The following is a 288,358-nucleotide window of genomic DNA, read 5'->3' on the forward strand; positions in this document are numbered from 1 at the left end:
AAGTCATGCAGATGACTGCATTAATGAATTAACATGTTCACCTCAGAGCCTCTCCTCAGATTCAGGCAGCTTATTTAGATTGGGTCAAACATCAGAGACTTTCAGATGAGGGCAAAGCTGTCTGGAACAACCAGTTTCGTATGGTAAAGGTCACTGTTCCATTAAAGATTCCAGGTCTGAATGGCTTTCCCCATACGTAAAAACTTTGGAATCCCAGTTCATCCTTCAGCCTCAAGTTCCTTTCTCAGCATAATCACGATCACCACTGTCCTAACGGAACATATAACCAATCAGGTTCAGATATGTTGCTGTCTTCTGACAACATGAGCCTCTGGAACTATTTTGAACTAAATGGTGAAATATATTAACTGTGGAAAAGATCAGTACCCAAAAGACAATAAGTCTGGCTTTTAATGTGGTAACATAGCTGAACTAATGGCTTTGCAGATACTGGTGCAAGTACGAATGGCCATCTTGCAATAGTTTTGGCTTACTTTCATTGGTATACACTTCCCAGATGGCCGGTGTGTTTAGCAGAAACACCTCTGCCATTTTGTTTCAGTAAAATATGGCTAAACCACTCAAAGATGGCCACCACTTCCTTGAATGGTTTTGGCATACATCATCATTTGTTTTCCATTCCAAGATGGCCAATATCTTTAAAAGCAAAGAAAGTGTTTACCACATTGAAACAGTATACCATTGATACGTTCAATATATCTTAATCATTCAAAGATGGGAGCCTGCTCTTGGAATCACTTGCAATAATTTGTCTTTGGTTTACCATTCCAAGATGGCTCACATATTTAAAAGCAATATGTTGACAAATGTGAAATGGTAAACCATTGACTTAGCTTGATTGCATCATTCAAAGATTGGCGCCTGGTAGTAGTGAGCAGCTGCTGTGCCCTCACCTTACTTTGCATTACTTTGTAGACCTATATGCACTTGTGCACAGCCAAAATACCACCTGATCATTGCTCCTTGCTGTAGTGGTCTCACTTTGTAAAGGCTAGTATTGGCTTTGCCAGTGCTTCTGCAGGACAAGCACTAGCGAAGCCAAACTCGTTGGGTGACCTTCTTGGAATTCTGTTTTTGTAGTGTTTGCTACATTTTTATGCCTTCTAGATGGTCACCATATAGTGTCTATGCAGTAACTCTTGGAATTCTCTTTTTTTGTATTGTTTATCACAGAACTGCAAGATGCCCATCAGGTTGTGTCAGTTGCCATGTAAGCACTATCTGATGCAACTTGACGACCTACTTGGAATTCTATTTTTATTGTTGTTAACTATATTTGTACCCGTCAAGGACAGCAATATGTGGTAGCGATCTTAGATTGCGGTACCTTTATTTGTACTTCATACATATAGTAAAATAATAATACGACAAGAGAGCTGCCTGATAGTTTTGGCTCTGCCTGTGCCTGCACCACAGTAATACAGGCATTTACACAGCCAATAGTGGTGGCAGGTGGTGTTAGCCAGAGCCAGCATGGGTGGAATAGCCTGGAGCCGTATTGAGAAGGTATAGTGAGAGGGGGTAGGGATGAGCCAGGAAGACAAACGAGCAGTGGAGAACTCCCACAAGCATGGGAGAGAGAGCAAAAGCTAATGTTGTGGGGAAAGAAGGAAGGAGCTATCAGATGTGTTGAGGGGGTAAAGGAAGGGTCTCTTCCATAGACTTCTAAAAGTAAAGTGCTTTTGGAATGGAACAAATACCCGATGTCAGGAGTGGAAGAATACAACTCATCCATCCAAAAACCATAGTAAAGCAAAAGAATGCCTCAGGGGATGGAAAACAACAATTATAGGATGGAAAGCTATTGAATGAGGAGCAGAGAATTGGAATGGACAAAAACACCACCCAGTCATGAACGAGGTTCTGACCCAACACCACCCAGTCATGAACGAGGTTCTGACCCACAGCCCACTCTTAATATGTTAAAGTTTTGGATACACTGCTGTCTGCAGCAGAAAAAGGGTCGCCAGAAGCTGTGGGGCCACATGTAAAAACCTTTTTGCTGGTCACAAACGACCCGATTTGTATAATCAGCAGATGTAGAAAGGCATTTTGGCATGTACAAAGCCTAAATAGCGATTCATAGTTCGCTACTGAATCGCAATTTGTGTTGTTTAATTCTGTATTTGGAAGGGGCATGTTAAGGGTGTCCCTCCCTAATAGCGACTCACTGTGCCATGTACAAATGTTTTGTGACCAAAATGCAATCTTAAAACTTTGACTTTTTACCACCAAATTCAATTCACTTTTTTCTGATCACCAACACTAAATCTGTATGCCATTCCCCATTCCGAGCTGTGAAATGTATGGTGCTCTGGTAAAACAACCGTACAATAATGGAGTTTCCCAGCAGCTGTCTTTACGGGATGGTTTGTTCAATCTCATTTAGCATCTTAACCCATCAACTGTGGGTTAGGGGGTAGGATGCTGAATAAGAACCAGTTTATAACCACACTCTGGAAAAAAAACATTGAATTCCTCCGTCGGCAGAATCCACCCTCCAACTTAAAAAAACAAATATTGCTGAAAACAACCTTTAAAGGTGGCTTAATCTAAGGCCCGTCATAAAAGTTAGCAAATGAAGAGTTACCCTCATCAAGATCAACCTCGAATGCTGTTCTAATTGTTACTAATCTGATTTCCAGCTCTCCTAGGTAATCGCTAAGTGTTGCTGCAGCACTTTATTAAACTTTGCAAATATTAAACCGCATAAAGCTGTAACTGGTGTGTTTGTTAGTTTTGTGTTTTGTTTATTTGGGTGTAACATTAATAATACCAAGCATTGGCATAGCCAATAGGTCTCGTTTTTTTCAAATAAGCGTTCTGGTACACACCGGTTAAAATGAAGCCCCTGTATGCAACAAGGGCGCTGCCAGGACTGCTGTGGATTTGTGTTTGCCTTAATAGGTGGACAGTTTTTTTTTTTTTAAATAAGATAAGCAGATATACAATGGAAAAAGTATTTGTAAAGGAAAATATTTTAGCTAAGTTTTTTTTATATTTTAGTGGAAATATTGAACATCCCATGCACTTTACATAATGTTACTGTTTTTGCAGTGTTGTCAGCGAGGGAGCAGACAGTGTAGCTGTGAGACCTAAAGGCAGTAGCTTTGGCGATGGAGCAGGCGGTGTAGCTGTAACTTCTGCTTTAGGTAACCTGACCGAAGAGCAGTCTGCTATGAGACTTGTTGTTCTTCAAAACCGCCTTGTTCTTGACGTCATCCTGGCCGATAGGGGCGGGGCTTGTTGAGTGATTGGATCCAGTTGTTGCGTGTTTATTCCTAATAACGCGCCATCCGTGTATAAAGCAATAACAAGGCTTCATGAAATTGCTCACCTGATACACCAGAATCCTGGCACCTGGACTTGGTCCGGTTGGCTCTGGAGTGTGATATCCGCCTGGGGATGGAAAGTGTTATCATTCCTAGGAATAATACTACTTATTCTATTCAGTTGTTGTCTCTGTCTGCAATGTGGGCCAGCGATTTGCGGTTTGTGCGCAACAGCTTGTATTCCCCGTCCAAGTTCACGTTCCCGTTCCCGAATGAAAAGAGATGAGCAAATGATGTTATATGAACAGATAGATGGTCTCATGAAGATAGATATATCCTAAAGGGTGAAGTAGGGTCCAAGGAGGGAATGAGGAAATAGAAATTTTTAGGTAGTCAATGTGTCCCCCACTCGCACCCCATCCATGCACCCATGCCCCATGTATGTCCTATAATTCCCTTTCCGTGCCTGCCAGGAAGACGCATATGCATTTGTGTCCAACGTTAACATGTCAGTTATTCAGTTCTCCAAGAAAACAATGTTAATTTGGATTTTAGGCCTATGGTGCCAATGTCTTTACATGGTGCACTTTTGAATATCGCAAAGCACACGTTCTCCATGTTTTTCTGGCTCAGTCGAGCCAGGCCCTTAATTGAGGCTCCGAGTCTCTTCTGTTTCTGAAAGCTGCTGTTTAGGTATGCATCCCTGACCTCTACCTTACATCCTGCCCAGACGAGCGGTGCCCGGCTCGGCCTGGCCTGCCTGCCAAGACGGTATTGTGCCTACAGTTATCTGCTCAGCCTCCGCAAAAACACATTCCAGTCTAGTGAAATAGGTAAATATATTCCCGGCTGCAGAGCAAAGGGCCCTGCCTTCCTGTGTCCATGCAAGTAATTTACTGCACCCGTTACCATGGTAGGCCCATGGCCCCCGTACATTGCATGAAGAACCCTATGCACGCACTAGCATTCAGTGATGGACGGCCTCTGCCCGAGAGACCTTTTACTTCAGATAATACATCCTCTAAACACAAGATACCAGATATGCTATAGGTGCAGGTCGTTCTGACATCCCAGACACCAGTCTCCTCTACTAGTGCTAAAGTCAAGCCCCCAGCTCTCCCCAGCTACACGTCTACACCACGTCATGCTCAGTTGCACGCGCATCCGTGGCAAAGGTTTCTGCTGACCCTGCAAACTTTCTCTAAGCATTCACCCACTTGTGACGTTTCTCTGACTCATCCTGTACACGCCTACGTGTACGCCCCTTACACGCCTCCTGCTACGCACATGTGTTCTTATCTCTCTCTTTTCACTTGTTTCGCCTACTGTATTCATTTCAATTATATGGTTTTACTATATATAATGTGTGATGTTAATAAAATGTTGAATATCCCTTCCTGAACCTTAGTGGTGATGGAACCCGATGTCCAGTGTCTCGAGATACTTAATTAAAGCCCGTATGACTCAGATACCACGGACTCTGCCTCTCATTTGATTGAGCTATCCTTATTGTCATTTAATGTATAGAAAAATAGTCCCGGTAATTTTATTTACCACATAATCTGGCGCCCGAATAGGGACCCCTCCCCTTCCCCACGCGCCGGCGATGTAACGCAGGCCCCTGACCCCTTCTACAGCCGTGACGGACTCCTGTGCACACCTGCGGGTTTTCCTGCTATCTCCCTCAGGCCCACGGAGGAGACGGAGACTGCGACCCGGCATCCAGACGAGGCGGTGAGGAATGCGGAGGATCCCGACCAGAGCCCCAAGCCGAGAGAGCAAGGTCCGAGGTATTCGGAGGCCCACCTGTTCCGAAGTGCATGCGTAGAAGCCGTAGCAGTCCAGTCCAGTCCAGTATCGAGTTTCCGAGGCCTTCAGTTTCTGCTTCCCGGTGAGTACCGTTGTTGGGAACGCATCTAGATGGGTTCATTAATTTGTGTCCGGTCAAGACGGGTCTGGGTACACAGACCCGGTCCAGACGTATTCACTTAGGTGAATACGGTATGACGTGTCTCTTTATGGGACTGGTATGTCTGTACTGTTCTAGCAGTGCATCTAGTAATTCAGTATTCTAGTATTGTATCTCGAGATTTTCAGAATTGTGTTTTTATGTACTAGGTAGCATCTGTCCAAAAATGTTTTAATGTGTTTAATGTCGTGGTATGAATGATTGTTTGCAATTCATTACTATGTTTATTGTGTTCACGTTCAAGTCAGTTCAAATATGCCGCTGTTCTCGAAATTACGTCAGATAGGAACCAGGAAAGGGATACTCGAAGAGGCAGTTCCCGTCCCGCCTAGGGACACTCCCGGACATTTTATGTACCAGAAACATGGCTTAGATGCCATACTGTATTTAGACTTATGGGTTGATTATACCAAGGATCTGGAAGAGAAGTATAGATGGCCTGTCTCAGGGACATGGGATGCTGAATGCATCATGAGAGTAGAAGAAGCATTATGGAAAAAGAAAGCCAGACAATCTCAGAAAGATGCCATAGAATTATGGCGTAAAGAAGCGCATAGAAGAACAGAGAAAGAAATCAGGAAAGCAGAGAGAAGCAGAGAAGAATCTGAAAAAGCAAAAGAAAGAGAGATACTAGAAGAAGGTGAACGAGTTCAATTAGAACAATTAGACAGACAAAGAAATGCCCTTATTACAGGTCTGTATCCTGTTCTCACCGAGGGCCTACCCAAGGCGACCCCGGAAGTACCCCGTAACTTACCGCCACCATTGGTCCCGACTAAACTCCGTCATAAACAGACCGCAGCGGACATTTTCCTTTCTTCCTATTTAGATGAGGTTGCTCCAGAGTATGCCAATGCACATGTACCACCTACTAATAATAATCCTCAGCACCCTGCTAACACGATTCCCCCCACTGTTCAACCTGTTACCAATCCTTTTTCCACTGGACCTGTAATCCAGGACCAACCTACACCTACTTTACTAGCACCAATATTACCAGTGCCAGCGCAGCCTGCAAGCCCCGGTAGCTCACATCTAGGAGGCGCGGCAAGAGGTTTTTCCACCCCTCCTCCGGTAAAATGAATATCGTTACGAGAATTAGCACCGGAACAAACGCCTAAGGCAACATATGCATTCCTTAGAAAGAACCTTTCTGATTGTATATATGATCCAGTACCGGGTGAAGATTCATTGGTCTTACACTCACTACGATTAAGGCGCGTTGCAGATTATTTGATCACTTTACCAGGCATGAGAGTGAAATTAGACAAGATATATAACTTCATTAGAACGGGGGAGGGACCAGAAAGTGTACAAGAGGCCATGGCACACAAGAAAGCGGAAACTCAACGTATGATTTTACAGTTTTTGATAAATTGTTTGATCAGGGAACAAGACCAACCACATAGAGAAGTAACTAAACGTATGTTAAATTGGAGTGACAACATAGCAGTCGGAAAGCATGATAAACAAAGTTGTGTAGAGGCAATGTACAGGAAAATCCGTAAGGAGATAGTTGAAATACGTGAGAAAGAACGGGCCTTGGCACAGGCCGACGAGAACGAAACTGAGAAAGAGGACGACGAAGTTTCAGAGGACGAAGATGTAACTCAAGCGAACATGAGTAAAATAGCGTACGTAGGTAGAGCAAGACCTTTTGACAGACCCATACGCCCAGAATGCAAGAAACGTTTTCTTTCTCCCATACCAGAACAATGTTCTCTTGAGCATCTATTTCAAGCCACTGATAAAGTACTGAAACAACGAATAGGTTACAGTGAACTTAGTACCATGCATGAACAGGAACTAGCACGGTCAGCAGTACAATGGGCTGGAAATACTAGCGTATATAAAGATGATTCAGTAGCGCAAACATTTTTTAATCTTTCCCCAGACGAACAAAGATTAGCTGGTACGTACATGATCCAACATCTCATTACACTATATGAGAGTCAGCATTCTGATCCAGGTCCCCTATATAATATATTGGAAGAGTTACTCCTAGGTAGATGGAGAGGCCTAGGTACCGATTTAATTAATATCATTCTAGAACAACGACACAAATACAGAACTTTCCTGACTCCACATTTTGTTCCCGTTCCACCCCCAGTAAGGAAAACCTTTTACATAGACAGACAGAATCCCTTAAGAGAAGTTCATCCCGTTCGGACAACAGGCGGTACACTTGAACGAGTATTTGTTTACACCCCCTTAACGAAAATAGAACTATTGGAAATGAAAAAATTAGTGCCCTGTCACGATAAAGATCCAGCAGGGTTCCACCGTGAATTAAAAGACATGCTCCGCATGGGGGAGTATACGTATCCCGATATTATTAAAATGTTAAAGGTACTGTTGCCAGCCGGCATCTACGAAAAACTGAAAGAAAAAGAGTGGGAGGTGGGAGAGAAAAAGATTGATTGGGCAGAATTAGAAGACGAAGACAAAAAACGAATCCCAGGTACTGGTCTTGGGGATAAAGCCAAAGCATTACCCGAGTTGTTAATACAGGTTTTGCCAAGATTACTGACTACTAAAAAGGAAGATTGGGATGCAATCTCAGCCTGCAAACAGAAACAAGACGAAGACACTAGTGATTTTTATTCCAGATTCGAGAAATGTTTTATTATTAATAGCGGCCTGAAAACAAGTAGTGAATCATACCCACATCTTTTTGTTACCAAATTAGTAGAGAATTCCTTACCACAAGTTAAAAATAGAGTACTGAAAGTCGAGAGTACATGGCGAGCAAATAGCCCTTCTCAAATGTTACAAATGTTACAGTACCACCAGAACCGAATTAGAGAGGAACACGAACATGAACAGAGACATATTAAAGACACGAAAATGAAAGTACTAGTTGCTCAGTCTGTCCCAGCAGATGGTCAGAAGAAGGGTCCGGCACTGCCAGGTCATTCTGCAGCTCCTGTTAAAGGGAACTGCAATTACTGTAAACAGCCAGGTCACTATATAAACGAATGTGCCGTTCTAAAATACAATATTGCTACAGGCAGGACGAAAGAAAGACCGCGTCCACCCAGACAAGAACATGATCCACAAAATATTCCACAGAACACGCAACCTCCACAGAATACACAACAGACAGTAGCTGTACCCCAACCCCAACCCATTGCTGCCACCCAACATGTCACGCAACAAATGTACCAGTATGCACAGTCAGATTACCCCGATTATCAGCAGTACTCATGAAACAGCCTAGAGAGGGAGGTTGGCTTGCCCCTTATCGAGGTACCTGTAGATCAAGAGGGTCCCTATGTACATAGTCAGGTATTAGGGAAAGACAGAAAATTTTTGATTGACACAGGGGCGAGCAGAACTACCATCAGTCATGACGAGGTTCCAGGGGCACCCCTCTCAGGCTCACAGAATGTTTCCCTGGGTTTTTCAGGAAAGCCTATTGTTAACGAAGTGTCAAAGCCAGTTTCCCTAGAAGTTGGTCCATTGTCCCGTACTACAGACTTGTTACTTACGAAAGCATGTCCAGAAAATCTGCTTGGTATTAAAACGTTGAAAGCACTAGGAGCAGTAATATGTTGTTCTCCGGAAGGAGTGAGATTGTTTTTACGTGATTTTAAAGGACATTATGTGTTGAGAGATTTTGATCCAAGATTGCAGAATGTACCACAGCATTTATGGGCACAAGGTCCGACTGATGTTGGTTGTATGCACATTACACCATATCGTGTTACTCTCAAACAAGGTATTGTACTGCCCCGAATCCGACAATACAAATTGCCACCTGAGGCTGTAACAGCCTTACTGAAAATTATTGACGAGCTGATCGCACAAGGAGTGGTTGTAGAAACCGACTCCAATGTATGTAATTCTCCAATCATTCCGATTCTTTAACGAACTGACCCAAATGCACCACCGGTCTACAGATTGGTGATCGACCTTCGAGAATTAAACAAATGCATCATACCCCAGTATCCAGTGGTGCCAGACATTTCTTCCTTATTGACTGCTATTGATTCCGAAGCAGCGTTCTTTACTGCCATTGATCTCAAGAACGCCTTCTTTAGTGTCCCCATCCATCCGGAAAGCCAGTATCTTTTCGGTTTCTGTTTAAATGGCCGAAGCTTCAAATTTGCACGTGCTCCTCAAGGGTTCACGGAAAGTCCTAGTATTTACAGTCAAGCCCTGAAACGACAACTACACAGTATTCACATGCCTACTGACACTGCCCTACTCCAGTATGTTGATGATCTGTTAATTACAGCACGGACTGAACGTGACTGCGAGCGTGCATCACTGACTGTCTTGTATTTCTTGGCCGAAAAGGGGCATAAGGTGTCCCCTTCGAAGCTACAATTCTGTGCCCAGCAAGTGGTATACCTTGGACACTTGCTGTCCAAGTGGGGTAGACAGTTGACACCAGGCCGCATCCAGTTAATTGCACATCTTCCACAACCCAAGACACAAAAGGAAGTACGGGCCTTGATTTGGCCTCACTTCGTACTGCAGACAATGGATTCCTCAGTATGCATACCTAGCCAAACCACTCATACAGTTGACAACACAGGAGGCAGCGACTTCGACTGTCCTCCCTTGGACTCAGGAACATACACAAGCTTTTGACGAATTGAAGAAAGCCCTATGTCAAGCACCTGTTTTAGCGACACCATGTTAGAGCAAACCTTTTACACTTTTTGTCACTGAACGCGATGGCACAGCATTATCTGTTCTTACACAAGATCAAGCAGGAAAACACAAGCCTTGTGCTTATTTTTCTAGTACATTGGATCCAGTGGCCCAGGCTCTGCCTGCGTGCCTAAAATCAGTTGCAGCAACAGCTTTAGCAATCAGACAAAGCGACTCAATAGTGTTAGGACATCCCCTGACAGTACAAGTTCCACACTCCGTGGAAGTTCTCCTGAACCGAACCCAGACACAACACCTGACCATAGCAAGACTGACAGGATATGAATTGACATTGTTTCAGCCACACATAGAGATCAGACGTTGCAACACTTTAAACCCTGCCACATTGTTACCCTCAAGCACAACTGACCCTACACCACATGACTGCATGGATATCATTAATACTGTAACAAAACCCAGACAAGACTTGACAGACATTGCATTGCCCGACCCAGACCTGACACTTTACGTGGATGGTTCATGTATGAGAACAAGCACAGGAGAGTTAGTGGCCGCATATGCAGTGACCACTGAAACAGAAGTCATAGAAACATCGTCTTGACACATTGTCTGCCCAAGCAGCAGAGCTCATTGCTCTGACCCAAGCCTGCATACGAGCCAAGAACCTGAAAGTAAACATATACACAGATTCACAGTACGCATTCGGAGTCGTTCACGACTTCGGTATCCTCTGGCAAGAAAGAGGTTTTTTAACTTCTCACGGCGCCAAGATACAACATGGTCCCCTCATTCAAGCACTGTTAGATGCCATACATCTACCTGCATCCATTGCTATCATGAAGTGCAAAGCACATACGAAAGTTACGGACACCATTACCCAGGGTAACGACCTGGCAGATCGCACAGCTAAACTCACAGCTCAGACTCAAACAGACATACCGACTGATCCGATAAAGACTGAAGTATCATCACAGACACATTGTATGACGGTTAAGGATCCCACTCTAGATGTACTCGACATACAGACACATGCCACTCCAGACGAAATCAAGAAATGGACTGAACAAGGAGGGATCCAGACAGATCAGGGATGGATGACGAAGGGAAGAGCCACATGGTTTCTCCCCGACTCTATGGTTCAAGTTATCATAAATACAGCACATAGTCCAGCACACTTAGGAGAAAAAGCCATGTTAGACAGCATACAGAATCTTTGGTCCAACAAGCATTTACGTGAAGCAGCAAAACAGAAAGTGCGTACCTGCATGATCTGTTGTCAGTTCAATCCAGGCAAAGGCATTCCCGTGGAACAAGGTGGATTTCATCCTCCTGACCACCCTTTTGAAGTCCTCCAGATGGATTATATCCAGATGGACCGATGTCGAGGATTCAAATATGTCCTCGTAGTCGTATGCGCCCTTTCCAGATGGACAGAAGCGTATCCAGTCCCAGATTACACTGCCGTGACCACTGTCAAACAGTTGGTCCGTGATTTTTTCCCGCGATACGGCTTGCCCCGTGTCGTATACTCAGATAATGGACAGCCATTCTCGTCCGAACTGATGAAACAGGTATCACTCCTGTTAGGATACCAGTGGAAATTTCACTGTGTACGACACCCCGAAGCAGCTGGCCTTGTCGAGAGACATAATCAGACTCTGAAAACACGATTAGCGAAGGTCTGTGCAGAAAAAGGTGTAGATTGGATGGTAGCCCTGCCAGTTGCCCTCTTTTATATGCATATGGTAGCTCATTCCAGAACCGGACTATCTCCCTATGAGGTAGTCTTCGGCAGACCTCCAAACATGTGGGGTACGCCTATGCCTCGTAAGATAACTGATGTTGATAATAACATGCTGACAGATTACCTGGCTTCCTTGATGTCTGCACTACTCTCTTGTCGTTCACAGGTCGCGGCTGCCTTCCCGGACAACACCCAAGTGAAACCGCATGAAATCGTTCCGGGGACCTGGTTTGCATTAGAAATTTCGATCGCACAAGCCCTCTGGAGCCCAGGTGGAAGGAACCGAAACTGCTGTTGATGACCACGAGGACCGCTGTTAAAGTAGAGGGAAGAAAAGGTTGGCTTCATTCCAGCCACATCAAACGTTTTCATGGACTGTGTCCAGAGACTTTTCCCAAGGACTGCCCCGATACTGACTCTAAACTCCCTCTGTTAGAGAAAACTCAGCAGCAGGAGTACAAAACCAAACTAAGGTCTAGTAAGTCAGACAGCGTTTAATTGTTAAGTCCCCCTCGGGTGAAGCGGTTAGACAGGTTTCTGACATGTATAAGATAGACCCAAATAGTCAGAGAGATAGGCGAATCGAAAAGAGAGAAAAATATTGCAAAAACCTGCACAGCAGATGCGTCATTACTTTAATTTTTATGTTTATTCTGAGTATATCGATTATATGCATAAGCTTGATGCTACATGTTTTCTTTCCTCCTCTTGGTTCACATGTACATACTTTCTCTAATGACACCGTAGAGCACACTTTCAGTGACCTGCCCCCTCACGAGCTGTCCTATCGACTAGCAATGCGCAACAACACTTTCATTCGTATGTTACACCATACTCACCAGACCAGCAATGCCACAAATTGCTGGGTATGTGGCCGACTCCCACCTTATCAGAAATACAAGGGAGCTCTGCCCCTCTTTCCCTACCCGTTTACACATAATGGTTCGTGCGGAGCAGGGTTTGCTTTAATGTCCTCCTTAGACAGTAAATCCAAAGTTTCCCAAGGCAATTGGATATGGGGGAACCTGAATACAGTCATGAATAAAGCATGTTTCCCAGACGCAGACGGTCTTCCCCAAAGGATAGGGACCGATCTAGAAAATGAAGTGTATGAATTAGGTAATTTTTCCCTCAATCTCATGATTCTGAACGTCCAGTCCGAGACTAATTCGGACTTGCCGTTTATAACAGTTTTACCAGTGAAAGGCGAATTATGCGTTAGAAAGAATGGTTCAGTACATCTAGGACACAGTGATTGTAATATTGTAGTCGAATTCAGCGATAAAGGAAAGTCTACTTTCAAAGCCTCTCGCCATTCCTATTTTATTTGTGGTCAGACAGCTTATGTACACCTGCCCCTGGATTGGGATGGAACGTGTTATATTGCGTTCCTATTACCACCTGTTTTTCTAGCCCCACCTGATTATCATCGAAATTCACACCTTGTGCATGTAAGACATAGAAGGGAGATCAAGTCCCCAATTGTCGATCAGACTGAGACAACGTGGGAACAATATACAGATTTCAATAAAGGATTCTTTTTCTTTGTAGGTCCTGTCCAAAACAGTAAACTGATACGCAAATTAACCAGAACTTTGGAAGCAGTAGTGAATGAGACTACTTCTGCTTTAGGTAACCTGACCGAAGAGCAGTCTGCTATGAGACTTGTTGTTCTTCAAAACCGCCTTGTTCTTGACGTCATCCTGGCCGATAGGGGTGGGGCTTGTAGAGTGATCGGATCCAGTTGTTGCGTGTTTATTCCTAATAACGCGCCATCCGTGTATAAAGCAATAACAAGGCTTCATGAAATTGCTCACCTGATACACCAGAATCCTGGCACCTGGACTTGGTCCGGTTGGCTCAGGAGTGTGATATCCGCCTGGGGATGGAAAGTGTTATCATTCCTAGGAATAATACTACTTATTCTATTCAGTTGTTGTCTCTGTCTGCAATGTGGGCCAGCGATTTGCGGCTTGTGCGCCACAGCTTGTATTCCCCGTCCAAGTTCACGTTCCCGAATGAAAAGAGATGAGCAAATGATGTTATATGAACAGATAGATGGTCTCATGAAGATAGATATATCCTAAAGGGTGAAGTAGGGGCCAAGGAGGGAATGAGGAAATAGAAATTTTTAGGTAGTCAATGTGTCCCCCACTCGCACCCCATCCATGCACCCATGCCCCATGTATGTCCTGTAATTCCCTTTCCGTGCCTGCCAGGAAGACGCATATGCATTTGCGTCCAACGTTAACATGTCAGTTATTCAGTTCTCCAAGAAAACAATGTTAATTTGGCTTTTAGGCCTATGGTGCCAACGTCTTTACATGGTGCACTTTTGAATATCGCAAAGCACACGTTCTCCATGTTTTTCTGGCTCAGTCGAGCCAGGCCCTTAATTGAGGCTCCGAGTCTCTTCTGTTTCTGAAAGCTGCTGTTTAGGTATGCATCCCTGACCTCTACCTTACATCCTGCCCAGACGAGCGGTGCCCGGCTCGGCCTGGCCTGCCTGCCAAGACGGTATTTTGCCTACAGTTATCTGCTCAGCCTCCGCAAAAACACATTCCAGTCTAGTGAAATAGGTAAATATATTCCCGACTGCAGAGCAAAGGGCCCTGCCTTCCTGTCTCCATGCAAGTAATTTACTGCACCCGTTACCATGGTAGGCCCATGGCCCCCGTACATTGCATGAAGAACCCTATGCACGCACTAGCATTCAGTGATGGACGGCCTCTGCCCGAGAGACCTTTTACTTCAGATAATACATCCTCTAAACACAAGATACCAGATATGCTATAGGTGCAGGTCGTTCTGGCATCCCAGACACCAGTCTCCTCTACTAGTGCTAAAGTCAAGCCCCCAGCGCTCCCTAGCTACACGTCTACACCACGTCATGCTCAGTTGCGCGCGCATCCGTGGCAAAGGTTTCTGCTGACCCTGCAAACTTTCTTCAAGCATCCACCCACTTGTGACGTTTCTCTGACTCATCCTGTACACGCCTACGTGTACGCCCCTTACACGCCTCCTGCTACGCACATGTGTTCTTATCTCTCTCTTTTCACTTGTTACGCCTACTGTATTCATTTCAATTATATGGTTTTACTATATATAATGTGTGATGTTAATAAAATGTTGAATATCCCTTCCTGAACCTTAGTGGTGATGGAACCCGATGTCCAGTGTCTCGAGATACTTAATTAAAGCCCGTATGACTCAGATACCATGGACTCTGCCTCTCATTTGATTGAGCTATCCTTATTGTCATTTAATGTATAGAAAAATAGTCCCGGTAATTTTATTTACCACAGGTGGACAGTTTTTTTTTAAAATAAGATAAGCAAATATACAATGGAAAAAGCATTTGTAAAGGAAAATATTTTAGCTAAGTTTTTTTTATATTTTAGTGGAAATATTGAACATCCCATGCACTTTACATAATGTTACTGTTTTTGCAGTGTTGTCAGCGAGGGAGCAGACAGTGTAGCTGTGAGACCTAAAGGCAGTAGCTTTGGCGATGGAGCAGGTGGTGTAGCTGTAACGCCTCGAGGTGTTGGGGTCCGCGAGGGAGCAGTCAGTGCAACTGTGACTCCTAAAGGCAGTGGAGTCAGCAAGGGAGCAGGCAGTGTAGTTGTGATGCCTAGAGGCAGTGGAGTCAGTGAGGGAGCAGGCAGTGTAGCTGTGAGGCCTAAAGGCAGTAGATTTGGCGATGGAGCAGACAGTGTAGCTGTAACTCCTTGAGGCGTTGGGGACTGCAAGGGAGCAGTCAGTGCAACTGTGACTCCTAAAAGCATTGGAGTCAGCAAAGGAGCAGGCTGTGTAGCTGTGAAGCCTAGAGGCAGAGGAGTCAGCGAGGGAGCAGGCAGTGTAGCTGTGACGACTAGAGGATGTGTTGTCAGGGAGGGAGCAGGCAGTGTAGCTGTGAGGCCTAAAGGCAGTAGCTTCGGCATACAAGCAGACGGTGTAGCTGTGATGCCTAGAGGCGTCGAGATCCGCGAGGGAGCAGTCAGTGCAACTGTGACTCCTAAAGGCAGTGGCGTCAGCAAGGGAGCACGCAGTGTAGCTGTGAGGCCTGGAGGCAGAGGAGTCAGTGAGGGAGCAGGCGGTGTAGCTGTGAAGCCTAGATGCGTTGGGGTCTGCGGGGGAGCAGTCGGTGCAGCTGTTATTCCTAGTGGCAGTGCCGCCGGTGAGAGAGCAGGCCGTGCAACTGTGACTCCTAGAGGCAGTGGAGTCAGCAAGGGAGCAGATACACAAATAAAATGGAAAAAAACGATGTAATAAAAGATGGACAAAGCAAACAGATAATGTTTTTAACAGATACTAGACACACACAGCGTTTCCCTTACGGGAGCAACACGTGCATGCGTTTAGGGAAAAGTCCTGAGCGATTGCTAAAGGTCCCCTCCTAAGCAGCGCTTGCGCGATGCATAGGCGAGACCAAAAAGTAGCCTAACGCAAAAGCCTGCATTGCCGTCACATAAAGCGTTTCATGTAGCACAATATGATACTGTAAAACAGCTGGATATGCTTGTGACAAATAGTTTAATAGGGCTGTTAGACCCTGTAATACTTTTTGTAATCTTGGACCATGAAATCTTTATTGATTTTTGCATATCGAAAAAACAGCCCAACCAACATGAATTCATGCATACAAGTATTTAAGAACTCAATGTAAGAATCCAAAAACTAATGTTTGTAATATTTGTAACCAAATGAGAGACAGCATTTTTTTAATCCTCTATCAATATTTTAAACAGTCATAAAATATCACAGAATCGGCAGAAAACGTTACACCATAAAGACTTTATGTCCTATCCATCTACAAAATCAAAGGTAATGAAATTGTTTAAAAGATATTACAGCCCCTTAGGATTTACTGCACCTTATTTAAGCAATGTTCAATCAGGTATTTAGCTGTGTGAGGTTTTGATCATTTTCATGGTTGTGTCACACCCATGTCTGCAACTGGAAAGCAACGTTTCAAATACTCATTCAAACCTAGTTTAACTTGTCACTGGAAAAGAGCTTAGTTTATTGGAATTGTTTGCAGTAAAGTTGATATCCCAAGTAATTATATATTGCATAGGGATAAACTATAATACTACTGTGGTGCTTTGTGTAGTTTTGTACAGAACCCTACGGTGTTGGTAATTCAGGGTGTAAAGATACCAGATTGGATTCTCAATAAACTCCGAATGAGGGATTTTGAAGTAATGATGGAAATTTGCGGCATTATGGTTGGTTATTGCACAAGACTCTGATTCTTGCAGACCCAGAGCAGCAACACCGCAATGAAAATAGAAACCAGTAACAAGCAGCCAAAGGGGCTGGTGTTATCAGAGTATATAAAAAGCAGTAAAGCATATGAGTACAAATGTTATTTTCAATTTGTTGCTACAACACTAGACCCCTCTGCAGTGTTGCACAGTACATTTACTACTGCATCTTGGAATTACCTCATGACCCCGACTATGAAAAATAAGTGTGACATGTTGTAAATAAAAAATAGAAAAATTACTATTATTGGCATTCTATCCCATATGCATATGAGTGCATGGGGTGCACACACGTCTGGAATATTTGTCAACTTGGGAGAAGGCACAAAGGAGGCATGCTGGAACTGGCTACTACTGTAGAATATTGTGAAAAGAAGCACTAGGGGTCATTTGTCACCTAGTGATTTTACATTCCTTCTATTTCTATTCAGAATCTTAGAAATCATATATGCAAGCCTCTTGAGGTAATTATTCACAGGGGTTTGCCACAAACAAGTCAACCTTTGGCCTTTTACAAGTACCCTTTTGGCACTGAAGGGAAGTGCTGAGACTCCTGCATTGAATTTTTGACCACTACTAGGCACAACAATCTTGTATAGAAATTATATCTTGTTTGGAGAACAAATGGGCCAATCATAGGGCATTTCAGAAACCCAGGTGCTCTGAACACTCAATCCTATTCCTAGCGTTGATCATGATGGGACTATCTTATCAATCAGAAATGAGGTGACACGCTTTAACCAGGATTTCAACTCCATCATACCCAGTGCCAGTGTACACCCCTTGGATAGTGGTGCTGCGAATTTGCCCATCATTGTAGGTGCGGCACAGCGTTGCTTGATAGGGAATCTTTGCAGTAATTTTTCTTGCCTGTAAGACCAACTCACACGCATGATTGGGTGGGACAGTTACCTCTATTTTCTCCTCTATCATTTTTGCTTGTGTTGTCTTCATGCTCAACCTCTCTAGCCCTTGAAACGTCTCATGGAGTACAATTTCTCTCTTTTCACTGGCTGTTTCGATTGGAAACTGGGTCCTGAAGTGTAACGACACTCCAGCTTTGACCCCACGGTCGGTATCCCAATGGTGATGGTAGGTGATCTCCTTTTGGAAGGTGGCTGTACTCTTCACTTCCTGGGCGCTCCTGTTTTCCATAATGGATTCATCCAAGATTGTAAATGGCTGATATTCAGCTGTACCCTTCTTCATCTGGTATTGCACGTTTGATATGCTTTCAGTGTTGTAATCCCTACACACAGTGAGAACCTCATACCACTTATAACAGTATTCTTTTCCTTCACAGGGTAGGAAAAATGCATTAAATTTAGGGACAACTTTTCCTAACCCATACTTATTCCTGCCGACAAAAGTATTGACTGCAGGATGGCATCTGACGGCATTATCAGGAACAGAACCCCAAGAGCCTGCTTTCCATTCTAAACGCTCAAAATCACCCTCATTTACCAGTATTTGAAAGTTGGGGGTGTGGTGTTCCTTGTCGGACAAGGAATAGAAACAGTATGGGCCTTTACTTGGAGTGTAGTAGCCTATACTGTCACCTGCACTAACATAATCTCTACGAGAATAGGACTCATTTTCAATTGACACAGCCCAATCAGGAATATTCCCTTTCCAGTCCACCCACTTTAAGTTTTTGCAATCATTGAACAGGATTTGGCCATCTGTGTCAGTGGATCCCGCAGTTATCGCAAGCTGATTGGAGCTATGTTCTCCTGAGGCAACATCCGGTGAAGTGGTGAACACGTCATGTAGCTGAGCAGCCAGAAGTGTCTGGATTTCCGAAGAATCATATGTGGGAAAGAAAAAGGTAAATGTTAGCGGAATGAAGAAAGCAATTGTTGAATGTGCAAAATAAAATCACATTTGTCATCATTCTTAAGATTAATGCACGTGACCCACAGTGGAATCAGTAGACCACTGATGGAAATATTTGTTCACAGTTTTCATGCATATGTGTGTATTATCAAATGGTTTGTTTTCTAGGTATAGATAGGAACCAACATGGTAATTCTTGTCGCAAAATGCTGTTGCTGGTGAGTGATATACCTACATTTGATTCTGATTCCACGCTGTGCATTAATGTTGTGGGGAACAGATGCAACACGTCCTTTAGTCCACAAATAAGCATCTATCTGCGAAAACTAACTAGTGCTATAATCTGTAAAGTAGTTGATAGTTACGTGACTCCAAATCATAAGCACACATCCTTGCCATCGGGGAGAAAGGAAGTGGAGGTGTACCCTCGGACTTCTTCAGTCCTCAACCAGCAATATGTCATGGATTCTTAATACTGAGGCAACAAAATATTGAAATGTTCGAGCTACCCATTTTGATCATTTCTTTTATTGAGAGATTCCATTCCATTGCTTTTAGCGTCTGTGTGCTTTTACAGAAGGACACTTTCGGCAATGTGTGCCCATTTTGGGTCCTGAGAACGCTCCTCCTAGCGTCGTAACCTGCATCCAACTGATGATGCCAAATGCATCTTATGTGGCTTGTGCTTTATTGAGAGTTGGTATGGCCTGGCAGTTTGGGCTGACTTTTCATATGGTTGTTCCCATATGTGTTGCCACAGAGAGGCTAAAATGATTGAATTGCTCAAGCATGGCCTTCTCTCACTTTCTTGGTGCCTTGTGGAAAGGAAATCCAACACATTTGCTATGCTTATGGAAATATTTGCTTCAAACTTCAACTCAGAACCTCTGGGGACAAGCTTTTCTGGAATACATTCCAATAGTTTCGCTATGCAAAGGTGGCACATGAAAAAATAAATAGCATCTGTCAAAGGCAAGCATTCTTACTTTAGTAATGGTGGGAAAGTAAAGAAACAGTCAGAGCTGAGCCGAGGCCTCGTACTGGGATATCTATTGATTAAAGAGCCAATGTCTTTAATGCTTGCCTTGCAAATCCTGCGGATTGCTTCGGATTGCGTCTGTGTGCGCGCATGCATCCTTGGCTGCAGCTCTGCCTACATTTAATATCTGGTGATTTATTCCCCCTTATCAGTCACTAGTGAAAACATGTTGATCCGTAATGTTTAAATAAAGAAACAAGCCTTGAAGTAGACGGCCATTAGAGTCAACGTTTGTACGATACCACTTTAAATGATGTCACCCGGGTTAAAAGGTTACATGATGTCACTTCTACCCCACTGAGGAGGGAATGGAAACTATAACCGAGTAAAGAATTCAGTTTATCAGCTACTAAAGCTCTGAAATATAAATGAGGCCAGGTTGCAGTGTTTTGAGATTTTTTTGCTAGCTGTATACACGTTCTGCATATTTCATATTGGCGATGATGCTTTTTTATTATAGCCAGTAACGCATTATCTTCATACGTTCATTACTTGACACCTTATCACTGCGTTTTCAGCAATAACTATAATATTATCCTTCACACACTTCGATTGCATTGTGCCTTTCCTTTTTGCCTACAATATGTGAATTTCATGTAGACTGATCTGACTGGAACATACTTTCTCTGAGAACAATGATATTTGCTTCATCTCTGCTGAATCTTTGTGCTCAGTGCTCTGTGTAACGGGAATGAGAGCTGATAGCTTCATTGGATGAGGCTGCTGCCCTTGTGGGGGTTCTTACAGTAAAGGTCTTAAAACTTGCATCTTTTCTGAAGTGTTTTTCATTAGGAGTGGGCGTGGACCAGACTCTCTCTCTGTGGCCCCCACCACTCCTGAGGGCTGTTGCATTTCGGCATCTGCAGAAGGCCTCCCCTTATCAAGGATTAGCGGTATCTTTCTGAAACAGAGTATCTCAGAGCAGAGATGTGCGTTCCTAGGTGCACATAACACATTTTTGCAGTGTCAATCCTGTCTGGCACTGGCAGTTGACCATGGGTCATAGCTTTGAGGCAGACACTGTATTGCCCTCACAGACTAAGACAGTATCGGTGCTCTGCACCTTTCATTTCTGAGTGACAAACCGCTGTGTGTTAAAAAGCTGTGACCATATCATAAACATCCCTATATAGTTTGTCAAAGTAATGTCTGGTTTCTCTGTTCAGGCTGCTTCAATTTTGAGTGCCTAGCAGCAGGTGGACAAGTGTGGTGCCCTTCATTTTCAGTTTTGCTACTGTCTGTCTCAGACAGCAGTGCACACAGTAGTATGTAGAGATGGCTTTTGCTCATGACTGTCTTGTCTATCTCAGTTGCCTTTTCTTTATCATTATCGGATGGCTTCCGTCCTACTCCTAAGTTTGTTCTGCCACTGGAGCATTCTCTATACACTGGCTTTTGATTGGCTGAGCATTCCTCTTCTTTTGGTGCATCATTTCTCTTGCAGCACTCCATAAAATAGCATGCCCTGCTTCTTCCTCTGGCTCTTTTCTCTTTCCCAAACGTTTCCCACCCAGTCTCACACCTATCACCCACCCCACTTTGAGTGTCCAACACCAGGCCTGGCAGCAGCTTGAAGTCAAGCTCACTGTCCTCCCACCATTCCCGGGTGCTCCTCCCACACCGCTCCTATCTCTGACTCCATGCCAGCTGCCGCATTTGGCTTTGCCAATGCCAGGTGTTTTTAAAGTGTGCCACACTTTTTTATACTTTCAAGATGATTGATGTGCTGCATAAAACCATGTTGCATCATGCAATGTGGCAACTTTCTTTAAAATATGAATAAATATATGGACTTTTTATATGGCTGAGATACCCGCCACCCCCTCTCAACACAATCCCCAAATGAGGGAAACCGGAAACAGTTCTTGAAGTTTTTTGGAAGTGGGAGGGAGTGACCCTCCCGGCCGTATTTATTAAAACAAAAAATTAAAACATTTAAACATTAATGTACAATTTCATACCACACTGCGATGTTTGGCTAACCTTAACAGATTCTCTAATACAGAGGTTCTCCTAGCCGATCTAACATCCTACAAAACATTTACTTGAAATATTGAAATTGTACATCCTAACGTTTAAGGGCCAACGGCAAGGTCGTAACCGGTGTCAAGATCCCTAACCAGACATACCCCGCCCACTTGGGAGGGGCGACAGCACTGAGGCGTACTCACGTGCAACTACTACAATTTCCCTTGTCTTGACGGGGGCACTTATCAACTCGACGCCAGTTAAAGGTCGTTCGAAGACTCGTGTGAGGTATCTAGAAGGTATCGTAGACCTCCCCCCAACCCCACACAACTTACCGCATCTGCCGTCGCAGATGTCACTGGCCCCGGGAAATTCCCCAGGAGGGGGCTGTAACCCCTCCTACACAGGAAGGGGCCTTGACCGCCTTTCCTCTTCTTCCGGCGACCCATCCTTAGAAGGGACCGCCTCCCCGTTGAGGGGCCAAAGGCCACCTCCCCCGAGCGCTCCCATCCGTGTTGGGTGACGCCCACTCATAGGGATCTTCCAATTAGTGCTCACCGATCATGACCTTACCGCCTACCGACTGAAATAAATACGACAAGTGCTAACTAAACGAAACTACATTGGCCACTATGACCGAAAAACCTGTGTCTAAATGGACCTTAAATCCGACATTCTTTAATCATCAACTTGTAACATTATACCACTTTATTACACATCAAATATCAACATAACACCAAAACAACCTGAAAACGAAATAGATTAACTGATCAACTTTATTAAGACAACTAGCTGTCCTCAGGGGCTGGTGGGTGGGTCAAAATTGGCTCTTCGTTCCGTCTCGAGCTCACGTGCAGCGGGGAGGTGCAGCTTCAGAGCACAGGAACAAGAGGATGTCTTCTGGTCTTGCGTCTCTTTTTATCCATCTTCAGGGCGGGCGTAAACCCGCCCCTGCCTGCCCCGAGGGCGTGGCCGGCGGCGTCCGTGTCTAGGCCAGCCCACTCAAAGGGCGGGAAAAAGCGCGCCCCGGCTACGCCGCTTCGGGCATACCAGCCGAGACGCGCCTCCCGCCCAAAAATGGCTTCCCGGGGGGATCGAGGCACTCTGCCATACGTTCGGGGGGACCGAGTGGTCGCCCCTTTCCATATGGCTGAGATACCCGCCACCCCCTCTCAACACAATCCCCAAATGAGGGAAACCGGAAACAGTTCTTGAAGTTTTTTGGAAGTGGGAGGGAGTGACCCTCCCGGCCGTATTTATTAAAACAAAAAATTAAAACATTTAAACATTAATGTACAATTTCATACCACACTGCGATGTTTGGCTAACCTTAACAGATTCTCTAATACAGAGGTTCTCCTAGCCGATCTAACATCCTACAAAACATTTACTTGAAATATTGAAATTGTACATCCTAACGTTTAAGGGCCAACGGCAAGGTCGTAACCGGTGTCAAGATCCCTAACCAGACATACCCCGCCCACTTGGGAGGGGCGACAGCACTGAGGCGTACTCACGTGCAACTACTACAATTTCCCTTGTCTTGACGGGGGCACTTATCAACTCGACGCCAGTTACAGGTCGTTCGAAGACTCGTGTGAGGTATCTAGAAGGTATCGTAGACCTCCCCCCAACCCCACACAACTTACCGCATCTGCCGTCGCAGATGTCACTGGCCCCGGGAAATTCCCCAGGAGGGGGCTGTAACCCCTCCTACACAGGAAGGGGCCTTGACCGCCTTTCCTCTTCTTCCGGCGACCCATCCTTAGAAGGGACCGCCTCCCCGTTGAGGGGCCAAAGGCCACCTCCCCCGAGCGCTCCCATCCGTGTTGGGTGACGCCCACTCATAGGGATCTTCCAATTAGTGCTCACCGATCATGACCTTACCGCCACAGGCCGGATAGTTGACCGGCTATCCGGACCCCCCAAAAAAACTCCTACCTAAAGGTCATGTTTCAAAGATTTCAACCATGCTAAGAGGTCCCCTAAGAACAACTCATTCCCCACCCAAGACAAATGCACACCATCCCCCGAATACATCCTGTCATCATTAATACAGCTATGAGAAATAGAATGCAATGTCCTGGAACGGAACAACCTACTCACTTTATTGTTAAGCTTTCTAACAGAGTGATTCAAAGCAGGTATAGAGATAGCCCCCCGCCACACCTTTCGTGGAATCAAATGGGACCATGCAATTGTGCACCCCGGAACTCTCCTCGCCAACCAACTTACAGTGGAAAGCATTGCCTCCAGGAGTAGTCGTCTACCGATGGTGACCAAATCATTGCCCCCAACATGCACTATTACTATAGACGGCGGTGACCTTGTCCGCCCTAACAAACCCTCAAAGAATGTTTGAAACTGGTCAATACAGAGACCGCCCCTTCCGTAGAAGGACATCCTGTACCCGTATTCCCCAGCTACGTGAATCATGTCACCTGCTTTGAATACGTCCGCGGCACGCCTCACGTATGAGTGGCCCACGACCCACACCTCCTTTTTCACAGCCGGTGATGTCTGACCGCTGGCCCGGTGTAGGGTCGACTGCATAGTCCGCCCCGCCTCGTAGGCTTGCGTAACTGAAACCAAACAAAAAACAAGAAGCGTGAGTACAAAGTACATAATTACAGCTTCACAACATGTGCAACCGCACATATCTCTTATAACAATTGGAGGACCAACGCCCCATTCGTTTCACTTGCTCAACATCAAGACCCCTGGCTGTAGCTTCCGTAGCAGCCCCTATCCGAAAGGAATGGGTCCCAAATTCGCCCGGGTTCAAGCCCGCAGCGGCAACTGACATCGCAAGCACCCGCTGAAACTGAAATTTCGTCAGTGGGGTGGCGTCCGCGTGTCTTAACAAAGTCCCCCCCCATGATGCCACCCTTCGTGCTAGGTAATCCTCTAAACACTTTACCGGACATATGGAGGACCCAGGAATCCTGCGTACGACGACGCAGTCACCCATCCCATCTTGGTCAGTCTTAGACTTTACAAAGGAGACCGTCATCGTTTCTCCCCTGATCTGAACATGTTCCCGGCACAAACCCCCCGCCACATCCAGTTTGTTCCTTGCAACTAGTTCGCTTACTCGCATTGCTCCGTGAAATGCTAGCGTAAACGCGGCTCGGAACAGCACTGCCTCAAACTGAGATGAACATGTGGCAGGAAGTGTAGCCAACAACTGGGACAATCTATCCAAACCTATTGGGCGCCTTTCATCTACTCTGCGACCCTCAAGGCGTTGCCACCCACGCAGCGCTTTCTGTACAACGAAAGACGCTGTTGGGTCCTGGATAGCGTGTGCTCTGGCAATAAAGGAAATGGCAGCACGATGCCTCTGGGCCGTAGCCACCGATTTCCCAGCCCTACGTAAGGACATCAGGAAATTCACCACCCATTCCTCATGACCCCAAAGTTGCTCTCTATCACTCCCCAAAAAGGCTAAATAGGCCCGAAACGCCCCTTCATATGCCTTCCTCGTCCTTGGTGCTAGACTCTCTCCCACGAGGTGACGAAGTTCGGGGCACCGAGAGACCAGAGAGCTTCGGTAAAGGGTGCCGGCTCCGGGTCCGCTGAGGGAAGGAAACCCGAAAAAGCCTGCATTTGAAAACGAGACAGTGCGTCAGCTACCTGATTCATCACCCCTGGCACATGTTTTGCTCTGAATAGCACGTTCAATTGCATACATAGTAACACAATTTCTTTAAGCAGTCTTAAGATCAGTTTACAACGTGCTGCCTGACTATTGATGCACTCGACCACGGTCATATTGTCCGACCAAAATATGACCGAGTGATTTTTGAACCCATCGGGCCATGTTCTCAAGGCCACCAAGATGGGAAACAGTTCGAGGAAAGCAATATTACTCGTCAGACCCCTCTCATGCCACCAAGTCGGCCATCTTTGTGCCGACCATTTCGTGCCGAAAATGGCGCCAAAACCTATGGTTCCCGCAGAATCTGTCCATAGCCCCAGCTCCTCAGAAGACACGGCTGGTTTATTCCAGACGATTCTACCATTGAAATCCGCCAAGAATGCTAACCAAATACGCATGTCCTGGCGGATCTCGGCCGATAGTCTCGTGCGATGATGGCCTTCTTTAAGGCCGACCATCGCTTGGGCAATTGAACGGGAAAAGGGGCGGGCCATTGGTATTACCCTCAGGGCAAAATTCAACTGTCCCACCACTTGCTGTAATTGTTGCAGCGTAACTTTTGATGCATTTATACACAGTTGCAGCGCAGCCCTGAACTTCAACACTTTCTCGGCTGGCAAACGGAAACACCCCTCAATGGAGTCCAACTCGATCCCCAGAAACTCGAGGCAAGTCGTAGGACCCACTGTTTTACCCGGCGCCAATGGCACACCTAACTGTTTCATCAACACACAAAATTCGGCCAAGGCCCGGCCACATTCAAGACCCCCGGCTGCCCCAAGAAATAAAAAATCATCAAGGTAGTGCATTACATCTTGGAAACCCGTTTTCTTTGTGAAAACCCATTGTAGAAAACTACTGAATTTCTCGAAATAAGCACAGGATATAGAACACCCCATTGGCATACACCTATCCATGTAATAACAACCCTGAAACATGAAACCTAGGAGACGCTGGTCGTCTGGGTGTACCGGGAGCAATCGGAACGCTGACTCGATATCTGATTTCGCCATCAGCGCCCCGGGCCCCAGGCGATTCAAAATGGCTACGGCCTCATCGAAGGATGCGTACCGCACCGAACACACTTCTGGATCGATTGCCTCATTTACGGAAAGACCTCGTGGAGCTGATAAATTATGAATTAGTCGGAACTCTCCAGGGTCTTTCTTGGGGACTACCCCTAAGGGAGAACAAACAAAATTCTGGACTGGGGGTAGACTAAACGGGCCAGCGACCCGACCTCGAGTCACCTCTTTTTGGATCTTATCCCGTACTACGGTTGTATGCTGCAAGACGGAAAGTTGGTTTTTACACTTATCCACACCCTGAAAGTCCCCTACCGGGATGCGGAAACCATACGAAAAACCGTTTCGCAGCACCCCAGCAGAAGTACGATCCGGGTAATCACTGAGCCAAGGGATCATTGCCAGGGTATCAATGGGAGTGGGTAAAGGCGCCCCTCGGACTATATTAGACCTGTTTGGCACCTCCTCTCCCCCCGTTATCACCCGTTCTGGCTCTGCACGAGGTCTCAGGATGGGACGACCCACAACTACTACATTCATGTTTGAATTTACACGATCCCTGCGGTCTCGTACATTTTCCTCTGTTGTAATTAAAACAGAAACCCTTCCTTCCGGTATTGCCGGTAGGTTTTGAGTGATCGTCGGCCCCCGAACCTGATCGAAAGGGCGTCCCCGCATATTGTCGGGAGGATTCACCCACATTACTTCCTACCAACGGCATTTTTAACATCCCTGACTCCTTCATTTTATCCCAGGTCAAGGCATCATAACAATCCCAGGTTAAACTTTTATTATGCTCCTTTTCCTTTCTGAACATATTATCGTAACAAAACCAATGATTACCCTGGTGCGATGTCGAGTACCCCATGATTCGTGATTGGTAGATTGGGAACTCGGAAAGCAACTCAGGCCTACGTTCCCCCAGGATTGATGTAAAGATTCCCCAGGCATTGCCCCAATTGGCGATATTCTCATTCACTTTAAAGGCGGCCATCTTTGCGCGCCAAACACTCGGATGCATGAGGTCCTTCTGACTCTTTACATGTTCCACCTCATAATGATCAACAAGTAACGAAAAAATGTTCACATACTCCCCCGCCCAAATCTTCTCCTTAATTGCCAAAGGAACATGTTGCCCCAACTTTTCTCTCCGAGAGGGTGTTGACTCATCCCTCGCGATCGGCAATGGCCGCTTACCTGCACCTGACGCTGCCTCTGTGGTCGCAACCGTCCCTGGTGTCTTGTCCCCCACTGCAGCCGGCACGGGCACCTTGGCTGCTTCCCGTTTCTCACGCAATTGCTTAATCAGCTCCTGCGCTTCGACAGCCGTGGCGCCCTCGTTACCTTTTCCCAACCACGCTGCCAATCGTGCTGCCAACTCGGGCGGCATATCATCCTCGGACACGGGGGTGATCGGATTCCCCTCCTCCGGCACGGGAGTTGGAGCCTCGAGCGGAGCACTGGGACCGGGGATCTCCTCTCCCGTTGCTCCCCTCCTGGGCCTCTTGTTTTTCCCTCCCGGGGCTGCTCCCGCCAAAGGACGTTTTGGACCCCTTTCCTCATTCTTGTCCACCCGCTTCTTTAGCTCGGACATCTCTTTCATGATAACACGCAGCATCTGGTCGGTATTCATGCGCTTTCCAACCTTCTTCGGCATTCTCCAACAAAGTAACTGAAAAACAAACAAGAACGATTAAAACGCTCAAAATTGGCTCTTCGTTCCGTCTCGAGCTCACGTGCAGCGGGGAGGTGCAGCTTCAGAGCACAGGAACAAGAGGATGTCTTCTGGTCTTGCGTCTCTTTTTATCCATCTTCAGGGCGGGCGTAAACCCGCCCCTGCCTGCCCCGAGGGCGTGGCCGGCGGCGTCCGTGTCTAGGCCAGCCCACTCAAAGGGCGGGAAAAAGCGCGCCCCGGCTACGCCGCTTCGGGCATACCAGCCGAGACGCGCCTCCCGCCCAAAAATGGCTTCCCGGGGGGATCGAGGCACTCTGCCATACGTTCGGGGGGACCGAGTGGTCGCCCCTTTCCAGATTGCTTGGTTTCCACTACTGGCTTTGAACATGCCAGCACGGTGACCACAAGACATTGGCATTACATGACTGATTGACTCTGCCAGTGCTTCTTCAATATTTGGGCCAACATTAAATCAACTACATGATGATTTCCAGGAAAAAAGTTTAAGGAAGGGCTGTCATGGATAGCACTCATTACGTTAAAGGTATCCTGATATAATGCTTGCAAGCACTAGCAGACCATCTTAACGAAGTTAGAGAACTTTTTTCCAGTAACAATAATGACTGATGCCCTAGAAGGGGGCTTTATCAAATCTATTGAAAATCTGCAGGTTTTGGGTTCTGAGTAACCCTGGGAGTAGGACTACGCTACGCTTGTGTAGTTTGCGCAACTACACGCTACGCGATTTGCACATAGCACAATGCAAAAACGTGTAGCTGGCATTTTTTGCTTGCTCGCGGTCCTCAACTTCAAGTTGGCGAAAGCGAGCGAGCAAAATAACATCTCGGAAAGACTTTTTTCTCGTTCACGATCAGCAACATCAAGTTGCCGATCGCGAGCATGGAAAATAAACCTCCCGGTGAAATTCTCAACGTGGGGAGGTCAGGTTTCTCATTGCGAGTGGTTGGGTATGCTCGCGACTGCTCGCGAAGAGAAACTAACAGTCCACGTTGAGAAAGCTGCCGCTCAAGTACAAATCTACTCAGCGGCAGAAAACAACTGCTTGCACTGTGCAAGATGCGGTTTGCAATGATTGCACAGTGCAGACAAGCATCCGGCACTGTGCAATCCGTGCGAACAGCATTTTGTACAGTGCACTATGCAGTTCGCGTAGCTTGAGTAGTGCGACATGCACTTTGCGTAGCTCTACTACGCAAACCGCCCAGGGTTAGTTCTGAGGAGTATATCTGAGAAGGGCAGCTCAAATGCCAAGTTGGGGACCAATGTGAGTTTATGTGTACTTTGATGGGTCCAAGTATGTATAGTCGTTAGTGCCTGATTAAAGTGGCAAGTGAACAATTGAATGCATCGACAAAAGTGAGCATAGACTATATGGCTATGTTATTAAAAGCTGTATCCAAAGCCAGTATGAAAACTGGACCAAAGGTCAAGAAGGAAGTGTGGAAGTGACCAACACTGTCTGCGCGTCGAGAAGACTTCAAATTATGCATCTAGACATTCCCAATCCCCTTACAGTGTGACATTATCTATTGTGACAATTGCATTTCTGTAAAGGGAGCACACACGGATGTATGAATTAGGCCTCAAGCAGATGATTTCAACCTTTTACTGGTTCCGATGATGACCCATACGTTCATATGGATGGGTCGAAAAATTGACATGTTACAAGTAGCCACAAGCTTATCAGCTGTTTTGGACTGATGTAAAATATTACCAATTGATCCCGTTTGCGCAAGTTGTAACTGCCACTTGTATATCTTTGGCATATGGTGCTGATTGTTTGCTTTAATAATATATATTATGTTACTCGTAGTTTTGCACTTTATTCACTTATTACATAGCTTTGTTAAATATAAGGATTATTGTTGCCATTTTAGGCATCTTTTGAAATGCATTCATTGACAGTCATGTTTTGCAATATCTATGGTAAGCCTTAATGAATTTGTCTCTGTTTTTGAGAGGAATCATTGTTTTTGCAGTATTGGGTGAAAAATGGGGAGCAGGGTCTAATACTGATCCAGAAAACATGATTTATTTTCTACCTGGGTTATGGCTAGACCTCTGTGCATTATTACTAGTTTCATGTAATCCAGAGAAATGGAAATAATAGGCACAGTATTTACCAGATCAAACATAATATCCACTTTCTCTGGTCCTTTTGTTTCTCTTGTGGAGCCAATTCCAGGCGGCAACATGGCTGACGTTACTGTATACAAGAAAGAAAAAATAAAGAAATGATGATGAGATGGATGGAGTGGACAGCGGGACAAAACATCCATCTAATAAATGATTTCTGCATAAGGAAACGGATAATGAGCAACATTCCAAATTCTCAACAGATGCAGCACAGCACTAAACCTTAAATGCTAAGACAGAAGAAAACTCCAGCAATCTGGCCACTCCATTGCCTTACAATTGCACACACCTCTCCAGCAGAGTGCCGGTTGCAAATAGATCTGGTCAGTGGATACGAAATGTGGTACACTATATGAAGAGGGATCTTTGAGGCCCTTTCTATTGAAGTGGAATAGGACATCTGTTCCCCCCTTCCACCAGGGATGTAGCTTCCATTGGTGAAGCAGGTGTAGCGGCACCAGGGTCCAGAGACCTGAGGGGGCCATTTAGCGTGTATTAGTGTTGTAGTTTATATTACCAACGGCCACCAGAGGGGGCCATGTCCCTAGATGCAGTAGGGTCCATCACACAGTGACTAGCTACTGTTTCCTGACACACATTGGCACCATCTGCCACTGCACCGTCCAAATAGGCGCTGGAAGTAGCGGTGGGGTGCCTCTGCTGCTGTACCCCAAGAATAATGATACTGGAGTTCAGATGGTAAACAAACAATACAGATGCCATTAAACTTTGTTTTTATATTGACACATTTGCTGTGGATTCGAAGACAGATCAAAGCTGGCTATCTTTACCTACAAAGTTATAACATTTTGAAAAGTGAACTATCTGACGGTCTTGCTGGGGTACAGGGAGTTGGAAAGGAAAGGCTGTGGTGTGTTGGTTACTTTCTAACAACAACATTCAAATACCTCTATTGAGCTGTATAAATATTTCATCAAAGTAAATCAGCAGTTAGCACAAATGAAGCACAAGTCTTTTATAATTCTGATGGGTATCAATAAAAGGTTTGCATAGAATCAATAGAAATCATTAAACTTTACATTCTTTGTAACATAACTATTTGCCGAAACCTGATGTTACTCCATTATCATTTGTGAGCTAACATTTTAACTGTAAAACTGCTTGCCAGTGCACATTTTGTGGCCATTTTAATGGAAAATGTGCTCCCTGTAAGTACAAGTGTGCTCCCACACAATGCTCTAATAATATATTTGCGACAGTGTGCTCCAAAATGCACCACCGGCAACACACCACACTTTTCCCACTCCTGCTGAGCGGGCATGGCTTGTTAGTTATAATTATTCTTAGTGTGATGCTTGGATTTGTTCACAACCACCCTGAAAATTGTTCCACCACCACTGGCCCTCCACAAACTGACCCGCACACACTGCCCCAAGGAGTGAGCTAAATGGTGGTCTGTGTTTATGAGGTATGTGCGCATCCGGCAGCCTGTGCACGAGGCCGAAGGGTAGAACGAGTGAACATATTTGCATGGGACATGCCTCCATGCAAATTGTTTCTCGCCTTCCAGTCAGACTTACGTAGAGTTTTTTGCCAGAAAAGTAGACTCGCTGGAGCACGGCCCAGGTCATCTCCTTTGAGCCTTACTGTAGGCCAGGTAGCATACGCTGCCCGATTGTGTAATCACACCCTAAGCTCCCAATGTCCAATTCTCAGTATATTCATGGCTTTTTAGAAACTGGAAATTCTGCATAGTTTAATGTTTCCTAAATTATTTACTTTTCATTAAAATAATAATTGAAATATATTTAAGATTTTGAAATCGCTTGGTTTCCAGTAATTTAAAAATGCAAAAAGTAAACAATAAAACTGCTTCACTTCTATTTTGCTGTTTCATTACATTAGCAATAGAATGCACACACACACATTTCCGTTAATGAGGAAATGAAGAAACATCAGGTAGTCCACTTGCCAGTAATGACAGGCTCACCCACACCTGCAATGAGAAAGGTACTACAAGTAAGGCAGCATGCCCAACCAAGCCCGCCACAGCTGAGCACAATAAAAGGGATTCGTAGTAACACCCACGCTAGAACAACAAACGAAACATCACTATATCTTAAACAAAATATCAAGCAGACAGGCAGCAGTTTTCTCGTTGCAGAAGTTCTCTCCAGCACCTAATCAGTTAGCTATGAGAGGAATTGTAAATCCCATGAGTTTCAGTTCACATTTGATAATGCTCTATTACTTACCGGTAATCTTCATTACTCCGGGTCCCGTTGTCCTCGTCCCATTCATGTACAAAGTGGAGATGGCCATCTCCCGACAGAAAAAAACAAGAGGAATGCTGGGGCACTAATACTGCCCCTCCCCCCGGGAGTACATAAGCAGTACTTACCCAGCAGCCCTCCTGTACTAACAAGCCCAGACAGGAAGGCCGGCCGCCCAGGAGGGAGGGAGGGGCGCATGAATGGGACGAGGACAACGGGACCCGGAGTAATGAAGATTACCGGTAAGTAATAGAGCATTACCCCCAGGTCCCTTATGTCCTCGTCCCATTCATGTACGAAGTGGAGAAATACCAAAGCAGAAATCCGGCCTTCCGCACGCACAAGCACACCCAGGAAACCACAACAACGCAGCAACCCAAGGGCGCACCGAGAAGGAGGAAAGGAAGACCGCAGAGAAAAAACCGGACCGCAACCCGGCACAGGACAGCAGGGAAGCACCGGAGACAAAGAAAAAAGGCCAGGGCTCCAAAAAGGAGGCCGCCAACCCGAGAAACCGGAAACCGGGACCGGGACCAGGACACAAAGGACCCGCCAAAACAAACCACCGGAGAAGGCCGTCAAGCCCGGAACCAGCAGAAAGGCCCACAGGACCCAGCAGATTCACAAGGAAAACCTAGACAACACGGAAGGAAGCCAAAGAAAAGAACGGTCAACAGAGCGCAGGAACAAGCACCAAGACCAAAAAGGAAGGAGAAAGCACAGGCCAGAAAACCGGCCAAACTCCCAAAACCAAAGGACACGACCCCTAGACACTGGAGGCAGAAACCCGGCCGAGGAGGCCCAGGAAGCAACAAGAACCCAGGAGCCGGACAGGATCGAGGACCCGACCCGAAGGACAGGGACGGGGGATGAAACCCCAGAACCCAGCTCAAAGCCCACCAAGCAAGGAGAGGCAAAAAAGACCGGAACACAACCAAGAAACCAGGAAGGGCACAGAGACAACGACCACAACCCCAGAAAACCCCCAACCCCAAAGGGAGGGGACACAAGGCAGAAGGGGAACACAGAGCAACCGGAAAACCCCAGCAGCTGCACAACGAGCCGAGAGGGCAGCACAAAAAGAAGGCGCCCAGGAACCACACACCCAGGCCAGATAAGCAGCAAGGGCAGGAGCAGCGGAAAAAGAAAAGCCCAGGAAACAACGCCAACAGAACCAGGAAGCCAGGACCAGAGCCAAGCAACCCGACCACACAGGCGGAATGACAGGCCCAAGCAAACCCCAGAAGGGGCCCACACAGCGCCCAAACAAAAACCAAGGGAAGGTGGAAAGGAAACCTCCAGCACAAAATCGCCAGACCGCACAGAAGGCCAAAGCGGAAGCAGAAGGAGAAAAGCAGAGGACCAACCAGCAGGAAACCAAAGACAACCCGCAGCCAGGAGGGACGGACCCGCACAGGCCAAAGTACCACAGAACCGCACCCCAACCAGAGAGGGAGGGGGGCGGGGCACCCAAACTGACCAGGACCAGAACCCAGGGAAGCAAGGGAGGAAGAAGCGAGCCAGAACCCAAGAACCAAGCAAGGAACCGGAGACGACCGGCAACAAACCTCCACAGCAGGCCGAAGGACAACACAGCCGGAAAGCAGGAGGCAGAGCCCAAGGCAACACAGCAAGAGCCAGAGCCACAGAACCCCACACGGGCTCACAACACTGGGGAAAACAAGCCCGGGAAGAAAACCAACAGCCGGAGGAGGCCCACAAGGAAACACCAGGAAGCGGCCCCAAAGGCAGAAAACCTCACTAGGACCCAAAGAGAGACCAGCAAGGAAGCAGAGCCCAAAAGGGAGCCCAACAAACAGGAGCGCCGAGCCCCAGCTGAAAACATCAGACAGGCACCCCCCAAGGGGACCAGGCGAGACCAAGCGAGACCAGAACAACTCAGCGAGTTGACAGCATCCAGCAGCCCCAGGAGGCCAGGCAGGCACCAACCCGGCCCGACCAAACACAAACACCGCGCAGACAGCGGAGCACGGGGACAACACACCAACCCGGAGAACAGGAGGCACGACAGGAAACGGCAGCAGCCAGGAGGCCCCAGCCAGGAACAAACCAGGCAGGCAACACGGGAGAAACAGGAGGGGCGGACAGGAAACCCAAGAAGCAAGCCAAAGGCAAGCACATGGGGAGCCAGTGCACAAGCAGCCCGGCCAAGCACACAGAAACGGCCCCTGGACAACACCAGAAGCCACAGGCCGGAGCAAAGGGAGGCCACAGGAAGACCCAGGCAGGCACCCAACCAAGCACCCGGCAGGGAACTGACTAGAACAAGCGCAGGCAGGGAGGAACAGAACCCCAGGGGACAGAGCACCCAAAGAGCCCCTGGCACGGCGCAGGCAAGCATCAATAGGAACTAGGCGCAGCCCAGGGGACGGGAGGAACAGGGCCAGGAACCAGGAGCCCCAGATGCCCACCATCCATACAGAAGCCAGCAAGGGAAAAACCGACACCCAAGCGGAACAGAGGCCACAAGAGCCAGACCGCAGCGGAGGCAAGGACACTGAGGGAGAACATCACGGCAGGGGAGCCCACAGGCCCCCCCCAACCCATGCAGCGGGCCAAGGAGCAGAAACACCGACCCACCAGCAGGCGGGGCAGGGAGCCCGAAGCGGATGGGGAACATACCGCACCCCCAACAAGCCGACGCCGAAGAAGAGAGAAGCCACACCGAAAGAGCAGCAGAGGGCAAGGGGCAAGTCAGCAGGCAGGAAAACCCCAACACAGGGAATCCCAGGAGCAAGCAAAGGCAGAGCCAGCGAAAAGGAAACAGCCACCACAGAGGCGACCGGAACCCATGCCAACCCGAGGCAGCCCACAAACAGAAAGAGCAAACGCCCATAGAGCCACCCAGAGCAGGGGCACCCCCGAAGAAGAGAACCAGAGGGAGAAGACCCCCGGAACGCCCACGACCGGAGAACAGCAAGACCCGGGGCGGGCCGGAGGCAAGGCCAAAGGCCAGGAACATCTGACAAGACACACTCCAGAAGGCAGGCCAGGCAACACCCCAGGACCGTCAGCAGCCGGACAGCAGGACAGCAGGACAGCAGCGGCCGGACTCGAACACACGGGCCACGAGTTCCATCAGGCGCAGGCCAACGCCAAGCAGCACCTAGAAGAAGAAAAGGGGGGGTGAAAAACAGCCAGAGCGGGGGCCACCAACCCAAAAAGGCCCCCACCGTAGAGCGACCATAACAGACACCCACGCAGCAAAGGAACAAGACACCCCAGCGCCCCTAAGCCACATAAGTACACCAGAAAACGGAAGGCAACCCAGGGACACAAAACCCCAGAATAACCCCCCCCCAGGCCAAGCACAGAAAGCATAGGCCACCGGAGAACCGGCAGGGGGAAGCGCCAAACAGCATGAAGGACACGCCAGGCCAAGGCCGAGGCACTGCACCCAGGACAACCAACAGGGTGAACAGAGAAAAAAGAACACGCACAAACCCCCATAGCCACAACACATGTCAAAACACGAGGAATGGCAGGACTTAAGCGAGACACCTAGAACCACCAAAGCTGCAGACAACTCGAAATCCCAGAGACTGGAACAGCGTAAACCCACTCACCACTCAACACAAAGAGCGGATCCCAGACGGCCAGTGACAGCAAAGGCAAGGCGGGGTAAAGCGCAGCAGTAAACGCCAGTGAGAGAGCCATTACCCAGGAAGAAAGGCGTCAACACCGAGCTGCAGTGGAACAGAGGGCAGGAGATGGGAACTGTGAACGCCCATCAAGGCATCCGCACAGAATGCAGGAAACATATACCCACAACCACCACAGAGAACACACGAGGCGCAGCCAGCAGATCCGAACACCTCCACAGAGCAGAGATCAAAAAAGCCACAGCATCACACACATGCACATAAACCTCCATCCGGGCGGCAGCAAAAATGAAGGAAGGGATAGCAGCAGCCTCGAAGACACCAGGGTCAGCAACCACCACAGAGCACTCCAGCAACTTAATTAGCATGAATGTAAATGAAAACACGCACGCAACAGAAGGCTCAAGTCTTCACACCAGTAGGTGAACCACAGACAAGGAAGAAAGCGCCCACAGCATGCACAACAAACATCATGCAATGAAAAACTGCAGGACGGATACTAGAGGCAAAAAATCGATGAAGCATGACAACTGTTATGGCTGTCTTTTTGCCAGCTCTCTGGAGAAGGAGAATGATGGAGAGTGACTCCAGCCTATCACCCTCATAGCATAGGGATTAGGCCGATAGATAGGGACCCTGTCTTACAGATATAAGGGCATTTTCGTGCCATTTCCCTTAGAGTAAGGCTTATGAAATTAAGTGAGGGGTTAGATATATAAGTATTAGTCATGATTTACTCATTTGCTAACATGCCGATCTGTTTCTCATGGAGCTATGTATATTATGGGCTCCGTAGGCCTTAAGCGAGACAGACTCCATTTTGCTTTCTGCCTGGTAGCTCGAGAAGGCTTTCTAGGTTAAGAGTGATGTTTTAGTTTCAAGCTGTTGTTCGCTTGGAGAGAACCGGTTCAGGCTGACCCTTATCGAAGGAATGTATTTTTCTCCACTCCGAAGACACAACTTCAGGCCGGCCGGCTGGGAAAGTGTCCTTGGTACGGGGAGGTACAAGAATTTGGTGGGCGGCAGGTTACTGGCCGTGAATTTCCATGAAGGAACGGGCTTTGATATTAGCGAAGGTGTTAGTCTTTCAGTCAGTTAGTCCGTAGGCGGCATCTAGCCGTTAGCATCTCTACCATTATTCATTTTCATGGTGGACAAGTCGCCATCTTTGAAGTCGGAGAAAGATTTAAGACCGAAACTCTCTGAAAATAGACTGAACGAGAAGTGGCGCGGAGCGCACTAATGCAGAGAGAGAGAGACGGTAGCTAATTAACAGCAAGGTTCCGAGGTCCTGAGGGAGAGCAGACGAGTTTGAGCCTAGCGGTGCAGACGTGTACTTGTGACGGCTGAGGGTGACTGCAAGGCGAGCCAGGACCCAGAGACGAGACAGGAGCCTAGATGACTGCCGAGTCCCGATTTCCCATTAACCAGGTGAAGTCCGACCGATTCTTATAGTGCGTGCACTCTAATCTTTATCTTTTATTCCCTTTGCAAATGTAATGCTGCATAGTAATGTGATTTATGTTTATTGTCAATAAATACCCTAATTCATATAGAATTATCGTGTACCTGGTGCTTGTGTTCGATCTTGGTAAATGGCACTCCTAGTTGAGCATTGTTTAGACGAACGGATGAGAAATCCCGATCAGGCGAATGGTAGCCAAATAAAGAGGGAGTGAGTGGACCTTTGATGTTATGAGCACGGAGTACATTATACAATCTGAATCCATATCCAAAGTTATTATTTTAGTTTTATCCTAAGTAGACTGTTGAGATATCATCCCAATAATGTTTCATAGGAATGTGGTCGTCGTTGATATGCGGCGTTAATGAGAGCGGCGGGAGGGACACCGCCGTGTAAAGCCACCGGATTGTGGTATAAGACTAAATGAGAGCGTCAGGGGGGATACTGACGTTTATGTTTCGCAGGATCGCGAACGCTTTGGAAAAGGGAGCATTGGGTTCTGCAGGCCCGTGTGTAGACACGCCGGATTGTGTGTCAGATCTGCCCTGGGGTAGAACGGTCTGGGTCAGAGTGACCGCGAGACCAACCGATGTGAATAAGACATTGTAGAAAATCCATATATGTATATTGTTATTCCCCATTCTTAGGTGCAACCTGTATATTTATCTGTATAGCTACTTATTGTGGATACGATCTAAGAAGGGAAGGTGAGTACGTTTTGGCTGGGTCACAGGGGCCCCTGGGGGCTGATCCCATCTAAACAGAAAATCCAGCCATTACAACAACACATCATCAAAAGGCTCCAGGAGTTTAAACGCTCCAAGCGCGCAAGGCAGGAAACGAAGGAACCCGAAAACGGGACTTTCCCGGAGCGGGGGCCAACCCCAGGAACAAGGCCCCCACACCACCGTTCGCCCAGAATCCAGCAGGAGCCCATCCAGCGAGGCACGGCTCCCCGGCCGGGCTCGGGAAGCCGAGCCTGTGACCCAGAAGCCATTGGGAACTCCAGCACCAGCCACAAAGGGCTGGGAAGTGCAAGCAGCACACAGCAAGCCGGGAACTTTGTCATTCTTCCAACGCCGGCACCAAACAGAAACTGACTCCCAGCAAGCCTGGCAGGCCAGGAGGCAGTCCAGGGAACACCGCGCCCATACAGCCAGGCAGCTGGGCGGGGGGAGAAGAGAAGCACCGCCACTCCAGTCCAGCAGGAGCAGCACCAGCACACCATCCATTCTGTCGACAGACAGAAAAAAAGAAGAGGAGGGCTGCTAGGTAAGTACTGCTTATGTACTCCCGGGGGGAGGGGCAGTATTAGTGCCCCAGCATTCCTCTTGTTTTTTTCTGTCGGGAAATGGGCATCTCCACTTTGTACATGAATGGGACGAGGACATAAGGGACCTGGGGGTAATGCACCAGGATTGGTTTGGATTGTTAGCTCTCCACAGGGTACTTTTTACTAACTTAACCACCATATTGGATGGTACATTTAACAAGCAAAGCATGTTTAGGTTACAGAATCTAATATTTCAAAACATTGGGATGATGGAAAGTTTGGATAGTATCCAAAGCAGTAGCAGCTGCTGAGAGGGAAAAGTGCTGAGGCGGCACGAGGGACAAAAAATATCAAATTAAAACGTACCTGCAGCCTGCCGCCCGCTGCCTTGCTGCCTCTTGATGATGCACACACAGGCTCCCAGACTCACCTGCGCCAATCCAAACGCTGCTCTCATGTTGGGATTGCCCAGCATGAGAGAAGCGCCGATCTGGAATTCTCACAGTATCAAAGATGAAAGACTCTTGCCCACTTGTTGAGAGTGGCTATTGTTGGCAGACTCTTATACCAATAATATTGCCTTTAACCTTTCTACTTCACTAACCTGGAAACCAATAGCCTTTCAAAGCAGAGTACAAAACTTTGTGTAGTTCATTTTCAAATTGACTTGGAATATGAGCTGGAGAAACCTGGACAACAAGACAAATCTACTCCCAAGAAGGCCTAGCTTTGCACAACATTGAGAAATAAGAGAGATGACCGCTGGATGCATTTTCAATTTTTTGGGCACACTATGTTTGACTGTACCCTTATAGCACGCTTCCAAGGGCTGTGCCATTTGGTAAAGGACCTGACCCAGACTTAAAGGCCAATAACAAGGTAGAGGGCCTTTAACAACTGGAAAAGGAAGGGATAAAGGCTATTAGCACATTATACACACTGAGGGTAGAATGTTGTAAATTAAAAAAGTAGTAACAGACTGACAGGAGGGAAACAGCATAAGTAGGCTTGGGTGGCTGAACTGGAGGTTGTAATATGTCAAACGACTTGGGAATACTGCTTTCTCCAGATACAGAGAATATCCATAAAGCACAGGCATGAATTCCACGGCAAGATTACCATGTACTAGCTAAAAAACCCAAGATAGATCCACGTAGACACACTGATGTCCTTGCAGTTGAGCGAACCACACAGGTATCACTTGTATGACTTGGCCCTGGGTACATATATTGAAATACCAGGAAGGGGGTCTTGGACCATATAGCACACATGATCAAACACAGAATTAGTCTGGACCCATAAACTGTGTTGCTTGGTTATGTCAAACTAATCCCAGTAACCTCTAAGAGATTCATGGCCCTATCTTTGTTGCTTGCCAAATGCAGAATAACAATACAATGGCAAGGAGACCCCAGACCCAAGTTAAAAAAAAACGGCTGCCTGATATAGGCGTGTGCAATGAAAGGTAGAAGACTACGTTACCCAACAGCTTCTTACCTCCAGACCCAGAAACATTTGGGGCCCATTTCGCTTTTGTCTGTCGAAAAGAGAGGACCATCTGGATACAAAATGAGTGCAGAACACACAACATAGTCATGAAGTCTTCAAGGGCTGGCACACCTCAGCAACTGCCCCGGTGACTCTGGTTGAAATATGGAATATTGAAACCTATTCTGTGAGAATTCCGCAATATAATAAGATGAAGTTGCTGTGCGGAGCTTCATAAGGTGCTATTATACTGATTATATGCTCTTTAAAAAAAATGCTCTCCCAAGTTATTATAACAATGCCCAGTCTTACACGAAAGGTTGGGAAGTCGCCATTTATATGCTGACACTGAGGTCTCTGTGTCACGAATAAGTGTTTTGACTGAGCTAATGTGATTCGCAAAGTAATTGTTTCAAAGGACGTGAAACAATTAAAATAAATAAAAACAAAAAAAAGGAGAAACAGAAATACAGACATTGGAATGTGGGAACAAAAGCTTACAACAGCCATTTTTATCCCAGAGCTCTTCATTGTCTTTAATGGAGCTCCCAACATTCTAATGTTATAATTCAACTGTATTGATCATAGTCAGGAAGAGTGGCCTTAATTTTCGATCTCTTTCTAGCCTGAGCAGCTGTACTTCTCAGAGATATACACTAATCAGCAGCAGAATACAAAGGTATTACTTTGTAAGGTTATCTGCAAATTTCTACATTAAAATATAGCAGCACAGATGTAAATAAGGTATATGTATGTAAGGTGTGATTTGCTTTAAGGCAATAGAAATGAGAGGACACCATTCTTAAGAATGACCACACCATAAGTCTTCAAAGCGTAGCTTTATTCTCAGTCAATAAACGACACACCGGTGAAAGAGGCAGCGCTCCGGTCACCAGCTCACAATAACAGACAGCTGCAACTGCCCTCAATAACTGTCATCTAAACTGTCAGCTCGTATAGGACAATGCCATCTGACGTCATGCATGCAAATGTAGGGACGGGGGCAAGCAGGGGACAAGCACAAAGGGAAAGATAACCAACGTAACAACCATAATTCTGCATAGAGACTGCTAATGTACTGCACAGTTTCAATAATGAATCGGTCTCCTTGTTATAAACCTGTAACCTTGATGTACTAATACTGTCAGTACCAAAATAGCGTCTGAGAGGTTCATTGCCCAATTTAATCCCCATCCCTCCCATTACCCATAGGGTGTGAGATTCTCCAAGGATTTATTAAACCTACATGTAGGATGGCTTTTTTCTTGACTATAGTGAAGCTCCCAGTATAGGCTCTATGTGAGTGGGAGTTATGCAAAGTGAGTTCCCATGTAAGATTAACATTTCTCATAAGGTAAATCTCCCCTTCTGCAAAAACGCCCTAGGAAGGATATAAGTTAGTATACAAAAGTGGCTTTACCTGTATTGGGTGCATATATCGAAGCTACTGTACACATCGGGCCCCTTAACCATTATATTCATTCCTTTTTGTCTGCCTTACTCCCCACTGATTGGAATTTTAAAGAACAGTGGAAGAGGAGAGTTACTCCATTGTGTTTGGAGGTTGCTAAGGATCTGCATAACAGGGAAGCTATCTGTCGAAGTCAGCTTCCAGACCCTTGTAGTGAGTTTAGGAAACGTTGGGACTCTTTGAAGAACTTCAGGAAGAAGTTCCAGAAGTTTGAAGAAGTTTGGAGCAACTTTGGAAACAGGCTCCATAAGTGGAACGACTCAACATTGCCAGCCAAGCTGGCTATCCCTCAACTATGAGCCGGCCTGCCGTCTAGGTTTGTTCTGCTGTAAAGCTGTAGAGGCCCGACTTCCAAAGTTTGACTGGGAGTAGGCTGAAACCCAAGCCGGTGAACCGTCACCGAATCCAGCCTGGTGAAGAGCATTGAGGTACCCCTCAAGAAAATGCTCCGTAAAAGTTTCTAAGTTTGAACATAGAAAATGTGACTGGGACCAACAGCGACAGCCAAGCCACCCATCTTCAACCTGGAGCCAAAATGAATCCCTGGCTCGTCCCACTGTAAGGCTTTGGAGGTCTGACTTCCATAAGTTTGACTGGGAGCTCATCACAAGGCAAGCTAGTGAACCCTCACTGAATCCGGAATGACTGGAGCTTAGAGGAACTCCGGGAAGAAAAGCTCCAGAAAAGTTTCTAAGTCAGAAGGTAAAAACTTTGACTGAGACCTACTGCAGGGCTCCATTGCGGTCGTCCTGAACCTTTGACTTTGATCCGGTCTAGCACAACCAGATGTCCCAGTAGGCGCTATAGGTTTATGAGTGCTATGTAGTGCTAACTCTCCAGTTCCCTACATCGGATTATTTTTGTTTTAGTGTCAGTTTAAAGATACAAATATTTCCTATTTTTATAAATTGGTGTTGGATTTTTATTGTGAGTTGTGTTTTAATTATTTACTGAATTGGTGTTTTTAAATGCTTTACATAACTGTTTTTGAAGTTAAGCCTGCCTGCTCGCAACTAAGCTACCAAGAGTTGATCATGGTAATAATTTTCTAAGACCTGTACGGATCCTGTATATTGTGTCAGTGGCTATATTGCCTGTGGTAGATATACATTTAGCACTACTAATAACTCACTTTCCAACACCCTCCCTGAGGCTCTGAAGGCCCAGGGTACACCCTCCCCCATGGCCGGCTCACACACTGTCTCAGAGAGCCCTCCATAGGACACAGTGGTTTTCCTGCCTGCAAGAGCACTGGCAGGGAAACAGACGTTTGTTCCCACTTGCCAGAAACTTTGAAAATGCTCCTGCTGGGTGGGAGCAGACTTCTGTTTGGAAATACACATTGCTCCCGCCTGGAAGTAGCAAGCTGAAACAGCTGCTCCCTCTTGACAGAAGTAAAGCTGGATCTCACAGCATGCTGGGAGCTGCTGGGGCCACGGGGGTCGTGGTGCTCCCCCTGTAGCTCCCAATGCAGTGTTTTTTGGGTGCTCAAGTATGCACCAGGACACTCACTAGCAATCCTGGGATGGGGTCCCCAGGGCCAAAGAGGCTTTATGAGGGTGACTGTGTGCCCCCTAAAAAATCGAAAGGCTCTCTGGGATAGGGTACCCAGGGTCCAAAGTGGCTTTGGAAAGGGGGTTGTATGCCTGCTGCACTTAAATAAAAAGAAAAGCCCTAGGTAATGAGGTCCCTGGTACTGTAAAGGCTCGGGAGGGGGAGCTGCGCACCCCCACTTCCCACTGATTGTTATAAAAAGAGTGCCTCAGGTGAGCATCGGATCACCAAAGTGAATAATAAATGAACAGCAGGAGCCTCTTATTTGTTATGTTATTCACTGCTCCATCGAGGAGTGCTCCCATAATGATCTGCAAGGGCTATTTACCTATTTTTTCATTTTTGGTAGTGTCCCTAGAAAGGGCAGGGACATCACCAAAATGCTTCTTTAATGTTGGGGTGGGAGGCCTGAAAGGAGTTCTGCAGCCCCTCCCCAGTAACATTAGAAAAATAAATAAACAGTAAGTCTCGTGGGTCATTGAATCTATGACCCCAGGAGAATTTACAATTTTCTTTAAAGAACTTCCTTGGCTGGAGCTTCTGCTCTTCTGCTGTAAGTGCCACCCTCTAAGGGTTACTTCCAAGGCTGCAGTTTATGTGGCCTGAATATGTATAAAAAAACATGCAAGGTCTCCTTGTTGTTTTTATGATTATATTTTTGGGCTAAAAAATGTTAAAAGACTCAGAAACAGCTTAGTTTAATTAACAAAAAATTTCTGACAATTTACTTTGACATTTTTCACCCACAGACATGTTGAGTATTATAATTTTATTTAACATGTTTAGTAATTAATATTAGGAAACATTACATTGTGTGAATTATTGAAATATGCATTTGATTACATTATTGGTGATTTCTGGAGAAAGGTGATAGATCTGCTTTATATATATATTGACAGGCTCATCCCTTGATAAAGTCAATATATTCACTTTTTATTATTGTGGTGTTGCAGAAGGCCATGCTGCACACAGAGGATTGGGTGCCTTCGGGTGCTGGCAGCCCTCAAGAGGTTAAATGCAGGGCATGGCCCGGCCCTAGTGCCATCCCCCGTAAGGCGGTGCAAAGAATGTATGGCTGTATGTATGGTAATAATATATTACTTTACATTAAAAAACAAACTGAAATTCACTGAAAAAACAAAGGTTAAAGTGATGTTATAGGTAGTTGAAAATGTTGACGACATACAAGCCAAAGAAATTCACCAGTTTTAGTTATCACTGCTATCTATAACTCATGCCGGTAACTATAACTCATGCCCTCAGGATCCACAGTATTTTTTTATCAATAATTTAATTGCAAATATTGCAGTGATATTATCAGCGATGTCATTGAACATGTCATGAGTGATGTGCTATATGGGGTAATTAGCAGTGCATGGCCAGGGCTGTAGTTATAGTTACCTTAACTTAGGACTCAGGTTATAGTTACTGGTGAATAATATAGGCAGTATCCCATTGTGGAGTGAGATGAAGATTAAAACTGTAAATCTGTTCAATGTTGTCAGGCAAATGCAGTAGAGCTGTAGCACTGAGGGAACAACATCACAACATTACAACTAAGAGATAATGTTAAATCTCTACGAGTAGGTAGGGGACAATGCATTCTGGATGATCTGGCACGGCCTCTTCCCCATCATTTTGTGTTCCCATGAAGGATAAGCATGAGAGGAAAAGGAAAGACTCACCGGTCTGAGATTCATTTCTAAGTTCTTCAGCCAGCTGTGCTTGATTCAATTTCTTCAAGACATCAATGGCAACTTCCAGTGCTTTGTTGGGAGTGTAATGCTGAACCATTTTGTCTGCAAGTTTGAAATGGTCAAGGTTTTCTGTTTTCCCTCTTGGAAGCTTGTGGGGATCATCACTTAGTCGTATCTTAAAATGGGCGAAATCTCGTTCTTCCAGATTCTCAAGTGTTCTATGGATAAGATCTCGGATCTCCATTTACAGTTTCTTGATATAGCCACTAATGTGTAGAAGAGAAATACAGTGAGGCAAAAGGTGGATTACATCTTTGCAAGTGAACTTGATTAACAGTCAACAGTAAATTGAAAGCCTAGTTTTCAAGCTTCCTTTTTGCCACTATTGAGGTGGTTCAATGATGAGGATAGAATGTCCATCAATTCCTTCTATGAGGCAGAAACCTATATCTACCTCCCTCTACTCAGCAAGAGAGCTTAGGGGCCGTTTACGATGGTAGGCGGACATCGCTGCTGGAAAAGGGACCGCCCGCCATACGTGTGGTGGTCCCGCAAAACGAATTAGGATGCGCCCGCCACACTAGCGGGCGCATCCTGTATGTTTACATTGTGGCTGGTGGCAGCACCCGCCGCAATGTAATAATACATGTTTCACATTTGCATGTACAACGTGGTACCCCGTGCGGAGCCTGCCACCTTGTACAACGTGGTACCCCCTGAGTGCAGCACCCTACCCCCCACCCCCCTGGGGGCCCGCAAAGGGCCCCCAAAGGCTTTTTCCGCCTATCATTTTGCGGCGGAAACTCCGCCACAAAAGACAGGCATCCTAATTCCCACGGCAGTGTCTGCATGGCACCGCCTTCATGCCCCATTCTACCTGGTCCCGCAAGGCGGGTGGAAAAGGCATGCCTTGCGGGACCACGGTGGACAGTCTTTTCGTCCGCCAAGGTACCTTTCCCCTTCCCACCGCCATCCTAATTTTGCGGTGGAAATTTTAAGGGTGATGGCGGTAAATCCACGATCGCCGGGCCGGCGGTCCCCACAGCCGACCCGGCGGTCAAAGATTTACCACCATCAGAATCGGCCCCATGGTGTGGCATAGTCCTTTACAGGACACCATAATATAAACAATGTATTTCCATTACCCTGGGATTGATTTGTAGGCGAACCAACATAGCATACAATGGATTGTGGCTAAGAAGGGGTAAAGAAGGTCTCATGATGGATACAATTGGGAGCGTGCTATGTAGCTTGCTCTATTGGGCTACAGGTCTTTGTGTAGTTGGTCGCTTTGACCAATCTAAAGGAACAAGGGTAGTTATATAATTCTGAATTTCTGAGAACAGGTATCCATGTCACAACCCTGTACTAGTTAAAATGCCTCTTCAGCTGAATGGTGACAAGGGTCCTTGAAAATGCACAAGAGGATACATACATATTACTCTCACAGTTAATACATATAATAAGACATATCAGCTCCTGGAAGTCAATTTTAATTAAGACGATTACCTAGTTCACAAGTTGACTGCTCCAGATACTCTAAGGCTTCTTTGATGCGGAGTAGCAAATGTTCACAAACACTATCTGATAACTTGGATATTTTTAATGGAGTGAATTGAAAACATAACGTGTAACGTTACTAACAGAGTTTATGCAAAGGTGATAACCTCCTCCAACAACATCAATAACATTGTTCCTGGACCAGTGCTCTTTACACCAATTTTAATAGGAAAACTATTAGCAGTGCTAGCTTTGAAAAAAGATTCCCCTCCTTTCTGTGATACTTTTCAGACAGCTTTTGTATCTTGTGACTATTCATAAGACAATTAGTTGTTCTCTCTCTTAGGGTTGATAATGAACTCAGTGGCCACCCAACTACCGAAGAACTTAACAACTAGATCAGCAAACGATAAAGCTGTTTTGAATTAACATTTCATTCAAATCTTTGGTTGAACGTTTTAGATTTCTGTTTTTTGGAGGAGCACATCTATCTCACCCACCCCACATCTTTATTTATTTACAAAGACTTGGAGTCTTGTTTAATTATAACATACTGTTGTAAATCACCACTTTGAATCAGTCTCCCTTAGCATGTTTTAACCATTAGGGAAAAACTAAAATGTGTTACTTTTTTATTTATAAAGTTATATACTGCATGGTTACTGAAACTATAGATGTACTTTACTGGTAAAAATAAATGCAATATAAGGTCTTAGGGGAAAAAATAACTGCAGGAAGGAGAGTGCAGAAGAGGCACAAATAGGTCGTAGAGAGCGTAAAGGGGATGGAGTTGAATGAAAGAGGTGGAATGAAAATCAGCCAAAGGGGATAGAAAGGCTGAGGCAAGGGAGACGGGTAGTAGGGGAATGGATAATGGAAAGGAGGAGTGGAGAAGAGAAGAGCGGGAGCAGAAATGAAGAGAGGGGAGTCAGGGAGAATGAAGGAAGGTAATTAAGTTAAAGCATGAGCACATTTCTTAAGAGAATACAGATTACAAGAGAGCAATCGTGTGTTGCAAAGGGATTAGCAACTGCTGTGATTACAATACAATAGTAGTTTTGTAGCATTAGGTCAGATCTTTTTGATAAACCCATCAAAAATAGGAAGTGATCGTAAACCAGCCCATCTGCCATCACATGGGCTTATGCCATTGGAAACAATTCCCATTCACTGATTGTCATCAAAACAGAAATGTGATTTTCGCTTTATTTGGTGCTAAGGACTTTCCAAAGCATCTCTGACTGTTATTGTGACCACAATATATAATCAACGTATAACTGCCTAGTTAAATCACTTGTTCAGCTGTACCTAACTGTACTCTGATGTAAATCATTCTGTTATATCTCAATCATAGAGTAAAGACTTTGTACACTTTTCTAGTAACATCGGGCAGGCATAACCAACTATCTTCGCTTGAAGGTACACTTGAAAGTAAATGTGTTCTGATACATTTTCCAGATTTTCTAGAACACAGCACCAGGAAATTGGTTTTCTAGATGGTTTAGGACTAAGGACTTTGTCAATATGCCAACTGAAGGTAGTAAAACCTGTTGGATTGCAAACATATTGCAACCCACTGAGCAATACTTGTGTGAGATGTGTTTCAGATATCAATCAGTTGTTTTATAATATCACAGAGATAATCATCCATATCAAAATTCTCTTTCACATTTGAAAGGCACACTCAAGAACAGTATAGAACAGTGGATGTATTTTAAAGATTGTTTTTCTAAAATCAAAATCTTATTCTAGGGCACACCACATGAATTAAATCAGTAATAAAAATAAACAGAATAGAAGGTGCAATTTTTACTAACAGAAAGTATTTCAACATATTGAGTGCTTGAATTGATATCAATCCCCCCTCTTAGCTTTAGAATATTAAGCTAAACGCAGCACCCAAGGAAGGCCAAATTTGAGTTTTAAAGATAGTTCTCACTCTCATATCTGCTCTGAATGAAGTTATTGTTCAATATAATAGCAGAGTGTGCTATTCTCGTCTCCTGAGGAAAGGCTGGTAAGAACCTGTGAGTGAAGGCTGAATGCTCCACTGGTTAGCCCTAAGCAAAAGATGGTGAAGCAAAACTACTTGGCCTGTCTTGACTCAGTCCTGGTGCGAAGTTTCTCTTTTGCTGTCAATACCCTGTTTCTAACGTATGTAACATTATTTAGCCATTGTTGATTCATTTAAAATAAATAATTAGCAGCAAGATGCCTGATGCCCTTTCACTTACTTTCATTCTGTGAACTTGTGACCTTTGAATAATAAGTGTAACTTTCTTGACAAGCCTGCAATTCGGGAACCCAGTGCCCTGGTGGGATTTGCTGTCCTATGGTCCATCTGCCTGCTCCAACTGCCCACAGCTGCTGACAGGGGCAGGCACCTGACATTGCGCTCATAGTGCTGCCTCTTCCCACCACAGCACCGAGCGGGGGGTGCCTGGGCAAAGCCCGGACCAAGGGAGGGCAAGTCCTGTGCCTGTTAGCGCTAGTGCAGGGCCACCCCTTGGTTTCTCGTTTTGGGACTTTTTCCTCCATTTGCATTGTGGTCATCTCTTCCTCCTTACCAAAGTACTTTTCTTTCTAATACAGTCTCCTTCACTGCTTTTTAGGTCTCGCGCCTAAGGGCATGTATGTCTGCATCATGGCACTGAAGCAATTTGCATAAATTCTTTTTTTTTTTTTTGTTATTTACCATCAACTTGTAGTTGGTGGTAAATAACGAATTCTAACATGGGATAAGCGCTCTTTTAAGTGCTCCCTACATTAGGAATTCAGTAATTTACCGAATCGGTATTTAAGAAATTGGTGATTTATTGATTCCTTAAATTACTGATTGGGTAAATAACTGAGGGCTAGATGTAGGTAATTCTATTTTACCACTTCTAAAATACCGAATTTTACCGATTTGGTATTTAAGAAGTGGTAAAATAGAAGGGGGCACATGTAGGTATTTCTGTAAGATTCGGTATTTACCGATTCGGTAAATACAGAATCGGTATCCCCCATTGATTCCTATGGGGCTTGAAGCCCATAGGAATCAATGGTGAATACCGAATCGGTATTTACCGATTCGGTAATTACTGATTCCTGCAAGGGTGCAGGGGGTGTCACTTTGACACCCTCTAGCACCCCAAATACAGGCATGTGTGCCATGTGGCACACATACATGCCCTAAGGCCATGTCTGTCTGTCACATGGCATAGGTGTGCATGCACACATGTGCATGCACACCTAGATTCGGTATTTTTGGATTGGGTGGTAAAATACCGAATCTGAAAGGCCTGCGGCACTCAAAGATGTGCTACCTACATGTGCTTTTACAGAATCAGTATTTTTACCGAGTCTGTATTTACCGATTCGGTAATTTTACCGAATCTGTAAATACAGATTCGGTAAAATACTGATTCTGTAAAGCATGCTCCTACATTAGAAAACCCTAATACCGGTCGGAAACTGCCGAAATCGGACGTTACCGACCGGTATTAGGGCTCCTACATCGGGCCCCTAATCCTTAATTTCGGCCCCTACATCAGAAAAGCCTATTACCGGTCGGCGAACGGCCGAAATTCGTTAATTTCGGACGTTACCGACCGGTAATAGCCTTCCTACATCAGGCCCTTAGTAAGGGAAATATGGGGAATCTGAGCTGACCTAGGAATCACACACACTTGTGCGTGTGCGTTTCCTTTTCAGATCCCCAATTGGCCTTTGCGTGCGTCTTTTTCTAAAAGACTGCACGCAATTGGCCCGAGGCGAGTGCATTACTCCTCCCATGGCTTATTGGTGTCTATTACGTGCTTGGTGCGTGTAATAGACACCAATAGGCCATGGCTTGTTTAAGTAGCATTGGGCTTCAAGGGTTCGCTATTTGGCTTTCTGGGCTTCACCCCCCCCACACACACTCTAACCTCAACATCAACGTTTCTGCTTTGCTCGTGTCTCAACACTATTGCGCAACTCTGCCCCCTGTATCCCTGCCTCCTCACACTGTCTGTGCTGACGCATTTGCAAGGGTTAAACATAGTTCCATCTCCTGTTAGAGCGAGGGGGCTACTATTTCCCACCTAATGATGCTTGAAGGGAGTTGAACAACCAGAGTGTAAAGTTTGTTGACTAGGTTTCTGCGGCGCTGTCTGAAGCCTGGTACGGCCGAGCCACTCTAAACGGGCACCAGGTCAACAAAAGCCAGTCACATCACAAAACGTGAGGCTTAACGGCTCAAATACGGCATTTTGTCCCATCTCCCGGCGGCAGGTTGAATGCATATTGCCAATGTGCAACAAGAGGACGTTAGTCTATTAATTATCTCGATTGGTGTTGCACCTGGTACCTTCAGCCACCCCCCACCCTTAAGTTGACTGTCCCTGTTGTAATTGCATTTGTATAGCGCCTAAAACCTCTTGAGGTGTCGAGGAGCATCAGCCGAAGACAGCACGGTACGCCATGGGGTAGTGTTTAGTTGAATGTGTGTTGAATTGCTTTCATGTTGTTTTGGGGTCATATGTGTCTAGAAGTGTTCTTTTCAATTCTTGCCGGTGTGATGGTGCGACATGGGAGCAAGGCATTGGCAGCAGCTGAAGCTATTCTATTGTACAGGCCCCTGAACAATTTGTGGCTGATTATCTCGGGAGGAATGCACCTTCTGACATAGAGGCACGTTCTGTATAATGTTAATCGCTGGGGAGGCGCAGGAGGGAGGTGGGAGTTTGCAGAAACGGATGCTGAGTGCCAAGTCAACCATGACGCTGCATATTATTTTGTAGCAAGGGATTGTTGATTTAGAATTCAGTGTAGGACGTGCGAGGAGCAGGGATGGGCTAGGTTTAAGTTGTTGTAGAGGGTGGTTTATTGCACATTAATGGGAGAGCTATTCCTCCCTTTGTTCCCATGTTCTTAGTAAAAAGTTTGTTTGGTTTGGGAGGGTTGTTGGTGAGTACACCATCGTCACGTGGTTTGCCTCAAGGTAAGTGGCCATCTCATGGAGGTCTTCCTGGCTCACCCTGTGAGGATACAAAACCAGCCCGTGGTCTGAGAATGCTTTATCCAGTCCGGATAAATATTTATTTTGGACAACCGAGTTGACTATAATGCAGTGATTCGGCTGCACTTAACCCACTGCCTTGTAGCAGGCTTGTGCTTGTGTAGGGCAGTGGTGAACCCACCATTGTTTGAAGTAGAGTGGCCCTGGGGGGTCATGCCCATAGCCGTGTGCAGTGACTAACTTCCCCACACATGGGGCATAAAACCCCCAAAATACATGCGTGACCCCAACTGGTGTGTGGGTTTTTTCTCGCTCCCATTCTAGGAGCTGCATAGTATCTCTCCCCAGATCACAACTTCAAGTACTTTGCTTTTTGAGTCTCATTCTGTGGTTGTGATGTACTGTCTTGCTCAGGCCAGGGGCATAGCTTGGTCAGTAAGATTGGGGTGGAATGAACTTCTGATTTTCCGAACAATCACACTGGCAATGCTTGTTAAAATAGATCATGAAAAGCAGAACATGAAGGGGTGTAAGGAGTAGTGGGAAGAGGAAGGTGGGCTCTTAGGGGTACTTAAAACTAAATATTTTTCAAACGAACCCTTCTTTAGGATCTTTAAAACAGGCAAGATAGTGTAATAATGCAGGCGATGGTGACTTTTGTAACTTGCAGTAAAACTACCAGTAGTCCATGGCTATAAAATCCGATAATTCCAGTAGAGCTGCCTTTAGAGTACTCTTGCCATAGTTCTGTGACGTCTCTGTTCTGGGAGCATAGGCAGTCTTGAAGGAAAGGCAGTGCAGACTGGTTGGGGGGGGGGGGGGGGGGATTAGGTTGCTCTATCCGGACACTCTTAATGGAATAAATGCAAAATGGTTTACTCCGTGATGGTTGGCATATGACCTCAAGATCCGTACCTGGCAGAGCACCAGGGAAATGGAATACACTCACCCGGGTAAATCTGTTCATCCCTCCAGGCTGGTGGTCCTAGCATTGGCATTAATCTTTAGCTAACCTACTTATTATTGGGTCATTATCCCAGGCTTGGCAGGCAACCTGGTGCTAGCTGTGCCCTCTATGCTGGCTTCTGATTCGTCCATAGACTTAGTTCCCCCTTAGCACCTCCTCCTCTTCACTTGTCACTTCCCATGGGGACTGACCCTTTACTTTGGTTGTTACATGGTACCTGTTATTTAGACTGTGAGCACTATTGTTTAATGAAGTTCTGCAATAGCTCAAATTATCGTTGCTTTTGGACTATATTGATCTTTTGGAATCTTTGAATTACAACTTTCCATCTAAATGAGGGTGATTGATCCTGACCCGTTTTATAAGCGGCCCTACCAATGTACTATCGTTAGACATTTGACAAGCTCATGTGGAGAGATTCTTTCCTCCATTGACTCCCCCATGAAATTGATTAATCATGGGGAGATTTAGACAATTCAATTGTTAGCCTGAGGAAGGTAGGACAATAACATATACCACCGAACCGCATTGCTTCTGTGTCTATCAACTGTTTGGGAATTTAGTTCTTGGTTCTAATGAGGACTCACTGGAGAATTTGTTACTACATCTAGTGCTGAATACTAGTATTAACATGGATAATATATACTATGCAAAGCACCCATATGATATTGGTTTCTAAGTGTGGATCTACTCGAACCAACTTACCCGTTTTCACACATTTGTTTTTGTTGTGTGTTCTTTGTGTCTTTACACATTTTATGTGTTTCTCCCTATTTATGTAATTTGTTGCTCAGTGACAAATAAGTTTGTGTATTTTTAATATTTGTGTCATGAGATTTCTGATGAAACTTATTTTAACTAATTGATTATATGTTTCTTAATATAGAGTAATAAAAAGATTAATGACTATTTTGACATTGTATTCGTGAGTTCTAATTGGTGCTATTGGAGTGTGGCATGATTGTTAATGATATATGTGTGAAGTGTGCATAAAATAGAGAATCCAAAGGGATTTTTCGTTTTCAGCATTGAATTCTGGTGTCCTTTCCCCTTGGTGCATTTGGACCCCTCTCTTTTACTTTTTGGCATCTGGGATTGGAGACAATGGGGGGCGTGGTTCCTTGTGTGACCACTAGCACTGACCCAGACCAGGAATTGTGGGAAGAGAAGTCTCTGTTTAGAGTACGCTCTGGCCCCTAGTATATCTAAAGCTACCTTGTGCCGGGGGTGGTTAAGTTTGATGTATCTGCTGCCCTCTTATCCCCTATAATTGTTTGTGTGTCAATGTTTGTCATCATTTATCAGTTATAAAATGGGCAAAAGAATGGCAACAGAAGGGGGTCTCAGCATCCTCAAAAGGAAAAAAGAAGTTCCCATTCTCGGCAGCTGGTAACTGCATAACGGACAGAATTGACAATTTATTATTCAAATGCAAAGGCGTCATTAATCAAAACCCCTATTTTAGCAGCAATACTACCTATCGTACTACAGCGGCGCTCACCAACCATATACCCCACATGTTTTGCAAACCCCAGGTGTGTTGGATCATTGTCTGGAGAGAAAAATATTGCACCCCTGGAGTCTGGTGTCATAGAGAAGCCCCTGTCTGCATATAACGAAGCAGTGATTGAGTGTCAAAACCATTTATCGATCCTTTGTCCTGATTTTGATTTAAACTAGGGGCCTTGTGTTGTTGGGACTAGCACCTTTAGCTTGGATTGTTACTAAATTCTTCGTTGTTTAATTGTTGCAATCGGGGACCTAAGGGACCAGGTCGTGGCTTTGAAGACGGCTGTGGAGAGTTTTGAGGAGAGGGAACATGGGAAACAAAACCTTAATCCTGTTAGAAGTATCGCAAGGGTGAGTGACAGGACAGGAAACCAAATGAGCAGCAGAAATGGGGCCCCCACCTTTTGCTGCATACTGTCTCCACCCAAAAGCCCCCATTGGGAAGCACCACTTAATCTCCCCAGACCTCCTCTATCCCCCACCTCCATCACAGTATTAGCTTTAGGCATATGGAACACCAGTCTGGTTTTCCCGGGGTGGGACCCCTAAGGAGGGAGTCAAGAGAAAGAACATAGTGGACCCCCCTCGGAGAGTTTCAAAATAACATAATCTAGAGGGATGGTGGTAAATGGGTTTAATTAGGCCTGGGCAGAGTTTGCGGAGTTCTGCTCCACTGAACTGTGCGATGTGACCAAAAAACTGCACCGCACTACATGGAATTACACAAGCACGGAATGCGTTAGGTCAAGTCGTTTGCATTGATTTTTAGCGCCGGATGTTTGTCCCGTTTTTGAAAATCATTGCGAATGGCACAAAGTGCAGCACAAGAGGCCGATGCTTCTTTCTGCTGCTTGAGTAGATTATCGACTCAAACGGCAGCTTCCTCATCGCAAATGGATGAATTCTCAACATGAGCGGTCGCGAAAATCCGCGACCACCCACATTGAGACGGATATAACTCTGCTCCTTTCAAAACTATGCTTGCTCTGAGGAGTGTGGAAAACTCAACAAACTCCATGAATGGAGCTGAGATCACCACCCAGGCCTAGTTTTTCAGGCCAGACCTTTTCCCAGATCCCCAAGTTGATAGTGCACCCCAGGTAATAAATATTGTGATGACTTTTTTCAGAAGTTACATATTGGTTCAGAGATGTTCACCTTTTCCATTCTATAATTAGAAGTGACCTGGTTGGTGTTGAAAGGTTCTCTAGCCCCTAACAACCAATAGTACAGGGTGAAGGTTTGCTTCTCTTATGTGAACATAGTTGATGGTCTTATGGCTATTGAATCACAAACTATCCCATAAGCTAATACCAGCATTTCAATAAAATACTGTGCCCAGCAGTTGATGTGAGACTGGACATAGGTGGTGCTGCCCAAACTGTGGGGGACACAAATATTGAGTCCCCTATGGATCTTCCTTGACTGAATCCTGAAGTCCAGCAACGTTGTGAAAGGATAGAGAAATCTACTGATGATGGCTGGTCCAACCAGGCTTTTTATCCCCAGCTAACTAATGTTTACTCTAAGGCTTGGGAGTTACCATAAAAGCAAATATAAACCATTCAAGTCTCCCTCGGTGGCCCCTTGTGAGTAGTGAGCAAGATGTGCTGGCAAATAGCAATCCTGGCGGTAATGTGATGACTGGAGATTCTCCTACGGCAATATCCCAGCTCCCATCGCTTAAAATGTTGTCGAGGAATGTAGCAGTGATTTCCAAATTGCTTTCTGAGGTAGAATGAGGCAAATTTGTGGTTCCCATGATATTTGCCTCTTCCAAGAAACATGGCGCTTGTCCTCCTTTCATAGGAGTGGGTTCACTTTCTACAGTGTTAATGCGGTACAGAGTTGTAGGGGTAGACCCTCTAGGGGGCTGGGACTTCGGGTTAAAACAGCCATTCTGTGTAAGATATGGGAACTTCCCACTGACTCTCTTGACGTAATGGGAGTTTGGCTATAGCTTCCTTCAGTGTTGTCCCTAACATATTTTAATGTTTAGAGCAGAGTCGGAACTAGCACTGCTGAGACCGAGATTTTAAATCTACTTGAGAAATCTTTATCTGAGCTCACAGGGATTGGTCTCCTGCTGGTGGCTGGAGATTTTAACACCACATTTGAACCCCTAACAGGTACCTCTTTTGCAATAGCAGAAGATTGGAACAAGACCTGTGGTGCATTCCGCAATTAGATTTGCCAAGTGTGAGATGGACCCCTAAAGAAACTCAGCACTAGCACTAACACTTACATTTGACTTAAGAGCTACAATTGATAGAACTCCCTCAGACCGACAAAGCAGAATGACATTCAATATGCTGTGCTTTTGTGTGTACTTAAGTTTGTTTGGGGGCTCGGGTGGTAGAGTGTAATCCTTTGGCCCTCTCCCCTTCTTTGTGTAAAGTGATTCAATATGCTGGGCCATCATAGTAGAATTGACCATTTCTTGGTTGATGTGAAGCTTTGGCCAGCAGTCGTAGATATGGTAGGTGTGGACAGATCCGATAGCAACCATCATGCGCTAACTCTGGCCCTTTTAGATAATTCAGTTACCAAAACAGTATTTAGGGGCAACACAGATCTGGGGAGCTTTTCCCCAACCAACAATAGGAAGACCATCAGGTGGCATTTGGTGGTAAAAAATCCTCAAGTATTAGAGGCACCATAGCCAGATTGGAGAAAGAGTTTGACTACCTTTCCCAACTCCCTGCGGAGCATCGGAGGGTAGTGATGACGTCAAGTCATGATTCCTTGTTCTCTCAAGTCAAGGATTTGCTAGGTAAAACCACACCAGTGGGGAAGAAGGGTCCCAAGCCCACTTCCTGGTATAACCATGAATGCAGGCTAGCCAAAGGAGAGCTCTTAACAGTTTTTATCTATTTGACTGTAGGGAGCGTATGGTTGTTTTTCTTTTGAGGGTAATCACTACCCACGTGTGAACCTGTTCTTAAACCCAAAATTACAATCTTCCTGTTTCTTTTATAACTGGAATGGTCACAAAATAATAGCTTTCTATCCGTCACGATCCAGTAGCCTGAGCGATTTTTGCTGCCCTTCGCTATACACACCTCGATCGTGTGGGTGAGAGGCTCTGCCTGCAAGCTTCTTTGGCTGATTCTGGCATTGATGGGGTGCTGATCGGGCTCCAGGCTGGTTCCGGGCCCGCACCGCGTTTCTCCCGGAGCTCCAGTGGCGTCATCACACTCGGTCCGTGGTGCTCGGAGGGGCGCCACGGTGGTGCACCGGCTGCCTTGCGGTAAATGATGTTCGGTAGGGGGGGACTGCTGGTGGTGGGCTGGGGGCTCCCGGTTGCCTGGCCTGCGCTTGTGGTGCTGCGGCCTGATCGGGCCTATTTTCCGCCTCCGCTGCGGCCTTGATTCGGGGCCGGGTCCCGGCTGGTGCGCTGGCCCGCCGGGGTTTGGTGTGGCGGTCCGGGGGCTCTAGCCGGTCCTCTCTAGTTGCGCCTTCCGTCCATGGGGCACAAGCTCCTGCTCCTTTCGGGCCTCGGTCGGGCCGGGCCTTGGTGATCACCGCCGCGTCCATCTGGCAGGCGTGGGGCCCTGGTGCGGCTCCGGCTGTGGAGGCGCCGCGTTGCGCTGTTTTTGGGGACGCCTCTCCCCCACTGAGCCCCGTCCTTGCTTCAGGGACGCCCGGAAACCCGGCGGACAACTCTGGCACAGCGTCTCTCCCCTCGACTGCCTCCCAAGAAAAAACTCATCCGCCAGCTGATGGCTGTGGCCCGGGCCTTGTGATCCCTCTCCCGGCCCCTGCTACACGCTACCCTGTGAGTGGCCGGCTCCTGCTGCTGGTGTGAATCGCGGCCTGCTACACCCTGCATTGGCCTCCTGTTCTGTTGTTTCACTGGCCATCATAGACTCCCCAAACAAAGTGGTCGCGGTAGTTTGAGCAGCTAGGCATATATTTACAAGAAACACACACAATACAAGTGAAGATGTGTTCAACTAGATCCACTTCCGAATCCGTTGTATTTGTTCAAAAAGTTTTTTTGGTTTTTTTCACCAGACCTGCTGTTAAACAACCGGGAGAGCGATATAGGGATTACTCTCTGGTCCTGCGAGCATTCCACGCCACAGGCTATCCCCCTTTTCCAGGAGATTCACATCCTGATGTATAATCATTAGCCACTTCAATCGATTTGGAGAGCGATCTGGCAGTGCCCTACAACCACACTGAATACGGAGGATTGATTCTTCCAACCCCCGTCCTTCTTCTTCTTTTTTAATTACACGTGCTCCTTATGTCCTGAAGAAGACCGCACCACAAGGACTACTACTTATCCTGTAAATAGGGGTCGAAACGTCGACTACTACTCTGTATACAAACTATAGTGACACCTAACAAGATAAATTCAGGGTCCTGTAGAGTTATGTATTATAATGGGAACGCTTTGATCAGATTTGGAAACGTATAGAGTGAATCATACTGATGTATATATGTCACCACTGCCTTTCCTTGTCCCCTACCAACACACAAACTCTCTATCCCCATCTTTTTTTCTTTTTCCATGTCACCACGAGCATTGTACATACTAAAGGATCTTCTGCATTTTTCTTCTAATGACTCATACTGTTAGATGCCTCGATTTGTACTGCATCTGACAGATATATATACTTTTTGAACAAATACAACGGATTCAGAAGTGGATCTAATTGACAACATCTTCACTTATTTTGTGTGTGTTTCTTGTAAATATATGAGTAGCTGCTCAAACTACTGCGACCACTTTGTTTAATACTGTTATTGCCTAACCCAGGTCAGGTAGTATATATGGGTTACCCCCCTGTGTATACATCACCATGGGGAAGTCTGACCCCAAACAGCCCAAGATAGCTTTTGAGCTCTGCAGGTCTTCCCGCCAAGATGATGCGGGCTCGGAGGCGGCGGACTTCCCCGGGGCTCCCGATGCCCTCCCTGGCCGCGACGATGATCTCAAAGCTATAATGTTGGAGGTGAAGTCGGCTGTCACAGGGATCGCCTCTCAACTGGAGCAGCTCTCGGCTCGCCTCGACTCGGTGAAGGCCCGGGTGGACTCCCACGACAACAGGCTCCTTCATGTTGAAACCAGGGTCTCCGATGCTGAGGACGCGGCTACTCAAGATCGACAGACGCTGCTCCAAATGGACAAAATCCTGGTGGTCATTCGTGAAAAGAATGAGGACTTGGAGGCGTGCTCCCGTCGGAGCAACCTCCACCTTACAGGCTTTCCCGAGTCCACCAACATCTCTAAAATGGAGGACTTTATGGAGGACCTCCTCAGGGAACTTTTTGGGGATGTCCTTTCATCCTTCTTCGTGGTGGAGCGCGCGCACCGGTCTCTGGGTACACGTCCTCATCCTGGTATGCCTCCCCACCCCATCGTGGCCAAGATACTGAACTTTCATGACCGAGATGCCATCCTCCGGGCTGCCAGGAACAGGGGCACCATCACGAACCAGGGCAACACCCTCTCCTTCTATCCCGACTACACTGTGTCTGTGCAGGCCGCGAGGAGAGAATTTCTGCAAGCCAAGCAAATCCTCCAAAAACATGACGTATCATACTCCCTGGCATATCCGGCGAAACTGAGAGTCCGTCAGGGCACCAAGACGCTGGTCTTCCCGACCCGAGGGAAGCGCTCGCTTTTGCCAAACGCCTAGATAAAGACTCCAGAAATTCCCCCTCGGGGTCATCTCATGAAGCCACCAATCAGCTAAGTGACAATGACTGACTGTCCAGGCCGGTCACCATTTGTATTTCTCATTGTTGTTGGTGATTAATCTCGGACCCCCGTGTCCATGCTGATCTTCTGCTCGCATCTCATACCTCTTTATGGTCTGCGGATTCCCTAATCACTGTGAACTGTGGATTTCTCATCTGTGTTGTTTTATTGATCCCTGCAGCTGTTACTGTGCCATTTATTCTCCTCTCCTATGCTGGGCTGCCTTGGGGCTCCTCTTCAGACCCGCTGGGCATGTGAAATGTACGGTTTATACTTCATTTTTCAGGAGGCTGCTGTTTGCTCTTATATTGGCCACCCTGCTGTCTCGCAGCGGTGTTCGTCGAGCCCTGCCATGCCCTACCTGGGATGATTGCCGCCTTTTTGTTTTTGTTGCCTGATCCAAGTTTTGGGTTCCCTGGGGAGGGGGGAGGTGGGAGGGGTATTCTCAGCCTGATTGGGGAGTTAGAGTGGGTGGTGGGAGGTGGGGTGTGGGGGGTTCTGGGTCAGGTCCACTCGGTGCGGACCTAGGTTTGCTGGTGGGGTGGGGGTGGGGGGGTTGGGGTGTTCTCCACATGATGTTGTGGTTGTGTTGTACTGCTGTTTTATTGATGCTCTTTATCTTTGCATGATCCAATGCTTACACTGTGCCATGTCTGATCTTCTGCATCCCTGTGCCCTGCGAAGCATTTGCTGCTTTTTTGCACCTGGCTAGCCATGTTTCTTCCTTCTCAAGCACTGCGCCCTGTCTGCGGCCCTGTCTTGTCGCCTCTGTTGCTGGGTGCCTTGCTTCAGTCCTAACGATCGCCTTCTGCTGCCACCATATGCCCCCCTCCCTTTATCAGCTGTGTCATGGCGGTGTGTCTTTCGTACCACCGATCCTCCTGCTTCCTGGTGCTTGCGTTTGCCCTCCCTGGGCTGGATTTTGCGCACTTGGGCCGCCACCTGCCCTGCTTGCCCCAGGGGGTTCCCAATCCCTCCTGCTGGATTTGGAGGTGGGACGCGTTTGGTTTCCTGGCGGAATCTCCCGCGCTTTTCTGCCTCTGGTTCTTCCCTAGATGGCTAATATAACGTGCTGGACTTGGATGTCCATGGTCTAAATGACTTTCGCAAGGCCCGCCTGACTTATGCCCACTTACAGCGTCACTGCGTGGATATTTGCTTATTAAAAGAAACTCATCTGCTCCCCAGCTCGGTATCCAGGCTGCATGCGCGCTACTGGGCAGAGGCCCATACCTCTACCTATTTCTTCTATGCCAGGGGGGTCTCAATTCTGCTGCGCCGGGGTCTCCCTTGGCAGACTTCCAATGCCCTAATTGATTCGGAGGGTAGATACGGCCTCCTGTATGCCCAGCCGGTTACTATCGCTGCGATCTATGGCCCGAACTCTGACGACCCTAATTTTTTACATCACGTGTGGCATCTGATCTCCTCCTGTGGCCCTGCTGCCGTGATATGGGGTGGGGATTTTAATGTAGCCTTCTCTGCGACGCTGGACCACTCGGGGGCCCACCGGTCCCACCCGCGGGCTGCTAGTGCCCTGTCCTCTATCCTGATTGACAATTCGCTTTTCGATGTCTGGCGTCATCTTCGCCCGGAGGCCCGGGAGGGGACTTGTGTGACGGGTGCACGGGGCTGCTGGTCGAGAATTGACCTTTGGATAGCTTCACCTGACGTTTTGTCTTGGACGGTCGATGCCACTCACATGGCCCGAACCCTTTCTGATCATGCGCCGGTCCAACTTATCATTAAACCCCCCTTCTCTCAATATCGGGCCTTCTTCTGGCGCCTTTCTCCCAGTGCCCTCAGGGACTCTGTATTCTGTGCTGAAATTCAGTCCTCCAACACTAATTTTTTCGAGCTCAACGTGGGATCCGTGGCCTCAGCTTCCGTCCTCTGGGAGAATTTTAAGGCATACATTGGGGGGGGAATGCATTTCTAAGCAATCAGGCGTTCTTCGGTCTATTCGGTCTACACTTGCTAGGTTGGAGGGAGAGATTTGCGACCTTGATGCTGCTCTGCTGTTGAATCCTGGTCCTGATGTGCTGGCGCTCCGGCGCCAGAAACACACTGAATCTTCGGACGAAGCTGGCCGCGAGCTATCCTTTTAGGGCAGAGAGGGTCGAGCCCATCGATTTGGGGAGGGGGACCGCCTAGGGCGCACCCTTGCTAACCTACTGCGCCCTCCTCGGGCTGCTTCCTATATCACCACCCTCTGTGACGTCCACTGGGGAGATATGCGCCCAGTTCGCTGCATTCAATTCCGGACTTTATTCCGCCAGCTCTCCCCCTCCCTCGGTAGAGTTTGACCAATACTTCGAGCCTATTGCCCTGGTCTGGTTGGTGGATTATCATCGGAAATTCCTTGACGAGCCTTTTTTGAAGGAGGAGATACTGGCAGCGATCAACAGCCTCCCGAGTGACAAGGCACCGGGCCTAGATGGCCTGCCCGCTTCCTTCTATAAAACTATTGCCGCTCTTCTAGTTCCGCACTTAGCCGCCATGTACAATGAATCCTTCGAGACGGGCACCTTCCCGCCGTCCCTTCGCGAGGCCTCACTGACCCTCCTTCTCAAGCCCGATAAGCCAGCGTATCGCTGTGACTCCTTCTGCCCCTTTTCCCTTATTAATATAGATAGCAAGATCTTTGCTAAATTAATTGCCTCTCGTCTCTTACTATTAATGCCTACCATTGCACTTCCGGATCAATCTGGCTTTATCCCCGGCAGGGCCTCCTCCCACAATCTCTGAACCATTTTTTCCGTTTTACATCACAGGGGAATCAGTTTCTCATCCCGCTCTCTCTTGGTATCCATGTATGCGGACGACGTCACCCTTTATGTTCCCCACCCCAGGACAACCTCAGCCCCCTGGCGGGCTTTCTGGCGTCCATATTAACTGGAATAAATCTGTGCTTTTTCCCTTGACTGACGCCACACGTCCGTTTGAGCCTGATTATCCCTTTGAGTGGGCTTCCGGCCCCACGCATTATCTAGGGATTTGGTTCAGCAGGGACCCAGATGAGCTCTGGCGCTCTAATTTTGGCCTCGCGGTGGATTGGTTCGAGTCCAGGATCCCTCAGTGGAGCCAGCTACCGCTATCCCTGGCGGGTCGTGTCGCTATTGCCAAGATGGAAGTCCTCCCCAAATTTCTCTATTTATTCTCTAACATACCTGACATCTTATTTCTTTCGTCGACTCCGCTCACTGGTGGTGTCAATGGTGTGGGCCGGGCAACAACCTCGGATTGCGTATGAAATTCTTACACATCCTATGTCAATGGGTGGACTGGGTGCCACGGATTTCAGAAAGTATGCCTTTTGTGCTCAAGATAGCTTCCTCCATTTTTGGTTGCATCCCACCCCTTACCAACCCCATGTTGCGGTGGAGTCGGATGTTGCCCCCCCCCCCCGTGGCCCCTGTCCATAGCCCTATTCGCACCTGCTATTCGACCCCGGGTGGAGGTGAATACTGTGGAGACACTGCGCTGGGCGTGGTCACAGCTGAGCCGCCTTACTGGTCTCCCTCTTCTGTCCGCCAATGCCGCACCCATTGTTGATCACCCGGATTTTCCACCCCTGCATACCTCTGCTATGTCTCGTCATGCGGCGTCTCGGGGCCTTAAGACCGTTGCGGATCTATACCCGGACGACTCCTTCTATTTCCTTCCGGAGTCCCCCTCCCTGATGGACACACTCCTTTTTTATCAGCTGCGCGCCACCTGCCGGAAACTGCACCCAACCTTCCCACGCCCCCCGCCAACCATCCCGGCATTGGATTATGTATACACTTCGGCGTCCCCACGTAAACTCGTCACTAGATTGTTCGTCCTTACTCTGCTGACCTCTCCTGTCTCCTCGTCTCGGGCGTGCAACGCTTGGAGCGCGGATCTCGGCGTGGAGATTTCGGACGCCGATTGGCTTCATTGTTGCAACCAGACTACCAAACTTTCCCCGAACTATGGGCTTCGCTTGATCCACTTCAAGTTCTTACATAGGTTTTATCATACGCCGGTGCATCTTCACCGCTTGGATCTCTGCCCAGAGGACTCCTGCAGGCGCTGTTCGGCGCCGGATGCGGACTTTGCTCATCTGTCCTGGCTCTGTCCTAAGGTGCAGGGGTTCTGGATAGAGGTCTGTACCATTATCTCTGCCATTACCAATGCAGACGTACGTCCGGACCCCTCCGTTTGTCTTCTTGGTTTTGTGAAATCTTGACCCGATGCCTCCCACCGGCTGATCGCCATGCTCCTGGTCCTGGCTAGGCGAAGAATAGCTATGTGCTGGGGCCGTCGTCCCGCTCCTGAGGTCGCGGCCTGGCTGGAGGACGCCTCCCGTTGTCAAACGCTCCTTTCTGAATTTTGGGACCTGATGCCGGCCAGATCGCGTCCGGTTGATATCTGGGGCCCCCTGGTTGCTTATCTTCTCTCCCGTGCCCCCTCTAGCCGAGTTGCCTCCCCTGCGCTCCCCGCCGGCCCTGGGTCCGTGGTGGCTGCTGCTGATGACTGCGCCTGACAGCCTTCTCCTAACCCATCCTTTACTGCATTGACAGCTGATTCCTACCTGGGCTGCCTCTCCCGCGCTCCCCGCCGGCCCCTGGTCCGCGGTGGCCGCCGGTGCTGGTCCCCTTTTACCCCTGTCTGTTGGCCTTGACCATCCCTACACCTGTGCTCCTGATGTTCCCGCCCTTCATGTCTTCACTCCAGGTGGTCTTTTCTTTTTTCTCGATATTACAAGGCAGCACAGCACTGTTAAGCTACTGTTTCAATGATCGTTTGCCGAGTATTCATTATCTATGGTAATGGACATGGACTCGCCACTTTGTGACCTGTCGCCCTGCATGTTGTACTGATGTGGAGCTTTCTCTTGCATTGAATTGTTGTACTGTGTATGCATTATAAAATGATAAATAAATTTTAAAAAAAGTCTTGCGTCGTCAACCGTTCAAGCGAGGGGAAGGAAGCAATTCCTTTCTTGTTGAATAACCCTCACACACTCTAGTAGTGTCATGCTTCATCATCGGGTTCACCCTGACGCCTAAAAGTCAGGGTGGGCTCGACCGTATTTCAGAGAGCTTTCTAGAGAGAGGGGCCTGAGGATCTAAAGGTTAAAAATCCTCCTTTGTCTCCAGATATCCCTTTATTAGCGGAGTCGTAGGCGATATTACAAAATAAATAAAGGGGGGGACGTCAGGAGGTAATGGTCCTATGACCCTAATGCCAACAGATTTTAGCCCTATTAAATGGCCCACATGGGTCCTGGGCTTTCTTCAGGGCAAAATGGGATTTCCTCCCTGGTTTTTTAGCTAGGGTGTTTTCCTGTATTTTTCAATAAAGAGTGCAGAAAGCTGTGCACTCTCGTGGAATGTTAATAGAATACTTATCTCCCCTCCAATATTGTAATGTTTCGAGTCTGCCTGTAAAAGAAACATTAGTATAATCACGTGTCCACCTCTTGCTGCAACTATTTCACCCATGTATTTCGAACGTACTGGGTGCTATAGTGTACTTTCATACATATCTAGAGAGATTTGTGATGAAAACGTGCTTTCTGGGAATACTGTTGTCCCATGTAATCGCAATTATCGAGTCATGATGTCATTTACATCTTTTAATTTACGCCCTGAAAATTCTTAAAAAATAGTAGTTTTTCTACATCCTCATGTCACGTACATATTGCACCTTTACTCTCACACTCATACTTCCTGGTATAGACTACCCATGATTCTTCTCTCACCATACGTGATAGCATGTCGTATCTGAACTTCTTACCCTATTCAGGAGGTTCTAATATGTCTCAAGGGACTACGGTTAAAGGGGGTTAGCCTTGTAGTCAAACCCTGTATACAGATAGATCCAAAGTAAAGAGGGAAACAAAACAACAGAGACTCACTTCGTCAAAAACCTGTGGCCAAAGTCTCAAGCATGCTGTTCTACAACCAACCACAGGTGAAGGCCACTATCCATGTGGTTCTTGCGTCGTCTGCCGGTTCACTACCCACACCACCCATGTAGATGTTGGTCTTGCCTAAGCATGGGCGCAAAATCCATTCCGCTCGCGGATTTTGCGGATTTTCGGCAAATCCGCAATCCGCGAACACCCACGAATTTGCTAAAAATCCGCGAATCCGCGAGTGGAACGGATCCGGGGGGCAAAAGTTCAAGCTTCAAGCTTGTAACTATTTTAGAATGGCGCCAGCAAGCTGCCAGCGCCATTCTAAAATAGTTACTAAGTTAGCTTCAACAGGAAGCACTAATTGAAGCAGGTGCTCCAGTTTAACTGAATTCGAGCACCTGCTTTATTTTATCTATTAGTGCTTCCTGATGAAGCTAACTTAGTAACTATTTTAGAATGGCGATGGCAGCTTGCTGGCACCATTCTAAAATAAAACAGGAGAGGGGCAGAGGGCAGAAGGGCACAACGACGAGTGTGGCAGAGGGCAGAAGGGCACAAAAACGAGTGGGGCAGAATGGCACAAAAACAAGTGGGGCAGAGGGCAGAAGGGCACAAAAACGAGAGGGGCAGAGGGCACAATGGCACAAAAACGAGTGGGGCAGAGGGCAGAAGGGCACAACAACGAGCGGTCTCGCAAAAAAAAACCAGCGAACACGCAAAGCGCCCCGCGAACACGCAAATCGCCCCGCGAACACGCCAAAAAAAAAAAATCCGCAAATTCGCACAAATTCGTGAATTTTGCGGATTGCAAATTCGCAAATCCACAAATTCGCGAATTGCGAATTCACAAAATTCACCCATGCTTAGTCATGCACACCGTAGCATGAGAGGGATCATAAAAACTGTAATACAGATAACATTGTGTATATGATCACATGGCCCTGCAAGGCCAAATACATTGGAATGACCACCACGAAAGTGAAACTATGAATAAGTAAACATAGAAGCACGATCAGACGAGCAATCACAGCTACCAAACTCACTGCCCATTATGTTGAGAAGGGACATACGGACAACGATCTGGAATGGACCATAATTGAGATGGTAAAGGGCGGTACAAACATATCAAAGAGGCTACTTGAGAAAAAACAGCGGTCGGTCTTCAGACTGCAGACCCACACACAGCGACTCAATGACTTCATCCCACGGAATCAGCTGAATCAATCAAAAATACTGTGATATGGATACTCTGTGTCTATGTATACTACCCCTTAAATACTCTACTAGTATGGAATCCTTTGCTTTCAAAATAGAACGGGCTAGTGAAGTGTAGGCATACAGTTGAAATCAGTGCTGAAAGCCCATGCTTTCTTGACCCATATCCGCACAAACAGATATTCTCACTGACCATACCAACAAAAAACAAAAAAAACATCATGATGGAGTGCTGATATATATGTTATGTGCAGATTCTGACAGCTAACACACCCCTTGTTGATGCAATATGATCAGGATCCTTTTGTCAGATAGGTCATATTCCAATGATGATAAACGGAAAGAATGTGGCACTACTAGTCGCCTCCAGCAAGCAGTGCCGGCTCGTGAAGGGCGTTCCACCGGGCGGTGACGTTGGGCGGGGGGATGTAAAATACGGGAAATGGACGATTACAGGTAGCGCTACATCGCATTTGGCGTTGCAGCGCGCGCAAATAAATTTGTTTTATTTATTTTTTATGTTACTTACCTGTAATCGACCATTTCCCGTATTTTACACCCCCCCCCCCACCCTGACCCTCCCCCGCCCCACGTCACTGCCCAGTGGAACACCCTACACGAGCCGGCACTGCCAGCAAGTAATGTCAATTATTGTAGTTGAGTACTTTGAAATTCCTAGGGCAACTTCAACACATTTTCTAAAAGAATATAAAAGCACTTAATGGAGGACAGAACGGACACACCTAAATATAAAAGTACCAAAAATATGTTTTTTGATTGATAATTTAAATAGGATTCATATTTATAAAAAAAAGCAACCCACATGCATGCCACATTCATCTATCTACCCATTCATACCGATCAATCACATTTTTTTAAATAGTATATTTTCATATTATCAGATTCTCATAACAGGAGTATGCTGGACGGATTCGAATACATATGAAGTTGATGATGTATATAATAGTCTCAGTATTACACAAACATGAGTCTCATGGTTAGACTTTAAACATGACACAGTATATCTGTGTCATGGAGCGATTGCAATTCCGGGTGGTTTCATGTCATCTACGTGTTTTTTGACATATACATGCCTTCTTGAGGAAAGCGACCTCAGATGAAGCTATTCTCTGTGGAATTAAACATATCGACTTTTTAAGGGGTCTCTCTTCTCTATGTTAAGACTTAAAAACCTAAATGTTACAGTTAAATAAAGTGCTCCACATTTAAAAAACGTAATCTTGAACATGAATGTCCAGATGAAGTAAGCCACCAAAAAAAAAGTTAAAAGAATGAAAAAAGTGTGACTGAAACACATAGACACTGCAGGTGCTCACTCATCTGCATGTGTCAGCCATGGTATAGCTATTCAGGTGAAAGACAAGATAAAGAAAGACCAGAATAGCCCCAGGGTGATCGTATATACAAATGTGAAGACACAAGTGCCCTACAAGGGTGTTGTACCTTTTATTGCCCAAAAGATCCATGTGCCTTATACACCAGGGTAATTCATTTAATGAATCAGGCACTTACCTAACAGTGATATGGATAGCCGTAGGCTTAAATGAAAACAGGTCCACTCACAATAGACGGCCATCTAGACTCAAAGATCTCACTCTTTTTATTCTGTTTTCTGAAACAGAAAATGAGGCACTATATCACAAACTAGCAGCCCGCCCCGGCGTTGCCCGGGGCAGAAGGGGGCTGGGGGCAGCATCGCAGCAGGAGAGGCGCAGCAGAGCGGTCTGGAGCAGCAGAGCGTACTTACAGTGTTTCCTTGCTCCGGTTTTGTTGGTCATGGCCGCTTCTGCCCAAGCTCGTGTCCACTGTTTCCCCCGACGTACTGACTTTGAGGAAAAGGCTTCCGAGCACTCATGGCCCCCGCCCGTTTCTCCACCCGTCCCTCGGTGCGCACCGGCGGCTCTTGGCCGCTGTTTCCCCCGACCTCCCAACTTTGAGTAAAAGGCTTGCGAGCACTCATGGCCCCTGCCCGTCCCTCCGCCCGTCCCTCTGTGTGCACCCGCGGCTGCTCCACTGACCTCAGCCGCCGCTCCTCCCCGCGCTGCTGAGTTTACCGCTCCACTGCTCCTCCGCTTCTTGGCGCTCCTCACCGCCTGTCCGCAGATCCTCCCCGTGCTAATGTCCGCCGCTCTTCCTCTTGCTCCTGAACGCCGCTCCTCCCCGCGCTCCTGATGTCATCACGCACGTCGCGGCCGGTGCTACTTGCAAGGGACTACATTTTTTTATTCCTACATTTTTTAAAGAATGTATATTTTTTATTTTTATATAGCCTATGTCCTTCTGCTTGCCCTGAGGTTTTCAAAGATGTCTTGGGTGTTTGGATTGGTGGTGTACTTTTCGAGTTTACGTTGCTCAAAGGACACAGTTCTCTCTTTATAATAGTAGTATAGATATGTGGCTACTGATAACCGGGTATGGACAATTACCAAGGCTGAGATCCATGTGCCTTATACACAAAGGTAATTCATTTGATGAATCAGGCGCTTACCTAATAGTGATATGGATAGCCTTGGGCTTTTGGGCTTTAAATGAAAACAGGTCCACTCACAATAGATGGCCGTCTAGACTCCAACAAAGACCTCACTCTTTTTATTCCGTTTTCTGAAACAGAAAACGAGGCACTATATCAAAAATATGTGGTTACTGATAACCGGGTATGGACAATTAGCAAGGCTGAGATAGACATAGTTACCATACCAGTAGGGCAGATTCGCTCAGAGCGAAGTGCCACAGGGAAGATGATCTATATTGTTTCTTCTTCTGGTGATTCCGAAAATGATTGGGCAAATGAAGGTATACCTGAAATATCAACAGTTTTAATCAGTTCAGAAAATGGCAGGTCCTCATATGTACATAAGGTGGGTGTACCCTTTTAACCATATGATGCTATCACAAACATGGTATAGGCTATTTCCAGTCTGACAAATATAATTAGCGCAGAACTGCTGACACCAACAGAATAAATGCAAGGCAGGGTGTAGAAAACGCTACAGCAAAACTATGCCATTGTTAACTATACATCTTGTATGCATCTACAAAATAAGTAAAGACGGCTGTTTAGCAATCAGGCGTGCCGTAAATGAAAGGAGCCTCTAATAATGCGGAAGCAGAGAAAGATGTCAAGAATGTTGTAACTCATTCAAACAATATAGGCTATGCAGACTACTCAATTTAAAATGCGTAATTATATGAGCGTATTGGCGATCAAGGGAGATGTGCCCTCAAAGAAAACAGCTGTCTGAAATAAACGGTCTAGAACACGAGTGGGGATGTTGGGAGGGAGGGGTGAGGGGGGGTGAAGCAGACCACGACAAGGAATATGTGGACAAGGCTGCTTTTATTGGAACAGGTGCGCATCACATATTAAATCAACCTTGGCAAAAAGCCTTCCAAAACTAAGCTACTAAATACGTAACATCCCTAACCCCGCCCCCTGCCTCCTCCCCTAAATTTTCATGACCCCGCCCCACCCATACAATACAACATTATAAACATCACAAAAACATTACATCCCCATATCAACCATTAAAACCTATAAATACAAGTCCTCCGTTAACCAACTCCCATGCCTGCCCTGTGACATCTGTCAATCCCCTAAAACATGCAACCTAACTAAAAACAACCAACCTAACCTATTCCTGTTGATAACACAACTTACCCATTAATCAACAAACCTCTGCCAAAACTGCCCAAAAACATATAGACCCCGCCACCCAGAAAGTCGGGGGAGGGACCCTACCCCACTTTCTGCCCCCCCAGTAGGACAAATTCTAAAATCCTTACTTTGAAACATTCAAACATCTAGACAAGACCTCTCTGATCTCCAGCAAATAAAGATCCATTCCCAACCTGGATAAATGAACTCCATCATCACGAATTAACTCAACTGACTCAAAGCGGATATCTCTGTGAGTCACTCTCCCAAAACCCAATTGGCGAAAAAACCTAGAAATCTCTAAATTCACCTTCTTCCTGGCCCTATCAATGGCTCTAGGGTTCACCACCCCTCTCCATATCCTTCAAGGAACCAACTCTGTCCATAACACATGGCAACCGGACCACACTCTCTCTAATTAAAGATAAATCTTTCTTCATAGCCCGCAGCAAGACCACTCCTTTTACCCCACAAAGATCGTTCTCTCCCAAGTGTATCAATGGAATATCCCGACATACCCCCCTCACCATTGCATTATTCAAACATGGAATGAGTTCTCCTTTCCCCTTCCACACACTATTGAACATTTGGCCATTAAAACCCAACATTTTTCCAAAATAACTCTGGGCCGCCTGAACCTGGGCCCATTTGATGAACGAATGCCCCACTATCCAAACCGTCAATTCTTTGTATTGGGGCCCAGCCACAGAACCTGTAAAGAGAAAAATACAATGAATCTCAAAGCAAAGAGGATGACGCATGCGCCTCCCCCGCGTTGCCCCTCACATACCGCTGAAAACAATTTGACGACTAGCGCCCTAACTGCATAATTTCGCCCTGAGACCATCCCCTATTATGTGCTTCAGTCGCTGCTCCAATCCTAAAAGAGTGCGTTCCATATTGCTCCCCATCCAACCCAATCTTCCACAAAGCTTTACGCAACACCATGCGCAGTTGATATGCTGTTACTGGCACCCCATTAATGTGCCGAAAAACGAGCTCGCAGTCTGACTCCCCTAACAATGTCTTCCAGCGGCGGGCCAAACACAATGGACAAGTAACCTTAGGAATCCTCGCTTCCAAACAAACCCCTTTACCCCTCTTCCTCTGATCTGTTTTAGAACTAGAAAGCCAAACATGCACACCTTCCTCAGTGAAAAACACCTTCTGCCAAGAAATTCACTTTTTTGATTTGGAATCCAAGAGCTCCGAGACTCGAAAAGCCCCAAAAAATATGAATGCCATCAAAACAGCAAACAAACAAGCTTCAAATTCATCCCTGCAAACTAAAGGTAAAACTTCCAACAAACGAGCCAAATTCTGCCACGATAGGGGAGCGCGGGACATCTGAACACCTCCCTGCTCTCTAGCCCAACCTTCAAGCATTCTCTTCCCGACCTCACCCGACGAAGGAGAATAACCCCAAAAGAGTTTCCCCATAAAAGAAATACCTGCCAACTTCCCTGCTATGGTCACCCGAGAAAGGCCTCTCTCTATAAGATCCAAAATGAACTGTATTACATCTTCAGAACGACACCAAGCTTCCTCACGTCTACAAGCCCCAGAAGCCAAAAATTCCTTCCATGCCAGGGAATATGCTGTTCGCGTGGACGCAGACAAAGAACCTACCACCAGTTGTAATACCCTACGTTGCCTACATACCACAGATGTTCCGGCATTGGGGTCGGTGTCCTGTCCGTCTCCTTGGCCAGCCCACGGAATCTCCCCCACTGCGAACGAGACAAAGCATCAGCTATGTCATTGTCCATACCAGGAATGTGCAACGCACGAAATATAATGTCATGCTTCAGGCAGCCTAGCAGAAAAACCCTCATTAACTTCAAAATCTGTTCATTTCTGGCTGACTGCCTATTGAAGATCTCAACCACTGCCATGTTGTCCACACGAAAAAGTATCTTCTTGTGTGCCAGTTTCTCCCCCCAAAGGGTCAATGCCACTAACAATGGAAAAAGCTCGAAAAATGTGATGCTCCTCCCTCCATCCCTCGATTCCTGTGGCCACTTTTCTGCACACCACCTGCCTCTCCAATATAGGCCAAAACTGTCACTGCCCGCTGCATCCGAAAACATTTGCACATCCCACTGCACATCCTCCTCTCTGACCAGTGGCACACCATTAAATGAATTGAGAAAAAAGGACCACATCAGCAAATCCTCCTTCACTCCCACTGACAAGCATACACAATGGTGAGGCAAATGCTGACCAGCCAAGGCTCTGCCCAAACTCCTACAAAAAGTTCTTCCTGCCCTAACCACCCTGCAAGCAAAGTTAAGATGTCCCAGCAAGACCTGAATCTCCTTCACCTTCCCCTTTTGTTTTGACAGCATGGTGGCCAGCAATTCTAGCATTTTCAGCTTTTTGTCATCCGGCAAGCGAGCCCGCATTGCCACTGAATCAATCTCAATACCCAAAAAGGATAAAACTGTAGCAGGTCCCATTGTTTTTTCAGGAGCCTAAGGCACACCCATATCCTCCATGAGCTCATGGAAAGTGTCCAGAGCTATCTGGCACTCAGCGGAGCCCGGGGAACAAACAAAGAAAAAATCATCCAAATAGTGTGTTACCAACATATGACCTGAGTTGTGCATGAAATGCCACTGCAAAAAGGTGCTGAAACATTCAAATAGAGCACATGACATGGAGCAACCCATCGGTAATGCTTTGTCCACGTACTATTTACCCTCAAAATGGATACCCAGAAGATCCCAATCATCAGGATGGACTGGAAGCAACTGAAATGCAGACTTAATATCACATTTTGCCATCTCTGCAGTTGCGCCGCGGTCACTACAAGTGACATTGCCACATCAACTGAGGAATATGAAACCGAGGCAGCCTCCTCATCAATGAAATCATTCACCGAAGACCCCTCAGGCCACGACAAGTGCTGAATTAGCCTGTATTGCCCTTGCTCTTTTTTGGGCACCACTCCAATAGGTGATATTATCAAGTTCTGGATCGGCCAGTCATCAAAAGGGCCTGCCATCCTTCCTTCATGCACTTCTTTGCTCAGTTTTTCTCGCACCACCCCGCTATGTTCAGACACTGACTTCAAGTTATCAGCCCACCTTCACTGCCTTGGTCCCAGATATCCCAAATGAAAACCATATTGAAAACCTTCCTAAAGCTTCTGTTTCGCTCCTACATCCTCATACCCCTGAAGTGCCTGTTCTAGCTTTGACAGCCTAACTGGCGTAGGAGCCCTTTGTTCCAGAGCCCTTTGCCCCTCTACCTCCAAGCCCTCCTTGAAACTGCTGTGTGGTGCCATATGTACCTGCACCTGACTGATTCCCTTGCTGACTACCTGGTGGTTTTGGTCCCCAACATTTAACAAGGGGATGGCGCTTACCACAGTTGGAGCATTCGTGTCTGTACTTGCAATACCCCCTAGTGCATAGCCCTTTGTTGAAGTCCCAGCATGCTCCAGTTCCAGCCTGTGTAGACGATCCGCTTCCCACCCCACTCCGGGTGGGCTTCCCCTGAAAGGGCCGATAAATCAACGGCAAACCACTAGCTGTAAAAATAGTTTTGCAGCCGCCCCCATGGTATGCTGCCATAAATCTGTATCTAACTCCCCCCATTTTGCTTCTGGATCCCATGCCATCTGAGCCCGAAACTCCTCATCGTATTGGGCCCATGCATAACCTCCCCCCGTAAGCTGGGCTTTCCGAATCACATCCATATATTTAAAGATAGACACGCTGCGCTCCGGGAATTTCTCACAATATACGCTTGCATATATTAGAAACGCTGCTGTCCAGTTCTCAATAGTCAATGGCACTTTAGGGCACTTAGCCAATTCATACTCTTTCTCCTTAAAACCTTCTTTTGACCTGACCTCCCTGTGAAGGAGTTTCAATATCTCAACATACTCACCCTTCCAAATGCGCTCTTTTGTTGTCAACATTAAATGAGCGCCCAAAGGCTTAGTTACCCCATGTAAGGCAGCTTCTTAATTTTTTATTATTTACTATCAAGCGGCTCTATAACACCCCCAGCACCCTCTGTGTTGGTCCTACTCTCCACCTTGCCCCCCGCTGCCCCAACTTTGTCATCAGTGCCTATACCTGTGTCTTTACATATTTTCCTTTAAGCAATCTCCCTTCCGCCACCCCACAATCCCCTCCACTGCTGTCCCCACAGACAACATTTTAGGTTTGGCCTGTGTAACATTGTTCTCACCTGGCTCTAAAGAAGCTGCTCTAGCGGACTCCGACCGTGAGAATTCCAATGCATCCTTTTCTCGAGGAGCCCTCACTGAGGGGCTGCGCTCTCGTCTCTCGTCTCTCCTGTGACGGCTGTGCCAATTTGGGAACCTGAAAAACACTATGCTACAAATGAGAGGACCCCCCCTTCCACATCTCGCAATTCCCCTTCCTCTGGGCTGTCATCATCACAATCAGTATAATATGAAGTGGCCAGCAAGGGATTTCATTTATATGAGCTTTCAGCACTAATAGTGCTGAAAGCTCATATAAATGAAATCCCTTGCTGGCCACTTCATATTATACTAAACTTTGCCCGAGCCCGCAAGGGTATATTGGGTTACTCACCTTCCAAAACAATCATCACAATCAAGCAGCACCGGCTTCACCACCTGAAGCCCAGCATTTTCTAAATCCACACCACGGGTCCTCCCTGACCCTGCATTACAAAAACTAGCCATCATAGGCTCCGAACATCCTCTTGGCGGGGGAGCCGACTGTACCCGCCGGTACTCCCCCATGCGCTGATTCTGTTGCTCCATAGCCGTCGGTAAGGTAGACCACCTAGACCTGCTAGTCGTTGGGGCCAGCGAGGTCGCGCCGGACCTTTGTGTGCTGACCGCGGCGGACTCCCTCAGTGGTACGGAAAGTGCCACGCTAGGCTCTACTCTCACTTCACCCCGGCGAAATTGGGCCGTACCACGCCCTACCGAGTCCGGTCCGCCGTGCCAATCTGAAACCTGAAAAGAAAAAATTTGGACTGGTGTGCTGGGTTCCCTAAAAGCCAAATCCGCGTCAGACATCTGCCATCTGGGCATCAGTGAACCTGCCGACCGCCTTCTAACCCGACCCAACAGCACAGCCCTGCCTGATCCTACCACCGGTGAATAACCACCTACCTCCTCATCTTCACTCCAATCTAACATAGCCGGCACCACCGCCGAAGCTGGGCCCCCACTCTTGGTCCTTTTCGCAACTCCTTTCTCTACCTGATGCCTCTCTACTACACCCCTGGTATCCTTCAAACTCCCCGTGCGCATATGGCGAGAAGACAGTTCAACCGACCCACGGCCCTGCAATTCTTCTGACCAAAAGGCAAAGGTATCTTAACCTTCCCATGCCTGAAAACCACCTGCCGGCTCCAAATCCTTCTGCACCTGTAAAAATGAACTGGTAACAAAACCATCAGCACTCACCCCTGATGACACTGCCCACACCCCAGAAGGTATTGTTCTAAATGACGCAATCCTCTCCACCTGCCCCACACTAAAAACATGAAAATCACTCCTGCCCCCACTCCCATCTGCCACTTGCGCCCATTCACCATCGACTTTTGAGCTCCCCACAACTGACAATGCATCCCCTTTTACAGATGCTGGGGAAGTAAATAATAAGGGGCTGCCCAAGTTCCCCTCATCATCCAAATCAATGCTCACTTCTACAGTATTATGAGGGACACATTCCCCTATATTCAAAGTGTGGGCAAACACATCCTGTACAATACTGCCCGGCCTGTTATCATGACTGCCTGCATTACCCTCTATACAAAAAGCCTCGGGGTCCTCAAATGAAATGGACCGACGAGGAAAGCCTTGTTTCCCTCCCGCCTCCCCTTCACTCCGCCCCCGCATCCCCTTCACTTCGCCCCCCGCCTCCCCTTCACTTCGCCCCCCCTTCACTTCGCCCCCCCTCCCAGTCAACTGAAATACTCTGTGCGCTCCATCGCGCATACACCGCTACCGGGTCAGACACACGCGGGGCGGTCGAGAGCAAAGCAGAACGCTTCCTGCACCCCCGCCAGCCTCTGCGCCTTTTATTAATCAATGAAGAGGCTCCTGCCCCCTCTCCCTGCTCACGGGGACGGGCTTCCTCACAAACTTCCGGTACAGACGACGGGCGCACCGACGAGGCCTCAGCCTCTGCCTCACTTCGCGCAAGCCACGCGACATTACAGCAGCATCCCCCCTCCTCCGCGCCCCGTAAATAACAGGGCCGGTTTCCTAGTGCGGGACCGGCCCCTTTCACTTACCGGTGACGCCCGCCGCCGTTTTGGTGTAGTACACGCTGCCACCGCAGCAGCGACGCCCGCATAGGCCTGGTGTGAAGGCCGCGCCGCCCCCCCCCCCGCCGATTACCAAGTCCATTCTGCCTGCCTCAGACAACAGCCGAAGCGCCTCCAGGACTCGAATATCCTCCATATTACAGGCAAGTCAAATGCATGTAACGCTCCTAAACGCTAACTAATCTAAAGGACAACTACAATTATTGACGCAAATTATCAAAAAAATCCTGCCTAAGCTCCCAGCCACCCGGTCACCAAACCTAAAATGGTGGCTGGGAGCAGGAGCCCAAAGCATTTATACTTGGGCTCCATTTGTGCTACCTACTAGAAAAAGCCCAAAAACTAAAATGGCCGGTGTTCCTGCTTGTAGACCCCCCCCCCCCACAGCCCCTCCCAAATCGCCCGGGGGGACCTCCCTTCGGTCAGCTGCCCCCCCCCCCAGCCCCCCTTTTAGCTTGATGCAGGCAGTTAAACAGTGAAGAGAAACGTAATATTATTAATGTATTGGTGATCTAAGAGGATATGCCCTCAATGTAAACTGCTATTTTTAACTAACAGTCTGAGACGCAAGCGAAGGCGCATTGGAATTGTCAAGGCGGTTAAGTAGTAAAGAGAGAACGGCCCCCGTAAGCTTCGTGCATAAATTCTACTGACAGAGATTACCTCAAAGGTGCTGCAACAACAAGCTGATCAAGCCAGATGATCACAACGTCATATATTTTGATGGAAACACCATGATGTATGGATAAAAGCTACATACGTAACACCAGCGCGTCTGGTCACAGGTGCAGAAAGAACCATTGAAAAATTAGCGTCTTATGACGTGAGAGGAAGTCATGTGAATTATCACATGATACTTTGAGTATTTCACCTAGAAGTTTAAACTCAGGTGAATTTTGACGGCCATTATGGAAGGGTAGTTTTTTGAAAGTGCAATCATATACCAACATAGCTTATAATGTAGGTAACAGAGTAAAATGGAAATAGGCAAGACTTTTTCCATAAATATAAGAGACCAGCATTGAGAAAAACCCCAAACCCGGTTGCTGTAAATGCAATAGATTCATGAATTCAAGAGATACAATTTGGCCATGGTGGAGTGACCACTAGACAAGCCGTACATCATGGGCTCAAGACAGAAACTTTATATCTTAATTAAAGCAGACTACTCATTACTAAAACATGTGATTCATGAAAGAATAGTAAGAATTGAAACATCTGGATCGATTCTTCAATAATATTTAATGAAGTAACACTTCTATCCATTCTTATAATTAGATATTAATGTCCTTTAAGATGGAAACAACAAGCTATATGGCGAAATTATGAGATGTAGATAACTACTCATGATCATAATAGAATTATCGCAGGTATATTATAAAGATGACATTGTGAGAAAAAAAATTGCTAACCTCATAATGAATTAGGGGCTCGAGAGGGACGAACCCACCTACAATAGGTCTTGATGTAAACAAGATAGGTGTACCAATATCTCTAGTACATGTTTGCTGGTACCTAGGGATATCGTGTGACATAATATAACACACGTACATGCCATACTGTTCTGTAGTCCCGACCGGAATGCTTTATAACCCGCGGCCTAGGTATTGTGAGTTGCAAATGCCAGGAGATGCGGACCCAAGTAGGTGAGGCTGTGGGACAGGACCTTTGAGGAAGAAGTAAGAGTCAAGGATGACCAAGAATGTCCTCAGAGCAACTGATGCTAGCATGTGTGAGTCTTTGGCCACATGTTTCTGACGAAGCGAGTTTGACTGGTAAACAACCAAAATATAGAATCCAAAATATAGAATAGACAGAATATTGACTCCAAAATATAGATAGGACATAATATCGAATTACCAAAATATAGTCAGTCAGGATATCGAATTTGGGGTAGGAAATATCGATTTCCATAATATTGAATTTAAAATATCGATTTCCATAATATCCAATTTTTTTTAGTGTTATGTATGGTAGTATATGTGTTACAATTATGTATTAATTTTGTAATGTATGGGTAATTTTTTTAAAGTAATGAATGTTATGTAATTTAATTTTTGCGTAATTAAATTCCATAGTGGGCTGTGAGTTTATAGGGGAATAGGGTGGGAAGTAATTTAATTGTAATAAAGTTAATATTTATTTTTAGTTATATGTATTGATAAGTAATTGATAACTAATTATTAATTGGTAATTAATTTGTATTATTTGTTAATTAATTTCTTTAATTGGTAATTCATTTTAATCAATTGGTAATTATTTTTAATATTTTTATTGGTATTGATAATTAATTTAATTTTATTTGAATATTAAATCATTACTTTCCATACTGTTGCACTCTCTGGAGTGGGAATAGTAATTTTTACCCCTACGCTATCCAACTTTTTCCCTACTGTTGCACTCACTGGAGTGGGAATAGTAATTTTTACCCCTACGCTATCCAACGCTTTCCCTACTGTTGCACTCACTCGAGTGGGAATAGTAATTTTTACCCCTACGCTATCCAACGCTTTTCCTACTGTTGCAGTCTCTTGAGTGGGAATAGTAATTTTTACCCATGCACTAGCCAACGCTTTCCCTACTGTTGCACTCTCTGGAGTGAGAATAGTAATTTTTGCCCCTACGCTATCCAACGCTTTCCCTACTGTTGCACTCACTCGAGTGGGAATAGTAATTTTTACCCCTACGCTATCCAACGCTTTTCATACTGTTGCACTCCTTGGAGTGAGAATAGTAATTTTTACCCCCACACTATCCAACGTTTTTCCTACTGTTGCACTGACTGGAGTGGGAATAGTAATTTTTACCCCTACGCTATCCAACGCTTTCGGTACTGTTGCACTCACTGGAGTGGGAATAGTAATTTTTACCCCTACGCTATCCAACGCTTTCCCTACTGTTGCACTCTCTGGAGTGGGAATAGTAATTTTTAACCCCCGCTATCCAACGCTTTACCTACTGTTGCACTCTTTGGAGTGGGAATAGTAATTTTTACCCCTACGCTATCCAACGCTTTCCCTACTGTTGCACTCACTGGAGTGGGAATAGTAACTTTTACCCTCTCACGATCCAACAAATTCTCTACTTTTTTTTACATTACATTTATTATTTTTACATTTTAAGCTTTTTTACATTATTTTAGGTGTATTTTATTTAATTGTTTTTAATATTTAAATACATTTTTTATTATTTTTAAAACATTTAAAAAGTTCGATATTTTGGTTAACTATATTTAAACATTCTATATTTTGGATTCAATATTTATTTATTTTTTTGCTTAATGAGTTCCCTTAAATGTAAGGTTTTAGAGGAGAAGTTCTTTACTAACTTAGCATAGAATTCAGATAAGCCTAAAAATGCTCTGACCTCCTCCTTATTCTTGGGTGAAGGTGCATCCCTAATTGCTGCTAGCAGTTCTTCTTTTGGTCTTATACCATTTCCATCAATTTCATGCCCTAAATAGGTGACTTTATTAGCAGCAAATTTGCATTTACGCAGATCCGCCGTAAGCCCGTGATGTTCCAGCAACCCAAGGACAAAATATAGAATCCAAAATATAGAATAGACAGAATATTGACTCCAAAATATAGATAGGACATAATATCGAATTACCAAAATATAGTCAGTCAGGATATCGAATTTGGGGTAGGAAATATCGATTTCCATAATATTGAATTTAAAATATCGATTTCCATAATATCCAATTTTTTTTAGTGTTATGTATGGTAGTATATGTGTTACAATTATGTATTAATTTTGTAATGTATGGGTAATTTTTTTAAAGTAATGAATGTTATGTAATTTAATTTTTGCGTAATTAAATTCCATAGTGGGCTGTGAGTTTATAGGGGAATAGGGTGGGAAGTAATTTAATTGTAATAAAGTTAATATTTATTTTTAGTTATATGTATTGATAAGTAATTGATAACTAATTATTAATTGGTAATTAATTTGTATTATTTGTTAATTAATTTCTTTAATTGGTAATTCATTTTAATCAATTGGTAATTATTTTTAATATTTTTATTGGTATTGATAATTAATTTAATTTTATTTGAATATTAAATCATTACTTTCCATACTGTTGCACTCTCTGGAGTGGGAATAGTAATTTTTACCCCTACGCTATCCAACTTTTTCCCTACTGTTGCACTCACTGGAGTGGGAATAGTAATTTTTACCCCTACGCTATCCAACGCTTTCCCTACTGTTGCACTCACTCGAGTGGGAATAGTAATTTTTACCCCTACGCTATCCAACGCTTTTCCTACTGTTGCAGTCTCTTGAGTGGGAATAGTAATTTTTACCCATGCACTAGCCAACGCTTTCCCTACTGTTGCACTCTCTGGAGTGGGAATAGTAATTTTTAACCCCCGCTATCCAACGCTTTACCTACTGTTGCACTCTTTGGAGTGGGAATAGTAATTTTTACCCCTACGCTATCCAACGCTTTCCCTACTGTTGCACTCACTGGAGTGGGAATAGTAACTTTTACCCTCTCACGATCCAACAAATTCTCTACTTTTTTTTACATTACATTTATTATTTTTACATTTTAAGCTTTTTTACATTATTTTAGGTGTATTTTATTTAATTGTTTTTAATATTTAAATACATTTTTTATTATTTTTAAAACATTTATAAAGTTCGATATTTTGGTTAACTATATTTAAACATTCTATATTTTGGATTCAATATTTATTTATTTTTTTGCTTAATGAGTTCCCTTAAATGTAAGGTTTTAGAGGAGAAGTTCTTTACTAACTTAGCATAGAATTCAGATAAGCCTAAAAATGCTCTGACCTCCTCCTTATTAATTAATTATATTATATTATATTAATTGCTGCTAGCAGTTCTTCTTTTGGTCTTATACCATTTCCATCAATTTCATGCCCTAAATAGGTGACTTTATTAGCAGCAAATTTGCATTTACGCAGATCCGCCGTAAGCCCGTGATGTTCCAGCAACCCAAGGACTCTGTTTAGCTTGGCATCATGTTCACCTCTGCTTTTGCCAGTTACCATGATGTCATCTTGGAAAATCAATAGATTTTTTTCACCTTTAAAGAGTTCACTCATCAACCTCTGAAACATGGCCGCAGCAGAGGCCAGTCCAAAAGGTACTCTCCTGAACCTAAAACACCCCAGCGGGGTCACGAATGTTGTAAGACTTCTGCTTTTATGATGCAATGCCACCTGGTAGTAAGCAGAGCTCAGGTCAATTGTAGAAAACCATTTTGCACCATTTGTAAGGGACAGCATCTCGCTAATCTTTGGCAAGGGAAATTGATCTACTAGAATGTTTTTATTTAGATCGCGTAGGTCAATGCATAGACGAAGCTTGCCATTAGGCTTCTTCGCGACCACCAAAGGCGAAACCCACTCCGCCGATTCCACCGGTTCAATGATGCCCTCTCTCTGCAATTTTTTTAGTTCATTTTCCACTTCACCAATGATGGAAAATGGTATGTTTCTAGACTTATGTATGCAGGGTATGGCGTCCCTCTTAAGTTTGATTTCGTGGACGAAACCCTTAAGTCTCCCAATTTTCTCTGAAAATACCCCAGGATACCTTTTCTTGTAGAAATTGTTACATTCTTCTTCTGTTTGCAAGATGAGGACAGGATCTGGACTGTTAGGATCTAGAATAATACCTAATTCTCCCTGATCCATCCATCCCAACACGGATGGACCAACCTTGGAGACGTACAGTTTGCCATATGCATTGCGGGATTTAAATTTGAACTCGAGTTCCCTGTAACCTAACATTTCTATGGGTTGATAATTAAATGATTTAGGAAAAACATCTGGTTTCAACAATTTCTTCCCTATTACAAGTACAAATTTCTCCATCCATACTTCCTCATTCACTATGGTATATGGCGAGCCAGAATCAGCCACAATAGACATATCAACCCCGCCAATATTCATGTCACAGATAGGTTTCTTTTTTTTGTTCACCTTATCTTCTACATTTAACACAAATAAGTTCATATCATCTTCCTCTGAAGATGTAAATCTTTCTTCTTCCTCTGAAATTACTGCTTTTACATTTCCATTGTTCTTTTGCTTCTTAGGGCACATAACACCAAAATGTCCTACCATACTGCAATTAGAACATTTTTGTCTCACTGCAGGACAAGACCTGTCATTTCCTAGATGGTATCTACTGCCGCATCTATAACACCTCCTCTCATCTGAAAGCTTACTTTTATGACTCTTTTCGTTTCCAGAACTAGGTTTACTATAACTTTTCCTAGAACTTATGACCTTAGCTACAGTGAATTTATCCTCGACAGGGGATTTTTCCTCCAGTAATACAGCTTTAGCACATCTCCATGTTAATTCTGTACATTTCACAATTTCAACTACTTCTTCCAATGGCAATTCACCTTTCGCCCACAATTTCTTCTGTACGTGTTTATTTGAGGATCTCATAACGATCTGGTCACGAATCAATTCGTCATGTAATGCCCCAAATCTACAGGTAAGTGCCAAGTTTTTCAACGCAGCAACATAATCTTCGATAGATTATTCCTGTGCTTGCTTGCGTTGAAAAAATTTGAATCTGTTAACGGAAATAGAGATAGTAGGCTTGAAATACATGGTCAAATCTTCTAATGCATTATCATATACATCACCTGGCCTAGTTTTTTTGTTTATCCTATTATATATCTTCATTGCCTTTGCTCCTAAACAATGAAGTAGGATTTTCTTTTTCTTTTCTGGGGTCAACTCCACTTCCACCTCAAAAGTGGATAAATAATTTTCGAAATACTCCCTCCACTCTGAAGGACTGGGTTCTTTAAGACCCAGCGGTGCCAGGGCACAACACCTGAAACCTTCGTGGGTAACCTGCTCCGGCGTACGAATGACAGAGACACGGGACACTTCCTTCGGCGTCAAAGATTCAAGGTTTATTTACTGCAGGGAACACAGAAGTCACGACAAGTACAACACGTGCAACTTGGGGAGACTGCTTCAAATTGGTTCTGTGGATCGCTCCTTTTATACAGATTTTACCCATAGGACAACATGGTACACAAAAGTTTACAACCCGGTTCCCATAATTATCCCCCAGAGGGGTCGCTTTGGTCACTTTGATACACATAAGGTCCGGAACATAAGGGCGGAAACATTTGGCGGTTCCCAACTGTAAAAACCCATCTTCCCAACATTAGTGCATTCCAATCGGCAGTAAAACAGATCGAAATAGGAACAAAGACAGGTGCAGAGGAAGACGGAAACAGTGGGGAGATCGGAAAGGGTGTAAAAGGGGAGGTATCGGGAAACACGAGATACAGGCATCAAAGGGACGTGCCTAATGAGATGCACGGCTGAGACAATAAACCGGCACGGCGAGATGAGCCTCGAGCGGGGCCATCTGCCTTACAGTATCATCCCCCTCATCATAAAGACACTTACAAAGAACATGTGTCTTCCGCAAATATCTTGGGAGTCCCAGGGTCGCGAAGCGGACAGCGTCCGTTCGCTGGCTACTTGAGGGCAAGAGACAAAATGGATGCCGTATCTAAGATGGAACCCGTGGGTACAGATGAAAAACCCACATAACAAACGAATGGTTTAAGTTAGCACAGCGAAACTGCGCATACTTACTAAACTCGTCATTTGCGGTTCATAGATACCAGACTCAACCATATTCGTGCGAGTCGAAAACACCACTTACAATTGTCGCGGAACCTCAGACGCTCCTTTTGCCCACATGTAGGCAAGCACTAGTCGGAATCATATTCGATATTCATCAGACCATCGAGATGTTGCTGTAGCATAGCTCTGTCCAACCGAGTCCCCTTGGAAACAGGTGGCTGTCTCATACACGCTGTAGCACAGAGGCCACATAAGGCAGGACCGCACTGCACACAAAGGCAACACGTGAACAGGAACGCCACAACGACTCCGATGATCATCAGAATCTTCCAACCCCAAGTCGACATCAGGCCCCAAAACCACCCAAGTAGCGTCCAATCCCCTACATCCACGTGTATGGATTCGGAGATCTTATGCAACTTCGAGATGGCTTGATAGACAGTCGGAGCGTTATCAGGAATGAAAATACAGCAGCTCGAATGGATCACCTTACATACCCCACCTCGATCTGCTAAGATCACGTCTAAAACCATACGGTTTTGTACGTCATAAGTCTATCCGCCTGAAGTTCAGTGGTGATATTACCAAGGGCACTGGCAGTAATATTAGCGGTCGATTCTACCACTCGAGTCAACTGTCTCAGGTTCCTACTATTAACCATAGGTCCCCAAAACGGGAGGAAACCCTTGAAAAAGTCTCCTGCCTCTTGACCGGCAGTATCCTCTTCGCTAATTACGCCTCTCACAACTCTAGTCTTGTGATAATCTGCATCTACAGTGAACGTCGGAGGCAACAAGTTTGCGATGAAGCATGAGCCCATGAAGTCAGAGGGCAACCATGCATATGCACGATCATGACAGATAAAGTATGTACCCTTGGCGGCCAGGAACACAGGGGACGAGACCATCGGCAGAATGTAATTTTCAGTGCAAGCACTCTCTCCAAGTCGGGCTTTCGATCTTCGGCCGCGACCTATGAGACAAAAATTACCAATGTGGGGTACGACCCATATCGGAGGCGAGCTTTTAAGCTGCTTTTCACTAGTGAACACACTATATTCACCTCTACTTAGGACCCTATAGGCTTGTACCTCTTCTTCAGGAATAAGCGAGGGATCATAGATATCACTATCTAAATCCTCTATTGCTATAGACAAAGGCTTTTGATACGAGGTAGGACCAGAGTAGGGGGAACGTGGTTCTCGAATGGGGTGGAAACCCAGTGCGCTTCGAAACATTGTCTGAAATGCTCGAGCAGACCCTTGGGAACTATACGGTAACACCAGATATGGAATTCCCTTATCCGTAGTATGTGGCATCAACCCACACACCCAACAATTAGTAGTATTAACCACTAACTGATGCTGATGGAGGAGCTGAATAAAGGAATTGTTGCGGAATTCTGCACGTCTAGCCTGCTCGTGTTCAGGTAAGATATGAAAGGAATGAGGAGATGCAGTAGAGGTAAGTTTAGGGTCAGGGGTAGGAGTAGGTATAGCAGAAGGTAAGAAGTAAGACATCGTGTAATACACCCCACCCGCCAATAATGCAGAAACAGTCAAAAACAATACGAATATTTGGAATATAAAACATTTGGTACGACTGAGTTGCTGCAGCTTGAATCTATGAGCCTGAGCTCCTTCCAAATCCGTCAGCTTCGAAAATGCCATTCCCTATGACCGTCCGCAACGTTTCTTGACGCACTTCGTTCTGGGTAGCAGCAGTCAATCCCTAGGAGTTCCCAGGAACCGACGGTCTTTAACCTAGCGTCAAGACCTACTAACCAGAAGGAAGTACGCGCGCGGCCCTACGGCCTTTATTTCACAAGTGTATATGCAAAATCAATGTCTCTCAGCTGTGGAAGCAAAAAGTGTAAGGAACGAAGCTCAATGAGTATGTACAAAATATTTACAATGGTACGAATGTTCAAACTGATCGTGGAAAACGGGATAATGCAATTATCAAGGGACAGAACAGGATCTTTTATTAGTCTTTAGTACTGGATCGCAAAAAGTATCGGGTTTTCCCAGGACGTGTCTGTTCGTCAAACAAAGGATCCGTTGAAGGGACCACGTCCTGTTGATCAGCTGAATGTTTTGGTCTTGAGTCTTTTGCTAACAAATGTTCAACAATGTCTTTTTGCTGCACTGAGGATTCTCCGACAGGTTGTGCGTCACTGAAAGGTACAAACGCCGGCAATCCTTCGGTTTCAGTTGATGCAATGCCTTTCCTCACCCACGAGTCTGCTGGCAACGGGATAGGGACTTTCTTTGTATGGGTGGCGTGCACCCAATTCTTCCGCCCCTCAAGACGAACTGCAGTTCTCGTGGCAAGGAGGACCTGGTAGGGTCCAGTGAACCTGGGATCCAAGTTGTTCTTGCGCGAGAAGTTGCGCGTCACCACCCAATCTCCGGGCTGGAGCTGGTGGCCTGGACCCTCCGTCTGCGTCGGCAATGCTTCGTGAACCTGTTGGTGAATTAACCTCAGTTTAGCAGTCAAGTCATGAAGATAATCGATCAACATTGGATACTCAAGATCACAGAAAATACCTGGCCTAGGAACCCCCCAAACATTCGCAGGACGACCGAACACTATTTCATAGGGACTAAGCCCTACTTGGGAGTGTACAGTCGCCCTAGTTGACAGTAATGCTAAGGGTAAAGCGTCAGGCCACGAAAGACCAGTCGTAGCCTGAATCTTCGCTAGCTTTAGTTTAAGGGTGCCGTTATACCCTTCAACCAAACCAGCTGACTGGGGATGATTGGCGCTATGGAATTTCTGATTAATTCCAAGGCCCTTACACACACTCTTCATCACACTCCCCACAAACTCACTTCCGTTATCTGACCACACGATTCTAGGCATTCCGTACCGAGGAAAGTATTCCTTCAGTAGGATTTTCGCAGTAGACAAAGCAGTATTGTCTTTAAGAGGATAGGCCTCGATCCATCGGGAGAATGCGCAAACCGCAACTAAAACGTATTTCAGGTTATTGCATCGCTCCATATGGATGAAGTCCAATTGAATCACCTCAAAGGGACATGAAGGGGGAGCAAAACTGCCAGGAGGAGTTGGGGTTCCCTTGCCAGGATTGTACAACATACATACCATACAGTTCTTAACCAAGCGTTCAGCACATTTCGTAATACCATCATTCTTCCACACAGGGGACAACAATTTACAAATACCTTTCGTGCTAATATGTGCTAACCCATGCGCCATTGTCACAACGGCCAGCACATACGCATCCGGTAACATCCATCTTTTCTGATCCGATAAATCAATCCAACAACCATTCGCATCCAACTTTCCCGTACTTTCTTTCCACTTCGTCTTTTCAGTCTCGGTGGCCTCATTCTGAATTGCTTTCACACTCTCGATAGTGTCCTCACACATACTCGATTCTGTAGGCCACCTAACCGAACTCGTCACATACATTCGAGTGCTAAGGTTCCGGGCAGTCTCCTTAGCAGTCTCATCCGCAAACGCATTACCACGACCCACATCATCCGTCACCTTACGATGCACACTACATTTGACAATCGCCACTTGCTTAGGCAACGTAAGTGCATCCAAAAGATCATTCACAAGCTGGCCATGCTGAATCTTCGTACCATGCGATGTTAGAAAACCTCTCTCTCTCCACAACCGTCCAAAACTATGTGCGACGCCAAATGCATATTGGCTGTCGGTAAACACATTCACACGTTTCCCTTTCGCTAACACACACGCTCTAGTGAGAGCGATCAGCTCTGCAGCTTGGGCAGAATTCTGATTTAATCTCGCAGTCTCAACAACAGTATTCAATGTTACAACAGCATAAGCAGTAGTCACATCACCATTCGGCAACTTAAAACATGAACCATCCACATACAGTGTACCATCTGGGTCTTCCAATGGGGTGTTTTTAAGGTCCACTCGACCTTTTGTTTCCTCCTCTGTCCTCAAATAACAATCATGTTCTGTTATTTCATCTGACTCGGAGCTAATTGGTAACAAAGTTGCCGGGTTCAGAACATTACAACGTTTTATTTGAATGTGGCTTGCCAACAGCGTCAACTCGTACCCAGACAACCTCGCACTCGTCAAGTGCTGAGTTTTCGTACGATTCAAAAGAGTATCGACTGCATGCGGAACCATCACCGTAAGCATATTATCCATGACCAATCCTGCTGATTGTCGGATAGAGACCGCGGCTGCCGCTGTTGCTCTCAAACAACTCGGCAATGCTCTAGCTACCGGGTCCAAGGTCGAGGAAAAATATGCACATGGACGTTGCTTACCACCAAAAGGTTGCGTTAAGACACTCAAAGCACAACCTTCTCTCTCGTGAACATATAATGTAAACGGCTTGCTATAGTCAGGAGTACCTAACACAGGAGCCGAACACAATGAATCACGTAATTCAGAAAAACTTTTCTGACATTCTTCCGTCCATGGTAAAGGAGTCGAAACATCCTTGCACGTAAGAGCCACCAATGGTTTCGCTAGCAATGAAAAATTAGGAATCCATTGCCTGCAGTACGACGTGATACCTAAAAAGGCACGCACATCTCTTTGGGTTTGTGGCACAGCCATTCGTGCAATTGCTGCAATTCTCTCTGGGGTCAACCTCCTTCCCTCCTTTGACAATAAGTGACCTAGATAGGTTACTTCTTGACAACAATATTGGAGTTTAGAAGGTGACACCTTGTGATTTAGCTCGCAGAGATGTTGCAGCAGCGACACCGTAGCAATTTTGCAAATGTCCTGAGTATCTGCAGCCACCAATAGGTCATAGACGTATTGGATTAAGGCCGCACCAGCCGGCAACCTAAACGCATCCAGTTGACCCTTCAAGGCTTGACTGTAAATCGATGGACTTTCACAGTAGCCCTGAGGAGCGCGTTTAAACCGGAAGCTGCGTCCACCAAGAGAGAAACCGAAAAGGTCTCTGCTCTCCTCTGCAATCGCGATGCTGAAGAACGCATTCTTCAAATCAATCACCGAAAACCACGATGCAGAAGCTGGAATGAGAGTCAGTAGTGCCGTGATGTCAGGCACAACGGGGAACTGAGGAATCACAATTTTATTCACCTCCCGTAAATCGATAACAAAACGATAAACAGGTGGTTTCGAAGGATCAGTACGTTTTAGAATGGGCAGTACAGGACTGTTGCACACGTTTCCCCGTGTTTCCTCAATAACGTCTTTCTCGATCAAATCATAGATGATCGCTAACAATGCTCGTTCACCATCAAGAGAGATACGATATTGGGGAATACGTGGCAATCGCACATTAGATTTCAACTGAACAACATAAGGGGAGATGTCAAGCAGGCCCACATCATTGGGACCTGTCGCCCACAAAGACGCAGGAAGAGAACTCAATTCCGGTGGAAGCTTATCGAGAGACAAGTACATGGGAGAGACAACCCTCTCTCCCAACGTAAGCTTTACACCCACAGGAGAACAATACAAAGTTGCATACAAACGTTTAAGCAAATCCAGGCCCAAAAGATTTTCACCACAGCCAGTAGTCAAAATCAACGGAGCTTCTAGCTCACGAGGCCCAATTGTAAGAGGCAAAGGGCGCGAAACTGGATTGCTAACGGGGGCGCCAGAGAATCCAACGGAAACATTTGTTAAGCCGGACAAAGGTGCGCCAGGGAGTTTCGAATGCTTTATGGAACTTTTCGCTGCACCAGTGTCCAACAGAAAAGGCTCAACGACGCCCGATGTAGCAACTGCGACGTAAGGCCCTCTCTGATCAACCGGAACTGATACCACTCCCTCTCCTTGTCTATGGCTGTCCTAGTAATTACTGTCGTCAGTTCCCTGATCGACGTAATAATCGTCTACATTGTACTGCGCAGATCGTCCTTGCGACGATCCACGTTGATCAAAACAATTATCAGAATTCGATGACTTATCTGAGCGATCGTTCTGAGCACCACGACCTCTACCACGTGGTGCCTGCTGCGAACCACCACGACCTCCTCTAGATGAGTTACCACTATTACGTTCATTTAGAACAGGACAATTGAATTTGATATGACCCTCCTGTCTACAATAGGCACATTGATTGTACCCCAACGAGGATCTTTGGGAAGAGGAGTCATTACGAGATTGTGATCTGTTCGATTGCGGCTGCGATCTATTTTGTTGGGATGCATTCTGATTTGAACGCGGAGGATACGCTTGTTGCAGCAACACTTTAGTTTTTAGCTCTTTCGTCTTTTTATCAGCACGGTCGTTCTCTTCTTTCTCTCTGTTCTCATAATATTGTGCCGTGGCCAATATCTGAGCTGAAGTAGAAACGGCCCATGCACTTTCTGAATTCTTTAATTTATTGCTCAAATCGGGCAATAAGTTTGAAACAAATTTATCCACGAACAACCTTTGACCACCCTCAGCGCTCATATCCTGACCACTATGGTCGATGAATGCCTCCTCAAACTTCGTAAAGAAGTCGGAGACACTCTCGTCCTTTTTCTGTTTACAAGCTGACAATTTGTCCCAATTTACCCTCATAGCTGGCATAAGAGTTTTCATTAACGTTATTATTCTTTGAGGGAGAGCAGTAATCAACTGTTCAGGCTTAGCACCACCAACTTGCAACCCATCCGCCGCTATAATGGCCGCCCAATCACCACCTAATTCGTTTGCGTGATTTTCCTGACGAATCTTAGCCCATACCGGTTGCGGTACAACATTGCCAAACAGCATATCAATATCGGCAAGATTCATTATCGTAGCGTCTACGAGCTGCGATAATTCTTTGTAATACCCTGCAGGATTTTTGCGAGGGTCAGGCAAAGATTGCTTCACCTGTAACACTTCTGAGCGTTTCCACGGGAGATGTATCCATACTCTCTGAAAATACGGCAGGATAGGTGGAACGTGAGCAGCATCACCTGGCATCAACACGGGTGGAACTTCACGCATAGGAAACTGACCAGACTCATCTGGCAGTCTTTCGACATCCTCAACAAACAAGGCTTGAGGTATAGGAGTGGGACGAAAAGATAGCAACCGTTCAACAGCACGTCGAACATTGGTATCCACTATCAGTCCAGCCGAGAACTGAAGTTGTAGATCGGACAAAGCGGTCAGCACCTCGTCAGGTGCGTCGGCCGATATCTGATCACGAAGGACCTTACACATTTCCTCGAACACAAATCTCTGGGTTGGTATATTGAATTGACAAAACGTGTCGAGTACAATACGTGGTGGATTTCTAAGAGGGTGCGTCATCCAACCCATCGCCATATTATATAGCGAAGCACGTTCCCTATTACCAGGAAGCTGACTACGTCTCTGAGGACCATCGGAACCAGCGGACCCAAGAACAGGTCCGAGCGAATGAAAGAAACTAGCCGCAAGAGGAGAATTACGACTACGAGTAGAGGGAGAAGTATAGGACACAGGACTAACAAGTGAAGGAGTAGAAACAGAAGCAACAGCAGGAGTTAACAGAGCAGGAGCAGTAGCGTGAACAGGAGTATGTGGAAGCGGAGGAGCAGTAGGAATAGCAACAGACGAAGGAGCAGGAACAGTCGGAAGAACGGGTGCAGGTTGAGGAACAGGCAAAGGAAGAATAGGTGCAGGAACGGGTACAGGGGGAATCACAGGGGCTGTGGTACCCTGTACATACGGAGGTGGCGATTTCATAAGATAGGACATTTAAGGATCCTCAACTGACTCTTCCTTCTTTTCCGACTCCGTAGGCAAAGTAGGATAGCACTTATCTATAGTCATACGCTGCAATCTGTCAAACACTTCCTTTTCCTTAACCTCCTTATCACGCTGAAACTGCTCTGCTTTCTTTACAATAGTAGCAACATTATCTCTCTGATTACGTTTAGTCTGTCTGATTTCTTTCTGTCGGGCTTCTTTACGCCACAACCGAAAGGCATCAAACATGGCCGGCCTTGACTTTTTCTCGAACAATTTAGCCTCTAGGTTATCTAAGATCGGGGCCTCGAAGCTACCATGTGGCGGCCAGCGAAGGTCACCGTCCTTCTTCGTGTATTTGATCCAGTATTCATTAAAAGTAATCGGGCCTAGCCCATGTTTACTGTACAGTTCATAAGTCGGAGTTCCAACCGGAGGTATCGGACACGAGTCCTCCAGCCGGGAATCCACACCACAAGGTCTGAAACAACTGAACAAAGTACTACGACCAGGCATCTTGCACACTAGCCGAGTTTCACAAACTTCAAGGGTTACGGGATTTACCAAGTCCCAGCAAAGAACAAAAACCCTCGGTTTTTGGCGGCTGCAGTCGTCAAATAACACAACAAAGTACGCTAGCAAAGTGTCACCGAAAAAAACACTCGCACAGCGTCAACAACAAAAACACTCGCTAAAGTGTCAACAACCAAGAACTCTGGGAGCGACCCACAAATACTTAACTCAAAGATCGATGGCGTCTCCAGGAAGGCCCGTCAATCGTCTCGCTATACCAAGGTCTACGCCAGGCGCCAAAACAGGTCTACAGTCAGGGCAGCAGTCCGTCGCAGCCGTCAGGAGGCGGGAATCTTCACGGGAAAAGTCTTCGGGCCACTTGTTTCGACAACAGGATCGATGAAGCGGAGTGCACCTTCCCTCGGAGATTTCACACGAAGTTCCTCACGATCGTCGGGCTTGGACCGGTACCACTGATGCAGCCCTACGTGGGGCGCCAACTGAAGGACTGGGTTCTTTAAGACCCAGCGGTGCCAGGGCACAACACCTGAAACCTTCGTGGGTAACCTGCTCCGGCGTACGAATGACAGAGACACGGGACACTTCCTTCGGCGTCAAAGATTCAAGGTTTATTTACTGCAGGGAACACAGAAGTCACGACAAGTACAACACGTGCAACTTGGGGAGACTGCTTCAAATTGGTTCTGTGGATCGCTCCTTTTATACAGATTTTACCCATAGGACAACATGGTACACAAAAGTTTACAACCCGGTTCCCATAATTATCCCCCAGAGGGGTCGCTTTGGTCACTTTGATACACATAAGGTCCGGAACATAAGGGCGGAAACATTTGGCGGTTCCCAACTGTAAAAACCCATCTTCCCAACATTAGTGCATTCCAATCGGCAGTAAAACAGATCGAAATAGGAACAAAGACAGGTGCAGAGGAAGACGGAAACAGTGGGGAGATCGGAAAGGGTGTAAAAGGGGAGGTATCGGGAAACACGAGATACAGGCATCAAAGGGACGTGCCTAATGAGATGCACGGCTGAGACAATAAACCGGCACGGCGAGATGAGCCTCGAGCGGGGCCATCTGCCTTACAGTATCATCCCCCTCATCATAAAGACACTTACAAAGAACATGTGTCTTCCGCAAATATCTTGGGAGTCCCAGGGTCGCGAAGCGGACAGCGTCCGTTCGCTGGCTACTTGAGGGCAAGAGACAAAATGGATGCCGTATCTAAGATGGAACCCGTGGGTACAGATGAAAAACCCACATAACAAACGAATGGTTTAAGTTAGCACAGCGAAACTGCGCATACTTACTAAACTCGTCATTTGCGGTTCATAGATACCAGACTCGACCATATTCGTGCGAGTCGAAAACACCACTTACAATTGTCGCGGAACCTCAACTCTTCCCATTTGAGTGCGTCATCACCAGTAGAGGGTATGAAAGGTTGTGGTGGTGAAAGATTCCAAATATTTCCTGTAGCCATTATGTGTGTTAAATACCCTTCAGGATAGTGGAGAATTTATATATATATAATCCTTAGTCAATGCCCTAAACCTCTGGATACTCTCAACAAACTGAAGGATATATTTCTTTTTGTTTGTTTACCACTGTCATTTTCAAATTCCGATGTGCGTGTCATCGATTTTGATAACACGCAAAAAAAATCTTTGTTTATATATATTTCCTTCTTACACAGGTAATTCCCCCTTAAATTTGCTCTCCGATGCAAAAATAAGCCTCTTTCTTTCTCAGTGTATAGGTGTGCGTATCACCGGCAGATGACACACAAGATTAATCACTCACTCAAAATGGCTGCCGACGTCGCCTCACGTTGCGTTCCATTGACGTCACAGGTCCGCCTGACAGGATTCTCTCCTCAGGGCTTTCCGTGTTGATGCGCAGGAAGGCGGAGCTCGCTTAGTACTTCCACACGCGGAGACACTCTTTTGCTCAACGAACTCGCTTTGTGCTTCCACCCGCAGAGACACTCCTTCGTTCAAACGCTGTTCTTCTGCCCCTCTACACGCCGACTAGGACTGTGACACGCCGCCTCAGTCAGTGAAGTCAATCTTGACATGCAGGCAATCTCCACACCAGATCTTCCCTTAACTTCCACATCCGACAATCGGCAAGAGAGTGGGGAGCAACTGGATTCAAACTCGCAGGCGGTGTATCATGGAAATCACCAAGGCATCCTCATTTATCATTTACCCTGGAGAATCGTGATTACTCATTCACGCACAGGGTTACACAACAGGGTAATTATGTCTTACCCTACCCTTCTCCGCAGTGCTTCACCATTACAGGTTGATGATTCGAATGAGGGAATGCTCAAATTGCACTCGAGGACAATAACGCTGCTGTGCGTTTTTATTTTCCTCATAAATCTCACACGTCGGAAGGTCAGCAGTTCACCCTTCGGTTCCGCCAGGTCTCTTCCTCTAAATGGAATTCCAACAGTGTGGTTGCAGTCCAAAACGTACCCAAACACCGACCTCAATTGGCTCTGCGTGGGTTCCTCGTGGTATCAGGCTCTCCGCTCGTCGCCAATTGTAGAGATGACAAGATACCGGTAAGTAGTAAAGCCTTTATTATATAAGGTAACACCTGATACCAAAAGTACGTCTGACCAGAAGTGCCGTAGGCGAGCAACTGTCATTCTAACTGTCAGCCTGCCGGTGGTCAGGTAGAACACCCTGACGTCATAATACACCGGCAGGCAGCGCGTGCGGAGAACATGCTGCGCGTGCCATAAGGCCAAAACAGTAGTTTAAGTAAACACAACAGAAAACTTTATGAGGAGGAGGTCACATGAGGGAATAGGAGAAAAGGAGGGAAAGGAAAAAAGCAAGATAGGGAATATAGCATATCCCAAAATAGACAGTACATATCGAACAAGTGATGACTAAATAAATACCTGGGAATGTCGACTTAAAATAAATGTGGATGATGACAACACACAACTAAGACAGCACCTGAAGTAGGTGGAAGGATCAGCACCAGAGCAGAATGATAAAAATTGTATAAGATTGATTTTTTTTTTTTTTTTTTTAAATATATTTTTATTGCAGGAATTAGCAAAATGTTACATATACGACCAGCATTATAAATCCAAGAAAATCAATGAACTACATCCCACCTTCCCCCCGCGGCATGTCTTCATATGCAATCATTCAGCCCACAGCCCAAAGGCCAGGCGGCAAAATCCAATGGGGGCTCAGCAGGAAAGCAAAGCTGGTCCGGATAGTCCACTGTCCGTCATCTGCTTTTCTAAACAAGCCCATAAAACCCAAAAGAAAATCCCTCCCACAAAACACTAAAATCCAAAGTAATCCCTCCCCAACCCAACCCCGCCATCAGTGTGTGGTAGCAGCCGCAGTAGGATACATGAGAGGACCCATGAGGAGAGTATCAGAAACAGAAATTACAATCGCCTATCGGGACTCGGGGCGCGCTGCACTCTCGCTATCAGAGTCGCTGGGGGCGCAATAGTCCCTGAGGGCCTGCACTAGTGTCTCCCATTCTAGCGCTGCCTCCTGTGCCTTTTTGTTATGTTGTCTCCCAGCTAGTTGGTATCTGAGTGTGCTTTCTCCCGCTGCCCACTTCAAGAGTTCGCTGTGCCATCTGCTCCCAGTCGGACCAGCTCGTGCCTTCCAGTTCCTGGTCACCTCCCGTTTAGCCAGGAGAAGCCCCAAATCAATGAATTTACTGGAAATTTTGTTTTTGGGGGTATGTGGAAACCAATGCAAGAGTCCCACCGCCGCATCGACCGATAATGGTCTCCCTGTCACCTCTGCCAGTGTCTTCCCCACTTCCACCCAGTAGGAGGACAATCCCGGGCAGGCCCACAACATATGGAGGAGGTCTGCCTCCGGTGCCGGGCATCTGGGGCAGTTCGCCGAGCCCGTGGCGAAGTACTGTTGGATTTTCCCCGGGGTCAGGTATGACCGATGGAGTACATAATAGTGGACCAACTGAAAGCGGGCGTGGCGCGTCCCCTTCCAAGCCCGCCGCACGAGTTGAGACCAGGTTGACTCCGGGATCTCCTTGCCTATGTCTGCCTCCCAACGGGCTCTCAAGGTCGTAAGGGGGGTCAGCCCTTCATTGATCAGTCTACCGTAGAGGCAAGTGACCGCCTTCACCGTGCCCGCAGACATCATGACGTATTGACACACCGGAGACGTAGGAGGTTCCTCCTGCCCGCCTTTCCAGTGCGCCTGGATCGCTCTGACCAGGGCCGAGTGCAATAGGAAGTCTCCGCGGGGAATCTCGAAGCGGTCAATGAGCTCCTGAAAGGGCAAGAGCACCCCAGCCTCATAGAGATCCCCCACCAACTGCAGCCCCGCGTCCTCCCAGTCCGCCAACCGTGACCAATCACCGCCATGGGGCAAGGCCGTCAGCATCCCTAAAGGTATTTCAGGCACATACGGTATTCGCAATTGGCCCCGGGCGTGGGCTCGGTTCCAACACAGGCGAATGGTCTTCTCCTCCAGCGTCAGGTCTTGCAAGGCCAAACGTTGGCGTAGAGCTATGAAGGAGAGAACATGTCTGGCCATCCCCATACCTCTCCTGTCCTCCGGGCCCCGGAATTCCCTGGCGATCTCCTGGGTGAGGGTCTAGAGCTGCGCCGCCAGATAGTATTTCTCAAAGTCCGGCACCGCGAGCCCACCCTCGGCTTTCGGCCTCATCAGGGTTTTAAGGGCCACTCTTCGGCGGCCCGAGCCCCAGAGGAATCCAACTATCATTGACCGCAGGAGCCTAAATGTGGCCGGCGGGATCCAAATCGGTAGCGCCCGAAAATAATACAGCAACCGGGGGAGAGCCACCATTTTGAGCAGGGCGACCCGCCCCGCCATCGAGAGCGGTAGCGTAGCCCAGAAGTCCATATTGCCCCTTAGCGCTCGACTGCATCTGGTAATGTTTCCATCCAGGAGGTCAGATGGTTCATGATAGATATACACTCCCAGGTACCTAAATCAGTCAGGTTCCCATCTAATTTCTCCATTGAGGACTGGGCTAGGGGTGCCTCTGCGAACCGGGAAAAGGCATGTCTTAGCCCAATTCACCCGGAGGCCCGAGACCTCCCCAAACGCCGTGAGCGCCGTCGCAGCTCCACGTAGGGCCACAACTGGGTCCTCAAGGAAGAGCAACAGGTCGTCGGCATATAACGAAATGTAGTGCGGGCCCGAAGGTGTCCAGAAGCCATTATAATGAGCCCCCGATCGGAGTAGCAGTGCGAGAGGCTCCACCGCTAGCGCGAAGAGAAGTGGGGATAACGAGCAGCCCTGTCTCGTGCCTCTTTCCACCGGGTACTGCGAGGAAATTAACGGACCCGCCCGAACCCTGGCCGATACGGAGGTATACAAGACCGCGGTCCATCTGATGAAGCCCTCGCCGAGGCCGAACCGCCGCAACACAGTGTGCAGGTAGTCCCATTCCAGGCTATCAAATGCCTTCTCTAAATCTACCGATAGGACCACCGGGCACGGAGCGTCCACGAGCGGTTCACCCAGCAAGCGGAACAACCTACGGATGTTCATGGTCGTGTTGCGCTTGGGGATGAACCCAGCCTGGTCTTCATGTACCAGGGAGCTCATGTGGCCCAGCAGTCTCGAGGCCAAGATGCTGCTCAGAATCTTATAATCGACCGTCAGCATCGATAAGGGACGGTAGGACGCCGGATCGGCCGAGTCCCGTCCCGGCTTGAGGAGGGGAACCACCAGGGCCTCGCGCATCGAGCCGGGTAGTCGGCCAAGCCTCTTCGCCTCTCTATATACGATCACCAGTCTCGGAGCTAGGAGGTTGGCATAGGCCGCGTAAAATTCTACAGGGAGACCGTCTAGACCCGGGGTCTTATTCCGCGCCATCATTTTAATGGCGCTGCGGATCTCCCCCAGTTCAATATCGGACCCCAGGGCTTTCGCCACGTCAGGCTCCACCGCCGGGAGCTCCAGGGGCCGCAAATAGTCCTCGAGAAGGTCAGGGTCTTTGGCAGCACGACTGCGATACAGCTGATCGTAGTAGTGCCGGTAGCAGCTCAGAATCTCCGGCTGAGTGTGCACCATGGTCCCGTCCGCCATGCGCATGGACGTCGTCAGTGAGGTCTGGCGCGTAGGGTTAGCCAACCACGCCAGCAATGCGCTCGATCTATCCCCTTCTGCGAGGGACCGAACCGTATAGGCCTTGTAGTCGAAGCAGCGCAGCCGCTCGACCTCTGCCGCCACCGCCTCCTTTGCCTCTGCCGTGCGTCCCTGAAGTTCAGGGTGCCCGGGGCGGCGGAGTTCCAACTCACGAAGCCTCCGATCGGCCACGTCTAAGTCATCGAGGATAACCCGCCTCATACCTACCTTCTTGGTGATGCAATAGCCCCTCACCACCACCTTAAAAGCGTCCCATTCCAGCGCTCTCGAGCTCGCAGTGCCCCTGTTGGACGCGAAATACTCCTCGATCTTATCTCCTAAGTCCGCTTTGAATACAGTGTCCTCGAGGATCTCAGGACGTAACTTCCAGGTGGGCACCGCCGGCGCCCCCGGAAACCAGCGAAGGGCCAGCAGGAGGGGGTTATGGTCTGAGATGGTCCTAGTCAAGTATTCGGAACGGATCGCCGCTGAAACCAGTTCAGTCGAGCCAAGAAACCCGTCCAACCGAACGTGCAACTCGTGCAGGCCCGAGAAGTAGGAGTAGTCTCTAGCGTCGGGGTGTTGCGCCCTCCAAATATCCGTCAGACCCCAACGTATCTGCCCGTCCCTACGACCTTTAGCCACACGGCGAACCGGAGAGTCAGGGAGGGGCGGATGCGAGCGATCGGTCTCCACATCCACTACCGAATTAAAATCCCCACCGAGCAGGAGGGGTCCCGTGAAAAAGTGGGCCAACGAGCCCGATAACCTGGAAAGAAAGGCAATCTGGTCCACGTTAGGTGCGTACACACAGCAAACGTTCAAGTCCCTCCCCCCCAGAGTGCCCGAGATGGCCACGTAGCGCCCCTCTGGATCTACCACTGAGTTTGTGACCTGGAAGGGAACCCCAGCTCTAATCCAAATTAGCGCCCCCCTGGCATACGCGGAGTACGATGTGTAGAAGACCTGCCCCCTCCACCTACGCTGTAGCGCCGCCCCTTCCGCCTTGTTCAGATGGGTCTCCTGCAGCAGCGCCATTTGTATTCCCCTACGCACTAAATAGGCATGGACTTTGTACCGCCTAGACATGGTGTGAAGCCCCCGCACGTTCCAAGTTATACATTTCACATTAGCAACGTCAGCCATTGTCCCATACTGTTTGTGCAAAGTCTCCCCATCCGGGTCCCAACAAAGAACAAACAACAATCAACCCAACACCGATGGCGGTCATTTCCCCCAACCAAAACTCAACAACTCTTATTCTAACCAAACCCCTGCCCACCCTCCCCAGAACAGGACCGAAATAGCTCCATCTAGTTCCCATCCAAACCATGCCCTCAGAAAACCCTTCGTCCCCAACTAATCCTACGGTCGCCACCGTAGGAAGGCCTTAAGGGCCAGGTGCGGGCTGGGCGGTGGCAGTGGGCCCTCAATGCCCTGGCTACCAGGACTTAAGCAAGCCCAGATCAGTATCGGAAACCCTCGGGGCAAAAGCAAGGCACCCCACCCCCCATTTCTCCGGAGATCACCCTAACCCATCGGCTCCCGCCACCCCCGCTTCGGGCCCCCACCCAAAAGGATGCAGCTCACCCCGTCAACCCTGTCCATCCAGAAGGTCCTCAACCGATTTCGGCGTGATCACCGGTGTGTTGATGCTATCCGTCACCGAGTCCTCCGAGTCCGTCGGTGCTCCCTCGTCACCAGGGTTCTCTTCTTCTGCAATGGTATCATCTCGTGAACCAGACAGTGCAGACAACACCTCCAGTACTCCCTTCCGCTCCGTCGATGTCTCCGCAGTTGAAGGGCCGCCCGACCGGCCCCGGCGACTTCGCATCCTCTTAGATCGCCGTCGCTGTCCCGGCTCCTCCGCTGGCTGAGATGCGGAGGCGAAACCATCTTTCCCAGCTCTATAGAGTTCAAGCCAGTTACAGACATCCTCCGGGGTATCAAAAAATTGAGTCTTGTCATCGACAATGACGCAGAGCTTTGCAGGAAATAGGAGCGAGTATTGGATGCCCTCGCTCCGGAGCTCGCGCTTGACCGCCAAGAATGAAAACCGCCTGCGTTGGGTTTCGTAGGTGTAATCCGGGAAGATGTTCACCTGGCTGTTCTCCACCTTGAAGGGGCCATTATGTCTAGCGGCATTGAGGATGAGGTCCCTGTCGCGAAAATGCAGTAGGCGTGCCACCACCGGACGCGGTGCACGGCCCTGTTGTGGTGGCCTTGCTGGGACTCTATGAGCTCGTTCAAGGGTGTAGAAAGAGGATAAGCCCTCCGGGGCCACCGTGTCTCGGAGCCAGGCTTCCAAATAGGCCACCATGTCGCCATCTTCGATCTTCTCCGGCAGGCCTACCACTCGGATGTTGTTGCGCCTGTTACGGCCTTCCGCATCCTCCGCTCGCTGCTCCAGGGCAGAAATCCGGGATAGGGCATCTTTCATTGTCGCGGCCAACGATCGCTGCGCCGGCTCTAAGGTTTTCACCGAGCCTTCCACTTCTTTGACCCTGTCCGAAAGCTTGCCGTGATCCGCCCTAAGGAGGCCCAGGCTCGTCGCCACCTGGGCAATGTCCTGCTGAAGGGCCGAGCGTGTGGTCGCAATCGCCTCCAGGACGCCGTCAAACTGTTGCTGCAATGGCGCACCACCAGCACCTCCCGGGTCTCCATGGTCCTCCTTGTCTGGGGTCTCCGAGTCAGAGGCGGCTGGGGTGGTCCCCTTGGCTCCTCTCGGCTTCCCCATGTCGCGGGAAGCGCACAGTGCGAACTCGGGTAACGGCGCCACCGAGTGCGGGCGTCGGTTATAATTCTCCTGATTGCTGGCCCTCAGGTTGAGGGCTGGCGGTCCTTTTCTCCAGGGCCTGGTGGACCTCCACAGTTTCGGCTCGCGCCACCACCGCGTCGTCGGAGAGCACTGAGGAGGAGGCGGAGACACTCGGCGCCAGGCCGGGCAGGCCCGTCTGGTTAACGAGGACCCGGAGCGAGGGCCACCCACACCACCAGAGACTTTGTGGCGCCAGGGGGTTGTGCTTCCCATGAGATCGAGTCGGCTGGGGGGATGCAGCCAAGTGCTGCGTCGGGGGTCGGCACCACCGTCAGGGCCTCCAGGCGTCCGTGTGCCGGGGTTCACTATGGTGGGGGCATCCGACCATCCAGGTGCAATCACCAATGCCAGAGTCACATCAGGTCAAAGTCCAGTTCCTCACTTTCCAGGAAGACAAAAGAGCGGAGGGCACGCTGTAACCATCGACGTTCCTCCAGTCTAATGGTCCCGTCCGAGAGGACAATGGGGGTCGCTCTCCTCGGGACCACAAACTTCGGTTTTCGGGCGGATCCCCACCCGTCCAGGTTGCGCCAGGTGACTCAGTAGGTTCCAGTCGGGCCGGACCACGGTTTGCGGGGGCTAGGGTGCCCCGCGGCCTCCGATTAACAGGATAATCCCGGGCTCAGTCCCGGAGCCGAGCTCTCAGGCGACCATCGCCATCGGCGCCCAAGCCACGCCCCCCAAAATTGTATAAGATTGATGCACGTAACTATGATCAATTTCAGTAGCCCCCAAAAACAAACAAAAAAAACAAAAAAAAAAAAACATGAACATAGAATGCTTGACTTGGTTGAATACATAAATACAAAGACATTAAAAGCAAAGACATCAAACAGAAAGTAGACAATATAATATAACACATTAGCCGAGCAAATATATCAACAAAAATGGGAATTATTGCAACCAAATAAATCATCCATTCTAAAGTCCTGCAGTATCCATTTAATCAGTAGTGTTAGATTGGAGGAAGTTCTTAAGCTTCACGGGATCTTCATAGGTTGTAATGTTGTTTTCATATATATCATTGAAAGAGTAAGGTTGAAATAGGCAATTAGCTCCTAAGTAGCAGAGCACAGGTTGGAGGTCGAAAAATTCCTTACAGGCAGTAAGATTAGAAACATCATGAGTAATACAAATATTTTTCCATGACTAAGACTAAAGTAACTATTTTTGGACTTAAGGGCTCAAAGTACGTTCAAGAGGTCAATAAATTCCAAAAAGAAAATAATGGTACCGCTGGGTTTAACTGATGATAATGTGGAGGATGGACATTGCCCCAGCCCGAGAGCTCAATGAATGTGTAATGATGTAATTGGTGGCATATCTTAGAACTGTGGAAGCCAAGAAATTAAAAAGGAAATAATGTCCTGTCCCTAAAGTCCCTCCAGCAGGGAGTGAATGTGTAGATTTTTCTGCCTATTTCTATTTTCCATATCTTTTGTGCGACGCTCTAAAAGAACAATCTTCTTCTCCAGGGAGCCTATTTTACTCGCTTTGTCATGGTTATCACTTACTCTCTGTTCAACAGTAGACACCCTGGCTTCCATCATCGATCATTTGTACTCTAGGTTTTGAATAGGTTTATTGGTCTCTGCAACAAAAGGTCTCAATGCACACAATCCTCAAGTAAAAGCTCTAAAGAGATAGCTGAGGGAGGATCCTCTTTAAGCCTTTTGCTCGCAGAAGAAATGCAAGAAGGTTTCAAATTAGACAAATGAGATGTAGAGGGTCTTGGAATAGCAGAGTGCACAAATTCGCTTGGGATGTGCAAAGCCATCTCTGAGGAACAAGCTGCTGACGATTTCAAAGAGACTGATTGGAAACAGCAAGTTTAATAGATAATTTGAGCTTCCTAGACCCGCCCATATATAGACGCCTTGCCAAATTAAAGTAAGAGCACAGCCAGGGAGAGGCTAAAAACCAGGAGACGAGATAGAAGTTTCACTAAACCGCTGGAACATTAATTGATATAAGGCTGCCATCTATTTTCTACAATTTAGTAAAGGCACAGATGTTGGTAACCAAGGAGCAACCAAATTATTACAGCCGAAGCGCCTCCAGGACTCGAATATCCTCCATATTACAGGCAAGTGAAATGCACGTAATGCTCCTAAACGCTAACTAATCTAAAGGACAACTACAATTATTGACACAAATTATCAAAAAAATCCTGCCTAAGCTCCCAGCCACCCGGTCACCAAACCTAAAATGGTGGCTGGGAGCAGGAGCCCAAAGCATTTATACTTGGGCTCCATTTGTGCTACCTACTAGAAAAAGCCCAAAAACTAAAATGGCCGGTGTTCCTGCTTGTAGACCCCCCCACACAGCCCCTCCCAAATCGCCCGGGGGGACCTCCCTTCGGTCAGCTGCCCCCCCCCAGCCTCCCTTTTAGCTTGATGCAGGCAGTTAAACAGTGAAGAGAAACGTAATATTATTAATGTATTGGTGATCTAAGAGGATATGCCCTCCATGTAAACTGCTATTTTTAACTAACAGTCTGAGACGCAAGCGAAGGCGCATTGGCATTGTCAAGGCGGTTAAGTAGTAAAGAGAGAACGGCCCCCGTAAGCTTCGTGCATAAATTCTACTGACAGGGATTACCTCAAAGGTGCTGCAACAACAAGCTGATCAAGCCAGATGATCACAACGTCATATATTTTGATGGAAACACCATGATGTATGGACACCAGCGCGTCTGGTCACAGGTGCAGAAAGAACCATTGAAAAATTAGCGTCTTATGACGTGAGAGGAAGTCATGTGAATTATCACATGATACTTTGAGTATTTCACCTAGAAGTTTAAACTCAGGGGAATTTTGACGGCCATTATGGAAGGGTAGTTTTTTGAAAGTGCAATCATATACCAACATAGCTTATAATGTAGGTAACAGAGTAAAATGGAAATAGGCAAGACTTTTTCCATAAATATAAGAGACCAGCATTGAGAAAAACCCCAAACCCGGTTGCTGTAAATGCAATAGATTCATGAATTCAAGAGATACAATTTGGCCATGGTGGAGTGACCACTAGACAAGCCGTACATCATGGGCTCAAGACAGAAACTTTATATCTTAATTAAAGCAGACTACTCATTACTAAAACATGTGATTCATGAAAGAATAGTAAGAATTGAAACATCTGGATCGATTCTTCAATAATATTTAATGAAGTAACACTTCTATCCATTCTTATAATTAGATATTAATGTCCTTTAAGATGGAAACAACAAGCTATATGGCGAAATTATGAGATGTAGATAACTACTCATGATCATAATAGACTTATCGCAGGTATATTATAAAGATGACATTGTGAGAAAAAAAATTGCTAACCACATAATGAATTAGGGGCTCGAGAGGGACGAACCCACCTACAATAGGTCTTGATGTAAACAAGATAGGTGTACCAATATCTCTAGTACATGTTTGCTGGTACCTAGGGATATCGTGTGACATAATATAACTAAGCATGGGCGGAAAATCCGTTTCGCTCGCGGATTTTGCGGATTTTCGGTAAATTCGCAATCCGCGAGATTCGCGAATCTCCCGCAAAATCCGCAAATCCGCGAGCAGCGGATTTTGCTTGCACTGCTCGCACTGTTCGCGTGAGTTCGCGGCTTCCCAGTACAACTTCGCGCCCCGCGAATAAGTGCAAAATTGCAGAAATACGATCTTAGCAAAACTGAAACTACTTACCAGGTTCAAAAGTTCAGGCTCATCATTAGTAGCCATTTCCTGTAGTGCTTCCTGAGGGGCCCCTCCAGAGTTCAGTTGCCAGTTGCAACTATTATGTGACCCTGCTCTGAACCTCAGAATAGTTACACATATGCCACAAAGGTCCTGAATTACAGCTAAGGGAGACAAGCAGGAGCCAGGCTGGAAGTTCAAATCCATTAATCAGCCCCTAATTCATTATTGTCAGTTGGGGCAGGGCAGGTGTTGTAACTAATTTTGCAACAATGAAAGCACTTAGCAAGTGCAAAAGATCACTAATCAGGAAGCACTAAGGAAGCAGGTGCCAGCTAAAAAAATATTCTGTGACACATTAATCAGCCCCAAATTAATTCAGGTCACTTGAGGCTGGGAAGGTGTGCTTGCGTTGCCACAATAATGTACACTGCCTGGACAACCAGAGGGTGCTGTGATGAAACAGAGGGTGGCATGGGTGGGCCAGAGGGTGGCATGAGTAGTCAGAGAGTGGCAGTGGTGACAGAGAGTGGCAGTGATGAAGAAGAGTGTCCCAAACAGGCTGGACACGTAGAAACAACAAGTTCGCGAAACTTGCGACCCGACAGGTAAGTTCGCAATTTGCGAAATTGTACAAAACCCTCGCGAACTGGCAGAAACCCGCGCAAACACACAAAAAAAAAATCCGCAAATTCGCGAGAATTCGCGGATTTTGCGGATTGCGAGTTCGCAAATCCCCAAAATTCGCAAACACGAGATTCGCAAAATTCGCCCATGCTTAAATATAACACACGTACATGCCATACTGTTCTGTAGTCCCGACCGGAATGCTTTATAACCCGCGGCCTAGGTATTGTGAGTTGCAAATGCCAGGAGATGCGGACCCAAGTAGGTGAGGCTGTGGGACAGGACCTTTGAGGAAGAAGTAAGAGTCAAGGATGACTAAGAATGTCCTCAGAGCAACTGATGCTAGCATGTGTGAGTCTTTGGCCACATGTTTCTGACGAAGCGAGTTTGACTGGTAAACAACCAAAATATAGAATCCAAAATATAGAATAGACAGAATATTGACTCCAAAATATAGATAGGACATAATATCGAATTACCAAAATATAGTCAGTCAGGATATCGAATTTGGGGTAGGAAATATCGATATGGCTGAGATACCCGCCACCCCCTCTCAACACAATCCCCAAAAGGAGGGAAACCGGAAACAGTTCTTAAAGTTTTTGGATGTGGGAGGGAGTGACCCTCCCGGCCGTATTTATTAAAACAAAAAATTAAAACATTAAACGTTTCATGTTATGTACAATTTCATTATCACATTGCGATGTTTGGCTAACCTTAACATATTCTCTAATACAGAGGTTCTCCTAGCCGAACTAGCATCCTACAAAAACATTCTCTAGAAACACTGAAATTGTACATCCTAACGTTTAAGGGCCAACGGCAAGGTCATAACCGGTGTCAAGATCCCTAACCAGACTTACCCCTCCCACTTGGGAGGGGCGACAGCACAGAGGCTTACCTCAGTGCAACTACTGACAATTTCCCTTGGCTTGACGGGGGCACTTAAGACTCGACGCCATTTAAAGGTCGTTCGAAGACTTGTGTGTGGTATCTAGAAGGTATCGTGGACCTCCCCCCACCCCACACAACTTACCGCATCTGCCGTCGCAGATGACACTGGCCCCGGGAAATTCCCCAGGAGGGGGCTGTAACCCCTCCTACAAAGGAAGGGGCCTTGACCGCCTTTCCTTTACTTCCGGCGACCCGCCCTTAGACGGGACCGCCTCCCCATTGAGGGGCCAATGGCCACCTCTCCCGAGCGCTCCCATCCGTGTTGGGTGACGCCCACTCATAGGGATCTACCAATTAGTGCTCACCGATCATGACCTTACCGCCTACCAAACTAAATACGACAATTCTTACTCAAACCTATGAAAACATTGGTCGCTACGACCGAAAGAACATGCTTAAAATGTAACAACACATATAATCATTTTAATCGTAACAGCTTACACGATATTCACCATACTTTATTATGATCAACAACAAACTGATACTTTCACAGCCTGTAAACGAAACGGAAAAACATACTTATCAAATTCACTTTATTGCACAACAACTTGCTGTCTTCAGGGGCTGGTGGGTGGGTCACAATTGGCTCTTCGTTCTGTCCCGAGCTCACGGGTAGCGAGGAGGTGCAGCTTCGGAGCACAAGAACAAGAGGACGTCTTCTGGTCTTGCGTCTCTTTTTATCCGTCTTCAGGGCGGGCGAGAACCCGCCCCTGCCTGCCCCTGGGGCGGGGCTGGCTACGTCGGTGTCTAGGCCAGCCCACTCTAGGGCGGGAAAAAGCGCGCCCCGGCTACGCCGCTTCGGGCATACCAGCCGAGACGCGCCTCCGGCCCAAAAATGGCTTCCCGGGGGGATCGAGGCACTCCGCCATACGTTCGGGGGGACCGAGTGGTCGCCCCTTTCCATATGGCTGAGATACCCGCCACCCCCTCTCAACACAATCCCCAAAATGAGGGAAACCGGAAACAGTTCTTAAAGTTTTTTGGATGTGGGAGGGAGTGACCCTCCCGGCCGTATTTATTAAAACAAAAAATTAAAACATTAAACGTTTCATGTTATGTACAATTTCATTATCACATTGCGATGTTTGGCTAACCTTAACATATTCTCAAATACAGAGGTTCTCCTAGCCGAACTAGCATCCTACAAAAACATTCTCTAGAAACACTGAAATTGTACATCCTAACATTTAAGGGCCAACGGCAAGGTCATAACCGGTGTCAAGATCCCTAACCAGACTTACCCCTCCCACTTGGGAGGGGCGACAGCACAGAGGCTTACCTCAGTGCAACTACTGACAATTTCCCTTGGCTTGACGGGGGCACTTAAGACTCGACGCCATTTAAAGGTCGTTCGAAGACTTGTGTGTGGTATCTAGAAGGTATCGTGGACCTCCCCCCACCCCACACAACTTACCGCATCTGCCGTCGCAGATGACACTGGCCCCGGGAAATTCCCCAGGAGGGGGCTGTAACCCCTCCTACAAAGGAAGGGGCCTTGACCGCCTTTCCTTTACTTCCGGCGACCCGCCCTTAGACGGGACCGCCTCCCCATTGAGGGGCCAATGGCCACCTCTCCCGAGCGCTCCCATCCGTGTTGGGTGACGCCCACTCATAGGGATCTACCAATTAGTGCTCACCGATCATGACCTTACCGCCACAGGTCCGGATAGTTGACCGGCTATCCGGACCCCCCACAAAACTCCTACCTAAAGGTCATGTTTTAACGATTTCAACCAAGCTAAGAAGTCCCCTATGAGTAACTCATTCCCCACCCTCGACAAATGCACACCATCCCCCAGATACATACTGTCATCATTAATACAACTATGCGAGATCGAATGCAATGTCTTGGAACGGAACAACCTACTCACTTTGTTATTCAATTTTCTAACAGAATGATTCAAAGCAGGGATCGAGATAGCCCCCCGCCACACTTTTCGTGGGATCATATGAGACCACGCAATTATGCACCCCGGAACTCTCCTCGCTAACCAACTTACCGTGGAAAGCATAGCCTCCAGGAGAAGTCGTCTACCGGTGGTGACCAAATCATTGCCCCCCAAATGCACTATGACTATGGACGGCGGTGACCTCATCCGCTCTAACAAACCCTCAAAAAATTCCTGAAACTGGTCAATACAGAGACCGCCCTTTCCGTAGAAGGACACTCTGTACCCGTATTCCCCAGGTACGTGAATCATGTCACCTGCTTTGAATACGTCTGCGGCCCGTCTCACGTATGAGTGGCCCACGACCCACACCTCCTTCCTCACAGCCGGTGACGTGCGACCGCTGGCCTGGTGTTGGGTCGACTGCACAGTCCGCCCTGCCGCGTAGGCTTGCGCAACTGAAAACAAACAAAAAACAAGAAGCGTGAGTACATGATTACAGCTTCACAACATGTGCAATCGCACGTACCTCTTATAACAATTGGAGGACCAGCGCCCCACACGTTTCACTTGTTCTACATTAAGACCCCTGGCTGTAGCTTCAGTGGCAGCCCCTATTCGAAAGGAATGGGTCCCAAATTCGCCCGGGTCCAAGCCCGCTGCGGCAATGGCCATTGCAAGCACCCGCTGAAACTGAAACCTCGTCAGCGGGGTGGCGTCTGCATGCCTCAACAATGTCCCCCCCCATGATGCCACCCTTCGTGCTAGGTAATCTTCTAAGCACTGTACCGGACACATGGATGACTCGGGGTTCCTGCGAATGATCGTGCAGTCCCCTCTCCCATCTTGGTCAGTCTTGGACCTGAGAAAGGAGACAATCATCGCATCACCCCTGATCTGAACATGTTCCCTGCACAAGCCCCCCGTCACATCCTGTTTGTTCCTTGCAACTAGCTCACTAACTCTCATAGCCCCGTGAAATGCCAGCGTAAATGCAGTCCGGAACAAACAGGTCTCAAAAGGGGACGAGCATGTGTTAGGGAGTGTGGCCAGTAACTGGGACAACCTGTCTAGACCTATCGGTCGCCTTACGTATACTCTGCGACCCTCTAGGCGTTGCCACCCACGCAGCGCTTTCTGTACTGTGAAAGACGCTGTTGGGTCCAGGATGCCATGGGCCCTGGCAACAAAGGAAATGGCGGCACGATGCCTTTGGGCCGTAGCCACCGATTTCCCAGCCCTACGTAAGGACATCAGAAAAAGTACTACCCACTCTTCCTGACCCCAAAGTCCCCCTCTCTCTGCCCCCAAAAAGGCTAAATAGGCCTGGAACGCCCCTTCATATGCCTTCCTTGTCCTGGGTGCTAGACTCTCTCCCACGAGGTGACGAAGTTCGGGGCACCGAGAGACCAGAGAGCTTCGGGGAAGGGTGCCGGCTCCGGGTCCGCTGAAGGAAGGAAACCCGAGAAAGCCTGCATGGGAAAACGAGACAGTGCACCAGCAGCCTGATTCATCACCCCTGGGACATGTTTTGCTCTGAATACCACGTTCAGTTGCATACACAGTAGGACAATTTCTTTGAGCAGCCTCAAAATCAATTTACAATGGGCTGCCTGACTATTGATGCATTCTACCACGGTCATATTGTCGGACCAGAACACGACAGAATGATCTCTGAACCCTTCTGGCCAGGTTCTCAGGGCCACCAGAATGGGAAATAGTTCAAGGAAAGCAATATTACTCGTTAGCCCTTTCTCGTGCCACCATAGGGGCCACCTTTGAGCAGACCATTTTGTGCCGAAGATGGCGCCAAAGCCTATGCTTCCTGCTGAATCTGTCCATAGCCCAAGCTCTTCTGAGGACACGGCTGGCTTGTTCCAGACGACTCGGCCATTGAAGTCCGCCAAAAATGCTAACCAAATCCGCATGTCCTGGCGGACCTCAGCCGATAACCTCGTGCGATGATGACCCTCCTTTAGGCCAACCATCGCTTGGGCAATTGAGCGGGAAAAAGGGCGAGCCATTGGGATCACCCTCAAGGCAAAGTTCAACTTTCCCACTAATTGTTGCAACTGATGCAGTGTAACCTTAGATGCATTCAAACATACTTGGAGGGCTGCCCTGAATTTCAACACTTTTCTAGCTGGTAAACGGAAACACCCCTCCCTTGAGTCCAACTCGATCCCCAAAAACTCGAGGCAAGTCGTGGGACCCATAGTTTTACCCGGTGCCAATGGCACGCCAAAATGACCCATCAACACACAGAATTCAGCTAAGGCCTGAGCACATTCGGGATTTCCGGCGGGACCAAGGAACAAAAAGTCGTCAAGGTAGTGCATTATATTTCGGAAACCCGTTTTCTTAGTGAACACCCATTGCAGGAAAGTACTGAATTGCTCAAAATAAGCACATGATATAGAGCATCCCATTGGCATACACCTATCCATGTAAAATGACCCCTGGAACCCGAATCCCAAAAGACGCTGATCGTCTGGGTGTACCGGGAGCAACCGGAACGCTGACTCGATATCTGATTTCGCCATCAACGTCCCGGGCCCCAGGCGATTCAAGATGGCTACTGCCTCATCAAACGATGCGTATCGCACCGAACAAACTTCTGGATCAATTGCGTCGTTCACCGAAAGGCCGTGAGGAGCAGACAGATTGTGGATCAAACGAAACTCACCTGGGTCCTTCTTGGGGACCACCCCTAACGGAGAACAAACAAAATCTGGTACCGGGGGTACACTAAACGGGCCGGCGACCCGTCCCCGGCTAACCTCTTTCTGAATTTTCTCTTGCACCACAGATGTATGTTGTAAAACGGAAAGTTGATTTTTGCAAATCCCTACACCCTGAAAGTCCCCCACCGGGATACGGAAACCATGTGTAAAACCGTTCCGCAGCACCCCAGCAGAAGTACGATCCGGGTATTCACTGAGCCAAGGGATCATTGCCAGGGTATCAATCGGGGTTGGTAAAGGCGCCCCTCGGACTAGTTTAGACCTGTTTGGCGCCTCCCTTACCCCCATTCTCGCCCGTTCTGGCTCTGCACGATGACTCAGGATGGGACGACCCACACGTACTACACTCATGTTTGAATTTACACGATCCCGGAGGTCTGGTACATTTACCTTTGTTGAAATTAAAGCAGAAACCCTTCCTCCCTGTATTGCCTGCGGGCCTCGACTGATCGTCGGTGCTCGTACTTGGTCGAAAGGGCGTCCCCCCATTTTGGCGGGAGTAATCTACCACATTGCTCCCAACCAATGGCATTTTTAACATTCCTGATTCTTTCATTTTATCCCAGGTTACAGAATCATAACAATCCCAAGTCAAACCCTTGTTATGTTCCTTTTCTTTCCTGAACAGATTGTCATAACAAAACCAATGGTTACCTTGATACGCTGTCGAGTAACCCATAATTCGTGATTGATAAATGGGAAATTCAGAAAGCAACTCGGGCCTACGTTCCCCCAAAATCGATGTAAAAATACCCCACGCATTGCCCCAATTGCCAATATTCTCATTTACCTTAAAGGCGGCCATTTTTGCGCGCCAAACACTCGGATGCATCAGGTCCTTCTGACTTTTAACATGCTCCACCTCATAATGATCAACAAGCAAGGAGAAAATATTCACGTACTCCCCAGCCCAGATCTTTTCCTTTATAGCTAAAGGCACATGTTGTCCCAATCTCTCTCTACGAGAGGGTGCTGACTCGTCCCTTGCAATCGGCAATGGCCGCTTACCTGCACCGGACGCAGCTTCGGCCGCTTGCGGCTTGTCTATTCCCGCCAACGGCGCAGTCCCTTTAGCTGCATCTCTCTTCTCACGAAGCCCTTTTATCAGCGCCTGTGCCTCGGCAGCCGTGGCGCCATCACTACTATCCCCCAACCAAGCTGCTAGCTGTGCTGCCAGCTCGGGGGGCATGTCTTCTTTGGGTGTCGGGGTGACGACAACGGGGATTGGATTCCCCTCCATTGGTATTGGGGTCGGCGCCTCGAGCGGTGCAGAGGGGACCGGGACGTCTCCACCGGCTGGAACCCTTCTCGGCCTCTTAGGTCTCCCTCCAGCCGGCGCAGGGCCCGAACCCTCCTCCCCGTCTCGCTCCGCCAACCGTTTCTTTATGTCGGACACCTCTTTGCAAAGGGCCCGCACCATCTGGTCGGTCGTCATTCTCTTTACGACTTTCTTTGGCATCTCTCCGACGAAGTATCTAGAAGACAAAGAAAAAGATCAAAACGCTCACAATTGGCTCTTCGTTCTGTCCCGAGCTCACGGGTAGCGAGGAGGTGCAGCTTCGGAGCACAAGAACAAGAGGACGTCTTCTGGTCTTGCGTCTCTTTTTATCCGTCTTCAGGGCGGGCGAGAACCCGCCCCTGCCTGCCCCTGGGGCGGGGCTGGCTACGTCGGTGTCTAGGCCAGCCCACTCTAGGGCGGGAAAAAGCGCGCCCCGGCTACGCCGCTTCGGGCATACCAGCCGAGACGCGCCTCCGGCCCAAAAATGGCTTCCCGGGGGGATCGAGGCACTCCGCCATACGTTCGGGGGGACCGAGTGGTCGCCCCTTTCCATTTCCATAATATTGAATTTAAAATATCGATTTCCATAATATCCAATTTTTTTAGTGTTATGTATGGTAGTATATGTGTTACAATTATGTATTAATTTTGTAATGTATGGGTAATTTTTTTTAAGTAATGAATGTTATGTAATTTAATTTTTGCGTAATTAAATTCCATAGTGGGCTGTGAGTTTATAGGGGAATAGGGTGGGAAGTAATTTAATTGTAATAAAGTTAATATTTATTTTTAGTTATATGTATTGATAAGTAATTGATAACTAATTATTAATTGGTAATTAATTTGTATTATTTGTTAATTAATTTCTTTAATTGGTAATTCATTTTAATCAATTGGTAATTATTTTTAATATTTTTTTTATTGGTATTGATAATTAATTTAATTTTATTTGAATATTAAATCATTACTTTCCCTACTGTTGCACTCTCTGGAGTGGGAATAGTAATTTTTACCCCTACGCTATCCAACTTTTTCCCTACTGTTGCACTCACTGGAGTGGGAATAGTAATTTTTACCCCTACGCTATCCAACGCTTTCCCTACTGTTGCACTCACTCGAGTGGGAACAGTAATTTTTACCCCTACGCTATCCAACGCTTTTCCTACTGTTGCAGTCTCTTGAGTGGGAATAGTAATTTTTACCCATGCACTAGCCAACGCTTTCCCTACTGTTGCACTCTCTGGAGTGGGAATAGTAATTTTTACCCCTACGCTATCCAACGCTTTCCCTACTGTTGCACTCACTCGAGTGGGAATAGTAATTTTTACCCCTACGCTATCCAACGCTTTTCATACTGTTGCACTCCTTGGAGTGAGAATAGTAATTTTTACCCCCACACTATCCAACGTTTTTCCTACTGTTGCACTGACTGGAGTGGGAATAGTAATTTTTACCCCTACGCTATCCAACGCTTTCGGTACTGTTGCACTCACTGGAGTGGGAATAGTAATTTTTACCCCTACGCTATCCAACGCTTTCCCTACTGTTGCACTCTCTGGAGTGGGAATAGTAATTTTTAACCCCCGCTATCCAACGCTTTACCTACTGTTGCACTCTTTGGAGTGGGAATAGTAATTTTTACCCCTACGCTATCCAACGCTTTCCCTACTGTTGCACTCACTGGAGTGGGAATAGTAACTTTTACCCTCTCACGATCCAACAAATTCTCTACTTTTTTTACATTACATTTATTATTTTTACATTTTAAGCTTTTTTACATTATTTTAGGTGTATTTTATTTAATTGTTTTTAATATTTAAATACATTTTTTATTATTTTTAAAACATTTAAAAAGTTCGATATTTTGGTTAACTATATTTAAACATTCTATATTTTGGATTCGATATCTTAGTACTTACCTGTTTGTAGATAGGGATTCTATATTCTGTACTTCAATATTTTGGAGTTTTTATAAAGTTTCTCCCAAATTTTATCCCAAAGAGTAGTTGGTTATATAGAGCAAAACTCTGCTTCCGACAGTAGTTTTACTTTAGACTTTTCTCCTAAAGAAAGTACAGACAAAAGGCATTGATCAATCTGAAATGCTTTTCGAGTGGAAGTTAAAAAATCTAGCCTGCTTTTATCAGTTGAAGCAGAAGAGGATCTATCTTCCAAAGAAAGAAATACATCTAATTATATACTCATTCAAAAGGTAAAGTGAGATAGGAAGAAATTTGGACAGTTGAAGGATTTCTGAAATTAAGGGAAAATAAAATGGTTCATCATCCTTAAAAACATCTGCAACCCACATTATGCCTCTGTTCCTCCAGGAGAGGGATTTATTTTTATGTTTGCTCAATGTATTTTTCCAGTGATATTAGGGCAAGAGCATGGTTTTAATAAACAACACGGATGTTTAAAAAGCGAAGAGGTTGTCAAATAAGAAGAGGGAGAAAAAAAGATAACCTCCTGTGGTGTAAAGGGGAGAATCAATGACCTCACCTGGATAGAAATAGGGGGTTCTAAGAGTGTAATCAAGATTCTCTTTATTCAGGCATTCTTTGAACTTAATATTCACTGTTTCAGAAATATCATTAGTGAACCAGAAACCTAGATATTCGATCTTACAAGAGCTCCAAAGAAACTGGAAGGACACAAAAGAAGATTTAGGACAGTACTTATTAAGTGGAAGAATCTCAGGCTTGTCAGGATAAATGCTATGTACAAAAACTGATGAGAAAGATTATCTTTCAGTGGGAAGAGAAGACATAGTACTATCTGGATTTGAGATACGCTTACGCAGCATGTTTCAAATATTTATCCCCAAAACATAATCCTAAAATTGAGGAATTATGGTGAATACGAGATAGAAAAGGTCCCACTGACAAAATTAATACTATTGGTGATGAACGACAACCTTGACATACTCTGGTGTGAAGTAAAATAGACAGAAGTTTGTCACTTAACCAGTACTGAGGCTCTGGGGGACATACAGTAAAGAAACCAATTACATGAATTGAGGACTGAAACCATGCCCCCTTATAGAATGGATTAGGAAATCTTAATGAATTCTATCAAAGTCTTTCTCTGCGTCGATTGTTATTGCGACCAAATTTACTCAGCACGTTAAAGAACAAACTGGCATTATCAGAAGGTAAACGTCCCTTTATAAATGCTGCATGCTCCATACCGAAGAGATTTGTAAAAGAGGATCAAGTCTCAAACCTAATAATTTAGCAAAAATCTTGTAATCAATATTTACCGGGGAGATGGGATAAATATTTTGACATAACTTGTGGTCTTTATCCTCTTTTTGAATAAGGCAAATAGTACATTCTTGAAATGTATTGGTTTGCATGCCAGAAGTAGAAAAGTTATGAAATGCCTGTAACATTTTGTGTAATAATATATCAGAAAAGTGACAAAAAATGTAATCGGAAATCCATCAGGACCTGGGTACTTACCCTTTTTGAGAAGATAGAGTGCATTATATAACTCTTGAAAAGAGATTTAGGTTTCTAAAGCAAAAACATCAATTTGGTTAATTTCTAGTTTAGGTATAGATTGTATATAAGATGTTTTAGATGCGTCCTGGGAAATGAGTTTTGGTGAATAAAGATCTGTATAAAATGTCAAAAATACTTGCAATATATCAGCATATCTAAATAATGCATAACCTACAGCATTGCATATAGAGGTAATACGAGAGCATTGTTTCCTGACTGTGAGATAATCAACCAAAAGCTCCACAATTTTGTGGTTCCCACCATAAAATCTAGCACTGCTCTTGAGAAAGATAGAATAAGCTTGGGCAGTAGATATCTAATTAAATAGAAATTTTGCATTTAGTAATTGTTTTAGGTTATCTTCGGTTTTAGAGGCATAATATTGAGATTCTAATGTTTTAATGGAGGATAAGAACTCTTTGTGTTGTTAATCTTATGCCTTTTGTTTCTGGGAAACATAGTTAGGATAAACCCACTAGCAGTTGCCTGAAAAGTATCCCAAAAGAGGTGCGGGGACACTTCAAAGGTTTCATTAACCTTAAAAAAGTCAGCAGTAAATGAGAGAAATGAAGAAGAAAATGGACATCTTGAAGAAGAGAATTATTAAATCTCCAACTCTTGGGGTTATTAGTAGGGGGGATCTAATCCAAATCAGTTATCAATAAGGGGGGATGCGAAAGTACCATAGGACCAATGGTAGTAGAAGTGAGGTATTGTGATAAGGGTTTGCTCAAAATCATATAAGCAAGCCTAGAGAGTGAGCCATGGGTAGGAGAGTAAAAAGTGTAGTTTCCGGAGGTATGATGACATAACCTCCAGGAGTTTAGTAAATCTCCTTGTTAGATTGTAGAACAACATTGTTTATGCATTTTATTTGGTTCAAATTTCACAAAGGATGTCCTGTCTAGGAATGAGCCTATAACCTGATTGCAATCTTCCCCTTAAATAAAGTAAGAATCATCAAGTTCAAGGTATTGTTTTTGGACAGCAGGCCAAAAATTATAATCAACATCAGTAAAATCATAAATATTATAAGACATGTATTGGAATTTTGTTGATAAGAAAGCAAACTACAATCCATCTGCCTTCATTGTCTGATTCATGCGATAATAGAGTTAAATCGAGGTGTCTGTTACAAAAAATGACAACCCCATTTTTCTTATTTACTGATGGATACACAAACACCGAACCCACTAAACCATTTTGAAATTTTAGAACCTCACTTGATATGAGGTGAGATTCCTGTACTAGAACAATATCCAGATTATACTTAGCAAGAGGAGATAGAACTCTCTGCCGTTTGATGGGATTCATAAACCCATTACAATTCCCTGACAATACTCTGAACTATACTGGGAGACATAAATCTAGAAACAGAATGATCATCAAAATACGTTGAATAAAGAAAAAGAAAAAGGAATACATCGGAAAGGTAAGATGTAGACACTGAAAATGTAGAGATGACAAGATACCGGTAAGTAGTAAAGCCTTTATTATATAAGGTAACACCTGATACCAAAAGTACGTCTGACCACAAGTGCCGTAGGCGAGCAACTGTCATTCTAACTGTCAGCCTGCCGGTGGTCAGGTAGAACACCCTGACGTCATAATACACCGGCAGGCAGCGCGTGCGGAGAACATGCTGCGCGTGCCATAAGGACAAAACAGTAGTTTAAGTAAACACAACACATCTCCCTTCCTAAACAACTAGGGAGCCCATGGATGACATGAATTGTTGCGGATGGGAAGAGAGGAACCCACAGCTAATCGCAAACATAATCTTGTAATTTAGCTGGCGGCTTAACCACTCTTCCATATCGGCTTACACTGGGTTCATCCTCACAACTGACGTCCTGTGACGTGACATCTTCATAAACAGAATCATCGGAATCCGACTCACTATCACTGTTGGTCTGACCCCTGTACTCCTCTAATGTTGCCTTGCTCTGACCACTACCACTGTCTTCCAACCGTGATGTGTATGAATTGTTCTCACTCTCAGAAAACACCTCGTTAGTACCTAGGGATACAACGTTGGTACCTTCTGGTCGAGACTCCTCCACTCCAACACGGTCCAGAATCCAATCGTAGTCCTGAGAACAGGAAACTTCGTTGTCTTCCAGATCAGATTGGTAATCACACTCTCCACCTCCCTCCTTGCACAAAGACAAAGAAGAAAAATGCCATGACTTTCCATCGCTTAAAAGGGCTGAATTACAAAACACTTTTTCCACTTTCATTGGTTGAGAGTATTGTTTTTTTCCCATTCTGGTGATCCTAGCACTTTTAACTCTCACAAAGTCACCTTCTTTGATGCTGACTCTTTTACTAGCATGTTTACTGTCATAGTACTTTTTACTTATGGTTTGCGACCTCCTTACATTCTCCTGTATTTCCTCCGGAGACCACATCACTCTTTCTGTCTTGGCCCAATTTATATTATCCTTTGTGATGGGTGTCCTTCCTCTCAAAAGTACAAAAGGACTGGTGCCTGTAGATACACATGGTGTAACTCGGAATGACCAAAGATTCTTTATTATTTGTTTCCTCCATGACATGTTATTCTGGTTTGCCAGTTGGATTATTCCTTTAATCACCCGATTAAATCTTTCTACAGCACCATTCCCTGCAGGATGGTAGACAGACGTGGTTTTGTGCTCAATACCATGTTTTTCCAGAAACTCTTTGAACACTTTAGAAATGAACTGTGGGCCGTTGTCCGATACAATGCATTTTGGGAGTCCCTCCCTTAGGAAAAGTTTGCGCAAAAAAACAACAACACTTTTTGCATCAGCACCCTGCACCACTTCTACCTCTGGCCACTTTGAGAAATGGTCTACCAGAACAATCAGATACAACAGTTCTTCTTTATCTCTGATTGGACCACAAAAATCTATACCCAGTCTTACCCATGGCATGTTAGGACAAGACAGTGGTTGAAGAGGTGGTCTCAATGTTTGTTTTGTCTTATCCGAATTTTCACAGGCTGTACAATTTCTTACACTTCTTTCAATGTCCAAGTCATACCCTGGCCACCAGTATGAATTTCTTACTCTGCTTTTGGTCTTACCGATTCCATGGGCCGTTGTCCGATACAATGCATTTTGGGAGTCCCTCCCTTAGGAAAAGTTTGCGCAAAAAAACAACAACACTTTTTGCATCAGCACCCTGCACCACTTCTACCTCTGGCCACTTTGAGAAATGGTCTACCAGAACAATCAGATACAACAGTTCTTCTTTATCTCTGATTGGACCACAAAAATCTATACCCAGTCTTACCCATGGCATGTTAGGACAAGACAGTGGTTGAAGAGGTGGTCTCAATGTTTGTTTTGTCTTATCCGAATTTTCACAGGCTGTACAATTTCTTACACTTCTTTCAATGTCCAAGTCATACCCTGGCCACCAGTATGAATTTCTTACTCTGCTTTTGGTCTTACCGATTCCAAGGTGCCCTTCATGGCAAATATCCAGGAGTTTAGAACGCACATCTCTAGGTGGAACCACCTTCCCACTCCTTAAAATCAGGTCATTTTCCACTGACAGTTCATTTCTAAGTTCCCAAAAAGGACGTAATTGAGCTGGTATTTTTCTCTTGTCAGGCCAGCCTGCCCTTATGTATTTCTTTACCTCAAGTAAAGTCTCATCTTTTCCCATCTTTTCTGTCCATTCCTCAACAGAAATACACTGCACTTCTTCCAGAACGTTTGCTATACAAAAAGTGTCTAAACCTGAAACCTGTTCATCATCATCATAAGGTAGGGGTAGACGGCTTAGACAGTCCGCCACTTTGTTTCTCACCCCGGGAAGGTATACAACCTCATAGTTATACTCTAACATTTTCATGGAGATCCTGGATAATCTGGGGGAAGCGACCTGGAGACCCTTAGTAGACAGCACTTTTACCAAAGGTTTGTGATCGCTTCTAAGCGTGATGTTGTATCCCCAAATGTATTGTCTGAAATGGTTGAGTGCCCACGCACATGCCAGTGCTCCCCTCTCAATCACAGAATACCTCACCTCAGTGGGCGTGATCGACCGAGAGGCAAAAGCAATGGTAACCTCTTTACCTTCTCCATTCACCTGCGAAAGTACTGCGCCCAACCCCTTGTTGCTAGCATCTGTGGTAACTATGCTTTTCAGGGAGGGATTGAACCCTTGAAGGGGTGGAGCACCACAAATGTCTTCTTTTATCCTTCTAAACGCTTCCTCACAAACAGCATTCCACTCAAATTTATTTTTTTGCTTAATGAGTTCCCTTAAATGTAAGGTTTTAGAGGAGAAGTTCTTTACGAACTTAGCATAGAATTCAGATAAGCCTAAAAATGCTCTGACCTCCTCCTTATTCTTGGGTGAAGGTGCATCCCTAATTGCTGCTAGCAGCTCTTCCTTTGGTCTTATACCATTTCCATCAATTTCATGCCCTAAATAGGTGACTTTATTAGCAGCAAATTTGCATTTACGCAGATCCGCCGTAAGCCTGTGATGTTCCAGCAACCCAAGGACTCTGTTTAGCTTGGCATCATGTTCACCTCTGCTTTTGCCAGTTACCATGATGTCATCTTGGAAAATCAATAGATTTTTTTCACCTTTAAAGAGTTCACTCATCAACCTCTGAAACATGGCCGCAGCAGAGGCCAGTCCAAAAGGTACTCTCTTGAACCTAAAACACCCCAGCGGGGTCACGAATGTTGTAAGACTTCTGCTTTTATGATGCAATGCCACCTGGTGGTAAGCAGAGCTCAGGTCAATTGTAGAAAACCATTTTGCACCATTTGTAAGGGACAGCATCTCGCTAATCTTTGGCAAGGGAAATTGATCTACTAGAATGTTTTTATTTAGATCGCGTAGGTCAATGCATAGACGAAGCTTGCCATTAGGCTTCTTCGCGACCAGCAAAGGCGAAACCCACTCCGCCGATTCCACCAGTTCAATGATGCCCTCTCTCTGCAATTTTTTTAGTTCATTTTCCACTTCACCAATGATGGAAAAAGGTATGTTTTTAGACTTATGTATGCAGGGTATGGCGTCCCTCTTAAGTTTGATTTCGTGGACGAAACCCTTAAGTCTCCCAATTTTCTCTGAAAATACCCCAGGATACCTTTTCTTGTAGAAATTGTTACATTCTTCTTCTGTTTGCAAGATGAGGACAGGATCTGGACTGTTAGGATCTAGAATAATACCTAATTCTCCCTGATCCATCCATCCCAACACGGATGGACCAACCTTGGAGACGTACAGTTTGCCATATGCATTGCGGGATTTAAATTTGAACTCGAGTTCCCTGTAACCTAACATTTCTATGGGTTGATAATTAAATGATTTAGGAAAAACATCTGGTTTCAACAATTTCTTCCCTATTACAGGTACAAATTTCTCCATCCATACTTCCTCATTCACTATGGTATATGGCGAGCCAGAATCAGCCACAATAGACATATCAACCCCGCCAATATTCATGTCACAGATAGGTTTCTTTTTTTTGTTCACCTTATCTTCTACATTTAACACAAATAAGTTCATATCATCTTCCTCTGAAGATGTAAATCTTTCTTCTTCCTCTGAAATTACTGCTTTTACATTTCTATTGTTCTTTTGCTTCTTAGGGCACATAACACCAAAATGTCCTACCATACTGCAATTAGAACATTTTTGTCTCACTGCAGGACAAGACCTGTCATTTGCTAGATGGTATCTACTGCCGCATCTATAACACCTCCTCTCATCTGAAAGCTTACTTTTATGGCTCTTTTCGTTTCCAGAACTAGGTTTACTATAACTTTTCCTAGAACTTATGACCTTAGCTACAGTGGATTTATCCTCGACAGGGGATTTTTCCTCCAGTAATACAGCTTTAGCACATCTCCCTGTTAATTCTGTACATTTCACAATTTCAACTACGTCTTCCAATGGCAATTCACCTTTCGCCCACAATTTCTCCTGTACGTGTTTATTTGAGGATCTCATAACAATCTGGTCACGAATCAATTTGTCATGTAATGCCCCAAATCTACAGGTAAGTGCCAAGTTTTTCAACGCAGCAACATAATCTTCGATAGATTCTTCCTGTGCTTGCTTGCGTTGAAAAAATTTGAATCTGTTAACGGAAATAGAGATAGTAGGCTTCAAATACATGGTCAAATCTTCTAATGCATTATCATATACATCACCTGGCCTAGTTTTTTAGTTTATCCTATTATATATCTTCATTGCCTTTGCTCCTAAACAATGAAGTAGGATTTTCTTTTTCTTTTCTGGGGTCAACTCCTCTTCCCCCTCAAAAGTGGATAAATAATTTTCGAAATACTCCCTCCACTCTTCCCATTTGAGTGCGTCATCACCAGTAGAGGGTATGAAAGGTTGTGGTGGTGAAAGATTCCAAATATTTCCTGTAGCCATTATGTGTGTTAAATACCCTTCAGGATAGTGGAGAATTTATATATATATAATCCTTAGTCAATCAATCAATCAATCAATCAATCAGTGACACTTATAAAGCGCGCTACATACCCGTAGGGTCTCAAGGCGCTGTCAATGCCCTAAACCTCTGGATACTCTCAACAAACTGAAGGATATATTTCTTTTTGTTTGTTTACCACTGTCCATTAGTTATTTTCAAATTCCGATGTGCGTGTCATCGATTTTGATAACACGCAAAAAAAATCTTTGTTTATATATATTTCCTTCTTACACAGGTAATTCCCCCTTAAATTTGCTCTCCGATGCAAAAAGAAGCCTCTTTCTTTCTCAGTGTATAGGTGTGCGTATCACCGGCAGATGACACACAAGATTAATCACTCACTCAAAATGGCTGCCGACGTCGCCTCACGTTACGTTCCATTGATGTCACAGGTCCGCCTGACAGGATTCTCTCCTCAGGGCTTTCCGTGTTGATGCGCAGGAAGGCGGAGCTCGCTTAGTACTTCCACACGCGGAGACACTCTTTTGCTCAACGAACTCGCTTTGTGTTTCCACCCGCAGAGACACTCCTTCGTTCAAACGCTGTTCTTCTGCCCCTCTACACGCCGACTAGGACTGTGACACGCCGCCTCGGTCAGTGAAGTCAATCTTGACATGCAGGCAATCTCCACACCAGATCTGCCCTTAACTTCCACATCCGACAATCGGCAAGAGAGTGGGGAGCAACTGGATTCAAACTCGCAGGCGGTGTATCATGGAAATCACCAAGGCATCCTCATTTATCATTTACACTGGAGAATCGTGATTACTCATTCACGCACAGGGTTACACAACAACAGGGTAATTATGTCTTACCCTACCCTTCTCCGCAGTGCTTCACCATTACAGGTTGATGATTCGAATGAGGGAATGCTCAAATTGCACTCGAGGACAATAACGCTGCTGTGCGTTTTTATTTTCCTCATAACTCTCACACGTCGGACGGTCAGCAGTTCACCCTTCGGTTCCGCCAGGTCTGTTCCTCTAAATGGAATTCCAACAGTGTGGTTGCAGTCCAAAACGTACCCAAACACCGACCTCAATTGGCTCTGCATGGGTTCCTCGTGGTATCAGGCTCTCCGCTCGTCGCCAATTGTAGAGATGACAAGATACCGGTAAGTAGTAAAGCCTTTATTATATAAGGTAACACCTGATACCAAAAGTACGTCTGACCACAAGTGCCGTAGGCGAGCAACTGTCATTCTAACTGTCAGCCTGCCGGTGGTCAGGTAGAACACCCTGACGTCATAATACACCGGCAGGCAGCGCGTGCGGAGAACATGCTGCGCGTGCCATAAGGACAAAACAGTAGTTTAAGTAAACACAACAGAAAACTTTATGAGGAGGAGGTCACATGAGGGAATAGGAGAAAAGGAGGGAAAGGAAAAAAGCAAGATAGGGAATATAGCATATCCCAAAATAGACAGTACATATCGAACAAGTGATGACTAAATAAATACCTGGGAATGTCGACTTAAAATAAATGTGGATGATGACAACACACAACTAAGACAGCACCTCAAGTAGGTGGAAGGATCAGCACCAGAGCAGAATGATAAAAATTGTATAAGATTGATGCACGTAACTATGATCAATTTCAGTAGCCCTCAAAAACAAACAAAAAAACAACAACAAAAAAACATGAACATAGAATGCTTGACTTGGTTGAATACATAAATACAAAGACATTAAAAGCAAAGACATCAAACAGAAAGTAGACAATATAATATAACCCATTAGCCGAGCAAATATATCATCAAAAATGGGAATTATTGCAACCAAATAAATCATCCATTCTAAAGTCCTGCAGTATCCATTTAATCAGTAGTGTTAGATTGGAGGAAGTTCTTAAGCTTCACGGGATCTTCATAGGTTGTAATGTTGTTTTCATATATATCATTGAAAGAGTAAGGTTGAAATAGGCAATTAGCTCCTAAGTAGCAGAGCACAGGTTGGAGGTCGAAAAATTCCTTACAGGCAGTAAGATTAGAAACATCATGAGTAATACAAATATTTTTCCATGACTAAAGTAACTATTTTTGGACTTAAGGGCTCAAAGTACGTTCAAGAGGTCAATAAATTCCAAAAAGAAAATAATGGTACCGCTGGGTTTAACTGATGATAATGTGGAGGATGGACATTGCCCCAGCCCGAGAGCTCAATGAATGTGTAATGATGTAATTGGTGGCATATCTTAGAACTGTGGAAGCCAAGAAATTAAAAAGGAAATAATGTCCTGTCCCTAAAGTCCCTCCAGCAGGGAGTGAATGTGTAGATTTTTCTGCCTATTTCTATTTTCCATATCTTTTGTGCGACGCTCTAAAAGAACTCTCCAGGGAGCCTATTTTACTCGCTTTGTCATGGTTATCACTTACTCTCTGTTCAACAGTAGACACCCTGGCTTCCATCATCGACCATTTGTACTCTAGGTTTTGAATAGGTTTATTGGTCTCTGCAACAAAAGGTCTCAATGCACACAATCCTCAAGTAAAAGCTCTAAAGAGATAGCTGAGGGAGGATCCTCTTTAAGCCTTTTGCTCGCAGAAGAAATGCAAGAAGGTTTCAAATTAGACAAATGAGATGTAGAGGGTCTTGGAATAGCAGAGTGCACAAATTCGCTTGGGATGTGCAAAGCCATCTCTGAGGAACAAGCTGCTGACGATTTCAAAGAGACTGATTTGGAAACAGCAAGTTTAATAGATAATTTGAGCTTCCTAGACCCGCCCATATATAGATGCCTTGCCAAATTAAAGTAAGAGCACAGCCAGGGAGAGGCTAAAAACCAGGAGACGAGATAGAAGTTTCACTAAACCGCTGGAACATTAATTGATATAAGGCTGCCATCTATTTTCTACAATTTAGTAAAGGCACAGATGTTGGTAACCAAGGAGCAACCAAATTATTACCTCGGCACTTAAGGGAATCCATGGAGAAAGACCTCCATAAAATGGCTGCCTCTCCTCTCACAGACCTCTAGAGCAGGTGGCATTGCCATGAAAAACATGCTTGCGGGAGGCCAAAAGACATTAGAAAGGGTGACTTCCTCGCCTCTAACCGTCCCTTAAAAGAAAACCTCTCATTATGCATCTAAAAGTAGCCTCGCTGGCTACGGGCGTGGAATGAGCCCTTGATGCGGCACGGAGCTCTATGGTCAGGCGGCCATCTTCTTTGACACCGAAGCCACGCCCCCTCCTTAGATCTCAGCGTGAATGCGTATGAGCAGTCTATGGTGAAGGATGAATCTAGGCACACTATAATGCAATTACTTCAGTTGTACTAAAGATATGGCGGACTAGCCAAAGTTGTGTGATAACACAATCCTTTAATAGTATATAAACCTGCTTAAATGTATTTACTTATATAAATACTAGGATCCTAAATTTTAAATTTCAGAAAAAAATCTGTATGTAACACAATATTCAATTAATACAATGATAAAGCAATGTAGTAAAGAAAACCAGGGCCCATGGCTTTACAATCTACATGGGGTTAGAGAAATATTGATAGTGCCAAAGCTTCAACCAGAGTTTGAATATTTCTGAAGATCAAAACACACCTGGAACATACCACTGCTGAACAAGTAAAACACAAAAACAATACAGAGCAGTATGGAAACAGCTATATGGTCAGGTAGGCTGCGCAAATGGATACTGTTCATGAACCGTAATTGGAAACAACAGATCACACTATAACAATTGACTATCACAGTCTCCCTCCGAAATGGGTACCTTGTAGCAAGTCAAAATCTTTCAAGATATGTGAACCAAGATATTCACGATGATCAAAAATCCCAAAGAACACACAGAATTAACAATATTTCAAGTGACAGAATACCTCTTACCTGCAAGGTAGGAAGTAGGGCAATCTCTTGGGGATCGTGGGTGAGTTATGGACATAATTGAAGTACAGAGACCAGTTGGTATAAGAAAGAACAAAGTGGTGCAAGGCCAAGTGCACATAGGGGTCACAACAGACCACATGGGTCACTCAATCTGTCTAGCTGAGTGCATTCCAGACCACTGCACATGACAGGATGAAAGCAGAGCAAAAACAAGAAAAGCCTATGCAGTGAGAAGTGATCTTCCTAGACAGAGCCTCACCTAATTGTAGCAATAGTCAATAGTTCAGCATCACACCCCCGTCTAGGTAATGGGCTTGAGAGGATTCAGAAGTTCGTAAAACTCTACAGTTGCCAAGATCTTTTCTTCTGTAGCACGCTTCCAATTTTGTGCTAAGGAAAGCACAAGCTTAGTTGGTCAGGTCAGCATCTCAGATGTCACTATGCTGGCTGGGGTCTGATGTGTGCAATGCCATCAGCAACAGTAGTGCAAAGCCAGGAGAGCAGTTGGGCCTTCCGATTAAGGCTTCAATAGCACTGCTCTGTTGCAGACTATGTGTATTCACATACAAACAGTCCCTAAAAAAGGAGTAACAGAGCAGCCATAAAAAATATATAGCTAAATAAATCTCTGTGACTAGAGGAGGGGGTTTTCCCAATGTTTAGGGCATAAAAATAGTGGCCTTGAGAAGCACTAAATGTGCAATTTGAGGACTCCCAAGGGATATTGGCCCAACAAACGCTGCAAAAAAAAGTAGAAATTTAGGAAAGCTTGCATATACGTAGGAAAATGGCGTGGATGACATTTGTCACTCCAGTGCTTATGTCCTTCTAATGATCTATTGCTACAATGATGTAGTGAGCTTGCTGGACCTTGGAGAAAACACACTTACACAGAACTTAAAGTATACACTGAAAGAACAGTAGCAAGCGCTTAATTGGGAGCTTAAAGACCCGAAAGAAACTCTAATCCTTTCGTCATTCCCAAAGATTCTGACTGATGACCAGATGTCGGAATACCACAGTTAGTCCTAACCACCTGACCATCAGAACTCAATTCACATAATGTCAGGAGAAGCTCAAGTCTCTCATCAGACTCCAGGTAAAACCATATAAACCCATTATACCAACCAATGAGAAACGAGCCACACCTCCCAAAGAGGAGCCAGCCTAGAGAGGTCCATCTTGGTGATTACCAACAGGCACTTTAAAATCGGTGTTCCGTTGTTTTCAGCTCCCCATCTGTAAGCGCTCCCCCCACGTGTGTGCGCATGCCCATCATGCTAGGAAACCGCATTTTGCACTTTGTCTTAGAACACCAGCAGCAATGAGAGGCAGGGTACCGGACACTTTCAATTGCCTCAGATGACGTAGTCGAGGCAGGAGAAATAAGGCTTAAGACTATACATGTCAGCCATAAAGAAATACATGCCTCGCCGTTGGTGTCGTAAGTCACACCGAATGCAAAATTAAAAGGAAGGAAATCCCGGCAGATTCTAGGGGGCAATTGGCTACCCATATAAACGTACCCAGTGGCACGAAGGAGAAATACAATACAAAACCAGCCTATTGAGTTCAGTGTTGAAAATGCACTCCCTTTTATCTAGATTGTGACCCTCATCTCTTCTGTGCAGAGAGATTCACCTCCCCAGTCAGTGGCGGATGGTGAACATTTACAGTGGTGGGGCACAAATTCATACACCGAAGTACAGGACTCCTTCCAAGGCGTGCCAGCAGTAGGAGAGAGCTTCCCCCAGAGAAATGGGGAAGAGATGGCAAGGGTGAAAAAGGGCAAAATGACACAGTTTATGGTAGTAGGAAAAGGGTGAGAAGAGTCCACGGATAAAGAAGATGGCGATGTGCCGCAGTAAAAATAGGCAGCGTGCATTCAAATTATGGTAGGAACTGAAGAAACTGAATGAGACGCATGAAAGATGTGGACAACGGTAGAGAGAAGAGAAAACTCAGAATAAGAAAAGCTAAAAGCTTCATAGTGAAGAGAAACAATCACCACAGAATAGGCAGTAGACAGTGAAAGAAATTGAAAGGAGAAAAATTGAAATGAAGATTAAAAGTGACAAGAGAGATGAGAGATACATAAGAGAGGACAGAAGGTGACACATTGGAAAAACAAGATGGAGAGAATGGCGAGAAAAAAAGATACCCAGGAGGAGTTAAGGAAAGGAGCATGTTGAATGACAGTCATAGGAGAGTAGTGAGCAGTATAGTGAATGCCAACCAGCCTGACTCCAATTACTGGAGTATCATCATATTCAAAAGTGTTGTGCACATAATCTCTGGTAAAGAAAAAAACCACGGAGCATTCCATTCAGGTGAAACACTGCTGAACTAGCTAGTCCTGAACCCTTGGTGCCTGTCTGGCTGATTGGTAAGATTGAATTGGACTTAACATGCCAGGTAACCTAAAAAGTCCGAGAGTAATTCATATGCCAGAGTGAAAACCAGCAAGGTCATGTAGTGATGGCTGGGAAGAAGAACATCTACAATAGGCTTTACATATGAGCAAGGGATTAGAAAGAAAATGTTACAATTTAAATATATATCTATACCATGGGTACTCACAAACTTTCTGTCGGGGGCCAAAATTACAGAGTGGTTTGTGGCCGAGGGCCACACTGGTAGGAGTGGGGCCAGTGGGGGGGCGGAGTCAGTGGGAGGGGTGGGGCCAAAGTAAAAAAAAATGCAACCGTTTCAAAAGAGACAATGCGACAATGCTGTATTTTAAAGGAGATGTAACTACAAAGAGCACATTTTGATAATACATTTTTATTAGTAGACAATAGCAATCTTAAGAGGCATTGCATAGCTTCATACACACTTTGACTCCAATTCCATCACAGTCTCTCTCTCTCTGTCAGTCGCTCTCTCTCTCTCTCAGTCAGTTGGTCTCTCTCTCTGTCAGTCGATCTCTCTCGTTGTCAGTCGGTCTCTGTCGCTGTCAGTCGGTCTCTCTCGCTGTCAGTCAGTCTCTCTCTCTCTCTCTCTCTCTCTCTCTCTCTCTCTCTGTCAGACAGTCTCTCTACCACAGTCAGTCTTTAACTCAGTCAGTCAGTCTCTCTCTTAGTCAGTCTCTCTCCGTCAGCCAGTTTCTCTCTCAGTCAGTCAGTCTCTCTGTCAGTCAATCTCTCTCTTAGTCACAGTCTCTCGCTGTCTCTCTCCTAGTCAATCTCAGTCAGTCTCACTCTGTCATTCAGTCTCTCTCTGAGTCAGCGAGTTAGATATATTAAATCTGTACTTACCCATATATATTTAACCCCACAATATTCTGGGAGTGTATATTTAGGGTGCACTATAATATTTATTTTTATTATTCTAGTACTATATCTTGCCCTGAGCCTAATTTGAAAATGAATAAGTGCCAGGACCCAAAGGTTATTTAAGAAGCCCACGGCCTGCACTATCAGAGGTCAGGGTGCACAATACCAAGGCTGCAAAATTCCATCTCATGTCTCTTTAATCTACCCCAGACAGTCCCTGCCTATTTATCTCACTCTTGTCGGTTTTATTTCCATTGCTGCTTTCTCCCTCTGCTACTATTTTCCGTCTTTTTCTTCCTTCTCTTTCTCTCCTTTTGTGCGTTTGTCTCTTGTTTGCATCAAAATCTGTTAAGGTAAAAGAAGTGCGGGTCCCAAAAATGAATGCTGGTGGGCCCTCCCACAACCACCGGCTCAAATTAAGCACTAAAGTCCTCCCTAAGGAACGTCTCTTCAAACACCTCCAGGAGCCTCTCTGTTCTTGCCTTTCCTGGGCCAAGGTTTGCGACTCAAACGTACTGGAGTGCTTTACATCAGCACCGGTTACGTTACACAAGGACACATAAAGAGGGGCACCTGTTTTCCCATTCCACGGCATGATGTCTAAGGATTGTTTCACAACGAACATTTTTTAAAACAAAATGGAGATTAACAAGATTTATAAAAAAATATTTATGTCCTTCCTAATTTCGAGGCGTTGCTTTTCTGAACATGTAATTTACCAAATCTATTTCAAATGCCTCTGAAAATGACACAAAGAAAGTGCCTGGGGGCTGCGGGTTAATCTCAATACAAAAAGAAACGAAGAATAGACCATCTCTGACGCCAGCACTGGTGCAGTCACTGGGTGCTGCGAAGAAGGGTTGTTGTTATTTCAGAATCCAAAAGTGCGCGAGTGTAATCCTTTGATGTTGTGCGAGGCGCATTATCACCTTTCACAGCCCATTTGCTGGCAGGCGGCAGGCACCAGGCACCACAGGGCGGGCCCCCTTTGTCCTCTCACCTTCTGCACACACCACAGGGGGCGGGCGACCAGGGGCAGCTTCTGGAGTCCAAATGGGAAGGCGGCAGGGGTCAAAAGAGGGAATTAATTAACAGCTCAACCTGGATCTGAGTCTGCGCTGCTGCAAACGGCAGTGTTTGCGGTCGCTCTTTAAAAACAAAAAAAACACAGGTACGATGTGTGCAAGGTCCGCAGGCCGCCGAGGAAGGCTTGCCAGGCCGCTGGCGGCCCGCGGACCGTAATATGAGTACCCGTGATCTATACGGTATCACTCACCCATCTTCAGAACCAACAGCCTATACATTAAAGGCACTTCTGTGGTTTGTGTAACATTTAGCTGGTGTAGTATCGAAGGAAGTCCACCCTTTCCTTAACTGGGCCTCTTTGCCGATCGCAAGTTTCAACATTCCCTTTCCTCCACTCCTTCCACGTGTCAATCTTTCCAAAACAATGAGTTGTGATTGACATGCCGTTCTTAAATCATCACCTTCTTATCCCCAACAAAATAAGCCTTGGTCTGAGTTTGCCCTCTTTCCTCGTAAACGGATCACTGAAATATTATCGACGGTCACATTATCGACTTGCTAAAATATCGTTGAAAAATTATCGACGACAAAAATACCTACTTTCTATACTTATTACACCAACTACAAAAATATCGAGTCAACAATATCGACTCTTTAGAATATCGAGTACATAAATATCGCCTTAATAAATATCGACTACAAATATATCGTTTTTCATGATATTACCCCTAACACTACAAAAATATCGACTACTAAAATATAGAGTACTAAAATATTGTTTCCAAAAAAATATTGAGTTCATTTTTGGACCCTTTCATGTCTAAAATACCATATTAATTGTCAATAAAAGTCATTTCTCTATACAAAATACATTTTACATATAATACCTGTTACTTTTATAACATTCCTATATATCTACATTTGCTATACATTCTATTAAATGCGTTCTATCATTTTAAAAATATTTTTTACATTTAACTAACATTTTCTTTATTTATTTTCACTTACACATCTATTTTATTTAACAACTAACCTGCTTTAATGCGGAAATCACCACATACCACCATTCTCACATCAACAAACACACCAATTAACAAAAAAAAATCAAACTAGCCTATACAATGCTTCATTTCATCCTACAACCAATCAAATTAAAGCACACAAAATACACATACTATAAAAGGGATACATGCATTCTACCATTTGTTGCTGCTAACTCTATAGAAAGAAGATGCCAACACTCTGAAGATTTTGTTCCTGAACAAACATCTTTAAAGATCCAGCTCACTAGCTAATTATTCAAGTAAGTTACAGTGCATTATTTAGAAATCTAAATTAGTAGTCTACTATTTTACTTGTATCTCTTAACTCTTGCACTTATTTAATTTTTATCTGCTCCTACATTTCTGATAGAAACTACTCCAAATAAATTCCTAATACATGCTCCTATTTCTTCACCTGGAAAATCAGATAGTAAGTATATATTAATGCTCTGTTATACACCAACTGCTGTTTTTAAACACTATTTCACAGGATTCATTCTTTATTTTAAACATTTTATTCACAGATATTCTGAGATTTTCCTATTTCAACACTACAAATGTATAAAACTACACTAATTAAACATGTAAGTATATATGTTTTTGTTAATAAACACCCAATCTTAAAAATGCTATTTTCTAAACAACATATCTTGCATATTACATCTTCCCTACAGATCCAATAAAAACATCCAACATCAACTATACCAAAAGACAAGACTACCCTTGTAAAAAATGTAAGTATACTTGTAATTTGTCTAAAACTTCCAAAAAAATCGAAAACTATGTTCTTAACACCATGTTATATATTTTATATTTCCTCTACAGATATTCTGAATACATCATACATCTATTCTACCTACAGCAAACAAAACTACTTATTTAGAAGTTAGTATACTTTTAAATAATTCCCATTTCCCAACGGTTCCAAATACTATTTATAATAATTTACATTTATTTATTCTATCTTCTCTACAGGTCTGAACTTTACTACCTTAATGTACTCCACCAAATACTACAACTCAACAATTTAAACAAGTAAGTATATGTAATGTTTACATCAGATGTACTACTAAGCAAACTAGAAAACTGCTTTTTCCTAGGAAAAACGTTTGTTATGTGTAAACATTAACTTAGCATTTCTATATTTTCATACCAACAGTAAATAAAGAAATACATACAAGAAAATCCTTCAAAATACAGTTCTGCATTTGTGATTACTACTTTTAGTAACTGTAAGTATAAATACATCATTAATTATGTTTGCACCACAAAGTGAAATATATGTTTTTTGATTTTGTTTCTTTCTACTCTTTCCTAGAACACGTAAAAACAAAATGACAGAAGGTGCTGAATTTGTTATGTCACAGAAAAATAAATTACTGTTATGTTATATGGGTTATGTTTATAATCAGGAAAGACAAAGTGGTAGAAAAATTTTCTGGAAATGTACCAAATATTACTCAAACAAATGTTATGGGAGGGCTACTACTGAGGAAACTAATGTGTTATTTACCAGGGAACACAATCATCCCCCCAATGTCACAGAAATTGAAATAAGAGATGCTTTAGAAAGTATAAAAACTGCTATCACACAAAGTGATAAACCAACAACACAAATCCTTAAAGAAGAACTGTTAAAAGTCCCAGCCCATGCTTCAGGTCAACTACCCTCTATTGACTCCCTTAAACGCACAATTGCACGCACTAAAAGACTCACTACCACAACCCAACCCAACCCTACTACTTTTGAGGAAATTATTATTTCACCAGAAATGTGCATCACACACAATAAAGACAAATGTATCCTTTTTGACAATGAAAGCAGTACAAACAGAATCATAATGTTTGCAACTGCAAGTAATTTAAGAAAAATCCAACAGTGTCCCCAATGGATGATGGATTGAACATTTAAACCATGCCCAAAACCTTTTTATCAACTATATTCCATCCACGGTTTATACCATAACTATAACATCCCTTTCATTTACTGTTTGCTACCTAACAAACAGCAAAACACTTATACAGAAATATTAAATGTGCTCAAAAATGAAATCAATAATTATTTTCCACAAAAAATAATTATTGATTTCGAATTAGCTATGATTAATAGCATTTTGAAAAGATTTCCCCACACAGCAATCCAGGGTTGCTACTATCATTTCAATCAGAGCATATGGAGACATCTCCAGAAATCAACTTTAAGTATTCTATACTCAACAGATAGCACCTTTGCCTATCAAATTAAAAAATTGATAGCACTGGCCTACGTTCCTGTTACCGATGTAGCGGAACACTATAATTTATTAATTGACAGCCCATATTACAAGAGGAATGAAGATAAACTAACCCCATTACTGGACTTTTTCGAAGATACTTGGGTGGGAAGGTTGCACAGATCTGGACATCGACGCCAACCCAAATTCCAAATCCCTTGGTGGAATGTCTATCTTAGCACTTTAAACCAAGAGGCTAAAACAAACAACAGTGTAGAAGGGTGGCATAATGCTTTCCAAGCTACCACAAGCAGAGCCAAACCCACATTCCATAACCTACTAGAAGCTTTGAAAAAAGAACAAAGCTATCAAGAACTAAGAATGGAACAATCTGTGACCCAAATTGGTCCAAAACTAACTAAACAAACTAAACAAATGTTCCGACTACTGCAAAGTCAAGTCACACTATATCCTACAACTAGAGGATTAGAATACCTGTCAATAATAGCTAAAAGCCTACTATAAAAATGTCAACAAAATATACTAATGCCTTCTTACAATATTGGTAAATATAAAAATCATAAACATTTCTAAACAATTATAAATAATACATATTTGTTTAACAAACTTATCAAAATTTGGGACATTATTTCAGAACAAATATGCAATATTTATAATTACATCACACATACACATTACATAAAGATCGACATTTCCCACCCAATAAAAAAAGTACTTTAAATACTTACAATTTTTGTAGATGAAAAAGACGTAATCAAGCAAAATACAATCCATACAATCCATTCCAATGTAGGACAATTCCAATATGGGAAACCCTCAAAAACCCGAAAATTAAGTAAAAATGAAATAAACGCTCCAGGAAATCCCGAAAACAGTAGTGTGGACACTTTAGTATTTAAAGTGATATACACACAACTTTTAAAAAACGGTCACGCTTATCAATGTATCAATCCAATACGAAACCCTCCAAAAACCCGAAAAATGTTTATAAAATTTAAAATCCGCTCCTGGCAAACACGAAAAATAGGAGATACATGTCAAAATATAACCATAATAAGTCATACATTAGTTTCTCCGGAAAAAAACACGCTTCCTTCCATGTAGTTTTCATGCGAGGAACCGGAACCTGTAAAAAATTAAACATAACGAAACCCACCCACAAATAGCCCATAACATTTGTAAATACACTCACAATTAACATTAACCATGTAAGAAGACATTTCCTAACACTTAAAATAACACTAGAACTAAAACATACACGACGCATCTATAACGACGACATTTCACCTAAACGCTACATAAACAATTCATACATACACACAAAAACACTACACAGTTCGAATATACCCTCAAACATTACCACTCAGTTATAAATTGTATGTAAAATTAACCTTACCTCTCTCCACGCGAAGCAACTCCCAACCGCGAGCTTCTCCAGTCCTGAATGAAGCGCAATAACCTTACGCGGTAAAAAACTAGTCCCCTTAAACCATTTTTGAAAAGGTATCATAGAAAATACAATGTTATAGTAAAAATATATAATACATACACATTGTTATTTTAACAAATTAATACACTAGACTCATTATAATTTAAACTGTTTAAAAAATATAAATATATTTAATATTAATTAATATATAGTAATTATATATTAATAATATTAAAAAATTAGGTAACACTTGAAATAATATATGTAAATAATTTCTTATTGTGTACATTTATTGGAATAACTTTGTGTTTGTTTTTAACTAAACATTATAATTGTTTATGGTAATAATTAATAATAATAAATAATATAACTTATTTATTGTTATTAATATAAAAATTATAACCATTTAATATATAAACAATGACCTGAAATAATGTATTTTTATTTCTCTGAATGTATGTATGTTTTTCTGAAAAGAAGAGATAAATGATTATGTTTAGTAATTAATAATAATAATAATAAAGATATTTGTTATACTTTTTATTAATTATTACAAAATGTTTTATAATAATTTCTAAGTATTATAAAATTATATAATTGCATAAAAACATCTTTTGCCAATACCAGATATTATTATTAAACATATTCTTCCCCTATACTGTTATAAAGTTTACAACATAATATATTTATATGTTTCATTTAAAAACAACATTGTCTGAAATATGTACCAAAAAATGTCTTAATTTGTATTTCCATATCTTGAGCAAATATAATAATTGTCATGTTACTTTATAAAAATGTAAATTTAAAAAATATATATTTAATAATATTAATATATAATATTAACATTATTAAATATAAATGGAAGAAGCTGAAAAAAACTGTTTTTTTCATTTAATTCAATATAAATACTTGTTACTCAAAGTTAATGATGAAAAATGTTTTTATTTACAGAAAAAATGTTGTTTAATAATTTTGTGTGATAATTTACAACATGTACATAAATGATAATGTGCTATTCTGCGAATACTACATTTCAAAATAATGTTATGTTATTTTTGATTGTGATTGTATTGTAGTACACATAAAAAAATAAAAAATGTTTAATAAAGTTTTGTGAAAACATCCATTTTGCATTATTTTGTAATATAATAACACAGTAATGTACAATTATGTGCAAATGTGCTGGACACTGACCAATTAATATTTACTATTCTAACTCCAGTCTAGCTAATATCAGGGAAAGTGCTGGACACTGACCTATTAATAATTACTATTCTAACCCCACTCTAGCTAATATCTGAGAAGATGCTGGACACTGACCTATTAATAATTACTATTCTAACTTAATTGATTTAATTTAAATTTAGTTTATAATTACCCTGTACGCCTGTACCCCAAAAACCCAAAACTGACCCTGAACCCTAAAAATATCCCTGTACCCCAAAAACCCAAAACTGACCCTGAACCCTAAAAATACCCCTTTACCCAAAAACCCAAAACTGACCCTAAACCCTAAAAATACCCCTTTACCCAAAAACACAAAACTGACCCTGAACCCTAAAAATACCCCTTTACCCAAAAACTGAAAACTGACCCTGAACCCAAAAAATCCCCTTTACCCAAGAACTAAAAACTGACCCTGAACCCTAAAAATACCCCTTTACCCAAAAACCCCAAACTGACCCTGAACCCTAAAAATACCCCTTTACCCAAAAACTGAAAACTGACCCTGAACCCTAAAAATACCCCTTTACCCAAGAACTGAAAACTGACCCTGAACCCTAAAAATACCCCTTTACCCAAAAACTGAAAACTGACCTTGAACCCTAAAAATACCCCTTTACCCAAAAACTGAAAACTGACCCTGAACCCTAAAAATACCCCTTTACCCAAAAACTGAAAACTGACCCTGAACCCTCAAAATACCTCTTTACCCAAGAACTGAAAACTGACCCTGAACCCTAAAAATACCCCTTTACCCAAAATTAATTAATATTATTTATTTACCAATTAATTATTAATTAACAATAACAATAAAGTAAATATATTAGCACATTAGCTGTAATTAATTTAATTTAATAATTACATTTTTTCCCCAATTAATTAATTAACAATACCAAAAAATTATATATATAAAACATTTACTCTAATTAATGAAATTAACTAATTAATATTATATATTTACCAATTAATTACTAATTAAAAATATGTACACAATTATATTAATTAATTAACTAATTAATATTAATTAATTACCAATTAATTATTAATTAAAATTATTTACAAACATATATTAATTAATTCATTATTATTAAATTACTCCCCACCCTTATCCCCTATTAACCCAACATCCCGCTCCTAAACATTAACTACAATTTATATTACTATTAATGAAAAAAAATTTTTACCCTTTTTTCTACATATTATCGATATTTTTTACTTTGACTATTTATCGATATTTTGTCTTGTCGATGTTTTTGAGTCGATATTTTTGTACTCGATATTTTTTTATTATTATTTTATTCGATATTTTGACCAACGATATTTTTGTTGTCGATATTTTATTATTGTCGATATTTTTAACTCGATATTTTGTCCATTCGATATTGTGGAGTCGATATTATGTCTAGTTACCCTCGTAAACATAATTATCTATTGGTGTATTTGCCCAAGTCTCAATTTTCATTTGATGTTAGTTTACTGTGTGTGTCGTTTCATAGATGGTACAGGAAAGAAGGCAGGCCTCTCTCCAAGCGAACCAATCCACCCAAGTAGCAGTCCGAAACCTGATATAAACAAAAATGCTTCTGCAGCAGCATGTTTGATTTTCCCACTAAGGTAATTGTATAAGAAACACTGTTTATTTACAGTACCATCAACTCTATGGCTCGGACATCGCAGACTATTGTGATATTTTACTTGCTGTTGTCCACTCCGGCATTCATACTTGCCAACCCCTGGGGCCCTATACCTCTCACCGAACATGCTTTCAAATCAAATACAAACACATACAAACACACACACACTCTTGCATTCCTGGCATACAGACAAACGCACTCTCGTACATATTTGGAGGCCGAGAAACACAAAACGCACTTGTTGCTTTATCTTACATGCAGGGTGTTGTGCCCCTGATCTGGAACCAGACCACCATTAGCACCTCAGGCCCCTGGCTAAATAGGGAAGGCAAAAGACAACACAGGTGCACTGCATGATGGTGCTTACATCCACGCAGGGGCGCCCAGAGGCTCTTTATTTTCCATGCTGCGTCCCTACGTCATAGTCGTGACTATCGGGACTGGCACGCATAGGGGTTTGTGCGAGCACCCCTCTGACTAGGGCTCACATGAGCCACCCCAACGGGGAACACAGAACACTCCTCCAAAAACATGGACCAAAGGAAAAAAATCAAAACAACAAAAACATGCCACATTGCGTTGCAAGAACAGTATGCACTAGAGATTACTGTTCAATTCATAACATCAGTTCAATACATTATCGAAAATATGCTACTTTCTACCCTAGGTTTTTAGGTCGAGCCTTCGCAGTGCGCATGCGCTACAAAGGAAAATGACCTCTTCCGAGCGCTTAGGCTTTTCAGCCAAGCACGTGCAGGCGTTCCATTGCCTTCAATGGCAACGCGTGCACATTAGAGATTTACTCGCGGGAGCGCGCGGCCCATCTGGTCGCAGTTATCCCTCTTGGGAGTGCACCATACCACACTTGCGCATTCGAGCCGCTCGCCTCTGTAACCCTTCTTAACCAGTCTACCCGGCATCCCCAGTCTACCCGGCACCCCCAGTCTACTTGGCATCCCCAGTCTAACCGGCATCCTCCACAAAGTAGATCTTTGAGCATCAGCGTCGAGGTGGGACGCCCCCGACCCTTTCCCATTACAACCATTGCTCAGTCCCTCTTCTTCTCGTTCCTTGCTGAGAGAGCCTGATCTTCAGTCTTGGAGAGGTGTCTGGGCTGACCCTAGCGATGCAGTTGTAAGACGCCTTAGAAAGTGTGACGCATCTTGATTTTGAATGATGGAAACTCAGGTGCAAATGAGTGTGTACAGAGCCTGGCAGCTGACATTTGCTGTGGTGCTGCTTTGCATGTTAAAATGTGCTTTCCGGCAAGTCCAATTTAATTTTTTTTTTCTTTTTAATTTGCTGAGCCAACAGATGTCCGTCAGTTGCGATTGCTAATTAAAAAAACAAAAACCTGCACCGGGTGCACCCACATCCCGTGATCACGCATCCATATGCCTACGAAACTATGCAACCCCGCCTTTGCACCTTTTGTCTTAAACTAGAGTGACCAGAATTGTAAAGCCAAAAACCGGGATATTTCACTGAGAATAGAAGAACGACTACAGTTTAACTTCACGCCAGCGCACATGACAGCGCTCCTCAGAAGCAAAATACAGAACAGGCAGTTAGAACATGTCTAAAATGCCATTTTTATACCCAGAAGCGTGCCTGGTAATTAAATTACTGTCTTGAAACAACGTCTAACTATTCCTACTTGTAAAACATAAAAATGCACCTCCCGCCGTTTTCAGCCGACCCTCTCTAAAAATATGAGCTAAATGTCCTGAAATCTCCCGGGACAGCTGGTGGAAAACAGGGGCCGTCCGGGCAAAATCAGGACACCTGGTCACCCTATCTTAAACACACAGACCGCATTTGCAATTTTACATATTGCCGAAGCTGCACTCCATTGACTAAAAGCAAAGGCAAAAAGAATAGTTCAAAAAGGTGCTTCTCATTGGCTTTGACACTGCAGTCGACTTTTATTCTTTTAAATATTTAGCAAATGTTTTTTGTTTGTGCATTTTTATAAATTGTAGATTGAGGAATGGGTGAATGCAAGAATCTATATATGGATTCAGGAGTGCAAACATGAATGGCCGTGTGCATTTGTAAAAATGTGTTGAGTAGCTAAACCCACTAGCGACTGAAGAGGAGTGGTTAGTTTTGCCTGGTGGCTTCATTTGGGATCTGTTCCTGTCGTGCTTACATTGCCATGTATGTGCCTGCTTGTTGAATTGAGGCTGCTACATTACCTATCTGCACATTCAGAGCACAGCAGTGACCCTTGATTCCCAAAGTCTTTCGGTAGGTGGAACCTGCTCTGGTGCTACCTTTTTTAAATGAAATTGTTTGCACGCCCACCCCACCAATTGCAGTGATGCCACGCCAGTAGTGACCCTTCTTCGCAGGGCTCAAGTCCTAAAAAAATAAGTGGGGGGGGGCTCTCCAATTTAGGTGGCATCACAGGAAGTGACATCACAACAGGAAGTGACATCACAACAGGAAGTGACATCATGACAGGAAGTGACATCAAGGCAGGACGTGACATCACTGCAGGACGTGACATCACGGCAGGCCGTGACATCACATGTGAGGCAGATTTATCATTTGCAAATATTGCAAGATTGAACAATTGAAGCTGCTCAGTACTTAAGCCAGTGACTTAAGGTCCCTGTGTGGGAAAATTAACAACCCAAATATGGATGAAGTTTGGGCATGTAAAACTTAAGAGTACATTTCATATCTTTTAAGAGCAACTCTGCCCATGGCTGTCCAGGGCCAAGGGGTGACCTATATGTGATAAAAGGGAATGTTTGGTCCTGGCAAGTAGGTGAAATTACCAGGTCAAAATGGCAGTTTAAAACTGCACACACAGGCTCTGCAGTGGCAGGCCTGAGACATAGTTAAAAGTCTAATTAGGTGGGTGGCACACTAGTAGCATTTGATTTATAGGCCCTGGGCACAGGTAGTGCACTTTAGTAGGGACCTATAAGTAAACCAAATATGCCAATCATGGATGCCAATTGTCATCACATTTGAGATACAGAGCACATGTACTATATCACTGGTCAGCAGTGGTAAAGTGCTCAAGAGTCCTAAAGTCAGCAAAAACAAGTCAAAAACAGGAGGTTATAAAGCAAAAAGGCAGGGTAAACCACACCAAACGATTCCAGGTCTAACACTTACAACAATAGGATAATCCTTATGTGCTACACATATCATAACACATTGACTGTATTGTGCCAAGCCCTACCAGACAGATTCAAGGGTGCCATAAACAAATGACACTATTTACCCTAAAATAGACCAAATGTGTACCCCATTGCCCGGAATAATCAGAAAGTCACTTCACCTAGGGCACCAGAAAACCATGCATCTCTCATGCATAATGCATGCACACAATGTCACATAGGTGCAAAGATACTGAGAATTAATTGTAACAAACAGGTGCATATAAGCTATTTTGTGGCGTTGACTGCAGCCAATTGAGTTAATTCCGAGTGGCCCAGTGGCTCCGCACCAGGGATCACTGGATGTGGGAACATCGGACCCAGCTTTAACAGGTGCAGCTGGGCACCTGGTAACACTTTGGGTTAAGGTGGGGCAGGAGCTAATGGTGCAAGTTCAAACTGCCCGTAACTCCCACCTCTAGACAATGCTTCACCAAGGGAGACTCCAGGTTTTCTTTGTCCAGGACACCTTACCCGACCAACAATCCCAGATCTGCACTCGCTTACCACTAATATTGACAACTTTCTCGAGTTATTCCACATCCTCAAGGTTATTTCTCTTTCCCAGGACAAAAACAGCTTGTGAAACTTTAGGTAAATTAGCCATCTAAAACGTTTATTATGAGTTGGTTAGATTTAGCTGCAGGGATACCGACCAGAAACCGATATTCTGAGAACCCGATATCTCTACACCTACATCCCACCACCTCATCTTCAGGATTCAGTTGGCTCACTTCTCAGGTAGCTTAAACTCTAGCACTAAGATGTATTGAAAAATTTGAAGAAGGCATGAAGTGATTCCATAAAGTTCTAGTGCAATAGGATATAATACACTTCTAGTAAGGCCGACAGAATATTCATCAAGTGTATGAAGGAGTACTAGTCCGCTAAACTCAGGCCCATAATCCTATAGAAAAACGTTCTAAAATATATGCAAAAATACTTAAAACAACTTGCTACATTAAAATAATTTTGAGCAGGGGCTCATATCAACGTAATCCTAGATTACGAATCTAACAGAGGGCAGAAAGGCACAAAAAACAAGGGAAAAACGAGTCTAACAGAGGGCAGGAAGGCACAAAAAAACAAGGGGAAAACGATTCTAACAGAGGGCAGAAAGGCACAAAAAGCGAGCCGAACAGAGGGCAGAAAGGGACAAAAACAAGGGAAAAACGAGTCTAACAGAGGGCAGAAAGGCACTAAAAAAAGGGAAAACGAGGGGAACAGAGGGCAGAAAGGCACAAAAACAAGGGAAAAACGAGTCTAACAGAGGGCAGGAAGGCACAAAAAAACAAGGGAAAACGAGTCTAACAGAGGGCAGAAAGACACAAAAAAACGAGTCGAACAGATGCAGAAAGGCACAAAAAACAAGGGAAAAACAATTCTAACAGAGGGCAGAAAGGCACAAAAACAAGGGAAAAACGAGTCTAACAAAGAAAAGAAAGGCACAAAAATAAGTGAAAACGAGTCGAACAGAGGGCACAAAGGCACAAAAAAAAAAGAGTGAAGCCATTAAACTTGCTTACACTTACCTTAAAGTGAATAACGGGCATGGCGCACGAGGGCGGGACTGCTGAGGTGCAGAAACACCCATCCAGTGACGTCTGCTATGACCACTGATTGGTCGCAGACGTCTCTGTTCCACTAGTAGGTCCGAGTCCACCCGGCAAGGTTAAGAAGGGGTGAGGCGGGTTGCATGAGCTGCGATAGGCGTGGGCATGGTGAGCCGTCCGAGGCTTCACCCGGAAATGTCTGCTTTGGTCGGTGCACGCTGCATCGCATGCTGAAGGAGCAGGCCAGTGCAGGGTGGACAGCGGTTTAACAAGTAAGCAGGGGAGATGGCGTCCCCCCTGGAAAAGAAGTGGGGGGACGCCATCTACCTGCGTGGTACCCCAACTCGAGCCCTGCTTCTTCCCATTAAAACGTCAGACATGCGTGGAAGCTGCCGACAAATGCTCTTCCTGCGGCTGAAGGGTCGGTGTGCTGGCTGCATTGGACTCCCATCTCTTCACGTGCAGCAGGGCAGGCATTGCATTGGTCATATTTCCCTGGAGAGGATGCCAGTGGTAAGCCTTGTGGAAAGCCCCACGCACATCCCTTTTATGTGCTGAAACTGTGTATGTGACTTGTTACCCATCGTCTTTCTCCTTGTCGGCCGATTTTAAGTTAACACTGTTTTGGTATCTTTTTTCTCCAGGCCGTGCTGGACGGGCCTCTCGCAGTCACATCAGGCCATGCAGTGCTGCTTGCCAGCATCCTCACGGGATGTGTTGGTGTTTTTTTGCACCCGCGTCAAGGTTTTCTTTGTAAGGCTGTGTTTAAATTACAGCAATACTGCGACACCTACAATGATGCGTTGGGGGGTGGAGGAGGAGTGTTGGAGGGGCCCTATTATCAAGAAAGGGCGATACATTATTGCCGCTTTTATCGGCAGGAAACTGCCGATAAAACGGCGATAATGGGCTTGATAATATGCCCTTGTGAATTCCCATAGCAGCCCAGGTTAACACCAAAACCTGGGTTTCTATGGGAATTCACAAGGGCCTATTATCAAGCCCATTATTGCTGCTTTATCTGCAGTTTCCTGCCGATAAAAGCGGCGATAATATATCGCCCTTTCATGATAATAGTGCCCAAGGTTCGTTGTTTGTCAGGGATGCTTACAAATTAAAGCTGGTGACCAGTGAATCGAATACAAAGAAATTCTCCAACCTGCATAAACACCAAAAATACAATGTTTGAAAAGGTGGAAATTAGGCATGCGCCTTAAAACATTTTCCAACTTGACTCGTGTATTTCTGAGCAGCTTAAGACTGCTCCTCCGGTCTGTATTGCTTAATGGCATCCTGCCTAGAATGCACTCAAAATGCTGAGATTGCTGAATTTAACTCCTATTTGCCTGCAAACTCGACTGAGTGAGTGCGAAGCAAGACTATGGTGCAGATGGCCACAGTTGGCTTGCATGCGTGCCTGTCTTTGTTGGGGGTGGGTAGTGGGTGTTTGTTGTGTTGTTGCATAATGCAGTTGGGTTTTAATCACTTTTAATTCTCCGTCACCTCATTCTACTCCTTTGCCCGGGTCCATGAAAAAAAATCTAACAAACATTATCATTGGCAACGCCAATAGATCAAACTTTCACTGATTTGAGACCTATTGCATTGGAAATGCTTTTCTTTTTTGATGAGACACTCCCTTTGGTTAAATTATCAAGTTCAACCATGCCAATCTCTTCGAGTTTTCAAATATCAAGGTTTAATCCACCGTTATTCTGCTCACCAAGCCACCCCAGTTCAGACATGGCCATATGCAAATCAGTCTTGGCCCTGTGCCTCATGGGAACAGTCCATTGTGCAACATTCCATTCAGCATCTTGTGTGTTTTACTGTTGCAGGCAGAACAGCTTTTATTGGAAGCGAGTTGCTAAATAAACAACATTGGTGCATTTTTAAAATGCAAGCAAACAAAAGTCACACTTTCAATAAAAACAAATGGAAACGTATGCTTGGCTGCAAGCTTCCTCTTCATAATTGCATTAAGAATGTAGTACCATAGGTGGGTAATAGATGTCTGTTTGCAATTCCATAGGGACACCTAGGAACAGCCGGTGGTACTGCACCCTTTCTGTGCTTAGTGAATTTTGTTTTTATTATTTATGCTACTGCTGGGATATATAGTAACAGAAAAAAAATCTAACAAACATTATCATTGACAACGCCAATAGATCAAACTTTCACTGATTTGAGACCTATTGCATTGGAAATGCTTTTATTTTTTGATGAGACACTCCCTTTGGTTAAATTATCAAGTTCAACCAAGCCAATCTCTTCGAGTTTTCAAATATCAAGTTAAACAAGCATTGGCATAGCCAATAGGTCTTGCAATTGGGACCTTATAAGTGTTTAGCAGCGACGGCCCGTGGAGGGAGTTACCGTGGGGCAGGAGGGCGGGGAGGGGGAGGGGCAGGGTGGAGGTTGCTAAAAACCGGCATATGGATAATTGCAGGTAAGTAAACAATTTAATTAATAAAACGAATTTCGTAGTGCGCCTTGCATCGCAAAATGCAATGCAGTGCGAGCTACGAAATTCGTTTTATTAATTAAATTGTTTACTTACCTGCAATTGGGCGGGGAGGGGGAGGGGCAGGGTGGAGGTTGCTAAAAACCGGCATATGGATAATTGCAGGTAAGTAAACAATTTAATTAATAAAACGAATTTCGTAGTGCGCCTTGCATCGCAAAATGCAATGCAGTGCGAGCTACGAAATTCGTTTTATTAATTAAATTGTTTACTTACCTGCAATTATCCATATGCCGGTTTTTAGCAACCTCCACCCTGACCCTCCCCCTCTCCGCCCTCCTGCCCCACCGTAACTCCCTCCACGGGCCGTCGCTGGTGTTTAGCCATGCAACAGTTGGTGTTGTTGCACCAAGGATATTGTGCTGCACAACTGAATACTTATAGGGTCCAAAAAGCGAGACCTATTGGCTATGCCAATGCTTGTTTTTCTTCCTGCGACTGATTTTCCTCCAACCCTTACAAGGTGGCTATGTGCTTTGACCACTTTATAAGACGCTGAAATGTTTTATGCTACTCCTCTCCGAGCCTCTCCCGTCATAAGGCTTATGTGAATGGCGCTAGTTGTAGGCAAGGGAAGTACCTCCAGTCACTAATGTACTAATAGAACTGAGGCACTCAAATCCTATCTCCTTTTGTGACGCTAACAGACTTGGTAGCACCTCCTGCGCTCACCCTGAGCACACAGCCCTTAGTAGACGTGGATTTCAGAACAGAAAACTATATAATGCAGCCGGAGTAGCGGAAGCATACATACAGAGCTAGCTCTTCTGCTGCGCCTTGCTTTTATTGACTCAGTGTTCGTGTTGCTCCACGATTAAGGCGCTTTACAGCTAACTAACTCATCTGAGTTACAATGCAATAACAAGTTACTAATTGGGGCAAGCATTGGCTATTAACAGAAGAAATAGTGACCGTTACCGAACTCATGTATAACAAGCGCTGCAAAATATGAAACTGTTTTCAGCTGTTTGAATGATGGACGAAAATGTAAGAATGTAGGTCAAAAAAGGGGAAGATGTCGGTTTACTCGGAGCTAAAAAAAAAAACATTCTTGTCACTATACAGTCTATGAACGGCCTCCGTCCGTCAGAAACGGAAATCGTCCTCCACTCAGTGTGGCGTGATAAAAGACCCGCGGTGGGGGGAAGGGTAGGTAGAGTCCTAGGTCCCCCTCGGCACTGTGCGCGGGAGGCGGGGGCCCCAAACCTGAGAGCTATTGACTGAGTCTGCCTGGAGTGTGAGGGAGAGGGTGGGGGGGGGGGGGGGGGGGGGGGGCGGGGGCTTCATGTTTTTTGCAGGGTGGCCCTCTCACATCATTACGCCAATGCTTCCACCAGTCAGAAGCGGAAATCTCTCTGTTACCTTTGCAGGTGGCGCTTCCTCGCGCCTCCAAGAAAGGAGATCCAGCAGCAGGGCCGTGCAGGGCTGCAGCTCAGACATCCAGGTGACGGTAGCTCAACCGTCCGTTACCGCAGTGTAGGCCACCCACCCTTCCGGCCTTAAAACAATCGACTATTTTTCCTCTCTCTGGTAGTCTGAAAGTGAAACTTACACGTGTGAGAGGTTGGACTTCGCGCCCATCTATACACCTGCAGCTTGCTGCCGCGCCTTGCACTATAGAGATAAATAACAAGGCTTAATTCACGGCATGGCACCAACAGTGCGCCCTTGCTTGTTTCACAGAACACAAGCAATTCAAGGACAAACAAGCCCACTTCTGACCTCCTGATAGACAGGATTCCAGGTTCCCCTAGTGAATTCAAAGAAACAACTAGAAAATGAAAGCGTTTTAAAAGGAGTTCATTTCGAATCAATGCGTGTGGTGAAGGTGAAGCTAACGAAAGGAAGTAGCCAACGTTTTGAACGTTAGTCGCGTATTTGGGATGTTTGCGCAGCCAAGTGGGTGAGATGGAGTTGAGCGTTTGGGATAATGTGGGTATATAGTGAATAGGTATTGCAAGCAGTGAGGCCAGTTTCCTCAAAGTAAACAATGTAATACATATTTTAAAATAAAATTGGTCCTATTTCAAAACAGAAAAAAATGAGGCATTTATCATTAGTGTTTTGATTTTGTTGGTGAATAAAGTTGTGTTTTAAATATTCTTTGGGGAGGTAGTGGACTCCGTCATACGATGGAAAGGATTAAGGTAAGTAATTAAATAAATAAAACAATTTACCTTACGCACACTGCATAGCCGAGTTGGCGATGCTACCATTTGTCTAGGGTATTTCCCAGTGCCTAATTTGTGCCAGAAGTTTCCGGTGCTCAGCATCAGCAATTATTTCACAGGACCAGGTCTATGTTATTTTTCTCCCCTTGACGATAGACCTAGTATTCATTAAGGATAGATGTGCCTGTCTTTTGTTGTCTACCTGGTGGGCCTTAGCAGGATGACCCTCCCTGGTCCAGGCTTGTTGAATGTACATCACGTTGGTGATGTCAGCGGAGCACGCATGCCTATCACAAACGAACATATGGTTTCTATTGGATGGTCATGGCTGAGGGTGGGCTCGTGGCAGAGCTGGATTGAGGGAGACAGGCTTTTCGGAATGTAGTGGAGGCTCAGATTAAAGGTGCATAGCATGCTTTTTAATCAACTCGCACAGAACAGTTGCAGATGTCTGTAGTTCTGCATTTGACGTGCTCAGGCCCAGTTTTTTCACACGCTGCTCCAGAATGTTGCTGGTACCCACTTAATGCTCGCCTCTCCCTTTGCTAACCCTTTGAACTTTCCATGTTTCGCTCCCCATATCCTCACCTGAAAGTAGAGGTCTTTTTGTTTTCACTGAACCTGTTTGGTCTGCCAGGTGCAGTGTGGAAGCATTTTGAAAGCCTGAGCTGAAAATAAAGTTTTACATCTTAAACAGATTGACAGGTGCTGACCAGATGATTTAGGGATCACTGTGAGCTTGTTTCCCAATTGCTTTTCCAGGTTTTGGACATGTTGTCATCTCTGCAGCCCTGGGCTAGTGGTCTCATCGGCCGCCACAGGAGAGAGTGTAATCACCATTTCTATTTATGAGCACCTCACAGTAAGTGGAGTCATTCCTTTTGAGGTCCCCTGCTGGTGCAACTGGAGCAGGAAGCATCATGAACAAGCACAACATGCAGAAGAGTCAGGGCAGTAGCTTCTAATGGTGCAGAAGGTGCATTGACACCAGGACCCAGGAGTATTAGGCCTCCCTGATCACAATTATATAGCTTTCTTTTACTTCTTATCCGGGATCTGGGGTGGGGGCTGGAGAGCGGTCCTGCTATGCTGATGCGTAGAGTACATAAACGGAGAACAACTAATGGTTGGCTCTAATCAGTATGGCTGAGCCGTAATCATAAATAACAAAAGAGGATTGCCAGTACTGATAACAGAAAAGTAATATATGTGACTTCAAACACAGTACTTGAAACAACATTCAAGACCGGAGGCTAGTCAATAGCTTTTATTATTCTTTATGATTTTATCAAAAACGATCATATTTTATCAAATACATAAAAAAACAGACATATAAAACGTATTCAGCAGGAGATCAAATTAGGGGATCATTCATCATGTCAAACATATCACAGACATACAGCAATCAGCCACTCAGGGGGGGGGAAGGGGATACAATGGCTAAGGAAGCTACAAGAAATACAAAAAATGCAATATTTACAATATAATACCAGACACGAAACAAGAAGAAAAGCCAAAGTCTGCGAAGCACTTAAACAGTATTATCACTTGATATTTAGTCAAACACAAAGTACATTCCTATATCCAGGTCAAATATCCAAGATACTTTGTAAATCATTAGAAAAAGGTAATGTACACAAAATAGTGATAAGCAACAGAAATCATATCATTAGAGCTTATCACTCTTGCAGACAGCGATATGGCTGGGGCCTACGCGTTTCGAATCCCGTTCATTTATGGGGATTCTCTTCAGGGCCTTTGGTGTTCTCACAAAGCAGAGATGCAAGGGGCATGGAGGCCTCAACTGCCTAACGGGATGGGACGTAACAGAATCTTCTCTATTGGAAAAGGCTTTTCTCAGAGGAGGGCCCGGGTGACAGAAATTAGTAGTGGAGGACCTAGTGAAGTTCGTCCGAAAGATTCAATGTATGCAGTCGCCAAAGATAAACACTCACATGGGCCGTCGAGAACAATAATTCGAGTTCGGTAAGGAAAAGAATTTACGAAGAGTTTCAGTGGGCGCCTTATTAATGTTTGCCGGAGTCTTTTGGTGGGCGTGGTATCAATCGCGGTGGCTGGTGACACGCAGAGATCCGCGCAGGGCGGGTCGCAAGAGTATTTCAATTCAAAACGCCAGCTTCTTTACAACGCACGGCCAGCGGGAATTAATTTTTAATGGTTGAGAATGAATAGTCGGACTCGGCGGCGTCTGTGGCAGCACTGAAAACTGGCTCATGCGCAGTAGCCATTGTTCTCGACGGCCCATGTGAGTGTTTATCTTTGGCGACTGCATACATTGCATCTTTCGGACGAACTTCACTAGGTCCTCCACTACTAATTTCTGTCACCTGGCCCCTCCTCTGAGAAAAGCCTTTTCCAATAGAGAAGATTCTGTTACATCCCATCCCGTTAGGCAGTTGAGGCCTCCATGCCCCTTGCATCTCTGCTTTGTGAGAACACCAAAGGCCCTGAAGAGAATCCCCATAAATGAACGGGATTCGAAACGCGTAGGCCCCAGCCATATCGCTGTCTGCAAGAGTGATAAGCTCTAATGATATGATTTCTGTTGCTTATCACTATTTTGTGTACATTACCTTTTTCTAATGATTTACAAAGTATCTTGGATATTTGACCTGGATATAGGAATGTACTTTGTATTTGACTAAATATCAAGTGATAATACTGTTTAAGTGCTTCGCAGACTTTGGCTTTTCTTCTTGTTTCGTGTCTGGTATTATATTGTAAATATTGCATTTTTTGTATTTCTTGTAGCTTCCTTAGCCATTGTATCCCCTTCCCCCCATGAGTGGCTGCTTGTTGTATGTCTGTGATATGTTTGACATGATGAATGATCCCCTAATTTGATCTCCTGCTGAATACGTTTTATATGTCTGTTTTTTTATGTATTTGATAAAATATGATCGTTTTTGATAAAATCATTAAGAATAATAAAAGCTATTGACTAGCCTCCGGTCTTGAATGTTATTTCAAGTACTGTGTTTGAAGTCACATATATTACTTTTCTGTTATCAGTACTGGCAATCCTCTAGAGTACATAAAGGCAGATGCAGCGCTTGGAAGTCACTGGTAGCTGCTTCTCCTTGGACACTTTTCCAATACTCTGTCCAATTTCCATGGCTCAATGTACGGGATAAAACATTAGACAACGATAGGTATTTTCACTTCTTCTTTATGAGGAATAAGAACTGAAAATCATGTGTGTTGTTTTACCATGCAATAGATACTTTGGCACCAAGGCCAGAGGTGTAAGGGCAGTTTTACATTTTAGGCAGTGGTTAACCAGCACATATCCTTGGGGACCTGAACGTATTTTTTCCCATCAGCTATTTACCGAAAACAAGAAAGGGAAAAATTCAGAGATTGGAAAGACGAAGATAGAGATAGATAGCAAAACCTTCTCAAAGCGAGAAAGCAGGGGCATTCAAGAATAAGATAAGGGGCAGGTAGTGTCTGATTATGGATTAAAAAAAGACACAAGGCGGATTTGGACTACCAGCCTGGGAATTTGACGCACCGACGTTTAATTGCAGTATCCTCGGGCTTCTGAGCTGAGTTTTGGGCACCGGCACCTTATCTTTTTCAAATTAAGCACTGGGTGTGAGAGAGCTGCGGGCACATATATCAAGCCCATCGGTTCGGTTTAAAGAGGGAATACAACTTTAAAGGGAAAGACACTGGAACCCCCAACTGTTTTTACAAGGTCACTGGAATTTAAGTACCTCACGCTCCTAAAAATTGAATTCCTTTGCTAACGAACCACGGGCAACCAACAGCTTTTAGAACAACTTGCTACAAAGCTAAAATATAGTTATATCAAAACAACATTAAAGAAGCTCTCCAAGGAACTTCTTCCTGCAGTAACAGAGTACGACGCCCTGATGTGTTGATGTTTATAATCATTGTGTCCGGAGCTGTATGGCACGAGCTGGCGGGTACTACAGTGCGCTTTGTAATCAGACACGCGCATTTTCGTGCAGCTACTGCAGGGGTGAGACACAATACAGATCTTGTTGTGCTGTTCCACAAGAGGGGGGTGCCTTGGTTCTACTTGTAGATTGAGTTGGACTAGAACAGAAAAAAGGCCTGGGTATCAAATTTAAAGTGGCCCCATTAGCGAACCAGATAGCTAAACAGGTATCTGCAATGCAATAGGTCTCACCTTTGCGAGAATTAGAGCTATTGGTGTTGCAAATGGTAATTTCTTTTGCCTATGTGTTTTTGTTTGGAGCATTGTGGATGTATGTGGTGTGGTGTGGAGTGGAGGGGAGTGGAATTATGTGAGTTGGATTGAAATTCTTACTTGTGGAATTGTGTGGGGTGGTATTGTGTGTTGTATGGTGCATTTGTGTAGTGGAATTTGGGGAATTTGCGGCATGGTGAACAGATAGGGGTAAGAGAATAGGTAGAACAGGAGATAGAGAGGGGTAGGTAGTTTGTGTGTGAAGTGGGTAATGAACTGCAGACAGAGGAACAGAAAGAGTTTGTGAGAAAGACAGAAAGAAGTGGACAGCAGGCATAAAGAGTGAGCCTCTGTGTATGCAGAAGATGTCCGAAGGAGAGGAGAAGAGCGTGGGTTTGAGGGACTGAAACCTTGAAAAGGCACAGGAAAGTGATTGTGCTCAAAGACCTCAAGTAAACCACATGGGAGAGGTGGGAAGAGTGCATGAGAGAGCAAGAGAGAGGGGTGAGAGATGGTACGAGAGATAGGGACAAGTGGGAGGGGCAGGCGGGGTTAGGGGGAGGAAAGATGTGTACTAGTGCACAGCGCGATGAGGTACTGGAAGGCAGCATCTGTAGCAGGTGTTATAGAGGAGAGAGGGGCTATGAGGGAGGGATGAAAGGGGCGGTGGGATTGCGAGATGAAAGGGATAGTGGGAGTATGAGGAAGAGATGAGAGGGGCAGTGGGTATGTTGTGGAGAGATTACAGGGTTGGTGGAAGTGCGACGGAGTGATGGGTTGTTTTGGAAATGTTTTTTTCTGGAAATGTGTGGCGTGGAGTTGTGTGGAGTTGTACAGAACAAATATGTGGCATGGTGTGCTGTAGAATTATGTGGATAGTAATTAAATTGTATTAAGTGTAACATCATTTTGTAGTGCAGTGGTGCTGCGTTGGTGCTGCACTGGTGCTGAGTGATGCTGAGGTGGTGGTGTGCTTGTGCAGACGTGGTACTGAGTGATACTAAGGTGGTGCTGAGTGATACTTTGGTGGTGCTCATGTAGTGCTGTGCCCATGCTCCGGTGGTGGTGAGCGAAGCTGAGTTGGTGCCTCAGTGGTGCTGAGGTGATGCTGCACTGGTACTGAGGTGGTGTAGCGCTAATACTGAAGTGGTGCTGCATTGGTTCTGAGTTGCTGCTGAGGTGGTGCTACACTGGTGCTGAGGTGGTGCTGTTCTGATGCTGTGGTGGGGCTGTGTTTGTGCTGAGTTAGTGGTGCACTGTTACGAGGTGGTGCTGTGCTGATGCTGACATGGTGCTGTGGTAGCATTGTGTGATGCTCAGGAGATGCTGCGCTGGTGCTGAGGTGTTGCTGAGTGATGCTGTCATGGCGCCGGGCGATGCTGTGGTGGTGCTGAGTAATGCTGTGCTGGTGCGCTGATGCTGAGGTGGTGCTCTACTGGTTGTGAGGTGGTCCTGTACTGCTTGTGAGGTGGTGCTGTGTTGGTGCTGCAGTGGTCCTTGAGTTGGTGGTGCATTGGTGCTGAGATGGGGCTGCACATGGGCTGAGTGACACAGAGGTGGTTACTGTGCTGGTGCTGAGGTGGTGCTGTGGTGGTGTTGTGATGATGCTCAGGTGCTGCTGAGTACTGCTTATGTAGTGATGCTGAAGCGATGCTGATTGACGCTGACTGGTGCTGAAGTGGTGCTCTGCTGACAATGAGGTGGTGCTGCGGAGGTGCTGGACTGATGCATTGGTGCTGAGTGATGCTCAGGTGGTGCTGCATTAGTGCTGAAGTAGTGCTGAGTGGCGCTGACTGGTGCTGAAGAGGTGCTGAGCAGATACTGAAGTGGTGCTGTGGTGAGTGCTAAGGTGGTGTTGCATCAATGCACTATTGCTGAGGTGGTGCTGAGGGATGCTGCAGTGATGCTTAGGTGGTGCTAAAGTGATGCTGTGCTGGTCCTGACTGATGCTGAGGTGGTGCTCAGCTGGAGCTGCACTGGTTCTAAGTGATACTTAGGTGGTGCTCATAAAGTACACGCTTAATATTCTACTATACGATTGATGATTTGACATCCACTGCACATGTCCTCAAAAAGGTGGCCTTGAAAGTCACAATTATTGCAACACAGAGACTTGGTAAGATTGGCCATGTGCAGAGGTTATTTTCAGAGAAACAAAAACTTTGGTTGGTACGAGTCTCAAATGAGAGATGGATTGAGCAAAGAAACAGAACCTTTATTTTTATAAAGATTTTAGAGGTGGTTACTTTGACACCTAAACAGCAGTAGCCCCTTAAATAACTACCCTCAGTGCATGCAACCACTTAAAACATTCTTCCACCCTGTCATCACCAACTTACCACTTGAAGACAAACGGGGCCTTTGATGCCCACATTCCAGTGATGAAAAGTGCCATAAACAATTTTACGACCCAAAAAGCATCATACTGACACATTTATGTTTCCAGTTCATGTTTACAAGCACTATTTGCTCACCATGCATGTATATACAACAAATGTAAATGAAAATCATTTCCATATTGGTTGTTCAGAAAGTCTGCTGTGAATCCAGCCCTTTTAGACCCGTATTGGACACCCATAATCCATATAGTGTAATATAATAAGACACTTTGAAATCAGCTGCAAATAAAAAGTGTTGTATTACACCAATGAAACGTACACTTAAACATGTTTTGTAGACTGTATTCAAAGGAAACATTTAGGCAGAATATTTGGATGTCCCATATGTTTCAGCACGTAATGTAATACCCCAAAAACTTAAAAAAAAATTGAACAGCAGCTATGTATCTGCAAAACATGTAGTGTGTGCGGTTCCCAAGCCAGAATAGCTGGGTCGATCTCATAGAGGTAACTATAATCACATTTTGCTCTATCCTTTGGAACCTTCAAACAGATTCTGAAGACGACAGTTATCACTAAGTTCAGAGATACACCCTTGATATCTGCCAAGACAAAGCAACTCTGCTCATGAATAGTAGGAACTTACACAAAAAACAGCACAGCAATGTTACCTCGATCTTGAACTTTGATAAGAGCCTAAAGTGCTCAATATGAAGATGAAAGAGACCAGTGACACATCGTGGCATACGCTAATCGCAGTCTCACAGACACCAAGAAAGCATACTCACCGCCAGTAAAGGAGAGCCTGACGGTGTGTGGGCATGCGAGCACTTCCATCTCTTCATCTATGGGAAGCACTTCACACTAATCACCGACCATCACGCTCTCACAACCAAATTCCGAAATCCTCGAACAAAGATGCCAACGAGGATCGAGCGCTGGGGCATCCACCTCCAAGAATACACCTACACCATCATCCACAAGCCAGGGAAGGCAGAGAACCCAGCGGATTACATACCAAGACACCCCAGGGCCTCGACACGAACGAGGCACTCGCTGGTGGAAGAATATATCCACTTTGTCATCAATCAGGCGAGACCACCAGCGGTCCCGTTGAAAGTGATCATAGAAGCCACTGCAAAAGACACCATGTTTCAAAACATAATGCACCACGTTCACACTAATTCATGGAGGCACTTGGAGGAAACGCCAACCAACGATAGCGTCAACACACAGGAACTGGTGTCCTTCCGACATGTCAAGGATGACCTTACAATCAGTGACACCTGGCTACTTCTAAGAGACAGACGAATTGTCATCCCACAGCAGTTACGACAAGGAGTTGTCAATTTAGCACATGAGGGACACCGAGGTGTGGTAGCGACAAAGAATGCGCTATGGGAGCGCATCTGGTTCCCATCCCTTGATCACATTGTAGAAACCTTGCTTCAAGGCTGCCCACAATGTCAACTAGGAGGGCGAGAAGAACGGCGCCCCACCTCAGATGTCTGAACTCCCAGACAGCGTATGGCAACAGGTGGCCATTGACTTCTGTGGGCCATTGAAGTACGGGAAATACATAATCGTCATCATGAATGAGTACTCAAGATTCCCTATTGCGCAACAAGCATCGTCAACAAGAGCAACTGCCATCATACCAGTTCTGGACGAAGCATTTGCTGCATGGGGAATCCCCACTGTATTAAAAACAGACAATGGCCCACCATTCAATGGACAGGACTTCACAGAATTTGCCAGACATCTTAGCTTCAGGCACTGGAAAATGACTCCCATGTGGCCTCAAGCCAATGGGATGGTAGAAAGGTTTATGGCCACCATAAAGAAAACCATGCAACAAGCAGAATGAGACACCCGACTCACACTCAACGAGGTGCCGAGAGCTTACCGGATCATGCCGCAGCACCAACAAATGCCCAACCGCCTTGATGTTGGGAAGAAAGCAGCGCGCCAGAATACCTGCCGCAGACGCTGTTGTGCATTCCAGTTCCCAATACCATGACCACATGACGTTGGCGGAAGTTGATAAAGCCAAGAAATAAAAAATGAAAGGATATGCGGATGGTCGCCAAGAAACTAGAAAAGCATAAGTCCAAGAAGGGGACTGGGTGCTAGCCAGGCAAGAACAAAGTCAAGTCAAGTCAGAAATTTATATAGCGCGCTACATACCCATAGGGTCTCAAGGCGCTTGAGGAAGGGGGGGAAATTACTTGTCGAATATCCAAGTTTTAAGTTGCTTTCTGAATGCTAGGTGGTTCTGAGTAAGGCGAAGGTGAGTGGGAAGAGAGTTCCAGGTTTTGGCTGCCAGGTAGGAGAAGGATCTACCTCCCATGGTGGCTTTGTTGATGCGAGGAACAGTGGCAAGGGCTTGGTTGGAGGATCGTAGCTGACGGGAGGGGGTGTAGAAGGACAGTCGTGTGTTTAGGCATTCGGGTCCAAGTTCGTAAAGTGCTTTGTGTGCGTGGGTTAAGAGGCGGAAGGTAATCCTCTTATTTACGGGGAGCCAGTGGAGGTTTTTCAGGTGACCAGAGATGTGTTCTTTACGCGGGATATCGAGTATGAGCCTGGCTGAGGCGTTCTGGATGCGTTGGAGTTTTTTCTGGAGTTTTGTGGTGGGTGTTTCCGTAGTCCAGGCGACTCGTGACCAGTGCGTGAGTGACCGTTTTTCTAGTTTCGGTGGGGATCCAGCGAAATGTTTTTTTGAGCATGCGAAGAATGTTGAAGCAGGATGATGAGACAGCGTTGACTTGTCTGGACATTGAGAGTGAGGAGTCCAGGATGACGCCCAGGTTCCGTGCGTGGTCCGTCGGGATGGGTGCTTTTCCAAGGGCCTCTGGCCACCAAGAGTCGTCCCAGGCGGAGGGGGAGGTACCTAAGATTAGGACTTCTGTTTTGTCTGAATTCAGTTTCAGATGGCTGTGCTTCATCCACTTGGCTACTTCTTTCATTCCTTCGTGTAAGTTGTTTTTGGCGGTGTTGGGGTTCTTGGTGAGTGAGAGGATCAGTTGGGTGTCGTCAGCGTAGGAGATGATGTTGAGATTGTGTTGGCGAACGATGGCTGCGAGGGGGCTCATGTACACGTTGAAGAGGGTGGGGCTGAGTGACGATCCTTGCGGCACGCCGCAGATGACTTCAGAGGCCTCTGATTTGAATGGAGGGAGCCGGACTCTCTGAGTCCATTCCAGTGCTTTTCCTTGGATTCCGATGTTACTGAGGCGCTGTAATAGGGTGCTATGGCAGACTGTGTCGAAGGCTGCGGAGAGGTCAAGGAGGATGAGGGCGACTGTTTCTCCATTGTTCAGTAGGGTTCGAATGTCATCTGTTGCTGCGATGAGTGCGGTCTCAGTACTGTGTTTGGCTCGGAATCCGGACTGTGAGGGGTCGAGGGATTTGTTGCTTTCGAGAAAGGCGGCAAGCTGGTTGTTGACAGCTTTCTCAATGAGTTTGGCCGGGAAAGGAAGGCGCGAGATGGGGCGGTAGTTTTTGAGTTCGGTGGGGTCAGCTGTGGGTTTTTTCAGAAGGGCGCTGAGTTCTGCGTGTTTCCAGCTTTCCGGGAAGGTGGCGGAGTTAAGGGAGCAGTTGATGACGTCTCGGAGGCGTGGTGCTATGATGGAGTCTGCCTTGTTGAAGATGTGGTGAGGGCATGGGTCAGTTGGGGATCCTGAGTGGATGGAGTTCATAAGGCGGATGGTGTCCTCAGTGGAGATTGGGTTCCAGTCGTTAAGGATGTTCAAGGGGGGAGAAGGTCCTGCAGAAGGTTGGGTGGGTAGGTCTTCGGGTCGGTTGTCGAAGCTGTTGTGGATGTCTGCAATTTTGTTGTGGAAGAAGGAGGCTAGGGAGTCGCAGAGGGCTTGAGAGGGGGTGATGTCGTTGGAGTTGGCTGATGGGTTGGTAAATTCTTTGACGATGTTGAATAACTCCTTGCTATTGTGGGCGTTGTTATCTAGTCGGTCTTTGAAGGCGACTTTCTTGGCAGACCGGATTAGTTGGTGGTGTATGCGGGTGGCGTTTTTGAAGGCGTCTCTGGTGTTGGAGTTTGGGTCTTTTTTCCATGCTTTCTCGAGGGAGCGACAGAGTTTCTTGGATTTCTTAAGATCATCGTTGAACCAGGAGGCCTTCTTGCTGCTTAGTTTGTTTTGATGTTTTTTCAACGGTGCTAGGATGTCGGCGCTTTTGGATAGCCATTGGGTGAAGTTAATGGCTGCTTGGTCGGGGTTTGAGGAGTGGACATGAGGGATTTGGAGGAGCGATGAGGAGATCTGGTCGATGGTAAGTTTGTTCCAATTTCTACGCAGGGTGGGTTGAGGGTGGTAGTGGATTGTGGGCTTATTGTAGAAAAAGTGAACGCAGCTGTGGTCCGTCCAATGAAGAGCTGTGGTGTGGCTGAATGAGACGTATTTGCTGGAGGTGAAGATAGGGTCGAGTGTGTGACCTGCAATGTGGGTGGGGGAAGTGACAAGTTGTTTGAGTCCGAGGTTTGCGAGGTTGTCCAGAAGGGTGGTGGCGCTGTTGTCATTGCTCTTTTCCAGGTGAAAATTGAGGTCTCCCAATAGGATGTAGTCCTCGGAGGGAAGGGCGTGTGGGGTGATGAAGTCAGCGATGTCGTCATTGAATTGCGCCCGGGGGCCCGGGGGCCGGTAGAGAAGGGTGCCTCTGAGTGTGGTTTTGGGGTCGGTGTGGATCTGGAAGTGAAGGTGCTCGGCGCTGGCAAGGTTGTCATCTGAGCTGGTTGAGATGCGAATGGAATTCTTATAGACGATGGCGATGCCTCCTCCTGTATGCTTGACGCGGTCCTTACGGATGATCTTGTATCCTTCTGGGATGGCAATGGTGATGTCTGGGGCTGATGAGGCGTTCATCCATGTTTCTGTTAGGAAGGCAACGTCCGATGAGATGGTGTCTAGTAGATTCCAGAGGTCGATGGCATGTCTGTGGACTGAGCGAGTGTTGAGCAGGATGCATTTTAGGTGGTTGGTGTCGGGTCTCTGTGTCGCGTTGGTGGATGAGGAGTAGGTTTTGGTGCCGTCGAACTTGCAGGAGTTGCATGAGAAGGGTCCATGGGTGTGTCCAGGAGCGGCTTGGGTGCAGTTGGGGGAGCGGCCGGAGTTAAGGGCTAGGAGGGAGGTGGCATCGTATGTAATGCGGGGTGGGTGGGTGGTATGAGAGGCAGGGGGTCTGGAGCTGGGCACGGGCTTGGCGTGGACGGGCGTAGACGGGCTTACCTTTGGCGCACCTTCGGCGCGGCCGCAGCGCGTGGACGCTGCGCGTTGGGACATCTGTCATAAATGGATAGTGGAGGGGGGCGGAGCGTGGGCCAGTCAGCTGGGAGGCGGGATCTGGGAGGAGGCACGGAGGTAAACAAAGTCTTAAACAAAGTCTTAAAAAGGACAAAGGACAAAGGACAAAGACTGACAGTCGATACTGTGACCAACCCTTACGAGAGACAAGCCAGTAAGGAACTATGGTCAAGGCTGCATCTGAGAACAAGAGAATCACACGAAATGTGTCACACTTCAAGAGGTGCAATCCAGCAGCCTATACCCACGCTGAGGAGTCAGAACATGACACAGACGACTCAGGTCGAGAAACTGAGATCCATGATAGAATCGAGACAGCGTCTAGTGCAAGAGAATCAAGAGAGCTGCACCTCCCACGCCGACCAAGGAGAATCATTCAGACACCCACCCGACTTATTAAAGAGTTATAAGTGAGTGAATATTGGACTTTAAGAAGAGGGGATGTAATGTTGTCATGCCCCGCTCTGGCGTGTGGTGCTAGGACCAGGCAGGATGCGAGGCTAGGAGGAGGAACTGGAAGGGAGGAGGCGGAGGGAGGTGCTGGTAGAAGGGAAAAGCTTTCAATAAAGAAGATTGTACCTGAACGTGGGTCTGGTCCCTGATTTCAATACATGACAGTCAGTAGACAGGTGGCACAGTCCTGTTTGTTAATAGGACAGTGGACATGTCTTTTGTCATCAGGCGTGGATCAGCGTGTTGCTGATCATCAATCAGGTTACTCATTGTTCTTAACACGAAAGTGCTGTCTTGCTATTAATTACCAGCCACATGGTACTGTACTGTTGGACAACAGGCGCTGCGTGGCTGTTTGTTATCATACAGATAATAACTCATGTTATAGGTGCTTCTCATCCATGTATCTACATAGGATTGGTTCCACCCTGTCTGTATTTCATGTGGTGCTTTTTTGCTACTTGACAACAGAACGTTTCTTTCAGCCATCAGATAAGTGGTGTTTGTTATGCTGTCTTACATTCAGATGGGTGCTGCAGCACTATGTGCCACAGGAGCAGAATCAAGGACGTCCACCAACGCCACAAACAGAAACAACAATAACAAGCGGAAAACAAGGCGAGGAAGTGTCAGGAAAAGCTCTATGGAGTGGGCGGGCAGTAGTTTAATTATCAATATTTCATCCACAACACTGACAAAACAACAAATAACAACTTTAAACAAAGGTGTTTCATTTGTACCTACCACAGCAACAAATGAAATGGAGACAGAGGGAGCTTTTTTTAAGTTTATGAGAACACTGAAACTAAGACATTACTTTGAAAACGTGGTAGAATCGACAGACAACAAAGAAGAAAGTTCCTTGAGACAATTCAAACCAAAAAGTGTCTACCAACCCCCAGTGTCACATAACATGCTAGACACATTTGAAATAATGGTCAAGAAAGATCTTCGAGCATTGGATTACAAAAAGATTTGCAACAACAATTTAACTAAAACAGAGCAAAATGTCATAAACAACCTGGCAAATAATAGAGAGTTGACAATACAGCCAGCTGATAAGGGCGGAGCGCTAGTAGTAATGGACACGCACTTTTATGAACACAAAGTAAACGATCATGTAGCAGACACGAGTACTTATCTATTGTTACCATCGGATCCTATAGTGACTCTTCAGACAATGCTAAGTGGAATTTTGCAATCAGCAAAAGAAAATGGATGGATAGATGATCAAACATTGGCATACTTAACAGAAAAAAAAACAAGATGTCCGAAACTATACATGATCCCGAAGATTCATAAGCATCCAACTAACCCACCGTTTAGACCCATTGTCTCGGGGTGTGGGTCAATTTTTGACCCCCTCGGACAATATATAGATTATTTCCTACAGAAATTTGTACAGCAATGGGGATCCTACATAAGGGACACCACAGATTTCTTGAATAAACTATCATGGATACAAGAAGGTTTCCAAAATCATTGGATTATGTGCACCATAGACATGGTGGCGCTTTACACCTCTATACCACACAAGACAGGCTTGGAATCAACAGAATGGGCAATGTTGAAGATGGGAGATTTATCGACCAACAAAATCTTCTTGTTACAGTTACTTAAATTTTGTCTGCATAATAGTTATTTCATATGGAAGGACAAATATTATGCACAATTGAATGGAACGTCAATGGGTTTTGCAGGGGCCCCTGCTTATGCGAACACATTTATGGCCCAATTTGAGGCACAGAATTTGATGTCTTCAGCTGATTGGCTACATGTGAAAATGTATTGTCGATTCATCGACGACATTTTTTTAATCTGGGATGATACACAAGAGACATTGGAACAGTTAATTAGAACATTGAACCAAGTGGATCTAAGAATTCAATTCACGCATAAAATAGATAAAGATGTCATGGATTTTCTGGACGTTAGAATCACCAAAACAGAAAGTGGATTCAACACAGAATTATATATAAAATCAACAGATCGGAACAATGCTCTTATTTACACAAGTTTCCATCCAAGAAGTTTGATTAGGAACCTTCCAGTCTCGCAATTCACACGGATTAAACGTATTTGCTCTGATGCTCAGATTTGTCAAAATACACTCTTAAAGCAGGTACAGAAGTACAAAGAAAGAGGATATCCATCAGAGGTTTTACAAGAACAACTGAATAAGGTCATGCAAATGGACAGAGTGGAGTTACTTAAACCCAGAAGAAAGGTACCACAAGAAAGAATGGTGTTTGTAACCAAATACACAACTCAATCCCAAAAAATCAAAAATATAATCAACAGAAGATGGGAATTACTATCAACGGAACCTGATTTTAATGGATTATTCAAGGAACTTCCCTTACATGCATACACAAGAGGATTAAATCTAAGGGAGAGATTGAAACACAGACAGATACCAATATCAACAACGACATATAAAGGAACAACCAAATGCCATAATTGCATAAATTGCAATAATGTAATAGCAGGAGACACATTTACTCATCCCACAACAGGAAAACAAATACATTTAAGACATACCAGTGACTGCAACACGCAGAATGTTGTATATGGTATCAAATGCCCATGTGGCAAAATGTACATTGGCAAAACGGAACGCAAAGTGAAAACAAGAATAACGGAACATAAAAGCCGGATTCGCAATGAAAGTCTAACTTCACCTTTGGTTTACCATTGGAGAGAGGCGAAACATAGTATCTCCCAACTAAGGTTTTTAATTATAGAACATGTACCAATAAAATCAGGAATTGACAATCATCAAAAACTGTTGCAACGAGAACTATTCTGGATTAAATACCTAAACACGATGCTACCAACAGGGCTTAATGATAAATATGATTTATCATGTTACCTATGAATAATAAGGAGATAAACTGAAGATGAGACAACATCATTAAGTAATAATTAAATTAACTATAGGAAATGTTTTAGGTATAGGCAAATGATGAGATTTAAAATGCATTGCAAGGATGTACATAGATAAACCAGAGTATATTATGCTTTGTTGAAATTGTAAGTAATGTACTGATAAATGACTAACGTGTACCCATCTGAATAACAACACAACATATTTTCCAACAATCAACACTCCATATAATATCCACAATAGGATAGTAATATCATTTGACTATATAACCTTATCTTTTGACATGGTGGTATCTCTTAAATTGATCGGCATTGAACAAAGGGAGATCGTTTGAAATAGCAAAAACAAAACAAAGCGAAGGTCCATGAGGTAGTATAGCATATAAACTATGCACGTAACGTAGGTGCGGACTGTCGTGAGTAAAGTCCTTAACAAAGGAAAAATAATGTTGATGGAGGTAAAAAGAACATCCGACTTCAAACAAGATTTATTTTTGAGTTTGCAGTATTTTTAAGCTATCAGATAATGTAAACAAGATGATAGTGAAATAAATATCATGAGAAGGTTAAAAGAATTCACCACCTTAAGATGGCGTTGATTATGACATCTATTGTGAAAAGGCTCGTAGATAGTCCGTCATTTATGTTAACAGTTTGGCACCGGATGCGGAGTTCGCGGAGTTCGTGATAAACAGGCAACAAGCGAAGGGTAAACAGTAGCGAGCACAGGGCTGCGGTTTCTTTCCCGGAAGATTAACTAGCGTACATACAGGTAAGGGCAATACTATATCAAGAATAAGCGTGAGGAAAGGATCAGAGATACAGTAATGACGTGGAATTTTCTCTGTCTGTTTTTTTCAGACGGATTAGAACGTAAGAAGATAAGGTAGGGAGTGGACAATTTTGAGGTTTTTTCAACGTATTTTTTCTACGATAGCGTTGAAGTAGATTACTAAGGACGTTTATATTTGTTGTTACAGAGATTGTTTTTTCGGCGAAAGGACAGAGGTATGTCATTTACTCAGGAGAGGGTATCTTTGATTATCAATTTTGATGAACAATCAACTAAAGATTGGTTCTTGTTTTGTTCAAACAGAAGACTAACGGTCAAGGCGAAAACAAGCATAGTCACACCAATACAGAGAGGTTGTTGTACCCAGGTATGAATTTAAAGCAAACACTCACGTGAACCCCCATGTTCAACAAACACAATCACTTACAATATGTATTTTTGATTTTTCACAGATTTACCCCTGATGAAGGCGCCAAACAGGTGCCGAAATGCATTGGGCTCAACAAGAAAGTAGTGATTATGCATGTTATATATAATGTTGAAATGAAGCAGAGAATACATGTTTTTTTGAAATGTAAAGAATACAAATTAATATTGTTTTGAGTATTGTAAACAACAAGAAAAAATGTTAGAGACAAAAGAGTGATTAAAAAGAATATGAAACAATAGAGAAAAAAGAGTGGTTTAAATTGTGGAAACAAGAATAATAATTAGTAAAGTGCGGAGCACCAGGTGAACAGTGCGCGATTAGGTGGGCACATTCACCCATCATAACTACCCAGCAGATGTATGCCATTTGTCAACAGACAGGTATTTGAATACGTTTTCTAATTAGACTGTAAGGTGTCTGACAGCCTGAAGACACTTCCAATCGGTTGCTCACCATACTAGTATTGCTATATTGATTAACAGCAGTGCAGATGCCATCACGCTGTTCGTCATCCAACAGATGAAACAATAAAATAGGTGCTGCTGAGCTCAGATGGCAGCCATGTTGTTTATCATTAGCTAGGGGGGTGATGCTATGTGTCGCCAGATATGTGATGAAAAGCTGATTCTTATCAGACACGTTGTTCCATATAAATTTTCATCAGATAGTAGTTTATATTTTTTGCAGTCATTATGCTGCTGTGGTTGTCTTTATAATCACATTAGCAGCCCGTCCCGAGTTTATCCGGGTATGAATTGCTGCCGGCCAGTCGTATATTGTTTTGTAGGATTTTGTTTTGATAGCATTTCTTATCTGTGACATGCCTGTAAAACGCTCCGATTCACAGTGCACTGCTGATGCACTTAAGAGTGCGCGTTCAGTAGTGTGTGAACTCTACTTTTCCTACTTTATTTTTCCTTGCAATATTATATAGCGCGAACTCGACAACATGGCATGAGCACAATTTACATTACAGAAGAACACATTAATTTGTGGTAGGCACGGGGAGACAAAGCGATTTGCCTGGAATCACAGGATGTTGAGCTGATGCCGAGATTCGAACGTAGCTCCCCAGCTCTAAAGTTCGCAATTCTAGAACTTGTGACGGGAGGTGTGTCTAAAAGTGTATGTCTATGCTGGTCATCAATGAGAGAGACCTGTGCATTTTTCAAATGGGTGGTGAAAAAATATGAGTATGTTGCTGGAGATGTGGCCCGCCGTGCCACCAATGTACTTACCGGGGGAGGGTAAACACACATTATTCCGCAACTTTCTTTCCGCATCACTCCGCATACTTTCATTACGAAAGTACCAGACTCCGCAATGCCTTTATAACGCATGGCATTATATTTTATATGCTTTTACCACGCATACATTTACAACAAAATTTGTTGTAAATGCATGAATGGTAAAAGCATGTTTTTTTTAATGTTTGGATAAGGTAAGTATGGGTATAGGGGTATATGTTTTGGGGTACTGAGGTATATGTTTTGGGGTGTTTGGGTATTTTAAGGGTTCAGATATAGTTTTGGGTTATGGGGTAAGGGGTAGTTTTCGGGTTTAGGGATAGGTATGGGTTTTGGGGTACAGGGGTATTTTTAGGGTTCAGGGCTAGGTTAGGGTTTTGGGGTATAGGGGTATTTTTAGGGCTCAGGGGTAGGTTTGGGTTTTGGGGTACATGGGTATTTTAGGGGTTCAGGGCTATGTTTGGGTTTTGGGGTACAGGGGTATTTTTAGGGTTCAGGGCTAGGTTTGGGTTTTAGGGTACAGGGGTATTTTATGGTTCAGGGGTAGGTTTAGGTTTTGGGGTACCGGGTTATTTTTAGGGTTCAGGGCTAGGTTTGGGTTTCTGGGTACAGGGGTATTTTTAGGGTTCAGGGGTAGGTTTGGGTTTTGGGGTACAGGGGTATTTTAAGGGTTCAGGGCTAGGTTTGGGTTTTGGGGTACAGGGGTATTTTAGGGCTCAGGGGTAGGTTTGGGTTTTGGGGTACAGTGGTATTTTTAGGGTTCAGCGCAAGTTTTGGGTTTTGAGGTACAGAGGTATTTTTAGGGTTCAGGGGTAGGTTTGGGTTTTGGGGTACAGGGTATATTTATAGGGTTAAGATGGGTTAGTGTTTAAGGGTGTTGGGGTATTTTAAGGAGTAAGGGTGGGTTATGATTTGGGGTGCAGGGGTATTTAAAGGGAGCAGGGTGGGATTAGCACACGATATGAGACATGGCATGAAGGGCGGAACATACCACATGCCCCCAGCGTTTGTCACGCCCCCAGCACACGCCCACAACACAACGCAGACACGCCCACAAGGGACTACTTTGCTGGCATGGTTCTTTTACCTTTTAAAGGTATATGGTGGCCGTCTGCATAGCCTATGTCCTTCTGCTGCAACTGCCCTTTCCAACGCTGTATTGGGTGTTGTGATTGGTGCTGTGGTTCCTGAGATTACGCGCCTCAAAGGTTTGGGCTCTCTCTTTATTATATTAGGATAGATAGGTGACGTCAGTCCTACTGTGTCCGCTATAAGATGCATGATGGATCACTTTAGCCATTCAAATGCTATTATAGTGTTTGTCACCAAACTCTAAGACTTGTGAAGCTGGTTAACGAAGTAGTCCATCAATACTTTGGGAGTCACTACCACTGACTGTCTTTTAAAATGTTGACAGTGTCCTTATTATTTTGTATCTGACTGTAATATGTTATTGCTTGCCATCAGCTGGATTCAAAATGTGTGTGCTTCAGTACCTTAAAGCCAGACCTATGGGCTTTGCCAACACTTATTTATTTTAGAATAAATGGATTCACTGAGAAGTGATAGTGTATTGGAGTTATTAACTTCAGTGGTGAAAATGAGTACCCAGTACAAGTACCTCACCTGGTGGTGTAAATTAGGTAAGGTTGTGAAACCACTCTTCAAATCCTACTTGATGTTTTATTTGTGTCCAGGCACAGATGTTATAAATGGAAATAGATGTCTTTTATCGATGGACTTTGTCAAAATGTTAATTATACTGAATGCAACTATGATTGGAAACTGTCTTCAAATTGAAACAAATGTAATGCATCATGCAGGTTTTGGGGAATAAAAGAACCAGGATATTAGCTAAATGAAAGCACTTCTGAAAAACATTTGGGATTTAACTAAAATTGTCATAAGAAAGCTAGAATGACGCAATGCAAAGTGAGCTACTGAAAATGCCAACAAACATGAGCAGAAGTGTTTTTTGTAGTTGTTGAAATGTGGACTAAACAGTGTGGTGAAGAACACAAATTGAGTGATAGGGTCTTTGAAAAGTAATATGGGTGCCTCTTCTTGGATCGGCGTGGGTTTAATGGTGGACTCAGGAACCAATCAGTAGGAAATATCTGTGCCTGGAGAGTAATAGCAGAGGAGCACCCTGCTTACACGCAGGAAGAGGGATCCCCTATATGGGCCCACATAGAGAAGCAACATTCCATGCCTGTCAGCACACAGCACAACACCGCAATCTGCCTGCTTCCAGGGTTGGACTGGGACAAAAATCAGGCTTAGGCAAAAGGCACCAAAATAAAGGTGGCCCCTATTAGCGAATCATATTGTCCACTTTCGGCCAATTAGGGCAGTTTTAAGCTTGTAAAGACACGCTGTATAGTTGTTTTGCAAGGTGTGGTACTGCGTACATTTGTGCTTAAAGTAGGCAATATTTGTGGTAACATCAGGAAAATCAACAGTAAAAACAGGCCCACCATACAATTAAATTAGGCCAATAAAGGGCCAAAAAATGGCCCACAGACTAACTAATCAAGACAGCCCGTCGGGCACTGCCTGCTTGCCTTATAGGCCAGTCTGACCCTGCCTGCTGCCATACATAAAAAGTTACACTGACGCCCACTACTGCATGCTGCCTCCCAGCAAAGGGCAACCAACCGCTTTATTCTTGACATTAGTTGAGCGCAACGAATCACCCACGAGATGGTCTCTCGGTGCAAACTTCCTTCTCTGTTTCTCACCCACAGAGCAGCATTTAATTGGGCCCAACGGGAGAGGGGGGGGAGACAGCACCGACCACAGACACAATATAAGGTGTGACAAAGGCGCTTTATTGGAAGCAGGTGCACCTCGCAAACAAAAAAACCCTTGACCTGTGCCGTACAAAACTAGACCTCACTAAATATGAACTACCTAACAACCCCCCACCCCCACCCCCACCCCTAAAATGGTTCCCCAAAGAGACTACAGACTACCGGGAAACATTTTTTTGGGAGGGAGGGCGGGCAAAAACGCTCCTAACCAGGCCTTCCGGCTGTTGTGTCACTGTCCCGAAAATGGTGGACAGCGACACAACATGTCCGCTTTTATCTCCCCCCGCCCAAGGCAGCCCAAGATCACCCCAAACACAGTCCAACCAGCCACCAGCCCAAAACCAGCCCGCGAAATTGTGCTGGCTCTAACAGCCCACCCCCCCCTCCCGGGGCCCCAAAACCCCCCGGGGGCAGCAGGCCTCCCGCCGGTCGGCCGCTCCCCCGCAAAGCCCCATTGGGGCCCATCGGTAGAGGGGGGGAGACAGCACCCACCACAGACAAAATATAAGGTGTGACAAAGGCCGCTTTATTGGAAGCAGGTGCACCTCACAAACACAAAACCCTTGGCCTGTGCCGTACAAAACTAGACCTCACTAAATATGAACTACCTAACAACCACCCCACCCCTAAAATGGTTCCCCAAAGAACAACATAACCATAAATGACCAACTGCACAATGCCTGATTACCTGACTAAATAACTTGTCATATGTACACTCCCCCCCTGTCAACAAACGCCCCAGTCCTCCTACCATGGTCCCCCTAGACTAGAAAAAACACCACTCGAAAGCCACACTAACGGCTTTCGACCCCCCTCTAGGACCCCTGTACTCTTGGGTATCTACACACCCCAATAGCTCGGTCCAGTGCCTCCTTCAGTTGAACAATATACAACTCCATCCCATACGGCGACAGATGTACGCCATCCTCTCTAAAAAAGTACACAGCCCCATACCTTAACTCTGAGTGTTCCATTCTACCCAAGCCGTCTTTCTCACAAAACCCCCGCATCTCCTTGTTAATCTTCCTCCTTGTCCTATCAATGGCCGCTGGCCTCTCTGCCCCCTCCAACACCTTCTAGGAACAAACTCGGACCAAATCACATGACACCCCGCCCATTTGCTCCGTATTTCCAACAAGTCCCTTTTCATTTGTTTAAACAAAGCTAAGCCTTTACACTGGACCAAGTCATTTTCCCCAAATGTATGACAACCACATCCAGACAGACTCCCCCTCACTACATTGTTCAATGCCGGCACCAACTCATGCTAGCGCATGCCCCCTTTTCCCCGCCAATGACAATGAAGCAACTTCACGTCGAGTTCCAAATTAAGGCTCTGGTGCTTGTCCCATTCCGCCCTCTCCGCTCTCTTAACAAAAGAATGTCCCACTATATAAATATCCAACGCCGCCGCAGCTGGCCCCGCCACTGCAACTGTAAAGACACATATGTAAGAGGCGGGCAACACTGTCACTTCATTAGTCTCCGCCTACCTCCCGCATCCTGACATAAGTCCTGTAGCAGTCCGACTTCCATCGACCCAACCGCTTGATGTCTTCCTTTCCCCAACCCCGCCGTTCTGCCTCCGTCACCGCCCTGATGTGAAACAAATGCGTCCCGAACGCCTTCGGGTCCTCACCCATACACCGTAGGGCATGCCGCAGGACCCATAACACCTGAGCCGCAGTCACCCTGCAGTCCCCACCGTCCAAAAACCTTTCCAGTCAATCGCCTCCTCCCCTCCACCAAGCGCCTCCCCCACGCTGCCGGGCACACTGCCGCAGACCTCCCCGGCCCCAACACCACCCACGTACCCTCTCCCCGCTGATCCATCTTCAAGCGCTGCAAGGGCACCACCACTTCCTAGTCTTCGACGTCCACCTCCTCCCACAACACGCCCAGACCCCCTTTCAGACCAACCAACTCCGAAACCCTGAAAGCTCCAAAATCATCTACGACATCAGCGTGGAAAACAACACCGTTTTCCCCCAGTCCCGGCATATTGACGTCAACGTCCGCACTAAAGAATCCCAGCATATCCTCCGTAATCGGCTGCCGCTGACTAACCCGCGCCCCCTTCTCCCTCGCCCATCCTTCCAGGAGACCCGCCCCCAACTCCCCAGCCGACGGCGAATAACCCCACCACACCTTCCCCATGAACGCCACCGCCGACAACTTCCCAGCAATCGTCACCCTCTACAGTCCTCTGTCCATCAAACTGAGCATGAACTGCACCACTTGTTCCTCCCGCCGCCACCGGTCCCCTTGCCTCACCGCTCCAAATAGCCGAAATTCCTGCCATGCCTGCTCGTAAGCCTTCCAGGTGTACGCCGCCAACGACGCCCTCACCAGCTGAATGAACCAGCGTCTCCCACCGACCAAAGCGTCGCCGGTGTCCTGTGTTCGTCCGCTTCCATGGCTAGCCCATGGAACCTCTGCCACTGTGAACGAGACAAGGCATCCGCAATGTCATTGTCCACCCCCAGCACGTGTCGGGCTTGAAATAATATGTCATGTTCCAAGCAGCGCAGCACGAAAACGCGCATCAACCTCAACACCTGCGGGTCCCTGGCTGACTGCCTGTTGCCCACCTGCACCACAGACATATTATCCACCCTAAACAAAACCCGCTTATGTGCCAACTTCCGTGCCCAAACCGTTACGGGCACCACCAACGGGAACAATTCAAGGAATGCAATACTCCGTCCGCCGGCCTGCCAATGGGGCGGCCACTGCTCCGCGCACCATCTCCCCGCCCAGTAGAGTCCGAAACCGCCGACTCCCGCTGCATCTGACGACAGCGTGACGTCCCATTCCCAAACCTCCATTGGCGCCATGGGCACCCCATTGAAGCGCCCCAAAAAAGCCTGCCACATGCGCAAGTCTTCCTTCGTCCCCGCCGACAGACGCAGATGATGATGCGGCAGTGTCAAACCTGACAATGGCAAACCTAGCCGATGGCGAAATGTACTCCGGGCTCGCACCACGCGTCACGCAAAATTCAAGTGCCCCAACAAAACCTGCACGTCACGCACTGTCACCAATGCCAACATTGCTGCCCGTTTGTTTTCCGGTAGGTGCGCTTCCATGGCCGCTGAGTCGAGCTCTATACCAAGAAATGACAGCACCGTACTGGGACAGTGCATCTTCTCTGGCACCAGGGGAACCCCCCAGATAGCTCATAAGGTCCGTAAAACCTTCCAGCTGCCGCTGGCATTCCGTCGAACCCGGCCGTTCCACCAGGAAGAAGTTGTCCGAATAATGCGTCACCGTCATCGAGCCTGTGCGCCAGGAAAAAGCCAACTGCAGGATGGAACTGAACCTCTCAAACAATGCACAGCAGATTGAGCACCCCATGGGAAGCGCTTTGTCCACAAAAAATTGTCCGTCAAACTGGATCACCAACAACTGATGATCCACCGGATGTACCACCAGCAGCCAAAACGCCGACTTGATGTCGCAGTTTGCCATGAGGGCGCCTGGCCAACCGCCGCCACGATCTTCCGCGCCACATCCACGGACGAGTACGAAACCGACGTAAGCTCTGCCGAGATATAATCATTCACCGACGCTCCCTCCGGCCAAGACAAATGCTGAATCAACCAAAACTGCCCAGGCTTCTTCTTGGGCACCACCCCAATCGGGGAAATGATCAAATCTGGCAGCAGAGGTTCCGTAAAGGGGCCCACCATCTGGCCCTTCTTCACCTCCTTGAACAACTTCTCCCGCACGACCCCTTTGTGCACATTAACGGACTTCAGGTTATCAGCCCACCGAGCGATCCGCGGACCCTCGTAACCCAACCGAAAACCCTCCCTGAAACCCCGGCGCAAGATGGCCGCATCCTCCACCCGCGGATAGGCCGCCAACAGAGGCTCGATCGGGTCCAACGTAAATGGTGTATGAGCTTTTGCCCATGGGTCCTGCCCCTCCTCTTCCCCCTCCCCTCAGCGGTAGCCCCCACCGCTGCTTGCTGCTGCCCTTCTGCGGATCCCTCTCCGACCCCCCAACAGCACACCACTGGGTGTCTCTTCCCGCAGTTGGAGCTTTTGTGTCTGAAACGACACACCTGCCTGCTGCACGCTCCCTTGTTAAAGTCCCAGCAGGCCTCGAGGGTGGTCTGCGCAGCGGTGTCCCCCGACCCCACCCCCCACAGGTGGAACGGGCCGAAAAGGGGGTTGGCACAAGCGGAAGCCCGCTGGCCGTATAGATGGTGCGCCCAAACTTTGCTCCCTCCATCATCTGCTGATACAGATCCGAGTCCAGCTCACCCCACTGCACCTCCAGATCCGACGCCATCCGCGCCCGGAACTCCTCATCATAATGAGACCAAGCATATCCCCCGTAGGTAACCTGTGCCCGCTGAACAACGTCCATATATTTGATTAAAGGGACGGACCTGTCTGGGTACTTCTCGCAATATACGCTAGCGTATATTAGGAAAGCCGCCGACCCGTTCTCAATTGTCAAGGGCACCCTGGGCCGCCTGGCAAACTCCTGCTCCTCCTCTTTCGATCCCTCCTTAGCCGTCAGATCCATTGGAGAAGCTTCAGGATCTCCATGTACTCTCCCTTCCAAATTTTTTCTTTGGTCGCCAACGACAAATGGGCACCCAGCGGCTTCGTCACCCCTATGTACGGGAGCTACCGCACCGGCACATTGCAACTCTCCTTCATCCCCGAGCCACCTGCCGCAACCCCGACCCCCAGACCAGTCCCCCACTGCATGTCCCGGCCACCCCCCAGGTATTCTCTCCTGCTCAGCCCCGCCTTTTCCCTACAAGCCCTCATCAACACCCCCAGATCCACACTCTCCCTCCACCCATCCTCAGCATGTGACCCCCCTGCCTGCTCTGCGTCATCTAATCTCCATCCCAGACCCCGGCGGTCGTCTCAACCCTTCGGGGGAGGGGCTGGCGGGGACCTACCGCCCTGCCGTCCAGCCTGCTCCTGTGATCGGTCCCTCGGTGGAGCGCGACCGCTCGTACAAGGCTGAGCCGGCCCATCCCCTCGGTAGGTTGGAGCCGCATGCTGCTCTCCCGAACGCCTAGCCAGCTGCTCCTGCCAAGCGAAAATGGGGGAGTCCAACATGCCGGAGAAAAATTTCCCCCCGCACCCTACCCCCACCCACCCCCACCACGTCTGCGCGTCCCTCCCCAATGCCACGGAATGCCCCCCCTCCGCACTGGCTGCTCTCCCCACCCCCATCCCCCTGCCTCTCCCCTTGCTCTCCACCTCCCCAGCCTCCCCCAGGGCCGACCCCCCACATGCCCCACACCCCCTCGCCCCCCTGCTCCAGCCCCCCAGCGCCCCACCTCTGACAAACCGCCACAACCCCCACCTCCGTACCAAACGCCTCCTCCGCCACCCCCCAGGACCACCCGTCGCACCCTCTCCCCACCCCCTTCTGCGCGCACCGCCCGAGGCGTCGCCGGTCTGCTAGGCCCCACCAGGCTCCCCTCCCCCTGACGATGACACCCAGTCCAGCTCACTCCCCCTGCCCCCTCTGCCCTCCCCCTCCAAGTCTGACTCATCAATCAACAGGGGCAACGCCACCCCCCCCTGGCCCCTGACCCCACCCGGTTCCGAACTTGTGCCCCTGCTGGCCCCCGCTCCAGCCCCCTCTGCCCCCACACTGCTGATGAAGCGGACTTTCTGAATAAAGCACACTGAATTAAAACTCTCATAATCTTAATTTACTAATGAGTGTTGCATGTTTTTGTGTTAAATCAACCTAGAATAATGTGCACCGACATAAACACGTGGGTTTAATTATTTGTGCTCTTGTCATGTTTGTCATTCTGTTTTAAATAATACATTTACTTTGTCTTTTGTTTTGTTGAACTTTAACTGTGGCTGTTACAAATAATAGCATGTGCATTATTTTAAATGTGCTTTTGTTTATGTCGTGTCATCTCATGTGTTTGTTTTATGTTTGTCTTTTGTATGCAAAACTAGGTAACATAGACTAATGGGTTAAACATTAGCATAGGCGGTGGGTAACAGAATAATTATCATTTCTTGAATTAATTATTGTCTTGTGTTTCCTTGCATATTAGAGTCTTGCTAAAAGAGGCCTGTGGCCTATTTCTAAAATGGATGTCCGAAGTCCTGTCAAAATTGGGCCGTGCACAGCAGCGTATGAAATTGGAAATATTTTTCTACAATAATTCTTTGAAAAGCGCTCGTAAAACAAGGCTGTGTGGAAGAAGACAATGTTCTTCATAATGGAACTTTCATGGCCAAGGACAGACAGGATATGCAGCGGCGGAAAAGCTTGGACGTAGGAAATGCTAGTGAACTTTGCCTAATGTAACGAATTATGGAAGAGCCTGTGACACCCGTAGTCAATAAACAATGCCGCTCTTGAAAAGTGACTTTTGCTATGCGAAAGCGAATGACTTCATCGGATATGTCTCTGGTTCAATCATGTTTCGTGTTGCTCGAATATTTGTATTCTTTTAGTTAGTTTTAGATAGGAAAAAGGTATCAGAATTGCCCCTTTGAAAAGAGCACGGTCGACTCGTTCTTGTGCTGGGGAGATGCTGCCGGATTTTTGACCCACGTAAGATCTTTTCTGATTTATGTTTTTCTCTTTCAGGTTTCTCTAGCTATGTTAGGGAAATAGGGTTTAGGGAATGAGTTCAATTAATATTTGAGCAAATCTCATGCTATTTGGTTTGGACTGACAGTCTAATATGCCAATCTAATAAAATGCTGCTGAATTAAATGCTAATGAAGATTAAAGTTCTTGAAATGCATTTTGCTTAAATAAAATTAATCAAATTGATTTTGAAATGACAAGCTGGTCTTGTTTGTTTCCTTGAGTTGCCATTAGTTAATCCATTGCCTTTGATATTGACTTAATTAAATGATTTATGAAATGAAATGAAATGAAAATGTGTTTTGTAGAGCGCAAAAAGTTGCCCGGAGGCGTCCTAGCGCTATGACTATATGGTGCTCTTTTCAGTGAGGAAGAAATGCAAGAACAAGAAAGTTTTCAGCTGTTTCCTGAAGGATGATAGATCTGGGTTGGATCTAATGTCAAGAGGAAGGGTATTCCACAGCCTAGCTGCGTTCAGGGAGAACGAACGCCCTCCCGCTCTTAATCTTCTAACCTTTGGAACAGCTGCCAGAAAAGCATTAGCTGAGTGTAGATGCCTGATGGGAAAATACGGGGTAATTAAAGGAATATTAATTGCAGGCCCAGTTTCCCAAAAGGACTCATGGGTGATGCAAAGGGACTTAAAGCTGATCCTATCTCGAACCGGAAGCCAGTGTAGGCTTCTCAAGCCTGATCTGGCAGAAAGTCTGCGTGGAATTTCCAATAGTGTGCGAGCTGCACAGTTTCGGATAATCTGTAGCTTCCGTAGTGTTGACTCAGGAGCTCCAAGATAAAGGGAGTTTCTGTAATCCAGCCTCGAATGGATCAGTCCCTGTACGACAATTTGTTTTGCTTTGAATGGTATCAGAGGGAGAATCTTCTTTATAATTCTAAGAAGACCAAAGCAGGTGGCCGCTAGCTTAACAGCTTGAGTGTCCATCTTCAGAGACCTATCCAGCCAAATGCCTAGGCTCTTTATGGCTTCTTTAGGTATTGGAGGTGGACATAAGCAGACAGGCCAGATCGATTCTATCGAGGCAGGAGCTGATCGCCCCAGTAGCATGAGCTCTGTCTTGTCCCCGTTAAGTTTGAGACAAGACCGTGTCATCCAGTCTCTGACTTCGCTCAGACAGCCCGGCAAGTCTACCCGGGCTGAGGGATCCTCGCCCTGCGTCAGGGAGACCACTAGCTGAGTATCGTCCGCATAGGTAACGATCTTAATACCAAATGGGCGGACGATCTCGGCCAGTGGCCGCATATAGACGTTAAATAACGTCGGGCTGAGGGAGGAGCCCTGTGGGACCCCACAGCCCAGAGATCTACTTGTGGCGATGGAATTTCCCTCAAAAACCTGAAAGGTTCTGTCACTCAGAAATGACTTAAGCCATTTCAGAGCTGCTCCCTGGATACCCATATCATGGAGACCTTGCAGCAAGATGTTATGATTTACCGTATCAAAAGCGGCACTCAGATCGAGGAGGATCACTGCCACCGATCCTCCCCGATCTAAGATACCTCTGGTCTCCTCCATGACTGCTAGCAAAGCAGACTCTGTCCCATGCTTGGGCGGAATCCCGTTTGCGAAGGGTCAAGCAGCAAGTTGTTTTCTAGGAAATTTGTCAATACACAATTAACGTGTTTTTCTAGAATCTTGCTGAGCCAAGGGAGGAGGGAAATAGGACGGTAATTACTAAGATTGTGAGGGTCCATATTGGGCTTCTTTTTGAGCGCCCGCACCTTGGCCTATTTCCACTCTAGTGGGACCATGTTGGTAGAAAGTGAGGCGTTTAATAACTCCAGTATGACTGGAAGAATGATATGACTAACGGCCATCAGAGACCTCGGGGGGGCTGGATCGCTTGGAAAGCCCGATTTTACTTGCATCATTAACGTGGCAAGTAGGTCAGAATGTAGTCGAGGGAACTCCACCAACAAAGGGGGACAGTTGTCCAAGGTGTCCTTCTCAAAATTCACCCGGGCTTCCACTGGAGCATTAACATCAGTGGTAGAAAATGAGGAGTAGATAAGATCAACTTTGCTGAAAAAGAAGTCCGCTAAAGCATTGCAACGAGTGTGTGAGTCCTCGTTGTCTGCAGGGGGCTGGGGTAATGTGGTGCGACTTTTTACGATCTTATAAATCTCCTTGGAGTTAGAACTGGCTTCGGAGATTTTCTGTGTGTAATACACTGCTTGCGCACTCTTTATTGCCTTTTTATAATCACTGATAGAGTTTCTGTGCAGAGTTTTGTCTCGCTCAGAGTAGCTTAAGCGCCATTTCCGCTCCAGCCTCTTGCACTTACGTTTAATATTCCTGAGCCCCTCCGAGTACCATGGAGCAGAAGTCCTACATCTTTTTAGTGAGGTTTTCCTGATAGGGAGGATAATGTTCAATGACTTAGCAATCCAGTTGTTGAATTCGTCATTGGCAACCACAGGATCGGAACTAACAGATGGTTTTGTGGCTTGTAGTTCGTTGACCCACTTATCTAGTGGGAATTTGGACCAATTCCGGACAGCCCGTGACCCTAGGGTCAGTACAGGAGGCTTAGGGATATTCCAGACGAAAGGGACTAACCAATGGTCAGTCCACGGGAGCGCAATCGGGGGTTCTACCTTTAGATGAAGACAATTACTAAAGACAGGATCTAAAAGATGGTTTTTAATGTGTCTGGGTGATGGAACCAACTGCACCAGCTGCAGTGCAGAAAGATCTGCACATAACTCTTGTGCATTGCAGTCCTTAGTATCATCAAAGTGCATATCCGCCACCACTGGGGGTAGAGCAGACATAAACTGTTTAGCAGGTCCTGGGGGCGGTAGATTAAAACTCCAGAAAAGCTGGTATTTGGCGTAAACTCCAAACTGAAAGACATGCTTTCACAGTCTAAGAATGGAGTAGGAGAGCAGCAACAAACATATTGATCTTTAAATATGATTGCCAGACCTCCACCTTTACCAAGTAGACGATCGGTCCTAATTATTTGATAGCCATGAGGTAGAGCTTGTATGACGTCAGGTTCTGAATAAGGGGTCAACCATGTTTCCGTCAGAAATATTACGTCCGGATTAAGCTCATCAAGTAACAAGGCTAGTTCCATTTGATGTTTAGGCAAAGACCTACAATTAAGGAGGAACCCCTTGTAAGTTTGCTGGGTCTTGGTGAACGAGTCAACTTTAGGCGGAATCTTACAATGCTGACAGTGGGCTGGTATATTTAAGGGGTGATACAAATGGTTACACAGTGCCTTACTAAGAGGTCGCAATTTAAGCAATTCACTAGAGTCATATATTAGTCCTCCGGGAGAGGCAGGGTCATGGCCCCTGGTCCCGAATGGGCGCAGACGGGCACAGACGGGCACGCCTTTGTTACGCCGCTGGCTCGCCCGCTGCGCCCGCCCGCTGCGCGGACGGGATGACGCCATCTTTTTATTCAGTGCAAAGGCGGATGGGAGGCGGCCAGCAGCTGGTGCACAACCCTTTTTCCCCACCTAATGTGGCGTCCTAGAGTCCTGCCTCCCACAGCGTCAGCACTAGATCTGCTGCGCTGGGAGCGGGGTCAAAATGCTGCAAATATCTGCCTTCAAACGTGAGTTTTAAAAAAATTCTCAAATAGCAAATGATTGAACATAAATTACAAATGCACACAATTTAAAATTACAACACCCCCGGCTTTCCACCTCAGGGGAAATGAACACGCTAGTAGTCAGTGCGCTTGCGCTATTAAAGTGCTTTTGTACCTGGGCGGGCGGGAGGCGGCCAGCAGCTGGTGCGCAACCCTTTTTCCCCACCTAATGTAGCGTCCAAGAGCCCTGCCTCCCACAGCGTCAGCACTAGATCTGCTGCGCTGGGAGCGGGGTCAAAATGCGGGGCATATCTGGCTTCAAACGTGAGTTTTAAAAAGATTCTCAAATAGCAAATGATTGAACATAAATTACAAATGCACACAATTTAAAATTACAACACCCGCTGGCTTTCCGCCTCAGGGGAAACGAACACGCTAGTAGTAAAGTGCTACAGATTAATTAGGTCATATGATTCAGTTGGTTAATTCATGTCTCAAGTCAAATATGGGCCTGGTGTTAGATTTATGAAAATGGTGAGTATCGTGGTGTAGAGTTGTACATATAAGACTGAATTTCTCTTGCCCACTGGATCAAATCCTTGGTAGCAGAGTTCGGTTACTATGGTAACATACATGTTACATGGTAATTACATAGGATACATGTTTAACACATGTTAAGTTTTGTCTAGTTGCTATTTGTTGTCGAAAGGTTTTTCCAGCAGTGTGAAAAGCCTATGTTCCCGGCAGAGTAGTGTGACAGGTGAAGTTACACAGTTCATTTGTTCTGTTTCAAATTAGTGGTACTGAAATATCACTAAGTGTTGTGGACGTACAACACATGTTTAGGGATTTAGGTATGTTAGGTTGCATGAATAGTGAGGTTTGTCTATGAAATTGTAGCTTTGAGTATAGGGATAGGAGCCCGTTTTAAAACTCGTTGCAAAAAAAGTAGTAGGATTTCTCCGAGCTTGTGTGAAGGGTGAGGTAGCGTTGTCTATTTCTTACTAGCGTTTCTGGATTTCTATTGCTTGGTAAAGTCCTGCCGAAGATTTCACGTATGTGTGAAATGGGTTTCCGTGTGAAAGTTGTAAAACTGTTTTTGTGAAAATAGCGTCGCCTATTTCACGAGAGTGAATTTTTGATTGTCTGGTAAAACTATCTCTTTATTAGCAAAACGGACAAATGGTTTGTTTTCTCGTAGTTATTAACTGAAATCCATTGAAAAGGATTGTTTAAAATGGCGCTGTGAAAATATTTTGTAAAGGAGGGGTGAGTTTACGGAGTGACGCTGATACACGCAGCTTCGCTGCAGCGACAGTATACGTCACAGGGTTCGCGCTGCGATTGGTTGACTTACGTCACAGCGAGCGTGCTGATTGGTTCACGTGACCGAAACGAGTTGATAGCTGATTGGTCATTTCTGGAAACTGGTTTCTCATTGGTTGAGCAAGGTAGTGACGTGGCTTAACCTGATTGGCTTGTTGGTGAGTTTCGCGCACGGATTGGTCAGAGCAGCGGAACAACAGAAAAATATTTACGATCTTTTCTAAATTATACGAATTGATCTAAAAACATGAGTTATTGGAATATAGAAGGGAAAAAGCCTTCATGGTTTCAGAAAATTAAAAATGTATTTAATCCTGACAAGAAAATTGAAGAGCGTAGTGGAAAATTACTCCATAAGTACAAAACACCCGCAGCATATATGGAAGGAGAATATGGTTATCATACTGTTCTCTGGTTTAAAAATTGGATGCTTTATACTAAAGATGATGGCGTATTAGCATGGCCAGAAGATGGACCGTTTAATGTTAAAGTTTTAAGAAACTTAAGAGACAAAATGATGGCTCTTTCACCAAGACCCAGACCTACTCAATTCGAAGCTTTAGTTGAATGGGAAGTTGAAATGATGGAGCTTGAACGAGAAAATTGGGGAGCTCCGAGAAGCTTATATAGGGAAACGCACCAAGATAAAGTGTGTCGTTGGAGGAAAGGAGACATGTATGAAGGATTATATCCAGTTTTAGAAATGGTTATGGAAACAGGTCAAAAGAATTCTCAGAAAAAAGGTCATTTAGATCAAGAATTAGATGATGCAGTTTTTGAAGACATGTTAAATAGTCCTCCACCTTATCAGCCAGGTTGTTCATATTCCACTCCAAGGAGTGTTTCAGATATTTCTCCTAGTGCACCTAGAGAGGAAAAATCACCCAGATTTATGAGATTACCTGAAAAAGCGAGATCGAGAAGTAAAACAAATACTCCAAGAGAAAGTTCTAATTCAAGAAATAATTTCCCGAGAAATGAGAAAAGGACAGAGTTGCCTGGAGAAATACTGAATATTACAGAATATTTTAAAGCAAAGGGAGAATTAATTCAACAGTTAACAAAAGGCATGGAAGCAGTAACAGTTCAGGTTACAATTGGTCCTGTTGTACCAGGTTTTGATCAGAGTGAAATTAGACATTCTGTTATAGAAAATCCCTTACATGCAGAAATTCAAAAAGTGGCTGAAAATTTTTATTCTGAGTTAACAGAAATCCACAAAGATAAGACAATGCCGAATTTAACTTTAAATCAAGGCTTGTCAAATGTTACACCATCGGCTGCAGAATCAGATTCTGGTTCTATAAAAGAACTGATTTAACACAGATTCCTCAACAAGTTCCTGAGTCTAAACAACTTGATGTGGCAAAATTAAAAGCAGATTTAGAAGAATTAATTATTGCCACAATTGGTACTGACTGTTTAAAGCAATATCAGGATGATGAGTTGCTATTCATTTGCAAGAGCATTCAGTGGAAAACTAAAAACAAATATGAACAGTTTGAAGAGGTGGCTGCTGAATTGGAAATAGATTTGACTCGCCAAAAACAATTGCAAAAGCATTACAGAGTGGATTTTTCTGAAAAAGATATAGAGAATTTAAATACTACAGGCAGAATTACCCATATAAAAGAATTAATTGTGTTTCTGAAAAGATTGGGTGATTTAAGCAAATTGAGAGTTAAGTGGACATAGAAGAGAGAAGAAGAAAAGAGAGACAGAGGAGAAGTCTTTAGTGAATTTCCAATGAGGGAAATAGCTGGTGGGGGTTATGTTCATGTTCCATGGACAAGACAGGACATACTTCTTTTCACGAATGATTTTCCTCGGCTGAGATAAAAGCCGGTGGAATGGTACCGTCAAGTTGACAGATTTATAAAAGTCTCTAAAGTTCTGTGGATTGATCTTGATGGTTTCTTTGACATTGTTGTCCCGTAAGATCTTTGGACAGAATGTAACATTTCTGTAAGTTAGCCCAAGGAAGAACCGCCTCAACATAAAGTAACAGGTGCTCCTTCAGACATTGCCATGGATTTCTATGACAAAGTAATTGTCTGGTTGAAAGATAAAATTCCTGCAAAGAAGTAGATTGGGTTAAAATAGACAGAACAAATCAAGAACCAAAAGAATCAGTTCATTCTTATTATGAAAGGTTACTCCTGGTATTTAAACAATACAGTGGCTATGCAAAATTAAGTGAAAGCGACATGAGCCACTTCATTTACAGATTTCTTTATGGCCTGAGACCTGAGATTGGGGATATGATTAGAACAGGAATTGTTGGTTGGCAATCACTCTCAGTTGATGACATTTTGAGAAAAGCAAAATACTGCAGTGATGAGTTAGATGCAAAACAGAAGAAACTCAAGGAAAAGGCAATGTGGGCACAGGTGAAGGTAGCTGAACTGCAGATAGCAACATTAGAAAATAAAAATTTTCAGCAGAATCCAGGGAAGTTCAAAGGGAACTTTTCAAATAAGCCAAAATGTAATATAAATATTGAAGAGCTGAAACAAAAGCTACCTTGTTTTAATTGCGGCAAAATTGGACACTGGAAGCGTGACTGTAAAAATCCGCCCAGAAATTTAAAGAATTCATCATTGAATCCACAGATGCAGAGCGAGGTAAATCAGCAGCAACAGCTACAGCGACAGTTAAATGAAATAAGTCAGCAGCAACAGCTACAGCGACAGTTAGCGAATCAACAGAACCAATTGAATCAGCAGATCCAAATTCCACAGCCACCCTTGCCAAATTGTGTGAATACACAGAGGTACAGTCCAGAGACGGGTTTCTGCGGAGCTGGACAGGTAAAAAGATCACAAAAGGTAAATGTGTCCAACGTCTCTCAGCAATTTTGGCTAAAAGAAAATGAGAGCAGTGACTCAGAGGATTACTCATGACGGTGCCTGAGGGGGGAAGAAGAGTGTGTGCTTGGAGCCACTCTTGAGGTAGATCAGTCAGGTCCATTTGTAAATGGTAAAGTGAATGACAAAGATATCACTTTTCTTGTCGACACTGGTGCTACCCGTTCTACTGTTAGATCAGTGGAAATTGAAAAACTTCCTCTCTCGGGTGATTCTATCCAGGTAGTTGGTGTAGCTAATCAGCATATTAAAACAAACCTGACAAAGCCAGTTGATTTGGAAATTGGAAATTACAAAGACAAACACAGATTTGTTGTTTGTAACAGCAGTCCTGTTAATCTTTTGGGACGGGACTTGCTTTGCAAGATGAATTGTAAAATGTATTGTTCACCAGAGGGTAATGAGCTTCAAACTTTAGAAGAAGATGGCTTGTATAAATTGACATTGCTAATGGTTGACGAAGAAAATAAAATGTTCCCTGCTTTTGATAAAAATAACTTACCTGAAGAATTGAAAGAGACAGTAAATCTGAAAATTTGGTATTTGACTGGTGATGAAATGGGTTTAATGAAACATGTGGACCCAGTAAAAATTACTGTGAAACAGGGAATAGATTTTACTAACATTCCCCAGTACAAAATGAAGCCAGAAACTATTGAGGGTGTTATTCCATTCCTGTGATTGAGAAATTCATTAAGCAAGGTGTTTTGAGAGAAATTTAAAGCAGCCCATGTAATTCACCGATTATGGGAATTAAAAAGCCAAATGGAACGTACAGAATAGTTCAGGTCCTGAGAAAGGTTAATAGGATAGTTGTTCCTTGCTGTCCAGTTGTACCAAATCCAGCGGTAATCTTATACCAGATTCCACATGATGCAGAATGGTACACAGTAATTGACCTGTGTAATGCCTTCTTTACGGTTCCACTGCATCCAGATAGCCAGCAAATGTTTGCGTTCCGGTTCCAGTATCGCATATTAGCATGGTGTTGTATCCCTCAAGGGTATACTGAGAGTCCATCTATCTTTAATCAGTTATTAAAGAAATCCCTGGAAGTTTTGAAATTACCTGGAGAGTCAACATTGGTTCAATACATAGATGATCTCCTAATTGTTGGAAAAACAAGAGAAAATTGTGTGACTGACACTATTACACTTTTGAATCGTCTAGCAGATGAAGGACATAAAGTGTCACCTGCAAAACTACAGTTTTGCAAGCAAGAGGTTAAATACCTTGGTCACAGAATTGCAAAAGGAATTAGACAAGTGACAATTGAGAGAATAAAAATGATTCGAGCAATACAACCACCGACAACACAAAGACAGATTAGGATGTTTCTAGGAATGGTTGGGTATTGTCGCCAATGGATTTGTGGGTTTTCAATAATTGCAAAACCTTTGCTAAGATTAACAAAGGCAGACATAAAAGACCCGATTGTTTTGTCAAAAACAGAATTGGAGGCTTTTGAAAAGCTAAAGAAAAGTCTCTGTGAAGCACCGGCATTGGGTATGCCTGATTATGATAAGGAATTTGAGCTGTACTGTAGTGAAAGAGAAGGCTGTGCTTTGTCAGTTCTCATTCATAAACATGGATAGATGAGAAAACCTATAGCTTACTTTTCGGCTGTTCTTGATCCTGTTGCAAAAGCATTGCCAGGTTGCTTAAAAGCAGTGGCTGCAAAAAGCCTAAGCCTTGAGCAAAGTGAAGGAATCATAATGGGGTTTCCTGTAAAAGTATATGTATCTCATTCAGTTGAAACACTTCTTACTAGAAGTAAAACACAACACCTGTCGAGTAACAGATTGACCAAATATGAAAAAGTTATTCTGGGATCAGATAATGTATCAATTGCAAGATGTCTTAATCTCAATCCGGCTACACTTTTACCAGATAATGTGATTTCTGAAAATGATAATGAAGCTGATAATATTGATCATGAGTGTTTGGATGTTTTAGAATACTGTACCAAACCCAGAAAAGAAATTACAGATGTGCCTTTACCAGAGTCAGACATTGTTTACTTTGTTAATGGCTCCTGTTTAAGAACAGATGAAGGCATTCTGAGAGCAGCATATTCAGTCTGCACAGTTTCTGAAATAATTGAGGGTTCTACTCTTGAAGGAATTCGTTCAGCACAGGTGGCAGAATTAGTTGCTTTAATTCATGCCTGTGAAAAAGCAGCAGGAAAAAAAGTCATCATAGTGACTGACAGCCAGTATGGATATGGTGTTGTCCATGACTATGGTCAGCTCTGGTCTCAGAGAGGTTATTTAACCTCTGCGGGAACACCAATCTGGAATGCGAAATTGATCAAAAGATTGATCGATGGCATTCAGCTGGCAGAGAAAATTGCTGTCGTCAAATGTGGGGCGCACAAAAAAGGTCAAGATTACATAACTAAAGGAAATGCCTTTGCGGATGAAACTGCACGTTACTGTGCGACAAATAATCTTTCACTAAATCGGGAAAAGGATAATGACCACGTAATGAACTCTCTCATGCTAATATCTGTGGTAGAAACATGGCAGGGAGTAAAAGACTTACAAGATGAGGCAGACGATGAGGAGAAAAACACATGGCTAAAAGAAGGTTGCAGACAGCAAGAGGAAGATGGAATTTGGGTTTACAAAGATGACAGACCTGTTATGCCCAATAGCATGATTGCTGACATGGCAAGGATGTACCATGGTCCAGGTCACTTAGGAAGAGACACAATGATCAGACAGTTCAGGGAGACTTGGTATAATCCAAAATTTAGGGTTATTAAAGAGTCACTTTGCCATTGTTGTTTGATCTGTCAGCAAATCAATCCAAACAGAAAAACAGTTGTAAGCATGGGAACCATAGGACGGGAGGGTGGTCCTTTTACCAGGTTGCAAATGGATTTCATTGACATGCCACCACATAACAAGCTGAGGTATGTTATTGTTATTGTCTGTTTGTTTTCAAGATGGGTGGAAGCGTTCCCAACACGTCACAATGATTCAATCAGTGTGGCAAAATTGCTTTTAAGGGAGATCATACCTAGGTACGGATTTCTAGTGACCATTGAAAGTGATCGTGGCACACACTTTGAAAACAGACTGATTGAATTAATTTGTGAAGCATTTGGCATTAAACAAAACTGCATTGTGCTTACAGACCGGAAGCATCAGGCGTCATAGAGCAAATAAATGGCACAATTAAAAATAGAATCTCAAAAATTTGTTTAGCTACAGGAATAAAATGGACTGATGCACTTCCACTTGTTTTGATGTCTTTAAGAAGCACTCCAGATAAGAAAACAGGTCTTAGCCCTCATGATATACTCATGGAAGAGTGATGAGACAAGCTTTTGTTCCAGTTGGAAAGTTGTTAGCAATAAATGATAGTGCAATCTTAGACTATTGTAAGCAGCTCTCTGACGTAGTAACTTCTGTATTCCATCAGTTGGGAACAGATGTGATTTCAAAAGAAAAGGAGCAGGCTCATGATCTATTGCCAGGAGATTGGGTCAGAACAAACGTTCATCGGAGGAGGAATTGTTTGGTACCCAGGTGGCAGAAAGCAAGGCAAGTGATTTTAGTCACAACAAATGATGTTAAATGAAAAGGTCTGAAAAGGTGGGTGCATGCTAGCCATCCACTTCGTGTACCTGCACCTGATAACCCTGACGAAGATAGTGACAACACTACAGCTGATTCAGATTCAGAAGAAGAACCTGAAAATCCAGATTCTGAAGATCAACAGGGAGGTCGACATCTGGAAAACTCAGAAACAAATCAAGCATCAAATAAAAAAGGTCTAGACATCGTTGTTGTTGATTCAGAAAATGATGAAGATGTTCTAGGAAAAAGAACTGAAAAGAAAACTGTGTCAGAAGAGATTCAAGATCAGGAGAGTATTGAAAAGCAGATTGGAAGCTCTGAAAGCAGGAACGGAAATTCTGGAACTGGGAAGCTAGAAGTAATTCCGGAAGAGGAGGACGAATTACAAAGTACCAGCTACAGGAATGTTGTTCCTAACGGATGGAAGCTGCAGAGTAAAGAAGTTCCTAGATACAGTATTGAAATCTCTGAAACTGACTCAGATGACAGTGATGAAGACTCTGAGATAAGAAAATTCAGAAAAAGAACTTGGAAACCTGAATGTAATGAAATTGAGCCTAAGAAGAAACTTTTGAGAAAAGGTGATGTCTGGCCAAAAGAAGACTTGAAATTCAAACTAGTCAACAGATCGAAAGATCAGGTTAATGAAGTGTCAAGCCAGAAAAGTGATTCAGACAAAAAAGAACAAGCAGGAAAGAAGATTGAAGTTATTAACAGAAAAAGTAAAAGACCATTGAAGCCTAATCTGAAGTACAAGTCTCCAGAGTGGGCCTACATAATTATTCCACCAATTGTCGAGGTTAGCAGTAGCAGTCAGGAGGATTTGGAAGAAAATAGTGACAATGATTAAGGTTTAGTTTTTCTTTAAGGTGAGGTTCACTTTTGGCATAAGGCTGAAGAAATTGTGTTAGGTGACACAAGGTCGAAGAAATTGTGTTAGCTGTTTACACTTTATGGACGCAAGGTCAAAGAAAAGCTGTTAGAGGGTTACTTAAAAAAAAAGAGTTAAAAAAAGGGAAGGGTGTGTTACACACAACTAAGTTAGTTAAATTTTAAGTTTTACATTTTTTGTTTTAGTTTCAGCTGAAGTAAACATGCCTAATACTGGTAATTCAGGATGTGCAATTTTTAGAAGATGTTGTAAAATGTCTTCCATTTGTGTGATTTTAATTATACTTGTCTGGTTAATTTTGGCAGTCATTTTTCCTCTTGGCATTAATAAAGAGGACTACAAGATGAATATGACAAGCAAAGCTGTATCTAAACAAGCTGATCATGATGTTGCAGGCAAAGCTAATAGAGTTATTGAGCATAAACCAGATATCCATCAGGACAGATCTGTTGGAGATTTTTCTACTAATTCTTTTTCCAGACTCCTATCGGAGTATGTTAGAGTCATGGATGCTAAAGACTGTTATGTGTGTGTTAAGCTTCCTACTTCAGTTTCTGAAGGGGTCAAGTATAATATGCTTCCCCTTACTTATGGAATAACATGCAGTGTTATATCAAGCTTGTTCTATCAAATAGGTCGTCTGGAATACTATTATTCAGATTTTGATGAGATATTTGCTGACTTAAAAATTGTGCATAGTCTTAACAAAGTTAGGCCTGCTAAGCTGATGAGGGAATTCTTTCTGGTGACAAATGAACTCACCTACGAGTATGCTTACAAGAATAATTTAACTTGCAAAATGAGGGATGAAGAAAGATCTTTCCTTTATCAGGTTGAGGAGAGAAGAGCGATCTATAAAAAGAATAAAGTGTTGAAGCAGACTAAATCCAATTTTTGGCAGCTCGAGGACGAGAAGCTAAATGGTGAAAATAGATATGCAGCTATTCACATAGATGATCCAGTTAGTGGAAAGCTATGCATTAGAAAAGATAATACGCTTTACGACAATTATTTTGTCGGTGCTAGTCAATGTGAGGACACCTACCGGATTGTAGGGGGATGGGGATTAAAAGGTGGTAAAGACCCAATTTTCCCAGGAATCTATTTTGTTTGTGGAAATAAAGCATATTTCAATCTCCCAGACCATTGGTATGGTACATGTTACCTTGGTCTTGTCTTTCCTAAAATTTTTCATGTTGACAGAAATGGGGAAGGTTCATTTGAAATTGGCAAACACCTGAACAGGTTTAAAAGAGAAAGTTTTTCTGAGATCATGGGAGATATATTTGGTGCAATAATTCCTATGATAGGAATTACACTGAATGCAATTAAAATCAGAAAGGTGTCCACGATTGTTGACAGATTATCCCCTGATATTGCAGGTGGTTTCCAGTTGGTTAATACTGAACTCATTGCTACCAGAAGCATGGTTATGCAAAACCGGCTTGCTTTAGACATTCTCCTAGCAAAAGAGGGAGGAGTCTGTGGGATTTTGCATGTTCAGCACTGCTGCACATATATCCCAGATAAAAGTCAGAACATAGAATTGCTGATAAAAAATATTACAGAATTTCACTCAGAAATAGGACCCATGGAAAGTGACAGTTTTTCTGAACGTTTGGCAAAAAGATTTGGGGCAATTAAGGAATGGTTTGCTGACATAGGCAGTTCAATCATTGGCAAAGTGCTTTATCCTGTGATAATCATTGTTATAGTGACACTTTTGTTAAAAATCAGTTGCATGATTCACAAGAGAAAGAAGCATGTGAGGGAGAAAAAGAGGATTTATAAACTCAGAAAGGCTCAGGAGAAGGAGATAGAAATGGATGAGTTCCGCAGGGCTCAATACGACCGTACCAGACAGACTGATGAAACAGGAGTTAAGATTTACTAACACAGAGAGAGATCATTATATGACATTTCTAAAAGTAAAATTTTGAATACATTTTTGGGTTTGTTTGGTGATTTTAAAATCACCAGATGAGGGAGTTGATGAAGCGGACTTTCTGAATAAAGCACGCTGAATTAAAACTCTCATAATCTTAATTTACTAATGAGTGTTGCATGTTTTTGTATTAAATCAACCTAGAATATTGTGCACCGACATAAACACGTGGTTTTAATTATTTGTGCTCTTGTCATGTTTGTCATTCTGTTTTAAATAATACATTTACTTTGTCCTTCGTTTTGTTGAACATTAACTGTGGCTGTTACAAATAATAGCATGTGCATTCTTTTAAATATGCTTTTGTTTATGTTGTGTCATCTCATGTGTTTGTGTTATGTTTGTCTTTTGTATGCAAAACTAGGTAACATAGACTAATGGGTTAAACATTAGCATAGGGGGTGGGTAACAGAATAATTATCATTTCTTGAATTAATTATTGTCTTGTGTTTCCTTGCATATTAGAGTCTTGCTAAAAGAGGCCTGTGGCCTATTTCTAAAATGGATGTCCGAAGTCCTGTCAAAATTGGGCCTTGCACAGCAGCGTATGAAAGTGGAAATATTTTTCTGCAATAATTCTTTGAAAAGCGCTCGTAAAAAAAGGCTGTGTGGAAGAAGACAATGTTCTTCATAATGGAACTTTCATGGCCAAGGACAGACAGGATATGCAGCGGCGGAAAAGCTTGGATGGAGGAAATGTTAGTCAACTGTGCCTAATGTAACGAATAACGGAAGAGCCTGTGACACCCGTAGTCAATAAACAATGCCGCTCTTGAAAAGTGACTTTTGCTATGCGAAAGCCGAATGACTTCATCGGACGATGTCTCTGGTCCAATCATGTTTCGTGTTGCTGGAATATTTGTATTCTTTTAGTTAGTTTTAGATAGGAAAAAGGTATAAAAATTGCCCCTTTGAAAAGAGCACGGTCGACTCGTTCCTGTGCTCGGGAGATGCTGCCGTATTTTTGACCCACGTAAGATCTATTCTGATTTATGTTTTTCTCTTTCAGGTTTCTCTAGCTAAGTTAGGGAAATAGGGTTTAGGGAATGAGTTCAATTAATATTTGAGCAAATCTCATGCTATTTGGTTTGGACTGACAGTCTAATGTGCCAATCTAATAAAATGCTGCTGAATTAAATGCTAATAAAGATTAAAGTTCTTGAAATGCATTTTGCTTTAATAAAATTAATAAAATAGATTTTGAAATGACAAGCTGGTCTTGTTTGTTTCCTTGAGTTACCATTAGTTAATCCATTGCCTTTGATATTGACTTAATTAAATGATTTATAAAGTGCTATAGATTAATTAGGTAATATGATTCAGTTGGTTAATTCATGTCTCAAGTCAAATATGGGCCTGGTGTTAGAGTTAGGAAACTGGTGAGTATTGTGGTGTAGAGTTGTACATATGAGACTGAATTTCTCTTGGCCCGCTGGATCACTGCCCTTGGCACCCGCAGCCCCCCCGCCACCCCCACCATCTCAGTAGATGCTCCTCGCTAATGCCTGAATATATATGATTCAGTTTGGCAATAGTTCTGCCTTTTGAGGCCTGTGATTACAAAATCTAGGCATTCTGTTGGCTATCTATTCTGTGATAGGTCTGGAGAGCTAAGGCTCCAGTAACTTAAGAAATTGATTGTTGTCTGTTGTCTGAGCTAGTATGGAGTTTCTGACCTAAGGGACCTGACGTATGAGGCCTAAGACGTCAGGATCACAATACTGGAAGCTGCCAGCAGGTGGAGTGCCAAATAGACCACATGGTGAAATGAAAAATAATATTTAGGCTATAGCGGCAAAATCTTTCAAATGGGTCGAGGAGAACTGCAGTTTGAAACCTGAATATGTAAGATTTATCCAACTTAAGGCAGCCTGATGCCTAACTGTGTTGGCCTGGGCCACCTGTTTGATTGAAATGTTAACTGAGGTTTGAGGGTGTAGAGAAAACGTTTTTATCTGACACATGAGATTGTATGCTCTGTGGGAACTAGATGGATAAGTGCGCTTGTGCCTTTTGAGCTGTGCGGAAAGGGAATAGTTTGCCTCTCCAAGGCGAACAAGATCTGTATACCCTCAGGTACACCTCTGTGGCTCACGTAAGATTAAAACCGGAACGTTGGGATAAGATATAGCCTTGTGCACTATTTAAGCTGACATGTAAAGTAAGTGAAGATCTGGAGCAGTACTGTTTTACCACTAGACAGTGATTGATTGTCACAGGAACTTTAAAGGCAATTGCAGTTTTTAGCTGGAAATGTAGCAGCATTTGTTGACATATCTAAAGTAAACAACAGGGCATAACAACATACACAAAGTAATGACAACACAATTAAAATCTAACAGGTCTCATCACAACAACATAGTCAAACAAGCATTTGCAAAGCTATGCTGACAAACCGCCCCCAGTAACAAAAACGGCCTCCCAGGTGTCCAAAACCGCCCCCACCCTTGCGGCCCACTGGGGAAACGCTCAGTGCCCACTACGGCCAGTTCGGTCGTGCTCCAAAGATCAAGATACAGCACATACTCCTATGTGTACATCTCCTTATTTCTAAAGGAATATATCCCCAATATTTGTTAGGCTGCACTATGCATCAATGTGCAAAACACAACTACATTTCTCACAATGCTGCATTAACTTTCTATTCAAGAATATTAATTTAATATTCATTAAAGTGCACTGTGCTCAAAGTGCAACAAATAACTAAAAAGGCTCCAGTGTTTCATCTAACACTAATTCACTCTCTTCCAATACAGAATGAAATCCTTTATTCCTACTGTTTTTCAAGTCAATTATGTTTAAAAAACGGTTACAGATTACAGATGAAATATTTTCATCAAGTGGAAAAATATGGAAAAATATTCTATGATGTTAGGTGTCCTCTTTCTAAAACCTCACAATAAAACGGAGTATAATATGCATATTCAAAACCTGTATCAATCCAATCTTAGTTAAAGTGCATGGTGCAGTAAATTTCAATATTAAAATGGCAAAGATAAATCATACAGTGATACTTCAAATGATCAATCTCTAATGAATACAGTTTTATATATACACACTGCATTACCCTCCACTCATCTGATATTCACAATACAGATGCAGTTTATAACAATATGAAACCAAAATTTCTGTCCTTAAAAGTTGCTCAATCCCTCAACTGTATTATGATTGAAGAGCTAGGACATTTATTAAGTATTCATCGTATTCACCCAGATGTACATGGAGTTAAGCATCTGTGTTCAAACTCCATGGCACCTCCGTGCCAATCTTAATAATCCATCTGGATTCAGACCTCCTCAATACTAGCTCCTGATTACCCCCGCTAGGTGATTTGTTATTTTTTTAAATACCATAATAGCTCATAAATAATATATTGCCATCACGATTCTCCCAGAAGTGTCTGACCATTGCATACGAGCAATCCTTATTGGTGACTGCTCGAAGATGCTGCAAGATAAGTAGTTTTAATTTGTTCACAGTGCTCCCTATGTAGCTTTTGCCACAACTACATTTTAAAACTTACTCTACCTAGGAAGTTATACCTGTGATTCATTCTTTGAACCCTTCTATTCTTCCATTATGTAGTATTAATGATGAGACAACAAGTTTTACATTTGGAGCAATGCCAAAATCCTTTTTGTTTTTCTGCTAACCAGTTAGCGGTCCCATCATTGCTATCATTCATAAAACGTCTTGTTAAAAGATCCCCCAGAGATGCTGTTTTTGATACGTGATCTGTAGATGTTCTGGTAAGAGTTTTGGCAAGGGTCGCTTCCTTGGGCCCACATTTAAAAAAAAAATATTCTGCCCCCTCTGGGGGTAGATCATTTTTTAATTTGGCCTTTCTGCGTGTAGGGGGGGCAGAAAACCCCACTAGACACCAGGGAATTCTTCTATTTTTAAATGGAAGCGACCCCTTGGGCAAGGGTCGCTTCCAGGGGGCCCACTCTAAAAAAAAATTATATTCTGCGCCCCCTGGGGAAAGGCAGCCTGACTTTTTTGGCGTTTCTGGCCCGGGGGGGGGGGGGGCAGAAAAGCTCACTAGAGACAGGGAATTGTTTTTTTTTTCAATTGGAAGTGACCAGTCGCTTCCAGGGACCATTTTTATTTTTTAGTATATTCTGCCGCCCGGGGCAGATCGGTTTCTTTATTTGCCCTTTCTGCCCCCAGGGGAGGGCAGAAAACACCAGGGAGTGTTTCAAACTTGAATTGAAATGCGACCCCTTGGGCAAGGGTCACTTCCTTATGGGCCTAATTAATTTGTAGACTTTTCTGCCCCCCTTGGGTATAGATTACCTATATTTTTGGAATTTCTGGCCGGGGGGGGGGGGGGGGGGCAGAAAAGCCCACTATTGCCAGGAATGTATAAATAAATATTGTGCTTGCTTCCATCGGACATATATTTGTTTATGTGTATTCAGCCCTTTCTGCCCTCAATTGTGTAGTGACATAGCCTGTTATAATGTGTATTGTTTTTTTTCTTCTTGTGAAATGTAATGTTTTATTTCCCCCTTTTTTGTTCCTGTTCAAGGCTTTTGCTCTTTAGACTGTTGCAGTTTGCGGTTTCGTTACTGGTGGTTCTGCTGTTTGTGTAGTTGCATGTGTTTGGTAAGAGACCTTTTTTGTACAATTTCAATGTAAATGTGTTTTTTGCAAAGTGTGTAATAATACCAGTATGTTTGGTTTCTGTTTTTTGTGATTGTAAAAAATGTTTTTCATTTCTGTTTGATGTGTATTTTGTTTTTTGTAGATTTATGTTTTTTTTCTTCTTTCTAGTGGAATATCGTTGACTATTTGCTGTGTCTTTGCAGAGTAGGTGCTGGTGAGTGTAGCTGTCCCTTGTAAGTGAATTGTATAGTTTTTCAGTATATAGATCTTTGTGATAAAGGCCCACATTTTTAGTTTGCACAGTGTTGGTTGTTGAGTTGTTTGTGCAGTCTCCTTTCTTCGTAAGGATAATGGCTAGCTGCCGGATTACTGCTCAGCAAGTTGTTGGAATGCTTTTTGATTCTTCCTCTGACCATGGTCCAGAGTCTGACTGATTTTGAGTCAGAGGTGGGAGGGGAAGATTCAGGTAGTGATTTTTCTCTCCACATGGCATCATCTGATGATGAAGATATTCTAAGTGCTGATGAAGCTACTTTTGGTGTGGATGAAGTGCCTGTGTTAGAGGAGGACATTGCTGTGCCGATAGTGCGGCAAGCGGCATCTGGGCTGCAGCCTGGGGCTGCAAGACTTCCTGTTGGTATAGTGAGACAAGAGGCATCTGGGTTGCAGCCTGGGGCTGCAAGACTTCCTGTTCATATAGTGAGTCAAGAGACAGCTGGGCGGCAGCCTGGGGCTGCAAGTCTTCCTGTTGAAAGTGCTGACCTCTGGGTTGCCCCAGGCATGGTGCAGCTGGCATTGCCAGACTTTACTGGTGTTCCAGGGTGTAGGGTGAACACTGAAAACTTTTTGCCAATTGATTTTTTTCAGTTGTTTATGGATGATGTGTTTTTGGCAGAGATTGTTGAGCAAACTAATTTGTATACCGAACAGTTTTTGAGGGAGAACAGTGCCAGCCTTAAGCCCCACGCTAGAGCTACCCGGTGGACTCCCACAAATATGGAAGAGATGAAGAAGTTCTTGGGTTTCACTTTTTTGACGGACTTGCTTAGGAAGCCATCAATGGCTTCATATTGGTCTACGAGTCCCTTGTTGGCAACTGCTATATTTCCGGCAGTCATGAGTCGTGATAGGTATTTGCTTCTGCTTCGGATGATGCATTTTGTCGATAATGGTTTAGCTTGGCCACGAGATCACCCCGATTGTGACCGTCTTTTCAAGATTCGGACAGTCATTGATCACTTTGTTGATCGATTTTCTGAGATCTATGCTCCAGGGAAAGAAATTGCAGTGGATGAGTCTTTGTTGTTGTTCAAGAGCTGCTAGGTTTTTAGGCAATACATTCCTAGTAAGAGGGCACACTATGGAATTAAGCTGTATATGCTGTGTGACAGTCAGACTGGATATGTCTCTAATTTCAGGGTGTACACCGGTAAGGAATCCAGGATTAACCCCCCTGGTTGTCCGTCCACTTTTGGAGTGACAGAGAAAATTGTGTGGGAACTTGGTAGAGGATTATTTAACAAAGGCCATTATTTATATGTAGATAACTTCTACACTGGTGTGCGGTTGTTCAGGGAATTGGCCAAAGTAGACACAGTTGCTTGTGGCACAATCCGCTCTAACCACAAAGGTTTCTGAAAAGAACTTGTTTGTTAAAAGCTTGCCCGGGGACAGTGCAGTGCATTGCATTGCGAGGAGCTTCTAGCTGTGAAGTTTTTAGATAGGAGAGATGTCTACATGTTGACTACCATCCATGATGAAAGTTCTGAACCCGTGACTGTTTGGGGTCAGGTTGCTGAAGTGCGCAAACCTGTGTGCATTTTAGATTATAATATTCACATGGGTGGTGTTGACAGAGTAGATCAGAGGTTGGAATCGTATGCTGTTCTTCGTAAGGTTTACATTGGGTACAAGAAGTTGGCTATCCATCTTTTTCACTTGGCAACCTTTAATGCTTTTGTTGTGTTCCAGGAATCTTGTCCTCAGTTAAAGATGACTTTTGTAAAGTTTCAGGAGTCTGTAATAGGCAGCCTTGTTATGGTAGAACAGGCAAATGTTCCTCGAGTTAGAGTGTTGGAGGATGTTGCTAGATTGAAAGATCGCCACTTTCCTGATCACATTACTCCTACATCCTCAAAAGACTTTCCCAGTCGAAGATGTAGAGTCTGTTGGCGAAGAGGTTTGCGGAAGGAGGTCCGTATATACTGGCCTGAGTGTCCTTCTAACCCTGGGCTGTGGGTGCCTGCTTTTTTTAGAATGTACCAGACGCAAAAGAATTTTGGGGAGCATCTATGAGTGGTAAAGTGAACTGCCTGGCCTCTATTGTTTAATAATTTCTGTTCAGTTTCAAAGTTGGCATTTGTGTAGTGTATTTAGATTTAGTTGTTGTGTTAGTAGGTTTGTATCAATTTGCAGTTTGTTTGTGTTTTCTTATTTATATTTAAAAACATTCTTAAATGTGATGTCGGTTTGCGTGGAGTGGCGACTGTCTGGCGGTGTGCGTGGTCTGGCGCTTGGCTGGCGGTGTGTGTGAACTTGTGCTTGGCTGGCAGTGTGTGTGGACTGGTGCTTGGCTGGCGGTGTACGTGGTCTGACGCTTGCCTGGCGGTGTGTTTGGATTGGTGCTTGGCTGGTGGTGTGCCTGGACTGGTGCTTGGCTGGTGTTGTGCTTGGAGTGGCGCTTGGCTGGCAGTGTGCGTGGACTGGTATTTGGCTGGTGGTGTGCGTGGACTGGCGTTTGGCTGGCGATGTGTGTGGACTGGCATTTGGCTGGCGGTGTGTGTGGACTGGTGCTTGGCTGGCGGTGTGCGTGACCTGGAGCTTGTCTGGTGGTGTGTGTGGACTGGCGTTTGGCGGGCGGGGTGTGTGGACTGGTGCTTGGCTGGCGGTGTGTATGGACTGGTGCTTGGCTGGCGGTGTACGTGGACTGGTGCTTGGCTGGCGGTGTGCAAGGAGTTGTGCTTGGCTGGAGGTGTGCGTGGACTGGCGCTCGGCTGGTGGTGTGTGAGTAGTGACTTGATGCTGGTCACTACACACACTGCTAGCTGAACGCCACTCCATGCAACCCATCAGTTTGTGTAGTGACTGTGCCAGGAATGTGGGCGTGTGAAAGTGATGGGCCCTTGAATGGCGCTGTCTGCTGGTGGAAGTGTTGTAATGTGATGGGTCCACGGCTGGCGGTGTGAATGTTTTGTATGTGTCACACGTATAGTAGGTGTATGAATGGCCTGTAAAGAGGTTGGTGCCTTGTCATGGCTTTACAGCTCAAGAGCTGTGAGTCAATGGTTCAGTTGCTGGTCCTTTCAATTATTGCCAGTGCATTTAATTTTTGTGAAATCACTTGCTTATACAAATGTATATACTGAACCATCACTCACCCTCGTGCCAAATTCAACCAGTATGTGTGTGTGTTTGAGGAATCGATAGCTGTGTAGTAATTTCTTTTTTTTTTGTATTTTTGAAGCAGGGTGCCCCTTGTCCCTTTTTTGTGAATGTTGTGATGTGTTGCTTTTGTACCTGGTGTTGTGAATGATCTTCTGTGTATCAAGTATGAAAGGTGTGTGAAGGGCCTGTAAAGCGGTTGGTGTCTTGAAGTGGCTTTACAGCTCACGAGCTGCGAGTCATTGGTTCGTTTTTTTGTCCATGTAATGGACAGTGCATTTCATTTTTGTGAAATCTCTTCTTAATAAAATGTTATATACTGAACCAACATTCGCCCTCATGCAAAATCCAACCAGTATGTGTGTGTCTTTGAGGAATAGATGGCTGTGCAGGAATCTGTCTTTTTAGTCTCTTTGCCAAGGTGTACATTCCACCTATAACCTAACAATTGTAGATATTATTGAAAACCCATGGGAGTACATGGTGATGTCTCTCTGGTGAATTCTAAGAGGTTATTTTATCCACAATATCCTGCAAAACTCACAATGTCTGTCCCATCTTCCTTGCAATATTGTGCCAAAATTGTCACACTGCAGAACTAAACAACTACTTTTGTCAAAATGAACTGGTTTTGCTATGGGGGTCACCTGGGTTTTTCACCCCGTGCCTGGCGGCCATTTATGGAAACCTACCAAACCCACACATTCCTGAAAAGTAGATACCCGGGGGCTTCCAAGGAGGTATGGCTTGCGTGGATCCCCCAACGTCCCCTTACCCAGAATTCCTTGCAAACCTCAATTTTAGCTGAAAAAAACATTTTTTTCACACTTTTTTGTGTGGGAAGGTGTGGAAAAATGCCAAAACTGTGTGCAGAATGTTGGTTCTCTGAAAAAAGACGGTCATTCCCTAAAAGCTGGGAAAATTGTGATTTCAGCCCCACAAACCCTTTTTTGATAACATTTGCAGGGAAAAACCCAGAGGCTTTCATTTACAGCCCATTTTTCCCATTTTTCTGAAACAAACAAAAAATTTACTGTATTTTGCTTAATTTCTGGGACCCCTCCAAGGAAATCCACAAACCCTGGGTATCTTTAGAATCCCCTTGATGTTGGAAAAAAAGGACGCAAAATCGGCGAGGATACCTTATGTGGTCAAAAAGTTAAGGGGGCCTAAGCGTGCACTACCCCAAATAGCCAAAAAAAGGCTTGGCACACTAGGGGAAAAGGCTTAGCAGCGAAGGGGTTAAGTATAGTATTGTGGATTTTTGTTGTTTGTGGTCTTGTGTTAAGTCGATATAAAGAATTCTTATTTTTATAAAACCTGTGTTGTGTACATCTGTAGTGTTTTCACTGTATTCACTGTATTACTGTGTGTATTCATAAATGCTAAACACACTGCCTCTGAGATAAGCCTGTCTGCTTGTGCCAAGCTACTAAGGGGGTGAGCAGGGGTTATTAAGGAGTGCAATCCCCTTATCCTGACTTAGAAGTAAGGGTCCCTATTTGGAAAAAGGTGAATACCATTGCCAACTAGAGACCCCCTGATCTAACAAGGCGTTATAATCCATAAAGTACCTGATAGTGTCATTAGATACCTCAGCTCTAATTTCTTTTTGTTTTTGGACCAAGAGGTCTATTCTTTTCTGTTGCCTGTTCTTTTTAGAGCATTGTTCAGTACAGACAAAGGATACCCTCTCCTAATGAAGTGCTGATACATATCTTCTCCTTGTTTGGAAAATTCTTGTTCGTCCGAGCATTCTAAATAAACAGGAAGATGCCCGAAAATGGATTTTTTGGTCTCTCGCAAGATCAATGGAGTCGTTGCGGAGGCCAGTGCGGCCCACCTTCTAAATCTGTGAATCTCTCAGCGAATTTACACAGGTGGTTGCACTGACTGTTGCAGTGGATTAGTGGAGAAAAAAAAAATAGGCTTCTTTGCAGGAAACCTGGAAAGGGTTAATGAAATACTATGCTTCAGAAGTGGTATACCAAAAAAGAAAGGTGAAAAGAAGCCTTTGATTTGTTAACTAGAGCAGCATAAGTAAGAGCACATGGTGAGGGGTAGCCATTTTACCTGCTTTTCTACTGAGAGATGAGGTGGTTTGTAGGAGTTCTGACTGGAGATTTCAAATGAAAACCGACGTTACCAGGCATATAAATAAAACTGGGTGAATAATAAAGAGCCTTTACAGGTATGTTAATTAGGTTGTAGTGCATAAAAGTATATTTAGAAAAAATTTGTGAGTATGTACGGTGAAAGAAATTGTGTAGTTTCTAGACAGTATACTAGAAGGGATAATAGGAGGCTGCTTAGATGAGAATACTAACTAAAAATACCTTGAGCAGGAAAGGAGAATGAGGAATTGTTATACGGAATGTATACACATTTCATTATGCTAGTATGAATTATTGCATTTGAAATTAGAAGTGGGTGTTTGCTTATAGTATCCAATTTAATAGTTTGTAATTTGCACATGCTCACACAGTCAGGGAGGGACTTACAGACACAGTTACACTCTCACAAAAGCAGGTATCAACACATCACTCATATAGCCAACACTGGCTACCACACTCACTCACACACCTATAAGACCTTTCACACACCTATTTACTCATGTGCATGTCCAAATTTGAGTGTTAGAGCACCCTTAGAGCCTGGGGCGACATCCACAGAATGCAATCTGCACCACAAGAAGAGTTTGAAGAGGACTACTTTGGCACTCTTAAAAAGGGAGAACCCTGATAGAAGTTGACCTCAGAATCATGAGCTCAAACAGTAGTGGGTTTCAGAAAGAGGGAGAGGAGTGTAGAAATGAGTGGGTAAAGTTCTACAGAGGAAAGAGGGGATCCCCCAGAAAGAGAAACAGGAAGTACTGTCTCCTCCCAATCCCAGTCCCCTGATGACCTCAAGGACTGACAGGTTGAGGTGGACATGAGGCTACAGCTGGCCCAGCTGGGTGCAGATGAAAGAAAAAGTGAGGCTAAGAGAGCCTTGGAGGAGAAAAGGGTTTTGTTGGTTGGGCTGTCAAGGAGGTGCACTTGAAGTCCAAATAGCTGTTAGAGTCTAGCAAAAATGGTGAGAGCACCACTACTGTGTCCAATGCAGAAGAAAGAGTTCTTATATTCTCAGACTTGGTGCCTGACTTTAAGGAGGGGTTTGATATTGACAGGCTATTTCTGGTGGAGGTACAGAGGATGTCTGAGGAGGATTGTAGAGGTGCCTAAGGAGTCATATTTGCGGTGAGGGGATGGAAAACATATTGGCTCTAGAGAAGGGCAAGAGGTTGAGGTGTCCTAATATAAAGAAGGTCCTTGTCAGTAAGTATGAATTAACCCCAGAGGAGTGCAGGTTGAAATTCCTGGTTGGTCAGAAATTGTGTTAATACTGTTGGGAGGATTCTGTGGGGTACTTTTGAAACGTTAGTTAAAAGTACTGTTGTTTTTTTAAGAAGGTGTTTCCAACAGTTTGATGCTTTTTTCATTTTTCCCAAAGAGAACTGAGAAGAAACAACTTGAAGAAACTTTTCTCCAGACAGTCATTGGAGTTCTTTTAGATTGTTTAATCTGATACAGCTCAATGGCATCCCCCATAACCAGGAGCAGCCCATGCAGGTAAGAGCGATGGGATAAGTGAAAAGTAAATACATAATTAATTTTCCCTCCTCGTTGTCTGTCGAGTTACCCCCCATCCGCCCCACCACTCTTACCTGCATGGGCCTCGTCTGCCCATAATCTCTTTTGAATGTAAGGGAATTCTAGGTAACAAAATATTAGGGGATCCATGTAAGCCACACCACCATTGATTCCCCCAGGTATCTAGTTTTCAGAAATGTCTGGGTTTTGTAGGGTTCCCTAGTTGGTCACCGAGCCCAGGACCAAAAACACAGGTGACTCCCTTGCAAAACCAGGTAATTTTGTGATCGAGAATTTTTGATGCCTCTATAATACTTTTTGGGCCCTTGGCCCACACACCTAAGTAAGGTAGCATTTTTATCAGGAAACCTGGAGGAACGGTGGGTGTCAGGACATTTTTTGGCTGCCTGGTGATCCCACAACTTTCCCACACAGAAATGAGAGGAAAATCAGATTTGTGTAGCGAAAGTTGAAGTTTGTATGGGATATTGGGTGAGAAAAGTTTGGGGGATCCAGGCAAGCCACACCTTCCTGAACTCCTCCAGGTGTCTAGTTTTCAGAAATATATGGGTTTAGCAGGTTTCCCTAGATGGCCGCCAAGCTAGAGACCAAAAACGTATGTTGCAAAAACCAGGCCGTTTTGTGATCGTGAATTTTTGATACCGCCCCAATATTTTTGGGCCCTTCCCTGTCATGGGTACTTGGCCTACCCACACAAGTGAGGTAGCATTTTGTATCAGGAGACCTAGGGGAATGTTGGGAGATAGGAAATTTGTGTTGGCCCGGTGATCCCACAACTTTCCTACATAGAAATGTGAGGAAACAACGTGTTTTTTTCAAATAATCATATTTACAAGGGCTTCTGGATCAGTAAACCTTGTGGGATCCACACAAAACATACCATATATTATTCCCTAGGTGACCAGTTACCAAAAATATGTGAGGGCTCAAGGTGTTCACTACAGAGAAAGTATGCACTGATGGTAAAAAGCAAATAAAACACCAAAACATTAATGCATACCCATCCACTAGTCAATCACAGGCATTCTGGTTGGATTTGGCAGAAGGATGAGTACATTATTCATAAGCAAAAAACTTTATTCACCAATAATTTTACAAATTATAATCCAGACAATGATTGTTTTCTGAAACGTCAAGAGCTCATATAGAATTTACATGCATGTACTGTGGGACTGGGATTTCACCCGCGATGCATTCAATATTGGGGATAGACACCCTGCACCCCTGATACAATCCTAAGATTGATAGACACAAGATACTTAATTGATGAACACACCATTCATATCAATTACAGTTTGTTAGAAAAACAACCAGAAGTAACAATGAGATAAGATTTCTTTTCTTGTCTTCAATGGTTGTGTTATATTCTCTTCCAATGACCTTCCTTTAGCCAACAAGTGTTTTGTCATTTTATGGGAGATATCCGTATGAATTCATCAGGGCTAAAAGTAATTCAGATACCAAAGTTGCTTTTTTGATATTCTTACACAATATGCATATAAAGGATTGCAGTGCATGCTCATTTATTAATAAAAAGTACTTGGGGCACCTTCACGTTCAGTGCATTCCTTAATTATCATTACAACGTGGAAACCCATGCCGATATGATTTCAGAACGTAGTTATGAATGTTATACCTTAAGGCATAGTGCAAACAGTATGCAAAGCATAGATGCAGTGGGATTTAATATTCATTTGTTCACACTAAAGCTTGTGGTAATGGATAAGGTATGTGAATACAAACAAGATTCATGTGTCAGGTGTAAGTGACATACGTGGATTATGCTGATGTAGTGTCTACAGAGCCGAAAAGTGAGAAATATATATCTGCCCTAGATAGGATAAATATCTATGTCATATATTGGTCACTATTTTTTTTAATTTAAATTGTACCTGGTATTTAGATGATAGTTCACCAGTCCGACCTAATTGCGACAAATATAATGTACCATATGAAAGGGAAGTAGGGGGTGATAGAATTCTTGACCATGAGTTAAAGCATGTAAATATGGTGTATGAGTACTCTGAGGATTACCTCCTACCAAGAATCATCGGTGTTGGAGATCAGTGAAATTTCTGTTCCCCTGGATATGTCAAGGTTGACCATCGCATTGCGGGCCAGGCACGATGTCGGGAAGACCTGGAAAACAGACCCTTGAGAAATGTAGGGTTTTGGCGACCTCTCTATTAGCCCTGTAAGGCCAGCATCTGCAGGAGTCGGTTCCAGAGCTTGATGCAGGAGTTGTTGGGCCCTTGAAGTCACCCGCATTGCAAATCGAACTCCTTACGGTTGAAGTTGGGAGCGCCGAGGCTGCGGTGGGAAGTGCAGCAGTGTGGCATGCGGTGCCCTCGGGTCACGGGCAGGCAGCGGCTCGGTTACGGTAGTCCAGCGGCATAGCTGGGACCAGGGCTGCGCTGCGAAGTGATGCGGTGCTCGACTCGGTGCTGGCAGGTCACGGTTCAAGCAGTGGCATTGTCATTGCTGAAGTACTTTTATCAGCTGATGAACTGGAGTCGATGGCGCTGGCGTCGGTGGGCCAAGGCTGTGGTGTGGGATGAGGATGGTGCATCATGTAACTTACTAGCGGTGCCCTCAAACCACAGTGCAATCAACAGCATCAGTGTCAGTGTGGAGCGGCGGCATCAGGGATACCAAGGCATAGTTGTGAGGCGAGGCGGTGCAAAGTGCAGTGTCCACAAGTCATGGTGAGCCATGGGTTGGAGTGCGGTGGTGCCCTCTGCGGTGCCGACACAGAGTCGGCAGCAACGTCGTATATGGCATTGGGTTGCTTTTTCTTCTGTTGCAGCACAAAACACACAGCCCCCAGTGCTGTTGACAGAAGAACTTGAATTATTTGTTATTCCTGAGACTTCTTGAACAGGGGGACAGCTCTACCTCAAGCCCTTGGAAAACTCACAAAAAGGAAGTTGCAGAGAGGTCAGTCCAGTCCTTTCACTGCCCAAGACAGAAGCAGCCAATGCAGGCCAACACAGCAAAACACACAGTAACCTGGTAGTCCCTCCTCACAGCTTCTCCAGCTCTTCTTCTTGGCAGTCTTCTCGATTCCAAAATAGTTCTAATGTTCTGGGCCCCACTATTTATACCCCAAATTCCTTTGTCCTCTCAGGCAGAGAGTGTCTGTGCTTAGTCCAAACTAGTTATGTCCTCTCTGGCCCAGCTTCCTGGCAGGGGGTGAAGACAGCATTGTGGAAGGCCCATTCAGGTACAAGGAAATCTCCTCTCACCAATCTAAATGCAGCCCAGGTCTATTCAGCCCAGTCCTGACCCATCAGACTCTCTGGAGCCAGTGCACATCCCCAGCCCCTGTCACTCCAAAGCCAGACAGTCAATCCACATCCTAGCAGAGGCACACAGGATGGCTAAACAAGAAAATACCTACTTTCTAAAAGTGGTATTTTCAAATACAGAATGTAAAAATCACCTTCAACAAAAGATGCATCTTTAGATTCTGAGTTCAGGCATACTAAACTTTATTTCCCTATCTGATCCCAATGGGAAGTTATATTTATAGGATGTTATAAATTAACTCCCATGCTTTCCTATGGGCCAGAGAGGCTTTCAATAGTGAAAAACAAAATTGGCAGTATTTAACTATCAGGACATGCCACACACATCAGGGCATGTCCTACCTTTCACATACACTTCACCCTGCCCACAGGGGTACCTTGGGCCTACCTTAGGGGTGACTACTATGTAAGAAAAGGGAAGGCTAGGGCCTGGCAAGTAGGTGCACTTGCCAAGTCAACATGACAGTGCTAGACTGCACACTGACACTGCAGCAGCAGGTCTGAGTTACCTTTGAAGGATGATGATGTGGGTGGCACGACCAGTCCTGCAAGCCCACTTGCAGCATTTGATTTACAGGCCCAGGGTACACACAGTGCACTGTACTAGGGACTGCTTAGTAAATCAAATGACCAATCATGGAATCACCAATCCATAACAAAAATTTACAAGAGGAGCACTTGCAATTAACCACTGAACAGCAGTGAAAAAGTGCTCAGAGACACTAAACCAGCAAAAACAGAGTCAAAACCGGGAGGTCAGAAAGCAAAAAGACAGGAGAAACACGCCAAAAGATGTCAAGTCTAATATACACCAACAGGACTAACACACCAATCTCACCACCAAGCATCCAAATATCAGACAACTGGCACACACACCTTAAGCAAGTCAGTACACATACTGGCTACCAGCCACCAACACACCGCCACACTAGCAACCAAGCGCCAGTCCGTACTCACCACCAGCCAAGCGCTAGTCCACAATCTCCACCAGTCAAGCACCAGTCCTCATGCACTGCCAGCCAAGCGCTAGTCAACCCACAACGCCAGCCAAGCGCCAGTGTACACACGCCACCTGCCAAACACCAGTAACCACAGACCATCAACCAAACTCCACTTGACATACACACCCAAACTTTCCCTGGTGTCTAGTGGTTTTCAGACCCTCTTGGGGGCAGATGGGCCTAAAAATGAGGCTGATCTGCCCGGGGGAGGGGGGGGGCAAATAAAGGCCAAAATATTGCCCTCATAATGAGAAGTGACCCTTGCCCAAGGCCCAACTCTCCAAAATATAATTTAGTAAAATCCCTGGTATCAGGTGGCTTTCGCCTCCCTTGGGGGCAGATGGGCCTAAGAATAAGGCTGATCTGCCCCCAGAGAGGCAAAAAGCAGTCAGAATATTATCCCCCGTAAAATGGGGCAGCCCTTGTCACAGGGGACACTCCCCTGTGGATAAATCAAGAATATCTCTGGCATCTACTGGTTTTCTGCCCCATGGGCCTAAAAATAAGTCTGCTTTGCTCCAAGGGATGGCAGAAAATGGCCAAAATATTACGTACAGTAAAACGTGGCATTTTGCACAGTGAGTAACCATCTTCCTTAAATCTTCACAGGATGCTGATATTATGATGCTGTAGCTGATGAAGTTTCTCCCAGTAGGGCTTTCGAGGTGGAATATTCTCCTGTACATAATATTTCCTACATCATTCAGATGTACATCCTTTCATGAATTGTTTATAAGTGGTTTCATTTGGAACTTGGTCCATGTGAATACTTCTTCCCAGTGCTGCTGGGTAACTGTATGCTGCAAATATTACACTGCATATATTTAGGCTTAATCTTTTCCCCTGAAAGTATTGTAAAATGCTCGCAGACATCACTTTCTTTTATGCTTGCTGGTATAAAGATATACCTGGATGTGTTTAAAGTGGTTGCGCACAACACCGTATTTGGAAACATTTCAACAAGTGCTGTTATGTTTATTTGTTTATTTGTAGTGAGCACAATGCACAGTGCTCCTTAATTTCAATGAGAAAATGTGCATATGATTGTTTTGTCCCCACTGTAAAAATGTCTGCCTAAAAAGTACATCATTTATGGTGTATGAGTAAAGAAGCTGAGAACAGTAAATAAAATGAAAATAAAATGGCTATTTATATTAATACATACCTTTACAGTATGAGAAATGTCTAGTTATTTCTTAGAATTATGTCTTTATGATTGTTAAGAATTGTATGTTAGTTTTGTAATTCTATTAATTGTAAAAATAATAAATATTTCATTTGTTTCCCTTTAATAGATCAATGGTGCCATCTATTGGGGTTATGTATTTTACTAATTAGTTCTCACAGTGGTGTTCTATAACTTTAGATTTTGAGGATGAATAATCAAGAATAGATTGCTACAGTTACTAACACACGTCAGCACACATCAGTACAGCAACTCACACACCCAGCTACACACAGATAGATATACTCACACACACAGGCTCACACTGATACAGCCACTGACACACATCGATACAGACACTGACACATCCAACTAAACACAGATACAGCCACTAACACATTCAGCCAAACACTAATGCATCCAGTAGCTTATTGAGGCACATAGTGACACACCCAGGGACTTACCAATGCAGACACTCACACACCCAGGCATACAGCAATACAGACACTGACACAGCTAGTCAGAACCTAATAAATCCAATAGCACTCCCAGACACACTCTGATGCATGCACAGAGACACGGAGACTTCGGAAATGCAGACACTGATACATCCAGGCCTATAAGAATGTAGACACTGACACAGTCAGACAAACACATATGCGTTCAATAACACACTCAGGCGCACAATGATGCACACACTTAGATACCCAAAGATTTGCCAAATGCAGACAATGACACACCCAGGCATATAGCAATGCAGATTATGACACTGCCAGCCAAACATTAATGTATCACATAACACACCCAGGCCCACATTGACACACATATTGAAACCCTCAGAGACTTAGCAATGCAGGCACTGACACACCCAGGCATACAGCAATGCAAACACTGACACACCCATCCAAACACAAATGCACCCATTCACCCTTCCAGGCATACACTAACACAACCAGGGACATACCAATATAGACACTGACACACCAAAGCATACAGCAATGAAGACACAACCACACCCAGTCAAACAGTAAAGCATCTATAAACACACTCAGGCACACACTGACATACCCAGGCTCAAACTGATGCATACACTAACACACTCAGGCAGACACTGGTGGAAGCACTGACACACCCAGGCACACACAGGTGGATACACTGACACAAAGAGACTTACAACGCATACACTGAAATAATCAGGCATACAGCGCCGCAGACACTGACGCCCACAGCCAAACACTAATGCATCCAATAGCTCACCGGGCACACACTGCTGCACACACTGAGACTTCCAAAGAGTTACCAATGCAGGCACTGGCACAGCCAGGCATATATCAAAGCAGACTCTGACACCTCCAGCCAAACACAAATGCATCCAATAACCCAGGCACCTACTGACGCACACAGTGGGACACCCAGAGATCCACCAATGTAGACACTAACATACCCAGGCATACAGCAATGCAGACACTGACACAGCCAGCCAAACACTAATGCAGTCCGTAACGCACTAAGGCACATGCTGAGACACCCAGAGACCTACCAATGCAGACACTGACACACCCAGGCATACAGCAATGTAAGCACTGATACAGCCAGACAAACATGAATGCATCCATTAACACACGCAGGGACACACTGACGTACACACAGAGACAGTCAGAGACTTCGGATTGCAAACACTAACACACCCAGGCCTACAGCAATGCAGTCACTGACACACCCAGCCAAACACTAATGCATCCAATAACACACCCAGGCACACACTGATACACTCAAAGAGACACCCAGAGACTTACGAATGCAGACACTGACACACCCAGGCATACTGCAATGCAGACACCAGCACACCCATCCAAACAGTTATGTATCCAATAACACACTCAGGCACACACTAATGCATACACTGACATACCCAGACTCACGCTGAAGCCTATGATAACACACCCAGGCACATACAGAAGCATACACTAACAGTGCCAAGCATAAACTCAGTATACACTAACACACACAGGCACACAATTATTGCATACACTAAAACACCCAGGCACACACTGGTGCATACAATAATACACCCAAGCACACAATGAAGTATACACTGACACACCCAGGCACACACTAATGCATACACTGATATGCCTAGGGACATATCAGTACAGACATTGACTCACACAGGCATACAGCAATGCAAAAACAAACACACCCAGCCAAACAGTAATCCATATACCAACACACCCAGGCACACTCTGATGCATACACTGATATACCCAGGCTCACACTGATACATATCCTAGCACACCCAGGCACATACTGATGCATACACTTACACACCCAGGCACACACCCCTGCACACACTGAGACACTGTGAGAAAGTGCCTATATGTGTGTGGTTAGCTTCCACGTTTTGTCTGATGTAACTTTAAACTGTCAGTTTACTGGGACCCTGCCAACCAGGCCCCAGTACCTGATCTCTTTACAACTTCTGTTTCCTCTGTAAGCCCCTAGTTAATGGTACCCCTGGTATTCAGAGCATGGAGATGGAAGAAGGTCCCATAGGAACCACTCGCCCAGACAAGCGATGCTGTAGCAGGCTGCGTGTCTTAGTGCCAGATAAACCGAAGAGTCAACATGGTAACTGCCCTGCGAGCCATGTCCCCAGCACTGCCTAAGGTATGGATAAATCACCCCTCTGGAAGGTATTAATAGCCCTAAGGCAGGGTGCACTGTATCTAAGGTTTAGACACCCCCACATGAGCAGGAGTCCCCCCTACAATGTCCAGACCATTCTGGGATATTGTAAATGAACAGGGAAGCCTCAAAGAATACATGGGCTGGATAACTATCCACATGAGGTATCTGGTGGAGAGCCAAAGCTCTCCAGATCTAGAAACAATGTCTGCTCCGGTCAGAGGTGGTCACACCTTCCACCCCTGCAGGATCTGCCTTGGAAAAAGCAGGAGCTTCAAAGGGCATGCTACCTTTCAACCCTGCCCCCAGCCCTCTGTTGTTAGAAGCAGATGGTGACCCCCCAGTCCTGCTCCACTTTTGGAGGAGGACTGGCAGGAAAATTAGGTAAAGTACGAGTGTTAGGGTTTGTGCACAGCAAAGAGCATGTCCCCTCTCATTGCACTAGTGGTGTCTGTAATAGCTCTCTTTAAACACACTATTGAAAGCCTTCCTTGTTATCTCAGCCCCTCCCTAAGACTTCTGTCTATGTTGCTCAATGTATGCACAAGTTTGGACATTGCTGTCTTGTTTGCACATTGGACCTTGCTTTTACTAAGGCTTATTTAGAGCACTTCTTCCTAGGCCATGTGTTACTCAACTCATTAGCATAATAACTGAAGCTCTGCACACCTGCTTGTGAGAACCACACCCAGTTCTTCGAACCAAACCCAGCTCTTCGAACCACAACCAGCCCTGTCTATAAAAGGCAGCCCCTGAGCCTCACCGAGTGCTTGTGCTCATCTACCTCCCACTTACCTGAGAACAGATCCTTCGGCACTGGCACTCCTGCTCTCTCCAGACCTTCATTGACCTCAACGGGCGCGGCTGCTGGCTCTTCCTTCTTCCAGTGTCTGGCTACTTCTTGCCTCAGCCCTTCTTCTGTCCACTGCAGTCGACCTGCAAAAGAGAAAGAGGACAAGGTTAGACTGATCAGTATCCCTTTATAGCAAAAAGCAAGTGCACAACTTTTTATTACCTGAAAGAACTTTGACGACAATTTCTGGATTCATGTAAAGACAATTTGGAACAAGATATCTCCCACGAATTTTGTGGTTCAAACCCTTTGTTACAAGAATACTTTGTGGAACTTTGTGAAATAAACATTGTTTTACATGGAACTTTTAAGAATCGAACAGAGGAAACCATTGACAGCAAGGCAAACAGTAAATCAAGGACTTGCACAATGTACCTGCTGTATTTTGATGTAAAAGTACAGTATTTGTTTTATAAAAAGTCTGGAAATGTGTGGAATGTGAGTTTGCTATTAAGAATTTATGCTTTAGTTATATTAAGGTGAATGTTAGATGTTGGTAATTCTGATAATGATATTCGTTTGATTTTACAGAGGTTTTGCAGTAATTGAAAGCACATCCCAGAACAGTAACACATTCCAAACCTGGAAGCTAGAGACCAGGATTCAAGAGGTACTTTTAGAAGAGAATTTCTAATAGATTAAGGGTTAGTCAGGAACACATGTATGGATAGGTTGCACTTATCTGTTCTTTGTTTATGTTTCATTAGGCATCAGTTTCTACAGAAGTCAGAGAGGGCCGCAGATTTTAGCAGCACTTCAACAGTGGAAACGCAAGATCGGTGTTGTCTCTCTTTTTTATTTTATCCACTTCCCCCCTTCCCTTGAGCTTCTGGTTCTTAGTGCACTGTTAAAAACTAGTGTGCTGGAACAAGCAGTTTCAGGGTGGGGTCGGACTGTCTTCAACCTCCATCAGAACTGAACAGAAACTCCGGTGAGCTGGGCTTTGACAGAAGCAAAAGCCTTTAAAATATTCAGTTCTGTTGGACGATAAATGCCGGGGAAGAAACGAGGGCATTGACGCCACAGATGTGGCGCAGGAACTAAACGAGGACTTGGCCCATAATGAATCAGTGTCTGGCATCTTGCAACATATGCAAGAGGAAATAGAGAAATTAAAGTTGGAAAACACCTTTTTAAAACAGGATTTAAGCAGGTATAAACCTAGGGAATCTCAGTGGAACACAACTTTTATGCCTTTGTTTAAAACCTCCTCAGAGACAGGGGCGCGAACAAAACATACAACTTTCCCTTCCCCAGCTGAAGTTACTGTTAATGTTCCTAATGCTGTGCCTTTAGCAGCACCTGAACGTTTTCATGGAGATAGTAACAAATTCCATGTTTTTATCAATCAATGTCAATTAAACTATGTTTGTAAACCACAACAGTTCGTCTTGTCTTATTTGGGCAGTACAGCAGCCAATTGGTCAATTCCTTTCGTGGATAGAGATGATCCCATCCTCCATAATTGGAATCAATTTAAACGTACTATGACCAGCTTTTTTGCAAAAGACACTTTTTTGCAGACAAGTGATAATGAGCTTTTACATCTTAAACAAGGTAACAAGGATTTATTGACCTATCTCACTAGTTTTAATCGTTTACTCACCGAGACACGTTGGCCAGAAGAAAAGCGTGTCTCCCTTTTTTATAAAAGTTTGAGAGACGAGTTAAAAGATGCGCTGGCTCATATCGTTGATTTGCCAGAAGACTATTCTGACTTTGTAGATTTAGTCGTGAAATTGGAACACAGACTAGGAGAAAGAAAGGGAGATAAATCCAAACTGGAATTGTGGTTAACGTTTGTTCAACATGAGAAGAAAGACACATAATAAACTCCCTGAACCTGAGCCTATGCAAACAGGGACAATCAGAGGTCCACTCACGTCAGAGGAAAAAGAAAGAAGGAGAAAACTTCAATTATGTTTATATTGTGGCAAGGCAGGACATTTTGCCAGAGCATGTCCAGTAAAACCTAAAACTTCACGAAAGGGTACTGTTTCCTCTATCTCCTCAACTGAGTCGGGAAACGATTAAGCTCGACAAGGGGGAAGTTACTTGTTCAAGAAAACATCTTAATCAAACCTCTAATTCTGCAGCCTTCATGGTACCGCACTTACCTAGACATTTCATAATTCAGATCTTTTTAATTGTTACTACCCAAGTTAGACATTCTCTCCCTGTCCTACTGGACTCAGGAGCAACAGGAAATGTTGTGGATAATAAGTTAGCTAACACATTAGGTCTTCCTATTTGCCTAAAGCCTTGTCCAGAAGCAGTATGTGCAGTGGATGGGTCAGAATTGACCTCTGGATTAATCACAAAACAAACAAGTCCCCTTGTCATGGTCTGTCAAAACGGGCACACAGAGATGATTAGCTTTGATCTGATAGATACCACTAATTTTGGCTTGATTCTCGGGGTACCCTGGTTAACAACTCATAACCCAAAAATTGATTGAGTGAACAGACAAGTTACTTTGGATTCCTCATTCTGTTGAACCAATTGCTATCAAGCGGCAGGTACAGAACAGAGCACAGTAATACACTGTGCTAGTGTTACACAAAACAAACCAAGTCTCCCTCCTGAATATTCTGACTTTAAAGATGTTTTTGATCCAGTGAAGGCTAGTCTGTTGCCCCCACATCGGTCATATGACTGCCGTATAGATCTTATCCCAGGGGCCCCTTCACCTAATAACAGAGTATATGCTTTGACTGACAAAGAGACCAAATATTTAAGAACCTACCTAGATGACCTACTACAGTCTGGGTTCATCCGACATTCCACATCTCCGGTGTCATCCCCACTTTTTTTATCCAGAAGCCGGATAAATCTCTGTGCGCGTGTATCGACTATAGAGGACTAAATAAGGCTACAATAAAAAATAAATATCCGTTTCCTCTAATACCTGTGTTGTTGGATCAATTAAGACATTCTACTGTATACACTAAACTAGATCTGCGGGGAGCTTACCACCTGGTCCGAATAAAAGAGGGGGATGAGTGGAAGACAGCTTTAAAGACAACGTTTGGTCTATTTGAGTACACAGTAATGCCCTTTGGGTTGTGTAATGCCCCTGCAGCCTTTCAATTTTTTATAAATGAGGTCCTACACGAATTACTGGCGTTTGTGTCATAGTATACATAGACGACATCCTCATTTACTCTAAGAACCCGGAAGAACATACCCAACATGTTCGTGCAGTATTATCAAAGTTAAAAGAAAATTCATCTCTTTTGCTAAATTAGAAAAATGTACTTTTAATGTCAGCAAAGTGGACTTTTTAGGATACTACCTGTCACCTCAAGGAATAATTATGGATGAAAAGAAAAGTAGTGCTATTACTGATTGGCCAGAACCATCATCTGTGAAGGATGTTCAGAAATTTCGGGGTTTTGCCAATTTTTATAGGAGGTTTATTTCTCATTTTGCAGATATTGCGGCCCCAATAACCACCTTGTTGCGGAAAGGGCAACGATTTCTTTGGTCTGATGAGGCGGCACACGCCTTTCAACTCCTGAAACAAAAGTTCACTTCAACCCCAATTCTGAAACATCCTGATCCTGACTTGCCATTTTTTGTTGAAGCAGATGCTTCACAAGTAGCTTTAGGAGGAGTTCTCTCTCAACGAGATGCAGTAGATGGCCAATTACATCCTATCGCCTTCTATTCCAAAAAGTTATTACCAGCTGAACAAAATTACACTGTGGCTGAAAAAGAACTATTAGCTATCAAAGTAGCTTTTTCTGAATGGAGGCACCATTTAATGGGAGCCAAGTACCCTGTTACCATCTTTTCTGACCATAAGAACCTACAGTTATTTTGGATCACTAAAAGCACTGGTTAATTTGTTTTAGTACATTTGACTTCATTATAACCTATAGACCAGGTGCACAACAAATTCAATCTGATTTGTTATCTAGATACGGACATACCTCAGACATGAAACAAGACAAAATAGGAGAACCCATTATTCCTGCCCAAAAACCTTTGGCACCAGTACAACAGAAGGATTTCATCACAGAGCTATATAATGCACACATGCAAATAGCACCTCAAGATTGGTTAAAGTATTCCCATAACACAATACAACGAGGTTTATTGTATCACGACAACATGCTGTTAGTGCCCACCACAGAATTACAGAGGTGATAATTTGCCATCACGCCTCACCGTTGGCAGGTCATCCTGGCTGAGTAAAAACCCTGGAAAATGTGCGAAAAAACTTTTGGTGGGATAATATGAGTAAGGACATTAAGCAATTTGTCACTACCTGTCCAGTTTGTGCAAGACATAAATCTTCTCATAAGGCACCTGATGGTTTGTTAACACCTTAGCAGCTATGGAAAGTCCAGCTCCAGTGCTGAACGTTCCATTGCGCAGGTGCAGTTGAAACGTCCAACGGCCGACGGCAGCACTCCCGAGGTAGTGGTGCCGTCGGCCGTTGGAATAGGCGTAGCACTTAAGGTGTTAATACCAATGCCATCACCCAAAAAACCTTGGCACACTGTGAGTGTAGACTTTATTGTAGGTTTAACACCAGTAAAATCCTTAACAACAGTGTTAGTGATAGTGGATTTTTTGCCTAAAATGGCACATTTTGTACCATTACGGAAATTGCCAACTGCGGCAGAATTTGCCGATAATTTTATAAGAGAAATTGTGCGTTTACATGGTTTGCCAAGTAAATGGTGTCAGACCGAGGTAGTCAGTTCAACTCTAGATTTTGGAAAAAATTATGCGAAAAACTGAAAATAGATGTGCCATTATCCACTGCTTTCCATCCAGAAACAGAGGGACAAACTGAACGACTTCACTAAACCTTACTTCAAATGCTACATTGTTTATTGGCTGATTATTCTAGTGAATGGTTGGAAGCTGTCCCTGTAGCGGAGTTCGTTTATAATAATACTGAGCATGCAGCTCTACTTTGCTCACCATTCTATTTCATGCAAGGGTATCATCCGAGAGCTATACCCATTTTGTTAGAAGATTCCCTGTTGCCTACAGTAACAGATAGACTAACGAGATTAGGTGACATACAAGACAAGGCCAGAAAACATTTATTAAAGTACAAAGAAAGCATGAAAAGACAAGCAGACAAACACAGATCTTAGGCCCCAATGTATAAAATTGGTGACAAAGTATGGCTCTCCACAAAGAACCTAAATATAGAGGGATCCCAAAAGCTGCAACCACGTTTCATTGGACCCTTTAGTATAACTGCCATAGTAAACCCGGTAACAGTAAAATTGGACTTACCAAAAGAATACCCAGTACATGCTACATTCCATGTGTCCTTGCTTAAGCCATACAACCCAAAAACCCGACACGAACCACCACCTCCACCCATACCAATTAAGGGAAATCTAGAATATGAAGTGAAAAGCATAAAAGACGCAAAAAGAATTCATGGACGTCTGTTTACTTAGTAGAATGGAAAGGATATGACGAAACTGAGAATTCATGGGAACCAGCGTCCTATGTACATGCCCCACGGTTGATTAGACAGTTTTATCTAAAAAATCCAGGGAAACCCCGTCCTATAGGAGGGCCTTTGAGGGGGCGACTGTTAGGGTTTGTGCACAGCAAAGAGCATGTCCCCTCTCATTGCACTAGTGGTTTCTGTAGTAGCTCTCTTTAAACACACTATTGAAATCCTTTCTTGTTATCTCAGCCCCTCCCTAAGACTTCTGTGTATGTTGCTCAATGTATTCACAAGTTTGGACATTGCTGTCTTGTTTGCACATTGGACCTTGCTTTTACCAAGGCTTATTTAGAGCACTCCTCCCTAGGCCATGTGCTACTTCAACTTATTAGCATAATAACTGAAGCTCTGCACATCTGCTTGTGAGAACCACACCCAGTTCTTCGAACCACACCCAGCTCTTCGAACCACACCCAGCCCTGTCTATAAAAGGCAGCCCCTGAGCCTCACCCAGTGCTTGTGCTCGTCTACCTCCCGCTTACCTGAGAACAGATCCTTCTGCGCTGGCACTCCTGCTCTCTCCAGACCTTCATTGACTTCAACGGGCACGGCTGCTGGCTCTTCCTTCTTCCGGTTTACGGCTACTTCTTGCCTCAGCCCCTCTTCTGTCCACTGCAGTCGACCTGCAAAAGAGAAAGAGGACAAGGTTAGACTGATCAGTATCCCTTTTCAGCAACAAGTAAGTGCACAACTTTTTATTACCTGAAAGAACTTTGACGACAATTTCTGGATTCATGTAAAGACAATTTGGAACAAGATATCTCCCACGAATTTTGTGGTTCAAACCCTTTGTTACAAGAATACTTTGTGGAACTTTGTGAAATAAACATTGTTTTACATGGAACTTTTAAGAATCGAACAGAGGAAACCATTGACAGCAAGGCAAACAGTAAATCAAGGACTTGCACAATTTACCTGCTGTATTTTGATGTAAAAGCACAGTATCTGTTTTTATAAAAAGTCTGGAAATGTGTGGAAGGTGAGTTTGCTATTAAGAATTTATGCTTTAGTTATATTAAGGTGAATGTTAGATGTTGGTAATTCTGATAATGATATTCGTTTGATTTTACAGAGGTTTTGCAGTAATTGAAAGCACATACCAGAACAGTAACACATTCCAAACCTGGAAGCTAGAGACCAGGATTCAAGAGGTACTTTTAGAAGAGAATTTCTAATAGATTAAGGGTTAGTCAGGAACACATGTATGGATAGGTTGCACTTATCTGTTCTTTGTTTATGTTTCATTAGGCATCAGTTTCTACAGAAGTCAGAGAGGGCCGCAGATTTTAGCAGCACTTCAACAGTGGAAACGCAAGATCGGTGTTGTCTCTCTTTTTTTATTTTATCCACTTCCCCCCTTCCCTTGAGCTTCTGGTTCTTAGTGCACTGTTAAAAACTAGTGTGCTGGAACAAGCAGTTTCAGGGTGGGGTCGGACTGCCTTCAACCTCCATCAGAACTGAACAGAAACTCAGGTGAGCTGGGCTTTGACAACGAGCTAGGTCTACCTCCCCCGGAACCACCCCTGTAGTGGGGCAGGTGAGGTAGAGCCCACTCTTGACAATCCAACATCTTCAGGATGGGGTTAGTAGTTAATCAGAAGTTAGGGCATACCCACTTCCCACGTGGGGTGAGCGTAAATAGGGTGTAGACACCCTAAAGGTAGATAGCTCATTAACTACTACCTGGCCTTCCCTATAAATGCCCCTAAATTCAGTATTTAGGTGCCCCCCGAGAACCTGACTTCAGATTCCATGGACCTAAAGAACACAATGGTAGAAGATCGCTTGCTGACCAGGAAGCCCTGCTGCTTAGAAAACTGGCGCAAACACTGCCAACTGCAGCCAGACTCGACAACTTGACCTACTGTCCTTCCTGAAACCTGCCAGGCCTTGTAGAAACCCCAGGGTCTCAGATTGCTCAAATGTACCTGGAGTTTGAGGCTCTAGTCCCTGTCGTCTGCCGGTAAGGAAAGCGCTGAGGTCGAAGACCGGCACACTCTGTGTCGACGTTACTCCCCACTGCAAAAGAAACGTTGCTGCCTCCCAAGCTGTTTGTTCACCAGTCCAGTGGAAACGACCCCTGCGCACCTCCATCACCTCAATGGGTCCTCTCAGCATAATGACCAATGCTGGAGACAGACCCCTTCCTCAGAGCCCGTCATCCCTTGCCAGTGACTTCAGCAGTGAACAAGCAGCAAGTATAGCAAGACTGCCAACTCCAGGATAGTCTGCCTTGCTTCACACCTGTGGCCTGACCGCTGCCAGTAAACTTCGAACCCCCTTAGTGGAGTCCTCCTTCCATTCCTTGGTAGTTCTCTGCTATCTAAATCTGTACCATTCGCCTGACAACTGCGACCACTGGGTCGCAGTTCAGCATCCATCTATCTATAGTCACCTGCTGTCGGTGACCGCGTTGGTAGCTATGTTGGCAATTTACTGAACTCCATTCAAGCTATCCACTTCCATTTCCTTCTCACTGACACATTAAAAAACTCAGAGTAAGCTCTTTGTTTGAGTAGATGGTGGTTCTAACAAGAACTGGTTTATTTTCCTAGAACGGTTTCTTATCAGTTTTTAAATGTTGTATTCTTTTTTTTTTTTTAAACAAAAAGTGAACAGAATAGCAAAAAGGGTAAAGATGGGCAAATGCAACAAAACTGACTTCAGTCTTCAAAAAACATTATGTAGTCACCGTGGGCTAACAGCAGCGATCCTTCTTCACTGTATCCAAGAATGCAGCGCACCCACAGAAGAAATTGTTACAGCGACAAGCATGTTGCATTTAGCACATGCCATTCATTTCCTCACAGGCAGCTGATATTGTAATGACTGCAGCTGATGATGGTTGACCCAAGGCTCCTGTAGAGTTCAACTGTTCTGCAACACCTGCTTTCTCTCACATCAACTGGTTGTAGACCCTTTCATTAATTGTTTTTAGGTGTTTACACATGGAACGTGTCCCATGTGAATACTTCTTTACAGTGCCTCTGGATAACTGCTTGCAGCAAATATTGCACTGTACATACTTAGCTGTTACCTTCTTTTCCCAGAAGGTATAGTAAATTGCTTCCACACATCACTATCAGAATCAGAATCAGAAAGCACTTTATTCGGCTAAAATCATTAACCATGAAAGTAACAACAACGTAAACAGCATACTACATAAAGAAACTGACTTAAAAATAGACATACTGTTATATTTCAGTTTCACTAATAGTTTTCCTTAATTTCAAAACATGTTTAAAATAGTTTAAAAGAACCACAACAGTAAAAACAGTATCCATTCTCTGACATTCAAAGAATGCTAAACGACATCTTTTTAAATTCATATCTTTGATAAAGGGGATTAAAAAATTTCGACGGGGAATAGAATAAAATTTACAGAAAAATACAATGTGAATGTCGGATTGGGAGGAGGAATCATCACAGGGGCAGGTAGGTAAAGTCTGTGACCATAAATTCATCTTTGGGAAAGATAAAAGTCTAAAAACAAGATTCAATCTAAAGCGGGTTAAAAGAAATCTATCATAATTTGACATTAACAGGGTCAAATAGGGCTGTACTTTTACTCCAGTCAGTATCTGGTTATGCCAAGCAACTGTCTTTTTACTGGCCTCTGCTCTTCTTCTTTTATCCATGAGGTATTCGAGACTCAGTTTTTTCTAAGATCTTCTGGGTATAGTTCCCATGGATAATGGATCCTCGTAGTATTCGCAGTGACCAATATCAAACATAAATTGTTTAATGTATGCTAACCATTCGACCCTAGCCGAATTTTCCATATTCAAAATATCCTGTATCACAGCCCGGTTAACTACGCATTCATTAGTAGTCCACACCCTGTGCCACACAAGAATGGGCTGTATTCTAATTAAATCTGATAAATAAGATTGTCCCAACTCCACATGGCAAATGTAAGTAGAAACACTCTGTGGTACAGATAAAACATCCCGCAGAAAGTTGTTTTCTGCAATTTGCAGTGGATCAATATTACAAAAGCCCCAAAGTCCCGCACCATAGAGGGCTACGGATATACATGTGGCATTGTAAATGGTCAAGATTTCTTTTATTGGTTTTTTCCCCAGCTTTTTCATGAAAGTCCTAACGGCCATTAAAGTTTTTTGTAACAGAAGAGTTCTGGCCTTTATGGCAGTTAACCATCCTCCCCGTTCATGAAACAGAATACCCAAATAGGGAAAAAACAAAATATTTTCCAAGGGAACGTTATTTAAAAACATGGTTTTCGATTTATTACCAGATTTTGTGCCGCAGTTCATGGAATATGTTTTGCCACAGTTAATTTTCAGATCTAAACTTAACATGAACTTTTCAAAGGATACTAACAGTTATTGTAAGTCCAAGGGGGTTCGAGCCATTAGGACAGCATCGTCCGCATAAATGAGCGCAGGGATCGACCTCTTCCCCACTCTAGGCATGTCCCTGCACTCTTGCAGAAGACGATGTTCAAGTCCATTAATATAAAGAAGAAATAGGAACGGGGCCAGAACGTCACTATCTTTTCTATGAGGTGGCGTGTCTTCCTCCTCATGTAGCCTCTGCCATTGTGTAAAAGCAAAGAAGCACTGGTTCTCAATCCTCCTTCTAGACACTTCACAGGAGAAGTAACTGTTTTTGGGTGTGGTTTTCGATGCAGATGGGTGGGATCTTAATGTATCCCATCAGAAGGCAAGGTTTGGGTGTACTTGCGATTTAATCTGCCAACCCGTCCCGTAGATTTGTGGATTCGCAAAACTGGTAAATGGGTATCTTTTTTGAAAAACAAGGGGTTTATATATACCTGTAAATATATTCACACTGATGTTATTAATGGAAGAGTGTTCATATCCAGTGCAATTTATAAAATTTTTGGTAAATCCACAAATTCATAGTTGCGGATTAGTTCCAATCATGTGGGAGTAAAAATCATAGAGTAGTAGTCTGTCTATGTGACCAACGAAGGTACAGCAGAGCCCCAAAATATAAAAAAATACAAACATTTATTTAATTACATTAAAAAAACTTTGTTTACTTTACATTAACTACACATATGATTTTGATCTTTTTAAATATATAAAAAGTATATTTATAAGAAAAATAATTTTTTACTGTACAGCAAAAAACAAGTTAAAAATAAAAATACATTGTAATGCGCTTAGTATTGAAAATAAACCCCACAAATTAAGTAAAAAAACTAAACATTAGAGAGACATGATTGTTTATAAATCGACTTAAAAAAACCTTTGAAATTCACTGGAAAAAACCCAAAGGTTACATGGACATTATAGTTAGGAAATAGTATTAAAAAAACCTTAGAAATTCACTGGAAAAAACAAAGGTTACAGAGACATTATAGTTAGGCTCAGATTTAACTCATATAAAGCCATAGAAATTTAGCAGTTATAGTTACCTGAGCTAACTATAACTTATGCCCCCGCAATGCACTGCTTATGACCTCACCTATAGTATCACTTATGACATGGTCAGAGATGACATCTCAAATGACATCACTGATTACATCATCCAGTGGGTGTAAGTGTTTTCCAAAAGTTTATGAGTGTTTTTTTTTTGTCCTCATTCGCCTCCAACCACACTGAGCATACAGTCTGTCCGTACCTTTACTCAACAATCTGGGAAGACAAAGGTTTTATGATGGAATCACTTGGTGCCTTCACCCTGTAAAGGTACATTATCAGACATGCATGTTACTTTCCCTTAAAAGGGAGAAGGTTTTCTCTCCAACTAGGTCCACAAGAACTTGATAGACACATTCATTAGCACGGGGAAGGCCAAAATGGCCCAGGGAGCATAATCATGGGACCGGCCCTTCAGAGTATAGATACGTGGGTAGATGGATGGATACTTCACTTTCAATCATGACTTAGCCACTGGAATGGCAAGTCCCAATATGCTATCTTTTTTTCTACTAAGTGATCTAGACAGGTCCTTCTTAGATGATTCATATAGCGATGTCAACCAGTCTGAATGTGTAGGAGGGGCAGGAGCCGTCCAATGCTTACATATTTGCCTCCTAGCAAGATGGCATAGAATAAAAGAGATCTAGCTCGACCCACAACTTGATTGGTACGGCCAAAGATTATCAGGGCTAAGTCTATTTGGATTGGAACTCTCAGAATGTTCTCTATTGTATTCTATACAAGGCGATAGCAGGGCCGTCTTTGAACATATAGATGTCTGAGGCTTCAACTTGGCCACACTTCTTACAACCTACTTGGGGCCAATTAAAAAACTTAGATAACTTAAGGAGAGATAAATAGATCCTATGCATGGCGAATAAGTGGTTTCTCTTCAGCCAGGCAGGCTTTACTTTGCTAAAGAGAGTTGTGATTGAGGTTTGCCACAATTGCTCACACTGTGCATTTGGAAGGTGTTCACTCCATACTTCATTTTCAAGTTTAAATTCACCATCCACAGCCTCTTCTATAACCCAGTACTAGTGGGAAACCTCTTTCTTACCCACTGGTCTCACGACTAACTGTTGCTCAAGACTATTGCCCCCATCTATGGTTTTTTTCTGTCTTTGCTAGGATTGAAACCCACTCTGCAGCTGGATGTACATGAATTTCGAAAGACCAACACCCACTCTCTCTCTCAGTTCTTCCCATGAGATGAGTATGTCCTCGTAGACAAGATCTCCCCATACTTTCAGGCCTGCTTCTTTAAATGGTAAAACCAGTCTGTCCTAAAGGCATTCCAGCGAGCCCGGTAAGTCCCAAAGTGGTGCTAAACTTGAGAAATAATTAAGGCCCACGAAATGTTTCAGTCTAGCCCATGCGCTAACTGTTGCCCGAAGGACCTTTAGTTTAACCTTCTTAAAGAATTTTTGGTCCCTGAATTTAAACAAAAAACCCTCTTCCGGTAGACAAGCCCCTCTTACAATAGCCAGGAACATGCCTCCTGCCCCAGTGCTTACAGGCATTTTTAGCAGCACCCGGGAATGTTAAAGTTGAATTGCCCAAGCTTAATACTGTAGGTCGGGTAGCGCAAGACCTCCTTTCTCTCTCCTATGCCTTAGTTTCTTCCCAGCTATTATGGTAGTTCTATATGCCCAAAAAAAGGAATTTATTTCCTGCTGGAATTTCTCAATACCTAGTTTGTCAAAGTGTAGGTGGATTAAATTACAGAGAAAGGTTATCTTGGGTAATACCACAATTGTTACCAGATTCATCCTTCAAAGGATGGTTAAAGGGAGCTGGTCCCATGATTTCACTTGTTTTTGACATTCCCTTGAAACTCGCGCTAAGTTGACTTCTGAAATTTTGGCTATGTCCTGAACAATTCTGACCCCCAAGTATCGCATGCTAGGACTGACACGATGTTGGTTACTCACAATATTCCGGGTCATAATCTTGGTCTTTCCGGCATTCACCTCATAGCCTGCCCAATCTGATGACTGCTGGAAAAGTTGTTTCCAGATCTGCCGAAAGTACCAGAATGTCATCCCCATACAGGGCCACCCTCCTCTCCCACTAGCCATATCTAAAAGGCACAATACTAGGATCCTCTCTGAGCCTCGTAGCAAAAGGTTCTATGTACATATCAAAAAGAAGAGGGGAGAGAGGACAGCCCTGTCTGGTACCCCTGGTTATCCTAAGTGATTTGGTCAGATTTCCGTTAATCAATATCCTAGTTAACGGTGCTTGATATAACAGCTGGATGATACGGCGAAACTTTTCCCCCAAGTTGAATCTCTCCATGACGTCTGACAGGTAGACCCAATTCACCCTGTCGAAAGCCTTGGTGGCGTCCAAAGTTAGGGCTGCAAGAGGGAGTGAAACCTTTATGAGTGTTAAAAATATATACTAAGCTACTACAAACGTTACATTATTATACTAGGTGTACTATTAATGAGTGATAGTACTTCTAAATTATAATATGTTAGTGGCTGTGTGACTGTATCTGGCTGTAGGTGGGTATCTGAGTGGCTGTATGGGTGTGTGAGTAGGTGTATGTGTATTTAAGTGGATGTGGGAGTAGCTGTGTGGGTGAGTGAGTGGCTGTGTGAGTGGCTATATTGGTGAGTGAGTGGGTGTGTCAGTGGCTGCATCAGTGAGTGAGTGGGTATGTGAGTGGCTGTAAGGGTGGGTGAGTGGGTATGTGAGTGACCTTATGGGTGAGTGAGTGGGTTTTTGAATGGCTATATGTTAGTGGCTGTATGTTTGAGTGAGTGGCTGGTTGAGTGGGTGTTCATTTAAGTGAGTTAGTGTGTGAATGGCTCTAATGGAGAGTGAGTTTCTGTGTGAATGGCTGTATTAGCGCTGTGATAACACTGCTTGAAAAACAGACATTTGAGGTAGGCAGATTTACAGTGTTGCTGGTGTTGTAGGGTGCTTCATATAAAGGAGCTGCTCTCCGCCAAAGCTTGGATGCTCCACAGAGTTCCCTGCTTCCTTTTTTTGCGCAACTTATGTGGCACTCTAAGCCTTACAGGGTGTTTTAGGGGTGTTATAGTTAGCTGGACATTTCAGTCGTACAAAACCATTGAAATTCCTCCGTTATAGTTAGTTGTACTAACTATAACTCGCACACCCGCAATCCACTGCTGATGATGTCACATATTACTTCATTCGTGGCATGGTCAGTGACGTCACTGATGACATCACTGATGACCTATCCCTTCCGCCCTTTTGCCTGCTGCGTCCAATGGGCATCCATCTACCAGTTTAAAGCACTTGCATGCATATGCTGTTTACTGTTTGATTAAAGCGAGCAGAAGACGGCAGAACGCCGAAACGCGTCCTCGCTGATTAAAGAGTGGAACTTATCCTGTGAGTGCAGCGTGTTCTTATGAAGACATGAGATTTCATTTTAAAATGGACCCACCTCTATTTGATCTGCACCCGTCGCAAGAGTGCTGCGAGCATCCAGGTGGACTTTGGAGCGGAGTATTTTAAGGCGCCTTCCACCACCGCTATGGCAATCGTGATGTCAGCGTTGATGCAGTCGCCAGCCATACAGGCTGGGGAGACATGGATATTCACCGACCCCTGCTCTGCATACCACGGAACCATGCGGCTGATGAGGGGCTTCAAGAGACTATCATCTTGGCAGCAGCATGAGGTACTTTGAACTGATTTGGCGGCAGTAAACGGAGGAATGGACTGTTTGCTTTGGGAGTGACCATGCCGTGGTACAATCTGGAATAACAGCACTAGTCCTCTAGACTGTTTGTTTTTTGACACTCCAACTCCCAGAGCGCTTTGGAAAGGTTTCCCGCAATGACATCGGGGGGGAATGTGATTGGTACAGATTAGACCTATCCCTTCTGTCCTTTTGCCTGCTGCGTCCAATGGGAATCCAACTACCAGTTTAAAGCACTAGCATGCATATGCTGTTTACTGTTTGATTTAAAGCGAGCAGAAGAAGGCAGAATGCCGAAACGCATCCTAGCTGATTAAAGAGTGGAACTTACCCTGTGAGTGCAGCGTTTTCTTATGAAGACATGAGCTTTAATTTTAAAATGGACCAACCTCCATTTAATCTGCACCCGTTGCAAGAGTACTGCGAGTGCCCAGGTGGACTTTGGAGCGGAATATATATATACATTTATATTTTACCTACTGGCGATTGCTAGTAGGTAGTTATAGTTAGGACCTATTATGCATAGGAAATCTGCAACATTCTATTTCCAATAACTTTGGCGCCGATTGATGAATCTTTGCGAAATTTTCCAAACTTTTGGCAGGCTCTAGTCCGCTCCTAACTTGAAAGTTTCGGGCTGATTTGTCAAGCGGGGGCTGAGAAAAAAGGGGGGTCCCAAAGCTTGTTTTCCCCATGCAATTTCCCATAGGACCTTTAGCCACAGCTACAGCCCAAACTGCTTAATGGAATTACGCCAAATTTGGCAGAGAAGTAGTCCTCAGTTCAGACTTGTGCCTTTTGCTTAAATACGTGTCAATCTGTTCAGTAGTTACTGAGAAACTTACAGTTAAAGTCATTCATATATATTTATGGGCGGGGTGGATCCGCGGAGTCTGCGCGGATCGTCATCATACCATAAGCCCACCCTTCCGAACACGCGCTGAATGCTAATTGGCTGTCAAGTGGTTGTCAACATTCTAAACCGGGAACTGTTGACAGCCATTTTGTGCCTCGGTAGAAGTGAGGCTGAGGAAGTCAATGGACTATGTGTGAAAAACGTAGAAAGGGGGCAGGGTAGAAATACTTTTACCCTCTAGACATGCTTAGGGGGTCCAAGAAGGACCCCCAAGGCCCACAATTTTCTTTCTTAAAAAGACCCGGCAGGTGAGTGCAGGGTGCGCGGACTCTGCCATAAATGAATAAAATAAAATAGAGCTTTTTTATAATTAGCCCCCGGGGCAAAATTATAAAATTTTATGGGGGTCCTAGAGGGACCCCCCAGCCCCGGAGATTGCCACCCCCGAGCTAAAAAAGAAAAGAAAGGGTGGAGGGGTCCAAGGTCCCCAAAGCCACGGGGACCCCCCCAGGGGTATATGTATTGTGGGAGGGGCACAGCGTGGCCCCTCTCCTGGAGCACTCCAGGGCCCTGTTACACCTCGGGGCTATAAAAAAATGGTTGGGGGGACTGCAAGGTCTCCAATGCCCCGGGGACCACCACTCCCTGGGGCTTTATGTATTGTGGGAGGGACGGCTCCTGCAGTGTCCCTGGGTGTCCATCCAGCCCTCCCATAGCAAAGAAATCTGTTCTCTTTTTCAAAATCTAAATCAGGTTGCTTTTCCACATGGGGAGCTTCATGTTAGTAGTTTCGCATGTGGAAAAGCAATGCCGGCTCCCAAACGCGTAGAAGTTGTGCATCATAGGCGCTGGAGTCGCGCACCCTACAGATTACGAGTCGTGCATCCAGCGCATGCACACCAGGGGGCAGCACTGAGTGCTGCGCTGGGTGCGCGACTTTTAATTTTACAGTAAAAAAATAGCCCCTATCAGTAATTTCTAATATCCCTGGGGACCCTATCCCCCGGGTCTTATAAAAAATGTTTGGGACCATGGGGGGAGCCACAATGTCCCCACGGTCCCGCCAGATCCCCGCTTCCTTTGGGAGCCGGCATTGCTTTTCCACATGGGGAGATGCTAAGTTGCATGTGGAAAAGCAATCTGGTTTGGATTTTGAAAGTGAGAATAGATTTCACTGCTGTGTCTTTCAAAATCCAAACTAAGTTTGCTATGGGAGGGCGGGAGCCGCCAGGCTCCTGCCCTCTCATAGCAAATAGCAGTGTCCTGGGGGTAGGCACCCCGGGACACTGCATGACCCAGCCCTGGGGCGTGGCGGTCCCAAGGGCACTCGAGGGCTCCAGGCGGAGGGCCATGCAGTCTGCCTCCCACAATACACAAATGCCCGGGGGTGATGGTTCCCAGGGCTTGAGGGGGGTCGTTGAGGTCCCCACACTTCTAATTTTGCAGGGAGGCTTGGAGCCGCTCACAGCCATTTATTTTATAGCCCCGGGGGTGGCTCTCAGTCATGTATAGAAAACAGCAATGTTGAGAAAATCTTGCGGTAAGATAACAGGATTTTGAAGTCCATTTAAAGTGTTTTTGTTGTACTTTGCAGGCGTTAAAGTGACGACAATTTCAACTCTGTCTTTGGAAATATGCCACTAAGTTTTGTAATGTCGACAATCTCGTCTTCCATTTAAATAGGCACAAAGTATTTCTTGAAGTTCATTGTGAATCATGAAGCAACACTGTCTAATTGTGATCGATAAAGAATTGAATGAGTTGTGTACTTGTTTTGCTCTTAATGTGCATAGGGGCAGGTTTACAAGTTCATTGTGTAACTATTGCATTACTTTTAAGATGGGAAAAGTGGTGCAAGGGTATTGTAAATCTGGTGTGGATTTTGAAAGAGAGAGCAGGGTGCATCTGTAGGGTAAGTGCAGGTTAGTGTGGGAGTAACAATTACTATTCTAACTACAGGGGGGTGCATCTGTAGGGTAAGTGCATGTTAGTGTAGGGGTAACAATTACTATTCTAACTCCAGGGGGTGCATCTGTACGGTATGTGCTGGATAGTGTTTCAGTAAAAAAAAAATATTCCAACTCCAAGGTCGTGCATCTGTAGGGTATGTGCTGAATAGTATATGAGTAACAATTACTATTGCAAATCCAGGTTGTTGCATCTGTGGGGTATTTGCTGGATAGTGTATGAGTAACAATTACTATGAAAAAGAAAGGAGTTAAAGGAGAAGGAGACACGCACTTTCACGATGAACCTGGAAGAAGAGAAAGTGACGAGAGATGATTTCAACATGTTTAGGCTTGAGAACCTGGTTAATCATTAAATGGGGTCTGGAAGATAAGTGCGTACTTATTCTGCAAGAAGCCTTTGCCTTTCCCGCCCTCTCATAGCAAATAGCAGTGTCCCGGGGGTAGGCACCCCGGGACACTGCATGACCCAGCCCTGGGGCGTGGCGGTCCCAAGGGCACTCGAGGGCTCCAGGCGGAGGGCCATGCAGTCTGCCTCCCACAATACACAAATGCCCGGGGGTGATGGTTCCCAGGGCTTGAGGGGGGTCGTTGAGGTCCCCACACTTCTAATTTTGCAAGGAGGCTTGGAGCCGCTCACAACCATTTATTTTATAGCCCCGGGGGTGGCTCTCAGTCATGTATAGAAAACAGCAATGTTGAGAAAATCTTGCGGTAAGATAACAGGATTTTGAAGTCCATTTATAGTGTTTTTGTTGTACTTTGCAGGCGTTAAAGTGACGACAATTTCAACTCTGTCTTTGGAAATATGCCACTAAGTTTTGTAATGTCGACAATCTCGTCTTCCATTTAAATAGGCACAAAGTATTTCTTGAAGTTCATTGTGAATCATGAAGCAACACTGTCTAATTGTGATCGATAAAGAATTGAATGAGTTGTGTACTTGTTTTGCTCTTAATGTGCATAGGGGCAGGTTTACAAGTTCATTGTGTAACTATTGCATTACTTTTAAGATGGGAAAAGTGGTGCAAGGGTATTGTAAATCTGGTGTGGATTTTGAAAGAGAGAGCAGGGTGCATCTGTAGGGTAAGTGCAGGTTAGTGTGGGAGTAACAATTACTATTCTAACTACAGGGGGGTGCATCTGTAGGGTAAGTGCATGTTAGTGTAGGGGTAACAATTACTATTCTAACTCCAGGGGGTGCATCTGTACGGTATGTGCTGGATAGTGTTTCAGTAAAAAAAAAATATTCCAACTCCAAGGTCGTGCATCTGTAGGGTATGTGCTGGATAGTATATGAGTAACAATTACTATTGCAAATCCAGGTTGTTGCATCTGTGGGGTATTTGCTGGATAGTGTATGAGTAACAATTACTATGAAAAAGAAAGGAGTTAAAGGAGAAGGAGACACGCACTTTCACGATGAACCTGGAAGAAGAGAAAGTGACGAGAGATGATTTCAACATGTTTAGGCTTGAGAACCTGGTTAATCATTAAATGGGGTCTGGCAGATAAGTGCGTACTTATTCTGCAAGAAGCCTTTCGGGGTCTTGCGAAAGCAAGTCATCTTTAGTAATTGCCTCTCGCTGCGTGTACTTGCAAGGTCATCTGATTTGCTCGTATGTTAAAAACAGAAACTTCCTACACCTCTTTTTCATTGGTTGTGAAGCAATGTAAGAAGACGTAATACCCACCAATCCCTTTCCTTGCGCAGATTTTAAAAAACATTTGATTGGATGTTGTGTGGTTAACTCTCCCTTCCTGATCCTAATGTTCATTGGCTTGTTTTTTCTATGTGACATTACGATACCCTCACCTTGTACGTAGCCCATTTTGTGATGCACTTTATTTAACAATGCATTTCAAAACCTGTTGTGGTAGGGTGTTTTTAACTTAAACTGTGTACTCTGCTTACAAGTTTGTTGACTGTAAAGGTATTTAAAAATATTATTCTATTTTCAATTCTATCATAATTGTGCTGACTTTTCTCCTTTAGCGTGGAGTACTATGTACTTTTATTAAATGTATAATTCTTCAAACCATCCTTGAAAGAAAAATGCGCATGTTTTCAAAATATTTTTATTGAGTCTTTTATATTCATCTTATGGGTGAAATACAAAATCGCGCGTGAGCGTTGGACCACATTTTTTTATTTTATCATAAGCACTCATTCGTTATGTTTACATTATATAAGTGTCGCCCCATCATCTTTATTTAAATGTTTAAGCTCTTTTTACTTTCAGATAAAGTAGAATAGAAGTGCTACGACAAACACTCCCTCACTACTTCATCTTTCTTTTTTTATGTACATTTAATTTCATTATTACATTTAACCATCATTTTTTTAAATGGAAAGAATTATTAATTAACATTTGAAGCCACAATTGTATTATTTTTTTCAAAAAAAGTGGTTGCGAAGATAATTCCCCTGTTCTTTACGAATGAAAATTGGTAAAAACCCTACTCAATATAAATAATTTAAGCCCATTTTCACTCAAGAAGATAAAGAGTATTCTCCTTTATTTATTTATTTAAGCGCACAAATCATCCCCAAGGGGATCTCTTGGCACCCAGAGAAGAAGGCAGAAGGAGGAAAGGTGACTGATCCCTCTTTAAAATAGCCAGGTTTTGAGTAGCTTTTTAAATTTTGCAAAATTAGGACAAGCACGAAGAGATTCGTGGAGCTCATTCCAATGTTTGGGGGCCAGATAAGAAAATGCCCGGCCTCCCATTTTAACTTTCCTGATTCTCCTGCCACAAAGCAGGATGCGATTGCTGGATCTAAGTTGTCGCACAGGTTGGTAGCGTGCGAGTTTGTTTGTCAGATAGCCCGGGTCCAGCCCGTGTAGAGACTTATAGACCATGCAAAGTAGTTTGAAGATGGCGCACTTCCTAACAGGAAGCCAGTGTAAAAGACGCAGGAGAGGGAGAAAAGGAGTTTGTGCTGGTTTGTTAAGGGCCAGACGAGCTGCGGTATTCTGCACCACCTGCAGCTTTGATAACAAGTCTTCCCTGATTCCTACCAACAAGGAGTTGCCGTAGTCGAGGCGGCTCATAAGAAGCAACTAAATAATGTTCCTTCTAGCCCTCAGTGGATTCCAGGGGAAGATCTTTCTGAGTAACCGCATGGTCCCAAAGCAGGTACCTGCAAGGGTTTTAACCTGCTCTTCCATAGAAAGTTTATTATCGATTTTGGCCCCTAAATTCTTGGCCCAGCCCCTGGGGATAGGGACTTCTCCTAGTTCTGTCGGCCACCAATTGGCACTCCACAATTCCTCTGCCTTGCCGAACAACAAAATCTCAGTTTTAGAGGAGTTAAGTTGCAAAAATTTCTTCCTCATCCAGCGGGTTATATTCCTCATACACGCAGTAAACTTGACCCTAGTGTCTGTGGGTTTTTTCTAATATGTACTATCAACTGCATATCATCAGCGTAGGAGATGGCTTCAAACCCATCATTTCTGATGATAGAGGCAAGGGGAGCCACGTAAAGATTGAACAGCGTGGGGCTCAATATAGTACCCTGTGGGACCCCCTTGTCCACTGCAGTTGTAGGAGACACAAATGAGTCCAACTGGACTTTATTCCAAAGTATTTCCTTTTTTCGTCTATAGTTTATTTATACTACATTTTTCAATCACTAAGAAATACTTGCATACTAAAAAAAATATTATTTATTATTCTTTGAAATCCTCTGTTGAAAGTCATCCAACTCCACTTGAAGGATCATAAAGTTATATATAAATTAAAATAAACATTAACAATATGATCCCTCTGTGGAAATGAAAGATGAATTCAAGATGATGGCATCGCTCCTAATCATTACTTTGCACGTAATAATTGCTTAATTAACCTATATTTATTGTAATGGTTCTTTCGTCAACTCGTTATCATATTCCATTTAAACTTAATCATACCACATTCTATAATCATTTAAATATTTTTACTTTCTTTTTTAAAAATATCAAACATATACCCATTCAGATAATTTACCTCTCTTTTACATTCTTTCATTCCTCCGTCGAAATTCATCCAACTCTTCTGGAGGGGACATATTGTTTTATGTATTTTTAAATATACATTAACAACATGTTCCCTCTGAGGAAATGAAAGATATTCTCAAGATGCTTCCGCAGCCCCGAATCATTACCTTGCTCGTGGTTTCTTCGCTCGTATTGATTCTCTGAAACGCAACTAATCATCTCACGGTGTGGTTAATATACTTTTTGGTTACTTAATACTCTATGGGATCAATTTATTACTCCTCCCACTTTTAACTCACGTTTTTCAGTTGACAGGTGTTCTCATTTCCACTGTTTTAGTGCGTCACATGTTTATGTAAACGTGCCTCTTTCCATACTTTTTAACTTTCGGATAATTTCTAAAATGCTTTATTTAAACTCGTTTTTCTTATTAAAGCATTTCTATAGGTTACTTTTTTTTAACACGAGTATTAACATTCATTCCCCTTTTTTAAAATCTTTCTTTATACACTGCAAGGGATACTGTTATTTGTCTAGAATCACACTATGAATCAGTATCCATTTGGCAAAATTGAGAGAGAATGATTTGGTTGGTTGATGTGTTTGCAGTTACATAAGTACATACACTCTTGCAGTAAGCCAGGCTTTAGGGTATGCAGTGCTTCAAACTCCTATGCATTATGCATGTAGTGGTGTAACCACCTTCACATTTGTGCTTCAGGCCTACAATTCCCCAGTCACTATCCATATAATCCAGCAAACACAGTGTGACTGCTGTTGCAATTTCAAAATGACTCTTTCAGTACCATGTAGTAATTCATTCACTAAAGTAAAAGTCAACCAATTAAGAATTCACCCAGTGTCTTTACTTACATTAATGTAATCATTCAGTCAGTAAGCATGTACTCATGCAGTGAGCCAGGTTATAGGGAATGAAGTGATTCAAAGTGCTATGTATTATGCATGTAGTGGTGTAATAACCTTCACATTTGTGCTTCAGGACTACAATTCCCCACTCACTATACATACCAGGGGTCTCCAACCAGTACCTAGGGAGCTACTGGTAGCTCACCAGCACCCTGAAAGTAGCTCTCAGAGGTGAAGCCAAACCAAGCCAATCTCAGAGATTCTGTTTATATTAATGAAGGTAGCACTGCTCATTTCACTACCCTTAAGAGTTACAGACAGCCAAACCATTGGCAGGGCCTGTTGATAACACTCAAACACACACTGTGGTGGCATATCAATTACTCAATTTGGGATGTATAGAGTGCACTACTCACCTGTGAGGGTTTCCAGGCGCTGGGGGAGTATGTGGCGGGGGGGATTTGTGCAGCTTTGGTCATTCAAAAAGCCAGGTCTTATGGCTCTTCCTGAATGCTTTCAGTGTGGGGCTTCATCTGATGCTGAGGGGGAGTTCATTCTAGGTCTTGGCCATGATGTAGGAGAAGGGTGTGCCTCCTGTCCGGTTCTGTGGATACAGAGGACTTCGCAAAGGCCTGGTCAGTGGAGTGGACGTTTCTTTTGGGAGTGTAGAAGGAGATTGAGGTATTGGAGTTGGGTGTTGTGGAGGGCTTTATAGGTGTGTGTGAGCAGCTTGAATGTCACTCTTTTTTCAACGGGGATCAAGTGGAGTGCTCGTTTATGCTGAGTAATTTGTGTATTGTCGTGGGATGCTGAGGATGAGTGAGTCTGGCTGCGGTGTTCTGGATAGTCTGAAGTTTATGTAGTAGAGATTTGTTGATTCCGGCATAGAGGGCGTTCCCGTAGTCCAGCCTGCTGGTGATGAGTGCTTGGGTGATGTTCTTCCTTGATTCATGGGTGGGTCTTTTTGGGTGTTGCTGAGTATGTGTAGGGTGTTGCAGCATGTGGAAGCTGCAGCGGTGGCCTATGGGGCTGTCACATGAAACATGTTTATCCATTTTAAATCTAAGTTGGGGAGACTTACTGCTGTGATAATACCAATTGTGGCACACTGCATGTGATGATTTGTATTTTACTTGATTAGAAGCATTTAATATTGATAAACGTTTTCCTAGAATTCTGCTGATAACTTCACCTGGTATTTTTTGGTGGTTACTACTGATAATTGTGCTTAGGGTGGTCATAGTGTAATGTTAATGCATACCCCCAGCACAACCCCTACACTTCACAAACACCACTGCACTACCCTAAACCCTAAAACACTACCGCTGCATGAACCTCTACACTACATAAACACCACTGCACTACTCTAAACGCTAAAATACTACCCCCTACAGTAGACGAACACCACCGCACTGTCCTAAACCCTAAAACACTACCCTCAGCACGACCCCCTTCATGACGCAAACACCACTGTACTACCCTAAACCCTAAATCTACCACCAACACAACCCCCTACTCTACACATAGACCAATGCTCTACCTTAAACCCTAAATCAATCCCCAGCACAACCCATTCACTACACAAACACCAGTACACTACCCTAAACCCTAAAACACTACTCCCAACACTTATACAAACAGCACTTCATTTATTCATATAGATAGTAACTCATAGTTAGTGTTATAAAATCACTATTACAAGTATACAGTTAACCATAACAGTTACTCATGCAATCGCTGAGTCATATGTATACTTCTTTATATACAACAAATGTCACATACCCTGCCTTTTATTTTTGTACTTTGTTGCACATGTACCATTGAGAGATATATTTGCTCATCACCACACCCATAAATATATTAACTCACCCAAACAATTGTTATAACATGTAGTCTTAACGTCATATACCTATTGAATCAACTATTCACACATCTTTGGGCAGTCAGACACCCCCCACCGAACCACACACACATTCACTCTCCCATACACATACTCAGTTAAATAATCAATAAGTAATATAGACTTTCATGTAGCTAGTAACCAACTGGTGCAGCAGTTTACAGAACAACTGACAAAGTAATACGGATATTCACACAGTTTAGACACTATCCAATATATTTAACGAGACACTATAAATTACATGAATAAACAATCAATCACACTGCTACTAAATCATTTATCCAGATTTTGTTATATCCACTCATTCTTCAATGCAGATTGCTATATATATAATACATATTTAAATAACAAACCAAACCACATTCACTGGATGCTGTCATCAGTGATGTCATAAGTGATGTCATATGAGATGTCATCAGTGACATGATCAGTGATGTCACTAACCATGTCATGAATGATGTAATATATATACGTAAAGAGTTGTGTATGAAGGGGCTGTATTTAGAAGGAAAGGAAAAGTCACGCAGGGTAACTTTTTCTCTCCTTGTAAATATGGAGGAGCCACCTGCCCAACCAGTACGTCATAAAAAGTGACGTAGTGGTGGCACAGAGAGCTTGTAAATCTGCCGCAGAATTGTTTTCATTTCTCCTCATATTTGTCTTTCAATATATGCTACAATGCACAGCATACATTGTAGGAGAAAAAAGCCTTCACTGATTGTTATTGTGCAGGAAGGTCTTCCTGCTCAAAAACAAACTCCACAAGACACAGATATTGTTCCACCATGGTGCAAGGGTGCCTGTATCACCACATGCCTGCAGTTTAAGCAGCAGTGCAGAGGGAAGGACAGAATTCCAACATATTTATGTACATATGTTGCATCTCTGTGCTTCGGAAGTAGCTCAGCACACTTTAGCTAAAGAGCTTACAGTGTCATGCTACAGCACTTCCTTATAGTTTTGCAGTCATACATTCACCATATACGACAAATGCATTCTTTAGTGTATTATGCAGTACGTATACATTTAAGTAAACTTTCACACACTAGCATATAAATGTAGCTCTTTCTTTAACCAGAGCAGTTAGTTCTGAAAATAACTATTTTGTTTTGTTTTTTGTACTTTTATATTTTCTTTTGATCTTTTGAAAGTCAACAGGACGAACAAACCCATGGACTTTGAGGGAATAAAAAAAACCTAGCATTAATGGTTATCAATTGCTCTGAAAACTAGGTCTACTGATTGCTCCCCATAACAAATTAAACAATTGCACTTCACGCAGTGCATTATAACTTTCACAAATTGGGAACGTATGTCTGGTGGTGATGTTGAAGGTGATGCCGCAGAGGTACTTGGTATTGCCGGTGGTGGAGGTGCATTTTGGCGCAGACTTCTACAGTCTTCGTGAGCATAGTTCACAGGATGCATGGATTGGAGGTGCTTGCGCATACTAGCAGTACCACAGGAGTATTTCTTGCTTGGATCTCCTCTGGACAGTACTGCCTGGCAAATCTTGCTTGTTACTTTGGTGGCAATACATTTCTTTTGCCCCTTCGGAAAAGTAAAACATTTCCATACGATGGAGGTGTATCTTTTGGGAGGGTGAGGTTCTGGTAGAAATTGTTCAGTAACAAAATCATCAGAATCAGATGATTCTTGCAGTGGTATAGCCATTTTTGACTCCAAAAAAGAAGTTTAGGTTTCCAATGAACAAAAAGTGACGTTCTTTTCAGGATAGGTCTTTTCCTAAGGAAGGTCTAAGAAGAGTAACTGAAATGGGTGGGGTTCTTCAATAGTTAGAACAGTAAGTGTTATAAACCAATTAAATCTCTTTTTTTGGTCACATGGGATCCACGTTGGGTGCTTACACGCAGCACGCATGTAGAGCGACTTCTCCAAATTGCATTTAAAAGTAATATAAGTTTATTAAAACTAAAAGAATATTATTTTCCCCTTAATATTTATATTAAATACATATATATATATATATTACCTACTGGCGGTCGCCAGTAGGTAGTTATAGTTAGGATTTTTTTCAATGTTAAATCTCAAAATTCTATTTGGAATAACTTTGGCGCCGGTTGGCGAATCTGCCTCAAAATTTCCTCAAAATGGCCTCGCGGCGTTCCAGTCCTTCCCTGAAAGTTTGGGGGGGATTCGTCAAGCGGGGGCCGAGATAAAAGGGGGGTCCCAAAACGCGTTTTCCCCATGTTAATTTCCATAGGGCGGTCGATTTCACTTTTAGCCCGAACGGCTGAATGGATTTCCACCAAACTTGGCAAAATTGTAGGGACTGGTAGCCCGATGTGCCTTTGCTATGTCTCAAGATATGTGCTCCAGTGGATTTTGAGTAATTAAGTTTCAAAAAAATATATATATCTATAGCCGCGCTCCGGTACGCGCACCGGTACGCGCATCGGGCGCTTACCGCGACTTGCGCGCAGAAAGCTGATTGGCTCTGGGGTGTCTGTAAACATTCTAAACAGTCCGGAGCGGCCGCCATCTTGTGTCTCGGTAGGATCGAGACACGAGAGGTGGCCAAAACAAAGAGGGAAATGACCATAAGGGGGCAGAGTAGACCCCCCTTGACCACCTAGGTTTGATGTGGGGGCCATAAAAGGGGCCCGCGGAGCAAAAAAAAAAAAAATTTTTTTTTTTGATTTTCGCGGGGTGAGCGCCCGGTACGGGCACCGGTAAGCGTACCGGGGAGCGTACCATGGGGAAAAAGAATGACAGTTTTAAAAGTAGCTGTTTAAAAAAAAAATGTTTTGTTGTTTTTTTTATACATACACATACATATATATAAATGCATATGCATATATATATATGCATATATGTGTATATGTGTGCGTGTAGAGAGAGGTAGAGAGGTAGAGGTGTAGAGGTAGAGAGGTAGAGAGGTAGCGGTAGAGAGGTAGAGATTAGTAGAGAGAGAAGAAGAGAGAGGTAGAGAGGTAGAGAGTAGAGAGTGAGTAATAGAGAGCAGAGAGTGAGTAGTAGAGAGTAGTAGAGAGCAGTAGAGAGAGTAGCAGAGAGTGAGTAGTAGAGAGTAGTAGAGTGAATAGTAGAGTGAGTAGTAGAGAGTAGTAAAAGTAATTTACAATCGTTCGGAATATCGGTGTTTGAGCAGATATGATCCAGGGACCCCCAGTATGCAAGGGGAATTAGTCCCCCCTCTACAAACGCGCCAGTGGCCTGCATTGCAGAGAGGTGTAACAAGGGTGTGGCCTCATTACACTTCTCTGCAATGCAGCTCCCTCGCGCATACTGGAGGCTCCTGGTGGACCAGTTGACCCCAGGGACCCCCAGTATGCAAGGGGAATTAGTTCCCCCTCTGCAAACGCGGCAGTGGGCTGCGTTGCAGAGAGGTGTAACAAGGGGCATAGTCTCATTACACCTCTGCAATGCAGCCCCTGGCGCATACTGGAGGTTCCAGGTGGGCTAATTGGCCCCCAGGGGCCCCCAGTATGCAAGGGGAATTAGTTCCCCCTCTTCAAACATGCACGGGGGCTGCGTTGCAGAGAGGTGTAAAAAGGGTTGTGGCTTCATTACACCTCTCTGCAATGCAGTCCCCTGGCGCATACTGGAGATTCCTGGTGGGCTTTCAGGTCTTATATAGTTAGGAATTAGCATTAAAAAAACCTTTGAAATTCACTGAAAAAACCATAGGTTTCACACCAGTTATAGTTAGGAATTAGCATTTAAAAAACCTTTGAAATTCACTGAAAAAACCATAGGTTTAACACCAGTTATAGTTAGGAATTAGCATTTAAAAAACCTATTAAATTCACTGACAAAACCATAGATTTCACACCATTTATAGTTAGCTGGAAATTTTACTGACATAAAACCATTGAAATTCCCACGTTATAGTTAGTTGGACTCACTATAACTTGCGCGCCTGTAATGCACTGCTGATGACGTCACATATTACATCACTCATGACATGGTCAGTGACATCACTCATGACATCACTGATGACACCATCCTTGTGACAGAGTGACAGACCTAATTTCAGTGTAATGTAACGCTTGAAACACATATTCAAAAATAGAAACAAACATTTTCAAAAAAATGGAGATACCCAAACCAGTAACAACAACCAATTCAGTAATTCCACCATCTATATACACATCCACTCATTCACCAACAGTTCTATATAGTCACTCATATATATACTCACTCATCATATGTAGTGATACACCTATACATCCTGTTACACATCAGCAGTCATCCAAAAGTTACTCACACGCATACTCACACATGCAAATAAACTATTGAACATCCATTTATTTGCATATACATTTATACACACGCTACCACCTTACTTCTAAGGAAACTTACCCATACTTACTCTCTTAAACAATCACTTATAGAAACACATAGTTATTTAAACAGGAACTTCTACAATCTCTCACTATATATACTATACTCACTTATATACATCAATACTCACATATACTAGATTAAAACATATGTTGTTACTAATGAAGACACTAGTGAGACAGTCATTCACTCACTAACACACACATATACACACTCATCCACCCATACAGTCCTGCACATATGCTGTCTTCAAAACACATACAAACAGTGAGTCAGTCACCAACCCCTGCAGCCACTTATACACAAAGAGAAACACTGATACAAACATTTAAATATTTAAACAATACTCGCTAATATATGTATTCACTAAGATACACGTAATAAGCCAGTTACCCAACCAATTTTTTTTTTAAAAAACATCCATTTACACACTTATTTAAACATTTATTCTTCCATCGACCTTTACAAATACATATATAAAACAAATTTATTTTTCAGAAAGACACACATTCACTGGATGGTGTCATCAGTGATGTCATGAGTGATGTCACTGACCATGTCATGAGTGATGTAATATGTGACGTCATCAGCAGTGCATTACAGGCGCGCAAGTTATAGTGAGTCCAACTAACTATAACGTGGGAATTTCAATGGTTTTATGTCAGTAAAATTTCCAGCTAACTATAAATGGTGTGAAATCTATGGTTTTGTCAGTGAATTTAATAGGTTTTTTAAATGCTAATTCCTAACTATAACTGGTGTGAAACCTATGGTTTTTTCAGTGAATATATATATATATATATATATATATATATATATATATATATATATATATATATATATATATATATATATATATATATATATATATATATATATATATATATATATATATATATATATATATATATATATATATATATATATATATAAAGAAAAATCTCATGGAAGTCGTGCGCCCACCGTGTTGAACACATAGATGACGTCATGCAGAAACACTCGTGCGTGGTGTGGCATGATACGTATATGTTGCGTTTGTGCTTGAAGTCACGTACAGGTCACATACCAATCGTGCATGAAAATATGCACCCATCCCAAGCCCTACGCGAATCCTACAGAACAATTGTAAAATGGTGGCTACGTTCTGTGCAGCAATCGAGAGAGGAGCGCTTTGGGTGCAGGACTGCTCAAAAAATTGTTAAAAAAAAGAAAACAGAAGATATTATAAAAATATTAAAACATATATATATATATATATTACATTTAAAAACGTATATATTAAAAATGTGTAATGTAATCTAAAAAATAAGACATGTAAAAATAAATATATTTAAAAAAAAATTGTAAATCAGTATCAAAGAAATAAACATAACAATTATTACATTTAAAAATTGTTATTGAATACATCTGTCAAAATCACTGAAAAAAACTTGGGTTTCAGGCAGGTTATACTTTTTGAATTATCTTTTAAAAAACCTTCAAAATTCACTGAATAAAACATAGGTTTCAGGCAGGTTATAGTTAGGAATTATAATTTAACAAACCTTAGAAATTCACTGAAAAAACCATAAGTTTCAAGCAGGTTATAGTTAGGAATTATCATTTAAAAACCTTTGAACTTCACTGAAAAAACCACAGGTTTCAAGCAGGTTATGGTTAGCTATTAGCATTTAAAAAAACTTAGAAATTCACTGAAAAAAACATAGGTTTTAGGGGTGTTATAGTTAGCTGGACATTTCACTCATACAAAACCATTGAAATTCCTCTGTTATAGTTAGTTGTACTAACTGTAACTCTCGTGCCCGCAACCCACTGGTGATGATGTCACACATTACATCATTCATTACATGGTCAGTGACCTCACTGATGACATCTCAAATGACATCACTGATGACATCACTGATGACATCATCCAGTGAATGTGGTCCACTGGATGTGGTTTCATAAATTCAATCCAAATGGCAGAAAGTGGCATGAGGGGACATCATCCAGTGAATGTGGTTTAGGCATAAGGGGACATCATCCAGTGAATGTGGTTTGGTTCCATATTTTATTCCATAACGGCTAGGGCGCTCGACCTCAGACCTGCAGATCTGGTTTTGAGTCTCGGTAACGTCGGCTAACAAACTGTGATTCTGAAAATGAATGTGTATCCTCATGTAACGTAACTGGTGCTATGTAAAGCGCTCTGATACCCGGTTCAGTTCGGGTCGAGTTTGCGCTATATAAAACTCAGCAAAAAAAAAAAATGTATTATATATATAGCAATCTGCACTGAAGAATGAGTGGAATGCTGTGATTGGCTGGTAATCTCTTAAGCAGCGAGTTGCAGATGCATTTGACCTCATCGTAAGAATCGCCGGCGCTCAATCCAAATTGCAGAAAGTGGCATAAGGGGTCAGGTTGCATGTGCCCTGACACCATGAGAGGAATATAGGGGTGTTGGAGTAACCCGTATGAGTATAATATGCCAAAAAAACACTCACAATATTTGTGGATATGTTGCGACCACCAACGCAGCCCTCAGTGTAAGATTGTGATGAATTTGACAATATACATTGCACAACTTCACAAATATCATTGAAAAATGAAAAAAAACAATAGGTTTACACACCCACCCTCAGTCTCACTTAGGCACCCACCCATCTACCCTGATAAACCCTGTTACAGATCCACTCACTCAGAGTCACTCTGAGAATCATGTGCTCACTGACAGACCCAGTCTGAGACTCAGACACCCACACACAGATGTACTCAGTTACTGATGCACCCAATCAAAGACCCAGTCATACACTCACATACCCACTCACATGCCCACTCAGATACTCACATACCCACTCAAAGACTCACTCACAGACTCACACATTCACACACAGACCCACTCTAACCCTCCTGCACCAACTCACATACTCACTCAGATACTCATATTCCTACTTAGAGACCCAATCACAGACTCAAACATTCACTCATAGATCCACTCAGACACTCACACATCTAGTCTGAGAGCCACTGAGAGACTAATGCACCCACTCACAGATACACTCAGACACTCACATACCCACTCACAGACCCACTCAAAGACAGATATACCTACTCACAGATCCAATCAGACACTCATGAACTCACTCAGAGAACCATTCATATTCTCATGCACTCACTCACAGACCCATATAGATACTCACGCACTCACTCAGAGACCACTGATGTTCTGACACACTCACTCATAGACCCACTAATACACCCATTCAGAGACCCACTTAGAGACTGATGTATCCACTCACAAAACCTATCAGAGATTTAGATACGCACTCAAAAACTCACTGAGATACTGATGTACCCAATCACAGACCCATTCAGACACTCATGCTCTCAATCACAAACTCACTCATATTCTCATGCATTCATTGACATACCCACTAAACACTCATGCACCCACTCACTGGCTGACTCAGACACTCACACACCCACTTATAGAACCACTAAAACACTGGAACAGTGGTCTCCAAACCGGTCCTGGAGGGCCGGATCCATGCCAGATTTTTTGGATATCCCCATTGAGATACATGTAGTTATTTTAAAAATCTGGCATGGATCCGGCCCTCCAGGACTGGTTTGGAGACCCCTGCACTAGAACATTTACTCACAGATCTACTCAGACACTTATGCACCCATTTATAGATCCGCTCAGAGACTTATGTACCCACTCACATGACCCACTCATACGCTCAGACACCCAGGCACAGACCCACTCTAAGACTGACAGTTTCACTAACAGATGAAGTGAGATACTCATGCAATTTCCCACACCCACTCATGTACTCACACACCTAGTTACAGACCCACTTTGAGAATGACGCTCCCAATCATAGATACACTCAGACACTCATGACCCCACTCATAGACCGACTCAAAAACCTATGCACCGCATTACAGATCCACTCAGACACTCACACAGTGGCTCATAGACCCACTCTGAGACTCATGCACACACTCATAGACCCAGTCAGAGTCTCAGAGATTCACTTCTGACTTCTTTAATTTATTTTAATAGTTTTTTTTATTATTTCAGTCTCTTTTTACTTCTTGACTTTTAATTCAGTTAATCACTTTTAGTTGAAGCTGTTTTTCAGTCTCAAGTTCAAATAACAATGTTTGTCATGTTCTTTGTAGCAATATCTATTTCAAATATTTATTTTAATCAATGATGTTTGTCAGTGTGGCATATCGTGGGGGTTTAAATAACTCAGAGCTCAGTTCATCTGGACTTTGTTCTGACCCCTTTGGCACATTTCTCGAATAGTAGGACCACTCAGGTACTGAATACCTTCAATAGGGTACTCTTGCTCTTTTACATCTCCTCACTGTCCGTAGATCCTCTAGTATCACTTATATTGCTTGATTCTGTTTCTTTTATGATTGTAGACTATATATGTTCAATTGGCACACTAGATCTCAATTGCCTTTTAATACTTGGCCATTCGAATCTCAAGATTTGGTCATCTTGTTTCATACTCGTTCCTTTATCAGGGTCATTAAACTGCCTTTGTGAAACCCTAACAGTTTCTTCAGAGTGCACTTACATAACACTCTTTGATATTTCAGGAACTCATGTGAGATCTCGCTGCTCTTCACCCATTTCTTGCTCTTCTAAATGTGCTCTTACTGATGCGCTCTGACTGTGTTCAAAGAACACTATTTCTTCACGTGGATCCCTTACTCTCAGAGTGTGTGACGCATGCACCCACTTTTGGATCCCAGCACAGTTGACACCAGAGCTTTTGTTCAAAATAACTTGGTTGTGGCTTTTCCACCGTGGCTCCATACAGGACTTCCAACACATGATTCTTCATCAACATCCAATCACTGCTTCTAATATGGATTGGCAGTGGCAACTCCAACATGGTGAGAAGCAGTATGCACCATGTCAGCCAGTCTTTTGCAGTAATCAAATATCATGCCATCCATGATGTTCACAAGTGCATTTGAAGGTACAGCAGGCTGGCTCATTGTGCTTCCCATGAGGATTTCAAAGGCGATAATCCAGTTCTCCTGTCAGAGGTACTTTGAAGACTCATCAGAACTAATGGTGATGCATCTGGCCATTTCAAAGAAGTGGAAGCACAAACTTTAGCTAATCCGGACTTTAAGGTTTTGTTAACGTTTTCCACTATTCTGAAAGCCTCAGAACAATAGCTATAGTGTAATCTCTGTTCCAATCAGTGATGCCACTCGAGCAGGGGTAACACTTCGAAGACATGAAGCTTTTGCCACTTCTTGTATTGTACAAACTGCATAGGCTGCTCCTGGGGTTCCTTCATTATTTTTCAGACACGAGCCGTCTACAAATATTATATAATTGGGCTCATTAACGGGTTCATCTTTTATGTCTAGTCTTGGCTTGATGCATAAATCTGTGATATCTAGTCATTCATGCTTAACTTCATCCCCACTAATCTGTTTCTCAAGAAGAGGCCAAAAAAAATGGATGGATTCAGCATGTAACATCTCTTAATTATAATGTTTTCAGAAGCAAGTATCTGTTGTTCATATTTTGTGAGTCTGCTGTTTGTCAAATACTGGTTTTTGGTTTGGGTGAGCAGTAGTTCCACTGAATCCGTAACCATCCCTGTAAGAAAATGTTCCATCACTATGCTTTCACATCCCTTGATGTTGACACCAACTGTGATGTCTGCTTTAAGGCACCTGGGCAATCCTGTGGTAACGGGGTCAAGAGTAGTAGAAAAATATGCCACAGGTCTACGTGCATCTCCCTGCACCTGAGTAAGCACTGAGAGAGTGCAGCCCTCCCTCTCACTGCAAAACAATGTAAACATCTTTTTGTAAGCAGGCATACTTGGTGCAGTGGTACAACAGAGACTTTCTCTCAGCTCTAGGAAAGCTTTCAAGTAATCGTTGTCCCATGAAAGCAGATCAGGCACATATTTGTTCATCGTCCTATGCCACGGCTTGGCCACTAGGGTACATTTTGGTATCCTCTGCGTACAGTAGCCAACCATTCCCAGGAACATCATGACTTCTCTCTGAGTTCCTGGTGGATGATTCATGGTTAAAATGGTTTCAAACCTCTTTTTTGACACCTTTTTCGTTCCTATCTCAATTATGCACCCCAAACACTGGACTTCTTTCTGACAATATTGCAATTTTTGGGGTGACCCCTTCTGTCAATTTGTTGCCAAATGATCTGACAAAGCAATGGTATTCCGCCTACAAGCTTCTTGTGTATTTGATGATATAAGTAGGTGTAGGAAAGTAGGATCTGCTTTCATGGTTTTCCCCACTTTTTGACTGGTGCTGTGCAGTTTCTGACTAGTCTAGCTAGAGATGTCCAGAAAACTTAGTACAGAGTCCCCCTCAGAGAGTCAGGAACAGTCAATCAGTCTGTTCGACATCAAAGGATAGAAAAAGTGTCAATCAATCAATCAGGAGTTTGTTAAAGCACAACTACTCACCCGTAAGGGTCTCAAGGCGCTAGGGGTAGGGGGGTGCAGGTTCCATTCCATCAAGGATGGGGTCTGTCGAAGAGCCAGGTTTTGAGATTTCTTGCGAAGATGGGGAGCGATGTTGTCTGTCTGAGGTGGAGCGGAAGGGCGTTCCATGCTTTGGCCGCGAGGAAGGAGAAGGAGCGGCCTCCCGATCTGGTCTTTCTGGTGCGGGGGACCTCGGCGTCGGAGAGCTGGGCTGATCATAGGGTCCTTTGGGGTGCGTGGAATTTCAGCCGGCTGTTCAGGTATGCTGGTCCGGTGCTGTGGAGGGCCTTGTGTGCGTGGGTGAGCATCTTAAAGGTGATTCTCGCCTCGACGGGGAGCCAGTGGAGTGTGCACAGGTGCTGGGAGATGTGGCAGTGTTTTGGCAGGTTGAGGACCAGTCTTGCGGCGGTGTTCTGGATGTTCTGTAGCTTGCGGATGAGGTTTTTGTTTATTCCGGCGTAGAGTGCGTTGCCGTAGTCGAGTCTGCTGGTGACCAGGGCGTGAGTGACTGTCTTTCGGTGTTCAAGGGGGATCCATTTGAAGGTCTTACGAAGGAGGCGAAGGGTGTGGAAGCAGGAAGATGAGACAGAGTTGATCTGGCGGGCCATTTTGAGCTCGGAGTCCAGGATGATTCCCAGGTTGCGTGCGTGATCTGTGGGGGTTGGCGGGTTTCCGAGGGCGCTGGGTCACCAGGTGTCGCTCCAGGCGTCAGGGTTTGGGCCCATGATGAGTACTTGTTTTGTTGGTATTTAGTTGTAGGCAGCTGTTTTTCATCCACTTGGCGACGGCTTCCATGCCTTCTCGAAAGTTGCGTCTGGCGGTTTTGGGCTTGTTGGATAGGGAGAGGATGAGCTAGGTGTCGTCTGCGTATGACACGATGTTGAGTCCGTAGGTTCTGACAATGGGGGCAAGTGTAGCCATGTAGACGTTGAAGAGAGTCGGGCTGAGGGAGGAGCCCTGGGGGACTCCGCAGGTGGTAGGTGTGGGGTGTGAGAGGAAAGGGGGGAGTCTGACCCGTTGCGTCCTGCCGGAGAGGAAGGAGCAGATCCAGTTGAGGGCCTTGTCCTGGATTCCTGCATCGTAGAGTCTGTGTATTAGGTTGCGATCGGAGACTGTGTCGAACGCCGCTGATAGGTCTAGGAGGATGAGGGCTACTGTTTCTCCTTTGCCCAGTAGGGTGCGGATGTCGTCTGTTGCGGCGAGGAGGGCGGTTTCTGTACTGTTGTTTTTTCTGAAGCCGGATTGGGAGGAGTCGAGGATGTTGTGTTCTTCAATGAATGTGGCGAGTTGGCTGTTGATGGCTTTCTCGATGACTTTCGCTGGGAAAGGGAGCAGGGAGATGGGTCTGTAGTTTTTGAGGTCGGTGGGGTCCGCTGAGGGTTTCTTCAGGAGGGGGTTGACCTTGGCGTGTTTCCAGTCGTCGGGGAACGAGGCGGTCGCCAGGGAGTGGGTGATGGTGTGGCAGAGCATGGATGCGATGGTGTCAGTGGCTCTGTTGAAGATGTGGTGGGGGCAGGGGTCCGTGGGGGCCCCTGAGTGGATTGACTTCATTGTCTTCAGTGTGTCTTTGGTGGTGAGGGCTGTCCAGTCATCAATCACTGGTTTCCGGGTGTCGGGGGTGGTTGGTGAGGGTTCAGTGTGTTGGTTGTCTTCGTCGAAGTTGTCGTAGATGCTCTTGATTTTGTGGTGGAAAAAGGTGCTGGGTTTGTCGCAGAGGTCTTGTGAGGGAGGGATGTCGGTAGACTCGCTGGTGGGTTGGGCGAACTCCTTGATGATGCTGAAGAGTTCCTTGCTGTTGTGTGCGTGGGTGGAGATTCTGTCTTCAATCGTTTTTTTCCTTGTTTCTCTGATGAGTTGATGGTGAGCGTTGGTGGCGGCTCTGAAGTTGTTGCTATGCAGGCGCCCCCCTCTACCTTATTGAAAGGTTATAAGTTGTTCAAAATGCAGCTGCTAGACTAATCAGAAATATTCCTTTCCGCCACTCTGTAGCAGCTTATCGGAAAGAACTGCACTGGCTCCCCATCTCCCGGCGTATCCAGTTTAAAGTTTTGATCCTTGCCTTCCGTGCCATTAACGGATCAGGCCCGGCTTATTTGAGTAAAAGACTCAAATTATCTCGATCTGTCAGATCATTAAGATCTAACAGCCTACGCCTCCTGGTGGTACCCAGATTTCTTCGCGCCAGGAGGGGGGGCAGAACATTTGGAGTGGCCGCTGCCAAATTTTGGAACAGCCTCCCACTGGATCTCAGGTTTATTGAATCAGAGCAAGTATTACGCCGTAAACTCAAGACCTGGCTGTTTACTATCTCTTAAAACAGCCTTCTCTTTCTATCCAACATGCACTTTGTAGCGCCCTTTCTGATTGACAAGTACTCTGTAGCGCCGGGACACCCCCTTCGGGGGTAGCTATGCGCTCTATAAGCTTCTTAAATAAATTGTGGGCTTCTGTGGATTTGGTGTTTCTCCAGGCCTTCTCGAGGTGGCGGCATGTGCGCCTGGACTCTCGAAGTTCGGTGGTAAACCATCTGGCTTTCTTGGCACGGGTATTGTTGTTTTTCTTGAGGGGGGCTATGGTGTTGGTGCTGTCCGAGATCCATCTATGCAGGGTTCGGGCTGCGGTGTTGGGGTTGTCGTTTTCCGCGATGGTTGGGGTGGAGTTGTTGAGTGAGAAGATGAGCTGGTCGTCGGTGACTTTGGTTCAGTTTCTTTGTGGAAGCAGGTGCCGGTGTCTGTGGATGGTGGGTGTTCTGAAGGTGAAGTGGACGCAATGATGGTGGGTCCATGGGAGTTCGCTGGTGTGGCTGAAGGTGATGGAGTTTCCTCTAGTGAAGAGGGGGTCGAGGGTGTGTCCTGCTGAGTGCGTGGGCTCGGTCATGATCTGGCAGAGTCCAATGTTGTGGAGGTTGTCAAGGAGGAATGTGGTGTTGGGGTCTTGTTGATTGTCGAGGTGGAAGTTGAGGTCTCCCAGCAGGGTGTAGTTGGTGGATGCGATGGCCTGCGGGGAGATAAAGTCCGTGATGGAGTTGGCTAAGGGTACGCGGGGTCCAGGGGGTCGGTAGATGAGGGTTCCTCGGAGGGCGGCAGTGGGGCTGGCCAGTATCTTGAAGTGAAGGTGTTCCATCAGTTCTGTGGACTCGTCAGGGAGTGTGCTCAGGCGGAGGCTGGATTGGTGGACAATGGCGATTCCTCCTCCTGGGTGGGTGGGGCGGTCCTTCCTGTAGATCTTGTATCCTTGGGGAATGGCGATGGCGATGTCCGGTCCTGAGGTGGCGTTGGTCCAGGTTTCGGTGAAGAATGCTACGTCCGGGGTGGTGCTATCGAGGAGGTCCCAGATTTCTGTGGCGTGTTTGTGGAGGGATCGAACGTTGAGGAGGATGCATTGCAGGGTCTTCGGTTCAGTTGTAATCTTGTGGGCGGGTTGCGCTGGATCCGTGTTCTTGGCGGTGCTGCAGGTGTGCCGGCAGCGGTGACAGCTGAAGGGTCCATGGGTGTCGGCTGGTGATGCTAGCTTGCAGTTGTTGTTGTAGCCTGGGTTGAGTGCATGGAGTGCTGCTGGGTCATAGCGTTGGCGGGGCGGAGGTCCAGGGTTCCTGGTGCTGGTCGCGGACGGGTCCAGGACGGGCGCAGACGTGCTTGCCTTTGACGCGCCTTCGGTGCACCAGCTGGGAGGCGGGAGCGGGGAGAGGAGCTGGATTGGGCTGGTCGCGCTGGGGCGGGAGGGGCCGCGGGGGCAGCAGCGGCGGGGAAAGGTAAAGGGAGGAAAGAAGGGATAAAGAAAAAAGGGAAAATAAGCAGAAATAAGGCACAAAAGAGCCGAGATGCAGAAAAGGGCAGAAAGGTGAAAGATGGAAAGGGTAGAAAAACGAGTGAAAACGAGTGAAGGAGCAGAGGTAGAGAAAGGGGAAATGGGCAGAAATAAGGCAAAAAAGAGCAGAGGTGCAGAAAGGTGAAAGATAGAAAGGGTAGAAAAACGAGTGAAAACGAGTGAAGGAGCAGAGGGAGAGAAAGGGAAAATGGGCAGAAATAAGGCACAAAAGAGCAGAGATGCAGAAAGGTGCAGAAGGGTGAAAGATAGAAAGGGTAGAAAAATGAGTGAAGGAGCAGAGTGAGAGAAAGGAGATAGAGGTCCACTGGACCACCAGGGATGAGGAGGAGGGAAACCTGCGGGTGGAGGAGGGCCTCGATCACTAACACTCAAGAGTGCAGGGGCAGGGGCACCTCACTTAATGGTGGAGCTGCGAGGGTGGGAGAGCAATTTCACTGACAATGAGTCAGTGGTCTTGCTCGCCTGTCCCCGCAGTGGCCGCCATTAAGTAGGGGTCAGGGAGGGCTGGAGAGCTGGGAGGCGGGAGCGGGGAGAGGAGCTGGATTGGGCTGGTCGCGCTGGGGAGGGAGCGGCCGTGGGGGCAGCAGCGGCGGGGAAAGGTAAAGGGAGGAAAGAAGGGATAAAGAAAAAAGGGAAAATAAGCAGAAATAAGGCACAAAAGAGCAGAGATGCAGAAAAGGGCAGAAAGGTAAAAGATGGAAAGGGTAGAAAAACGAGTGAAAACGAGTGAAGGAGCAGAGGGAGAGAAAGGGAAAATGGGCAGAAATAAGGCAAAAAAGAGCAGAGGTGCAGAAAGGTGATAGAAAGGGTAGAAAAACGAGTGAAAACGAGTGAAGGAGCAGAGGTAGAGAAAGGGGAAATGGGCAGAAATAAGGCAAAAAAGAGCAGAGGTGCAGAAAGGTGAAAGATAGAAAGGGTAGAAAAACGAGTGAAAACGAGTGAAGGAGCAGAGGGAGAGAAAGGGAAAATGGGCTGAAATAAGGCACAAAAGAGCAGAGATGCAGAAAGGTGCAGAAGGGTGAAAGATAGAAAGGGTAGAAAAATGAGTGAAGGAGCAGAGTGAGAGAAAGGAGATAGAGGACCACTGGACCACCAGGGATGAGGAGGAGGGAAACCTGCGGGTGGAGGAGGGCCTCGATCACTAACACTCAAGAGTGCAGGGGCAGGGGCACCTCACTTAATGGTGGAGCTGCGAGGGTGGGAGAGCAATTTCACTGACAATGAGTCAGTGGTCTTGCTCGCCTGTCCCCGCAGTGGCCGCCATTAAGTAGGGGTCAGGGAGGGCTGGAGAGCTGGGAGGCGGGAGCGGGGAGAGGAGCTTTGATTGGGCTGGTCGCGCTGGGGAGGGAGTGGCCGTGGGGGCAGCAGCGGCGGGGAAAGGTAAAGGGAGGAAAGAAGGGATAAAGAAAAAAGGGAAAATAAGCAGAAATAAGGCACAAAAGAGCAGAGATGCGAAAAGGGCAGAAAGGTAAAAGATGGAAAGGGTAGAAAAACGAGTGAAAACGAGTGAAGGAGCAGAGGGAGAGAAAGGGAAAATGGGCAGAAATAAGGCAAAAAAGAGCAGAGGTGCAGAAAGGTGATAGAAAGGGTAGAAAAACGAGTGAAAACGAGTGAAGGAGCAGAGGGAGAGAAAGGGAAAATGGGCAGAAATAAGGCACAGAAGAGCAGAGATGCAGAAAGGTGCAAAAGGGTGAAAGATAGAAAGGGTAGAAAAACGAGTGAAGGAGCAGAGCGAGAGAAAGGAGACAGAGGTCCACTGGACCACCAGGGATGAGGCGCAGGGGAACCTGTGGGTGGAGGAGGGCCTCGATCACTAACACTCAAGAGTGCAGGGGCAGGGGCACCTCACTTAATGGTGGAGCTGCGAGGGTGGGAGAGCAATTTCACTGACAATGAGTCAGTGGTCTTGCTCGCCTGTCCCCGCAGTGGCCGCCATGAAGTAGGGGTCGGGGAGGGCTGGACAGCTGGGAGGCGGGAGCGGGGAGAGGAGCTGGATTGGGCCGGTCTCGCTGGGGGGGGAGGGGCCGCGGGGGCAGCAGCGTCGGGGAAAGGTAAAGAGAGGAAAGAAGGGATAAAGAAAAAAGGGAAAATAAGCAGAAATAAGGCACAAAAGAGCAGAGATGCAGAAAAGGGAAAAAAGGTGAAAGATGGAAAGGGTAGAAAAACGAGTGAAAACGAGTGAAGGAGCAGAGGGAGAGAAAGAGAAAATGGGCAGAAATAAGGCAAAAAAGAGCAGAGGTGCAGAAAGGTGAAAGATAGAAAGGGTAGAAAAACGAGTGAAAACGAGTGAAGGAGCAGAGGGAGAGAAAGGGAAAATGGGCAGAAATAAGGCACAAAGAACAGAGATGCAGAAAGGTGCAGAAGGGTGAAAGATAGAAAGGGTAGAAAAACGAGTGGAGGAGCAGAGTGAGAGAAAGGAGACAGAGGTCCACTGGACCACCAGGGGTTAGGCGCAGGGAAACGTACGGGTGGAGGAGGGCCTCGATCACTAACACTCAAGAGTGCAGGGGCAGGGGCACCTCACTTAATGGTGGAACGGCGAGGGTGGGAGAGCAATTTCACTGACAATGAGTCAGTGGTCTTGCTCGCCTGTCCCCGCAGTGGCCGCCATTAAGTAGGGGTCGGGGAGGGCTGGACAGCTGGGAGGCGGGAGCGGAGAGAGGAGCTGGATTGGGCAGGTCGCGCTGGGGGGGAGGGGCCGCGGGGGCAGCAGCGGCGGGGAAAGGTAAAAGGAGGAAAGAAGGGATAAAGAAAAAAGGGAAAATAAGCAGAAATAAGGCACAAAAGAGCAGAGATGCAGAAAAGGGCAGAAAGGTGAAAGATGGAAAGGGTAAAAAAACGAGTGAAAACGAGTGAAGGAGTAGAGGGAGAGAAAATGGAAAATGGGCAGAAATAAGGCACAAAAGAGCAGAGATGCAGAAAGGTGCAGAAAGGTGAAAGATAGAAAGGGTAGAAAAACGAGTGAAGGAGCAGAGTGAGAGAAAGGAGACAGAGGTCCACTGGACCACCTGGGATGAGGCGCAGGGAAACCTGTGGGTGGAGGAGGGCCTCGATCACTAACACTCAAGAGTGCAGGGGCAGCGGCACCTCACTTAATGGTGGAGCTGCGAGGGTAGGAGAGCAATTTCACTGACAATGAGTCAGTGGTATTAACTAGTGTAGGAGAACGTCCTAATATAAAAATACAATTTCTCAATTGAAGCATTTCTGTTCTTTCTTTTTCATGTTGAGCAAAAGAATTATAGCACATTCCTGGGACCAGGTCAACTCCCCATCTTCTTACCAGAGTACAATCGTCTTTCAGCCATGTATCCTTAAATGTTGTGGGCACATCGTTTCTTGTTTATATATATCGTCTTTCCATTAATTATCTTCCCTGTTGTCTACCTGTTATGTGGTGTGAACCTCACTATCAGTCGTCTAATACAACAAGATCTATTCATTAACTAATAAACAGTAGCTTTCAAAGTTGTACTGTTTGCAACAACGGGAAAAAAGACAACCTACAAAATCTGTCATTTAACATTAGGGGTGGCAAAAAAGTCTGCTTTGCTGGCAAAGTTTGCTGAGTTTTGTCCACTCCACATCCCGGTCTGGCCAAACCCCACCAACCACCACGTGGCAGAGCTTTTTCTCACGTGCAGCTTGCCAGACAGGACCATAGGATGTGGGATCGGTTACAACAAGCAGCCAGGAACCTCCACCAGTAGTAATGTGGCAAGAGCTTGCCTCGCTTCAGTTTCTAGGGGGACCAGTACCACTCATGGAAGATCTTGAAGTAAAGAAATGTGAGTCTGGGACGATTTGATCATTTTCCGCTCACGTATGAATTACTTATTGGATTATGATGTCCCTGAAGCATCACATGATACTGACAGAATCCCCACAATTTATGATCTAGTAATGGGCCAAAAGGCCAGGGGGATTCTAACACGTGAAATTAATGCATTACACTTTAAGAGGAGTAAAAGCAAAGTGCTGCTATCTGCCTGGGGGACATGGAAGGCGGTGCAGAAATTTCTTAAGATCCCTAAAATTAACGGTACAACTGATCTATGGAACGCAGGTCCATTTTCGCATCTTGGACAAAATAGGAATAGTAGGTGTTGGAAAAGGTTGGGCATTAGATGTTTAGGGGATGTCATGGAGAAAGATGATATCCTGGGGTTTGAGGCTTTACAACAGAAATTTGGTATCCCCTCGAATCACTGGCTGTTATACAAACAGATAGAACAATCAGTGAAGGCATTAAGACCAAGGGTGTCTGTTCAGGAGCCAAATTCATTTGTGCACTACATAATGAGTGGGGGCAAAAAGATTAAAATAGGGTACAATCATCTGCTACAGGGATTGGAAGAGGATATTGGACAAGTTGAAAATGCCTGGGCTGTAAGATTAGGAGATCCTGACATCGATGTGGATTACGCTTTGGCATTAAACAGGAAAATATTAAGAGCGACTAATCTGAAAACACAACACTATAAGATGATCTTCAATCTCTACTACACCCCGGCTAAGCTGTTTCAATGGGGTAAAAGGGATACAGATAGCTGTCCAAGGTGTAATCAAGGCCCTGCAGATCTAATCCATATGTTCTACTCATGCCAAAGTCTCAACCCTGTTTTGAAAGAAATGGAGAAGTTTTTATCAGGGCTGTTAGAGCGTCAAATCGTGTTATCTCCAACATCTGTTCTGATTGGCAGGGATGAAAATCTTAAGGTTGGGCAGGAAGCCGAAGCTTTCATCTTTCTCTGTGTTGCTGTTTTTAGAATTCTAATTGCAGCGGCCTGGAAAGATCCGATCGCTCCCACATTTCAGATGTGGCTTACAAGGTTGCTAGGGACCCATAATATTGAAGAATGTTTATATAAATTCAAGGGTAAGAAAAGTAAAGAACTCGGTAAAAAGATATGGGATCCGATAAGCAACTGGAGGAAGATAAGATGATGGATGAGTGTCACTATACTACATATTATGATTTTTAATGTAAGATTATGTAATTCTGCCAATATATGTTTAAGGCTTCTGCAATGTGTTCTGTAAAGGGGCCGCGTAAGAATTACCCCGGATATCTTTGAATATTGTTTTAATTGTTTCAATCCTTTCTCTGGTTTTTTTCTTCTTTCTGTTTAAAAATTCTGATATGTTTGCAGGTTCAGCTGATATCTGTATCATGTAAAGTTGTTCTCGTTTTTTCATTTTCTGATCCATCTCAATAAAAAATATAAAAAAAAAAAAAAAAAAAGGGAAAAAAGACAACCTACAAAATCTGTCATTTAACATTAGGGGTGGCAAAAAAGTCTGCTTTGCTGGCAAAGTTTGCTGAGTTTTGTCCACTCCACATCCCGGTCTGGCCAAACCCCACCAACCACCACGTGGCAGAGCTTTTTCTCACGTGCAGCTTGCCAGACAGAACCATAGGATGTGGGATCGGTTACAACAAGCAGCCAGGAACCTCCACCAGTAGTAATGTGGCAAGAGCTTGCCTCGCTTCAGTTTCTAGGGGGACCAGTACCACTCATGGAAGATCTTGAAGTAAAGAAATGTGAGTCTGGGACTATTTGATCATTTTCCACTCACTTGCTGCCAAGACCGCCACCAGACTGCTGCTCCTGGACCTTGTCCTCCTGTCCTCGCTCTCCCTCCGCCGCTGCACTTCTGAGACCGCGAGTGCTGCCGCAGAGTGGGGGAGATCGCGAGGGAACCAGGGACTACATTTCCCGCCAGCCCCTGCGACCGGAAGTCGCATCACGCTGCACAGCGCCAGGAGGCGTTTAAATCCAAGCCTCATTTGCGGCGGAGTGGGGACGTTTTGATCATTTTCCACTCACTTGCTGCCAAGACCGCCACTAGACTGCTGCTCCTGGACCTTGTCCTCCTGTCCAGCTCTCCCTCTGCCGCCGCACTTCTGAGACCCCGAGTGCTGCCGCAGAGTCGGAGAGAGTGCGAGGGGACCAGAGACTAAATTTCCCGTCAGCCTCTGCGACCGGAAGTCGCATCACGCCGCACAGCGCCTGGAGGAGTTTAAATCCAAGCCTCATTTGCTGCAAAGTGGGGACGTTTTGATCATTTTCCACTCACTTGCTGCCAAGACCGCAACTAGACTGCTGCTCCTGGACCATGTCCTCCTGTCCTCACTCTCCCTCTGCCGCCGCACTTCTGAGACCGCAAGTGCTGCCGCAGAGTGGGGGAGAGTGCGAGGGGACCAGGAACTACATTTTCCCGCCAGCCCCTGCGACCGGAAGTTGCATCACGCCGCACAGCACCAGGAGGCGTTTAAATCCAAGCCTCATTTGCGGCGGAGCGGGGAAGTTTTGATCATTTTCCACTCACTTGCTGCCAAGACCGCCACCAGACTGCTGCTCCTGGACCTTGTCCTCCTGTCCTCTCTCTCCCTCCGCCGCCGCACTTCTGAGACCGCGAGTGCTGCCGCAGAGTGGGGGAGAGCGCGAGGGGACCAGGGACTAAATTTTCCACCAGCCCCTGCGACCGGAAGTCGCATCACGCCGCACAGCGCCAGGAGGTGTTTAAATCCAAGCCTCATTTCCCGCGTTGAGGGAGCGCGTGGGGCAGCGCCGGGCTAAGCCCGGGCAAAGGGCGGGCCCTCTATGGCCCTCAGAGGCCTGAGGAGACTGGGCTGGGCCACCCCCTTGATTTGTATTCTACGGACAGGACTATTTGCGATCTATACTAGTAAGCAGACAAATATTCGATCACTTGCCATATAGCTGTTTGCGATTTCTGTCTGTGTACCCATTTGTGTAATCCTACCCGTAGGACTTAGTGTGGTCTAACTATTCTCCCATATTTTTCTGCATACATTATGACTTCGCATATCTCAAAGGGGAAATCCTCAGGGGTAGGAGGGGCAAATAGAGTCACGCTAGATGATTATGTTATAAGGGTCACCTCGGGAATTGAAAAGGAAATCGCTCTGGCTGAGCAACGAGCTGAGCGACGCCGCTCTGTTGAGCTCATTAAAAATAAACGTTCATCTTTGGGATTGATACAGTTAGCAACTTCGCCACTCACCACGAACCATATTGAAAGCGAGGGACCTGATAGTTCTGGTAATGACAGTATCCCATTACTTTTGCAAGAGGGAACTTCTTCACTTAATATAAATAATGTAAACAGTGAACTGAACTTTAATGTCTCTGCCTCTCTTTTGACACCAGAGGTAGAAGTTCTAGAAGATATACCTCCACCAATAGTGGAGATTTCACCAATAGTGAAGACTGTCCAAAGAAAAAACTCTAAAACCCCCAAGCGTTCCCGACAACAAGGCCCCCCACCAAAAAAGAGGAGAAAGAGGAAGAGTGGTCCACAGAAAAGTAAGAATACTCGACCTGAGTCTGGCACTACTAAAAGTCCTCTCCCAAATACACCAGCGACACCTGCCATAATCATTCCCCCACATTATCCAGTGAAAGAAACACCTAGTAATGATTTATTTTGTAGTATTGAACAATTACTTAGATCCTTTACACTACCACTAATAGAGAGATGGAACTTCAGTTGGGGACACTAGAACAAATAATTGGGGGAAACAGAGGTGTAACCAAGGACATACCAAAGCCTACACTAGTGCCCTTAAAACCTCCTGTCCAAAAGGAAGCTAATCCTAACAGTTAAATTAAATCAAAATCTCTGAAATCATTGCCTCCTAAAATATCACGCCAAAACATCAAAAGAAGGGAAAAAGAGGGTCAGACAGGAGGGAAACCTAATCTCCCGGGAAATGTACAAAATCTGAAAGACCTTCAAAATTCTGACAGGGTAATGCAGACTAAAAGGCACAGAGTAGAACTGCCACCTGAAGCAGTTCCGCTCGTTGTGGTTCTTACGGGAGTTCCACCATTAGAGGAGGGTAAGAGAGAAGATTATCACCAGCTAAAAAATAAAGCTATGTTTTGGCTTAGACAAAATCGTCCACTTCCCCCAAACTTAAACGGTGAAATCCTAAATGTAAGGTGTCTATCTTGGTTGGGACATAGAATAAAAGATTTAACGGGTGATATCATTGTAATTAATTTCAGAGACCGTAGGGCAGTTAGATATATCTTAAATTGGCCCCTAGAGAATGGTACCAATGGCATCACACCTCGTGAATTGACTTATTTCTATCCCAGACCTGTAACGGCACCCATTAACAATTTCAGGGCCCTATCTCGATACCAGGATGATTGCTTTATACCTGTTTATAACCACTATGCGGCTTTAGCAGGTATGGAGGGAGTGGACTGACTTTCTCTCCCGGGCACAGTGAAGGAAGGGGGAACAATTATATCTGTCCTCAGGTTTAAGGGACAGAGCAGGGTTCTCTCCATCACATAATTTGGGCAAAACGGAGAAACACTTAGATCAATTGGTAGAAGTTGATGCACCGTTGAAGAATAAAAGCCTAGCTTTAGCCCCACCCATGCAATTGTGCAAACCAATATTAACATTACCACTAGAAGTCAAGTTGAATAATGCCCGTGATTTAAAAATACTTAGTTGGAACATAGCGGGTCTTAAACCTAGATTGGCGGACAAAGACTGGGTCGAACTAATCTCAGGTTATGATATAATAATGTTTCAAGAAACTTGGGCACCTTATGATTTGAATGTTAATGGGTTCCACTGCTATAATATAGCGGCTCGCAAATCGCATTTGGCCTGTTTGTTGGTTTTAGCATTATGGCTGGGGGGAAATATAGGATTATTAACACGGAGAACGCCATTATACAAGCTATTGAATATACACGACAGGCTCCTTTTGTTTTGATACATTTTTATAACAATGATTTTATATCGGTCCCAAACAGGAATTTTCTAGCGCTCACCAAATTTATTTCTAAACTAGAGGATAGCTGGGGCAAAAGTGAAGGACTTGAAATTATTTTAGGTGGTGATTTCAATGCCCAGCTCCCAAATAATAATTGGCAAGAAAAACAAAGGAAGGGGGATCTGGTAAATCAAAGGGGTCAAGAACTAAAAAGTTTGTTAGATGAGCATATTCTGACGAATATTATGGATTCTGGCCAGAAGATCTCGCTACAGCAAGTACCTACGCACAGAGGTCGAGCAAGTACCTCTATTATTGATTTTATTTTTGTCTCCCCTGGTATGGCAGACCGTATAATAGCAACGGATGTTATAGCTTCAGACTTTGGGGATCATAATCCAGTAACAGTAACTATGAGGTTAGATCCCCGACCTGTTTTCTGTGTGACACAAGGAGCAAGAGACATAAGTGTAACCACAGATAAACTAAGGTTGAAATGGAAAGGGATAGATAAAGCTGGAATTAAAAGTCGTTGTTAACGGAAGAACAGATATCAATAGACCGTTGTTTAGATTCTACAACTGATGGTCAGGTTATTATTTCCTGTTTTAGCAGAATATGCTCTACAGTTAGAACCTTGTTATCTGTACCAGCAGGCCTAGGCCCAAAAGAACCTAGGTGGTTTAATAATAACTGCTCTGTGGCTAATAGGAATTTACGTAAGGCCCTTTCAGAGATTCCCAGAATTAGGGCGAATGTGAGTGCAGCGAGGAAAATATATAAACTAGCTGTAGAGAAACGGAGAGCCACACTTTTGGGCGAACGTTGGGAGTCCCTGTCTGAAACTGCGGAAGGGAAGCTAAGTAAATTATTCTGGCCCGCAGTTAAAGAACTCCGAAATATGGGTCAACAACTCACCCCGATTAACTGCACCATTGCCAGTGAAACTTGGGAATGCCACTTCTCAAAAATGTATGCCTCTTAATTGAATAGCGAGAATAGCGAGAATAGCGAGGATATAAACGATTTTGAGGCATCTAATAACTTAAACTTTAACTTGGGAGAAGTGGAAGAAGCAATTGCCCAGAGTCTCGGAAATAAAGTCCCTGGCACAGATGGGCTACCCATAGACCTTATCAAATGGCAACCGGGTTTATGGGCTCGAATAATGGTGAATGTTTTTAATAGTCTTCCTAAAGTCAAAATGCCAGAAACTTGGGGTACTAGCATAATAGTCCCCATACATAATAAAGGAGACTGGTCTGATCCCATGAATTACAGGCCTATTTCATTGTTAGATAACTCTCTAAAAATTTTAGGTTGTGTTATCTATAATAGGCTTACTACATGGATAGAAGATAGTGGGATCTTGTCTTCATGCCAATTAGGGTTTAGAAACAGGGTCGGTACAGTTGAACAATGCCTCAACTTGAAACTAATTATTGATAAATATAACATTGCACGGTCGGTTCCTATTTATTTAGCGTTTATGGACCTGTCTTCAGCTTTTGATTTTGTTAACAGGTCCAAACTTTGGTCCATTCTATTGGAGTATGGTCTGGATACTGCCCTGGTTCACCTTTTAGCTTTTTTACATACAGATTCAAAATCCAGAGTGAGAATAGGTATGGGTGGAGAATTATCAGGAACAATTAATATAGGTAGAGGAGTTAGGCAGGGGTGTGTTTTAGCACCCTTGCTCTTCATAATCTATATTAATGGCCTGAGTAAGCACCTTGAAAAATCCACCCCTGATGTCCCGTTAGTAAATGGCAAACCGGTACCTGCTCTTCTGTATGCAGACGATGCAGTACTACTGGGACGAACACCTAACTCACTCCGTACTTTGGTCTTAAATTTTACAGATTTTATGGATAAATTAGATTTGAGGGTAAATTAAAAAAAATATTTTATAATGTCTTGTGGGCCAGGCAGGCGACAGATGAACTCCATACAGGTTGGAGAAGGAAAACTTACTGCAACTCATAATTTCCCATATTTGGGAGTGACCTTTGCTGCGAATGGCTCGCGGACTGGGCATTTGGCCCAGGCCACGGGCAAATTCTCAAAGGCCACTAACTCAATTTTAAGTATTGCAAGGCCAAAGAGATATAATGCCATTAAAGCGATTGTAAATTTTTTTAAATTACAGTGTGTCCCGGTAGCGACCTACGGGGCAGAAGTATGGGGCATTGGAAAAAGTACCACTATCCAGCAAATAGAGAATAGGTTCTGCAGGAAATTGTTAAGTGTCCCAATTTTTACATCTAGTTTCATTACACATAATGAACTAAATCTACAATTTGTCTCAGATTTTGTTAATACCCGCCCAGCTTTATTTTGGCACTCGGTTTGGACGAACCAGTCAGCAAAACTTACACAAGAGATAATAATTGACTGTTTAAATTGCGAAAGAGGGAGGAAGATCCCCTGGCTTTCATATGTGCATACTAGCCTGCAGGAAGTAGGTATGGGAAATATTTTTTCTAACCCTAATGAGGCTAGTACTGTTAAGAAATCTGAATTGAAAGAAGCACTAAAAGCACTTTTTTTACAGAAAAGATCGACGATCGAATCAGGGAAAACGACAGTCGGTAGGTACCTGAATATTGAGGCGCCTAGATGTACCTTTGCATTGTATTTAACATTATCATTGACTAGTTGGGAAATAAGTTTATTATTCCGCTTAAGGGCTGGTACTGTGAGGTATTTGTTAAACTTCCCTTTGGGTTACCAGCAAAGTACAGCTAAAGTTAGCTGCCCTTGTGTTGGGCAAAGTACACAAAATGACCTGCACTTTCTCTTTTGTTGTAAATTTTATGTGAAATATACAAAATGGTTATTAATTCCGTTTTTTTAAAAACATAGACCCATTACTCTGGAACAATCCTATCAGGCACTGTTAAATTTAGATAATGAAGAAGTAATTTGTCGTACCTGTACCTTTTTATAAATTGCTGTTGGTGCACGCAAAATGGTGGAAAATGTTTAAATTGTAATCTAACATGTTTTTACTGTATTTTAATGGATAATAGTATTTTATGGAATATGTACTATGATATGTACTTTTATGAATTGAAAAAATTCGAATAAAGATTCTTTGAATTGCATTGAATTGAGTCTGGATTCCCTGAGTGGTCTTTCATGGTCAAGGAGGAGCAGCATTAAGTCTTCTAGGGAATAGTCTCTGTTATGTTGAGAAGTTTCTGCCATCTGAGCCTAGTCATAGCAAGAGCAGAGTTGAGTGTAGCAGTTTGATAAGCACTCCATAGAGACCTGACACCTCCCCTTGAATTTGACCCTGGGTGTAGAGATAGTGGTGAACAAGGGAGGAAGGGATATCTGTGGGCGATACCGCCAACACAACATGTAGACAGCGGATCAGTTGATGATACCATCAGCTATCTCTTTTCTGAAGCCCAAACCCAATTTGGATAGCTGCGAATGATTTGAAGGTCCTACCACTATACAGTTAATCCAACCTTCTCAGGTCCCCATTCCAAGATTCTCAATAGCAATACATCCCTCTGATACAGGGCTGCATTTTACCACAGTGGTACCTTATGATGATGTAGTAACAGCAATATGACCATGAGCCAGTGATCCTCCCTATAGGCTGCAGCTGTGGCCTGCAAGAGTGGGTTTGCAATGACACAGCAGTTAGTGGTAGAAAAGTACACCAGTAGGAGAAGGTTCGGGCAGTAGAGCTCCAGACATGCCCATAATGGGGTCTCCAACAGGGCACACTTGTGGACGGCATGTTGTGACAGAGTATACAGTGTTGAGTGCTGTAATCGCCATTCAAAATGTAGGATCTAATGTCCATCTCAGTACATGCCAAAAGGGTTCAGGCCAAAGATATAATTGAATCAGAGAGCCACCATGATGTTCTTGTTAGGGCAATTAGGGGAAGGAGGTTGTCCTCAATCATGCCTGAAAGCCCTCTGTTTACATTTACACCTTGGTACCGAAGACCTTCCAGAACCCATCTCATATTATAGCCATGTATGCAAGCAATAGTAGTGTTCCTGGACATAGGTAGTATGTCATACTTTTTGTAAAATGACTGACATTAAACCACCACAGGTAACTTCTGCGATAGTGTGGTATCATAAAAAAGACGTACCTTGCATAAGAAGTCATCTGCTAGACCAATGTGTAACATGACCTGAAAAGGATACTGCCATGCTCTTTTGAACAATTTCTCTGTGTCCAGTAAAAACATTAATTGCTCTTCAGTACCATTTCATGTCTGCCAGAGGAGGTGTGCTAAAGTTTGTAGGTGATTGCGATAATTTCATCCTGGCGGATTATCTTGCTCAATCATGTCACTAGTATTTTGGCCATGATTTTCATATCCTCAATGAACAACAATATGGGGCAATTGCCTTCACAATCCAGTGCGTCCTTTTTCTCCTTGGAGAAGAGAGTAACAGTGGATCTGGTAGAAATGGGCCTCAAGGAGCCATATTCCACAGCTTATGGTACATCCAGGTGAGAGTGGGGATTGGTAGGGTCTTCCCAGTTTTGCAGACCTGTATAGGGAATCCATCTTCCTTTGTGTATTTGCCTGTCGAGGGCACTGGAATGGCCACCACCTTCTCCTCTGTAAAGTCCCCTGTTAATAAGGAATACCCCTCTTTGATAATGCAGGGAGATGGGGTTATTTCACATAAGCCTCCACCTGGGAGGACATGGTTAAGGAGTGTGAGATGTAAAGAGTAGAGTAATAGGAGATAAACCAATTCACAAAGTCAAGGGGGCGACCCAGTAGGTTCCCTGGCAGTTAACATATAACAGGAATAGTATATTGTGATTCTCACTACTGCAGTTGTGTGGCTAGAAGTCTCCCAGCATGTACCCATGCTAGTGTAGTTTGGCCAAGGCCTTTTCTTGTACCGCCATGAAGAGTGAATTCAATCTTACCTTCATGAGTTCTTGTTCCTTCTGCAGGACCAGGCTACAGGTGGTATTATATTGCCCCTCAAGTTTGCATATTGTAAACTAAAATGTACTCTAAAATGTATAAATTCTTATGTTTCAGTCACTGAGCCTCGTATTCTCATCCTTCTCAGGGTGGCATTACTGACTGTTCCAAGAACCCTCTGTGATTCACAGATCCCTCATTGTCAGTGAAGTAGGAGCAGAAATGTATGAGCAGTCGTTCTTTGTCATTGGTGAATTCATATGCATCAACGACCTGATAGGAGGTGGTAGCAACAGTCTGAGATTGAGACTTATGAATATTGGACTGTTGTCTGCTATACCAGCTTCCGGGATGTCACATGTCACAGAGGCTAAGAATTGTCCAAACACGAATTAATAGTCAATTTGATATTAAGTTCTGTGGGGGAAGAGAAAAAAGTATGATCCCTGGTAGACAGACAGAAGAGATGCATATATAAATTAATTCATGATCCCCTAAGAAATCTAAGAGCAAAACTCTGTTATTACGGTTGTGGAAGTGTAGGCATCAAGATCTGTCGAGAAATGCTTCCCATCAAGTTGCCTTTCACCAGGACTGGAGTGTTCAGAAGGAGAACAAGTGTCTGGTGAGTTGTGCCGGAAAGTGGGGTTTTCCTGCATTGGGAGCTTATATGTACCCAACAATAATTGTCCTGTCAATGATTTGCAGTTTACCAAAGACACAGTGGCAGTCAGCATCCACCCACTTTCCCAAAATCTTGCAGGAAAGACTTTTCAGGAAAAGTATAGCCACTCTGCACTTTTAGAGCAACCTTTGGAGGAGGCTTTGACCAGCCTACTGCTGCTGATAACCTCACCCACTCCCTCTTGCTTTAATTATAACAATTCTTCCTGAGATAAATAGGTGTCTTGTTTGAGGGCTATGGGAGTTTGCCTTGAATGGAGGTATTGTAAAATGTTTCGATTTATTATAGTATGATAGGCCATTTCATGTTCATAATGTTCAGAGTCAGTGGCTTGGACATCCCTAAGTATCAACCTGGAGGGCCGACAAGGATAGTCAGAATGTGTTACAAGGATGAGGGATTTGAAGTCTCTTGTGGAGCGGGGCACTCTGAACAGAACCTAGGAAGGAGGGAGAGACAGAAAGGAACATGGTGTGGCACCCATTGTCGAGCCTGGCAAAAGTCCTGGAGATTGATTGCCAAGTAAGCACTGTCTACCACGTTCTTGGAGTAGAAGGTGTTGTGGTCTAGTCTAGCTGAATGGCCTAGCCCACGGACAAGATGGAAAGGAAGGATGGTCATGAGATGTGGGAATTGGGTAAAAAGAAATCATTGAAGCAGGCGCGTGGATCTGGGGATGCCAAAACTAGGAAGTAAGGGAAATACTAGACCAAACTTTTATTCTTGAGCTGGTTTCTGTGCAGAGGGCACCAATTTCGTACTCCTGTTGTGTCTATATGCCTATGGAATGTAAATGTGTGTGTCTTGTAAAGCGCACTGCTACCCGGAGGCATCCTGGCGCTATAGACCACTGGGGAATTCATCCTGGCTTTCCCTGTGAGATGTTCCCTCCTGGGTATCTCCAAGGTGAAACCAGGCATCCCCGGCGTTTGTGGGGGGCCGTTGTGGAGATGAGGCAAGCTAATGCCCAGAGTTGCCGAGTGTGATCCCTGGTTAGAGTAGGCACCGAGGTGAGAATTATCGAGTCCGCTGACCCTGGTTCACAACGCTGCCGCGTCGGGAATTGAACCCTGGTCCCGGGCCGTCCTCTGCTTCCGGGTCTGCCGCCTCTAACCAGTGAGCCACACCACTCCACTGAAGAAGAAATATATTGTGGAAGATAAATGAGATGTGGGTCTAAAATCAATTATCGCCAGGGTGTGTTAGTAAGCACAACAGGTAATTGTGAAGGGGCACAGTCTGGGTCGGGGGTGCCACAACTGGGACAATGCCACCAGCCCCCAGGGTGACCAGAATTCCAGTACACCCTGGCTTCCAGGTGTGAGGCTGCAACCACAAGGTTACCGAGAGCTAATCGCATTTTCCAGGGAGCAATGCTAGACATTTCAAGAACACTATACCACAACCAACAAACAACAAGGTCATATGTGTTGACAGGGGGGAGTCGTCAAGAAGTGTACAGGGCCAAAGGCCAAATAAGAGGACACTGAGGGTAACAAAAGGTTACAGTTTCATAAAAGTCATTTACTCACTGCTCCTTCTCTGGGATATTCCCTCAAGTTTAAGTTCAAGTTCAAAAAGCTTTATTCAGTTTGTATTACACAACCATATAAGCTGAACAATAAAAATATAAATATAAAATATTATTACTTGTTTTCTAGATAATCATCATAAGCACAAAATGTGTTAGGCTCCACTTTCTGAACAATTTATAAGAAATTATTTCATGAACCGACCTTCATGGTAACTTAGTGCTAGACTGGAGGTACACTATTATATATAAATACTTCAGGAAAATAAACAATTATTACAGCAGTCAATTATAATCTAAATACAACATATACCAATACTTCACGTTAAAGTGCATGGTGCTAAAAAAGTATCATGTGCAAGAGTCCAGATGTGCAAAATCGCAATCATTATATAGTTCCCTTTTCCAGTAATTGGGGAACTGAACTAGTTCTTCTTAAAGAGACGTATGCGTAAGTTCAAAATTGCAATTTAAAATTGGAAGTAAAACATTTTTTAGAAAATTCATAGTAATATCTGTTTATCCAACAACTCTGCATTTCATTACGGTTTTACAGCTTAATGAACAATAGGTTTACAGTACATAAGGATATTCCCGTTCTAAAATAAAGTGACCTGTGCATAAGTGCAAATTTAGCCAAAAAACAGAATTTTCACAGTAATATGTACTTCTTAGCAACTCTGTTGCATTTTATTATGTTATTTACAACACAGTGAACGGTAGTTTTCAATATATAGGAGTATTCCCGTTCTGGTATAAAGTGACATGCATAAGTGCAAATTTGGCCATATAAAAACATAATTTCACAATATTATGGATTTCCTAGCAGCTCTACTTTTCAATATAAAGTGTGCGACATAAAAACAAATATATGGCTCTCAAGAGAACATAGCAATTTCATAGCATCTACTGTTAAACGAATGTTATATTTTAAAAGGATAGGCTTCGGATAAAATTTTCTTAAGAATGCATAAAAATTACAAAATAATAAAAAATGGCAACAACTCTGTTTTGAAATATTATCGCAAGGGCATTTTACAGTAGAGCCTTCCCCCGTTACGGGGAAGGATACAAGATGGTGGACAATGCCCAACCTTAGACGTATTAATACAAATCGATGTGAAGGTCTGGACACGTCTACCAAGTATGCCTGAAGCCCACTTTTAAGTTCGAGTTGCCTATAAAAGACAGAAGTCTTTTGGGTCCTAAGTAATTTAATTCGCTCCTCCCTCTTGTAAAACAGGAACGAGCCTTTTATTTCTTTCTTAGAAAAAGGTATTACATAATCAGACTCCTTGGAAATATTAAAATCAAATAATATACTATACCAACGGATAATATAGCTCAACCATGGGATGCGGGAACAATACTCTAGCTTAAGGCAATCTCTAATTATGGACTGTGTGAACTCAGTTTCGCTCTTGTGCCAAATGGAACGCCATACAAGTAAGGGACGTAAAGCAGCCAAATCTGATATATAGTTAAGACCAGTTTCTTGATGAATTAAATCAGTGGATGCTGAGGCCGGGCACACAGCAAACGTTTGAGGAAACTGTTTTCATCTTTTTGAAGTTGGACTGTAGAGGAGTGACCCCATAATCCAGCTCCATACAGAGCTGAAGAAACACATCTTGCATTGTATATGGTCACCATATCCTTTATTCTACGATCCCCTAGTTTGGAAGCAAAACTAAAAATGCCATTAGTGTTCCTGATCATCTTATATCTAATATTTTCTTGCTCACCAGTCCATTTGGCATTTCCTTCAAAGGTGATACCTAAATAACAGAAGATTTTAACAGCTTGTATTTTGGAGCCATCAAGAAAGAAAGACCTCGGTGACTTCTTTTTCTTTCCGCATATCATGGTATAGGTTTTCGATTTGTTAATTAAAAGTTTCCTACCCTTGATAAAATCAGTAAATTCATCAATAAGCCGTTGAAGGCCTAAAGAGGTACGGGAAATTAAAACGGCGTCATCGGCATATAACAATACCGGTACAACTGTGTCATCTATTTTTGGTGCATCTGCCGGAATATTATTTAATACCGTTGCCATTTGATTGATAAAAAGGGAGAATAAAAGAGGGGCCAATACGCACCTTTGCCTAATGCCTCTTCGCACAGCAAAAAACGGGGTTCGCTCGCCAGTTTGGCCATATCGTACACTGCAGAATAGTTTCTCGTATACCTTTGCTGAAAAGAACACAATCTCTTTTGGGGCCCCAGATTCGAGCAGTACTGTCCAAAGAAGGGAGTGGTCCACTAAATCAAACGCACTGCTCAAATCGGCAAAGCATAAAAACAAATTTCCCTTTTTCACTACTGTATATTTATTAATGAGTAGGTCCACATTTACACATTGTTCAATGGTCCCTAGGCCCTTCCTAAATCCATACTGTACTGGGGTCAGTACATTAAGGTCTCACTATTGCCGATACTCTTACACGCCATATTGGAGTCTGTGTATAGACAATGGGTGTTACTTGTTTCACTTCCCCTTCTAGGTAGTCTCTGAATTACCATCCGCCCTAGCTCGTCTCTCGGGGATACCCCCTCTAGATTTTTATGTCAATCATTGTCCTCCGATTGGGTCAAATACTGGAATCTATTGTGCAATGGAATGGAGAATAGCATTGGGCGAGCTACTGATGGTATGGGCAACCGGTTATTATTAGGATTTTAGGTCATATGATCAAAGACAACATTATTTGGCAACAAGTGTCTGTAAAAATACGCCAGTGGCAATAAAGTTGTGTTAAAATCCTAACATGAGGGTGGGGGAGCGCTAAGTAGAGTTTTGTGTCCCGAGTTTGGTGACCTAAAATTAATTATTACACGGTCCCCGTCAAATATTTTTGGTGTTTCTAATTGTCCTTCACGAAATTTAGGTACATTACAAAGGACTGTAACATATGCTCCACATTCTGGTGGTAAATTTATTACTGGTGGTATGTTGTTGCCCTTAAGATTTTCTGGAATATGTGGACCCTTTGTCTGTTCAGTTGTAATCTCCCCTGGTTTCCTGTTTCCTGCCGGTAAAGTTACACTATTCTCCTTTGGTAATTTATCTCGGTTTTCCAGTCTTCCACCGTCAATATGGCTGCTAGTGTTATCAATAACTTTGGATCGATTATTTAGGGCTATTTGGTCTACTTGGTTGTTTACAGCAGTACCCTTCGGTCGTATAGATTCTGACTCATCCTTTGCCCCCTTAGTTTTATGTTGCGCAGGTTTGGGCACATCCCCATTTGAGGTGGATACGGGTGGGGACGCAAGTGTCTTAGAGTAAGATGTCTTAGTCAGATGGGTGGTTTCCGTTATCTGTTCCTCAATGGAACCTACCCTAGTTTCAATACTGTTGATTTTCTGACAGATGGGCCCTAATAGTGTTGATAACAGGGTCTCCATTCTTCCCCAAAAACCCTCTTCACCAACCTCAATCTTCCCCTCACTGGGCTGGGCATCAGCAACACTTGACTGACCCTCGCACTTATCCCCCTTTCGACCTAATGAATTTGGTACAGTTTTTTTATTTATACGGCTGCCTTTCCCCCTGTATTTGTTTACAGGCGTCTCTTTAGTGATTTGATTTTGTTTGCTTTTGGCTTTTTGCCCTCTGGTTCTTGCAGGTGGACTTTCAATATTTACCCTGTCTGACTGTACGGGATCAGTGGTTAATGGGGCATCACTACCCTCATCTCTACTGAATCATTAATTAAGAGAGGATGCTCTGCACTTGTATCCGGCACCAGCATAGTAGGTGTTAATGAAAGTCTACTAGCCAAAGGGGAAAGTTCAGGAGGCAAATTTTGCTGTATGGAGAATATCTCATGATTCTCAGCCCCGGGAAGCCCAGCATACGAAGCCATAAACATTGAATGAAAAGAATTTGCCAGAACTACAGATGTATTTACAGATTGTAAGGGTGGGGCATACCTATGGGGAGTGAGAGATGTCTCTAAGTGTTCTCTATGGCTGTAACAACTACCCCAATAATCTTTTGCAGCATTTTGTCTATGGCGGTCAGACTTGGAAGAGGGGTAGTTGTAGCTATTTTCTGCCTGGTATTTGGACGGGACTGTACAGGGACATTTTTACCCATATTTCTAAATGCAAAAGTAAATCTCGAAGATAGCTAATAAAAGTGCAAGTAGTGCCTCAACCAATGAATTGCTATGCACCGGAAAGCAAATATCCAAGTAAAAAGTCACTTTGGTACAATTTTCAAAGCCAAGTTAATTACCATAAGGTCGCAGCTCCAAACAGTTAGAAAGTTGACATCCAGCCAAGGGGGTGGCCCAGCCCAGCCTAGGCCAGCCCCGGATGGCCACAGATAGCCCGCCCTTTGCCCGGGCTTAGCCCGGCGCGACCCGCGCACGGTACCGCGACGTGGGGGCTGTCCTCCCTTTTCAAGCACCTCCGGGCGCGGAAATGGGGGTGGCGTCTTCCACCACAAAGGAGCCTGGGGTGTAGTCTCCCTCCACACAGCAGGCGCGAGGATGGAGTGCTGCGGCGGCAGGAGGGATACCAAAGGAACCAGCAGTAAAGGCAAAGAGCAGGTAGGTAATGCAACAACACCCCCACGAGTGTCCTGACAGCCCCTGCTCCACCGGGGCTGTCCTCCCTTTTCAAGCGCCTCCGGGCGCGGAAATGGCAGTGGCGGCTTTCGCCGGAAAGGAGCCTGGGGGATGTAGTCTCCCTTCACACAGCGGCTGCGAGGATGGAGTGCTGCGGCGGAGGGAGGGAGACCAAAGGAACCAGCAGCAAAGGCAAAGAGCAGGTAGGTAATGCAACAACACCCCCACGAGTGTCCTGACAGCGCCCTCAAAAGGTCAGGGGGGGGTCTCCATTTGTCCCTGTCTCTTTCCTTATGCAGTGCCTCAACAACTTGATGCAGGTCAGAATAGCCTGATTCTTGATGGCGCTGCCCCTGATCCTCTGGTGTCTGAGCTGATATGTGGGTGGTTTCCCAGAGGGAAAATATATTGGTGCAGAGAAGAAGGGGAATCCCAGGAAGTGGCAATGGCCATATTGGAGTCATCTAGGCCATCAAGGAAGAGCTAAAGGTCATCTGGATCAGAAAAGTCCCTTGTGTTGCCTTCCAGGGTCACAAGAATGCATGCCAAGCCATACTTGAGTTTCATATGTTTCAGCCGAGTGCATCGGGCCAAGAACTTCTTGTGCTTCATATTAGATAACTGCAGAATAGTCTGCTGAGAAGAAGACACAATGATAATTGATAAGCAGCGGTTTGGTTGTTCTGATTGCTGCTTACAGTATTAATCAATCAATCAATAGAATTTGTATAGCGCGCTACTCACCCGTTAGAGTCTCAAGGCGCTGGGGGGGCTCGCTACTGCTCGAACAGCCAGGTCTTGAGTTGTTTCCTGATGGAGAGATGGTCCAGGGTCAGCTGTAGGTGAGTGGGGAGGGAGTTCCATGTCTTGGCTGCCAGGTAGGAGAAGGATCTTCCTCCGACGGTGGATTTGCGGATTTGTGGGACAGCGCCGAGGGCGAGGCTGGCGTAACGGAGCTGGCGGGTGGGTGTGTAGAATGTGAGTCGGCTGTTGAGGTACTTCGGGCCTGTGTCATGGAGAGCCTTGTGTGCTTGGGTGAGGAGTGTGAACGTGATCCTCTTGTTGATGGGGAGCCAATGCAGGTCTTTCAGGTGGGCCAAGATGTGGCTGTGGCGAGGGATGTCCAGGATGAGTCGTGCTGAGGCATTCTGAATGCGCTGGAGTCTTTTCTGGAGTTTGGCTGTGGTTCCAGCGTAGAGGGTGTTCCCGTAGTCCAGACGGCTGGTGACAAGGGCCTGGGTGACCGTCTTCCTGGTTTCGGTGGGGATCCACCGGAAGATCTTTCGGAACATGCGGAGGGTGTTGGAGCAGGATGATGAGACGGTGTTGACTTGCTTGGTCATCGTGAGGGATGAGTCCAGGATGAAGCCCAGGTTGCGTGCGTGGTCCGTTGGCTTTGGTGTGGTGCCCAGGGCAGGGGGCTACCAGGAGTCGCCCCAGGCGGAGGGAGATGGTCCGAGGATGAGGACTTCCGTCTTGTCTGAGTTCAGTTTCAGACGGCTGAGCTTCATCCATTCCGCAACGTCTTTCATTCCTTCCTGGAGGTTGGCTTTGGCGTTGGCAGGGTCGTTGGTGAGGGAGAGGATCAGCTGGGTGTCGTTGGCGTAGGAGATGATGTTAAGATTATGTTGGTGTGCGATGGCTGCGAGAGGGCTCATGTAGACGTTGAAGAGGGTGGGGCTGAGTGAGGATCCTTGCAGAATGCCGCAGATGACTTCGGTGGGCGTGGATCGGAAGGAGGGGAGGCGGACTCCCTGGGTTCTTCCGTCGAGGAACGAGATGATCCACTCCAGGGCTGCTCCTTGGATTCCGGTGTTGCTGAGGCGCTGTATCAGGGTGCGGTGGCATACAGCGTCGAAGAATGCTGAGAGGTCCAGGAGGATGAGGGCAGCAGTTTCTCTGTTGTCGAGCAGGGACCTGATGTCGTCGGTGACTGCGATGAGGGCGGTCTCGGTGCTGTGGTTTGCTCGGAACCCGGACTGTGAGGGGTTGAGGGATCTGTTGGTCTCGAGATAGGCGGAGAGTTGTCTGTTGACGGTCTTCTCGATGACATTGGCTGGAAAGGGGAGGAGCGAGATGGGGTGGAAGTTCTTGAGGTCTGTGGGGTCCGAGGTGGGTTTCTTCAGGAGGGCGCTCAGTTTGGCATGTTTCCAACTCTCCGGGAAGGTGGCGGATGCAAAGGAGCTGTTGATGCTGTTCCGGAGTTGGGGTGCGATGGTGGAGTCGGCTTTGTTGAAGATGTGGTGTGGGCAAGGGTCGGTAGGGGAGCCGGAGTGGATGGTGTTCATCAGGCGGGTGGTGTCTTCAGTGCTGACCGGGGTCCAGGTGCGGAGGCTGGTGGTGGGGGGCATTGGTTCGGTGGTTGAGTCCGAGGTCTGCGCGTCGAAGCTGTTGTGTATGTCGGCGATCTTGCGGTGGAAGTACGAGGAGAGTGAGTCACAGAGGTCTTGCGAGGGTGTGATGTCGTTGTTGCAGGCGCTGGGTTTGGAGAGCTCTTTAACGATGCTGAAGAGTTCCTTGCTGTTGTGGGTGATGTTGTCCAGACGTTCTTTGAATGTTGTCTTCTTGGTGGTGCGGATCAGCTGGTGGTGTATGCGGGTGGCGTTCTTGAGGGCGGTCATGTGTTCTGCTGTCTGGTCGTGGCGCCAGGCTTTCTCGAGGGCGCAGCAGGTTTTCTTGGAGTTTTTGAGTTCGTTGGTAAACCACGAGGCTTTCCTGCTGCCGGGTCTGCTGGGAGGATTCTTCAGTGGTGCGAGTTCGTCGGCGCATTTGATGAGCCACTGTGTGAGATTGCGGGCTGCCTTGTTGGGGTCCGTCATGTTGGTGGGCGGGTTCTGGCTGAGGGCGGTGGTGAGCTGGTCGGCGGTGATCTTACTCCAGCTTCTGTGGGGAACCTGTTGCGGGTGGTGGTGGGTCGTGGTTCTCCTGAAGCTGAAGTGGATGCAGCTGTGGTCTGTCCAGTGTAGTCCGGTTGAGTGACTGAAGGAGATGTGCTTGCTGGAGGAGAAGATGGGGTCCAGCGTGTGGCCGGCGTAGTGGGTGGGGGTGTTCACCAGTCGCTTGAGTCCGAGGTTGGTGAGGTTGTCCAACAGGGTGGCGGTGTTGCTGTCATTGTTGTTCTCCAGTTGGAAGTTGAGGCCCCTAGGAGGATGTAGTCTGTGGAGGTGAGGGCGTGTGGACTGACGAAGTCAGCGATGGCTTCGCTGAATTGTGTGCGTGGCCTCGGGGGTCTGTAGATGAGCGTGCCTCTGAGGGTGGTCTTGGGGTCGGTGTGTATCTGGAAGTGGAGGAGCTCGGCGGCGGTGAGGGTGTCGCCGGAGTTGGTCGTGATGCGGATGGTGTTTCTGTGGACGATTGCGATGCCTCCTCCGGTTTGGTTGACGCGGTCCCTCCGGGTGATCTTGTAGCCCTCCGGGATGGCTATGGCGATGTCGGGGTCTGAGGAGGCGTTCATCCATGTTTCTGTGAGGAAGGCGACATCTGGTGATGTAGAGTCGAGGAGGTTCCAGAGTTCAACGGCGTGCCTGTGGACGGAGCGGGTGTTGAGCAGGATGCACTTGAGGTGGTTGTTGCTCGGGCTCGGCGTGGCGGGTGCGGTGCAGGTTTGGAGGCAGGTGAATTGGCAGGCTTGGCAGGTGAAGGGTCCGTGGGTGCATTTCGGGGTGGCAGGGTAGCAGACGGGGTTGCGGCTGGCATTGAGTGCGTGGAGGGTTGTGGCGTTGTAAGTTCGTCGGGTGCGCTGGCATCGACGAGGACCAGGGGTTCTGGCACTGGGTGCAGTCCAGGCGCGGACAGGCGTGGAAGGGCTTGCCTTTGGTGTGCCTTCGGCGCTCAAACGGCGCGCCCGCTGTGCGTACTTGTGGACAAAGCCATAAATGGCGTAGTGGGAGGGAGGGAGTGGGAGGGAGGAGCAGCTGGGAGGCCGGAGCGGGTGGCGAATAGGAGGGGGAGAGGGTACAGAAGAAAAAAGGGGGTGGGCTGCGGAGGAGCAGCGGCAGGGAGCGGGGGAGCAGGGGTAAAACAGCGGGGAAACAGGCGGCAGAGAAGCACAAAAATCGGAGAGATACAGGGGCACAACGGTCAGACAATTAAAACAAAATTAGGCACAAAAGCAGAGAAAAACACAACCAAGGGGCACCTAAGCCCTGGGGGCAGCGGTGAACAGGCGGCAGCAGCAGGGGGAACCGGCGCACTCAGGAGGAGCAACGCGGCGGGTGGAGCGACCGGCTCTGACAAGGTCAGGTCAGGTCAGTATGAATTTAGTATACTGATTTCACAATGCAAAATTTGGCAAACTGTGTTAGTGTGTGGGGCCCAGCGTGAGTACTTCTGATTGGACCTCTGCAAGTCTAGGGTACTGTCAGTTACAGGTGGAGGACGTCTGGTAGCATAATCCTTAAGTATTCCGAGCACGTCATCTTTTTACAGCCTTTCTGGCATGCCATAGATTAAAAAGTTGTCTCTTGGAACTCGATGTTGCACCCCCAATGGTCCAGGCATTTGTATTGGGTTTCCATTGCATCAACTTCCACTCTTTGATCACCCATATCCAGACGAGTGTGGCTAGTGGACTCGTCCTGCATCATAGATTTCACTTCGGTTGGAAGGTCAGTGTGTTTGTCATTAATGATGGTAGGAGAGGCTCCAAAGGCTGACATTTCCTCAAGGAGTTACTCCAGCTTGTGAGTAAGACTGATGAAAGTGCTTTCAGGGGCTGATTGGCATGACTGACCTCCTCTGTGAGCAGAATCTGTTAAGCTGAGGATTTGTGGTGCAAAATGCACGGCTCAAACATTTACACGGGTGTCATTAATAGAATGCAAAAAACGATGGATTTAGGCCCAGATCTTTGTACTGGGGTGACTGTAAGACATTGTTCTGCATTCTGTCCATCAACTGTGTTTTTTGCAATTTTCACCCCGAGTGGGCTGGGTATGCTCAGACGTGAGTCCCAGGCTCTCCACATCACTGGAGTCAAGCTATCCAGGCTGAAGAAGGCTGATAGCCAGAAACCGGTCCTTGGATGCTTGATTCTGGTCTAGGAAAGACATGGCTTAGTAGTTCGGGCTGGACTGTTCCCATGAGGCACAGGGTCAAGGCTGATTTGCATATAGCCATTGTCTGACCTAGGGTGGTGTGGAGTGCAAAAAAACAATGGATGTAGGCCCAGATCTTTGTACTGGGGTGAATGTAAGACATTGTTCTGCATTCAGTCCATCAACTGTGTTTTTTGCAATTTTCACCCTGAGTTGGCTGGGTATGCTCAGACGAGAGTCCCAGGGTCTCCACATCACTGGAGTCAAGCTACCCAGGCTGAGGAAGGCTGATAGCCAGAAACCGGTCCTTGGATGCTTGATTCCGGTCTAGGAAAGACATGGCTTGGTAGTTCGGGCTGGACTGTTCCCATGAGGCACAGGGTCAAGGCTGATTTGCATACAGCCATTGTCTGACCTAGGGTGGTGTGGAGTGCACAAAAAACGATGGATTTAGGCCCATATCTTTGTACTGGGGTGAATGTAAGACATTGTTCTGCATTCTGTCCATCAACTGTGTTTTTTGCAATTTTCACCCCGAGTGGGCTGGGTATGTTCAGACGTGAGTCCCAGGCTCTCCACATCACTGGAGTCAAGCTATCCAGGCTGAAGAGGGCTGATAGCCAGAAACCGGTCCTTGGATACTTGATTCCAGTCTAGGAAAGACATGGCTTGGTAGTTCGGGCTGGACTATTCCCATGAGGCACAGGGTCAAGGCTGATTTGCATATAGCCATTGTCTGACCTAGGGTGGTGTGGAGTGCGAAAAAACTATGGATTTAAGCCCAGATCTTTGTACTGGGGTGAATGTAAGACATTGTTCTGCATTCTGTCCATCAACTGTGTTTTTTGCAAATTTCACCCCGGGTGGGCTGGGTATGCTCAGACGTGAGTCCCAGGCTCTCCACATCACTGAAGTCAAGCTATCCAGGCTGAAGAAGGCTGATAGCCAGAAACCGGTCCTTGGATGCTTGATTCCGGTCTAGGAAAGACATGGCTTGGTAGTTCGGGCTGGACTGTTCCCATGAGGCACAGCGTCAAGGCTGATTTGCATATAGCCATTGTCTGATCTAGGGTGGTGTGTAGTGCAAAATAACGATGGATTTAGGCCCAGATCTTTGTACTGGGGTGAATGTAAGACATTGTTCTGCATTCTGTCCATCAACTGTGTTTTTTGCAATTTTCACCCCGAGTGGGCTGGGTATGCTCAGACGTGAGTCCCAGGCCCTCCACATCACTGGAGTCAAGCTATCCAGGCTGAAGAAGGCTGATAGCCAGAAACCGGTCCTTGGATGCTTGATTCCGGTCTAGGAAAGACATGGCTTGGTAGTTCAGGCTGGACTGTTCCCATGAGACACAACGTCAAGTGTGATTTGCATATAGCCATTGTCTGATCTAGGGTGGTGTGGAGTGCAAAAAACGATGGATTTATGCCCAGATCTTTGTACTGGGGTGAATGTAAGACATTGATCTGCATTCTGTCCATCAACTGTGTTTTTTGCAATTTTCACCCCGAGTGGGCTGGGTATGCTCAGACGTGAGTCCCAGGCTCTCCACATCACTGGAGTCAAGCTATCCAGGCTGAAGAAGGCTGATAGTCAGAAACCGGTCCTTGGGTGCTTGATTCCGTTCTAGGAAAGACATGGCTTGGTAGTTCGGGCTGGACTGTTCCCATGAGGCACAGGGTCAAGGCTGATTTGCATATAGCCATTGTCTGACCTAGGGTGGTGTGGAGTGCAAAAAAACGATGGATTTAGGCCCAGATCTTTGTACTGGGGTGAATGTAAGACATTGTTCTGCATTCTGTCCATCAACTGTGCTTTTTGCAATTTTCACCCTGAGTGGGCTGGGTATGCTCAGACGTGAGTTCCAGGGTCTCCACATCACTGGAGTCAAGCTATCCAGGCTGAAGAAGGCTGATAGCCAGAAACCGGTCCTTGGATCCTTGATTCCGGTCTAGGAAAGACATGGCTTGGTAGTTCGGGCTGGACTGTTCCCATGAGGCACAGGGTCAAGGCTGATTTGCATATAGCCATTGTCTGACCTAGGGTGGTGTGGAGTGCAAAAAAACGATGGATTTAGGCCCAGATCTTTGTACTGGGGTGAATGTAAGACATTGTTCTGCATTTTGTCCATCCACTGTGTTTTTTGCAATTAATAGAATTGAGGCATCTAGGATTCTCAAGGGGAGGCAAGACTGAAATGCTGTTTGTGTTGGTTATCTGGAAGGTGCCTTTAAAACATTCAAAAATTCCCAAGGGCCTTAGGCTACTGCTATAGACATTTAGAGAGGATTGTGAGAAGTGGATTTTGAAGGAGTTGGGCCTCCTTTACAAAGGTGGTTGGTATGACAGAGTAGTCTGACATTTGAGAGTGAAATGTAAATAAAGAATAATTTAATTGCAATGACATGTATGCGAAGGTGTTAATTGAAAAAACGGTTCTGCAGTAATGTTACATGCCAAGATCTGTTGTCACTATTGGAAATAACTTCAAAATGTCTTGTAAATGTGCAGGATGGGATTAATGAATTTCGCTCTTATAGCTCACCATCATTGAAAGCTTATATTTACTTCTCCTGTAGAGTCACTGCTGGTTTTCTGCTTTCAAGTCAAGAAGTCTTATAATTTGCAGGTAGAGTTATTGATATATACAGATGTATAAGTATAGGGATTGTTTTTGAATGGTGAACCTTGCCCAGAGGAACTCAGAGCAAGATAACCTCATTGCTGTTGGCCATCTTCCATCCTTACCTTATTCACTTATGCAAAATTACCAGGCATTCAAAAGTCTTCATCTTAGACCCTCTCATTGTGAAAGAAGGACTGACAAAGACAGATAGACTAGTCCCTGTAGACTAATCTGATCACATTTTCATTCCCTTCTAATTTCAATCCTCTAACATAGTAACCACTGGTCCAAATAAAAGACCTAATCAAAGACTGCCTCACTAGCATTTGCAGTAACCGCCACATTTCAATCCAACACAAAAGACTCGAAAGTCAGTGGGATCATAGATTAGATCAAATACTCCATGTCAAGGATCATATATATAATACCCCAAAAACCTAAAAAGACAGAGAACTAAAAGATTGTCCTAATGGTACTCAAAATAAATGAGCAATTAAAGGAAACTCTCAGAGCCCCGGAACAAATCTGGAATAAAATCACTCACTTAAGGACCTAGTACAACTATAAATTTAAAGACCCAATACAAAAACAGTTTACAGAAGTAACTCCATTATTAACTCCATTATGCTGCATTTTTCTTTTTTTCTCCCTCTCAATGTCTCTCTTCCAGATCTCATAAGGTGGGTCACTTATATTGTGCTCACATTTTTCTCTTTTGGCCGTTTAGGTTATTTCCTTCTTTCAGGACTTTCTCTTCATCTGTTCATCTTCAGCAGGCATTTCCAAGCACTAAGTCCTGGGTGTTATCTATTTATAAATATGGCTTTTCAGTCATTTAATGTACTTCTGGTCTATCACTTACAACAAAGATTCCTGACTTGTCAAAAACTCGTCTATTTTTTATTTAAACTTTACTTAGCCTATCATCTCTTTCTACTCATTTTAATCATCTCTTTCACCCTCCTTCAGCACGGTTGCTCCCCCACGCTCCAGCCTGGTATCGTTTAACCTCCTAGCGCTGCATTGTCTCAGATAACCTTTCATTGTACAGCGCTACACAATCGCTTCATAGCGCTGCACTGCTGAGATTAACTTAATTATTTAATTAATTGTGCTGCTCTGTGTATCTGACTCATTTAATCAGCGCCGCACTGTCGCTCTTATTTAATTTTTAACGCGACGTCGCTGAGGCAGTTACTTTGCATTTAAACTTTATTCAGCTGCTACTGCGTGTAAGGCTCTCGCCTTTGACCCTCCATTTTGCGTTGTTGTTGTTGTTGCCGCCCCTCCTCCCGCCACCGCCTCCCAGCTGCTGACCCTCCCACCCACGATTAGAACCCTTCCTCGCTCCCGAGACCACTGTGACCGCCTGGACCCTCCTTCAGCACGGTTGCTCCCCCACGCTCCAGCCTGGTATCGTTTAACCTCCTAGCGCTGCATTGTCTCAGATAACCTTTCATTGTACAGCGCTACACGATCGCTTCATAGCGCTGCACTGCTGAGATTAACTTAATTATTTAATTAATTGTGCTGCTCTGTGTATCTGACTCATTTAATCAGCGCCGCACTGTCGCTCTTATTTAATTTTTAACGCGACGTCGCTGAGGCAGTTACTTTGCATTTAAACTTTATTCAGCTGCTACTGCGTGTAAGGCTCTCGCCTTTGACCCTCCATTTTGCGTTGTTGTTGTTGTTGCCGCCCCTCCTCCCGCCACCGCCTCCCAGCTGCTGACCCTCCCACGCTCCGCCCCCTCCACCATCCATTTATGGCCAATGGTCCCACGCGCAGCGTCCACGCGCTACGGCCGCGCCGAAGGTGCGCCAAAGGTAAGCCCGTCTACGCCCGTCCGCGCCTGGACCGCGCCCAGTGCCAGCCCCCCTGCCCCTCGCGCTGCCCAGCCCCCCCGCGTTACCTACGATGCCGCCACCCTCCTAGCCCTTAACCCCGGTCGCGCCCCCAACTGCGTCCAAGCCGCTCCTGGACGCACCCATGGACCGTTCTCCTGCCTCTCCTGCAAATTTAGCGGCACCGACAACATCTCCGCTACGACCACAACACAGATTCCCGACCCCAACCACCTAGAATGCATCCTTCTCAACACCCGCTCGGTCCACAGGCACGCCATTGACCTTTGGAACCTACTAGACACCATCTCTCCTGACGTCGCCTTCCTAACGGAAACATGGATGAACGCTTCCTCCGCCCCTGACATCGCCATCGCTATCCCTGACGACTATAAGATCACACGCAAGGACCGCACCGACCATACAGGAGGTGGAATCGCTATCGTCCATAAGAAATCAATCCGCATCTCAACCAGCTCTGACGCCAACCTCGCTAACTCCGAACACCTTCACTTCCAGATCCACATCGACCCCAAGACCACACTCAGAGGCACCCTCCTCTACAGACCACCAGGACCCCGCGCAAAATTCAGTGAAGACATCACGGACTTCATCACCCCACACGCGCTCCCCTCCAAAGACTACATCCTTCTGGGAGACCTCAACTTCCACCTTGAAAAGATCAACGACCGCAACACCGCCGCCCTCTTGGACAACCTAGCCAACCTCGGACTTAAACAACTGGTCACTTCCCCCACCCACATCGCAGGTCACACACTCGACCCCATCTTCACCTCCAGCAATCATGTCTCCTTCAGCCACACTACGGATCTCCTCTGGACTGACCACAGCTGCGTTCACTTCACCTACAACAAGCCGAAACCCATCATCCACCTCCAACCAACTCTACAAAGAAACTGGAACAAAATCACCACGGAGCAGATCTCCACATCGCTCCTTCAAACCTCCCCAGCCCCCTCTTCTAACGCCAACGAAGCCGCCTCCAACCTCACCCTTTGGTTATCCAACACCGCCGACACCTTAGCACCACTGAAAAAACGTCAACACAAACTTGGCATCAAGAAGGCCTCATGGTTCAACGATGACCTCAAGAAGTCCAAGAAACTGTGCCGCTCCCTTGAAAAGGCCTGGAAAAAAGACCCATCCACCAGCAACAAGGACGCCTTCAAAAGCGCCATCCGTACTCACCACCAACTGATCCGAAAAGCCAAGAAAACAGCATTCAAGGATCGACTTGACAACAACGCCCACAACAGCAAGGAACTTTTCAACATCGTCAAGGAATTTTCCAACCCCTCGGCCAACTCCAACGACGTCACCCCCTCTCAAACCCTCTGCGACTCCCTAGCCTCTTTTTTCCACAACAAGATTGCTGACATCCACAACAGCTTTGACATCCAACCCGGAAGCCAACCCACCCTACCATCAGCTGACCATCTTCCCCCCGTTAACACCCTTAACGCCTGGAACCCAATCTCCACTGAGGACACCATCCGCCTGATGAATTCCATCCACTCTGGATCCCCCACAGACCCATGCCCTCACCACATCTTCAACAAAGCAGACTCCGTCATAGCTCCGCACCTCCGAGACGTCATCAACTGCTCCTTCAACTCCGCTACCTTCCCAGAAGACTGGAAACACGCTGAACTCACCGCCCTTCTGAAAAAACCAACAGCAGACCCCACCGAACTCAAAAACTACCGCCCCATCTCGCTTCTTCCATTCCCGGCCAAAGTCATCGAGAAAGCTGTCAACAACCAGCTCGCCGCATTCCTCGAAACCAACAAATCCCTCGACCCCTCACAATCCGGCTTCCGAGCTAAACACAGCACTGAGACCGCCCTCATCGCAGCAACAGACGACATTCGAACTCTACTGGACAATGGAGACACAGTCGCCCTCATCCTCCTCGACCTCTCTGCAGCCTTCGACACAGTCTGCCACAGCACCCTTTTACAACGCCTCAGAAACATCGGAATCCAAGGAAAGGCAATGGAATGGATCACCTCGTTCCTCACCGGAAGAACCCAGAGAGTCCGCCTCCCACCATTCAAGTCCGAGGCCTCTGAAATCATCTGCGGCGTACCACAAGGATCCTCACTCAGTCCCACCCTCTTCAACGTATACATGAGCCCCCTCGCGGCCATCGCATGCCAACACAACCTCAACATCATCTCTTATGCGGTTGACACTCAACTGATCCTTTCTCTCACCAATGACCCCAGCACCGCCAAGACTAACCTACACGAAGGAATGAAAGAAGTCGCCGAATGGATGAAACAAAGCCGTCTGAAACTGAACTCAGACAAAACAGAAGTCCTCATCTTAGGTAAATCCCCCTCTGCATGGGACGACTCCTGGTGGCCGGAAGCCCTCGGAAATGCACCCATCCCGACAGACCACGCACGGAACCTTGGCGTCATCCTGGATTCTTCACTCTCAATGAACAGACAAGTCAGCGCCGTATCCTCTTCCTGCTTTAACATTCTTCGCATGCTCAGAAAAACATTTTGCTGGATCCCCACCGAAACAAGGAAAACAGTCACCCACGCTCTAGTCACGAGCCGACTGGACTACGGAAACACCCTCTTCCCAGGTACCACCGCTAAACTCCAGAAGAAACTACAACGAATCCAAAACGCCTCAGCCAGGCTCATATTAGACATCCCACGCTACGAACACATCTCTGGTCACCTTAAAGACCTCCACTGGCTACCCGTCAATAAGAGGATTACTTTCCGACTGCTTACCCACGCACACAAATCACTCTACGACATCGGACCAGACTGCCTCAACTCTCGACTGTCCTTCTACACCCCCTCCCGCCAACTTCGCTCTTCCAGCCAAGCCTTCGCCACTGTACCTCGCATCAACAAGACCACCATGGGAGGCAGATCCTTCTCATACCTGGCTGCCAAAACATGGAACTCACTCCCCGCTTACCTTCGCCTCACCCAGAATCACCTAGCGTTCAGAAAGCAGCTTAAAACGTGGATTTTTGACAAATAATCCTCCTCCCCTTCCTAAGCGCCTTGAAACCCTCTGGGTATGTAGTGCGCTATATAAATTTTGTGACTTGACTTGACTTGACTTGTTTTCCCCTTTCTTCTCCAGTTCAGCACTGCATCACGTCCTGCTTGTATTGGGCATCATGACCAATTTTGCTTTGTCAGTCCTCCTTCCCACTAACCCTATTGACACCAGTTGTGTTCAATACTGAGCCATGATTGCTAGAATTCACTTGCATCACCTGCCTGCATGTATCATTACACTAGACAGAGTCTCATTTATAAATAACCTTAAGTACATGATTTTCACTACACATACTTTAAAATTCAATGGGAGGTGGGCCCATTCCGGGCCGATTTTGGCCCTGCAGCCCACCCCCCACATGCAACCAACCCCACACTACGAAGGCCTTCGACCGTACGTGGCCGGGTGTTGGCTGCAGGCTACATATTGTATCCTGTGGCCAATCCCATGCTGCACAAGGCCTTTGGCCGTGCCCCAAGGCCTGTCCACAGGCCAAGCCCTGTGGCAAACTGACTGAAAAGGCTGCCAACCCCCAGATCCCCACTTCGGCCTTTTTTGGCTCCGGGGACACCATACTCTGAGGCCCGGTGTATTTTTTTTATGGAGAGGCCATGAGGCCCCTCTCTCTAGACCACTTTTTTCCCTGGGGCATGGCAACATGTTTCAAGGCGAGGAGGGCATGTGGCCCCACTTTCCAGACCAATGTTGGCCCCAGAGTCCCCATCCCCGATGCCCAGCACTATATTTAATGGGGAGCGTGCACACAGCCCCATCCCAGGTCCAATTTCCGCCCGAGTGACCCATCCCTTGGGGCATAGTAAATTATTAGGGGAGAGGTGGGCACGTGTTTCCTCCGTGAGCTGATTTTGGCCCTGGGGACCCCATGCATTTGTTTAGGGGAGGGCCTAAACCCCAGGGACCCCATCCTCTGAGCCTACTACTATATATTTATAGATGGGCACACAGGCCCCATCCCTAGGTACATTTCTGCCCTGGTTACACCATCTCCTGGGGCCCAGCCATATTCTAAAGGGAAGGGGGCACACAGCCTCCCTTCTAGGGCAACATTTGGCCCCAGGGACCCCATCCCGGGCCGTGGACAATAGCCAAAGGGGGCATGCCGCACCACTCCCAAGGCTGAGTTCGGCCCAGTGACCCTATCCCCATGGGCTTGGCCAATAAAGAGTGGGTGCCTGATGCTTACCAAGGGCTCCCACCATATACTGGATGGGGGCTAGAGGGTATCCCTAAAGCCCCTGTGGCCCCAGATGGCTCCCCACATCCAGCGAGAGCCAGCATTGCTTCCACCTACAGGGAGCTCTAAAAATGCAGTTTCCTGCAGGCATGGGAAATATTCAGATCTATTTCCCTGCCCTGTACACTTTCCAGCTTGCGGAAGCATTTTTAAAGCTCCTGACAGCTAGGAGTGAACTACGTGTTTGCTCTCACTTAGTGAGAGTTTAGAAATTGCTCCTACCAAGCGAGAGCAAACACAAGTTTCCCTGCCCATGCTAGTGTGGGCAGGGAAAATGGGACATAGCAGGAGCCTGTCCTGGGGATGCAGTCCACAGGGCCATTAATGGCTACGGTAGAGGTGCTGTGTGGCTGAACATAGGTAGTGTGCTCATGCCTATATTACCTTCTGGAGGTCACCGGTCGGTAGTCCCCCAGGCCCAGCTGTATTAGTAATGGGGAGGGGGTCTGTGTGGCCCCTACCTTTCGAATCTGCAGTTGGGCCCCATGGGATATGGTCCAAGGAGCAAAAATCACCCTGGGGAGGAGGGCAGCAATCCACCCCTTTGCTAGCACAGCTGGGGGTGTAATAACTAGCGCCCACCAGTTGGTAATATATGTATGTACGCATTACCTACTGGTGGTCGCCAGTCAGTAGTTATAGTTAGGACCTAGTCTCCATAGGAATAGCGTTTTTTGTTTGTTAATAACTTTATAGACTTATAGACGTTTGGCTAACCTTCACCAAATTTGGAAAACAAGTTTGCCACTCACTTCAGGTGCTGTCTGGACAGGTCTGACCAAGAAAAAGGGGTGGTCCCAAAACACTTTTACCACATGCAATTTTCTTTAGAGATTTTAGACACAACTACAGCCGGAACCGCTGAATAGAATTACACCAAATATGCAAGAAAGCTGGATCTTGGTCCAGAAAGAGTGTTTTTTGTAATTTGGTTGCCTTTGGTGTGCCTTCGGCGCGCAAACGGCGCGCCCGCTGCGCGTACTTGTGGACAAAGCCATAAATGGCGTAGTGGGAGGGAGGGAGTGGGAGGGAGGAGCAGCTGGGAGGCAGGAGCGGGATGGCGAATAGGAGGGGGAGAGGGTACAGAAGAAAAAAGGTAGTGGGCCGCGGAGGAGCAGCGGCAGGGAGCGGGGGAGCAGGGGAAAAACAGCGGGAAACAGGCGGCAGAGAAGCACAAAAATCGGAGAGATACAGGGGCAGAACGGTCAGACAATTAAAACAAAATTAGGCACAGAAGCAATGAAAAACACAACCAAGGGGCACCTAAGCCCTGGGGGCAGCGGTGAACAGGCGGCAGCAGCAGGGGGAACCGGCGCACTCAGGAGGAGCCACGCGGCGGGTGGAGCGACCGGCTCCGACAAGGTCAGGTCAGGTCAGTATGAATTTAGTATACTGATTTCACAATGCAAAATTTGGCAAACTGTGTTAGTGTGTGGGGCCCAGCATGAGTACTTCTGATTGGACCTCTGCAAGTCTAGGGTACTGTCAGTTACAGGTGGAGGACGTCTGGTAGCGTAATCCTTAAGTATTCCAAGCACGTCATCTTTTTACAGCCTTTCTGGCATGCCATAGATTAAAAAGTTGTCTCTTGGAACTCGATGTTGCACCCCCAATGGTCCAGGCATTTGTATTGGGTTTCCATTGCATCAACTTCCACTCTTTGATCACCCATATCCAGACGAGTGTGGCTAGTGGACTCGTCCTGCATCATAGATTTCACTTCGGTTGGAAGGTCAGTGTGTTTGTCATTAATGATGGTAGGAGAGGCTCCAAAGGCTGACATTTCCTCAAGGAGTTACTCCAGCTTGTGAGTAAGACTGATGAAAGTGCTTTCAGGGGCTGATTGGCATGACTGACCTCCTCTGTGAGCAGAATCTGTTAAGCTGAGGATTTGTGGTGCAAAATGCACGGCTCAAACATTTACACGGGTGTCATTAATAGAATGCAAAAAACGATGGATTTGGGCCCAGATCTTTGTACTGGGGTGACTGTAAGACATTATTCTGCATTCTGTCCATCAACTGTGTTTTTTGCAATTTTCACCCCGAGTGGGCTGGGTATGCTCAGACGTGAGTCCCAGGCTCTCCACATCACTGGAGTCAAGCTATCCAGGCTGAAGAAGGCTGATAGCCAGAAACCGGTCCTTGGATGCTTGATTCTGGTCTAGGAAAGACATGGCTTGGTAGTTCGGGCTGGACTGTTCCCATGAGGCACAGGGTCAAGGCTGATTTGCATATAGCCATTGTCTGACCTAGGGTGGTGTGGAGTGCAAAAAACGATGGATTTAGGCCCAGATCTTTGTACTGGGGTGAATGTAAGACATTGTTCTGCATTCTGTCCATCAACTGTGTTTTTTGCAAATTTCACCCCGGGTGGGCTGGGTATGCTCAGACGTGAGTCCCAGGCTCTCCACATCACTGAAGTCAAGCTATCCAGGCTGAAGAAGGCTGATAGCCAGAAACCGGTCCTTGGATGCTTGATTCCGGTCTAGGAAAGACATGGCTTGGTAGTTCGGGCTGGACTGTTCCCATGAGGCACAGCGTCAAGGCTGATTTGCATATAGCCATTGTCTAATCTAGGGTGGTGTGTAGTGCAAAATAACGATGGATTTAGGCCCAGATCTTTGTACTGGGGTGAATGTAAGACATTGTTCTGCATTCTGTCCATCAACTGTGTTTTTTGCAATTTTCACCCCGAGTGGGCTGGGTATGCTCAGACGTGAGTCCCAGGCTCTCCATATCACTGGAGTCAAGCTATCCAGGCTGAAGAAGGCGGATAGCCAGAAACCGGTCCTTGGATGCTTGATTACGGTCTGGGAAAGACATGGCTTGGTAGTTCGGGCTGGACTGTTCCCATGAGGCACAGGGTCAAGGCTGATTTGCATATAGCCATTGTCTGACCTAGGGTGGTGTGGAGTGCAAAAAAACGATGGATTTAGGCCCAGATCTTTGTACTGGGGTGAATGTAAGACATTGTTCTGCATTCTGTCCATCCACTGTGTTTTTTGCAATTAATAGAATTGAGGCATCTAGGATTCTCAAGGGGAGGCAAGACTGAAATGCTGTTTGTGTTGGTTATCTGGAAGGTGCCTTTAAAACATTAAAAAATTCCCAAGGGCCTTAGGCTACTGCTATAGACATTTAGAGAGGATTGTGAAAAGTGGATTTTGAAGGAGTTGGGCCTCCTTTACAAAGGTGGTTGGTATGACAGAGTAGTCTGACATTTAAGAGTGAAATGTAAATAAAGAATAATTTAATTGCAATGACATGTATGCGAAGGTGTTAATTGAAAAAACGGTTCTGCAGTAATGTTACATGCCAAGATCTGTTGTCACTATTGGAAATAACTTCAAAATGTCTTGTAAATGTGCAGGATGGGATTAATGAATTTCGCTCTTATAGCTCACCATCATTGAAAGCTTCTATTTACTTCTCCTGTAGAGTCACTGCTGGTTTTCTGCTTTCAAGTCAAGAAGTCTTATAATTTGCAGGTAGAGTTATTGATATATACAGATGTATAAGTATAGGGATTGTTTTTGAATGGTGAACCTTGCCCAGAGGAACTCAGAGCAAGATAACCTCACTGCTGTTGGCCATCTTCCATCCTTACCTTATTCACTTATGCAAAATTACCAGGCATTCAAAAGTCTTCATCTTAGACCCTCTCATTGTGAAAGAAGGACTGACAAAGACAGATAGACTAGTCCCTGTAGACTAATCTGATCACATTTTCATTCCCTTCTAATTTCAATCCTCTAACATAGTAACCACTGGTCCAAATAAAAGACCTAATCAAAGACTGCCTCACTAGCATTTGCAGTAACCGCCACATTTCAATCCAACACAAAAGACTCGAAAGTCAGTGGGATCATAGATTAGATCAAATACTCCATGTCAAGGATCATATATATAATACCCCAAAAACCTAAAAAGACAGAGAACTAAAAGATTGTCCTAATGGTACTCAAAATAAATGAGCAATTAAAGGAAACTCTCAGAGCCCCGGAACAAATCTGGAATAAAATCACTCACTTAAGGACCTAGTACGACTATAAATTTAAAGACCCAATACAAAAACAGTTTACAGAAGTAACTCCATTATTAACTCCATTATGCTGCATTTTTCTTTTTTTCTCCCTCTCAATGTCTCTCTTCCAGATCTCATAAGGTGGGTCACTTATATTGTGCTCACATTTTTCTCTTTTGGCCGATTAGGTTATTTCCTTCTTTCAGGACTTTCTCTTCATCTGTTCATCTTCAGCAGGCATTTCCAAGCACTAAGTCCTGAGTGTTATCTATTTATAAATATGGCTTTTCCGTCATTTAATGTACTTCTGGTCTATCACTTACAACAAAGATTCCTGACTTGTCAAAAACTCGTCTATCTTTTATTTAAACTTTACTTAGCCTATCATCTCTTTCTACTCATTTTCCATGTTTTCCCCTTTCTTCTCCAGTTCAGCACTGCATCACATCCTGCTTGTATTGGGCATCATGACCAATTTTGCTTTGTCAGTCCTCCTTCCCACTAACCCTATTGACACCAGTTGTGTTCAATACTGAGCCATGATTGCTAGAATTCACTTGCATCACCTGCCTGCATGTATCATTACACTAGACAGAGTCTCATTTATAAACAACCTTAAGTACATGATTTTCACTACACATACTTTAAAATTCAATGGGAGGTGGGTCCATTCCGGGCCGAATCTGGCCCTGCAGCCCACCCCCCACATGCAACCAACCCCACACTACGAAGGCCTTCGACCGTACGTGGCCGGGTGTTGGCTGCAGGCTACATATTGTATCCTGTGGCCAATCCCATGCTGCACAAGGCCTTTGGCCGTGCCCCAAGGCCTGTCCACAGGCCAAGCCCTGTGGCAAACTGACTGAAAAGGCTGCCAACCCCAGATCCCCACTTCGGCCTTTTTTGGCTCCGGGGACACCATACTCTGAGGCCCGGTGTATTTTTTTTATGGAGAGGCCATGAGGCCCCTCTCTCTAGACCAGTTTTTTCCCTGGGGCATGGCAACATGTTTCAAGGAGAGGAGGGCATGTGGCCCCACTTTCCAGACCAATGTTGGCCCCAGAGTCCCCATCCCCAATGCCCAGCACTATATTTAATGGGGAGCGTGCACACAGCCCCATGCCAGGTCCAATTTCCGCCCGAGTGACCCATCCCTTGGGGCATAGTAAATTATTAGGGGAGAGGGGGGCACGTGTTTCCTCCGTGAGCTGATTTTGGCCCTGGGGACCCCATGCATTTGTTTAGGGGAGGGCCTAAACCCCAGGGACCCCATCCTCTGAGCCTACTACTATATATTTATAGATGGGCACACAGGCCACATCCCTAGGTACATTTCTGCCCTGGTTACACCATCTCTTGGGGCCCAGCCATATTCTAAAGGGAAGGGGGCACACAGCCTCCCTTCTAGGGCAACATTTGGCCCCAGGGACCCCATCCCGGGCCGTGGACAATAGCCAAAGGGGGCATGCCGCACCACTCCCAAGGCTGAG

At 45.0% G+C, this 288,358-nt stretch overlaps 1 protein-coding gene across 9 annotated transcripts; it reads right to left on the bottom strand.

Moving 5' to 3' along the window:
• Window positions 1-16,193: 16,193 nt before the first annotated feature.
• On the bottom strand, window positions 16,194-147,202 carry LOC147750875 (natterin-3-like). Of its 9 annotated transcripts, XM_086918331.1 has the most exons (8): window positions 147,007-147,166; window positions 124,143-124,288; window positions 69,562-69,663; window positions 69,413-69,465; window positions 68,377-68,476; window positions 45,054-45,331; window positions 30,248-30,330; window positions 16,194-18,690 (listed from the first exon to the last, which is right to left on the bottom strand). In XM_086918331.1, the coding sequence occupies exons 6-8, from the start codon at window positions 45,307-45,309 to the stop codon at window positions 17,611-17,613; spliced, it is 1,419 nt and encodes a 472-aa protein (XP_086774457.1). In that variant the 5' UTR covers window positions 45,310-45,331; window positions 68,377-68,476; window positions 69,413-69,465; window positions 69,562-69,663; window positions 124,143-124,288; window positions 147,007-147,166; the 3' UTR covers window positions 16,194-17,610. The 9 variants fall into 9 exon arrangements, with proteins under 9 accessions (XP_086774457.1, XP_086774441.1, XP_086774432.1 ...); XM_086918315.1 differs by lacking the exon at window positions 68,377-68,476 and having other exon boundaries at window positions 147,007-147,202; XM_086918306.1 differs by lacking the exon at window positions 68,377-68,476 and having other exon boundaries at window positions 69,353-69,465; window positions 147,007-147,192.
• Window positions 147,203-288,358: the final 141,156 nt, after the last annotated feature.

This window comes from Lissotriton vulgaris, chromosome 1_1 (assembly GCF_964263255.1).
Source record: "Lissotriton vulgaris chromosome 1_1, aLisVul1.2, whole genome shotgun sequence".
NCBI classification, from domain to species: domain Eukaryota; kingdom Metazoa; phylum Chordata; class Amphibia; order Caudata; family Salamandridae; genus Lissotriton; species Lissotriton vulgaris.

Bases quoted from the DNA above. Each gene is read 5' to 3' on its own strand.
- LOC147750875 (XM_086918290.1), bottom strand. From the start codon at position 45,309: ATGGAGATCCGAGATCTTATCCATAGAACACTTGAGAATCTGGAAGAA. The intron at 30,331-45,053 runs GTGAGTCTTTCC...TCTTGTATACAG, and splicing joins TAGAAATGAATCTCAGACCG to TAACGTCAGCCATGTTGCCG. The intron at 18,691-30,247 runs GTAAATACTGTG...TCGGAAATCCAG, and splicing joins TGGATATTATGTTTGATCTG to ACACTTCTGGCTGCTCAGCT.